General features: G+C 39.9%; 2 protein-coding genes across 3 annotated transcripts; one reads left to right on the top strand and one right to left on the bottom strand.

Moving 5' to 3' along the window:
• Window positions 1-76,702: 76,702 nt before the first annotated feature.
• Window positions 76,703-233,504, bottom strand: tbc1d22a (TBC1 domain family, member 22a). 2 transcript variants are annotated; one of them, XM_005451751.3, is made up of 14 exons: window positions 232,896-233,504; window positions 232,381-232,437; window positions 227,371-227,554; window positions 226,149-226,401; window positions 218,715-218,897; window positions 196,141-196,211; window positions 181,656-181,784; window positions 177,533-177,595; window positions 169,300-169,414; window positions 141,866-141,972; window positions 124,267-124,342; window positions 114,718-114,845; window positions 100,727-100,822; window positions 76,703-80,685 (listed from the first exon to the last, which is right to left on the bottom strand). In XM_005451751.3, the coding sequence occupies exons 1-14, from the start codon at window positions 232,955-232,957 to the stop codon at window positions 80,557-80,559; spliced, it is 1,653 nt and encodes a 550-aa protein (XP_005451808.1). In that variant the 5' UTR covers window positions 232,958-233,504; the 3' UTR covers window positions 76,703-80,556. The 2 variants fall into 2 exon arrangements, with proteins under 2 accessions (XP_005451808.1, XP_005451806.2); XM_005451749.4 differs by lacking the exon at window positions 177,533-177,595 and adding an exon at window positions 176,985-177,050 and having other exon boundaries at window positions 232,896-233,503.
• Window positions 233,505-234,878: 1,374 nt separating this feature from the next.
• cerk (ceramide kinase) lies at window positions 234,879-282,791 on the top strand. Its single transcript, XM_005451752.2, has 13 exons — window positions 234,879-235,128; window positions 251,223-251,351; window positions 252,727-252,849; window positions 254,216-254,341; window positions 255,008-255,074; window positions 257,636-257,781; window positions 263,080-263,154; window positions 263,287-263,439; window positions 265,327-265,432; window positions 265,697-265,776; window positions 269,623-269,828; window positions 276,059-276,237; window positions 279,529-282,791. The coding sequence occupies exons 1-13, from the start codon at window positions 234,990-234,992 to the stop codon at window positions 279,644-279,646; spliced, it is 1,647 nt and encodes a 548-aa protein (XP_005451809.1). The 5' UTR covers window positions 234,879-234,989; the 3' UTR covers window positions 279,647-282,791.
• The last annotated feature ends 5,567 nt before the right edge of the window (window positions 282,792-288,358 follow it).

The raw sequence follows: 288,358 nt of genomic DNA, 5'->3' as shown, positions 1-288,358 counted from the left end.
GACAGGAAGGCAGCAGTAACTCAAATAACCACTTGTTACACCTGAGGTATGCAGAAGAGCCCCTCTGAATGCACAACATGTCAAAACTCAAAACAGATTAGCTACAGCAGCAGAAGACCACACCAGGTACCACTCCTGTCAGCTAAGAACAGGCTGATAATAAAAAAGGTCACCTCATCTGATGAGTGTTGATTTCTGCTCCAACTTTCAGATGGTTGGTTAAAATCATGGACCTGTTCTGCCTTATATCAATGGTTCAGGCTGGTGGTGGTGGTATAATGATGTGGGGGATAATTTCTTGCCACACTTCGGACCCCTCAGTAACACTTTAGTATCATTTAAATCCCGCAGCCTATTTTATTGGCTGCTTCCAGCAGCGTAATGCCATGTCACAGCACTCAAATCATCTTAAACTTGTTTCTTGAACACGATGAGTTCACTCTACTAAAGTAGCCTCTACAGTCATCAGATCTCAGTCTAATACAGCACCTTTGGGGTGTGGTGGAACAGGAGATTGACATTATGGGGATGCTGCCATGTGACTGTGTCCTAAAATGTGAGAAATGTTTCAAGCACTTTGTTGAATCCACGCCTCAAAAGCCTAAGGGTCCAACACAAATGTGTACCTAATGAAGTGGCTGGTGAGTGTATTAGTATTTCAGAATTACATACTAACACCAGCACCCACCCCAACCCCTTCTCTATGGTGATCAAAACCACAACCAGTGACTGGGAACAGAAAATGCCAGTAATGTCTCATTTCTATGGTTATCACTAAGTGTTTGTGTTTGTATTATGAGCCTGAATCATTTTCAGCTTTACAAATAGATGCTTTAATATTATACTCATATATTTTACAATATCATTTCAGAATGTTAACAGGAAGCTGTAGGACATGCAAAGGCAGAGCAGTGAGTTTAAATCACCTTTTAAGAGACTGTAGTTTCTAACCTGAAACAATAATTGGCTTAGCAAACAGAACATGAGCAAATTGGCTTAGCTCTAGGAAATTCTTAGGAAAGAACAAAAATGACATATTGTTGCCAGGTTAACATACTTTCTGTCATCCTCTGCTATGTCAGGTATTAACCTAATTTAAGTCAGACCTTGGTTCCTGAATAAGAAACATTTGTAAACTTACTACGAGGTTTGTAAAGACAGGTATTTTCTATTCGAAAAAAGAGATAAATGAGCTTGCATCGGTTTTAGACAGCAGGTGCTGTAGCTGAGAGAATAGACAGCTGGTAAACAGCGTCGTCTGAACGTCTCAGTGAAACAAAGCACGTTGAAAGAGTTCTGACTGTGGAGTGTGCGATATAGGCTGCAAAGCAGTCTGTCCTGTCAATCTGCAAAGTGTTTTATAAGGGGTCATTAGTCCGACACACACACAAAACAACGGAATTACATAAACATGTCTCGGCTAGGAACACATTGCAGCCTTAGCTGTTGCCAAGCTAAGACTCCCCCGTAATATTGCTGTTCTTACGCTTCACGTTTCGCACAGATTAAACAAACAGGACATAATGTGCCTTGGAAAGCTAGCTGCTGGTTGGCTCTCCATATTATAACAGAAATATACCTTCACATACCACACTTCTTATCTAACTCAAGGCAGGAATGTGAGCATGTGAATTCCCCACACAGAGTGAAACAATTCCTTTAAGTTAAATCCACAGTAGTCACTTCTGTTCCTGAAACAACATCCATGCTTTGGACTGCCCTCCCTCCATCCTCCAACCACACAGGTTGTTTGTGCAAGCAGTTTCCTATGAGCTAACTGTGTTTGGAAGTTCAGCAACCTCTAGGAGGCATATGAATAAATGCTTGTATAATGTGCACCTGTGTTCTCACCATCAGATTAGATGGAACTTGCCACACTTGGAAGTGGTTGTTTCAGGCAATCTCTGGAGAACTTCAAGACATGTTGAGGAGGTAATTTAGCCAAGGACACATCTAAAACCTCCAGGCCCACAGCCCTCAAGGCCTGGATTTTCCCATTCCTGTTTTAATGTTATGTAATTTGACCTGAATATATGAAATCCTAGGAATGGGAATTCTGTCAAATCAAATTCAAATATCACCTCCTTTTTCATATACAGTCATCAGCAATATATACGTGTCTACAGCCATCCTTAAAACACGGTATAGGCTCTGTCATGATTTGGAGCTGTGTTCCAAAGTCAGTGGTGTTGGAGATCTTCTCAAAACAGATGGATTTAACGCAGTAAACTGAACGCATAAAGTATCAACAGATTTTGATAAATCCATACCATCTGGAAAACAACTGATTGGCAGCAGCTTGCTTTTTCAGCATGACAATGCAGAGGTCCAGCCCCCCCAGAGCTTGGACCTCAACATTTTTGAAGCACATCATTATGACAGAGGATTAAACAAAAGGCAGCCAACATCCAAAGACAAGCTTTTAGTGTCCTTCAAGAAGCCTGGAGAACTATTCCTGAAGACTCCTCAAAGAAATGACAAGAAAGCTTGCCTTACAGAGTTCAGGCTGTGTTAAAATATGAAGGAGGTGATACCATATATTGACTTTCAAGCTTGTTAGAAAATACAAAACTCCATTTTTGCATGTAAATTTCAATAAATCACTGTACATCGTTCCCATATTCCAAGCAAAGGGTATTTAAAAAATGACAGGTGACTCATGACTGTTGCACAGTCCTGTATTTCTGTTCAAGTCCAGCTCACAGTCCAGCTTTTTTGTAACTTTAAACATCAGGCAAACCCATACATTTAACCAAATGTATTCATGGCGCTGCCGCCAATTAAAAAATAAAAACCTGATGTCTCTCATCCACTGTTATTGAATAATAGGCTAACAGTCTTGCTGACAGGGATTATATTTAACCTTTTTAATATCTGCCTAGTTAGCTGGTAACCTTTAAGGCTAGAACATAGCCACATATGTAAAACGAGAGCTGGAAGGGAGATGTCCTTCCCAACCACTGTACTCAAAAGTGTCGAGGGAATTGGCAGCTTGTTTGAAGGCACCATTCACCTCGACATATATATCTTTTTCCTTTCAATTAAATATCCTAGAAAAATTACTGCCTGTACCTTTATGGTTAAGACAGATGCACAGTTGTAACACTAGATGAAACAATGCTTTTATTCATTTATTTAAGGGCATCACATACAGTATAGTGCATAACATTTTGAAATTTAGGAATACCAACACTTTATGGGGGATTAAATAGACTGACAGCATTTAGAGGACCACGCTGGTACCATTTTTCCACATGCAACCAGTTAAATCCATATCACTAGTTACTGACGAGCACACCAAATGTCGCTATGAGGATAAACAAATGCTTGACTCAGGGAATCTGAATTGAATCAGTGATCTTCAACTGATGCCTCCAAGTGAGGGGACGGCCTTAAAACAAAAGCAGGTGAACCGACAACCCCCCCATTCCCATTGTAGGGGACTTGTATCCTCTGTGTGATCTCCCCACTGGAAAACTAGTGAGCACATTCAGCTCACACATGAATGAGCCCAATATAGCCTAACCCGCCCATCTTTTCAAAGCAACAGTGTAATCCAGCCTCCATGGTTATATTCCTCATTGTAATCCTACATTACAACTGAACCCACTAAACCTCTGGTGACATACAGTATGTTTCACACTCTGAAAGGTAGTCTAATCATCCGGCTCTTTTTTCTTCACCCTATAATTGATCATATCGCATGTGGCCTTGATTAAACACCCACTCCCGCTTCAGAATTAATCATGCATTGCATGAACTTAGCATTAATCACGGCATAACCCCCGCTCCATCTCCATTCCTTAGTCGGACTGTAATGGGATATTCATCTCTTCAACAATTAATAACATCGGCATGGGGCTCCTGCACACTAGCCTCATTCTCTCCGTTCCCACAGTGTTATTTTAAGCTGGTCGCGGGTGATGATTGAGGGGTCGCAACGAGAGCTTAAATGGGATTTATTAGCGTAGATGGCAGACGTGAAGAGAGGAGAGAAGAAGTGAAGAAGCAGTGGGGTGACTGTGAATCGGGAAGAAGCGGAGAGAGGGAAATGGAGAAGAAGAAAGAGGACCTAAAGGTGATAGAGTCATTGGCATGTTTTAACACGTGTGCCCGCTGGAGAGGCATCAATCTCCTTTATCTCTTTTAGATTTTTTATATCACTGTGTTTTTCTCTCTGTAATAACCCCCTGCCACCTACCAGGTGATTCATCTGAAATACTCTGCGGCAGAGCTCCTCTGGGGTTCATAGAATACCTGCCACTACAATCCATAACAGTACACAACCACACATACACACTCAAATGGGGGATAAGGGCTGAAAAATAGATTATAATGCTATTCTCAAAGATTCACTTGACCATAACAAAATGAGAGCAGCACATCACACAGTGGTGCTGCTGGAAAGAATAAAAAGAACTGAAGCGGTGATTGATGAAAACAGCAGCTGCCACCTAGGGCACAGTCTTCAGTTTTAAGGGCACATGCATCTGATGATGTGAGGATACACAGCATTCAAAATGTTGACGTTTTTCGTTAAAAGTAAGCACAGTCGCTGACGTACTCAGGCAGCACAAACATCTGATCACACAGATAAACACAGAAGCGGCACAGCTGTTCAAGACTTCTCCAAAGCGAAACATTACATTTTTAGGGAAACTTTTCTTTAAGGTAAAAGGAAAAAAATGAACTAAAACAAGACTACAGTACAGTCCCAAAAGTCTTGAACCACCCCTCATTTTGCATCCAAGGAGTCAGACTATCTTCTATGTGTTTTAAATGCTCTTGAGCAATAGCTCTCCAGGCTTTCTGATTGTCACTGAAAGTGTTTGTTTTTTTTCCATTAGCTGCTTTTTCACTCATTTTCAGTCCAGTCTTTATTTGTTTATTTAACCCATTTAAGACAAATCTATGAATCATTCAAGCACAGAAAGTACCTAACTCAAGGAATGAACCATTGTTGTGTCTACACATAACTAAGCAAAGAACCAGCTTTTAAATTCTATCTTTAAGCATTTGCTCTCATTTCTTTTGTCGAAAATCTAGCACAATTTGACAGGCATAAAATAGTATTGCAACACAGTGATACTCATAAAACTTAAACATATCTCAGGGTGCTTTGCAGTGTGAGGCGAAAGTCTATTTACAGCAGATGAAGAGTATCCTAAAGTCTTGTTCCTAAGAAATGCTAGATGAAATGCTGAGGTGCATCTGGCCCTTCAGTTTATCCATCTACTGTTCACCAAAGCCTCATCAGGAATGATCTCAGTGGAAGGGTGGCTGTCTTGAAGTCATTCTTAATGAAGGCAAACAGGGAGGGAGAACATGCTGAGGAATGCCAGATTACACAGGAACAGGCACAATAATGGTTCTCCACTAGAATAATTCAGTGGTCCTTTTTACAGTTTTTCACTGATTGGCCGCCCCAGATCCCGGACCTCAAAATTATTTAGGCAGTGTGGGATCATCTTTACAGAGAACAGAGCAAAAGGCAGCCAACATCCCAAACAAAGAAGAAGCCTGGAGAACTATTCTTGAAGGCTACCTAAAGAAACAATAATAAAGCTTGGCTTAGGAGAGTTTAGGCTATGTTGGAGAAAAAAGGAGGTCATTCTAAGTACTGACTTTCAATCTCCTTAGAAATGTACAAACTCTGTTTTGAACTGTTTGTTTGGCGTATAAACTGTATTTCCATAAATGTTGCACCTATTTCCAGTTTTCCCGGTAAAATATAAAGAAATGACAGGTAAGGAAAGACTTTTGTACAGTGGCGTACTGTTTCTTGTTTTTATTCTCTGTTTCTATAGATTAACAAAATAAACTGCTTCAGCTTCCTTAATCAAGATGGGATTCATCAAACTTTGCTTTTTCTTAGCTCCCAGGAATGTCACCTCATGATGATATCAGACAATGTCTGTGGGCAGTCTGAACAAATGCTTTTAATGCTACTGTGCCAGAGTTGGCTGAATGACACCAAGACTGCACCTTTTCCCTCATTAAACATTAGGAAACATTTACATCTGTTTTTATGCCTAAAACACCAAACTTTTTTTTTCCTTGTAAATATATTATATACAGTATGTGTGAACTGAAACCTAGGAGCCAATTTCACCCATAACACATTGGCATTAGCTGATTGGTCCTCCCTAAAAGGCACTAAGCAATAACTAAAACAGAGATTAGAAACATATGATGGCATACTGCTAGAAATTCATTGTACCTTCCCAGCTGGTATTTGAAATTAAAATATCAAATACTTTAAAGTGATTAATGTCATTAATAAATTTAAACTAATTTAACAAAAATAATCACCTATATCTATTGCGTTCTTAATCAATTTTATAAGCAACATTACAGAAATTAATAGGATGTTACATTTCGGGCTACTGTACATAGAGCCATACATTCTGGGCCCCTTAAAAAGCAATATGTTGGGGGGGGGGGAAATAGAAACTCTAGAAATCCTCCCTTCAGAAATTCTCAGATGATAGCTTTAAAGTGACTGTGTAACCAGAGTAAACACATATTATTAGGTTTGTTTTCTGCAGTCTGTGAGTAGAGGCTACAGTAATGTCAAGGTTTACTATCAACAGCAGTAATTTGCGGTGAATCAAACCACTGCTCTTTGTAAACAAACAATAAAACATTCATATGATAGTCAGAAAGACCGCACTAGCTATGTATGTATGTATGTAAAAATAGATAGATAGATGGAAAGCTGGACTATGTTTCACAGACTGACTCACATTCCTTTGGGCTTCACATCGATTTACAGCGCCGAGGAATGTTTGCATTCATTTCACAAATGTCATTTATCTAAATACACACATCTGTCAGGAAAGGTATTTCCATGAAATTATTCTGTTATGAGACTAATTGAAAACAATGTCATTCGTCAGCTGAAAACCACTCCAAATGCAACTAGGTCAGCCTGACAAATTTCATTTACCCAGTTTTAAAATTGCACTGCTGATGACAGAAATACTAAAACTGTTGAGTTTGCTCTCATTAAGCAAACAGTATTAAGAGTAAAAGGATGGAGTCTGGCATCATGTCAACGTCTATTATAGCAAATGTGAATGCGCATGATATTTGTAGCTAATAACACAATGGCATGCCCTCTTGTTTTTTGGAGCCACCTCTCACATGCTCCCACCTGTGAATGACTTCTCTGGCATGGCCGGGGCAGCACCTGATGCCAAAACTGGGACATTTCTTGGCGGAGACAGACAATGTGGTCGAGCATCAAAGGATGTTATGTTCTTTGAAGCTCACTGGCAATGTTCAACCACTCCAGATGTGCTGCATAGCGTCACCAGTGGATTCATGAAACCACAGGGATATTTGGGGGGGGGGGGTTCCTGCTGAGGTACGATGATTCTGCTCTACTGAAATTGACATTTAATACAAACATACTTAATTGAATCAATTCTTTTACAGTGTATTTCATCATTTTTTGTGGATTTAAACACCTAATGGGCATCTAGTATCACCCACAAGGCGAGATAAGTAAGAAAGTGTTACTATAAAATTTGTATTGCAAGGCTTCACCTGTATCCATTTATATCCTATTATTCACTGTCCTCAGCAACAGCTACACTGTAAACACGCGAGCCTTGATTTTGTAATAAAAGTGAAGCCTCTGTGAAACACTCCAGCATAAATGATTCAGTGTGCACCTGAACAAGGCTGAACTTGAACAGAAGTAGAACTATACCATTAAATAATTACAGACTCTGAGAGAGACGGTGCAAAACTCAATGTGTACACTTGAGAATGACCCTGAAAGAAAATGGGCAGTTGTACACAGTAAATTGAACAAATCCTCACCAGGTGAGAACAATGAGAGAGACCTCTTCCTGGTCTTGTAATTGAAATTACTGAGGATTTTTGCACCTGTCAACACACCTTCACATTATTTCTTGCACTCAGTCATTTCCAGCCATTCGCATGTTCACTCCTTCAAAATGCTTCCTTATTTAAAAGTTGCCAGAGCTCACGCAAACCCATCATTTAGCTGAATCAAAGTTTTTGCTGCTCTGTGTTTTTTCTCTGATCTAACATTATACTTATCATCTAATGTTCTTGAAAATTATGCCCTAAACACAAAAGCAAAATACTGGTGGAGCAGTTGTTGTCAGTGAAGAAATAAAATTGCAACACTCTGATCCATTTAGTAATTTCCAATGAAGCACCTTTAACTTAGTTATTTTTCATTTAGCTATTTTTCAAGCCAGAGGAGGTGGACGAGGAGCCTCTGTTTCGACTGATATTGGACTCATATTAGTAGCAGAAATGGATGGAGAGATGAATGGATTGATAAACTGGTGGATGGGCACAATCTGATATCTCCAGTTTGGTGTTGTCTCTATAACATCATATCAATTCAATTTCAACATCATATCAACGTTACAGTTCATCACGTTGTCTGAGCATTCAGTTAGCATTACCCGTGATATTAAAAACTATCACCTGAATTTGGCTAACAAGAAACCTAACTTGATCATATATTATAAAGTATTATATTATGTTTCTTGTGTATTTATGTGTATTTATTGTGTAACAAATGGAATGCTTTCCATTTGTTCCAGCAGAGAGTTTTATATAAACACAGGCATTATTTTTTTGCTTTTTCCTTCACAGTCCCAAAAAGCTCTTCGTTTTTTGAGAACCAGAGTAATCCAAATAAATAAAATTCTATTTTCAAACTGAAATAGTAGGAAATTATTTTTTGAAAGAAGCTGCTAGTAACTGCTAGTAAGTTACCAGCAGCCTTTCTTTGTGAAGTTGTCAAGACTGGACTGAAAATGAGCGGAAAAAGAAGCCATTGTCCAGAGAAACGCTTTGAAAGGCCTTCTCAAAGCCCACTGCCCAGTTTAAAAAATGGGCAGTGGGCAAAAAATAAAGAAATGAGGAGTGGCTCAAAACTTGTGCACAATACTGTAGACAACAAGCTAATCATCTTAGTCACATTCAGCCCTTATAACACATCCAAAATATGAATCAACAAAAAGCTACAGTAAATAGCAAACACATGAATGTATAGAATCAGCTACCTTATCAAGCTATCACATTGATAACTTGCTTACGATCTAGAAATATTCTTGTATAAGTTGTGCTCTCTCTCTCTCTCTCTCTCTCTGCTGTGGAAAGCTTCTGTTCCAGTACCTTTCTTTAGTTACAGACACTACTTTCAACATCTCTGACAAGGCGTTGTCTCCGAGCAGCACTACTATTTGACTGAATATCAATTTTTTTATTATTTTTATTTTTTATAATCTTTTAAGCTAAATTTTGTGTATAATTTCAATTAAAAGTCAGTCAATCATGTATTTCATGGTTTAGGTTCTGATTTTATGAATGTATCTCTTCTTGGGCTTTGAGCACTTAATTGAGTGTTTGTGTTTTCCTCTGTCAAACATGTGTCCACAACCCTGAATAGCTTTAAGATGACCAAACCATGAATATTTTATTCTATAATTCAGGATAAGTGGCGACAGACCCTTCTTTTTTCTTCTTCTTCTTTTGAATTTATTGGCAAGTGGCAGCTTGTCAATAAATTGGCACCGTCTGATCCAAATGTCTAACATCCATACTTCTCATTAACAAAAGGGGGAAAAAATAAGACAAACCTAACACTAATATTTTTCATAGTCTGTTCATTGATTTTGTAAGGATTTTTCAATTTTCTGAGAATTTCCTGAGAATATTTTGAATATATTTAAAAAAACAAAAACTCTTTCACAGGTACCATTTTGATATTTGATTACAGGGCAAACGCAGGTAGAATTAATAACAATAATTATGGCCGTGCTGCATTTAGATGGGCTGTGGCAGTGTGCATGTTAGTTCAGTGAATTGCTATGAGACACCAAATAGAACGAAACCATAATTAATTTAACTAATTACAGTGGTATTTACTCTGCTATGATATACTAAAATGACTTGTGAAAGTGCACCGTCATCTACATTTCATCTGTCTTCTATTCGTCTTGCCTGTTTTGCTCATTCCATATGCATTATATATGATTCCCCGTGCCTTTTGTTCATCAGCTCTTGTGTCATCTCTGCACAGGAGAGGGAAAAGTAGCGGAGTCAAAGGTATGATAAACCCACAAGTGCTTTCAGTATTCCCTGTTGGCTGTTTGGCTGTGTGTAAGACAGAGCTCCCATCGCTCTTCACTGTGTCAACTGTGGCACACAGAACAGCAGCCTACAGTGATAGCACTCTACACTTCTTTTCATGCTCGCTACTATGCCACAGGGGGGGAAAAGACATTCACTTTCACAGAAATGAATTCAAGGGGGGGTTTGAACAGCTTGAGGTCTTTGAGTTTAAATACGTCATCCTTAGGAGAACAAAAAAAGACCAAAAGAAAATCTGCTCAGTAGTCAGCGATAGATATAGATCCACGCTGCTTTTTGATTGTGATAGCAGACTTTAGCAGATCTACTGAGTAAGCTAGTCACGTCTGTGCTTAACATTAAATTTTTTCATGCTAAATAGAATTTGAATCTCCAATATATTATTATTATGTCTTTCTATGTCAGTGTTATCCCACTAGACACTAGAATAATACAGCAATTAGAGAAAATACTGCATGCGCTTTGGTTTTAATTACAGGCAGTGCGCTGATCAGTGATTTAGTGTATATGTGATCTTGTACCGAGTGCTGCTTATGTAACTAAGGAACAGTTACCCACAAGGAGAACGCTGCACAGATCTTAGCAACTGTGCTATAATGGCTTAAAAGGCTCTTATGTCATGAGAGGACCAATTACATTGTTCACTTTCTTTTACATTGCAAATTAAGATCAAACAGTTCCCAGAATCACAGTCAGTTTAAGACTGTGAAAGGCCAATCATCTTTGTGGTTAATTCAGTTACTTTAGTACATTTACTATAATGATAGCAGATATTTTTCCTTAATAACACTCTTAAGAATACTGAATATATCCTAGAAAACTGTATCTTCTGCTTCTTCATTGATAGACAGTTATAAGATATATAGACTGCAAACTGATGAGGTGGTTAGCACTGGTACCTCACAGCAAGAAGCTCCTGGGTTCAAATCCACCGGTCAGCCGGTAGATGAGGGCAGATCCATCTAAATATTGATAATATCAGTACTAAGGCTGGTGTTGGTATCGGCTTGACACTAGCACACAGGATTGATACTTTGTTTCTATCCTCTAAGTTCACTGAAATGTGTTAAGTAAATTTTTTTGAAATTAAAAAATATACCTCAAACATGCACAGTGAAAAATGTCTGAACCTTTTTAAGTTAAAAGTATTGGTATCAGATTCGTATAATACTCACCCTGTATTTACTTGGTATCAGATCGATACCAAAATTTTCAGTATCACACAGCGCTATCGGGTGGAGCCATTCTGTGTGGAGTTTATTTTCCCTGCGCTTGCACAGATTGTCTCTGGATACTCCAGCTTCCTCCCACAGACCAAAAACACACGTGTTCGGTTAATTGGTGATTCTGGCTGTAGGTGTGAATGCGAGCAATGTGTTTAGCCCTGCAATAGACTGGCTACCTGTCCATGAGGTACTCTGCCTCTTGTCCTGTAACCGCTGGGACAGACTCCAGCCCACCCCCGGCCCTGATTTAAATAAGTGGAAGGAAACAGATGGATAGGCACAGGCAAATTTTTTTTGCTTAAACTTATTATGAAGTCGATGCTGATTGCACAAAGTGGAGAATAATGACACTGCATATGCACTTCTATCTGCCCACAGCTACAAAATCACAATGTGTGACTGCACAACTAAAACTGAAACATTTTCCAGAAAGCTGCTTAAACGTCCTCCAAGTCTAGCTGTAAACTTTGAGCTGACTGACTCTGAGATGGACAACTCTGAGTTTTTAGAATTGGTTCAATCAGCTCTCACGATGTTCACCCCGAATTAAGCATGTGGTTAATGGGAAAAGGCCATCGTCATGGAGCTTCAGTACCAGGATTCATCATGGCAAGGGGTAAATGAAGAGCAGAGCCTTAATTTTAAACCACTGGGCCCGGGAATATGATTATGAGTCACTCCTCACTGTGACATGAGATGAGATGTGTTTCCCCATCTTATCTCTTAAGAAACCGAAGAGGGAAAAATTAAAGTAATTTTAATCAACGTCATCCAGTCAGTCATCATTTACCCAACTTGAATTTTCATGAACAGGTGACGGTGGAATCTAACCCAATTTTAAAACAGAAATTTGAATTTAATTAGTCAGCTGAAATGTGACAGGAATCAAATGCAGGTGACTTTAACATAAAAAGAGAAGACGTGCAAATAAAAACATATTATACACCCTTTATTTGTGGACCTATAAATAAACTGCTCAGTATTACTCTTTTCATACTCTTTTCATAGTGAGGTTTATTTCTTTCTTTAGGACAAAGGTGCTCAAGTGCAAAAGAACACAGTACATAAGCACCTTTGTTTAATCAGCCATCACTTAAATCACTCAAACTAAATCATAATTTTGATATGTGATCAATGTCTTCATTATATTATATTTCTGCAGAACCTGAACACGAACTCAGATATTAGTCAGACGCAGAAGCAATGATTTTAATTTTTTAATACCTATTTTAATTTCATAAAACCGAGGCATTTAATGATTATATTTCAACATAAAAACTCTACCAGAATACATTCAGACCATCTCCAGTCTGGATTCATAAACTCAGTTTAGATTACACTGAATTTAATTCAGTTCAGTTCTATTTATATAGTGCCAAATTACAACAGCAGTTGTCTCAAGGTTCTTAATGTTGTAAAGTAGAGACCCTACAATAATGCAGAGAACACCCCAACAATCAAACTAGCCCCTATGATCAAACACTTGGTAACAGTGGGAAGAAAAAACTCCCTTTTAACAGGAAGAAACCAGGCTCAGGGTGGAGTTAGGGAAGGGAGACAAGACAAAAGACACGCTGGAAGAGAGCCACAGATTAATAATACCTAATGATTAAATACAGAGAGGTGTATAAACACATAGTGAGCGAAGAAAAAAAAACACTTAGTGCATCATGGGAAGTCCAAGCAGCCTAGGCCTATTACAGCCCAACTAAGGGAGGATTCATATGCTTAATCAGAAAGCAAAGTTTTAAGCCTAATCTTAAAAGTAGAGAGTGTCTCTGTATCCCATATCCAAAGTGAAAGCTGGTTCCACAAAAAGCGGCCTGGAAGCTGAAGGCTCTGCCTCCCATTCTACTAAGAGTGCGCTCTTGGGGTGATGCGGTGCTATGAGGTCTTTAAGATAAGATGAGGCCTGATCATCTTAACATAAATAGTTATATCCACTCTTTCAGATGCCAACTGTGACAGGTTGGCATCAGTTTGACCAGAAATTATTCTCCACTGATCAGTGTTTAGCGTTTTTTTTTTTGGTTTGGTTTGGGGGGGGTTGTAATTGTTTTTTTCCCTACAGCTTGATACAGATTTTCTTTGTTTAAATAGTGATGACTACACTAAATGTTTCAGTGCAGGGGTGCAACAGCTGCCTTACTCTTCATTGAGTCACAATGTTATAAAGATGTAGCCTGTAGATATTATTTTGAGCTGATAATAAATCCGCTTTTTATTCTCACAGGCTTACACTTAATAACTGTGTGTGTGTGTGTGTGTGTGTGTGTGTGTGTGTGTGTGTGTGTGTGTGTGTGTGTGTCAACTTGTACTTTATTTCTTTGTACAAATTTGTTTTGTTGTTTTTATTGCCTTCAGGCATTGTAGACCTTATTTTTGTGTTCTTTTTTTTTCTTTTTGGGGGGAAGTTGAGGGGTGAGGGTTGCCGTATGATATAAATAAATAAAATTGCCACTAGATCAAGTTAATACTCACTGTTCTTATATTGATTACAGCTTGATTATTAGAAAAGCGCTCACATAAATATAACAAATAACAAGCTAATAAGTAAATAGGATAATAATATCTGTAGATTAATGTGCTCTCAAATGTCTTTTGATATGTATGAAAAAATGAAATGAAACAAGCTGTTGAAGTCAGGGAGAACGTTTTTATTGAAGAAAACCTAACTGCTCTTTAACAGGTTAACACAGTACGCTAACCTGGTAACTGATTCAAAGTTTAGGTTTGCATATGAGTTTTGCTTTGTATCATCCACTAAAAACGCTACGTCCAGATGAACAGAATCAACTTTTGGAGATATCATTCATGTTAAATAACCTAATTTGTCCAGTTTATTGCAAAAAAATGTGTACAATTTATTCAGGTTGTTTAGGGGAAAATAAGTCTCATTGATGATACAGAAGTTAAAAAAAAAATCACATAACAGGTCAACTTATTTGCTTTCAAAAAGATGTTTTAACTGAAAGTTTGTGAAAATAAAATTACTCTTACCCTAATTTGATGTATTACATATGACATTTTATCGACACGCTAGTAGTGTCAATCAAATCTCATTTAATACAGTGTGATGTTCATTTTCTGAATTATGGTCCCAAAAGTAAAACGGCAATAAAGTAGGGCATGCTTAGGGGTGTGCCTACTGCATAAGCATGTCAGATCCACCCGTCCCCTCAAGTCTAGTAGAAAAGCAATGAGAAACCCAACAATCATATGATTGTTGGGTTTTTCTCTGTATTTATTATTGTGCTATCTACTGTACAATATAAAGCGCCTTGAGGCGACTTTTGTTGTGATTTGGCGCTATATAAATAAAATTGATTTGATTTGATTTGATTTGGTGACAGCCCCACTGTAGGAACTGTACAGAAAAGAAAGCTATAGGAAGGAAAGTGATATAAACTGAAATCACAGCTGAACATTAAACAGGCTCAGAGGGTTCCAAAGCAACATTACATTAGCATTATTAGTTAGTAACATAACCGAGAGGAGGCCTAAGATAGACCCAGGACATCTAGGAATGCCTCAATGTTCCCCAGGATGAGGTGGAGGAGCTGGCTGTGGAGAGGAAGGTCTGGGCTTCTCTACTTAGGCTCAGGCCCAAATAATTGGATGAATAGATGGACAAGTTCAAGTTATAAAGCACATTTAAATAACAGCCCACATTTAACAAAGTGCTTTACAAAAGGTACAATGAAAGGAAAGGAAAAACAAGGGGACAGAAATAAATAGATACATGTTGTTGGATAATAAACGTAATATAATCATGGCTGAAAAAAGGCAGAGGAAACAATGTGCAATCAGACAGATCCTGAACACTTCTTGCTACCATGCAATCTGTTTTTTTTAAAGGAAAACAAAAGTCATTTCAAAAGCAGCTGATGGGAATGAGGGGTGGAGGACTGTGGGAGTAACCTTTTGCTTCTTTAACTTCTCTGGATTTTAGTTTATGTCACATCCTTCTTGAATTTAGATTTTAAGTAAAGCTGTTATAGCATACATTGCATTGCACATTGCAGTCATTTGTATCATTTTTACCCCCCCAACTTTCACAATTTTGGCCATGGTTCCCATCTGTTCTGGCTGCAGTGGCATTCCTGGTGGCAGCTCTGCTGCCAGCCAGCTCTCAGTTAGTAGGTCTGATAATGTCTGCCGCAGATAACAACTGAGGGATTCCCTAAGCCTGTGTCTCTCATGCTTTCCCAGTCCATTAGCCCGCTATACTGCCTATGTGGCTGACAAATGACTGAATTAGATCTGAGTGTCATCCAATGGGGGGGGAATAGCTTCCCCCTCTCTCCTTCTAGCTCCACGACACATACTCTCTTCCTCTGTGTCTTGAGTTGCACTTTTTCTCTCTGATGTTTTGCTTTCTGTGAAGTCTTTTTCTTACGTCTCTTCCTCTCTTGCTATTTCTCATCCAAGCACTTTCCTCATTTCTTATTTCCTGCATGCCACTAGACCATTCATTTCACTTTTCCAAAGTGGATTGCATTCATGTTTTACTTAAGTGAAAGCTGACATTTTTTTTTCTTCCATGTTGGAAAACTTGTTTGATGTTGAGCCGCAGCATGTATGCAAACGTGGGACTACTTTCATCAAGTCTTACTTTACCAAACGGTTATTGGTATACGTGGTTATTCTGAACATCGAAACATAAACATTTAAGCTTATGTAGGTAACATCAGTGGTAACAGCAGATAGAGACTTAAGGCGCTGCCACAGCTAGCAGAAGATTAAATTTGAGGCAATATGTAGTTAAATGCACAAGTGATGTACAGATGCTAAATTTCACAAGTTCTAAAATTTTAGGACAGACCTGTAGATTAACTTCAACATACACATAGTGATCAAACCAAACATGATTTAACTCCTAAAGCTATGACGGGGTATGTTAATGACACATACACTTGGGATATCAATAATTACAGTACAATTCAAGACCAAAATTCTCAAAACAGGATGGTACTTGGTTCCTTTGACACAGTAGGTACTGTAGGAATCGCATGTACAGAGGCAGCAATTCTTCCAAAACCAAAGGGGGCAGCATATTGCTAAAAGTGTTCTGATCTATCTTTCATGTTGAAAAAGAAGAAGCAAGCTCTGACTCATTGATAGGAAAAGTAGAGTCAGTGATGGAAGTGTGTTCAAGAAGGAGCGACCCAGGGATGATAATCAGTTCACAATATGGAATAAACAAACAATGTTATTGTGTTTTTCAGACCTAGAGAAGAAATGCTTCCAGTTTTGTGACGCACAAAGGCCACCATCCAGATCTGTTCAAAGAATTCGAGTCCAGAAAGTTCACAGGGACATTAACGTTGGGAGGCTACTTGGCAAAAATCCTAACATTTCATTCTTTTTCAATAACATATAATGTTAACATGATCTGCTACCCTGTCAGTATTTTAAATGACATTTTAATAAAAGCGTTTATGTTTAAGTACTTGGGATCATTAGATCATGAATATTTTGTGCAGAACTGGGTATCGAGTATTGCTGCCGGCCAATAAATTTCTGGCATCAGCACATTCCTAACACACACACACACACAAACATTATAACTGAACACATTTCCAGTAAATGATTTACTGCTAGGGAGGAAATTTAATGATGTTTCAATCCCAGTGTTTGAATTATTCCTAATGACAATAACTAACAGTGACTGGATCGGAAGACCGGATCGGATTCTTTCCAAGTTGATCTGCCAAGCCATCACTGACAAAATCCCATTTATAATTGGCTCAATAACTGCAAAGTGTTCACACTTCTCTCTAATAGACAAAGGTATTCACAAAGCCACCTTTTGTGTCTACACTCGTAGAACTTCTCCTTTGTATATCCCAAACTTTTAATTATGTTTGATGAGCTGCCATAAAAATTCAATTTCCCTCAGTGGCTGCAGGCCCTTTATTAGTGCTCTGCATTTCATGTGGTCTACAAACAGCCACCTTGCACACAGCAGCACCGAATCTCTAAACAATTCTCCATCTTTGTCCCTGACTCACCTCTCTACCATTTCTCCCCCCAAGTCCTTTTTCATCACTCTTGCCTTACAGCACCCTCATTAGGTTGTTACACTTTTTCGCAGTATTTTTAAGGAATTATATGCTCAGTAAAAATACTACTGTACCTTAAGCACAATTACTTCTCACGATGGTGGCAACCTCTAAGTTGATGTCATTGTATCTTTGAAAAGTGATGCATATTTGTACCCTTGGGATTAATGCCACGGCTTGGACAATTTTGTACCTTAGTATAAAGGCATATTAAGTGATGCTAAATTTAAGTACAGGGTTACCAATTAATAACTTTACGCAAATGAAGAAAGAAGAGAAATAATCACGAGACTGATGAAGCCATGAGAATTTATACTTGCAAACAAAAGCAATAAGGCTAGCAGGTAAGGATCAGTTTGTAGATCACTGATAGTTTTGACTGGAACCGGAAGGTTTGCCTCTATCACCCCTGTCCTGATTTGTACTGGCTCCCTATCAAATACCGTATTGAATTAAAAATATTGGTGCTTACCTTTAAAATCATAAACAATACAGCGCCTAGCTATCTCGTTGAACTCCTTACACCATACACCCCTGGGAGAGCCCTCAGATCATCAGCCTAATTACTCTTGGTCCAGCCTAGATCTCGGCTTAAGACCAGAGGTGACCGTGCATTTGCCCTGGTTGCACCTAATTTGTGGAACAACCTTCCCATTGCTATTCACGCATCTAACTACATCCAAGCATTTAAATCATGGCTAAAAACTCACTTATTTAACCTTGCTTTTCCAGTTAGTTATTTGTAACTATCTAATACAAACAATCTAATACAAATACAAACTAACCTATACAATCTTCATTTTACTTACTTTCCATTGTATATATCCCTTCACTTGATATCCATGTGTTTCTATTGATTATGATTTGATATTTACTCCTTATTTAACTTTTATTCTTGCCTAATTAGTGCCGTGACCTGCTAGCATATTCGGTACATTGTTGATGGTCTTTTATTATTCATGTTTCAATCTGCTGTACTATTGTGAAGCACTTTGGTGCACCCTTGGTCTTTAAGTGTGCTATATAAATAAAGTTGTTGTTGTTGTTTTTAACTCAATTTTAACAATAAAGAATAAATTAGGCAACTTCAGCCATCATAACTGTATAATTCAATCACAGAATTTTAACATGACAACAGGGCATGACTCTTACTTTAGCTTGTCACATACAGCCCAAATACACGGGGAGAACTAAGGCAGCAGAAAGGTTCAAACCCAGAACCTTCTTGCTGCGAAGCAACAATGCTAACCTCTGCACAAATGTGCTACTGATTAAAAAGGAAATATGAGAAAGAACTTGTCAGAACCCTATGATTGTCATCTAATGTAAACAACTACAAAAGTGATAAACCTTAAAGTGAAATTAAATTTTTTTTTAAATTGGTTTTAAAAAGTTGCTTTATTTTACTCCAAAAAAAAAAAATCTAAATTCAGTATGAAGGGTGCAAATACCTTTAACAGCTTTTAAACATACGCGTTGCCTTACCGTAAACATTATCTTAAAATCCAGCAATTAGCCTTAAAGTGTATATTCATTTAGACTGTATGTAAAATGGACTTTGACTGTATGCCTACCCCTGATAGTCTACACATCAAGTTCCTTTATCAGCTGTATCTTTGCATCTCTTCATCCTCAACACCAGTTTTCCTCTCTTCATTTCTCTCTTTTGGCCCAGAAGCAAATATGGTTCATTACATTTTTAATGCTGTTTGTAATTGCTTGGCAAGCTCAACATGTCAAGAGCAAATCAGGTTTCCAGAGCGTTCGTTTATGTTTGGCGTGCAGGGATCTCAATCAGCCCTCTGCGAGTGTTGCACTAAACATGTTTTCTACCCTCGCTAAGCAGCTCATATCACTTGAGTTAAGGAGCTCCTAATGTAATGTAGACTGCTGTTCAGATATTCTCAGATAAGAACAGATCACATTTGTTAATTTAACCATTTTAGAGTTGTTCCATTGTATGTATTATGTAAAACTCAGTCGCACAAAGATCTTTTGGATTTATTTATATTTTATGGTGCATTCTAAATTCAGTTTTTATCAACTCTGTATTGATTTCTTCCTGCTATGCCAATAGGTCACCCCCACAGCTACTCTGGGTCAGTGCCGCATATTATTTTAGCATTACTTTGCTTTACAGACACAGCTCATGATGGAAACGTGTCCTTAGAACCCTAGTTAGACTTTTTTTCTGTTTTGAAAATTTGCAAAACTGAAGCATTTATGGTGTCCACATATCATTTTCTTTGCACCATACAGTGAAAAGTATCACAATAATTGGGCTTGTTCAGATGGAGCCACTCCAACTGCTACAAATTACTTTCAAATACCCAGTTAACAGCGGACTGGGGGCAAAAAAGATATTTAATCTTGAGATGGTGAGAAAAGATTAGTGTCTTTTATTTCCACATATAAAGATGCACACACGGTTTGTTTAAAAAAAGTTATTTAAATGTGGAATGGCCATTTATTTATTTATTTTATACATATGTTCTTCACACAGTCCTGAAAAAGACTGTCAAGGCTGTAACCCTACGACAGCTGGGACAGAGTCCAGCCACCCCACAAAGTGATACATTGCAACTGGATTAGCAGTTAAGACAATAGGTAGATTAATGGATTCATCAAAGAAGGAAAACACTTTTTTTTTTAAAAAAAGCAGATTTTAGTGAAGCAGTGTCTCCTTTGGATTTAACATATCCTCAGCAAAGAAAAACGTAACATTTCCTCTGCACCAACTGTCGGTTGTGTTAATCACTTGTTTTTTGTAACTATTCCATTGTGAATTATGGTAAATGGACTTGCACTTTTCTACTACAATTGAGCACTTTACGTCTTTAACATGTACAGTGCACACTGATGAATACATCTACGGCATCCAGTATCTTGCCCAAGGATACTTCAGTCGGAGGAACCACCAGTCTTCAGATTAGTAAATGTCCCTCTCTACCTCCTGAGTCACAACTGTCCTATCTTCTTTCCTTTCATAAAAATCCAGATGAATTCTGTCCTAAAGGAAGTAATAAAGGAATTAATAAAGCACCCTTTCTAGAGAATCTGACCAGCTCCTTTTATGGCTCCCATGCAGATAGTGGAAATCAGTTAGGAACCTTCCTAAGTTAAATTGATTATTCAACCACTACTCTTATAATATGTATGTTTTGTGCACATATAAATGAATTCATGCTGCTGCTTTATCATCTGTTCCTTCATCTATAAGCAGCCATAAATGCCCAGGCCATAACATGACCTCCTAATGTCAAATAATGGCATAAAGGGTAAAAGATGCTCACATATAAAGACACGTCAAAAATGTTTCTCCTATCTGCTCTCCGGCCTAAGCTGAAGCACCTGAGCAAAACACAGCTCCTCCTTCCTGTCAAAACACAAAGCTGCTCAATAAGCCCACAAGATTTCAAACAAGAGCAGGGCTCTCAGTGCTTTGTAGTGGGCAGAATCTACCTTTTTCTCACTGCAACAAGTGCTTTGAAAATACTCCCCCCCCCCTAAAAAAAAAAAAAAAAAAAAAAAAAAATTAGATCTAGCCAGAGGCAGAGGAAAACCAATGGGTAGAGAGAGAAAAGCAGAAAGAAAGACAAGGGGGGAAATGTAAACACAGCACACTGAAGCGAGCAGAAAATCAAAAACCAGTAGAAGGCGGCCAAATGAAAAAGAAATCAGATCTTCAGATAAGGTAAATATATACCGACTGTGTCCTTTTCCTCACCACCAGCACTTTACAGGTGCTTTATAGCATTTGTTATACTTGTGAGGACCCTCGCTGATAAAATGTTATAAAAAAATATCCTTTCTCAAACTCTTTAATTGTATTTGGTGCTTATGAGGACAGAAATACATGAATACACACACTTTGCCTGTGCACTAATTATGTAAATGCCTGGCAATTAAATCATGAAATGAACACACGGGGATGAGGGGAATCCTGAGGAGGAAAAAGAAAAAGGATGGGCGAAGAGGGCATAATTTAGAATAGTATTTACAAACTGTGATTGACAAGACATCATCGTGCCTACTTTCTACATGTAAGTGGACAAATGAGGCATCTGGACAGCTTCTGAGTGATTCCTTCGGGTTCAAACTGAATGCTGGGAGAAATTAACTGCCAAGCTAACAACACACTTAAAATATGTTTTTGTAAATCTATTCCATCTTGATAGCAGAAAAAAAAAGTAGGCATAAAAACTGCTAGCTTTTTTTAAGGCTTATTAATTAACTTACTATATCTGCTTTTGTAATGTATACAAAGTTTGGTTTGTTCAAAACTAATGGCCTAAAACAGAAAGTGTCAAATTATTTTAAGAAATATTGAATTTAGTAATTGAATCTTGCCTCTGAAACACTGTTTATGCTAAATTTCGCTAATGTTGCTACTGAATGATGTTGTATATGCTAATTATTTGGCCCAATTATGTATCTATGTATCTTTCATTGTGTAATATATGCACATGATGGTTGTTCCACTATTCAGTTTGGCTTCATATTACAAATACAAATATAAAAAGGACTGTTCTTGCTTTCCTATTTATAAGACAAAAATTAATCAAACATTAAACTTTCCAGGGCATAGGTCAGGGCAAATTAGGTATTTTTCTTTTACAAACATTGATCAACCAGAACTTTCCAAGGGTGGTGCAAAAACTATAGAAAAAATAACTGACATGAATGAAAAAAGATGCAAATAAAAAAAAATTTATGGTTTAATTCAAAATAAACTGTTTATTACTTTTTTTTTTTTTTATGTGTATAGCTTAGTCATTTATTTCCTTTTTTTGGTGCCTTTTTCCTTTTACTGTTCTTTAACTTCTTTTTTTCTTTGTCCCTTTTGTGATGAAGATGAATGTGAGAATTGATTTTCCGAGCACAGACATTGCTGTTTCTGTGTGCCTAAGTAAAAGGAGCAAACCATTTAAAACATTCAGTTGCTGCAACCACAACATTTCAACACATTCAAACTTTTCCTTTGCAGGCAAACAGTTTACTACAAACTGTGATAACAACCTGTTTGTTCTTTGGGCACAAAGACGTCTTAGAGTCAGTGTTTCATCTTTTAGTACATTTAAATGGACTAACACTGACAGAATGTTTCTAGTGTGAGCGCTCAAAGCACTTTTTATTAGAAGGCTCATTCACTCACACATTGATACAGAGCTTTATTCTGGGCCTTAAGTGCTTTCCCACAGTTACAAATACATGTTGGTAGCATTTTGAGGTTCCGTGTTTTGCCCAAGGACACTTCAGCTACAGCACTAGTGAAGCCAAGGAATTAAACCACCCACCTTCTGAATGGGAGACAACTCTGTCTATCCCCAGAGCCAGAGCTCTCAAGTCCTTGTCCAGCCTTTATATCAAGTCATCTTGCTTATACGTGTTACACCTTATGAGTTAACATGCAGGTTTGTGAGTTATATTTGTCTTCCTACCCCCTGACAAGGAGGGATATCAGTTTTTTCCTAAAATTGGGGGAAAAACTTTCCCTTTCGCAGTGGAGGACTTAGTGTTCCCAGGAGTTATGCTGTCCTAACATTTTGCCTCTGGCAGTTTCCCAAGGCAAATTGGTGTTGGGTGAATGGGCAGACTAAGTGTGATTCAAAGGACTCTTCTGAAGACAATATGAATGGACTCTCTCTCACTTCACCCAGATCAAGGTTCGTGGTCCAATCCCTTGTTGCTAAAACTGGTTCTTTGGGATCTAGAAAGTGATGTCCTTCAGGGAGACGTGGTATGGTGTCACAGTTTATGGAAGCAGACTGTGTGGAGTGTGAATAGTGGACTCAAACGCAGACACAATGGAACTTGGAATGTAACTTGAATTAACAAAAGGAGAGCCGTTTAATAAGGCTGATAAAAAGTAAACAAGCAAAGTGCAAGGTAAACCGATGCAAAATTATTAACCTAAAATGGGAAAACTAAAATAGAACATGAACAAACCTGGACATGAATACATTAAAAACTTGGAAACGTGTGAAACAGCAGACGACCTGGCAAGGAATGAATGAAAACACACAGACTAAATACATACAGGAGGTGATCAGGGGAAGTGGAAACACACGGGGAAACAGCTGACTGCAATTAACATAATGATGCCACAGGGGAAGTGAAAGTAAACACAATGAACATGGAACACCAGACCTCTTCAAAATAAAACAGGAAACATAACGGGACGCACACATGGCAACACGAGACTGACAACATCGACACACAAACATGAAACACATGAAGGGCGAGGTCAACACAGGGGTGATGACGCAAGGGGAATCTAATAAAAAATGAACTTTGACAGGGATAACATAGGCAGAATAGAAATGAACTTCGATAAGCTAATGAACTTAAACATAAACATCAAAATATATTAAAACTCAAAACACTGTGTCAAATGACCCAGGATCGTGACATATGGAGCTAAATCAGGGTCAAAAGTTTTATTCATTTGAAAAAGTTATTTGGAACTGAAAGTCTAAGTTTTGATATTTAAAAATGTTTTTAAAAAATGTGTTTAAAAAAAGAAATGAATTATTTATTTTTAATAAATTATTATTTTTCATGCATTTTTTTTTTTTAACAGTTTAATTTTTTTTCAGCTTCAGAGTCATTTTTTGGTTTCAAACCCTTTTTTCCAGTTTCAGATTTTTTTACCCTGATTTTGTGTTGTGGGCGTGTATCAAAGGGTAGAGGCAGCTGCCTTGTCACATTTATTAAAAGTTAAAAATTCTCTCCAACACCTCTCCTTCACGGGATGCTGCTGGCACCAGCCAACAGGTAAGAAACACAGTTTCTCCTATTATCCTGTGATGAAGTATATTGATAAGTTAATGTTTATAACATATTGATATACATTAAGGTCAAAGATGAAGTAAGGCATATTAAGGGGGACAGGGGATTTAAATTTCAATGTAATATACAGAAATGAGCAGGCGATTCTCACATTTGTCTACGGAGTTCAACGCTCTTATGGCTTAGCGACCAGGATCAAAAGTCTGAAACTGGGAAAAAAAGACCTGAAACTGAAAAAATTAGACTTGAAACCAAAAAATGAATTTGAAGCTGAAAAATAAAACTGTTAAAAAAATAAAAGATTTGCATGAAAACAAAAACATTTATTCAAAATAAAATTTTTCATCTGTTTTTTAAAACACATTTTTTTAGTTTTTAAATATTAAAACTTAGAATATCAGTTTCAAATCACTTGAACTGAATAAAACACATGACCCTTATTTACATCCATTAAGGAGCTAAATATACCAGTATGCCTTACTTGCACAAACCATGATACTTTAGGAAAAGTAACTGATACTGTCATATTTATGTTTTGTGCACACACTGGATCATGTGGTTGATATAATTTGGATACATTGTACCGTGTAGTGAAAGTCTGGTACTGTGACATAGATGTTGAGTCTTTTCAAGACAACAGTGAAGCACAAATCTTTTTTATCCTAACCACATCACAGTGTCCAAGTTTCAGTCTTCTTGGCTCAACTGATTTTCAGTGGAAGTTTTCAGTAAAAGTTTGGTACTAAAATAGGAATTGGCAGGATTTGGGTAGGCTTTGAAAAGTGAGAAGAAACCTGGTGATCTTGGAGGTCTTCACTTTTGGACTCAATGTTTCCCATCTCAGTACTAACTGCCCACATGTATTGCCCACACAAGAACAAGAAACAAATAAAAAGAAATAATCTTACCTGCTTCTTCCTGAATGTATTCATATAATAGAATTTCAGCTGGCAGTAAAGTGGAATTAAGTGTGTCTGTGATGTGTAAAAAAGAAAGAGGACAATAATAACGCAGATTGTGTCAAAAGTACAAATAAAGTATTGTGATGAATCGGACTATCACTTTTCAAATATAGTAAAACTATTCATTATGATTCAGTGTATTTTGGTTGGGCGTTTAGAGTAAGTTTAGTACATTGCTTTGTTGAAGGAGAATGCATCCATGCAATTAAAAATGGTCACATTGGATAAAAATTAGATCCAGATGTCCCTGAGTGCTTGAGAACCCTCCATTTCCCTCCATGCAAGCCCTGGTAATGTCCCTTTCACTGCATTACACATGCACACATCCTCAGCATAATACTGAAACACAACAGCCCAATGGGAGTGTGGACATCAGGTCAGGGAGGAATCTGGGACAATTGTCTGTGCCAATGCTTGTTGTCCTGTAAAACAAGAGACATTTCCATAGAGCTTTATTTGTTCTGTAATATTGCTGGATCCGCTTTTGTTAATTATTTATATCATTGATCTCTGTCCCTGTGTTTCATAGTGTTCAACTCTCCCGTTTCTTCTGTGTTTCACTGTCTGTGTCACTTTTTTGTTGCTTCAAGTAGACTTTAAGTAGTCTTCAGGAATAGTTCTCCAGGCTTCTTGAAGGACATTCAAGGTCTTCTTTGGATGCTGACTGTCTTTTGTTTAATTCTCTGTTAAGAGGATGCCAGATTGCTTCAATAATGTTAAGATCCCACTTCTGGGGAGGCCAGTCAATGACTCATAGTGTTCTGTTGTGTGTTTATCCAGGTATGCTTTGACTGCATTGGCGCTGTCATGCTGAAAAATAAAATCACTGCCAGATACTTTCAACATGGTATTGCGTTATTGATCCGACAGTTTTCTGTGTTCATAATTCCATCAATTTTGACAAGATGCCCAGTGACCCTGGCAAAAATGCAGCCACAAACCATGACAGAGCCTCCACCGTGTTTTACAGATGGCTGTCGACACTCACTGTTGTAGCTCTTTCCTGATCCCCTCCATGCATATCGATGACCTAAATATAATATTTGGATTCATCACTCAGTAAGTAAAGATGGTAGAATGTATTTATTAAGTGCTCTCACAAAGAGCTACATGCGGAAAGAGTGAACTATAGAAATACATAAAGTGCAATAATAGCCAACAAAAAAAAAAAAAATTACTGTTGCTACTGATTTGCAGTCCAGTTCTTCTGTCTTTCATCCATTATTGGTTTCATTGAGGTTGTTAGTGCATCAGCACAGGAGCTGATTAGAGGTGTTTATCAGATATTACTTGTTCACATTTATGACCAAAATATCAAATCAGCTAGTGGTGCACTATTATAAGAAAGCTGCCAGTTGGAAAATTAAATGAATGAAAGTGGAACTAATTTATTTTGGTAAATTGGTGCTATCATTGGTGTTTTTGATATATTTAGCTGAAGAAAAGTGGAATGTTATCTGTAAACAGCAGTGGTTCATCCCTTGAGTCGGATGCCTTTTTTATGTTTGAATGATTCAGCATTAAATGGCTTAACAAACAATACATATTACAAGAAAGACTGGCCCCTTGGAAAAATTTCCAAGGCAGAGAGCGGACCAAAATGCAGACGATGCAGGAAAACAGTAACTAGTTTAACCAAAGGCGAGCCGTTTATTTAAGCTGAACATAAAAGTACAAAAGAAAACCAAAGTGCAATGAATAACCTAAACCCGGAAAACCTGAGAGACACAAGGGGTGATGAGCAGAGACTCCAACAAGGGACAAGGTGAGACTGAGACGATATAGAACAAGGGGAAAAATATAGGAGTGGAGACAGCTGGGAAACACAGCAGGAACAAATAAGACATAACGAGGTAAGGAAAGCAAACTGAAAGTAAAAAACAAGAGACAAGGACTATCAAAATAAAACAGGAAACAAATGGAGATGCAGACTAACACACAGAGGCTTGATGCTAAGACAGGGATAAACAAACATGGAAACACAATAAACGATGAGAAACAGAGGGAAGAACATGGGAACAGGTACAGGAGACAGAACACCGAGACATGGCTGGAAAAAGAGACAGTGGATAAAAGAGCGAGACATAAAGAGACATACATGGAAACAAGAAAACTAAACAAGAAAACATAACCCACACTCACGATTAAAACAATAAACAACTAACTACAGGGAGTGCAGAATTATTAGGCAAATGAGTATTTTGTCCACATCATCCTCTTCATGCATGTTGTCTTACTCCAAGCTGTATAGGCTCGAAAGCCCACTACCAATTAAGCATATTAGGGGATGTGCATCTCTGTAATGAGAAGGGGTGTGGTCTAATGACATCAACACCCTATATCAGGTGTGCATAATTATTAGGCAACTTCCTTTCCTTTGGCAAAATGGGTCAAAAGAAGGACTTGACAGGCTCAGAAAAGTCAAAAATAGTGAGATATCTTGCAGAGGGATGCAGCAGTCTTAAAATTGCAAAGCTTCTGAAGCGTGATCATCGAACAATCAAGCGTTTCATTCAAAATAGTCAACAGGGTCGCAAGAAGCGTGTGGAAAAACCAAGGCGCAAAATAACTGCCCATGAACTGAGAAAAGTCAAGCGTGCAGCTGCCAAGACGCCACTTGCCACCAGTTTGGCCATATTTCAGAGCTGCAACATCACTGGAGTGCCCAAAAGCACAAGGTGTGCAATACTCAGAGACATGGCCAAGGTAAGAAAGGCTGAAAGACGACCACCACTGAACAAGACACACAAGCTGAAACGTCAAGACTGGGCCAAGAAATATCTCAAGACTGATTTTTCTAAGGTTTTATGGACTGATGAAATGAGAGTGAGTCTTGATGGGCCAGATGGATGGGCCCGTGGCTGGATTGGTAAAGGGCAGAGAGCTCCAGTCTGACTCAGACGCCAGCAAGGTGGAGGTGGAGTACTGGTTTGGGCTGGTATCATCAAAGATGAGCTTGTGGGGCCTTTTCGGGTTGAGGATGGAGTCAAGCTCAACTCCCAGTCCTACTGCCAGTTTCTGGAAGACACCTTCTTCAAGCAGTGGTACAGGAAGAAGTCTGCATCCTTCAAGAAAAACATGATTTTCATGCAGGACAATGCTCCATCACACGCGTCCAAGTACTCCACAGCGTGGCTGGCAAGAAAGGGTATAAAAGAAGAAAAACTAATGACATGGCCTCCTTGTTCACCTGATCTGAACCCCATTGAGAACCTGTGGTCCATCATCAAATGTGAGATTTACAAGGAGGGAAAACAGTACACCTCTCTGAACAGTGTCTGGGAGGCTGTGGTTGCTGCTGCACGCAATGTTGATGGTGAACAGATCAAAACACTGACAGAATCCATGGATGGCAGGCTTTTGAGTGTCCTTGCAAAGAAAGGTGGCTATATTGGTCGCTGATTTGTTTTTGTTTTGTTTTTGAATGTCAGAAATGTATATTTGTGAATGTGGAGATGTTATATTGGTTTCACTGGTAAAAATAAATAATTGAAATGGGTATATATTTGTTTTTTGTTAAGTTGCCTAATAATTATGCACAGTAATAGTCACCTGCACACACAGATATCCCCCTAAAATAGCTAAAACTAAAAACAAACTAAAAACTACTTCCAAAAACATTCAGCTTTGATATTAATGAGTTTTTTGGGTTCATTGAGAACATGGTTGTTGTTCAATAATAAAATTATTCCTCAAAAATACAACTTGCCTAATAATTCTGCACTCCCTGTACTACCCCCACGACTTAAGCGTATATATTTTTTTTCTTACTCCTTTTTATATCTATTTATTAGCTTTTTTGCACTGATGTAGCCGGAGCCTCGTCGTCTCTCTCTATGCTGCACTGGATATAGCAGAGATGACAATAAAGTTGACTTTGACTTGACAAGATCCACAAGTCCAGAACACCAAGCACAGGCCAAAGACCCAGACCCATGACAAAACAGAATGAAATGTAGGGTGGTTCAGGACTTTTGCACAGTATAGCTCGCTTCAGTTTGAAAACCTGCCTGTGTCTCCATTTGTGGGGGTTTTTTTCCTTTTTGAGGTATGTGAGGTTTTCTTCAGTCAATTTTACAGCCCTGCATACATGTGTCTGTCTGTCAGTTTCCATTTTAAGAGCTATGACAGCTTTTGACCCACTGGTATTGCAGCTCACATACTAACAGGGAGGTAATAACAGTGCAGCACAAAGCCTATCTGTGATCTGTTAGTACGCCTCCTATGTGAGCTGGGTGATGAAGAGACAGAGAAGGAAAAAAAACAGGCAGAGATTGGAAGGTGGGGTCATAAGGCCCCCGAATATCCACTTAAGACTCATGAAAATGAAAATTGTTCAAAGCACTCAAAGAATCCAATGCAGGCATCCTTCACTGTTCTGCTTCTTGGCGCTGGCAGTGACTCAGACCTGGATTGCCAGTCATTTTTCTTCCCTTCAGCCGAATTGAATCCCAGAGTTAAGAGGCAACTGCTTGATGATCACTGACATTGAGAGAGCCCTGCTTAGTGACCCCTGTGACCCACAGCCTTAAATCTCCAAATGAGAAAAAAGAAGAAGAAAAAAAAGGAGAGGAGGAGCAGTTTATGATATCGCACTTCAGTGAGCACCGCAGAAGAGAAAAATAAGTATCAATTTTACGAGGGGCTTTAAATCAGGATGGGTTTGCAGGGACGACTTTATCGTTCAATCTGGCCGGCTGCTCTGGGGGTGTTAGTGAGGTTAGACAAGCGAGCGGCGAGCACGCCCGCCTCGCCATAACAATAATCATCTAGCTAAGCCCACGGCTCACGACCTGTAAATTGATTAAGGAGAGGATGGTGACAGAAAAATTCTCAGCGAGGTTCTCCGAGGCGCTGGGCGATGAATTTTCAGACATTCATTAGGTGGATTGTCTGTCCGAGCGTGCTGATTCCAGAGTGGAGATGATGAGAGGGTGTGAGGGGGTAATGGGAAAACTCCAAACTCATTGGTGGTGTTTATACGAGCTGTCTACCATGAAGAGAAGGGCCACGGCCTGCTTTGTCCCAAGATGAATAAAAAAAATCATCTTCTCTGTGTGTTTCATTATGGGGTATCATTCTTCCCAAATTAGAGCAGATAAATCACTTATAGAAAAACGAGGGTGCGTTTGTGTGCGGTGTGGGTGTTTAACACCTTTTTGTGTCTGCCTTGGTGTTTGTCCACCTGTCTATGCATTTTGTGTGCATCTGTGCTATTACACCCATGCCTGCACACGTGTCTGTTTGTGTTAATGTCGACTTAAGTCAGCAGGAGGCATAAAGTAGCAGTTGGTTATTTCTGTGTTGGGGGGGGGTCTTGCCTGAGGGAGCATGATTAGGACGCTGAATCAGACTCCCCGCTCATACGTCACAGAAAAATCATGCAGTTTTAACTTCTTCTGACTCGTTGACACAAACAAGTTAGACATGACTCCATCTAACATTAATCAGCCCCTCCAGGAAATTAGAGGATGCTGCAGCAGAGGGCTTTTATATGCAACATGTACAGTTTCCGTGACAATATTATGAGGCTTTGCAATTGTGGGCAATCTTACACAGCATAACTCATCATTCTAAGGATAACAAAGGCTGCATTAAAGTATTTGGACATTTGCACCATTTTTTTTTATCTATAATTTTTTCATTGTGCACCACTACTGCAGATTTGAAATCTATCATTTTGTGATCAAAGTACAGACATTAAGCTTTCATTTTGCATTGGGTACTTATCCATTTGCACTGGAAAGTGCATTGTGAGCTGGACAGCAGGTGACAGTGAGGACCTGGACATCCTCAGAGTCAGACTGGCTTTTGGGACATGGTCTGAGGCCATGCGTCTTAGGCTACATCCACACTAATGCGTTTTCGTTTGAAAACACATCATTTTCTCTCCGGTTTGGCCTCCCGTCCACACTGAGACGACGTTTTTGCTCAAGGAAAACGCAGCATTTTGAAAACGCTCTCGAAAACGCATACATTTGAAAACGGTGCTTTTGCGTGGCAGTGTGGACAGCGAAAACGGAGACTTTCGAAAACAATGACGCATTTTAGTCATGTGATGCACTCATGTGACCAATTAAACAAAGATAGCGGAGGGCATTGTACAGCAGTTGTTTTGTTTGCGCTCAATTTTGACAGCCCTAATTAAGATTAATATCAGTTTGTACATGCTCCAGATGGCTTTTCTTCAGATCCTTTAATTCTCAATCGTTTTTGCAACTTTGTACTTCTGTGTTACTCGCAGCAACAACTCCACCTCATTGTTAGTCCATTTAAAAAACTTGGTGCTTTTCTTCAACATTTTGCCGCGACGTTTCAAGTAAATAAACGGCAGACAGAACTGAGGCAGGTTGAATCTCCTTGCGTTTCACACATGCGCAGGACTGGAACGTAAGCGTTTTCGGCCGTTTCAATGTGGACGCAAAACTCTGTGAAAACAACTGAAAACGATAGTCTGGACGCGGAGCGTTTTCAGACGAAAACGCCGTTTTCAAATCTATCCAGGCTAGTGTGGACGTAGCCTTTGACACTTGGGTGAAGAGAGGAGCAGAGCTCTTAAGTGATCAACATTTAGGGGTGAGTTGGATAAAATAACTCTGATCACTCAGTGATTCTATACACTCCAGAATTGAGGCTGCTTTGTCTTCCAAGGCTGTGGCTCAGGAGTTAGAGCATGTCTCCTACTAACTGGAAGGTTGGTGGTTCTTACCCTGTCTGCCCCAGTCAAATATCCTTGATAAAGATACTAACCCAAGCTGCTCTCCAAGACATCCATGTATCCATGCATGCACTGATGTAGAACTTTAGAAAGCACTTGTAGAGAAAGCATATAAAAAAGTGCTTGTGTGAAGTGGTGAATAAGGCAAGATGTATAAAGTGCTTTGAGTGCTCAGTTAGCGTGAAACGGGTGCTATATAAGAGAACCTGTCTATTTACCAGCAGTTCCAACAACATTAAACCTACCTGAGTGTTTTTGAGTTGCCTATGCAATGCTGCAAAGAGGTTTTTCTTCTCAAAGAAAAATTCTGTCATCATCCACTTCCCAGCCCTTTGGCTGTTGCTGATCTGGTCAGTGCATTCCATCTTATTAAAGAAGAGCCAGAGTGTTGATTTAGCGACTCCTACAGTTTTTGCTGATATTTTGGTTTATGAGCCTAACATGGGGCTCATTAACTTGCATCAACATCTATTTTGACCTCATTGAACAACTACCAAATGCTCATTAATACTTGAAATCCATTCAAGATATTTTAGTTGCTTAATTCGTCATGCAGTAATGAGGAAACAGGCCTTACCTGGCAATGAAACTGTCTGTTAGTCAGTTGTTCAGCAGTTAATCTAATACTTTTGTCAGCCTCCTTGAATTAAAGCTAAAGTTTAATCAAATCTTTGTTAAAACTCACTTTCGTGGTGCACAAAACATGTGTCATTGTCCAATTCTTACAGATCTGACTGCAGAGATACCCAGTTACATAATTCATAGAGAAGCAGAAGCACAGATGGTTATAAAAACAATATTTTTTTTCAATAAAACAAGAGGCGTAATTACTCGTTTGTTTGAGAATCTTCCTGTACCTTAAGCTGCATCCTTCCATCCATTTTTTAAACAGTCATCCAGCTGAAATCAAAGGCAGGCTGGCAGTTGGAATGTAAAGCGCTGCAAAGTTTCCTTTAACTTCTAAAGTCACACCATCTTTTTTATGTTGTTAATTAGCTTGGAGTCAACGTCTAGTAATTATTCAGTAACCCATATTAGGCTTGGGCGAGTGCACACTCGCACAGCCAAACACTGCCCAAAATAATTGATCAGTTCAGGAAATTTGCATTTGGTCAAATAAGATCATATCGAAAAAAGGAAGGTATAAAGGAATATATGGATAAATTTGGGCGAGAAAGCAGACTACAACATTTCTAAAATTATTTGAAATATTGCTGTAAAGAGCCTATATTCTAATACAGCTATGCCCCCCACCTTCAAACGTATGCAAGCAGATATGGGTAACACTTACTGTTTCAATTCCAAATGCTAGATTTGTTACACATTTGTAAAATTCTGTTTTTCTTATCAGTTTCAAGTCTAACAGGACTAACTTCACTATACATATTGTGGCCAATCAGTAATTAGTTACTCCTCATTAACCTCAACCTGTAGCACACAGCCTCCAGCTGCTGACACCGAGAACAACATCCAAATCACAATACCCAAACGCGTCATTTTACTCTTTCAAGCTAGGTTTGTTAGCAAATGTATTTGAACAGCATTAAGCGCTCTCTTTTCCTCTTTCATTAACAACTCCATACATATGAACTACTCTCATTCCACTTCTATTAATTACTCTTCCTCGAACACAGCCACAGCTGTGCTAACTAAGGCCCTAGACCAAAGTCCTGACTTTTTTTTTGAAACCATCTCCAGAGGCTACCTTACCCTCCGGCAGTAAACTGAAAACCCTAATTTAATCTTTTACCTACAGACATGTATTCTTTGATTCCCTGTCCTCCCTAAACACCAAGGGTTTTTTTTAGGTTTGAAAACAAAGAAAAACAAACAGGCACGTCTCTGTCTCTAAGGTTTTTTGGGTTTTTTTAAGATCTCCCTGGAGATGTCGTGGTGCACTGTTAAAGTTGATTCCTAGTGACACAGAGCCACAGGAGCAAAAAAGGGAAGAAAAAAAAAAAGCTCAGAGGGCAGCTGAGGAAGAGGGTGATACCAATTTTTGTTTTGTAAAGGAATGGTTTTCTCTACTGATCGGGCATTTATCTGGACAGGTATCTCCGGAATATCCAATAAACTGTAAAAGAACATCAATAAGCGATGCTTCATCCTCCAGTGTCGTGTTTTTATTCACATCTTGAAAAGCCAACATAGAATGTTACAGCTTGCAAAGCATACTAAGACACACTGCAGTAGGTTGGCTTATTACGCTCTAAAGGCTGGTTTGAAAAAATTTGCATTTGACATTTTGTGCTGTGAAAAACTGGTCCCATATAAGTTCATTAGCCTGGGAAATGGCAGACGTGACACTAGAGGGAATAACTCACTTGCTGGTGATCTTAAAACTTGGTTTTGAGTGGAATCTGAGCTACATACTCAAATAGCATTACAAACCTTGAGTGCTGTGCAATACTGCAAATTCTGGTATCTATCTGATTCCAAGTAAATGCAGGGCAAGTATTGCCAATACCAATACAGATGGGAGTACTTTTACCCTATAACAGCAGCGTATGTAAGGAAGAGCAGTGTGTCATGATTTATGATTTCAATCAATCAATTAATTAGCAAATTCTAAACACATTTTAAGGACCATTAAGATACTGCGATTTTTACTTTCCACAATAATTAGTTAAAATAATTCACACAGCATAGCGCACCTCCAGATCACCCACAGTACCTTATGATTGCTATTTTAAGACCTCTGAATAAAATTGTGATTTTGGTGGCGGAGGACAAGCAGAGGGTTGGTGGGACAAAGGAGGGTGCTAGGAACAGGGGGAGAGTGAGGCCAATAGTTCAAAAAGGTAAAACAACAACAACAAAAACAAAAAACTAGCACATGTAAAATTTCAAATCTAATATTTTAGTGGAAAACAAATATGTGAATTTATTTATTTACTGTTATGGCCACTAACTTTTATTAATTAGATTAATTAATTTTATATTTTGAAAAAAATAAAATGTTCACATCCCTGTTTTCTTATTAAGCACAACTAGTGGTCAAAGCTAACTCCCAATTTTTAATACTGAAGTCACTCATTAGCAATATTCCATCACTACATTTAAATTCTTTAATAGCAGAAACAGCAGTTATAACTAATTATTCTTTTTCATTTTAATGCAGAACTCTTGAAGACTGAAATTTCTACAAAAAGGACCGTTTATCCAGAATCTCAGATTAGGAAAGTATTTAAAAAAGCACTTGCAGGTTCAATCTGGATTTAAGAAATGATATTTATTTCAACAGCTCCGGGAAATCCGTCAGCCTGCTGTCTATTTGTACCAGCTTCACAATTTAGGAAGAAGTTGACACACCTGTCTTCGAACATCATTAGAGGAGATGGGCAGTGCAGAGAAAAGCTTCTTTATATTTGAAAAAGAAAACAGTGATATACTCTATAGTTTTACAATTTGTTGATGTGAATTTCCACTCAAACACACACCAACGTCACTAAGACACGTGGCCCTGCTTTTGCCCTTTTTTTCTACTCGTTACACCACATGGACCAATGAAAGTGCAAAAAAACCAAAGGCATCCAGAGCAACTGGGCTCTCCTCCACTGAAGGATTATATTAACCTTTCCACAGATGTCACTATATAATAAGTGGTGCCCTGTGCTGCACAATGGCATTTCTCTTGGGTAAGGTGCAGGGGTCCTCTAGTTAAATGGCACACGTAATATCTCTGTCTGTGCACTCCCTAATCTGCAGCTAATATCACTGTGTGTATAGAAATATATTATGTGTATGTGTGAAAACATTAACGTGACCATGATAAAGGAAAGCAAATGCATGGATATGGTTATATTTTAGATAGAGACTGTAGACAGCCTCTTAAATCTTAGTTCTTGAACTTCTGTCCAATGTCAGAGGTTGGAAAACAGTTCTCACATTGCATTGACTTCCCAGCTTGGGAAACCCTGAGTTAGATGAATGCAAGCAAGCAGCAATTGCTTGAAATGACAAATGAAAAGTTCCTAAAATCCCCAGTATACAGCAGAAATGTGTAAAAATAAACAAAATAAGAAAATTTAAAAGCTTAGTCCTATCCCTGACTATCCTTAGCTCTAGAAAAAGAAACCACCCTTTTTAGTCCTGCAGTGAATTATCATCCCTGCACATAAAGCTAGCTAGCCAGCTAGCCAACAAGCTAGTTCTTTTTAAAAAAGGATAAAAAAAACATACATTGGGGTTACTGTGAATACTGTAAGTTATCAATGTTTAACATTTATCCATCTGAAAGGTACACAGAGAGTGAGTAAAAGTCCAAAACCCCAAACTTTTATTCAATAACACACTGTGGTGTTTCACAGACAGGTAAGCAGCAAGATAAACAATCCAGACAGGGAGCAGACAAAAGGTAAAGTCAGAATAACATACTGAACTAAGGGTGTGTACAAGGCAATCAGATTTTCTGTTACTAATTTGTAATGTTAGACAACACCATTAAAGAACAGAATCAAAGAAGTTACCGCGGTGCTGCCGACTCTTCAAAATATTTTATTTGTGATTTGAGATTTGTTAGTATCATTGACAAGTTGGTTCTGTCTCTATAATAAAAATATTTCCAGCCAAGGAGTTCACACATTTTAGATGCAGTTCACTTTTATCTCCATGAGCTCTCTTTAATCTTCAACATTTCCCTTTACCATACCAGCAGATTTTGGAAGGGGGTGAATCGATTTGGCTCTGCGGTCCGGCTTCTGCATTTCAACCAAGTGGGTATCAGTAGATCATTATCAATTATTCAAAGCTCTGAGTAAAAAAATACTGTTACAAATGCTGAAAATGAAACACTTTTGAAGCCACTTAACTTCAGGTGGTTGGTTGATTGCTGATAAAGAAGGGGGGAAGATTTGGAACATAACCATATGTCAGCCGGTGGTTGGTTTTTCCCAGTAGACTTCAGCACATATTTCAGAGTTTTCATGGAGCCAGTACAAACTGCCTATAGTTATCATCTCAACCTTTGACATCATCAGGCAAGAAGTACCAGAGTTCAGGATGTTTAAACTAAAGAAGGTTATACGCTGTAACTTCTAGACATCTAGATATTTAAATATTTTAACTGAAAACCTGTTAATGGTAGTAGTCACTACCAGTAAGCAATATTATATGGAAAAGTAATTATATTTGCACTTATTTATGAGAAATCCCCAGAGGGTATCCACAAAAGAAGAGTAAGAATATTAAGTGAAGATCTTTTCATTATCAAACACTCTCTCGTCCTACTGTTCTGCTCTCTGGTTTCAAAGCTCTACTGACCAGCCAGAGCAGCGGACACGACCTCACTGGCCTTTCCATACGCTGTGTAGTGACTAAATAGACCAGTGTATCAATGTGTAATCCACAATACTGCCATGTAAACATCTGTAAATACTGAAAAAAAGGAACTGGTTTAATATACATGTATGTGGTGACATGGAATACCACATCCAATTTCTAATTACTTCTTTTTATCCTAATCTAAAGCTTGCTTTTTCTTTATTATTCTTTTATTATAAACTACTAACTATCATAAACAACTGCTACCATTTTCTCCCTTGGGTTGCCAAGGCTAGCATTATTGATTTTTTTGTAAGTTACTGATTAATTGTGAGGGATGGCTATTGCTAAAGGGCTTGAATATTGGAAAACAAGATCAAAACTACAAACTTATGGGATACAGTTCAAGCACTGTTGTGGCATTTGGCCACCACTGAATTAAATTAGAGTTATTTAAACCAACAAAGTAGTGGCTCAACTTAAAAAAGAAAAAAAAAGAAAAAATAGGCATGAAATGAATCAAGATCTAGTTTTGTTATGTATAGTAATACATATTTAAATATATTTTAACCATATTCTAATTTTTCAAGATATAGTGTGTAAAATCTCACCACTAGATGTCAGTAGATTGCAGATTGCAGTTAACTGACTGCTCGTCTGCAGCGGCTGTCAATCCGCTGTTTGGCTTAGCTATCAACATGTCCATTTAGTCTAGAGGAAGCTGTAAAACAGTGAAAGTCCAAACAAAAGTCAAAGAATCAGTGAAGCTCACTTCTGTCTGATGACAGCGACATTAAGGTAATTTTCTGGGCATATCCTAAGTAGGGATGGGTATCGAAAACCGGTTCTTGTTGAGAACCGGTTCCCACTGTTTCAATTCCTTGGAATCGTTTGCCATTTTTGCAAACGATTCCCTTATCGATTCCAGTCGCCCCGAATGACGTCACCACGTTGCGGCGCGTCGGAGCTTACCTGGCAGGAAACACGGCGCCTAAGCGGCTCAAACGCTGAAAAGTTTGGTTATACTTTACTGGAATGGATAACAACAGGGCAACTTGCAATACTTGCAAAGTGGATATTTCATTTAAGGGAGGAAACACTACGAATATGCAAAAGCATTTCCTCACAAAACACGCGATGAACTTAAATGAATGTCGTGTTTTTAATTCTGCTCTGGACTCGTGAATCTCAACCCAGCAGCAGCGGTTTGCACGTCCTCTCCCGTTAATGCAGCAGGTAAATAATCAACTAACAGTGCATATTACGTTAGCGCGATCTGCTTTATTATAAAACCTGCCATTGTGCATTTAGGTGACCGTGATGAGAGAGACAGACAGAGTCTGGCTGGCGCTCGCTGGCAGTTGTCGCTGCAGTCCACCGGTAGCGTCTCTTTTCAGGCCCGCATGTCACCGAGCAGTGACTAAGTTTGTGGTAAAAGCCTTGCAGCCATTTGCCACAGCAGATGGTAAGTGAATGTGTTTAATTGTAGGCAGGGACATTACTGAATATTCTTGTGTAATTGCTACAGAATAATTTATGTTATACTTTGTTATTGCTACAGAAGAATATTTATTTTATTATTTTACATTTACAATTTTCCCCGGGGACCCTGTGACACCCCATTGAAGAGCCATAGGCTGGATCTCTTAAGATCTCACTGTTGGGTTTATAAGGCCATGTTACTCCTAAATTTCTATCTTGTTCAAAGAGAAGATATAAAACAAAATTCTAAGCTAATCGACCTTAGTGTTCTCCTTTTTAAAAATAAGAATCGATAAGAGAATCGATAAAGAATCGAATCGTTAAACAGAATCGAAAATGGAATCGGAATCGTTAAAATCTTATCAATACCCATCCCTAATCCTAAGCTGTTTCGTCGGTAAGCACTGCGTTTGTTTGGGGGCGCTGTTAGCTGCTGTTAGCTGCTGTTAGCCGGTGTTAGTGAAACTTTCTTTGAAGCGGATCTGACATTGCTAGAATCAAACACTTAACAGATAAACGGATAATGTAAGTAACCTTTTGCAAAGGGCAAGTGTGATTTTTAGGCTACTTAAGCCTAACATGGCAGAATGTTAGCCTTTAATTAGCTGTTTTTGCTGTTTTGCGGCTCGTTTTCAGCTGTCCAGAGACAGGAGGGTCTTTTAGGTACAAGGCAGTTTTTAGCTCTGTTTCACAGCAAGAGGAACCATTGAGATGTAAAAACGAAGATGTTAAAGTTGTAGACTCAGTGCTTTACAAGACACAATACAACTTACTGAGTGACAAGAAGTCCTGTATGATTTCCCAATTGGGCATGCTATGAGATAAGAGTAGATGGGAACAGCATTGTGCAATTATTGCTCTTCCAACATCATCTGCTAACCCCAATATACAACAGCTTGAGAAAGAGAGAGAGAAATAATGAGACACATTGAGAAGGAAGAACATCCCCCTTCAGTTTTAAATATACAATTAAAGACTGTTGGCTCATGTTACACAACAGCACAGTCGGTGTGTTTAAGCAGTATTTATGTAGCAGACTGTCAGTTCAGGAACACATAAGACACCATGAAGACACTAAAGTCTAACTTGCCAAGCTAACCACAAAGACTTGACTCTTCATTTCCTCCCAGCTCCTCTGAGGTTAAAACCGGGAGAGGAAGCGCCAGTGCAGATATAAGAATGCTACTGATTTTATTTAACACTCAGACACTAAGCTATTAAGCAATGTTTCCTACAACTTTCCATTTAAAAATAAATTGGTTCCACTTTAATTCATTTAATTTTCCAACTGGCAGCTTTCTTATAATAATACACCACTAACTGGTTTAACATTTTGGTCATAAATGCTAATAAGCGCAACCTGATAAATACTTCTTTTCAACTCCTGTGCTGATGCACTGACAACCTCAATTAAATGCTTTAATTATGTCTTAATGTCAGGTTAGGAGTTTGAGTGAAATGTTTCTTTTCTTTTTAATTATGATTTCTGCACTAACAAGACAATTCCCAAAGAACTAATGGTTGAAAATGTAGCACATTTCAGGGTGATGTGCAGTATGTCCTTGAAAAAAATGAGAAAACTGTCCAAGTGGAGGACAAAAGAAGAAGTGGCAGGCCTAAAAAACCTTCTGCAGCAGATCAACAGTATCTGGAAGTCATGTCACTGAAGCCTCATTAGAAATGGTCTCAGTGCCTGTCAGTTTTTGGTTCAAATCTTCATCAGTGTGTTTGAAGGTTGTCAGGTGAGAGGTACAACAGTAAGTGTCTATAGCAATCTGACAATACAGTGGAGGGTTTTTTATGAATGCAGAAAAGTACTGTCAGGTATCAATCCACCATGCAAAACCATCTGGAAAGCATAAAGCAAAGTAAAAATTTCACAGTTGAACTGAGAACTGAGTTCTCAAAGCTGAATATACGAATATTCCATAGAGATGCAGCTGAAATAAAAACCAATTCAATCCCAGATTCTCTGTTTAGTGCCATGCGATAGCTTTAACAGCACTGAATTGAACTAAGCAACTCAATAATTGAACTCTCTTGGTGATGTACAGCTGGTTTATGTAATATCCCAGTGTGAAAGTTGTTCCTACAATATAATTATAATAATGTTGCTCCACTTGGCAAATTGTATAAGCCTGATGTCACTACTTTGCCAACCAAAAAAAGCTTCCATTAGAAGTAAAGCCACTGGCTTCTGGGATGAGGTTGTGCTGGATGGATGTGTCAAGCACAGGACTTGCACCTATAAAATTGGGCTTTGTCTGAGTTGTTCCTACAATGTCAGTTTCAAACAGTGCATAAAGGGATACCAGATTATATATACATGGTTGCTACCTGGCAGAGCTTTAACAAACAATTAACTTGCAAGGTAGAGCGCACACAAAGACCAAGATCTGCCATATTGAGTTGTTTGATTACGTGAATGCTTATGAGATTTGTTGTTTTGTTTTTAAATCTCATTACCTTCTGTCCCACAAAGTAAGAACATCCAGCCATTTAGCTAAAGAGGAAAGTCTGGAAGCAGGCTTTATCCAGATTTTGGTATGGATTAAACAGAAAAGATGTAAATATTTTCTATTAATGTACTGAATTATTTTTTCCTCTCTTTTTTAATTTTTTTCTCTGTGTCCCTCCCCTAAACCCAACCGGTCATGGCAGATGGCTGCCCATCTCTGAGCCTGGTTCTGCCAGAGGTTTCTTCCTATTAAAAAGGAGTTTTCCCTTCCCACTGTCGCCGTGTGCTTGGTCCTACGGGATCATCTGATTGTTGGCGTTTTCTCTATGTTACAATATAAAGTACATTGAGGTGACTGTTGTTGTTATTTTCTGCTAAAACAAACTGAATTGAATTGAATAGGGATTAGCTTTGATAATAGGATTCCACCAGCGTGCACAAGATATCAAATACCGATTCATTTCCACGAACACTACATAAGAAAAAAACACTGAAATGAGTTGTTTGACTTTCCACAAACAGAATTTTCTCTCTGACCGCGAAGCGACCCCGCTAACTAAGCACCAGACTCGACTTTTGTTGCATGTTGTGGGGCTAAGAACAACCTGGGTGAACAAGCCTCACTAGCCTGAATCCAGTGAAGTCTTGACAGGAACAGACATGAATAGCATCCTCCCTCCAGTCTCTCAGCAGCTTCAATCAAGGTGAGAAAGGTAACAAACTCCCTCAGCAGCCTCAGCGGCGCAGCACTTTGGCTAGCAGCACTCAACTAGTGTTGAACATGGCAGCTCGCAGCTGTGGATGTGTGCAGCAGCATTTAGCTTGGCTCTGCCAAGAAAGAGACATTACTCTCAAACAAACCAATATTAGGCCGGGTGGGGGGTGCAGAAGAAAAAGTTGCTGCCCCCCCTCCTCCAAAATGCCTGGCTGTCCATTATTTCTGTCCTGTGGCAATGAAGTGGAAGCCAGCTGGCTGGGGCCTTCAACAATAAACAAACACAACATTGTCTGGCTTGAACAAACAACCTGCAGTTTCCCCAGAGCCAACCTTCCCTCCCCAGCGATGATGAATATTCTCTGTCTCTTGCAGTCATATTTTTCTGTTGGCCGCGGCGGGTTCTTTGGCTGCAGGGCCGGATATTGATAAAGCTGGAACAGGATTTTCTGCACTGTATAATGTGGCTATCGCTCAGTGGTGTGTGAGGGATGCTATGGGCTTGGATATAGATATCCAACCTCTGGCTTTGACACACAGGGTGTCTGAGCTTTATGTGTAAACAGTGAAGCGAGAGGACTGTGTGTGTGTGTGTGTCTCAGTAATCACTAGTATCATGCTGTCTCTGACCTCTGAGCCATCCCGTAAAGACACACATGTACGCTGACTACATTAACACACAACACACAGAACAAAGACAGCAGCTCACACTGCTCTATTTGAGCTATTTACCCATTTAATCCCAGTGTGTGTGCTGCGCTCCATTTCAACCAGCAGTAATGAGCTGTGGCTGGACTCTGATATGTGTGTGTGTGCGTGTGTGTTTGTGTGTGTTTAACTGTATCCCACAGTGAGGTCTATAGTGTGAACTATGTTGAGTCACCCAGCACAGCTTAGCATAGTGGCACCTCACTGTGGTGTGTGTTTGTATAGTTAAGAGGGCCCACTCTCTAGCACTCCTCCTGTGCCTCATTGAGTTCATCAAAAAAAGAAATCAGATTTAAACATACTCATGCGACCTTGCACAACTACACAAATGCACTTATAGTAAATGCAAACAATGTTTTGCCTTTATTATTTCGGAAGCAATAGGCTAACCTTATTACTGAAAGAACACTGCCTTCACTGCTGGACGTGGTGTTGAAATAAATTCATATAATTATTACTGTGTTAAGCCACATGTCCTGTTCCAGAAATTCAAATTGGGCCCCTGTGCATGTGATGCAGAAATGCACAGGAACACTAAGAAACTTCCACTGCTACCATTTGCTCTCAAACAAAGATCAGAGTGTAAGTTTATCTAGGTTTGGAAAGACTACACAGGCTACTCACACAGGCATCATCTATGTCTTTATTTACCCGCTCTCCTCTTAAATGGATGGGCCAGTCTTGACCAAACTTTGCATGAACATTGTCACATGTATGCCAATCGAGCTTCCCCCCACCCTCGAACCAGTTCAGGCCGTAGACAGTCATCTGTCTGTCTTACCTGCTTGTGAAATTCATGGTTGCAGGAGGGCTAAACCCCATCCCAGCTGTCACAGGGCAAGACATGGGTACAGCCAGTCTATCACAGGGCTAACACAGGAAGACAGCCAGGCTTCACTATATGTAATCGAAAAAGCATGTGTATGCATATGATATTACATATATAATCCAGTTTGGGCTGCAATTCCCAAACAATTAATGCAGTATTTGCTAAATGATGCTAAAAAGCTGCACTTAAATCACATTGTCATCGTTTGATTGTAATCCACTGTGGTTTAAAACTTGTTTAATTGTTAACATATTCATGGATTTGACTGCAGGACTTACAATAACTATAATATGAGTTATACTGTATTTAGCTGAAGTGTAATATGTAACACTGTAAGTTATCTTCAGGAGCTTTCCATGTTTCTGAGTAAACCAGCTGCCCTTTGACCTCGACTGGTTCTGGCCCACTGTGGTTCACATTGAATTCATTATGCAACTGATGCTCTAATGACGAACATGCAGATGTAATGTAGCACAAGCAGGGGCCTTGGACCAAATAAATGTTTAATAACATATTACACTTAATGGCTGACTGGCTGCCCGCTGATGAGCTACTGGAACGCATGGCATAACGAGCTGTTAGCCGCGATCTCCCCTTTCTCACATCTTCTCTGCTCTGAACACCCAGACTAAAACCATTACATTATGCATGAAAGGGTGCAATGAGAAGCTGCAAATTACTCCAAAACAGACATGTTGCTTTACTAATGGTTGGATTTATTACCCTTAATGGTGCCCATGTTCTACAGTCAGTCTCTGAATGGCTAATATGTAAAAATATAATTGCAGAATAATTGAAAATATGGTATTATGTAAAGTAATTAAAGAAAACTGTCTGAACTGGATACTTTGATTTCACCATTTGGTAAATCTTTGATCGAATCAAACATTTAAACCAAATTAGTGTTTTCATACCAACTGATAACATTTTTTTAAAATCACTGACAAAATAAAATATTTATTTCCTTCTACTCTGGACACATTATGAGATATTTTCTATCAAATTAGAACAAACATGTTGAGATTTCCTTGGCTCCAAATATTGTGTTTTGTCAAAGCTACTCATGCTATGAACAAAGCTGCTCTTCAGCATTGGCGCCCTGATGCACCAGCCACAAAATATTAGATGTAGAAAAAGCTGCTCATGTCAATGTGTGTTAGTGGGTGAATATATAAATGTTGTTTTTAAATGTTGTATAAAGCATTTTGAGTGTGCAAATAGAGTAGAAAAGCAATATAGAGTGCATCCTTAAAATATTACATGCTACAGCATTATTCCAAAAAAACCCTATAATGAAAAAAAACTAATTATACCAGAAACTTCTGATAAAAAAAAAAACTTGAAATTTTGAGTCATTAAGTCGTTAAGTCAAAATTCTGAGATACCTAATACCAAATAATAACTTGAAGATTTAAAAATTCAAACTGTTTTTTTTTTCTTTCTTCTTTTTTTAGTGTGAAAAACACTCTTCGATATGTCTTCACTAACTTCAAATGTCAGCTTGTTATTATAGAGCAGAACCTGCAAAACCCGGAAAAGTTTCCTCTTCGTTTTCTGTGTAATATATGTTATACACTTTAGAAACACACACACAACAACAACTTTACTTTTAATATCCTTCATACTGTTCAATTCACTTTGAAGCCTAGGTGTCATCTGTGCTATTTGCAATTGCATTAAAGGTTAAGAACACCAAGTAGAAAGAAGAAGTGTGACATTTTCTAAAGTTATTGGCTTATTTTTCCTTTTTTCAGATAGGTTTTATAGTAAATATGATGCTGCAACCAGCAGTGCGTTTTATTGGAACGGCATAAAGACTCTGCCCAAATTAGTTAAATGTGTTTTTATGAGCTTTTGTCAGAGTTGTTGTATGCATATTTATTTAGCTCTGGACAGAACAGTAACTGCCCCTGCTTAATTAAGCTAACTAACAAACACTGTCTGAACTACAGTGTACGCATAATGTTTGGGTCACCAAGTCTGAAGCCATGCTGGTGCATCCAGCGTGTAAGGATCTTGTTACTGGAGTTTTCAAATCGACTTTATTTACTTTGGCAGAAATTAAGAAAACAGTGTAGTATCCAGTTCTACAGCACAAATCACATAGAGGAGAAGGAGAACATTGTACCATACACCTCCCAGCGGTGGAGTGCCTACCAGCTGTCGGGCTCATGCTGAGAGTGCTAGAGTGCAGAGGCCTCTTTGTGGGGGAGCTGATTCCCACTGGATGCTTCTGGTTAAATCTTTTTTTTTTCAGTCACCACAAGATTGTGCCTTCTTGAAACGAAAAAAAAAAGCTGACAAAAGAATGTAAAAAAAAAAAAGATCAACAATAAAGTACTTTGAGTGGAAACTTCATCAGCACACCTGCAGCAGTACATTTATCCCATCAACTTGTGTGAATTGTGCTGAAAATTTAAAAAAAAAAAAGATGGAAATTCTACAGTTTTTTTGACGATACCACGTTACACACTTTAACATTTCATGGTTGGTTGCATAAAACACAGAAATCTGCACGTTAGACTGAGATGCTTCACCCTAACTATGCTTGTAAGCTGTGGGGACATAACTCAGCTGGCTCTGCCCTCTGTGATCAGCACTGCAGCAAAACTCAAAATGGCTTCATTCTTCCTGTGAGGTGGCATATGGGATCAGGGCTAATGCTGTAATTTCAACACTTGGAGTTATATCATGGCTGTGAGGTACAAGAGAGCTGGATACTGAATGTCCTGTTTGTTGCCAACTATGCTTTCTTTGGAAGGCAACTGGATCCTTGCAAGATTTGCAAGCTCACAATCACAAGAGAATCCGTTTTAGGAGTCTTTAAGCTATGAGTTTGTGCATGAATCACACAGGGTTGAGACCAGTCCGTTTCCTGTAGGGTCTAACTGGTTACTGCCAAGTTCCACCAAACTGCTTGCTAGTTTTCAAAGCTCCTCAGGCTAGGGCTTCTTTTTCGGTCTCCGGCGGTACCGTTCTTCGATCTGAGAATTTTTAGGTGAACTACTTTGCTAGATGTGCCAGCAACCATGACCTTTATCATGGTCCTCCTTTTTTGCAAAGTGCAAAATATAAAGATGTAAATACAGTTTTCTTGTAGTACATTTTCTTAATCTTATTAGGGAGATTTTATCTTAGCATATATTTACAATCATTAATCTCCTTTTAATTGTTAGTTATTCATTATAATTGTACATTTTTTGTAAATGGCATAACACACTCTGTGCTCTATGTGCATGTTTGTGGGCCAAAGCAGCACAGGGAGTAGATTACGACTCCCTTACCCGTACATGAACCCTGACACCAAAGCCAAGCTTTACCCTATCGACCGATGCTATGCTCAGTGAGAGATTGAGCAAGAAAGGATCTCCATGGTTACCACGGCTGCTTGTCATCTTCAATCCTGTGACCTTTTATGCACCGCAGATCAATAACAGTGAGGTATAGTCTCCTAGGTAAACAAGGGAATAGAAGACAGCTGACAGGAGTAATTGCTGACATTTCTCAGGCAGATTTCTGAGGCAGTCAGCAAAGCTTTTGGCTTCAGAATACAGACGAGACTTGTACAAGAAACTTGGAGCACATCTTTTTCTGTCTGTCTGCTGCAAAACTTCACGCCGGAACAGTCAGCGAACTTTTTTGTGTTTTGTGCGGTGCTGGACAAATTGGGCAAAGGTATGATTAAGTGACAGAACTTAAATCTGCTGTCAGTTCCGGCGCATCATCTTAAACTTTGCTCATATTTTGAGCAACTGTGTGCACAGTGTATGAAAAGACACCAAATCTGTAGTCTAATGAATGGGAGATTATAATTTAGCCTCACTATCCTTCACTTGAGGACGTGAGACAGCGTTTCTTCCGTTTCAAATCTCTTCCTACAGGCTATCTTTAAACAAGCCAAGGGACAAGAGCATAGGTAGAGGGTTGTCTTGGTGCGGCTTCATTCAAAGTTGTGAACTTCTAATTTGTTTTTTGGTCCAAGGCTGCCACGCACGGCCTCTTCAACATGCATTTTCTAGCTTTCTAGCTCCTCGTGGATGAAGCAGCACCGGTGCAAGCGCCAGGCAGAGAAGAGTGTAAAGCAGGTAGTGATGGCAGGGTGAGAAGTAAAGGGACGCTGGAGTCAGATTTTGATTGGGGCAAGGATCACAGAAGCACACAGAAAACTGGTCAAATTGGCCTGTAAAGCAAGAGAGAACGAGGATTTGTGTTGCTGGAATGCCAAAATGAAGGTTTCATAGTGGGCGAGATGAAAGAACCGGAGAAGGGCTTTTTAATCAAAGGAAGTGTTTCTGCTTCTCTTCCTTCTTATTTTTGCAGCATCTATTTCTTGCTGTCAATATCGAACAAAGGCGCCGTTTGCTGCTCGGAGATCTGGTCATGCATTATGCATTCAGAAAAAGAACACCGGAAGATGAGGTTTAAGTTATTTGTGGTGGTGGGGTGGGGGGACAGCCCCACAAAATAATATCAAAAATAATTCATTAGTGGGTATTAGCACAAATCTGACATGTAGCTCACAAAATGATATTTCTAGTTCATTAAAGATTTCATGATCACTGACAATTCTGAATATATGCATCACTAACAAACTACCAGCTTTAATAGCTTATATAGCTGAATGTGTGTGTTGTTTCCTAGGATACTTACTGTCACTTTTTCATGACAAACATACTTCCAAACATATAAATCAAACGGGTTTGTTTTCCACGTTGTGCGGTTCGTTAGTGCAGGTGTCACACTCGGGTCGGACCAAAACAAGAAGACAGAGGCTCTTTTGCGGGAGGTGATCTCGACCTCAAGAATTCGACCTCAGTCCAAACCAACTATCACGTGTACGGTACAAGTTTGTCCCATATGCTTTGTATTCTCAAAGCAGGAAGGTACTATAGATGTGCAAAGGTCTGTAACTAGCCGTGAAATGAACGTAATTCTCTGCTTTCTCACACAGCATCTTCTTCCTTTACTCACTTGTGTTAGTCTGCCACTCCGGAAACTAGCTGAAACTAAACTGAATTAAAAGAAATAGAAATTCAAAAAATTAAGACAAAAAAAATGCGTAGAAGTTACAAAAGTATAATAAAGTTGGTAATGATGAAGTTATGGCATGAGCTTTCCTGCTGAATCATAAATCCCCCGGGGACTAAAAGTATATTCTTCTACTTACATTATGTCATGTGCAAAAAAAGCACGCATCTCTTTCTCTTTAGAGATGCAGCTACGGATAGGATGAAGCTGCTGGTACTTAATCAACTTAAAGTGAATGATGAACCTCAGGCATGCAAGGAGAGCAGCAGCAGCAGTTGTTGGAGCAGTACGCCACACCCAGACGAACAGGGAGCAAATAAAGAGGGGGAAACAGAAGAAACACAAGCCTCCTTTCTCATTTCTCCCACCAGAGAAGCAGGCAGAGGCGGGGAGGAAGAGACGCGAGGAATAATGAAGAGCAATTTTAACAAAAGTAAGACATCCTTTCTTCAGAGCCGTCATGTTAAAGTGCTGTCAGTTAATTATTACTTGTGGCACAGCCTACTGCTATATTTTACAATCCCAGATGCCACACATGTATAGCAGTGTTCATGACAGCTTTTATACATAAGTCATTTTTTAAATAAATTCAGGATGTAGGAATGCGTCAGAGGATGTCATTTCTTGCCTCCCCCCAACATGATTTGTATATCCCAGCTGCTTGTCAGGCCTCCACAAAGGATATCTCTGCATCCTCAGTTATTGATCCCCTGTCCTTTTGTATTTTGGGAATTGAGACATCCTTTAATATGGTGTGCTGAGATTTATTTCCAGGTCACGGGCAGGAGGACAGGGGCCAAACGAGAGGAGGAGGCACAAAACAGAGAAATTAGAAAAACCCAAAGAGGGTGGAAACAGCTGACACAGCCAGTTAGGGACAGAGACAGGTGGACGAGTACTTTTATGGCAGTAATACATTCATTTGTTTGCAGTTACAGGTATTACAAGAGCACTCAAAGAGCGCAGCTCCCCCCGAAGGACAGGAGGATATAGATATATGTTTTTATTACAGCATACTCAGCCTGCTATTATAGCAACATACTAAAGTCTGACCTTTGACCTATGACCATAATAAATTTGTGTATTTTATTATCTATACCCATATGATTAGAAGCTGGCTTCTATAAGATGCAAAAACTTGAGATTTTAAGATGTATCCATGCCATGTGTGATTTTGCTAAACTTTCTGCTTTGATTTTGATTTTGTTGTCAAGTACGTTGACCTAGGCATGCATGTCACTCAAGGTTTACGATATTGTTGTGAAGTTTGAGGACGGTCTATAAAAACTGCGAGTGAATTTCACTTTTGATGTGACCTCTGTCACGGCTGCGACAGTAGACGTGTGGAGGTGAGGTAAGGACCCAACTGCAGGCACTGACTTTGATGAGATGAGTGATCTTTTATTTATAAGTGAGCAGGATACAGCAGGAGCGGAGAACGGAATGCACAGAAACTAAGGGGAACCTAAACAGAGAAAACTAGTAAAACAGAACTGAAACCTAAATCCACGGAAAACACAGAGGGAGAATCTCACGGAGGTTACACAACACAACGCAGACGAACCAGCAACAAGCAGGAGAAAACACAGGGCTTATATACACAGTGGAGTAATCAGGGAAGGAGGGAAGCACAGCTGGGAGAAATCAGGGCTATCGAGACTAGGGAAGCAAAACCAGACACATTTACAAAAGACATGGAGCGTCAAAGTAAAACAGGAAATACAACAGGTATCCACAGACACAAGCTTAACACTAAGACATCAGCCATGGCAACAGGGAGGAAACACAGAGACGTGGGACCAGGGAGGGCACAGTTGCACAGAACAGAAGGAGCTCAAAATACAAAACCTGAGAACAAGAATTACTAGAACAGAGCCAAAAGTATTAACAGTGACGACCCTAAATAACAAATAATCAAGAAAAACAAATAAAACAGCTACAAAACACTGGGTCACTGACCATGGACTATCATAACCTCAACCTGAATTTTACCAAAATGAAATCCCCTCGAGCTGTTATTGGTTTCTACCGTCACACGAAACGTAAAAATGATATCTTGAAAACTGTAAATGCTAGGCTGCTAACAAACAGTCAGACAGACAAACAGAGCTTTTACATGCACCCTGCCTTTGAGGGGAGAAAAATAGTTTCTATACTCGTAAAAACACCATGAGTCTCTGTTTTTTAGCGCTCTGATAAACTGTGCACACTATTTATTTAGTCCAGTGAAACTAAATATGAAACATAGCTGGCAGTCAAGCTAACAAGTCGTGAAAGGGGTCACCGTTTGTGGAACAAAGGGAAAAAAAAGTGTGGGAGTATTCAGCCTTTGTTGTAATAATGTGGAAGCAACAGCCTCCTCCTCATATGACTGTGCAAATCAAGCAATTATTTACTGACTAGCACCACTGGCTAAATGTCTACTGTGCAAACAAAAGCTGGTCTACATGTCCTCAAGTGCCCTTCTGCTTTAATTCAAGCACCGAGGAGACTCTGTTAATGGATGGTTGGTTTATTCTCCCAATTAAGGTTTTCTGCATGTTAAGCCCAATGGCGAGGTGTATTTTGATTGGCCAGCCTTGTGTTTTTTCTTTCTAGTCGACATACAGCGCACACATTCTTCTAAAAAGCGATAGGAAAAAGATTTTTGTCGCTACAAGAAAGAAACACCAAAGCAGACACACAGACATCTTGTATGTTCTTGTGCAACCCACGCACTGTTGCTACAAAGAGAAACAACTGGCAGAGGCTTAATATTTTCAGACAGTACCTGTGTCCGGCACCAACCACGTTCAGACAGCAACAAGGCTTCAGCAAACACCAGGCTAACACATGTACATGACACTTTCTTTTTCTGGGTCCTGACATTTCCACTTATGTCTAACACTATATTACTGCCAATCTCTGATATAATGGACTCAAAAATTAAGTGCAAGCAGGACTCAATTGTCATGGCAACTGCTATTACATCTTTTAGCCTTTATTTCTTCAAATATGAGGGGTTTTTTTCCTACAGCAATTCCCCTATAGTGTGAATCAAATGGGCACATTAAACCGCAGGTATTGTGCTCACACACACTGATACACATCCGTGCACAAAGGCTTGTACCTCAGCGTGAGTCCTACCTGCCAGGAGCACAAATACAACCAAAAGAGTGAGAGCATGAAAGGTGGGTTTATTTTAGAAAGAGAGAGTCAAGGTAGGAATAGAGTTTAATACCTAATTTCAATTTCATCTGCGAGACTTGGGCCTCGGCGGGGAGCCGGACACCTGGCGGGGAAAAGGAGCCACGAGAGAAGCAGAAGCGCACGCGGCAAGCGGAGGGTCAACCCGCTGTTATGTTCGACTCCTAAGCCCCTCTCAGTGAGGCAGAAGAACGCCTGTGCTCACTCTGTCCACGCCGAGAAAGCGCTCGCGCAATTAGAGCCGGATTCGGTGAAAGGTTAAGTGATAGAAAATAACTCAAAGTAAAAGTAAATGTCATTCTGCTTAAGCAAGTATTCTGCTGCAGGATGATGACAAGAAAACCAGTGTAGGTATTGTAGTTCGTGGAAACGATCTGAAGGGTAGCTGTCGAGAAGCCATTCTTAATGAAGGGAAATGGGTAGAAAAGGCAGAGGAATGCCAGATTACACAAGTGATCTGAAAATCAGTGGCAGCATGAAGTGATGATTCCAAATTTGACAATTTGGTCACAATCATCTTCAATATGTATGGAGTAGATCAAGAGAGAGTTACAAGAGGGAGTTTCTACGGCAATCTGAAAATATGGTGCAGCCTCTTTGATGGTTTTAGCCACTGGTGTTGGGGATATGGTCAAAACTGATCAAGAAAAGTAGTTTCAAATCTTAAACCATCACGTAATACCATTGGGAAAATATCTGATTGGCAACAGCTTCATTTTTCAGTGTGAAAGTGGTCTTCATCATACTGCCAAAGCAGTAAAAGCATACCGGGATTAAAGAAAAACACAGAAAAACTCCCCAGAGCTCGGTCGTCAACGTTATTGAAACAGTGTAGGGTCATCTTGACAGAGAACAGAACTAAGGCAGGAAATATCCACCGAAAAGCTGCCCTTCAAGAAGCCTGTACAACTATTCCTGAAGGCTTCTTAAAGAAAGTACAAGAAAGATTACCAAAGAGATTCCAGACTGTGTCAAAGAATAAAAGTGGTCATACCAAATAGATTACAAACTCTGTACCTTATATACTTCCTTTTAAAGTGTATGTTTGCATAATTTTCTGCACATATTTCCCTTTTTCTTGCAAAGTGTAAAGGTTGGCTCAAAACATTTGCACAATAATGTAAATACTGAGAACTTTTACAGTTGTAAACTGATTAGTTTGGTACAGCTGGATTTTAGTTGGTCGTCTTTGTTTAACGCTTTAACATCTTCCGGAGATCCTCATGAATATACTGTCACTGATAATAATGCTAATGGACCGTGTTTTGTGTTTTTCCTCATTGGTCCAACTCGATGAAGGGTTAGGGTAATGGGATTATTCTGGTGAATCTAGAAAATGGGGTCTGAAGAGTCTGGAGGGCACACCACTGTCTCTTTTTCAAGCCATTCCTTAGCAGTTTTAACCCCTCAGCCATAAAAGGCTGATGGGGTATTGTTTTCAGCTTGCGAGGCGGGCACCTTAGACACCTAAATTTGTGAATATGATAACTCAAGAACAAGGTAACGAAGGAGCTTCTAATTGAAATCATAGGCGCATCAACCAAAAATCTCAAAGAGCCCAAATTTCATTGGTATTGACCAGGCACCACGAGAAGAGCTGTAACATCCACTTGAATTTCTGGACCCAAAGCAATCAATATCATTAACTTCACTTACCCATTGTCTTATTATTGCAGCTATAAAAATCTACTAAGAATGCAATGGTTTGTACATTTTAGCCAACAAATGTTACACTTCTGGCCGCTGGTCTGAATCCTGGGTCCTCGGTCAATTAATAATAAAAAATGAAAAAATCAATTACTTTCTTTCCTCTGGTAAAAATGTTTCTACACAGCAAACATTCCTTCACGATCAAACATGTTGCTGCCCCTCTCTTTACAGCAAAAATGAGAAAAGGTTGGTCTTTGCTATGCTCTGTGAACTCTGCCTCATGCTTTCATGGCTGTGCGTGAGCTCCATATAAACACGCCTGAGTCCTCAATGTCTGACTCACTAGATCACTAGACTCACCCAAAGCACGCAATCTTCAACAACTAGTGGGGGAGAAAGGTCATGGCTGTAAACAGCCATTTTATATCTTCTATTAAAAAAATACATTTGTGGAATTTTAAGTCGGTGAATATCAACCGAGGCAGTGGAAGAAGCCGCAGTTTTAAATATGCGGGAATGGATTGGCCAAACCCCGTGCAACCCAGCGGGGTGCCTGAACAAATCGGCCTCTGAAGTGTGGAAATCTGCAGTGCAAATGAATGGTGTTAATCTGGTGGGCTGAGTACAGCACACTCGCAGCGAGAACGCACTGTGAAATCTTGTTTGTTACCCTTTACTCTCTTTCAAACTCTTCAACCACCTTTTTCAAACGCACCTCTTCCCTGCATCCTCACTCAGCATCTTCTTTAGTCTGTTCTCCTTCCTCCTCCGTCCGACTTATTTCTCCCAAACTTTCAGTCTCGCTTCATCTGACTCGTCTCTCTCTTCACTCGTCTTTCTCCAGCTCAAGTACTTAGAGCTTGAAACAAAACAGGCAGCATCCCGGCGGGGGGCTTTTAATTCACTGATGTGATTCCACATGCAACATTCATGGGACCTCCTGCAAAGATATGAGCAGACAGCTTAGATTTCCATTTAATTTAAATGTATGTGTTCAATTCTTTACAGAACAGACCGACTCCTGCAACAACCATGTGTTCATCCACGTGGCCTCATTTGTAGTGATTTATATTAACCAGAGTTTGTTTCATTACAAGGAAACTTTGGCATTCTCTCCCAAGGCTGCTGTAGATATATAATTGGATGAAAATTATCCAGTGTCCAACAAATCTCTATGATTTGTGCTTGTGGTGGAGTCACGTCACAGTATCAACAGACCTTGTGAACACTGAGGTCATGACTTCATAACCTTTGCTTCCTTGACAGTAAAACATGTTACAGGAGCCTGTAGAGCAGGGATGGGGGAACTCCAGGCCTCGAGGGCTGGTGTCCTGCAGGTTTTAGATGTGTCTTTGATCCAACACAGATGATTCAAATGGCTAAATTACCTCCTCAACATATCTTTAAGTTTTCCGGAGGTAATTTGATTGTTTGTCAGATGACTCCATTAAAAATGCTCCAACACCACAAACATGACGGAGAGGTCCAGTTCAATGTTTCAAACTAGCAGAGGTGAGGTCGAGCAAATATCTGCCCATAGGAGGTTGTTGGACTGTTGGGGTTTTCCCTCTATTATTGCTGGGCCTTTACGTTTCGATATAAAGCTCGTTGAGACGAGTGTTGTTGTGATTTGGTGCTATAATGATAATTGAAAATCTTTTTTATTCAAGGCTAGCCCTACTAGCATCCTATTGTAAGACAGCATCCATGCTGGTTAAGTGTTGTTTTGAATGGAATAAATAACAAATAGTCTCAGGAGGAAAGCATCCTACCTCCTCTTCCACCCATCACATTTAAAATTAAGCAATCATATTACATCCATTGCCATTCTTTGTATCTCACCTAAATACAGCAAGTCCTGAAGCAAAAATCTCGTGATAAATGAGACGAAAGGCCAGAGGTCCTCTGGTCTGATGTCCATTATCTCAGTTTCTTGGTGCAAGCAGCTTTCTTTTTCATCTTAGTCTCCTTCAGCAGCAGTTTCTTTGCATCAGTTCGATCGTGAAGGTCTGATATATGCAGTCTCCTCCCAACAATTGATGTTGAGATGTGTCTGCTACTTGAACTCTGGGAAGCATTGATGTGGGCTCTAATCTGAGATGCTGTTAATTAGCGATTACTGAGGCATCTAACCCTGATAAACTTTTTCTCTGCAGCACATCTCTGTCTTTCTTCCTTTGGCCAGCCCTAATGAGAGCCCATTTCAACTCATCATTTGATGATTTTTGCGATTCTTTACTATGTTTAAATCTGAAGTCTTTGCATTTCTTCAGTTTAAGTTTTTTTAGTTAGTTGAGTGGTTCTGGACAAACAGCATATAAATCACTTACCTTGGCACAAAACAAATAAATTGTCTCCAGTGAATTAAAAAGGCAAAAAATTCTACCAGTATACTGAAAACCTTTCCAGGAGATGATTCGTGAAGGTGGTTAAAATATTGTGACATTGTCCAAAGCTGCCATCAAGGAAAAACAGTATCCAGTTTGAAGAATCTGGGTCAATGATGCCCAACTGCTTGAGTCTTAGTTAGTTTCTTTCTAATTGTTGGGTAAGATTAGTCCTGTTTGCATGTCAGGTAGTTTTTCCCAGACAAGATGCACGTCTTCCCACTTGATTCTGCCATATTTCTATTTTGGTTAGCCAGCCCAGCAGTCAGTACAGTTCCATTAATTTATCAATCAGAATATCTGAAACAAGTGCATATTTATTGTTTGTTTGTTTAATCTAGAACTGCTAAATCTCCCTTCAGCACATGAAATCATAGAAGATCATATTAACTCCATATAGACAGGCCTAACAAACATTGGAAAAAATCACTCAAATGTCAGTGCTGTTTTGCATTTGCCTACTCCTGCCCTGTTTTAACCTTTTCCCTTCTCCAGGGCCCTGACATAGAGAAATACCTCTGTAGACTACCCAGAGATCACATCAGAGCTGACATTCAGACATTTGTAACACTTAGTTAAAAGTGTGAAGTCTTTTTTTGTCATTCGAGAGCAACAGTTTTGACATTTCAAAGGAGAACACTTCAATCAAACTAGTGACAACATAACCAGTGGTTTGGCCTGCGAAATAATCTAGTTTGTGTTACTATTTGAAGAATGCACATGAGTATTTTTGTGTTCTCTTACACATTCATGTGTTCAGTACCTGTGGAAAATGTTCTAAATTAATAGGCCCTGACTGGATCTTGGCTAAGGTGACTGCAGTGCTGCATTTAGTCTCACTAAATCCTCTTGAGCATTATTGTAGATTTGAGGATTAGAATGTGGTAAATGGCTTAAAATATTGGCAATACTTGCTATTCAAGCCCAGTATAATGGTGTTAATGTTGGTAGTAAAATCCGCCATTGAGCATGAGTCTGTAGCAGTGGAAATACTGCTATTCATTACAGCAGAGCGCAGAGTTACATTTGTTGTAAATGTTAGGCAGGTTTAATACCACTAAATTCAAGCATAACTTTACTTTTTCAAGGTCAGTTGTCCTCTGTCTTTGTTGAGTTAACAATTCTTTCAAAGTGTTTTAGTAATACTTCAAGTTCAGGATCCCTATGCCTTCTACTGCTTTTATTAATTACTAAATATAATTTGCATCTTGTAATCGCCTCTGATTTGGCCATTTGTTTCTTTCCCTGACCGAGAAGCTGAGACATAACCCTGCACCTACACCTCCTTGCCTCTAAACACAATGGACTTACAAGATTAAACTAACCATTTCATTTAATATTTGATACAGGTCCAATTTTATCAAAATTGGATGAATAATTGAGAAAAAATGGCTATCTGAAACACAATGGACTACAAGATGTTTCTTATCAAAATGCAGGTGATTTACACACTGGGAATGGGTGATAAAATGTCTTATTGCATATTCAGAAATTACATTTTTGTAAAAAAAAAAAAATGGTTTTAGTTTAGCTTACAATTAACAGTTTTCAGAAGTTACCTGCTTTGGAGATAAAAATGTGTAATTTCTTATTGATTTTGATGTGCTGAATTCAAATATGATATAAAATGTCAGGCACTTGTAGAAGACATGCAAGGATTATTTGCATTTCAGTGGTGCAACTTCAATTCAATTCTGTTTCATTTTTAAACTGCCAAATCACAACAGCGGTCACATCAGAATGTTTTTTCTATGCAACAGTTTAAAATGTACTTTGTAGCCCTCCAGATTTCCTCTTCCTAGTAAGAGTGTTAAATCCAAGGTTACAGTGGAGGTCAAAAGTTCATATATAGCGAAAATTGTAGAACTTGAAAAATGACAGTTTCTTTTCACAGTTTATACATTGCCTATATTTTTCATGTTTTCTCACGAGCATTTTGACTGAAGACCAGCACATGAAAAATGTTTTTTTCCTCTTCCAGTGCAATGTAAAATGTGCTATTGTTAGGGACATCCTAGTGTCCAGAATGACTTCCAGTACAGAAAAGGTGTCCTCAAAACACAAGGGTGATTCCCTCCAGTGAGACATCACAGCTGCCTGAGCGGTGGCCCAGGTGAAGCCATGACAGAAAATAAATTGCATCTTAGAGAAGATGGCAACAGGTAGGTGCTCCAGGTGACACGGGTTTGTCCTGAAAGCTTGTGGTCGGGATTTAAAATGTAAAATCAACATCATTCAATACAGGAACCCTGACGGCAAGGTAAATAGCATGAAAGTGAGAGGACACAAAGTTACTGGCTTACAGCAGTGGCATAAATCTATGGAGGGTAAACAGCATAGAGTAGAGGACAGGGACAGAGTGCATTACGAGTACTTATAGTTACATGACTAAAGGATGTTTTGGGGTCCTCAGGTCCTCAACTATAGGCTTCATCAAAAAGGAAAGTTTTCAGACTGATGATAAAACTAGACTAGTAATGGAGGGTATGAATGTTACAGACAATCAGCTTATATGGGAGAAACCTGATCAGCACTATTATTCCAGTGTTCTGGGACCACTGGAGGCTTTTCGGAGAGTAACTGAAAGCATCCTGAAGAGTACCTACAGTTGCCCAGCCTAAACATAATAAATGCATGGACTAGTTAACTTCAATTTTCAGTACTGCAATAACAGTGTGATTGCCAATAGTATAGTTTACAGTTTTTAATGGGACTGAGTCATATCTCAAATCTGTGTAAGCTGGTCACTGCAAAACATCCAAATACGAGCAAATAACTGCTCCACTTTCACTCAAAGCATAGTCATGACAAACCTTCCACTTTCTTCACATGGCTGTTTCATGCATGGCTATCAAGGAGTTTGATGGCAGTCATTGAGGTTGCTAAGGGATTTGTATAACTCTTGTAAAGCCTCTATAGCATGTCGAGTGCAGCTAACACTGAACTGCAACTGTGAAGAAAGAACAAGGATGCTAAGAATATAATCCTGGTTCCTATAGGAGCAGTAGGATAGCAGCCACACTCTACAGTCCCTACAGGTGATAGACAATGCAAAGTGTGTACTTTGGTTATGTAATGTTTGTGCAACACGATTCAGTATACCACTAGGAAGCTGTACACGTGCATGTGCTGGTACGTGTGCTTCAGCTCTTTCCGTCTCCGTTATCAGATGTGCTTTTACAGGTGAATCTTACGTAACTCCACCAGCTGAGTCCAGCAGTCTCCACTGACAGGCATGTGGGAGAAAGCTATAACCTCACAAACTCAGCATGGGTTTCATTTAAAAAGTGGGTGCGCCAAGCAGAGAAGCTTGAGGACAAACAAGGAAAACACATTAGTTCTCTCTAATTAGCCAAACATGACAGTATTCAAACAGAAGGCTTTTACGCTTGATAAACAAATCTATTCAGTCTATAAATTTCTCATTCCATTTCATATACAAAGCTCCATACATCATCACCGAAACATAAAAGTACACATTTGAATTAGAGCTCCTTTGTCACAGCTAACCAAGCTTGGTCTTTAAAAACAGTACATACTCAGCTGCCTTTAAGCAGCTGCGTGTTAATTGTTGAGTGGGAGCTGCACCTCGCATACAGAGAACATGTGGAAAAGAGGAAATGTCAGGGTCAACATATCTACTGCTGATGGATCTGTGGTGTGCATTAAGGCAGCAGCAAAGGAGAAGGGGGTAAAGGGTAGAGGTGTGTGACAACTGCTGAGAAATACGCTGTTTAACACTGTAAAGCTACTAAAATGTTGACAACACTCATCATCTCTCCAAGTATTTTAGCATGCTAACATGTTAGCATGTTAATATCTTGCTATATACATCTTGTATATAGTATACTTCTTCCCAATGGGTCTGCTAATCTGCCCGAAACTGTGCAGATACATTGTCACATATTCAGCAAATACTAACATCTATATGTTTTTCAAAAAAGTTTTGATATGAATCCCAATTCTTGATTTTCCGAATGCGATGTAGCGATCGCTGTTTGCTTTTATTTCATGCGTCACACTCAACATTTATCGCCCAGAGGTAACTTAATGGTCACCAATAGTATCCTCAACAGAATTGCAGCATCAGAAATGACATGATGCTTAGCACTGTTTCCACTCAGCAAGAAGGTCATGGGTTTGATGCCTATATCTGGTTCTTCCCATGTGTATGTGGGTTCTCCCCGGATACTCCAGCTTCTTCTTACAGTAACAAAGACATGCAGTCGATAGTGTTAGGTCAACTGGTGATCCCAAAAAAGTTGATTCTGTTCATCTAGACGTGCTTTTTCAGTGGGAGAAACATTTCGTCATTCATCCGAGTGACTTTTGTCTGTCTCTCTGGAATGTGGTAAATCTCAAATACTATAGCGATGTAACATAGGTGGTTGTCTAGTCAGCAAAAAAAGGGGGGGGGGTATTTAATTTTGCCATTTAGCTACATGACAAACTGGGACTGTTACGTAGGGCCCTCGACAACAGTCCCAGTTTCTCATGTATCCTCTTAGCAAATAATCACCTATCCTTCCAAGTAAAAACAACAACCTCCTTGCAACTAGCAGTAGCATAGGTTTCCTGGTGGTCATGCAAAATTACAAGTAGCTACAGTCGAGCATGCAACATCCTCTGGGTGACCACCTTTGATTGCACAGGTAACTCATTCAGAAAACGCCTGCCTGAACAGCTGTAGTCTGCCAATCTGTTTGAGAGTGACTGCATCAGTCTGAGGCAAAGGTTTGCAAATACTTGTTGCCTAATTTATAAATGCAAACAGATATAAATGTGAATATGTTCCAGTCAAGCTTAATCATTCTGTGCCGATTTGACAGTGTATGTAATGAGGTCATTTTCTATGAGCTATAAAAAATATTATACTGATTACACAGTTGTAGCTAACTGTCAGCAGAGTTTCTGTGGGTAGGTGCCTGTGTATGTCTTTGTGTAAAAGCTCATGCCTTGTATCTTCCATGCTACTTTTCTAATGAAGTATTTAAAGGAACTCCAGCGTCTCCATCCACCTCTTCTCCACTTTATTTAGAAAATCCTTAATCCTTCTGACAATAGACACAGCTGCCCCATAACTGCACATCTACCTCCTGACTCAACAATTGTTGCATAGGACCATCATCCTCATTCACTGCTTTCTCTGTGAGGACTGATTTAGTCTCCAGAGGACCTTTTCATGTCAAGAGGGATTATATTTTCCTGAAAAGGAACAGACATGTTATCATTAGTCAATGGTGAGATGATAAGTAAAACTCCATGAAAAGAAAACAGTCCGTCTTGCTTTTTACTCAAAATTGTTTTCACAGGACTTTAAGCTTATTCGTGAAGGTCTGTAATGATTGTAAGACACCCAGGTTTTGAAGCTTTTGAAGTGTGAGGCCATGAAAAAAATTGAGGTTTGCTTTGAAATAGCCAGGCAATGGCACAATGAGACAGAGAGAAAGATTTGGTGCGAAGCACTGAAAAGAACTGTGGCGATAATCCAGTGTCTTGCTGAGAAAAATATGGCCCACACATAGATTCTACCACCACACCAATGGCAAATTCTTGAGCGAATCAGAGCCAATAGCCAAAGTTGCTCCTCTTTTTTAAAAGTAGCACATAGAGCCGAGCAGAAAACATACAACATGCCAAGAAAAAACAATACAACATAAACTGATAAGTGCTGTACGGGGAATAATTGCAGAGGCACAAGCAATGATATCAATCTAAAGTTTTTAGCTTTGTAAGCGTTAATGGTGACACTAGATAAAGCTGCTGTGTGATCAATGATTACAGTTTATTCTGACGGACAGCATGACGGCATATTGTCGAGATTGTCTGGACTAAATTGGTGCACAATATTGCCAAGGAGTGATTAACACAGACACACAATGAGCAGCTGACAGACTATAAATATATGCAAGCTGTTGAGAAATCAAGTGTCAAGGTAGATGCAGCTCTTCAATTAGCTCAGCAGTTTGCCAAATTATTGCACTACACAGCAATCAAGCGGGTGCCTCACGTTCACAGCAGATCTTGAGGTTTTATCCTCTGATGCCTGATTTTTCCGACTGAAGCACTCTCCATTGTAATAAACCAGATGAGGTGTACTGTACCAACAAGGTATCACAAAGGATTTATTTTGACATTGCAGCCTCCTTCTAAATCCAAATGAGTTTGGCTTTTCACTTTGAAATGAATGCACCCCATTCCAGTCTATTCAAATTTCTAGTGATACATCTGTAAACACACAGAAGGACAGATTTTCCTTTTTCTCAAGGTTTAATCCTGCGTTGACAAGCAAGGGTTTTTTGTTTTTTTTTTAGTTAAATATTCAGCAGTGTTCCTTTCTGAAATAAACCACACAAATAATATTTTTTGAAATGAGAAATATAATTTTGTCATTTTCAATTCAAATGAGCCAGTGCCGCAGAGCATTCCTGTACTCCAAAGGAATAACTGAGGTGAAACAAATTAAAAATACATATTAGCTGAGTGGTATGCATGTGGAAGGCAATTACAGGCTGGCTGACATTTTTTTACCAAGCCTCCTTTTGGGCCTCTAAATTCTTAGATACACTGAATTTTCTCAGTGATTAAAAGAGTCTGAGATGTTGCTGTATTTTCTCGCCGTTAGCAAAAAGAGAAGAAAATGAGAAACTTACTTTATAATGCTTTTCCTTTATAGTTACCCCAATTTGTAGCACCACTGAAGCACTAAGCACTAATCCTTAAAGGTAAAGTAGGTGAAATCTGACCACTAGATATCAGTACAATGCAGTCAATTGAGTTGTGTTTTCTTACCTCTCATATCTCAACTGCATAATCCTAGCTATGGTGACCACTTTAGGACAAACAACTCTGGGCACCGTCCATCTGTAGTGAGTGTAGCCTTTCAGTCCGCTGCTTACCTCAGCTGTCAATATGCTAGGGGTCCACATCTGTTAGACCAACTTCAAAAACAGTTTCACTAACATTGTTAGACTCTGACACGTGGCAAATAAACTCTTTTAAAATGTGAGAATATAATCAGACTGTTTTTTGTTTCTATTTAAAGAAAAGTTTTTAATTTTAGGACACTTAATATTAGCTAGCATAATGTTAGCTTATAGCTAACTACTGTTGTTTAGCTTGCTTGTTGTTAGACGGGAGGGTCACATGGTTTATCTGCTGACAACAAGTAATTGTGACAATTTCAGGAATAAATAAGTATGTTTATGCAAATGTTCATGTGTTAGAACCTTGGCTTTAGTTCAGGATATGAGGAGGAAGAAGATGAAGAGTAACCAGCATGTTTAAAAATATTTTGTTGATGTCAGCTCCACCAGTTTCTTCCCTCTACTTCGAACACAGTCTAATATTATCCCTCCATCACATTGGGCTGAACAATCTTGAAATCACCACCAATCCCTAAAATCACCACCTCCATGAAATGCAGCAGTTTAGCCCTCTTCTGAAATTCAAATGAAGATTAATCAAAGCTGCTAACAAGGCAGCTTGAGTAACAAGCCCTCTAAAGTCTCTGTGAATCACTGCTCTGTGAGAGAGGCAGGAGAGGATGAAGAGGAGATAATGGGACTAAGTAGTGTCATTTTAGGCCAGGTCATTGTGTGTATTTTGGCTCTCCAGAACACAGCGGCTTAGTGAGTAATTGTGACCCACTCTAATATAGGCCTGATGGTTAAAGCTTTTTACATCTGTTATGTTTTTAATAGAAAATGGGGGAAATTCATTTACTTTTTCCTAAAGAGTCTAAGAGAATTCAGAGGTAGCCAACAAACCATATCATTTGTATTTTATTTTAATGGGAAGGGTGACTAAATGCAGCCATGCTGCTGATTGTACAAACCAAAAACATTGAAACCAGACAGGTTATTTTACCCTTTTTTCTTTTTAGACACATCATGTTAGAAATACGCTTGATATTTTTTCCCTGAGGGCAGCAGAAACACGCTCTAGTCCACAAACAGATGCTCAAATTTAGCAGTTGCAGGGCAGCAATAATTTATTAGGGATAATGATCTGAAACGCCCGTCATTTACTTTTTAGCTCTCTTATTGGTTTCGAAAAACTCCTTAGACCTAATCTTGCTGTCCACTTTCCACCAGCTAATTTCTATGTGTATGTTTTATCTGTTGCTGCTAGCGTAAATGGCAGATTGTATATCAATTTTTGTCTTTTTTTAGAGCTCATAAAAAATAGCAGTTTTCAGCCAGACAGCCAAATGGCGAGCCAAAACTTTAGGGGAGCTGAAGGTTTGAGTAATAATCATCTGAACTTTTATAACCACAAGTGATCCCGTCACATTATGAAATTGTTTGTGAATTGTCATTTGATGCATTATACATTTTTTTTTTCAAAGTGATTCATAACAGCTTCTTTACTTAAAAAGATTACCTGCTATACTTAAATAACCTCCTACATTTCCGTTTGACTTACAATGAGCCAAACACAATTTCTTTCACTTTTAAAATGTCATATTTTACTCTTGATAGAATGACAACGTGACAAAATCGTGTTTTTCTATTATCCTTCAGCGGTGCTTTTGTTGCTGATGCTTGCACTCGGTGCCTCCGGGGCGTTGTGTGTCTGCAGTTTGAAGGACTGAAGAAGGGTAAATGCTGTGCTGTTAACTGTGTCTCTTTTTTTTTATTATTATTCTGTCCAGCACAGTTGAAGAGACACATAAGTAATTTTCCCAGGAGCTACAGTGCCATCAAGCTGATATTTTCTTTAGCTATGTTTTGAAAAAATTAACAGTGCTGAGTTTGTCTAAGTTGGACATAGTTTCCGGGTCTGTAAAATTAAGCCAGTGCACAATTGCCTTAATCGGCATTCTTTCTGATCAACTCATTAAACACATTTCTAAGTTTATGGTCTCAGTTACTGTTTAAAGTCTTGTTGAATACAGCATGATTTTCATTTTTCTAGTATTTCATTATGTAAGTATGGTCTCCATTAGAGTCAGCAGGCTACACCTTATAGTAGGCCTAGGTTTGGTGTGAGTATGCATTGTCCCTCAGTTTCAAAACACCAAGATGGCAAAGACCAAAATGTCTAGTAAAGTCAAGTCAAGTCAGCTTTATTTCTATAGCACATTTAAACGACATCAAGTGTCGGCCAAAGTGCTGAACAGTAATGTAATCAAATAAAAGAACGAATTAAAATAAACGAGTTAAAAAATATTACATAACATCCATATATACACACACAAACTCTTATATACACTTGTCTATACAAGTATATATGTACACATACATATGCACATACATATACATGCATATGTATACCCCCACACACATACACACACACAAGGGTACGCACCTGGAGATAAATTCATGTATACATGTGCACGTGCATATATCATCCAATGAGATAAAAGACCAGAATAGCTAAAACAGAATAAAAGCGGTGTCAACCCATCCAAAAGCCTTTGAAAACAGGTAAGTCTTCAAATTTGATTTGAAGATTTCTGAAGAGGATTTTATAAAAAGGGAAGACGGTTCCAGAGTCTCGGAGTGGTGTTGGAGAAAGCCCTGTCACCTCTGGATTTTAACTGTGAATGTGGATCCAGTAATAGCATCTGAGGAACGCAGAGTTCGAGTGGGTAGGTGCAGGCTAAGGAGGTCTGAAATGTAACCTGGGGCCAAGCCATGGAGAGCTTGGCCCCACCAGTTGACCTAACGCTAAATAATAAATCCTTGATATCAATTCTGTATTTAACTGGCAGCCAACGTAAAGATGCGAGTATCAGAGTAATACTCTCTCTCCTTCTGGTACCTGCCAATAGACTTGCAGCTGCATTTTGAACAAGTTGCAGGCAGGACAGGCTTGACTGACAGACGCCTAAATAGAGAGAGTTACAGTAATCAAGACGTGATGAAATGAAGGCATGGATAACAGTTTCCAGATCTTTAGATGACAAGATAGTTTTTAGTTTAGAAATGCTCTTGAACTGGAAAAAACTGCCACGAACAACTGAGTTTTTTGTTCGTCCAGCTTGAGGGTAGAATCGAAAATGAAGACAAGATTTTTAACATGGGGGTGTACATTAGCTGATAGTGGGCCCAAGTAATTTCTTATGAGACTAACAAAGTCTTGGTTGCCAAAAATGGTTTAGTTTGAGAAAGTTCAGAGACATGCAGCAATTGATGTCACTAAGACAATCTGAAACTTTATGCAATGTACTATCAGCACCTGGTTTTAGAAAGAGATAGAACTGTGTATCATCTGCATAAGAGTGATAGGAAATCTGGTGTTTCTGAAAAATAGAGCCTAATGGGAGCATTTATAGGGAGAATAAGATAGGGCCCAGAATAGAGCCCTGAGGTATTATCCACAAGCAAGTGTAGCAGGGGAAGAGTATTTGTTACCCTGCATCACTTCAAAATGGGTCCTGAGTTGGACTTGAAGACACATTTTGGTCTTGCAAGGGGTTCCTGCATCCATGTGTATATCTTAGTATAAATGATCATAGCATAGCGTATGTCTGTTCCCTAACTCCTCCTGGACATCAATCTGGATGACACTTACTATATAAACTGCCTTGGGTACCAGGATTATCAATATCTACACCGATCAGGCATAACATTATGACGATTGACAGGTGAAGTGAATAACACTGATTATCTCATCAGGGCACTTGTTAATGGATGGCTTTGAACATTCAATCTCCAGGTTGATGTCTGAACCAACAGACAAACTACTGAAGCTCAGATTGCTGAAAAGTGTAATGCTGGTTCTGATAGAAAGGGTGTCAGAAGACACAGAGTGTCACAGTTTGTTGCACATGAGGCTGCATAGCCGCAGACCAGTCAGGGTGTCCATGTTGAGCACTGTCCACCACCGAAAGCACCAACAATGGGGCATGTGAGCATCAGAACTGGACCATGTGGCAATGGAAGAAGTTGAACTTGTCTGATGGATCATGTTTTATTTTACATAACATGGATGGCCAGGTGCATGTGCGTCACAACCACGCATTATGGGAATAAGGCAAGCCGATGGAGAGGGTGTGATGCATTCAGTAATGCATCACACTGCTCCTGGGAAACCTTGGGTCCCACCATCCATGTGGATGTTACTTCGACATGTACCACATACCTAAGCATTGTTACGTCCTTCCATGTATACAGTATTCGCTGATGGCTGGATTCAGCAGGATAATGCTCCCTGCCACAAAGCAAAAACGGTTCAGGAATGGTTTGAGGATCACAACGATGAGTTTAATGTGTCGATCCATGGAGGACCCACCTCACAACTTCCAGGACTTCAGGGGTCTGTTACATCATGGTGCCAGATACCATAGCACAGCTTCAGGGGTCTAGTGGAGTCCATGCCTTGATGGGTCAGGGCTGTTTTGACACCAAAAGGGGGGGGGCAACAAAACATTAAGCAGGTGGTCACAATCTTATCCCTGATTGGTATATATGAATTTGGGGAATTATTTTTAGAAGGCTGAAATCCTTACAAATTATATATATTATATGTAGAAGCTGATCTCAAACAAATGGTGACATGTATGTTGTTTTTTGTGAATGCATTTTTTAGTACAATGGTTCTTGGGGCTCACTGGAATGTGTTGCCATGCATATCTGGTAAATATGAGATGCTAATACTGCGTGTAACTTGATTACTTTGTCTTATTCGATGCATATGTAGCTTCCAAAGAAGAATAACAAAATTTGTTTGATGGTGAGCCGTTTATTAAGGCTGGTGAAGCAAACACTCACCTAAACTGGGAGAACTAAGTCTAAACATAAAAAACCCTGGACTGTGAACATGAACATGATTATGAATATGAACATAGAAACCTGGCATGGAAAACCTTAAACATGAAGACTTGGCATGGATTCATAGATCTGGAAACATGGCATGACACAGCAGGATAAGCAGACGATCGGACGAGGAATGATTGAAAACACACAAACTAAATGCACACAGGAGGTGATCAGGGGAAGTGGAAACACATGGGGAAACAACTGATTAGAATGAAGATAATGACGCTAAAAGGGAATTGAAACTAAACACAATGAACATGGGACACCAGACCTTCTCAAAATAAAAAAGGATACATAACGGGACGCGGACATGATACGAGCTTGACAACATAGGACAAGAAGATTCAAGACGACGAACCGACAAGGGAGACTTAAACACAGGAGGTGATAACACAAAGGGAGTCTAATAAACAGAGAACTATAACTGTGCAAACTAGGAGCTTAAGATGATTAAATGAACCTAAACATAAACCATAAACATAAAATTATGTTAAAATTCAAAGCACTGGGTCAAACGGCTCAGGATCGTGACAGTTAATCCAGCTAAGGTGGTTTATAAACTGTACAAATCCTTCCAGCGTGCCAAAAACAAGTCTGCTGTAGCTCTTTTTAGTCGCTCTTTTCTTCAAAGTGGTCTATTAAGAGTGAAGAAGGTGAAGAGGGGAGCTCGGGTGGGGGTAGGAGGGGAGTGTGTTAACTGTAGCTTGTGGTCTGACAGAAAAGCAAACTGGCTGCTGAAACATCCAGAGTCAAACGCAAATACAGGGATACACAGTCAAACAGCAGTTTGTGTACGCTCGCCTTCGACAGTTGTTGGATTTGTATTTCAGCTTGCCTCTGTTCACACAGTCATTGTCAGTGCAGGCCAGGCAAAACCCCTGTGATGTGCTGCTGATGGGAAAACTAATGCAGCCAGCTATCTAACACAGCTCAGACCTCCTGACCTGGTGGCTGCTTCGGCCTAACATTTGCAGTGTTTCAAGCCTGAGTGGGCTTATGGGCTTTAATATATGAACAACTCGGTGTTATTAACTGACATTTGTCCTTTAATCACACAACCTCAGACTGGCCTTTGAGTGTGGTCAGTGCCGACACCCAGTGTTGTATTATGAAGATGATCAAACATACCTGAGGATACGCAATGTTGGGTTTACTTCATTATCTGTATCACCAAACACATGTAACAACCTACCCTCACAGCCAAGTGGCATCGTTACAACAAAGACGGGCCGTATTCTTTAAAGTGACAAAGTATGTAATCACCTTTCACACTTAAACACACACTATGGCAACGTGCCAGGTGGAACGGTGTCGCAGTATGAGGTTTGTTGTGCTAAAGGCAATGCAGCAGGGCACTCTGTAAAGTGTCGTTTCACAGCAGAAATGACAAATCAAACCGGATCAGACCGAGAACGATCTTTGTCTCCTTCAAACACACACACACATGCATGTAATCAAACACCAGCTCCAACACTGACATGTATACAGATGTGCAGATAGAGTGTTTAGCCCCAGGTATCTTTAGTGCGGCAGCGCGGCGATAAGGTTAAGAGAATGAATTGTACTTTATCAGTTTAGCCTTAAACTAATTCAAAGAAAGCCAATGAGAGTATTTCCCATTAGTGTGTGAATGAATCTACCGTCCAGTTGGCAGGATTGAATTGGTTAAGCTGCCAAATGAAAAGCAGGAGTAACTTTAGCACACACACACACACACACACCAGTTAATTACATATCCTCAGTGTGTCATTGCTAACGGTTCTGTCTTTATCGCTACAGAGTCACTTAGGCTTAGGCCAGAGGGGTCGGCTGCTATTTTAGCTAACACTGCAGCTTGGTGGCCTAACCATGATAGAGGACGTGAGCGCTTCCCCATGCACACGCTGAGACCCACATTCAAAATCACAGATATATATATATATATATATATATATATATATATATATATGAACACACACACACATACACACACATTCACTCCAATGTACAGGAATGAGGACATTTGTATTAAAGTTTATAAAGTGATTTGGACCCGAAGTGCTGCAGTTTTCTGCTCTCGCCCAATCACCTGAAAAAAAAAAGTGCCACCACAGCATTGAAGGGATGAGAACAACTTTTACTCTAGGTGAAAATCTAGGTAGCTTAACCCGGGGGAGGGCTTCACTGCAAAAAGCTGTTTGAGCAAAATTGAAGACTTCTGCTCATTTCTCACTAAAACAGGTAAGTGGATGTTATTGACCTCTATATTTTTTTTCTAATAAAACAAGACTTAATAATGTGTTAAGACTTTTAAGAATTTTTAGTTTCAATCACTATCTTCTAATCCAAGCAAACATTGTAAACTATTACTTGTATACTCTAAACTGAGCTCTTAAAATCTGTAACTTTTTAAATTGTTTATACTTTTTACCCATTTATTTATTCCCCTTCACACTACCTGTCCTGTTTCCTCACCCCCAACCCTAATTGGTTGCGGCAGATGGCTGCCCGTCGCTGAACCTGGTTCTGCCAGAGGTTTCTTCCTGTTAAAAGGGAGTTTTTCCTTCCCACTCTTGCCAAGTGTTTGCTTATAGAGGTTGTCTGATTGTTCTCAGCATTATTGTAGGGTATTTACCTTACAAAGCACTTTAAGGTGACTGTTGTGATATGGTGCTATAAAAATAAAACTGAATTGAAAAAGAGAAACACTAAATATTCATAATGTGGTTATGAATTTAATAACTTCCGAAATGAAAACCATGCTAAAATAAGATCATGCTCAATAAGACTTGAAACTGAAGATTGAAACCACTTGTCTATAAGTGTGTTTACTCAGGTTACAAATTAAGTAAATCCTTTTCACTTAGACTTCTGAACTACCAGATAAGTCACCCCCTGCTGGCCATTATCAGTTACAAACTGGCTTAATTCTCAGCAGAAGCTGGTGATAGCTGGCTACCATTTTTTTTCCATTTTTTAATTTTAATTTTCTAACAGGTGGGAACTAGCGTTAAGCCTTTTTAAAATGGTAAATGGTAAATGGCCTGTATTTATATAGCGCTTTACTAGTCCCTAAGGACCCCAAAGCGCTTTACATATCCAGTCATCCACCCATTCACACACACTTTTTTAAACTTTCCACACCTGCCAGTCCACTGGGATCCATTTAGATTCGACTGACATCAGTTTTGTCATTAGACAAAAAGTGCGAGCATCTGTGTGGACATCTGCATGCGCGCCAGTTTTTCTGTGACCACGCAGACCCATTCACACCAACTCCACAGCTATTTATTTATTCTGCATTTAGCCAAGATAGTGGTTCAGATTTGTAGTTACTAATTACTTTTCACATATTCACAGTTATTGGTGTACCTGTCCTAAACTGTAAGCAGTCAACATTAGCAGGAACATTAAAAAAAGTATTTTGCCTTCATAATAGACTTCTGATCACAATTTCATGTAACCTAGAGCAGTGTTGACCAACCACTGTGTGCCGCGAGAAATGATCAGGTGTGCCGTGGAAGACTATCTGGTTCTACCTGATTAGTACTCTAAGCGATGGCGTGAGTAACGGGCAGAACAATTACATTCTTTTCCATTAGAGGGCAGTACAACTACCTGCTCTAATTAAAAGAGTTGCCAACTGCCAGTAAAACAGAAGAAGATGAAGAAGAAATGTCATACTAGTAATGCTGTGAGACCACGCAGCGCGTAATAACATTAGATAAATATTTGAAAAGAAAAAGTAATCAATCTGACCTGAGTCCTGGAGAAAAGATGAAGGCCCTAGCATGAGTAGCAGTCAGAAGAAAGCAAAAAAGGTATACTGGGGACAAACCGAACCAATTCCGCCTGGTGCGCGGGGGAAAATGATCAACATGCTTTTTGTGACATTTTTTGTTTGGTGGTGTGCCACATTGGTGGCACACCACCAAACAATGTGAAACGTGCCGTGACTCCAAAAGGTTGGGAAAACTGACCTAGAGCCTTTATATAGAGACAAAGTAGTAAACAAACTCTTAAAGAACATTTTTGGTTACACAATTTGGAATTATTTGAAACTAATTATTTGAAATTCTTCACATATCCAAGCATACAATAACCAAACGTAGCATAAACATAACAGATTACCTAGAACTAGCACACAGCAACATTATTCACTTGTGTCGTTGTGAGCCATGTGTTCAGTACTGAAACTACTTTTAGCCTTAGCTGCAGACTGTGGGATGACTAAGAACAGCCTGACAAAATGTTTCGCCTTGAGACAAGCTCTTCACTTTAACCACCACTCCTCTCCTGGTATTAGTCGCTTTGTCACTAGATCGGTAAAGCAGTTGGACTTTAAGATTCTAATTCTGGCTACTGTCATTCGTGGCTTTGTTTTCAGCACGCTTCTCTGAGATATTAAAGGCATCACAATGAGTACACTACAAACTAACCCTTTATATTAGTATGGTCAGCATCAGTCAGAGATAAAATAGCAACATATCTGTGCTGCCAAAAAATAATGCTGTGTGCACTCCAGATTTTGACACAGACAGCCAAAGACAGTAGCAGCAGGCTACTGCCTTCAGCTAACATTCAAACATGGCACATTCTCTCTGTAATAATAATGTCATTTACTTCTGTAGCTGGGCTGCTCGGATAGTTTGTCCACCTGGCTGGGCATAGTGCTCCGAGTGATGTCGACGATACTTCTCAGCTATACTTCTCAGCAGATACTTCACCGAAACTTCTCCAGACTAAAACTTAACACTCTTCCTTCTCAAACATTTTTAGTGTCAAACATAACTTAAAAACAAACATGCAGACAATTACTATAATATGTCTATGGATACAATTTCCTAACAACTGCATGATCTTATTTTGTAGTGGAGGAGAGACACTCATGGCGAGTGGCTTAGAATTTAAAAGCTCATAGATATTTCTGTCTTGTGGCTCAGGACCTCACAGTCCCTTATCTTGTATGGTGAGGTACCGGAGAGAACCCACGACATTAATTAATTAAATCACTGAGAAGAGTATACTTTAGGAAATACACTTTTTCTAAATTTGACATCAGCTTCTCAGATATATTTTTTAAAATGTTAGTACCTCACACCACCTTTTGGTTCTGTGAGAAAATCAGAAATGCAACATTTTCACTAGTTTTCTGTCTTCCAGATTATTGGGAAAATGAAATGCCTGGATGCCAAATTCATTTCTTCACTGCATCCGAAGCTAATACAACATTATGTAACTAGCTAAAAAAAAAAGAAAGAAAGAAATTGAACTTCAAAAATTGAAATTATTAATGAAATATTAACTAAATATTTGTGTCAGAATGTAACTGATTGTCTGCACCTGATTACTAGCTGTACCTGAATAATGGTTGGACTTACTTTCTAATAGCAGGAACAGTCTTCCAGTTATTTCCCTTTCTTCCTGTTGAAAGGGAGTTTTTCCTTCCCACTGTCACCAAGTCCCTGCTCACAGGGGGTCATCTCAGTGTTAGGGATTTCTCAGTATTAAGGTTTGCTTTTTACCTTTCAATATAAAGCACATTGTTGTGATTTAGTGCCATATAAAGAAATTTGATTGCACTGAGTATTGATTGTTTGATTTAAAATCAACTGTGGGGATGTACTGAGGAGGAAAAAATGGTCATTGTTCAAAAACATATGGACTTCCATATAGTGAAATGATGAAATGAGACAGTGCAGTATGTGTTACATGTGATAAATAGGCTACTGGGCAAAATCAGTGGTGGGATTATGCTTTTTCATGCCGTGATAATGTGCGTGAGCACAGCAGTAGTGTGGAGATGGTCTGAAGATGGATTCAGAGTGACACATGTATAAAAGTCATGCTGATCCCAGTTGCCATGATGCTGTCAGCAGTGATGAGTAGATGCACAGCAAATCTAATAGGCTGAACTTTAGCTTGATGTGATGAGTAAGCAGTCAGGGTTCATTTGTGGAGTTCAGTTTTCTTACCTTGCAAACATATCCCGTAAAAAGTCTCCAGAAGTTCCAAGTCATGCTCTTATTGTACGACGCTGAGTATTAATATCCCTCTACAGCTGCAAAGGTAAAATAGATGACATGAAGTTCATTAGGCTGCACGTATCTGCAAAAATTCCTGATTCACATCATCAGCCAATCGCTGAAAAACTATGACTTTAAAAAAAAAAATATCAAAGAAAAGATCAGCTCTTTGTTGCAGAAGTTCAAGCAAAGTGCATTCCTTTAATAGCCTTCAAATATAATCTCTGAAGAACACACTTGCACCACCATCTTTAAAGTGGAGCACTTTCTCTGTCGCTTAATGTCAGTGGCTGATAAATCCCCTACTTCTACTGTTAGACCAGCTGATTAGAATAAAACATGTCTTAAAGTGTTAAAGTGTAGTAAATCCACTTCTTATAGGCCTTATTTTCCTCCTTGTAGTGACTGCTTTACTTGTACTCAAACAATCACAAAAATTGTTCAGTGGTTTTTAAGTTGTTAAGCTTAAAGTTGACTCTCTACTTGACTTCGGCCTGTTGTGTCTTAATTCAAGCGGTATCAGAGACAGCATGGAAGGGTTTAATTTACCTTCTCAGCTGGATGAGAAATCAAAAAATGATGATGAAAAGGGGAAATTCTTGTTGTTAGGACAATCACCGAGATGACAGCAATGACTAACGGTGAAATGAAGCACTGTACAGTGTTCAGTGGGGGAAATAAAAACAAAAGACCCTCCTTCACCTCATAATATTCCGACTGAAGAATGATGTGAGATTTTATCTGGATATTTATTTGGATAACTGCACTTACAATAGGCTTTTGCAAGGTGCAACTACAAAGTTCTGATGATGGACTACAAATTGGGCATCTTGATTCTTTCTTAGATTACCATCCACTAATGAGTATTCACTCATCTGCTCCATCACACACATATAAAACTGAGTGACATCCCATTGTTAATCCATACAGTTTAATAATGTGTCAGCCCACCCTTTGCAATTATAACAGCATCACCTCTTCTGGGACGGCCTTCCACAAGGCTTCGGAGTGTTTATGGGAAGTTTTGACCGTTCTTCCAGAAGTACATTTGTGAGGTTGGACACAGATGTTGGACGAGAGGGCCTGGCTCGCAGTCTCTGCTCTAATTCATCTCAAAGATGTTCTGTTGAGTTGAGGTCATGACTCTACGTAGGCCACTCAAATTCTTGAACACCAAACTTGCTCATCAATGTCTGTATGGACCTCGTTGGAACAGGAAAGGACCAAACTGTTTCCACAATGGCGGGAGCATGAAATTGTCCAAATTGTCTTGGTACTGAAGCATTAGGAGTTCCATTCACAGGAACTACAGGACCAAGCCCAACTTCATAAAGACAACCCCACACCATAATCCCCCCCTCCACCAAACTTTACATTTGGCAAAGTCAGATAAGTACTGTTCTCCTGGTAACGGCCAAACCCAGACTCGTCCGTCAGATTGCCAGATAGAGAAGTGTGATTCATCACGTCTCCACTGCTCCATAGTCCTGTGGTGTGCTTTACACCACTGCATCCAACACTCTGCAGTGCACTTGGTGATGTAAAGCCTGGTTGCAGCTGCTCGGGCATGGAAAACTATTCCATGAACCTCTCTATGCGCAGTTCTTGAGCTGATCCAAGGACCATGTGAAGTTTGCAGGTCTGTACTGATTGACTGCAGAAAGTTGATGACCTCTGCCTACCACGTTCCTCAGCATGTGCTGACCCCGCTCTGTGAGTGAATACTTTTGGCAATGCAATGTACTTTTGCTTCTCACTGGAGAGATCATTTCTACTTAAAGCTTGCAGCAGCTGTGACTGAAGAAGAAAAAATGTTGATAATCTTATACACTAGCAATAAACACATAACCGACTTACAGTAGACTGTTGATGACTTTCTTATGGCTGTTTTTATGGTTGTTTTTTATTGTTTCTAGGTTAGTTAGTGAACTGCCTGACATATTTGGTTCCCTCCCTTTAGACTGAAGCTGATTTACATCACAGCTGCCTTGTGCCTCCACAGTGCATCTACAATCCTCTCCGGAGTCATCCTCAATCTGCGTCTTTATGCTATAGTGTGACTGTAATACCGTTGCTGCTCGGATCCACTCTTCAAAAAAATTGAATCAGGAAATAGATTTTTAGAGACAACTTCAAAATCCTATAAAAAAAAATAAATAAAAAATAACACATCGGAGTCTTGACATTTCTGCCTTAGTGATCCCAGAGTGCTGGAACATTTGCCAGCGTGAGCCCCTGATGAAAAGGACTCATGCGGGTAAATACTGCTTTACAGGACTATAAATTGGGTGGAGGGAGTTAAACGGGATTTGGGAGGTAAAACAGCAAATGCTGATATAATAATAGTTTCATACTGTACGAATAAAGAAAAAAGAAAAAGCAAACAGCCACAATGTGAGAAGGAAAGCTCAAGGAAAAGTTGATTATGCTAATAATTGTGCTACATCTCTTTAGCTACAGAGAGAGCTCCAGCTGGCTCTTTGCTGGCACACCTCCTCCCACCGTTCACTCTCTTATTGCCCTAATGTGTGCGCGAGCGCACGACCGGGCGCCTTCCTGCGACCATTGTTGGTTTTAATGTATTTTTAATTTCCCATGAAGTGACTGAAGTCCTCGGTGACCGGCACTCCATAATTGGCTGCCTGTGTGAACATCAGTCAACCTAACGAGAGCAAGAGGGAGCTTCTACTGTGGGCTGCTCCACACACACACACACACACACACACACACACACACACACACACACTCGCACAGGTATGCTCTCCTGTTTGCAACTGAAAGCAGTCTGGCTGTTGTTTTGCGTGTCTTTGTGTGTCTGCTGCTTTCCTTCTCTTGATACACACACGGATGGGAAAAAGTCTCATTAACTGAGCTGCTGCTGCAGTTTCCTCCACACAAGCAGTGTATGTGTGTACCTGTTAGACGTGTGTGTGTGTAGGCAACCAATACGATTACATGCTGCACATTAGCACAGCTGTTAGCCACGGCCTTCTCGCGGCACTGGCTAATGTACTAGCATGCTCATTACACACATATAACAAACAGCAGCGGCGACTTTGATTTAAAGCATCTGCATCATTTCTGTGTTTTCATCACAGCAAAGAGCTTCATTCCGGACTCGCCGGGAGACAGATTACACACACATCCCAGACGTGTTGCTACAAGGAGGCAGCGGAGGCACGGCGCTCTGGAATACGGAAAACCCGTCGAGTTTAATTGACCGCGGTCGGATTTGCGATATTCAGAAAAAGCAAGTCGATTTCTCTGCTCACGTGCGCAGCTCGAGGAAAAAACAGGCACATACGTACAGCGTGATGTCATATATATAGGATTTATTTACACTTTCTATTTACAGATTTTTGTTTCAAAATCTTCTCTGTACACATTTATTTTTTAAATTCAACACCTGCTACTCCTGTCACCCACATGCTCTAGTATTATTTGATTCTTTTTTTTGGAGACAAAACACATCAGGGAGGATTTTTCTTTTTTCCTTCAGTTTGGTTTTCATAGACAGATTTTACTCTAAGAGAAATGAAAGCAGCTGGAAATGTTACTTAAGGATGCACTCCTGAAGACGCTCCAAAGAGTGTTTGAAATTTGCCGTGTGTGTGTGTGTGTGTGTGTGTGTGTGCTAATAGAAAAAAGGGGTTTCAACCTGATGCCACTGAGGCGTTCATCTCCATGGAGATATGTGTGTGTGTGTTGAGAGTCAAACTTCAGAATGCAACAGAATGTGCTCCTGTGTTTGTTTGTTAATTTCACCTCTCTTCGCAGAAGTGTGTGTAGGCAGCTGACTCTTATTAAAGGGAAAACACTGCATATAGCATAACAGCAGAAACAGAGGGGGGCTCAAACCTACTCTCTGCCTTTGACACACACACACAAATATATTGATAGACACTACAGCGGCTGTCGACCCCCCACATTTGTCTTTATCTTGGAGCATCGGTGTTCACCACCGGCATTGCTTTTACCCCCTACAGTGTTCATATCCATATGAATGTGTGCAATAAGGCAGTTTAATGTTGTGAGAAGTCGGGTTATGGGTAATAAATGGGACAAATATTGACTGCTCGCTCACCCCTGCCCAACCTTATTGACTGCTGCTGTGCCTGTCAAGCTTTGCATTCATGATTAAAAAATGTAACACTCAAACTCAGAAGTGGCTTCAGTTTTCTAACTTAAATAACAACGGACAGATCACATAAGCAAATATCATCTCCACTAACTATGCTAAAAAAACACCCTAAAACATTTGGTAGTGAGCAGACCGACTCAATTAAGAGTCGGTCTGCTCTGATGAGTGCAACTCGTCTGCAATGTGCATCGTTGCAATAGGGGACTTGTCTCAGTTGGTTGGCAACTGGTTGGATTCTGGTCGTAAAGTGGTAGCAGACTGATTCTTATTGGCATTTTTATCATGTTTTTGACAGACCAAGTTGCTTTGAACATGGCAACTAACTGCAGGTGGATGCAGACTTGGCACCTGTCTTTGAAGCAACCATTTCAAAAGCCAAAAGACTGCAGGTTCATAACACACGGTTGGAATGATTTTGGTCTGTTTGACTGACTGGCGATCCTGGAGTGGCAATTCACCCACATTTCATAAAGCTGCTGCGGACTCCAAACTGTTTTAATGCTGAGTAGCACTACAGCCACAGCCCTGCATGTTCTTTTAACATGTGCAGGAATGCAAAGCTTGACAAGCCTCATAAGGGATGGGGAGGGTTTAGGGATGGGTTATTGGTTATTTTATTATGGCATAAAAGCCCAGAGTGTAATTCAACAGCTCATGCTGGTGGTTTCTGTAGCCAAAATAATATTTCCTTTGATTTTATTACTAATTAAAAATGACTTCATATTGCTTGCACAAATTTAAAACCTAAAAAAAAAACCCAACCAAACGAAACAAAAAAAATCATCTGTGGTCAAAAAACACAATCAGGGTGTTTGTCTCGTGTCTCCAGAGTCAGGCACAACTTTACAGGCATGTAAACGTAAACATGTGTAGGCATTTAAAAAAATAAAACCTAAATGAAAAAGACAAATATTTAAAATGCTGATTGAAAGAATATATCTCATACAAAAGAAGGGAGGGGACTTTTTAGACTTTTAAATTAAGTGCAGTTTTTCCTTGTCAGAGAGCATGGGCTTGTGAAACTGGTGCAGATTGGGTAAAAAAAAAAAAAGAAGCCCCAAACCCTCAACATGTGATCAAAGACTGACAGCTCTCACTGAAAAAAGGGACTGAACTTCCAAAGAAACACAACACCCTCCCTTCCCCTCTCTCCTTCCATCTTCCCTTCACACACCTACGCCTGCCGCCTTTTTCGGCTCGGGTGACAATAATGGATCCTGGCGGAGTTGCGACAGGAGGATCCAAATGTTAACAGCTTTGTGTTATGTCATGAATGTCTGATTACCCCTCCACCACCACCACCTAACATCACACCAATATGGTGCTACTGACTTTGCGTAAGACATCCCATGTGCTCTATAAGAACAGAGCAACGTGTGAACGACTAATGTAAGGCGGAGGGTTGTGTGTGCAAAAACAAGAAGCAGGTTGTATAACTTATTTATGCAAACGCTTTTTAATTAAAGGGCGTGATGAATCGTTGTCACCTGCTAAGCTTGTCAACTTCCTGTTATATTCACAGAGTTCAGTAAGCACCGTGAAAGGTGCCGACGCCTGATTACAGGGTACTTACAAACAGCATTATAGAGCCAATGGGATGGATGGTCATAAGCAAAGAAACAGCTTTGTAATTATTTATTTACTTATTTATGTATCGGTACGTTTTTAGGATAATCCCGATGATCCGCGTGCAGAGCTTCTACATGAATAAATTACGAGAGCCGAAATGGATCAAGCGTGTGTAATTGCATTTTAAAATTGCAAGACTTCCATTAAGTTGGAGCCTCCAAATAAACCCTTCCAGTTTTACGTGTTTATATGGAAATACATCTTTTAAGCTCAGGCCCCACCTTGCTGGTGATCTCTAAACAGTCCAATCCATATTTTATATATTCTGGGCGGCAAACTTGAAAACAAAAGGTGCCCAAACAGTGTCGATTGTGCTCTTTCGGAATAACAAATTTAGCTTCAACTTCAGATCTGGCCTGTCACCAACCCAGGCCAATGTGTCTCTAAGTGATTCTTTCTTTATGTCTGCTAACGCCTCATTATGTGTATAACCGTGTAATAACAATGCGTGTTCTGAGGTAGTCTTACATTCACAAAGAAGGAGAAGTTGATAATAAGACGTGGCCCTTCACATGTGGGCAGGTCTGAGGAGAAAAAAAAAAGAAAGAGAAAAGAACCCTAACAAGTGGGAATAGGTAGCGTTCTCCCTCCTAATGGCTTCTTATGTTCTCTGATGTTGATCTGTGTATGTGACTCCTGTTCTGCAGCCTCCTGCCACTGTTTGCGTTACATTCAAACAACGAGAAGCTGCAGTGATGGGACTGGACGATGAGGCTTTAAAGCTGGTGTGTGATTGGCTTAATGGAAGGATACATGCCTCCTCTCACTGACTGACAAAGTGACTTTCTGCAAAAGTCTTGGGAGGGTCACGAAGAAAAACGATCTGTGGGGGAGGTAAAGTGGGGGGGAGGCAAGTAAAGTATCTAGTGCAGTGCCCTTTGACATCTTTCTTTGTCTTTGCAAACTGAAAAGGAAAAAGATCACATTTTGCCTCAGGGAACAAAAAAAAATCAACTATGTATTACCATGGTTATGGAAATAATTAGCAGAAAGAGGCATTTTTCGGAGCCAGACCTAACCGCAGGCGGTGCTGAGCAACAGCTCCTGGTTTTGCATCGGGCCTTAGGTTGATCTCCCAGGTGTCAACTTGAGTGATAAAGAACAGGACTCTGCACTGCTTCAGAGCTAATCAGAGAACACAATAATCATTTTAAAAAAAAGAAGAAAAAAAAGGCTCCACATCAACATGTTAGAATGCTACACCGCACATCCTCGCAGTCATTGGTTGATTCAAAAATCTCTTAGTAGCTGAAAGGCCCACCGGCCAATAAGGGAAAAGGAGGTTAAGAAAAAGGGGCGCTCCTTCCTGTGTGGGAATAGAGGCCTTTGAGTTCAGTAGACCACTTTGGGGGGAGTAAAGGAGGAACACAGGGAGCCCCCCTGCCCCGCCCCTTGCTTATCATCTCTTGTAGTGGTTGGGCGCATCAGCGAAGGCAAACTTCAACCTGTAGGCTTCAGCCAACAGTACGCTCACTTCCTCGTTGCCCCAGTGCATTGTGGGAAGGTTCTGTAAGAGGATCATCAGGCCCTGGTGAAAGAAAGAAAGACATTATTTAGACGCAAAACCACAAGATACATGACGGCAAGATCGACATCTAATCAGCTTCAGAGAGAACCAAAAATTTAAAAAGTAAAACTCAAACACTGGAGAGTGTGTGTAGGGCCAAAGGAAAATATTGATGCAAGAGGAAAGGCAAAGATAAATGTGTGGCTGATCAATATTAAAAGAGGCTAGAGGAGGACATGAGGAAAGAAAAAGGGAAATCACAATCTGTGGGCAGCAGCTGATGAATTTTTATACTGTTGGCTATTATATCCACACAAAACTAGGGATTTTTCAAGCTCAGCAGCGTGGTTTCAGGTCAGAATCACGCTCGTACATTGATTCCTCTGTACCTGACAAAGAACCAATTTGGGGGGTCGAGGTGCTGTACTTATTATAAATGAGAGTGGAAGCACTACTTCTGTCTCACAGTAATGTAAGACAAAGCTGGTACATGGTTAGGCAATCAATGAGAGGGAATAAGAGAGAAAAGAGTCTGGGCTCTTTGCTTCACGTAAGGACAGAACTTTAAAATCCATCATCTTGTAATTATATTCAGAAAATAAAACTTTCTGTATCCCAATTTGGATTTATGCCTTCTCCAGAGATGGCAGGACCTCACTGTTATCTTATAGGACCTAAATAACAATAATAATAATGATAAAATGTTTTAGGATATTTTTTTTTAAAAGTTGAACAATATCCATCAGTCAAAGGACTGAAATAAATCAAAAAGGTGGCTCTTCTGGCTTTTAAACAACAAACAGGCAGGGAGACGAACAACAGATGCTAATAAATGACCTTGTAAGGTGGCATAGTGTAAACATGTAGCCAGCTTATCCACCAGGGCAAAGCAGCAATTGCACTTTACCAAAAAAGTCAAAAACCACACTCTCTCTCACGCACATACACAAATGCCCTCACCAACCAGGACTGGATTTGGCCATCTGCTGATAGCCAAATATTCATCCCGTTGGCCAGCTCAAACGTGAACGCGGTCTGCTTTGTTCTCTGGCCAACTCTCAGTCAGTTGTAAATGTGCTTGCTCCAGTTTAGCTGCTCTCTGGGTCACCTTTTCATCTAGCAGGTGAAAAGGTGACCTAGTTGTACTTCTTCTCTGGAACTCAAGCAAGACCCAGCAAAGAACTCTAGACGAGCTCTTCCTTTGGCAAAGGAAAAACAAGTAGAGCCAATACAGCTGCACCACTTCCCTCGACCTGGTACTCACTGCGTTTGATAAAAGGTCTGCCAGGATTACGAGCTTTTAATTTGTGTAGATCTGGCTAATGTCAGAAGCTGGGTGCAATGTTTTAATTAAATGCCTTGGCTTGTTGTCTGCCTTTTATATATATATTCATATATTTTTTTGGCATTTTCAGCCTTTTCTTGAAAGTCGAATACAGAGCAGACAGGAAAGCAGGGAGGGAGAGGAATCATACACAAAATGACCTGATGTGGACTTGAGTCCGGGGTCCTGTAGTGGCCTTAAGCATATGAGATTCCCTCTCCACCAGGTAACTTATACATAGATGCCTCGTGTATGGTATCTGCTCAGTTTGTTCCCCTTAATCGGATCCAAAGGACATACGAAACACAATGATGTGCAAAGGCCACTGATCAGATGTGATAAACATAACCACATAAAAAATGCACAGAAAAGCTGGGAAGTACAAAGCTGTACTCTCAAAATCTTTGGGGTGCATGGACTCAGGAATCAGGGAGTGGCTAAAAAGGAGAGAGACCATCAAAAACACTCAAAATCCAGCATCCGTGGAAGTATGGATCTCTGCACATGGATGTGACTTGCACATCTATGAAGGCATCATTAATGCTTGATGATAAACACATCCTCTGGTGCAACATAGACAGGGAAGCTCATTTTAGTGAGACAAAGCCAAACCATACACCGCACATATTCCGGCAGCATTGCTAAAGAGACTTGCCCTGTGTGTGCATCATGAACATTTCAGTCCAGAATGCTGCAGCCAGATTACTGACAAAAAAAGAGAGATTACATTACTTTCAGTGTTAGCAGTCCTGCACTGGCTCCCCATGAATTACAGAATACCAAAAATGTGAAAGTGTTTGCATTTAAAGCCTTAAACAGTCTTACATCTGCATATGTGGTCAATATGTTGAATACATACAAGATCCTTTCCTAATCCTGATTTCAAAGTGGGCAGGGCGCGTCACACCTATGTTGTCATCGTGCCACGACTCTGGAATGACCTCCAAGTGACCTCAGGAAAGCGTCAGCTACGATTGTCTTTAAGACGTTTTAAAAATTTGCTAATCTGAGCTGTGATATTTTATGTAAAGACTGTAAATGAGGGTAGAGAAAATTCTAAGAACCCATTTATTTTTATTGGAAATGACTTTGGTTTTTAACATAAAACTAATTTACTTACATAAATTTCAAAATGAGAGGTCTGCTAAGTTCACTTACTGATTGTTTCCTTGTTTAGCTTTTAATTAACACAATGTTTACATGATCATCTTTCACTCAAATCTTTATATTAAGTCTTTCTATTCTGCTTTTCATTTTCATTTTACCAGCTTTTTAAAAAAAAGTGTACAGGTACACCAAACCCGCTATAATAATTAGTGTATTTAGACGGATAATACCAAGATGCACACTTGCGGTTCTGGTTTGCACAAGGTACTATAGCAGACAGGCACAGTTACACTTGCTTGTGTGTGTGAGTGTGACACAGATGTTATTAACTCAGTCAAAGTGGTTTAATAACAGCTGTGAGACAGAAACAGAAAAAAGGGGTCCAGGGTATGGTGTGAGGGGGAAAGAGAAAAAAAAAATCAGGAAAGAAAGAATAAAATGTCAAGTACAATTCAGTGGAGCTTGAGCCTTTCCCCAGATTCCTGTTTTGTACATTACTGGGTAAGTAAGAAGACAGACAACAGCGACACACACTCGCACACACACATGCAAGAGTTCAATCTCACCGACTAATGCCTCTCTCTCAAAGGGGAATGAGACTGGTTAGCAGTGAGACAGAGTGATTTTGTGTGTGTGTGTGTGTGTGTGTGTGTGTGTGTGTGTGTGTCTGCATCCTACGGATCAGTGTCCCACGAGCTTTCATCATCAAGGCTGAAATCATTGCCGTGACAACAGGGTTTACAACCAATCACGCTGCTGATAATCACATCGAAGGACAAATCACGTTGGGACTGTGGTGTCTACACTCATCTGAGTCCTAAGCAGTTCGCTGCTATCCGAGAGGATGTGACCCTGTTACAAAAAGGAGTCGAAGACGCTTTCAAATATCGAAACCTAATCGCGTCGCAATCGTGGTTTTAACCATTGCCCTGCGAAGGCGTCGATATGCTCCTGCATCTTTACGCTGATCTTTCTACGACTGCTTAGAAAGTCAAACTATACAAAACTTTAAGTGGGAATATTTACTACAGCAAGGCACTTTGTATTAGTTTACCCTCCTACGTATTAAATTGAAGGTGTTTGGCTCCATTAATTTTTTTTTCCCATCCTCGCTCGGTTTTAATGAGGCAGTGAGACGACCCCGGTGACTTTTCACCAAAAAGCATTTGTATTCTGGGCGAGGGAGGGGGTTGGGGGGGAGAAGGAAAAAAAGCACACGTTTTCTTCAACTAATTAAGCTCCAAGCTGCCATCCTGGCTAGATATTTTCAGAGATCAGGCTTTCGCTTCACCCCGGTCTTCTGAATAAGTTATAGGTGAAGTCAGCTGAATATCAGTTTTGACATTCAGCTGATGTAGAAATGTATTTTTCCAGGAGACTAGCTGCTGATTACTTTATTGACTGACTTTGATGAACCTGAGGCCCTTGGAATACGTTAAAACCTTGCCGGAGTATCTCAAAAGTAAAAAAAAAATAATACAAATTTTCACAGGTACCGAGCGAGCGCTGATAAAAATGTTAACAAATTCGGCCTCTAGTGTTGTCAAACATGAAACAGGATTTTCAGTTCAGGATCAGATTTCCTCTAAAGTACTGCTCCATATCTCTAACATCAAAATCCACACGCCTGTTAATTCTACAGGGATGGGGAGGGGGTGGACCTCACTGTAATAGCTGCTCCTTTGAGAAGGGGGCCTGGACGTTGACTTTAAAAGGTTGACCTACTGACTTCCCCCTTGGTTCAGAAAGACGCAGTCCTCTGAAGTATTTTCACTCAGAGGGATGGAGCGGGAGACAGAGAAAGAGAGAGCGAGCGGAAGGAAGAGTGGAAGAAAGCCTGATCAGAATTCAGCTTGCCTCTCTCTCATCTGTATTCAATAGAGCATCACTATCAGCTCTCTCCTTTCATCGCTCATGCTCTCTCCCGAGTTCACGTTCACACACACAAGTTTGAAATCCACGAAATTTGCTCACAGCCAGCAGACTGTTATGCCTTCTTAGGACAAATCATATAAAATAAATGAAAAATGAATTGTTTTGACTTGGAGATGTCCTGCTCAATATCTGTCTAATAAGTTAAGCTGACTGTATGTGACTAATAACAAGCTTGTGACTAATAGATGTAACAAAAAAGAAGAGCAAATAAAAAAAACAACATTTATTTAATTTTATTTAATACCACAGCCAATTCACTGGAGCTGGACTGTAAACGTACCTATAAGCTCAGTAGTTTTGGCCCCTGTCCGTGGGGGACACCACGCACCTCCCCTACTGTACCTCAAAGTCCCAGGCTCTTTTACAAAAAGAGAAACTCCCTGATCTTGGCTACTTCTTGTTGTAGCCAAGATTTTTCCTAGACATTATTCAGCAAAAACACAATCTGCAATCAATTATGACTTACTGGTGGCCTCGGTGTTGTGAGGCTACCTATTGTTATTACCCCAGTTTAACCTGGAGAAATTCCCAAAGGCTGAAGTAACAAGGTTTATTGTCACAGAGGAAGTACATTTATGACGGCTGAAAAGGACTCAACATCTTTACAGCAGAAATGAAGCGGGGAGAAAATCTGTCAAGGATGAAGAGCTTTAAAAAAAAAAAAAAAAAGTCTTGAAGATGCTGTCAGTAAAAAAATAAAAAATAAAATATTAACCACTTCCAAGAGCCTGACAGGAGAGAGTGAGGATGTAACTGACAGACAAGCTAAACAAGCGTGGGCTTTACATATTATCGTATTTCATGCTTCAGTTATGAGAGAGAAAATTCATGATAAGCATGAGTCGTTCTATATCTGGGCCAATATGCTATTATTGATAATGACAGGTTTGTAAATGGCCAACTTTATTTTAAAGCCCTCCATTACTCAAAAATATGTTTTGATTATTTTCCACTTCACTTGGATGTTGGACCTTCACTATGTTGAGTGATATACTGTATATGCAGACTCGGACACCAGGAGTCTGCTTAAACAATAAAGAGGAAAAGTTCACTGGGCTGTGTTGGTTTTAAAGTGTGTAGGTGTGGAATGATTCTGTGTCTAGAAGGGATCCATGCTCCAAAGTAAGCAGTAAGGACCAGTTGTGGAAACTTGAAACGTACATTGTACATAAACATGAAGTCATGTGGTTGTTTGATACTCATATACATGTACCAGTCACATTATTGGGTAATAATCAGCAGGTTTAACTGCTGGTTGACACCAATCAGCCAATCACATGGCAGCAACTCATGCATGCATTTAGGCAAATAGACATTGATCAAGCAACCTGTTGAACTTCAGAGTGGGGAAGAAATGCGATTTAAGTGGTTCTGAATGTGGAATGGTTGTTGATACCAGACAGGCTGGTCTGAGTGTTTCAAAAGCTGTGGATATACTGGGATTTCCCCACACAACCACCTCTATAGTCTACAGAGAATGAGCTGACAAAAGAGAAAATATCCAGTGAGAAGGTCTGCATCATTGATGCCAAAGGCAAAATCAAAAGTAACTCAAAATAATCACTTGTTGCATCAAAAGTATGAAGAAGAGCATCTACAAACACAACGTGTATCAAAAGACCACGCTGGACTCCACTCCTATTGGTTAAGAACATCAAACTAAGGCTACAATTTGCACAGGCTCAACAGAAGATTGGAAAAATGTTACCTGATCTACCAATTCTTGACTTCTGCTGTGACATTTGGAGGGTAGGCTCAGAATTTAGTGTAAAAACAGCTAAAAGCACAGATCCATCCGGCCGTTTGTAATCGGTTCATGCTGGTGGGGGTTCAATAATGGGGGGATATTTTATTGGCACATGGACACATGTTAATATGGACCAAAGAATGTTTCCCGCACCTTGTTTAATCTGTGCAATGAAGAAAGTAGTTCTGCAGGCAAAAGGTTTTCCAGCCTGGTACTAGCAAGATCCAGCTAAGAAAATGTGCAATAAATGCAAAATCTTATCAAGGACCTACTGATGTTAGCAAAAAAGGTTTGTCAGTTTTCAGTGATGTTCATGATATAAAGCTTGTTTTTAAAGCTCTAAAACAATTCAAAATCCCTACAATGGCTAGAGACTCGTAGAAAACATCTTTGTCACACATTTTGACCTCCACAGAGATGAGGAAGTAGCATGAATGAAATTAACCATGTGCTACAGCATTTTTATAAACAACCATGGGCACTAATGGTTATGCTAGAGGAGGACCAACCGCCGTCTAATCAAGTGCTGCTTTGAGCGTTATAGCCAATAGACCATACACGCTACATACACATAAGTGCGCTCATGCGTGCTCGGCCACACAAGCACACACCCATAGTGACTGAGGAGCTTCATTAAGAGCATATTTCTGCATGGTAACCATCTGCTGGCTATCACTTGTGTTGAGCTAATGACTCTAATACTGTTTAATTGCATACATCTCGCTGTCAGGGGGGAATACTGCACTCACTCCACTCTACACAGGTGGTAACACTCCACACTGAGAGGCCACCAGCATTACTGTGAAGGAGCGAGTCTTTGCTGGAATTCATGAACTGCAGCATTCATGCTTTAAGTATATAAAAGAAAAATGCATATCGATGAAAGTGTATTTGTTACAGTCCGTTTAAAAAGGAATCAGCAAATGATAAACTAAATATATAAAATTTTACATTTTAGTTCATTTACTTTGGCAAAGCTAATTTTCTCCACACTACTTAACCTCTTAACACAGGGCAGTGCTCAGAGGTTAGGCCCTTAGTTTTTGGGTAGAGTAAAATGGTTTAGAAACCATTTGATTATAGGATGTCCTCACAAATGTAGCCAAAGAAACATTTGTGTGCATGTGTAGGTAGATATGCTGTTAATGTTGCTAGCACTATGTGTGGGTGCATGTAGTTGTTCAGGCGTGAATATCCATTTATCCCACAATACTAACAAAGACATTGATTCACCATTACAGTATACTGTATGCTACAAAAAAGGCAATTAGCTCTCCATCTCCTACGCTTGGCAAGGCTTAAAGTGGTTAATGGCTATTGATACTGAGGGGAAAGCAGCTTGTCAATAGAGCCGTGCTAAGGCTCTTTCTTTAAAAAGAGAATGGGATAACATAATGGTTGAACAGACAGCCAAGGCCACTGTCAAGTAAATTGTACTAGCTATGTGTATAGTCATTGTTTTGACCTGGATCTGACTGTGGGGAGATGATTCTAATTGAGTCCATCATCGCCCTTATTCTCATCTAAAGAGCTGCACGTGTTTGATTTTAAGTCTTCTACCTTGAAAGGCACGAGCTGCAGACTCAGCCAATCTTCAATAACCTGCAAAGCTGGGCAGACAATCGTGAACACGAGAACCTGAATTATGTATACATGTGAGTCACAGATGATTATTAGTTAAAAGAGCTGAGGCCTCAAATGGAGTCTGAGAGAAATATTACGCTAGATACTATTTATCAGTGGTAGTCACACACACATACATACATACTGACATAGATAAAACATGCAATTAAAGCACTTCCTGTGAACCAAATAGTCCATTTACAGGCAGAAGATGAGATGGTGGTAAATGAAGTGGATGCAATGGCTTCCCAAACTTGCAATCCTTTCTGCTGTGTCAACTACAGTTGCCAGCAGCAAGCGGCTAAAGCCGTGGAGAAATTAATGGAGGAGAGATGACAGGTGTGGTACGCACATACACATATCAATAGACACGTATTTGAGGCTAAAAGCACCAATTTTTGGCTGTAACTGCTGTGTTTCTGTGACATGTATCAATCCACCTCCAACCAACACATCTACATGAACGTTACGCAGAAAGTGCAGTTGCACACACATCCTGTCACCTACATGCACAAACACTCCAGGTTGCTGTTGGTGGTAATGGTGTTTTGCAGCACCCTGAGGTGTAATAGGCCTAGGCAGTGCTCTGTCGGGTCCATTAGCTTGCTGTAGTTCATATAATTACACAAAATGGGCACTCTGGCAAACAGTGGGTACTAATGTAGGAGTGGGGCACCGTAGCATGCACAGGTAAGAGCCAACATAGGATGGCACAGCCAAGCTGCACGTAGCAGGACTTGCTGTGATGTTGTCTCTATGGGTAATTTGGTCGTTTTGTTGCCATAATAAATGAACAAAGTAAATGTTGACGGGAGTTTTTTTTTTATTGATGCACTGTCGCCACTGATCAGCACAATGCCATAATCAGGTGTATTTACTATTTATAGACTGGTGAACTGGTAAGACTGGTTCCTGAGCAAGAATGGCTAGGCTAACTGTTAACATGCACCAAAATCAATTCGCAAAAAAGACAAAAACCTGAAAGTTTGATCCTTCACAACATTCTCAGGTTCTATTTAACTCTGTCTGTTTGATGTCAGTACAGCAGAGCTCTTTAACACAAACAGCTCTGATAATGACGGAAGCCCCACCTACCTATTGTTCAAACCTACTGTTTGCAAGGTGCAGCCAATCAGAAGAAAGCTGGCTTAAAGGAGGGGCGACCTAAAAACGGTATAATCAAAACTATTTGAGATAAAGGACGAACTGTGGGGATTTTAATTTTGACCTGTTAATCACATCAGTTTTCTTTTTCATTAAGCAGAATGAAAATATGGACCTAGATATGAGTGTAACAGATCCCCTTTAAACAGCCTATCTTAAGAAACGTAAGAAATCTGCTTTGCTCAGTTATGTGCTTCTGGAGTCTATCACAAAAGCCAAAAAAATATTCTGGAGAGGTTAAATATGTCAAGATAATTCAACAATTACTAATATATCTGCTGAGCAGTAGATCAAAACTAGACTGCAGAAACAAAAACAAAATAAACAAGCTCATAAAAGGTGTTTTTTAATGCATTATAAATAAAATACATACATTTATATCTTGAGGAGACAGTGGATCTGGCCAGCACCTTTAGTGATTTAAATACTGTGGGGGAGTGAATGGGATTAAAGAATGAGAAAATGGCTGACAGACTGCTTGAAAGCTTTCAGTACACATGGAACTACAAGTGTGGGTGTTCTCATTTATCATTTGGATACTCCAACCTCACAGTAAAGACCTGTTTTAATGGCTTTGATAAGTACAATAAAAAAGCGTGTATGGATACTCTGTTATGAGAAAAATGCCTTTGCTTTCCACAGTTAAGTTATAGGGGGCTAGCTTTGCATCCATTTGGTATCAGTCAGTGCCAACCCAATGACAAGTTCATAACCTTTGGAACAATCCCGCCAGAAGCAATTTAAGCGGTGAAGCAGTTGTCTCTCCTTCTGTGCATTGAAGCATTTACAGTGATATTTCCCCTTGCTTTTCAGCGAGTGCAATATCAAAGTACATAAGCACTCAATATTTAACCATTTGCCCCTGCTCCATATCAACAATTATCAACTAAATTCTAGCAAAACTGTTTCATTGTCACACTTTCAAACACGAAATACATGAAACCAACAACTGAAATACATTTTTATCTCATATATGAGCCCAATATGTAGCACGTGGATGCCCCGTGAACTCTACTACAATAAATCAAACAAAAGCAAAAATGGAGACTAAACAGTTTATCTCAAACCATCACCAAGTTCAGAAAGGTTAATGCCCTCCTAATCACGAGTTCGAGATCCATGAGAAAAACCCCGGAGCAGAAGTGTGTTGGTGATCGCTTTGACTGCATAGAAGGGTATTTGAATTTAAAATTCAATATTTATGTCTCAGTTCATGACCCAGAGCGTTCCTCAAAAACTCTTTTCTTCTCTTAGTCTTAAAAATCTATTTCTCCCTCTCCTGCTGCTGTTGTACTCTGTTTATTCCTCACGAGTGGGTCGATATAGCTGTTTATTTGGCATTTTTGTGTCTTAACTGAGTTGAAAAGGGGGCATGCAGTTAGCTTACAGGCTGACAGAGCAACTCCTGTTTTCTATTATCTCAGGGCAAAAAAGGGAAAAAGCTGTAAAACTTCCCATTACTATTGGACTCCCTTGGGAATAAACCTCATCAGATGATAATTTTGGTAATGGTACTCAAAGAGCAAACTAATCACCCAATTCATGACTATTTTCACTTGATAAATGATTTCCTGGCAAAGGCTAACTTGGACCAATCAACAGAACAACACTACACCTCAATTAGAAAGCTAATACACAAACGCATTTGTGAACACGTTTTTAATGCAAATACACACTTCCTTACTTCAAGTCTACCCAATACCATGCCGTGATTGATGACTGACTTTCCAAGCAGCTTTGGTCATCAAATTCGTACAGCAAATTAATTCACAGTACAAGCCGGCACGAGTTAGCCTGAAAGCAAACTTTGGCTGTCAATGATGGAAAGCGTGTAGGCGTAAGAAAAGCTATAAGAAAAGGATGTCACGGAGTAAACGGGAGGATGGAGGGTTACACAATTACTTCCACCATATAAGCTCTTCGTTTTCCCGTCCTTTATTCCTCTCCTCTTGTTTTGGCACAAATAGATTCATATGCCAAATTGGACGCAGCACTCAATCAGCAAGGTGATTATTAAAAGCTGTTTACCGGAGGTGGCCTTGTCTCACTTTCGACACTATGGACTACAGTGTCATCCATCAGAGCAGCCACAAACCCCTGTGAGCGTTTGCTGACGCAAACCAAGTTTGGGAAGAAAGTTCAGGAAGAGAAAATGAGAAGGTCTTTGTTGTGATAAATGGGTGAAAAGTATGGAATTAATGATCAGAGGTGGGACCGGCTTCTGTACGGGAAATTGCAAGGTGTTGATCTTGACAGCGACTTGCTCATGTACACATATGCAAGCAAAGACAAAAAAAAGAAAAGTTAATCAGGACAACAAACTTTAAGCTTGAGAAATGGGCAAAAAACAACTTTTTACCACATGGCAACTTAAAATAACATCCATGAAACTATTCTCTTCTTTCTAGTAGAGGACTCGTTGGATCACACTGTTCACAACATACTGCAGCGTTTATGTTGACAGAATAAACCATCCAGAGTGACCAGATGTCCTGATTAAATCATCAGAGTTCCAATTTGTCCTGGCGTCTCGACAGGGACGCACTTTGTTCTGATAATTAGACTGAATGGATTTTTTTGAGTCGTCTTCTTGCAAAGGAGACCTCTGTGAGTTGTGTCACAGAGTAAAATAATTGCATTACTATTTAGAAATGGGTGGTGTAGATAAGCACTCTAAATAGGGAAAAGGCTTGCTTCTCTTCTCTTTTATAAAGACCAGTGGCAGGGTAAGCTTTTTGTCCTGACAACAGTCTATTTACATATATTCTATATTACAACACAAGAGTGGTGCACTTCCCCGTTTTTGCTATGTATTTATGTTATATTGGAACTTTTGTTTTCTGCTCATAGTCCAGGAAAAAACCAAAAACGATCTTATACAAGGTTTTGCTCCTTGCGCCCTGTGACAGTGATTGAAATAGCGCTGACATTTCCAGAACACTCTGGTTCCTTTGGAGTACCCCTTCTTTCCGTTATTGTCAAGGCTGGCTAACCCAAGGCGTTCTCCACACGTAACTGATCTGAGGACAGCAGCTGACATTTACAAAGGTCCACAGTTTTTTCACACACCATTAATTAAAGTGAGAACAAATCTTTTTCTCCCTCTTTGGCTCTTCCACCTCTCACTTCCGTCACGACCGATCTCCTCGGTGCCTTGTAGAAAAAACTGTAATCGTTTACACAGAACTAAAAGCTTTGTATTCACACAAACGCTTGGCCTCACATTAACGATCACAAGGATCGAGCATCCTCAGGATAGAGACTATTCAGCAGTCCTTACTAATATAAATCTCAAGGTAACAATATTAGATGGCCATGGCCAGTTTAGTTGCATACACCGTATATAATGATGCCCTGATGTATGATTAACAGAAGTTGTTGAAAACACATAGAGCTGGAGATTGACACTTTGCATGCACTGATCATAAATATGAATGTCACTCCCATATTGAGCTTCCAATAAAGTCTTTAAACTGTTATTTTAGGTGAAAGCATTGCACAACATACAACTTTAAGAAAAAAGAAACTCGAGAGTTTGGTGCAAGTTTTAATTTATTTGGGCTGTTCTGAAATCAACTCAGGGTCAATACTGTACACACACGGTGAGAAATGTACATACACCCTGTGAGATGATTAATTCTGCAGTGCTGAAAGTTACAAAATGGCTTTAACTTGTCAAGGCCAAGGGCAGTAAACTTTCTGTTAGTAATCATGACTGAGTATAGCCTGTAGCTTCTCTGCGTGCCACTGCAAACCTTTTTTGTAAAGTCATATATGGATGTGCCATTCTGTAGTAGCTGGATTACCTGTGCTACCTGAATGGGCTGCAGGGACCGTCTCATCCTACCAGTAGTGAAAAGGACACTAACCAAAGACCAAACTAGAGGGAAATCAGGCAGGAGCGAGAAAGCAGAAGGGAGCAAGTGATAGTGTGTGGCCGTTATCCACAAACCCATTCCTTTTTGGGGGGTTGCCTTTTCAGTGTACCTGCTGTCACTTTTATTTGCATCAAAGCAGGTGAACTGGATTCACAATAGTTTAAGGTTCGTAACTGGAGAGACAAATATCTCCAGATATACAAGTTGAACATACTTTGTGTTATATTGTGGTGATCAAGTGTTGGATTAATTTTAAAGAGGAGATAAAGCTTGGTTAATCCTGACCACGTGAAAAAAAAAAGAAGGGGGGGGGCTGAAAAAATTCCCCCCACAATTTCCAGGGTTGTGTTTAGAGTAAGAGTGGGAAATCAAGTCCAAGAACGCTGTATTAAACTGTTAAGCATGTCATCTTGCTCTAGGGCTTGTTTTCCAGGGAAGGCGCACATTGAAAAGGTAACATTGTAACATTGTCTGTAACAATAAAGTTGGCAGACAATCTCTAAATTCTTTAGCATAATCTCCAATCATCAGTTGAAACTTGGACACAAGGAAGCACAAGGTTAACAAAGTTTTGACCTCAAATCCATCAAAAATATATTTAACAGTAAAGAGTCAGTTTTGCACCAGAAAAGCAACCATTTTAACTGAAAAACTAACTGGAAGCAAGACCATAATATTCATGTTCATCACCGGAACATGTAAACATTTGACTGCAAGTGTACATTGTGCAGTAGAAACAAAAACAGGAGTACATCATCAGTGAATACGAGTGGGTAGTGGCTAGTAGTCATTGTTCATTTTCAAAATATCACAAAAAAAAGCACGGTTACATGGTTCTTACATGTGAATCTTAAGGGACTTACCATATGAATACTAGTCAAACTTGCAGGCCACAGTCAAGTCTTAGAAACAAAAGAGGAGACGCTTTTTATTGTCACTTAGGAGTTCTGCAGTGGCAATGTTAGCGTCTGCAGGCATTACAGACTAATGGGAATGTGCTGACTGTGCTGGCCTTCCCTATAAAGAGCAGTGCAAACACATACCTGCATTATATCCCCCTGCTTGCCCATTACTGTGCGTACAGTATGTGGGTGTGTGCTTCAAAGTGGTCGCATGGTAGGAGACTCACAATTGTGTGAATGAAATAGTATTGTGTGAGAGAGAACTGCTTTTGTGCTTGTTTATGTTGTCATGTCTATGGGCGTGTGACTCTGAGTGACAGAGGGAAAAAAATCCATGGAAATGTGCGTGCACCGACTTATCCATGCAGCCCAGGCCGGCAGTTTGCGGTAGTGTGCTAGCTGAGGTGGAACGGTGAAAGGCAGATTGCTTAGGGAGTGCCATACTCCTCCTGCTTTTCATTTTGCAGCTTAACCAATCCAATCCCACAACCAAGAGAGGAGATTCACAGCTACTCTCCCTACTATGTTTGATAACAATGCATGAATTATCCTTTTAAATTACTTTCTGCATGCGTTTTTTAATTAAAACTATTAAAGTGAATCAGTCATTCGCGGTCCCTCTGAGGACCCTGAGAATGTAACTCGCCAGCAGTTTGTCATACACCGCTGCTCCTCACATTCTACATTTAACATTAAAGTCAATTAGCTCACTATTTTTTTCCACAGCTAGTGACTACACTGCAGTGACTGGGCAGAATTAGAGAACTCAGTATATCCACCAGAATAACCAGAAGAACAAGGTTGAGGCTTTTCTCTTATACAATCTAGGACAAAAACGTTATCCATAGATTTTCAAGAGCATATCGTTTTCCACCTGAACAAAGCTCAAATCAATCAAAACAATTTAGAACTGTGAGCTGAACAAGCTGTTAATGTTGTACTGTTCTAACTAGCTGCTACAAGTGAACTTTCCCTCCAGGCCCGGGGAAATTGGAGAAGCAATTCAGTGTAATAATGAGCAGATTGATTGAAACTGGTTGGAAACCTTTATTATACCGCTGCAAGCGTGTGTTACGTGTTTGCATGCATGTTGTAGCAGACAATATAAGGAGGAGACGTCTCCCTTAAAGAATGTTAAATAGGAATGGAAAGGAGAGTTAAGTAATGCCAGAGATGCTGATCTGAGGCAAACAACATCCCCACTGGGACAAGCATGAGATAAACATGTTGTTGCACTGACATGTGCTTATTAGAAGTTCTCAAAAGTTTGAACAGTGTGGTGGCAGAGATATGTAAAGATGTGGACTTATTGTTTCATTGGTTTAATGAATCTCTAACTGGAATTGCTGTGGTGGCATGAGCCAGAGATGTCAATTGGAAGAAGGGTATTAAGCCAGCACCGGCTGACTCCTGGCAGACATGGAAAGAAACCCTGAAGACCACAGGCTTTATTTAAAAAAACTTTTTAAGAATTTAATTCCTTGAGTTACATTTTACGAACGAAAACCTCTTTGCTCCATTTTTGCTCAAGCTGAGCAATAACTTGGGCTTTTAGGCAGCAGTAAAAGAGTAACACTGCAAAAGGGGCTGCACTGCATTTGAATCACAAGATAAAAAGGAGAACGTCTTTGTGAAAATGAATACAGAACAATAATCATTTTGTCTCCAATATCTGGTTTTCATAATTGCTGGAAGCCAAAAATGTAACTGAAAACAAAATTTGATTAATCGTGCAGCCCTACTAGAATCCTTCTACTATTTATGTTGTAAAAGATAAAGTTCAATGAAGCGAAAGGAAAAGGCGATAGCGAGAAAAAGAATAAATGCCAGAGAGATAAATGGCGAAAAGAACGAAAGCCAGAATAAATAAAGAGACCAGGAGAAAGAGAAATACGAAGCTGAGACTCAAAGAAATAAAAAGTGGCAAAAAAAACAGAGAAGTTAGGAATTAGTAAGAGAAAGAAAAAGACTAACAGAGATTGTGAGAAAGATTGAAAGAGAAGGAAAAGCAGGCTTGAGAGGAGAGGGATGATGTGAGGGTTGCTGGATAAAGCATGTGGAGATAAGGTCTGTTCAACAGGCCCTTAAGAAACTGGCAGGTCCACGTTTAAACTCTAAGGCTCAGCGGATCAGAGGCAGAAATCTCTTGGAATTAAACCACTAAAGCTGAGAGAAGAAGAAATCTTTACTTTTCTTTGCGCGCAGACACTAATCTGTATCAAAAAACTTGGTAAATTGAATTAGTGAATGAGAGAAAATAAACAATTTTTCCCCCTTAAGGCAATATGCCTGTCAAAGGCCATAAACAAAAGTAAAAGTTTGTATATGTTCATGTAATACTTTCTGTAATTTTAACTCAAATCCACAATTTCAATATACTTGTGATATATAAATAAATATGCATTCAGTCTGTAACATAAACAAACTGATACACACAGACAAACACACAGAGGACATCTGTGTTCCATTACGTACAGACAACAACTTCCCGTGAAGACATAAACAAATAGATGATGAGAGCTCATTTGTTGTGCACTGGGTGGGGGAAAATGTCAGGATGACATTTGGCTGTAGCTATTTATGAGTATGTGTTGTTTCTCGTGTGTATCTGTGGGTGACTGAGTACCTACTGTATCTATAAAATCAAAATATATCAAGGAAAGGAGGAAAATATAATCTAAAATATAGTTTAATCAATGTGGGATGTGCTGGACAAACAAGCCAGATCCGTGGAGATCCCCCCCAACTTAGAGGATGTCATGCTAACATGCTCACAATCCCCTAATGACACAAAAGGTTAGCAGTACTTTGTGTGTGCATAGTCTCAAACTGCAGAAACCAACTTAAAAAAAAACAAACAAACAAAAAACTAGAACCACCTTAAGTTCTGTCTGAATTGGACTCCACCAAGAAGTATCAGTTTATTTAAGCTCGATATGAAGAATACTAAAGTAAGGACAGATGAGTCAGTCAGTGTCTCATCTTCAAACTCTGATAACCTCCAGTGTCTCACTGAGTGGGTGAACCATCTTTAATCAACTGGCCTCCACCTAAAACGCACATTTTTCAGAACTGTAACCAAGTCGTGCGACTTCTGAAGACTTCTTCACATTTATTACGTGATGAAATGGGAGGCACAGAAAAGATGGTTTGAGGTCATGACCGTCAAATATCAAGAACACACGTAAAGCCATTTGATTGCTGCTTGTATTCATTTCAGATGTACTGATGTCGCTCTTTTCATTCTATATAACCACCTGAGGGGCCCTGAAGTCAAACGGACCTGTGTAGGACCCCTGAAGTACTACGAGTCATTTCTTTTAACAAATAAAAGCTATGTTATTAGCTCGTCAGCTGATATCCACTCAGTACTGAGCTGTGCTACATCAGTCATCCAATGAGATTAACCATAATTCAGAAATGCAAGTAAAAATATACCTGTTTAACATAGGTAACACAGCTTACATATCTCCCAACCAAGAGGCGGCTGTGCTTTCAGTGTTTTTGGAAACCAGATACTGCAGTCCTTTTGTTTATTGGGTCCATTCTGAAATGTGGTTATTGCCTCAAGCCTCAAGTGCCTGCAAGCTGCAAACCAAAGCAGGCTCGGCTTTAATTAATCATCCGTAAGACTGGTCTAAATAAAACTGTCTTAGGAACAACAAGAGGAAAGTGTGCAACAACATATTTATGGTCTCGGTGCAAAAACTTTTCTCTCCTCCACGGCTCTAAAGTTGCATCTGTTCTTACTCTCCCATTAAGATTCTCTCGTTCCTCAAGACCTCACATTTCCTGTCATTTTCATGAGAACAGACTGTTTGCCCTTGTTTGCCACTGCATCGGCTGCATGGAAAACCAGTCAGAAAGTCACACTTTAGAATTGGAAGAGTAAATATGTGTCTGTGCATGCATTCATGTGCACAATACAAAATCAAATCAAATACACACACACATGCACTTAAAGCACATTTAAGACAAAAAGTTATAATGTAAACACTGACTTTGCAAGCTTAAAAGAGTGTGTATTTTTGAGCTTCACGTAGTGGTTAGAAGAGGAACTCACACCTAGCGACGACACTTATGCAGGCACAAGCGTTACAAAGTGTCCATCTGTCCAATCCTAACACTTGTGTTTAGCAAAGCAGATCTGCTCAGCTGTCTGGACAGTCAAAACAGCTTGTGAGCATCTTATATCCTCCATGTCAATGTTATCTCAAGATTATTTCTCAGTCTCATCCTCCTTCTTATGATGTTTTTTATATTTCTGACTTGTGAACACACAAGTGAGAGGACTCAAAGAAGACAAGACATCAACAATAAACAAGAGCGAAAGGTCAAGGATAAGATAAGGAAGGAGCACGGAAAGTAGAGGGAAATGTTAAAAAGAAGAAAAATAGAGAATAGAGCACTGAGAAAAACCCAAACGGATAAGTTAGAAGAATACAACAAGACAGAGAATCCGAGAGAGCTGCCAACGAGCAGAGATGAGGTTTATATGTAATGATGCTAGAATGTGTTGCTACCGTTAAGAAGGCAAGTCCCCCCAGTGAGCTGGCAACCAAAGTCACCTTCTGGCAGCTGTCTACTGTCATCTACTAATGCACTCACAACGACTTTTGAACCTCGCAGTTAATGACCAGGGAGGTAATGGAGAGGGATGTAGGCCATGAACAACTCCGCAGTCTGGCAGACTGCTTTAATATTGCTTTCGCACAACCGTCAGATTCATCTACACAGAGTAAATCACCACCAGCATCACCAACTGGGCAGAAAAACCAGCACCGTGTGTAGCTTCCTGTGTACATCTGTAGCATTTGGAGAGCCCACACAGGTTTGAACCTCTCAAGTATCACAACTTACAAATCTGAAGTGGAAATTCAACACACTGAGCAAGTTCTGCCTCGAAAACTATGGAACAACAATTATCTTGGGAAGTATTCAATCCATCTGGGACGTGCTGCGTGTGAAGAGTCTCCTGTTAGTTACTTCAAAAGGCTTATTCAATAACACTTCAGTCGGCACAGTTAAGGTTCCGCAGTTTTGCCGTCTACTGACCAAAATCTGAAGTATTTTGGTGCTCAGAGTGCAAATCGGTCTCTCTGCAGCCGAAAGGGTTTCGATTTTTCTGCCATCATTACTACACAGTTGCTGCAGAATTATTCCAAGCCTAAACTAATCCCCTGCTGGGACTAAGCAGCTGGGAATTTTATTTTTTAAGATCTTTTTTTTCTTCTCCCATTTAGACACAAGCTACAACAATTACCCTAGTTAATTCACAGTTCTGTGCAGAAGTCTTGAGCCACCCAACACTTTTTTAAATATTTTGCTTCCAAGGAGTCTAAAATCATTATTATTATTTTTTTTAAAAGTGCTCTTCAGCAGAAGTTCTCCAGGTGTTCTGGCTGCTTTTTCCCCTCATTTTCAGACCATTCCTTGTATCTGACCATTTTGATTTTATTGTTTTTGTTTTACTGAACTTGGTTAACACTAACCTATGAATCATTCAAACACATATAATAGTAAATTTAGCAAAAAGCCTGTTTTAAAATGTGTCTTTAGGTGCTTTGTAACTAGCAGCCTGTCTAACAAACCCATAATTTATTCCAGTTTCAGTTAACACGGTCTAACAGGAATAATAAAGTTATTTTGCACTGACAAGGTGACTCCCAAAACACTTGAGGCACCTCAACATGGTGTGCAGTGTGTGCAGTGTGTAGATCATATCTGCAATTTCGTCCTTTCGCTCACTGTTGACCAGTAAATGAACAGCTTTGCTTTTATACTCAGTTCTCTTGTCACCACGACAGACTGGTCCAGTGTCTACATCACTGAAGCCATCGCCGCAGTTCATCTGTCAATCTCCCACTGCGCTCTCCAAACTCCCAAAACATTTGGGGCAGTAACTTGTCCCTGACCTGCAGTGGGCACTCCGGCCTTTTCCAGCTCTGGACTATGGTGTCAAACTTGGAGGACTGCTCCAGTGCAAGCTCGAGCCCACCACCTGATAAAGCCTACAGAACCACATCAGCTGCAAAAACCAACTTCTGAAGCCGCCAAGGGCTCAACTAAAATGGATCTAATCACATGATGAACAGTATCTGAAAGTCACATCCTTAAGAAATATATTCTATATTTCCACATATGCTTGTACATGTTTTAATAAATATCCATTGTTCCAAGGCAAGCAAAAGACATTTGCACAGTGCTGTATAAGCACTACTGTGGACAGTTTATGATTTAAAATCAAATTTTCTCATAGAAACCCAATTTTACATCCACCTCCAACCCCCATAACCAAAGTATGCCATTTATAAATATTCATATTATGTAAACAAATGTCAATATCAACACCATCGCCTTCTGTGTCTTCTGTGTTCGTTACCTGAAAATCCCTCTCCTCCAGAATCTCTTTCCTCCACCTCACCAGGAAGGCCGCACACACATACAGGTGAAAATGGGAGAAGCCCTCTGGTTCAGCCTGGTGAGTGAGATAAAAAAAACATATGATGTTGATTTAGCACAAGTTTAACATTTCGCAGCATGAAAACAAACGACACCTCCATCACAGATATGTTATATTGTTCAAACGGAAGCTTAAGAGCGCGAGCAAAGCATCTCGGAGAAGCTCAAACACTCCAGTCTTTCATCACAATTTCATTTTAGGGAAGATTTGGAAACAGTTTTGCATGATGTATTTAGCCACGCATACGAAAAAGGAGACAGACGGGGAAAAAAGGCAGAATATAAAACATTTTTTTCCTGTCAAAATCCAGAAATTTACATTTGCAGGGTGACAAAGAAAGATACAAATCCCCTTTTCCTCTGCACAGCTTTTTATTTCAGCTGCTCGTTATGTATGGTGGCTTACTTTTTTTTTTATGACTCTGCAATGAGCAGGGGGAATTAAAAAGGGAGTAAGACAAAGGATAAGATGTTCCCTGTTCTATTCATTTTTCTCCAGAGCACCATCACAGAGAGGATAATTACCAAGGCCTTTTGAATGCAAGTGACTTCAGAGTATACGGTCCCTTAAAGAAGGAAGACAATATTCAAAGTACATCCTGGTATGAGGACTTTTCTGGAGGCATTTTGACGAGTTAGGTTACAACATGTGTTATTTTAGGGTACAACAAGGTTTAACTGGACACCTAAAGTTTTGCTGTTCCAAACAAATGTGCCGGTAATAAAGACAGCCAGACTGAGTCTCAAATAAAGCTCGGAGCAAGGCTTATTTGTGACAACAGCTGGGGAAGAAATAAAAATTCCTGTATAAATAGCTTGGAGTGACAACCAAACATTTGCATGAATCTGGAAGTCAAAAATCAACCAAAGGCAGGAAGAGAAGAGCTGTGTAAGAGGACCCAGCTTCAGTCTGACGGACGGCAAGAAAAGACAACCAAAAGTGCAGAGAAAAGAGAGAGATGTAAACAGTATAGGAGTGACTGAGTGAGCGAGAGGCAGTCTGTATGCAAGTGCGGCAGGGCTATGTAACCTTATCTCCCCTGGACAGACACTTTTAATCATATTTTGTAGCAAAAAAAAAAAAAAAAGCATTGCTTTTTTTCCTGCTCTTGAGATTGACAGCAATACGTGAAATTTCTCTCTCCATTTTTTTTTTGTAAGTTGTCAGAAATTCAGGAAAATAAAATCTCGTAGCTGAGTCTTGCAAAGCTCTTCCTGTTTTCCTGTTTAAATTCAACTTCTTGCAGCTGAAATAGAGATCAAAACTGGACATTTTGCTACCAAGTGGCCACGGCATAAACAGGATAACAAACTGACAAGTTTATTGACAAGCCTGATTAACCAATGCAAATTTAGTATGGAATTGCATCCATGAATTTCTATGTTAACTAGCAGGCTTTTCCTGGCTCAGAAATGTGGGAACATGAGTGGTCAGCGCACAGGAAAGGCAAGAATAGAGCAGGAAAAACACTCCTAATAATCCCATAAATTAATGAGTATTCTTAAGTGTGCGCCTTGATGTGTCCACTACTAGAAAAAACAAAAAACAAATGGAGCACTATAGTGCTCAAAATAATGAAACACACACGTCCTATAATTTGATATTAAAGTTTGCAGTCTCTTTGGCACAGGTGGATTAGTAAAATGCCAAAGGCTGTACATAAGGCACTGTATGTTCCAATAACTCAGCAATGTATCATCAGCAGTGCTTCCTCGGCCGTATAACAGCGGCTATAACTCAGCAGCACACGAGTTTCAGACCCTAACTTCATTTCAAAGGCAGAAGAGGAAGTGCATTTACTGACAAACTGTCCATTATTCTCTCATACACAGTACAGAGAGTGGTTCAGAGGTCGGCGCAGTGGAGATCACCCGCCCCACAAAACAGTCAATCAGGGAGAAACACTGGCCAGTTAACTTAATGCACTTAAATAACACCGACAGTGCCATGTTCCATATTTCAGCGTCGCCAGGTATTGTAATCAACTGTTCGAGCTGATCTTTAATCACCATGCTCATTTATGCAGTGGATAACAGTGAGCCATAACTCTGCAGGAATTATCAGAAACTGCCTTTCCTCTGTGATAATTGAATTTCCCTCCAAGAAGGAAGGAACAAACAGATTAATAATGGATATACAGAAACGAACAGAGATTTGGTGTTAGAAAAAAAACAGAAATTGTCTTCTCGCTCTGTCTTTTTTCCCCCACAACATTGTTAGGTTTTTGCAGACAGATTGATTCTCCCCACGCCTCTGCGTACATATCCTGTCGCTTGGTTTCCTTCTCGCTTTGCCTCCCACTTAGTTAAACCAGTTTTTACAATTGTGCAATTAACAGCGTCTGCGTGCACGCGCGTTTGTTTGTGTGCGTGAGAAACAACGAAAAAGTGAATAATGGAGAGTGCAGGGAGTGGTGAGACAAAAAGAGGGGTGCCTGTGAACAGCGAAGCATGGCGTGATGTGAGTTGTAAACTGGCAGGTGAGTGGCTCGTTGGTCGAGCACTGCAGCTCGAAGCAAACAACTGAAGCAAGCAAACAAACATGCGAGCGCGCACACAAAGAGACGAGTGAGTATATGAGTGGCATATGGGAGCACAATGTTTATCACTCTCCAAAGACTCACCAAGTTTTAATTTCCTTTCTTCTATGAGTTTGTTTGTGTGTGTGTGAGAGAGAGAGAGTTCATGGTTGAGGGCACCAGCGGGCTCGTGAAACTCTGAATTCCACTCTATTTCTCACTCTGCCCCCCGTCACTCCCTCTCTGTCGCCACTCCGTTCTTACAATCTGTCACCTCCTTCAGTCTCGTTCAACAAATGTCTGCTACTCACTTTTCTCCCTCTTTCTCTGTAATCCCACTGTGAAGACTATTTCATAAATTAGAGAGTGATTTTTCTTGACATTTAATATAAAATTTGTCATCTATCATTTCCACGAGCAATCCAGCATTAACGTGAAATCTATTGCCTCCACCGACTGCATAGTTATTGGTGGTATATGACTCGTGTTCTTCTTCACTTTAATGCGTTTAAGGCACAGAAGTTGAAATTATTAAATGCCACTGCATCTGTAGTCCAGAATTATTCTGATGTTCCTGTGAAGTAATGCATAAAATGTGCATGTTTAATAGTTGTTTGCTATAAATATGATTTAAAACTGTTATACCTTTCATAATTTGGTCTGTGCATGACTGACAGGCTGCCCTGTGAAGCATTTCTATGTAATGATTAAAACTGTTTTAAGTTTATTAGCTCTGAAAGGATCTGTGGATTAGCTGACTGACAGAAAATGAACAGTCAAGTCTGATAATTGGTTCATCACATGAGTCATTTAAATTTCAAATATTTGCTTGATGGAGCTTCTGATAGGTGAGGATTTAGTGCTTTTCTCTGCTTCACACAACTCCGGCTGAGAGGAACTGTGGTTCCTTGTCCATAGCTACAATTTACAGATGGCCCGTGAACTCCTCACATTAAGGTCACAGGTAGGAGTGTGTGATAGTTTGGTATCGATCCAATACCAAGTAAATTTAGGGCCAGTATTGCCGATACTGATACTTTTAAACAGCTTATGTGGAGGAGATCAGTGTGTCATGATTTATGAGATGAAATGTGCAAGCTAAACACATTCTAATGACCACTAAATTTACCTTTCACAACAATTAGTTAACACAACAAAACAGACTTTTCAGCTTTTCGTGTATTATTCATGTATTTCGTGTAATGTGTGCTCAAGGCTATAAATAAAATGGATGTGACAGTCAACACAAAAACATTCAGACATTGCTCATTTCTATTTTCAAAAAAAATATTTCTTTTTGAAAAATTCAGTGGGCTACATACTCAACTTAAGGGATATAAACACAGTATTGATCGATCCACCCACCTGTAGGAACAGGCCGTTGTGAAAGCTTCTAGCCCCACATATACATACCGTGCTTTCAAAAGAGGACAGATACAAAGATATATCACTGTAAAACCTCACTTCACACATTACGAACCTGTAAATTGTGATGGACTAGCAGCCGAATGAGCTACTATGTTACACATATTCTGGTTAAATGACTGATTCAATTCAATTCAATTCAATTTTATTTATACAGCGCCAAATCACAACAGCAGTCGCCTCAAGGCACTTTATATTGCACAGTAGATCCTACAATAATACATACAGAGAAAAAAAACAACAATCATATGACCCCCTATGAGCAAGCACTTTGGCGACAGTGGGAAGGAAAAACTCCCTTTTAACAGGAAGAAACCTCCGGCAGAACCAGGCTCAGGGAGGGGCGGAGCCATCTGCAGCGACCGGTTGGGGTGAGATAAAGAGTTCAGCTAAATAAAAAATAGATGTAGCCCCTTAAAGAGCCAGGATATGTATGCGATCATTAGTTTCTAAAGTGTTTAAATGTTACATCATAATACAAGTTCCACCCATCTAAACAATTGATCTTAATTTTAATGACAAGAACTCCTGGTTCTAGTTCCAGTTGAGGCACAGACATAATAGCATCAATTTCCCATCTAAATCAGTTCTGAATGCAGAGAAATGTCTTAGTTATTTTATATTGATTTAGTTTTTAGCTGTATATATTGATAGATTGTGGTAACTCAAATATCTGTAAATGGTATTTTGATTCCTCTCCTTTACCACCATCCGTTTATTTCATCGGCACACTGCCCTTTCTTGCTGCCCCATCCACAGCTATGTAATCTGCTGCTGCTGCTGCTGCTCGAGGCTTTCTCGTCATTATGATTTGCAAAACAAAGTTTGTCGTAGGAGTCAAGGTGACTCCGTCAAACTTGTCTCTACCTCTTCTCCTCCTCCATTGTTATGCCTGGTCCTCCACCCTCCTCGTGTCAGGGCAGCCATATTGGCTGAGACACGCGAGACTCTGACTGACAAGCGCCGCTGATCAAAGTAGGGAGAAAACAGGGGGGCGAAGGACTCGGGGTGATAGGGGTATGCTGAGTGCAGTCGATTGGGAGAACAGGAGGAGTAAAAGGGAGGGGGGGTCACCAGAGACAGAAAGGGTAGGAGGCTAAGGGTGAACGGAGGAGAAAAGAGAGGGAATGAGGAATGCAGAGTGAGGAGTAGCGCAATGTCATAGCTTCTCTAAACTGCTGCGCTGGCTGTCTGACTAGTCTCATCGCTCCAAGACAAACCGGCCTGACGTGGGACAAACTCGATACTCTGACGAGTTGTCTCTAGACAAGGTGAAAAGGCGATGGTGATGGAAGACGGTAATGGAGCAGATTCAAAGTGATGTAACAATTACACAGACTGAATATGATCAAGCTCCCTTCCTATCCTTTGTGTAGGAACATCGCTACATTAGTGATTGGCAAAAGTTGGCATTAACTGCTACAAGCTGTACAAGTATTCCTGTGTGGAATTGCGCACTCGTGGCTCGATTTGATGTTGTGCACGATGAATTTAAACACCGAACATCAAGGAAGGGATATTTTGAATTGTAAATTAGGACGGAGGATCTCACAAAAAATAAAAAATAAAAACTGACGACAAGTGTCAACTCATGATGCAATCCTTTTAAAGAGAAAGTGAGAGTTTTTCAGGGAAACGGCTTTGAATATAATTCCAGTCAAGTTCAGCGTAGTGTTTTTGTGCTTGCTCCTCTAATGCGTTACCCTGCTCTAGGCAACATTTAAAATTACAAAGCACCAGAGCTAATCAAAGGGGGAAAAGGAGGCAAAAATGATAAAATCTGAATTCCCACTTTGCCACGGATTTAATTCATTTTGGGACCCTGCTGTTTCTGTTCACTCTCATTTTGTGTTTGTGAGCAGGCTGACTTTAAAAGAAAATGATTGCATTCAAAGCTAGCATGGGTGTCAATAACGCATGGTTAGGTTTTAGAGAACATAGGTGATAAACCATACATTGAAGTTTGTGGTAAATGCTACCAGTGTGACACTTAAAATGCTGCTTTGATGTCGAGATGGGGTGAGGGAGAGCAAAACTTTTTTTTTTAAAAAGGAGAGAAATATTTATCCTCATGACAGTGAGAATGTGGCAGAGAGAAAACACACAAAGAGTGACCAGGGTCCTGTCTACAGAGGCCCGTCTGATTGTTTGGAGTGATCGCAGGGCCAACAATCACTATGGAGAGGACACAGGCAGGCAGCCGAAGCGAGAAGGGACACTTCCTCAGGGATCATCCCCCTTACTTAAGTGGCAGCTTTTATTTACATCCACAAAGAGAAAACTTTGGAAAAGTTAGTAGAAGAAGTTTCAATTCTTTACTTCAGATACAACAATGTAAAAATATAACTACAAAAACATCGCTTTATTTGAAAAATGTCTTTTGAAGTAAAAAAAAGAAAAATCCTTATAGTTTATATAAATGATTGTATATGAATATAAGTGAATGAACATTTCAGCAGCATTTTAAGTCAATCGAGTGGGATTTCTATCACTGTGCAGATTTAAGTTCTGCATTTGATCCATTTTCTTTTTTTGTATGAAGTAGTTAACAAATACCTGATTGATAAAACTGCTAACAGCTGATTAGTTCAGCAGGTCTTAATGCAACATCACGAGCGTCATAGGTTGGAAAACACCGGTTTAAAGCTTAAAGTGGCTTATTCAGGTCACTCACAGCTGCACATTTGTATTTTCAGTTTTTACTAGAGTAGCCTTGGATGATCCACAGCTCAAAATAATCAAAAAACCAAAGTGCTTTGCAGGCAAATGTTAAAACGTGAAAACTAAAAGTTAAGCTAATTATACAGTTTCAGCTCTTCACCTCTTCAGCTAACTTTCTTCTGATTGGCTGGCATTGACAAATGGAAGGACTGAAGTGAGACAGACATCCACTTTTTGATTATGTTTGTCTGACATCATCTAAAAAATTATGTCTGTGTGTGTAACTGATGGATTACATAATGAATAAACTTATCAGTGGAATAAAAAAAGTACCGGGCTGCAATTCTGAATTTTTTTTAGCATTGTTTACTCTGCTAGTTGCTGTCAATTAAATGAAATTTAATTTCCTCAAAATTATCAGAAAGTGATGAAGTACATCTATCCAAATCTCCTAGTTTATCTTTTTTTTATATATTTTCTGTTGTGTTATTTATCAATCAATCACTTTAGCTCTTAAAAAAAGTAAACTTTTCATGAAATGTAGTGAAGTGAAAATATAAAGCAGCACAAAATTACAAACTGTGCCTCACTACTTCAATAATAGTCGGCTACTTAGTTCCTTCGACCGCTAATGAATGTAAAAGCTGTATTAATAAGGAGATCAAAGCAACAAGAATTCAACGTCTGTGAAGAAGCCGACTGCTCCTGTGTCCATTTGACTAATTTGGGCTGTGCTTTTAACCTTAATCTAAGCTAATGTTCTGACCTATGTTGCAGTAAATTACCACATTTTTTTCCCACTAGCAATCCATACAATTGGTTAGATCTTACCCAGTGGTTTTAAACATAGGTAAACAGCTCCCTGCTTGGTAAATTCAACCATTCATATGGAAAAAGCACCATGTTTCAGAAACCTAAAATGTCACGGTATCCCTTTAACAGCCATGCTAATGCTGCCACACTGAGCTACTTGCTAATTTCATGCTCCACGCAACAGGGATAATTTGGTCCCTGTCTGTCTGTCTGTTTGCCCGTCTTTCGGCCAAGGGAAGAGGAGTCTGTGCATGTGAGTGTGTTTCGCTCTATATCTTGTGTCCTTCTCTTGGTTTCTGCCTTTCTCCCTCTTTCAAAGATCAATAGAGACAAATGAGGGGAAAAAAACAAGTCTTGGAGAGAAAAAGAGGAAAAGCAGGCTGAGGGCAAAATAGACAAAAAGAAGAAGAGAAGAGAACAAACGAATGCTGAGAAGAGTCTGCAGACAGAGAGATGACAGGAGTCGCAGCGAAAGAAAGAGGAAGTGCTGTGTTGTGTTGGATCACACTACTGAACAGATGGCCACACCGCAGAGAGAAGACCACAACAGAGACATTACAACACTCAGGTTAAAATCTCCCCTGGAAGACACCCACACAGGCACGCATACACACATATACTGAGCCTCAGTGGCAAAGGGTAAGGTCTTTCTGCTTAATATCAGCATCTGGGAGAAACCCAAACACACTAGTTTTTTTGAAGTAAGTCAAGAACATGAATTAAGGAGCCTTTTTACAAAACAATCTTCTAGACATTACTAAATAATGCATGTGGTTGTGCTGTGAAGGGGTTTATACAGCCACTAAACTATAAGCTGTCTGTTAAGCAAACAGGAAAAGGTCAAAACAACATGCAAAGGTAAACACACCAAAAAATAGTTTGAGGGCAAGTGTGATGGAGAAGAGCAAGAGGAGGAAACGGGATAGAAGAGTAAACTGGGAGATGAGAAGAGAGATGACAATAAGAAAGGGCATAAAGGAGAGCGTGAAAGAAAAGCAATGCGATGAAAAAGTTTTAAAAAGGACAACAGAGACTAGCAGAGTAGAACAGATAAGAAGAGCTCTGTGCTTTGCTGTCAGCTCCTCTGAAAGTTTCATGAGTGGAAATGGCCTAATTCCCCTACCAGGTCAGGACTGGAGGTGAGGGACTGTGACCGAGCCTGCCAAGACGAGGTGAATGTGAGTTTGTGTGCTGCATCAAAAGGTAGAGTGCAGTGTGTGTCGAGGGTGCCGTCCAAACGACATTGTAAAACATCAAATATTTAGAGGATGCATTACAAGTACAATGTGTACCAGCGTTGCTGTCAAGTCACGACAAAGCAACAACACTGTTTAATCATTCACTGCTCGACTTGAGGTGGACCGAACACATGCAGTCATATGAAAAAGAAATATTTCATAGCACTCTATGGTAAATGGACTTATATAGTGCTTTTCTACTCTCCCGGAGTACTCAAAGCGCTCTATACAACAAGCTAGATTCACCCATTCGCCATCTTCTATGCTTTTAAGTGCTTACTGATGGATGCATTGCTGAGCAACTTGCCCAAGGATACTTGGGATGCAGACTAGAGGAAGCCAGGGATCAAACCATCAACCTTCCAATCAGCAGATGACCTGCTCTACCTCCTGAGCTACAGTCTATGCATTCCTGCGAAACACAAAGTACATTCTCATTGCTTCCATAAGAATTAATAGGGTAAGTAGAAGCCAGGTACTGCTCATCAAATGAACCCACAATTATAATCGTCACGGGTGAGCACCTCTAGAAAAGCAGCAGATTCGGTAATTTGCTGGTTAGGAACTTTTAGGTGTGTGTTAACAAAATACCGCAATCTTAATAGACCTTAACCCTGACGTTAACAGATTCCTTGGAGTGAATCTGCTAGACGCCTTAGCAATGCAGACTCATCAATCAGACCATCAGACTTGTGGAATAATGTCCTTTGGGCAGTCAAAACCAAAGTGGAGATGACCATAATGCACAGTTCCATGATTGGCAAAAACCAAACACACAATATCATCACGAACATTTTTGTGCTGCCACAGGACCTGGGCACCTTCCCCTCAGGGAGCTGACCATGTACACCAAAATATTCAAGAAGCCAAATGTGAGGCCATCTGTCCGACAGCTAAAGCTTGGCTGAAATGGGGTCATGCAACAGGACAATGATCCCAAGCACAGCAGCAATTCTACAACAGAATGACTGAAAAAGCAAAGAATCAAAGTGTTGCAATGGTTGAGTCAAAGTCCAGACCACAACCTGAGTGAAATGCTGTGGCAGGACTTTAAGAGAGCTGTGTATAGACGAATGCCGGCAAACAACGAACTAAAGCAATGTTGTAAAGCAGAGGGAGTCAAAATCCCTCCACAAGAAAACAACTCAAGTTATTTCTGCTAAAGGTGGTTCTACAAGCTATTGACTCAATGGGGAGGGATTCTTATTCTTTTACGGTCCTCTTTTGTTTCAAGGTCAGAGGGTCACTTAAGAGTTTCTATATTTCAATCTTCTATTTCGCAAAAATTATTTGAATTTTATTACAACATATGGTTGTGCCTTCTACTTAGCATTGTTTTAACTATGAAACTCCCGATTTGTTCCTTTTGTAAACACTTGTATTTTTCTATCCTGCATGCGGGTTTTGGCTTTATTTTAACACTGTTGTATAGTCTGCCACAGGTGTTGGTAGACTGCTACACACAGCTGATATTTAATTCTGATGTGTATGCCAGACCTATTGCTAACTGTCTGAGGTATAAACTAAAAATATAATTTCACCCTGGTTTTTTGGTTTTTGTTTTTTTTAAGGGGTTCTAGTTGCACCACACAATGTCTCCCTAAACTTCCTGGGTTTTGTGCTTTTTTTTTTTTTTCTATAATCCATTCTCTGAGTGGATTATAGAGAGAAGACAACAGTATTTTCTGTTCTCTAAAACAGTCACTCAGCGCTTAACTGGAGATACATGATAAAAAGTAACTGCTTGTTACTATGGACACCATGCAGACATTACATAATACAGAGCTTAATATAGTAGAGCTGGGTCTGCTCCTATATCTCGAAAAAGATGGTCTTTAGTTTGTTATTTTTCAGATAGTTAATTAGAATAGTCCAGAGCACAGACAGCATTTCCTACACACAGATTCCACCAAGATTTTATGTCCAAGTATATTCTGTGGCTCATTTCAGCATGTTGTATTTTTATTTATTTAGCTTCATGAGAAGACACTGCCATCCGCAATCGATTTAATGATGGTCAACCTTATTTTGAAATTTGATTGCTGCTAAGCTGCCGGCCCCCACCTTTCCTACCTCTTGCTTCCCTATTGACAGGCTGAGACTGGAGTCTTTGATACCGTTCGGCTGCCCGTCTTTAGTCTCCAATTACACAGTTTTGGGTTGCAGCAGGTAATGACTGCTGTTGTTCTGCACTGGACAGTTCCATTGTTCCCTGTAGGTTTCATTTCCCCGCAAGCATTATGTTGCCTTCCACTTCTATGTGGACGACACACAAACATACCTCTCTATGAAGATAATTTTGGAGGAATTACATAAATCTTCAGGTCCCTCAAGTAATCTGAAATACTGAATTTCCAAAAACATTCTTCAGCTAAATACAGATAGTGATTGGTTTGGGTTCCCCAACAGACCAATGAGTATAATGAGATGCTTAAGCCCAATGACACTGACCCTTCATGACAGTGCTAAGAATCAGGGATTATTTTCGATTCAATGCTAAAATGCGACATGTCAGCTTTGTATTGAAATGCTGCTTTTTCCACATGAGGAATACTGCCAAACTGCAGTCATGTAAAGAAATATCTCTCCCTTTGCTCTGTGTCTTTTCCTTTGTTAATCTGTAGCTCCTCCGGTTCTCCCCTTCCTTGGATTGCTTAGTTTATTGTGTTTCTCTACTACGTTATCATTTAGACTTCTAGAACTCATTAGCTATTACATCTCCTATATTCCTCTTTCACACAGTAAACTGTGAGACGTTTGGCATAAGTGATTAAAATATATAACTAGACATTCATTGGAGAAGATTTGATAAACAACAACACAGACTTTTTTATGGAAAGGACAAATCTGATTCACTGTGGAACTCAAATACCCTGAAGGTGCTTTAATTCAAGCACAGCACAAACATGTTTCTGCCATGGCTCTTTTGTGTGCCAGCTGCGATCTATGTTATACTCCCCAAAGTCAGAGCTCATACAGATTTTGACCATATTTGTTTACTATTTGAGCTATGGCTTGTTGGCAGTGAACTATGTACTTCAGCTGCAACATGCCCATGTTTAACTTTTCTGTCTTAGTTCCCTAATAATTCTGTTCTTGTACGCTTCTATTTTTACTGCAGTCAATCTGAATCTTTCTGTAGACTTTACTCTTTCACCTTCCCTTCTAAATTTGCTTTCTCTCTCCTTTCTACGTACTTCTCGTTTTCCACATTGCCCTTTTAAGTGAAATTGTTAGTTGATCAAGTTCATATTTTGGCTCAGTCACAAACCTTAGAAGTGAACTTCATTCACTTTGCTACATTCTACATTTCACACAGCAAAATACTTCAGATTTATGAAAAATGTCTGATTTAGACTCGCAAGACTTGCAGTCTTTTGAGCGAAGCAAACACAAATGACACGAGCTAAAGGTTATGTGACGGGAAACATCAGCATTTTCAGCTGTGACGGAAGATAAGAACAATACGTAAGGAAAAGAAGAGGACAGAAACTCTGAGTCATGGTGAAGACGCTGAGAACAGGCAGCAGGAATAACAACAGGTCAGACGCTGCGACTGCAAGACGACAGCAGCAAAGATGCGTATACGTGTTTTTGTAAAGGCCTGGCACAGAGCCGTCATTGGGAGAAGTTTATTTCAAACTTGGTTTTCATTCCTTTTCCCTCGACACTTCTCATGTAACCTAACAAGTATTACACTCTCTCAGGGAGTCTACAGGTATGAAGACGTTCAATTTAATTTTAAGACTTTAAAATGATATTTTAAATTAAATTCAGGATGTAAATGGCAATGGTAAAAAAAAAAAGTAAAGAATGTGTTATGCCCATGTAAGTACACTGGTACCAGTTCATAAATAATAGTAAAGGTCAAATGTACATATTTATTTGGGTTTAAGAACATTTTCTACATGTATTTATATAATGTAGAAAGATTATTTGACTTAAAGTGCAGTTTGCTTTTTAAACATTTCATAATCGTTATTCTCGAGGTTGATCTTGCATCTTTCCATTTTCACAGACTAACGACTGAAGGCCGACTCGTAAAGCCTTGCTCTTCTTTAAGATCTTTGGTTTGGTTTCCATCTGTGCACTGCAAGCCTCTTAATTTGATCCCATGTTGGGAAGTCCCACCCCCTTTTTTTTTAAATACATACCCACACCAGCTACCAATAAATTAGCTAATGTAGGTTTAATATTTTTTTTCACATATATAAAACCTAAAAACAGTAGTGAAATCTATAAAGAAGCAAATGGTACGACTTAAAAACCAAACAAACGAACATTGTTTTTTCTTTCTTTTACATAAAATATCCAAACAGTTATATTCAATATGCTGAATCCTTAATCACTGTATGTGGGGTCGAGGTTAACCGTTACTGGCTGCTCTCCTTCTACAGCCTTCTAAATCATACTGTGGATGCTTCAAAAACAGTATGGCTATAATATTGAGATCACATATAACTCCTGCAACATCATATATAGTAACAATAGTCTGGTGATTGTGAAAATTTTACAAATCTTATGTAAATTTAAGCCAATTTTAGACTTTTTAAGGCCTGTCTTCAATAAATGTGCATTGTGCTAATTTACATCTGTGGATTAGAAATACATATAGATGTACATACACACATAAGCAAGTATTATGTGGGTTTTCAACCATTCCGATCATGGTTAAAAATTTGTCTCTGACTCTACAAACTGGCTTATAAGCTCAATGTAAATGTCACAAAAAAACATCAGGATGAAAAAGTCAAGATTTGTTTGAAGGAGATTAAGATTGTCTCTCACAGTCTGACGTCAAGGTCAACAGGAGCTTTAACTCTGGCACTCACACATAAATAAAAATTAAGCCATAAGTTAACTCAGGTAAAACTTTTGTCTCACACATGGAGATTTCTTTGCCGGATGCTTCAGGAATGTTTATTATTCCCACTTTTAAACATTTCTATGTCATGAACAAATAACAACCTTCTGTCAAACTGAAGTGTAAACTTTTACATGCAAGACTGTGCGGTGGGCCTAAGCAGCTGTACAACCAGCCTTGTATAATCAAGAACACCCTGGAGAAAATCTGTATGTTAAAAGAAGAATGTCGATATAATGCTGCATCATACTGCTCTGGCTGAGATGTAATTGATATCAAAACAGTAAGAGATTATCAAGTTTTTGAAAACTTGCAAACCAAACACATACAAATAAAGTGAAAACAAAAAGAAAGCAGAATAACAGTAACTTTGTTGTGCGTGCGGTTGTACCTGGTAGGTGTCCCACAGTCTGATTGTGCATCGTAGTGGCAACTCTCTCATCAGGAGGTTGTTCATCCAGCGAAAGGCAAACTGCAGGTACTCCACCTCGTACTGCTGCATGTGGCGGTGCACAGATTCTGACAAAATAATAATAATAAAAAAAAACTATTTGAACTTTTTCCATCAGTTTTCTGTGTAAAGACAAAAGTAAAACAGCAGAGATGCTGCACGGAGCGGCAAAGAAAAAAAACTCTAGCTATGGTAAAGGTGACAGTAACAAGTATGTAGCTAGACAGATTCCTTCAGAACTCCCTTCTCTGTTAATTACTGCTGCAGTCACTATCACATGCACAGCCTTTTCCTCATAACAGAGATGTAATTACAGAGCTATCAAAACTGTCTCAGAAAAGCTAAACCAGGATGAAAAATGGAAGTATAATTGTATTGTTAAACAACCCTCTAAAGCAATTGCAGGCCGCTGCGCTGAGGAATGAAATGCATATAAAGTAGGTCAATGGCATCCGGAGGTGAGGAGCCAAGGCATGGATGTATGTAACGTATAGGGCGTGTAGTAATTATTTCTTTGACACAACTGCTTTGAGCAGGAACTGATTAAAAATTTATTATGCTGACTTCTAACCCAAGTCAATCTGAATAACGCAAATGTCAAATGTGACCTTAACCTTGTCGAAAGACACTTTGTCCTCAAAGATTTTTCATTTCAGTGGATTTCTAAAGATGAGGTTCAACTTCCTGTTAAGCTTTATACCATCAGCCTGACCTCTCTGCATCAGTGGTGTTTATTTTACTGCAGAGACAGAAAATTACAGAAATGGACAAAGCTTGTGAAACAGTCTATTCAAATCAGTGTTTGTGTTTTGTTTTCACATGGATTTAAATAGAATGATAATTCCAAAAAGCACACCAAGTGAAGTAATACACATGGGGGGTGACTGCAGTGATATCTAGCACAATTAGAGTGCATGTGGGGTTAATATAATTTCTATGTGCATACAGATGTGCAGATACATTATCTGTAGGCAGGAGGCAAAACTCTTGGCTCAGGTTTCCATCTGTAATCTGCAATTCCGCCAAGTTTCACCGACCAATCCTGTTTGAGCAGAGTCTGGCTGCATGCAGGTAAATACAGTGAAAGAGGCACCGAGTTTGCCATGATGCAAAATCATGAAAACATAGGTACCGTCTGACAACACCTTAGCTTTTTATTCCTTTTTTGGTTGCTGCCCTGAGGCCAAGGCTTTAAAAGATTTTTACTCCTGTATTAAATCCCCACAGAGCGCACGCCGTAGCGAGCAAAGTTGTGTTTTTGTGGGTTTTTTGCATTTAAACTTGTGTGCCGGTGTGTCTGAATTGCATCATCCTTGCCCCAATCAATAAACTGTGCTTACACAGTACACTGCTACCAAACGGACCTATCGTAGTAGTTGCGGTTTACGCCATATTTCTGTGAAGGAGCACAGCAGGCTACGTACTATAAAGCAATCTCAAAGCAGCAGAAACTTGCTGTAATGAAGATCCAGACATTTATTTTAGGTAAGCTGGATTCTAATTTCCTCCATTATTTTAACTCTTGTGGCATCACTGCTGCTCAGTTCCCCCCGACAAACAGCTGAACAACAGGCGCCAACTCGGAGACTCCTCGTACCCTTAAAATTGTGTTTTGTTTTTTCTTCCTACAATTGGTTCAGCTCATGTCTCCAACCACCGAACAAAAAAACAGACCATATGTTGCATCTGGCATCTCAACATGTTCTCAATATGCGGTTGCGGTGTCAGTGTCATGGCGCGGCACGTTGGCACCGATGCTCACAGGGAAAAATGGATGAGACACGGAAACGTCTGTTAGAAAAAGAAAATGTAAGAGAAGCTCGCCGTGTGTGAGGGAGTGACAGTGAGAATGGCTGCCTTTGTTCCTTCCTCTGCTCTTGATAAATGCTTGTTTAATGCGCCTTTACATAACAAAAGATTAAAAATACCACTCAATATTCAGCGACTCGCTGTTCCACAGTCATCAAACCCATGACACTCATTCTCCTAGATACACACACACACACACACACACACACACACACACACACACACACACACACACACACACTTCATAATAGAGCTGTAATTACAGAGCTGTCAGGGAATCTATGAGGGAAAAAAACAGTTAGCAAGGAACTATCCCATCCTTTTCCCTCACACTCTGGGCTCTTAATCAGGGCTGACTGGCATGCACAAGCACGCAAATACACACACGCAAATTCAGCTTTTAACCTTTAATTGGCAAAACCTTATAGACAAGATACCACATACGTTGTTGGTCTCCAGCACTTGATTGGCACATGTCTTCCTCTGCTAACGTACATGTCTAACAGAAATGCACACACTCCACCACATGAGCAAAGGCGCAAAGTAAACACAAAGCTATTATTTCACACTCCTCTCTGCAGTTTAATTATCACATGCTGCTGTAAAAGCATAAACAAGGCTAGCTCATTAACGGCAAATGCATCATGGTGGCAGATCTGAGCTAGCTGCCAAACAGAGAGGGAGAGAGTGGAACAACTTTAGACAATGTTAAATTACACTAATGAACTTGCTCTGCCTAATATTAGTGGCTTCACCAAACACAAAGGGGAAGAGGTGCGTGGTGGGGGTGGGGGAGTGGTGGAAAGGAAGAGTCGTTTGTCATGAGATGATATCGTGGTGGGGTGGGAGAGCGAAAATGATAGAGGGGAAAAAAACCAAACCCAGAAGTGAGGCGCTTAAACTCGTGACTTTTTAGCCGTCTGGCTGGCACACAGCGCTCAGCACACTGAGCAGGGTTGTTAGAAGGGCTCGGGGAGGTTGAGGATGACATGTCTCATAGACACTGATTGACTGATGAGTCTTGTCTTCCCTCCAACTGCTGGTTAAAGTTTAGGACGGAGGCCACAGAGCAGGCTAGTCTGCTCTCCACAGCAGACCGTAGCCTGTGGCTGTCGGACAGTAGAAGGTCAGAGGTCGTACAGTGACTAGTGAGAAGCTCCCCGGATTCTGCTGATGAGGCCAATTCTGCCTTGCTTGGTTTAAAAAGTAATTACACTCGCACGTTCTCTTTGTCCTCTCCTCCTCCCCCTTTCATTTTATTCTTTTAGCATCTTGCGGTCTTTGTTTTTTCTAAAACAGACATTTTATTTGGAATTTGCTCATCTTTTGTTTGACGCGTACTTGGCGTATTTACAGTGTAGCGTTTCATTTTTCATAACCGTGATCTTGCCGACTAGTCAGCATTTGCCACTGTCTGTACCTGCCAAGCAGCAGGGATGAATGTATGAATTTTTTATGTTTATAAGCGTTTATAAGGCTGCCAAGTACTTTGTGACAAATAAATAACTTAGCAATCTAATTAGCTGCCTCTCCAGTGAGTCTCTCATCCTGTGGATTAACTCCAACTCCACCATATTGGACTGCAGCTGCCAAAAGTAGTCCCTGCTCCACTCTGTAGCCTCAGTGGGCTTGGCATAGCTGTACATGACCCACTCTTCACCTGCTGCAGGTTCTGGTTAGAGTGTCCCTGAGCTACTGATGCCAACTGCGGACCCGGGAGAGAGAGAGATAGAAAGAGAGAGAGATCACTGAATCATATGAGGAACTGCCAGAATAGCAACCTGCCCAGATATAGTGAGGAAAACACAAAGAGGACTGAAAGGCATCAACTGAACTTTCAAATTAAGAGTGAAGGACTTCTCACTCATCATTCGCTCAAACAGATGCAAACAAAAAGAGCTGAAAAAAACCAAATGAGTTAGGCAAATGCCACAGACTGGGTCTGCTGTGGGGAGCAGCATTGAGCAGGTGACACCGACAGACTGATAAAATGATTAGGAAGGCTGCTCTGCTCTGCGATTGGCTGCCAACTGTGCACTTTTAAAGCTGTGGTGGAGAGGAGGTCACTGAAACGACTGTTATCCATCACGGATAATCCTGACCACCCTCTGGCCCACTTTCTCTAGCAGACTGATTCAGCTCTGCTGGCAGAAGGACAGATGAATATTTTTTAAAATATTACTTTAACTGCTGTAACAGAATAAAAAAATGTAAAATAATTGCCCAAATATGGCTTGAAGTATCTCATATCTTATCTCATCTTAAAATGGCATGCAGTGAAGTTGTACCTAAGTATAAAGGAGTTAAGATTTATTTACTTCAGACACAGGCTTGGTTCCTTCTGTAGGGAGTAAACTAATTAGACGGACATGCTGTGTGTACACATCTTGGCTGTTGTGTGCGTCTTTAGCTTCCCCAAATCCCACTTTATTTGTTTAACTGTTACACAGACGCTCTCCTGCACGACGCAGCTCTATAAAATGAAAAAGTTTAATCAGCCCAAACCACAGCGAGAGCAGACTTTTATTTTCCCTTTTATTTCGCATAAAAGAAAGGCCACGTAATATGCAAAATTACATCTTGTGCCCTCAAAAGTTGAAAACACAAGGGACCAATGAGATAGCAGATTTGCACCGTGGCGGTAAGGCTTTGGATAAGAAGGGTCTGAAACAACTGCGGTGAAGAAATCTGTGAATCGCTTGAAAAAGAAAATGTTAGAAAACTTGCAACTGATAGTATCTGGGGGTTGTGGAGGACTGTGTGGGAAGATATGAAACAAACAAGCAAACAAAAAGAAAAAAATCAGGTTAAATGGCATCACAGTTGGCCTGAACATAAGGCGTCAAAAAAATAAACGGGAGGTGGGGGCCTTTGGTTGACGAGGGGGAAAACAAAAGGAAGCCAAACATACTGCTGGAGTTTAAAAAACACTTAAATCTTGGGAACATAAAATACTAAAACAAAACTACTGCACAAGAAAGCCAAATTAGCTAAAGATTTTTTTCCAAACATATGAGAACAGCTTTCCTCGCTTCTCATTATGCAATACAGTCTCACAGTGCAGCTACCAGCCTTTCTACTAAAATCAGGCACGCATGCTGCAAGTACATCCCCTCATTTGCATAAATAAATTCACCTTTTAGCAATTTGCATGTTGATGAACTCGCGCTAATGCACTTGCATGTAACAAATACACAGACAGAGATAAGGGAGCGATAAAGAGATCAGAAAAACATTACATGCTGACAGACTGGCTGTTCTTTTGAGGAGGAACATGTGCTAGCGTTAAGCAAGGCTAATGGGAGTTAGCGTCACTTATTAAAAGTAGGATAATTACAGAGGAGGAGCGACCGAGGGACGGGCAGGCAGAGGGAGAAATGAAGGCGTCTCGAAGTAAAAGATTACAAACGATGTCAACAGCTCTTTCAACTCCACGAATCAAAGTAAAGAAGCAAAGTAATAAACATCTTTGATTTTTAACAAATGCTTGCGGTTTGTTTTTGGTCTCCCTGCTTCAAGTTCAATGTGAGCCTATACTGTACTGAGTGAGAAATAAAGTGCATGGAGAACAAAAAAGATTATTTGAGTGGTTTTAATGTCCATGTCTGTCCAGGGCTGTAATATACTGAATGCAGTCACGATGTTGAAATAACATTTTTGGGGATTTCTTTGGGTGAACACCAAAGATTAGCGTTGCTGAATCGACCAAATGTTGAGGACAGGCCGGGGCTTCTTGGCACAAATCCAGAACCATTTGTTTCTCTCTGGGATTAAATTTGTGTCACTGTAATTAAACACAAACCTCACAGGAATAGAGTACGCGCGCACACAAACACAGAGTCATTTGATCACAGTATTCTTGCCTCTCCCTTCAGTGACTACCATTTCACTTTTCCTTTGGTCACTTCACCGCCTCCTTCTGCTTAGAAGAAAAGGCAATTTTATTATGACATACCGTTTACTCAGTTTGTCTTATGAAAGTCATGAAACACTGTACTCTCTGTAACTCTAATTATTCTTGCCCTCACTAGTTAACTGTTTGATCTCAGATGGTTCTGAAGCCAAAGCAATTAGTTTTAAAATTAGCAAAACAGACAATAAGAAAGAATGGCAGACAGTTGTGTGAGAGCAAACTGGCATAAACCCACGCAAAGGGAGCAGTGCAGCTGCATTTAGCATAGGCTCCTGCTGAGGAACTAGCTGAGTGCTAATGTTAGCAGCTACTGGAGTTAGCCACATACAGCAAATTCCTCTAAATGTCAGTACATGGTTTTTCAAACACTTTGACTGGTAAAAATGTGAATTATTAACTGAAATTGTTCTTCAAATATGTCTGAAATATGGTTATGAACAATATCTAACCCCCATTAAACCAGGCTTAATTTCGACTGCTTTCTAAGTGATCTTCTCCATTGGACCCACTAAGATATTAGTTCACAGTAGCATTAATAGGGAATATTATAGTTACAAGATCCGTATCCGCTAAAACTTTCAATCATCTCCATCACTAAAATGAATCTTTTTCTTAGAGGTGTTGCTTTAAAGTTTTTCTTACCTGACACTAATACAAACTATTTAATTTTATTTAAGATAAGGATAAGTGGGAGAAAAAGGATGGATATTTGTGCTCCTCTTCGTGCAAAAGATTAAAAAAGGTCTGGCTGATTAAGTCGATAACAGTGCTGCATACAAATGTAGGCTTGTCTTCTTCTAATGAACTATGAAAGTTTGTTTCTTTTGTTTTAGAGCACTCTGCTTTGTGTTTCTAACTTTTTCTAATTGCAGAAATATTCTAAAATATTTATATTAATATTTATTCAATACATGAACAACAAACTTGTTCCTTCTTGAATTGAAAAGAAAAATACATTTTCCATTTTCAAATCTAATGAAATCAAAGAAACGATATTTTGTTTTAAATATTGGAAATATTGGAATTACTTCATTATATTTATGTAAGATGTTCTTCAGTTGCTTATTAACTAAGTTTCTTTTCCCTCTTCTGGAGGACAGCAAACAAACTATGTAGCAATCTGAGGCTTTTATTCTGAAAGGCAGGGACAGAAAAGGCCCTTTTTCCACATGGGTGGAACAAATCAGGTTTCCTGTACGTGCAGTGACGGCTATGCTTTCTCTACATCTACTTGATGTATTGTAGAAGGAGGTAGATGCAGTCATTGTACAGAACTAGAGAAAAGGAAACTCTTGTTCTTCCTCGTATAGTACTGCAAACAATAATACAATAAAAACCCTCAGATGGGATCAAGACACTACTACATTTTTCCCGCCTTGTCTCTATCTCAAATAAATATCTCATCAACTACTGATGTGCCTGTATCGCACACACCGACACAGAGCTCAAACAGAACAGCGGTGTCGCACAGTAACAGTTGATGCATTTTCATTTGCCCTTTAGCCAAAGTTACCATCTTGTTCTAATGGAAAAGAAGATCTTTGATCGTCTGCAGCAAGTAATCAGCAAATCTCAAATTATTGAGCCTAAAGATGAACTATAATTTATGGTTAAAATGTAACAGAATGACAGAAAACATTTTTTTTAAATAAAAGTAAAACATTAGGACTTGTATCAGATGCAGTGAGATACCAATATTGGTACATTTCAAGACCCCACCCACTATCAAAATACCACCACTCTGGATAAACCTGCATCTGATAAGCGCTGATAGGTCATTTTGGAAGAGATGAGAGGCTATTGTTCTCAAAACAGATGCTATGTCAACAGCAGGGCGAAAAACAATCCCGTAACACAAGATAAAAGCTATCTGTGATCTCATTAGAGCTGGTAATGTCAACCTAGCGAGGTATAAAATTTCTCTGCCCCCACTATGATGACAGGGCACTTATGGAAAAAGATACAGTAAAGATGTCGAGTCATTTTTTTTATGTCGTTGCTGTTGTGGGTGGGGGTGGGGTGAAATGGACTGCAGATGAGGTGGAGGACTTTTCTTCCTCTTTTTTCCCTTCACGTGTGTGTGTGTGTGTCTGTGTATTCACTCAAACACACACAAGTGTACGCACAATTTTTTTGTGTTTTTTTTTTTAAACACACCACCCATCTTACGTGCATGTTCTTCATTGGACCTCTTCTGTCACAATCACACATGCAAACAGACAGGCCTGCATTTGCTCGCTAACTTTTTCTGACATTCACATTCCTGCGCACACACAAACACACACGCACAAACACACACTCTCCATCCATTTGGATGCAGAGGATGAGTCCTCCCCTCCCTGTGGCTGACAGAGCGGGTGACAGGGTGGTGGGACGGCACCAAGGTTAGCCGGGAACATGACCATTGTACAAAAGCCTGCTTTGATAAGCCCTTGTTTTGCACAATGCATGGTGGGGCTGCTGCAAACCTCGCACGAGTTTTAAGTGACAAAGTTTGGATGGAAAACTATTTCAAACCAGGTAACGTGTGTACTGTTTGGACAAAATGGAAAAGACAACGGGACCAGAGAGGGAAAAGTAGCTTTGCTAATTAACACCGAGTTGAGAGCGTGTGTGAAATGTCACTGAGCTGCGTATGAGTACACTCGGTGTGCATACATTAACTTCCAGGCCTCAGCAGGCCTCTGGTCTGTGCTATTAGTCACTAGCACGTACGCGTTTCCAGACAGCCGAGTGGAATGAAAATTAGCGAGAGACAATTCTCATGTCAAGTCATTAGAAAGTGACGATAAGCCTGGAAGAATTAAGGTGTGAAAGCAAATGTAACTGGCTGGTGTGTATATTGTTCTAACACGTACATTTTTTTAAAAAAAACAAAGAGTTTAAGTGTTAACTCAAAGTTGGGGGGTGGGCTCATTAAGGGCATGCTGAGTTATTTTTGCTTTCTCTCTTTATTCATTTTACATTTGCGGTGCCTTGCAGAGTGTCAAATCAGTCCAATTACTCCCACTTCCACCTCCCCTCTGCAACAAGCAGATATTTATATGCATACAGTAAAGTCCTACTAGGGTACTTGAAGTTAATGACTTGGTTAATGTTATTAGAGGGGGAATGCAGAAGCCAATATACGCAATAGGCTTAATATATAAAATGTACATAAATATACAAGTTAAGATTTCCCTGGCTGGACTGGAAACAGCTTCTAGATATGAACAATACATTTCCAAAAGCAAAAACAAACAAGAAAAACAGATGAAAACGCACAATAAACAACATTTTTTTCATATTGTCCCTCCATTTTCCCCAAGCAGAAACCTCTGGAGCTGAAAAATGAAACCAACACTTGAATGCAAGAAACTGCAGTCCCTCCAGTGGCCCCTCGAGACTGGGTCCTAATGTTAAAAGGCTGGTCTCGAGCTTGAAAACAGTATGTTTACAGCTCGGTACCAGAATAAAGATGGCTTACTGTGAGGTCCAGATGGTCCCATAAGTTTGTGCTTTGGTGTTGGTGAATTAAATTCTCATAATGTATATGTTCTTTGTTTTTTAGCACTAATTAGCAGGTGTTTATGTTTATGTTTATTTTAAAAAAGGGGGTAATAAGTGGGTAATATAGGAAGCAATGGAATGGAAAAGAACTTAAACAATCAGAAAAGCAAGAACAGGTAAGTAGAAATTAAATCGGAGCAGAAGAGCAGTGAACAGAAAGTACTTTATGGATGGGTGAATGAATGAATGGACGGATGGAAGCGAGGCAGATGACTCACCATCAATCCTGCTGACCAGCTCCTCTAGGGCCTTGACTTTTTTCTGGATGCCTGGCTGAGCAAATGTATAGTTGTCCTGAGTAGAAGAAAAAGCACACAGTCAAAATGGCCCAAGGCTCATAAAGCAACAGTAAAAGTACCTTTAAATAGTTGGTCTTTAATATGTTTGTTGGTACTTTATGCATTTCGCTTACTCCCCAAGAAAATGAACGCAAGAACAAAACAGCCTTCAAACACTATGTATAAATCATCACAAGCAACCGGGAAAAAGGAGTGCGAAGGTCAGACTGGCAAGTGGATAAAAGTCCTGTGAACCTGAAGTGACTAGATAACAACAAAGTACAGGGAAAAGGGAATAAAAGCACAAGCTAAGGAGATCAAGCAGATATTTTATTACAGGAATATTTGTCATATTTCTCTGTAATTTGCTCGACAAGCCGTGAAATTGATCCCTCATTGAGAAAACTAATGCGGTTTGATTCACATTGATGTTTCGCAGCTATTTGGCCCGAGCGTCTGTGTATCACAGCGCACAGTTAAAGGGTCTGAAATTTTCCGTTTAGTCTTTCAGAATATATTTTTTTAGAACGTGCTGCAGCTATTAGAAATTTTGAGTGTTTGCCAGAGCCTATTTCACACCTCACACAAAGCCTGAGTCATTTTTAAACTGTAAATAAAGAAACGGGCAACCTAACTAATATTGCCATAACAAAACAGTTGCGGCTCCAACCTTGCAGGCAAAGTAAAGGGCTGATTACGAATGAGGTTCTTAGAGAGGGAGATCAGGCTTGAATGGGTCAAATTTGTTGTGCAGGTACTTATCACCATGTCAGGTATTATATCCTTTAAAGATTTCCTGTGCCACATCTCAACTGAATAAATCCAGCTTTAAAATTCAATGATAGAAGAGATGGTTTTATAAAGCTGCAAGTAAAACCAAAACTCAAGAGATCCATAATAAGCCTGCAAAGCTCTAAATGGACTTTCAAGTATTAGCTTACTGTCATGTGCTCAAAAAAAGGCTACATAATAAGAAGTGATTATTTTACTGTTTCCATTGACATTCTGACTCATAATATTGATCTTATTTTATTAATTTTGGCTAATGGTCAAAAGCTATTATGTGGGCCTTTTTATAAGGAAATTAAGAGAATTTGGAAATGCTTCTTCAAGTAGCTAGCTCTTAATGTGACAAAAACAACAGAGTTATTGTTTGATTCACATTCATGTTACATTTATATTCATTACATGTTCCTTTGCAGTCAATCAGCTCTAGCAAAGAACAGGCACTGAGGAGAGTTCATTTTACATATAGGTGTAGTATAACCTGGTAGCTACTAAAAGGTAGCTGCGCTATATAGTTTAAAAGGTGTAGCCTAATCATGCTAGCTAGTAAAAAGTAGCCTCAGTATGCAGTTGGAGGTGTAACACAACCATGCTAGATACAGTGATAAAAAGTAGTTGCATATATAGGTTTGGAAATGCAGCATAACCATGCAGGTTAATATAAAGTAGTATTACTATATAAATTTAAAAATGTAACATAATCATGCTAGCTAGCAAAGGTAGCCTCAATGTGTAATGTTGCAGAGAGGCCAACTTAGGCGGAGAAAAATTACTTTTGTAAAACTTTTTGGGTTATTGAATAAAGTAGCCAAGTGTTTAAAAAATAAAAATAAAGAAATACATGCTGCCTTTAAACATAAGCCATATTTGCCCATCAAACATTCTCTTTACAAGATAGAGCAAGTCACTAGTTGGTTGCTGATAGATTAAATGAGTGTGTGTATATATTATGACTTTTATTGTAAAGTTGAATAAAATGACAACAGAGGGCAGTGTGAGTTGAACTTGCAGAATACAATCCATGTGTGAAACAGCACATAAGCATTTTGCGCGTGTGTGCGTGTACGTCCAAACACACACAAAATGAGGATTACGTTTCCTTGAGGGGTCATTTCAGTGTGGTCTGAGAACAGCTGATGTGGCAAACCATCCCACAGACAGAGAGAGGGAGAGAGAAAATGAGATGGAGAAAGGGGGATAAAGGTGGGCAAGAGAAGTCATTTAGCAATAAACAGCTTCAGTTGTCCTTCAGGCACAGCAGAACTGAGGCACTCGTGTCCTCCTGAGTCCATCAGTGGCTGGCAGAGTAAAAACTGCATTCCTTCCTCCTACAGTTATTTTTTTTATCCCTTAGTCGCCATCCTTCCACCCTTCCACCACTTTATAGTCCCCAAATGCAACTTTTACTATTCTTAGCATACCTCTACACAAATGTTTTTAGTCCACTGCTTTATTCCTTAGCTGTAAAAAACATTAAAGATATGCTCCCATATTTCTCAAAACCCAAGCTCCCAGTTCACCAGAGCCCAACTTATACTGACACCAATATTTAGTGATTAAAAAAATAAATAAAAAATCCTATTTTTCCTTTCAGATGCATAAAGAATAAAAAGATTTACCTAACTTTTGCTATGCATAGTTATTTATGAGCCTTACTGAGTTCAAATGCAACAATGTTACATTTCATTAAAAAAAATAATCGCGTTTTATTGTCACAACAAGTTGCAGATTACTTGTTTAGTCTCGGTTGCGTTTGCAACTGCAGAGTGACCTCTGTAGGACAAACTATGTAAAATCATCACCCGTCTCTTAACTTTGTTAATACGCCATTATTAATGGTCATAGAATATACTGACAAATATCTAATATTGGCCAACTTATCAGCCCCACCGACAAAACAGTCGAGCTCTATAGTTCAGTATTTTGTTGCCTATGGACATGGGTATAGCAACGCATTTCTTTTAATTTGTACTCAACTATGAAACATAGTGGTGTATGCACTTTTGGTCAGAAAATCCAGTTTGCATGTTCTCTTGGCGTCTGCGTGGGCTCTCTACGGGTACTCCAGCTTCCTCCTCCCACAGTCCAAAAACATGCGGTTAGGTTAATTGGCAATTCTAAATTACACGCAGGTGTGAAAGTGAGCGTGAATGGTTGTCTGTATGTACGTGTTAGCCCTGTGACAGACTGGTGACCTCTCCAGGGTGACTCTCACCTTCTGGGATCCACCCCCACGACTCTGAAATGGATAAGCGGAAGAAAATGGATGGATGGATGGATGGATGGATGGATGGAAAGGAAATTCATTCAGTAGTTTTGGAAACAGCTACATTAAAGCACAGCTGCCAGCAGTGTCCCTGATTATCCCTGACATTTAACTGTATTTCTCACAGTTCCGATATCCCGACACTTGATATCATCTCACCTTCCTTCTCTTCCTTCTACACTCTTTCTCTAAAATGTTGTCCAACGTCCTCTATCCTACTTTTCTATTCACTATCTAAACCACCTTTCAACTTCGCTTTACTTTTTCCTCATTTACATTTGTTCATTGCCTCCATTTTCTGTCCTGAGCCTCTCCGGCTCTCTTTTTCTACCACCCCAGTGTTAATGCGGTTACGTGCTAAGCAAGTGTGAGGGCCAGTACAAGTAATTACATTTGCATTATTGAAGCTGCTGGCTTTAATCAACTCCCTGTGCCTTGTCCCCTCTCTTGCTCTCTATTTCTCCCTCTTCTTCTTTGTTTTAAAGTCCTGTGGTCACATGACCATTTCTTTTTTCCAGTGTTGTTTCAACCTCATCTCTTTCTCATTTTCATCTTCCTTTTTAAAAAAAATCTTATGTTTGCTTCACATTTTTTCTTATTTCATGCGTCTGACTGGTTTCACTTTTTTTTGTCGGTCCCAATCTTCGCCTGGCAACTTTTAAAATGATTGCTTGAGCTGAACACTAAATCTGCTTGTGTTAAAGGTATGACTCATTTAAGTGCATCGGGCGCACTCAGGTATTTCTGATTGTTTTCCTTTACATTTTCATGCCTGTGTCCTTTCTTTTTTCTTTTTTTTAAACAATCTTTCCAGAGGTAAATTATTTGTCATACATAAGGCACTTTTCTCTCCGGCTGAACAGACAAACCTGGGGCAACAGGCAATTTTAACTCAATTACTTTTCTTCTATTTTTCTTGTGCAAATGACTTGAATATATTTCCTTTCTCATAAAACATCGAGCGAACTACATTTTTCTTCCCTCCACTTTCTATCACATACTCTTTATGTGTATGTTTGCTAGCTTGCAGTTTTCTTCTAGTTTACTCTCAGTGCTGGAGCACTGCTGCAGTTCTGCCTGACTGCACACAATAGCATAAAAAGGCAGCAGAAAGGATATGTGTTTTCTTATTCTCACTCTTTTAATCTTCCATAGTTTTATCAAAATTGACCTTTGAATGAGGTGTTTTTTTTAATAATGTCAGTTTATCAGTGACCTAAGACCCTTTCCTTAATGTATCCATCCCTCTACTTTGTTTCCTTTGTTCTTTTTTGTTAATCCCTGTTTTTTCTTTAATTTCTTTTGCCAGACTATTATTTTCAAATTTTACCGCCAACTTTTTTTTTTTTTGTTTTGGCTACTCGAATATAGCAAAATTATAATTGTGATTACAATTACTTTAAATTACATTATACTATTACATTTAACTGTGGATTATTTAGAGCTTCAAACAGAAATCCGCTAATCAGAACATCAGTTAAGTAGAAGCTCATCTGGCTCACAATCCATCACAATTCATTGAGTTTTGCAAAAAACAACCAAAAAAACCAATCACACACACACACACACGACCTTGACCTGAGCACAGTTTGTATGAGGACCCATTAGGCGATCATTTTATGAGGAGAAGCGACGTGAACTGTGAACAGATGGAAACACGACAGATGCCTCTGCATGGCATGAGATCGTCGGACCTTCAGCCAAATGAGCTGGAAAACAAATAAATAAGAGGGTAAAAAATGCAGTGGGTTCTTCTTATTGGTTTGTTTGTTTGTTTTTTGAGGGGGGAGGGTCATAAAGCAGACAGAGGTCTTGCCTTACCCAAACAACGCTCACTTAAGAAACCTTCTTTACTTTCAGTTTCTACTTCCTCTTGTCCAGGATTCTCTGGGGGAAAGTAACACCCACTAAAAAGTAAATCAAACTGGCTTCTTAATGTGACACTTGACCTTTAAACTTGGCTGTAGATACACAAAAAAAGACGCTTTTTCTGACATCTTTGTTCGATCTAAGCTAAACAATGGGTGAATTTGAGCTGTACGGGAGGAAAAAAAGCGCACCGGTTTAAAGAACCGGGATGCACTAGATTGATAGCACAATGCAAAAAGTTGAATGTCATTTTTAAAAACAAACGCAGGGCAATAATGGTTTTATCTCGATTATCCCGTTTTCATAAGCGATGGAAGCTGAAATCATAATTGAAAATACAACTCGATTAATCGCCCACCACTACTAGAAGTCATTTCCTCTCCCGCCTTATGTTCTCCATTTCGCCGTCTATTTTCATCACTTTGGTGGTGTTAATGAGGCTAGACTTGACTAAGTGTTCTGAATAAGCTATTATGTCTCCTCTGCTTTGCTTGTTCCCTGGTGTTTCATTTTGTTCCATGCTGTTCTGCATTTTACTTTGTGACTAATTGTACTGGAGTCAGATCTTTCTTTTTTTCCCTCAAACATATCTGTGATGAGAATAAGATACTTTTTTACAATATGCTCACGCTTTCTTCTCTTTTTCAGCATTTTGCCCTCTTTCACTTCTTCTCCTCCTTTCCTATAGCTTGTTGCCTCACCTCCTCCCAGTTTCAATCCCTCTCCAATTCTCGTCTTCACCTAAATCTTTTTTTATATTTTTGTCCCCTTTTCTACTTTCTTTCTTTTTATTCCCATCCTTCTTCCACTCACTTCCTGTCTTTGTCAAATCCAATATGTCAGATGTTTGATCAGCTGAGGCAACACGAGGAAATCAACTCTCACCCTTTTATTATTCATGCATTCTCTTCCTCCCTCACCATCTGTCCATTCACCACATCTGACCCAGCAACTTAGTGGAACTGCTCCGGTCGGCCCCTCATAAACGGACAGACGCGCGTCACGCAAACATAAAGTGTCTTGTTTTTCTCTTTCTCGGGTGTCAACAGCCTTCCGTTCTCTCCTCTTTTGTTCACTGTGTTGCTCGCTCTCAGTCAGCCGAATCAATAGCTCCTCTTCACCTCACAGTCCATTCTATTAGACTCAACAATGGCTCCATGCTGGACTAAGATTGCCTCCTTTTGTGGCACCGGATGTCTATCAGCAAGTTGGACAGAACCAACGTTGCAAGGGTGAGGAGGAGGAGGAGGAGGAAAAGAGAGAGATGACAGGTCAAGATAAAGAGTAGAAAATAATGGACACAATGTCGCAGAGAAGACTGAAGGACAAGCCAATGATCTATCATTCTGGTACAAGAACGAGAGAGGAGAGAGAGAGAGAAATGATGATTGCAGTAAGGTGGAGACCGCAGCTGTTCAAAGTTACAGGAGGACTGTGCTGATTTTATTCTGCTGATTTTTTACGCTGTTTTCAACATCTTGGCCTTGATTATGAGAGCGGTAAGCTCAGACGTGTACTGGCAGCGCAACAAGGAAGGTCATCTAAAAATCTGCGGTGCAGCAGTGCAGTTCAATAAAGACATTAATGTTCTTTTTTTTATTCTGAGAATTTCCTGCGATGAGGTAGTCAGCATCAAATGCTCATTAACCACATTACTGTGCTAGTCACAGAGCCATCGTGCAGCACCTGCACATCACTAAAAAAAAAAAACACCCAAAAGACACACCATGCTAAAAGAGCAGTGACTACTTTGATGGCTCAGAGTGTGAGTCAGATTGTCTTCAAACTGAGAGACTACGTGTTTTGAGTCAACTTTTTGATCTAGGATATGAGATGGGACCTCAATCTTAAGGAGGGCTATGATTGCATCAAGCCCTCTACGTCCACTTCAAGGTTTTTGGATTAGAGCAGTGGCCCACTTATATTAATGTTTGTCACCTTAAGGCATATACATAAACATTGGCAATCAGAATTAATGACACACCCTTTCACACACTACAATAGCATACAGTCATTTATAATGAGCCTCTCTCTAAAAGTAGATGCAGAAATACTTTGTCAAAAAAAGCCGAAGTGTGACTATTAGAAGAGAGTATCAACAAGGTTAAGGAGCTATGGCTGAGGTAGAGGTTTGGTGAGGCTATCTGCAGAAGTGTGTTTTAAATTAAACCTTAAACTGCAAACATTCACCGTTTCTGGCTTCTTAGATTTGCTAGAAGCTAGCAAATCTTGCTAGCATTTGCTCATTAGCACTAAAGGAGCTGTGACTAATAGCGGTGGTGTCGTGTTAATGGAGAACTTGTCATATATGACCATTTTTTACACAAATGAGATGGTTATGAATGCCTATAGAGAAGGATTTATTATCTGGGAAGCATAGATTTTCATACTAAGCTTTGCTGTGCCAATCCATTCAGGATTTGTTTTAGACCTGCTGGCGTTGCTGCAAGAAAAGTCATGAAAATTTCAGTAAAAACCAAATGTGAACCCAGGCTCACAGTAAAGAGGAAGTCTGGGATTCCTCCTCCCAGCATCATGGATATTTATACTAAAATGAATGGCGGTCCACCAAACAGTTTAAGATGTTTTAGACTGGACTGAGATCCATCTTTAATGTCATACTTCATGCTGGCTCTGAACATTTTCTCTGATTTTTTATTCGTCTGAATTTAGTCTTTGATCAAAAAGTTTTGGATAATTGCCAGCTGCCAATTTTAAACTTCTCGCAGAAGTTCCTTCTTTTTAGTCAATACTTAGAGTTTGAGAAGTCTGGATGTCTAATGACTAAAGGAAAATATCAATTTATACAGTTCTGAAATTAAAGTATACAGAGATATATAGACAGAACCCCCCACCCACCCCACCCAAAAAGACAGGTTATATAAAAACAACATTTCATCTTTTTTGTTTTATATTATGTTAGTCTGAAGTACAAATCTGCTTTTTATACATCTTATAAACTGGTATCTGGCAACAGACAAAGAAATAAGAGAGACAATTAAAAACCTTGTGAACTTAAATGGCCAGCATCTACATATGAACCCGTTTCCCTAATTACCTAAAACTATTAACAGAAACCACATTTCTCACTTATGTAACTTCTAAGAAATAAGGTAATTGAAGAAAGTAGACCGTAACCTGGTCTGTTCACGTCTCTTGCACAATTCAGCTCAACACAGAAGCGAACAATAAGAGCTATTGCAAGATTACTGTAATTAAAATGTTACTTAAAATACCTATACTTGATCCTGGTGATTTAGCTAATTACAGACTCATTCACAGCCTTCCTTTAACACAAAAACCCACAAAAAAGTTGTTGCAAATCACTTATGTGATCGTTTACAGATCAATGGTTTATTTAGAGAGTTTGAGTAAGGATTTAAAGTTTATTGTAGCATAGAGGCAGCACTACTGAAGGTCACTAATGATCTTTTAATGGCTTCAAACAACAAACTGTTCTGTGCTCGTCTGGCTAGACCTCAGAGAAACATTACATACCACTGATTGCAAAGTTTTATTACAGAAACTATCATACATGACTGGGATTAAAGGATATGCACAGTGCTGTGTGTGCTATATTAGAAAGTTATGAATGGTGTTCCACAGGGCTGTGCGCTAGGACCATTTCTATTTATGATATTTAAAAACAAAAAAACAAACAAAAAACAAAACACACCCGATACATTTCCACTGCTATCCAGATGATACCAAGCTGCATTTATCAGTAAAGCTGGCAGGCAAACATCAATGGCCTGACAGGAAGGAATATCCATCTCTGACTCATCCTGTTGGTCACTTAGCACCTGTCTTTGTTTGTAATTTTCTTTCCTCTATTTTTCTTTGCCCACTAACCGGCTGCAGCATATGGCTGCCCCTTCATTGTTCTGCCAGACATCTTTTCCTGTTAAACAGGAGTTCTTCTTCCCTACACTTTCAAAGTTCTAAGTCATATGGTCATAAGTCATATTATTTTGCAATATAATGTGCAAAATAATATGACTGTTGCTGCAAATGATTGCTATATAATCACTTGTATTACTTCAAGTGAGTCTAAAAAAAGGACATTAAATAGAATGCAAAATCATTCCTTTGTTCAACAACTTTGCAAGAGGTTAAGAAGTTAACACTCTTATATAAAAGTAAATGTCAGTTAAGTTAAGTACACTGTCCAGACCACATTACGACCACACAGAGACAAAGAATAACAACTATCTTGTAACAACTGAGCTGAAATACATTTAGCTGTAACTAAACAATTCTTGTAGAAAGTCACTGGATATAGGAATGGTGGGCAAAACCAGGATGTGCTGGATCAGGTCTGATCTGTGGTGGCCTGAACTCGCCACTTACAAGAACTAAAGAGTTCACGGCTAATGTCTTAGCTCCAGATACCACAGGATATGTGGCTTAGAAGTCTTGTAGATTCCAAGGTTCAGCAGGTCAGAGCTGTTTTGGCAGCACACGAAGAACCAGCAGCATATTAGGCAGGGGTGGTTATAAGGTTCTCACTTATCAGTGAACTCTGACACTGCCTCAGTGTAGGAGCTGGCCTTACATGCCCCCTAATATGATCAACACTGCTCGTCTCCCTGCTAACAAGGTTCTCATCCAGCATCCACCATCCTTATTACATAATTTTTTTCCATCCACTCTTTCTGTGTCTGATTTTTCGGTTGCAGTCTGTCTCCTCACCTCTTCTCCTCAGCAGCTGTTACCACCTCCTTTTCCACTGACCCGTCACATAAACAAGTTCAGCTAATTTGATACTACTTAATCTGTCAAAGAATAACAGATGAAGCAGGACAAGAACGTATAACTGAAAATTATTAAAAAAATAAAAGCAGATGAATGTGTTCAATCTAAGTTGTCCTCCAACAGTGGCTACATACACAGGCTCATTAAAAAAGCTTAGGAAACACTCAACACACAAACATCCTGTCAAGCATCACGCACACACAAACGCACCAGCTGGCGGATCACTCCTTGTGTGTGTGTGTGTAGGTGTTGCACTGAGTGACAGCCCAGGTTGACGGTAGGAGACCCTTGGGGAAACCAGAACAGGACATGGCGTCTGGTTTGGTCTGGCTACCGTCTGCTACACGTCATTTCTCGGACCCCTGTTCTCACTCTGGGGAGACCCCATCTTTACTGCGACCGTGGAAACAGATGGTTGCCTTGACAATGAACGAACACATTACGATTGGATCGTACACCAAAGGATGAGTTGGAGGCAGTTCATGCACAGTAGTAAGAGAGGGAGCGTTTGACCGTTTAATATTTTTGTATTTCATACCATTTCATTACTTTTTATTTGGTCATAACTTAACTGCAGAAGCATTCATGGGACCAGGGCTTGACAATATATAGTTTCCTCTGGAAATGATCAACTTCGGCATACAGCACACGGTGTTGTATATAAAATCCTGAAAGTGCTGAAAAAGCTGCCCAATATTATTCCTGCTGAGACTTTTAATAAAACTTTAATAAACTTTAATAAACCCTTCACGACTCCACAAGAAGGAGAAGTTAAATTTAAAGCACCAATGCTGTGCTTGATGGCGGGGGGGGGGAATCTGCATTTCCAAAGTCTGCATCATAGCACAAAGTAGCATGTCCAAGCATGGCACTTTAACCTAAAAGGGGTCAGAGACATTTTCATGCAGGACCTCCATTTGTCAAGACAACCGCTGAAGTATTAACAAGTTCACATCCCAAGGCGAAATTAAATATCTCAAAGTTAGGTCCTGTGCTGGGAAAATACATTTAAGAGCCTGTGCTGCAAAAGGCATATCTGCAGAATTAGCATAAAAGGCAGGTTTTCATCTGCTGGCTTTAAAACTGAGAGCCCTCGGGGGTGTGCTGGCGGAATAATGGACTTTTTAAACTTTTTGACTTCATTTCCCTCGCTGGGCACGGCAGGTAAGACACAGGCTCCCCGGCTGTGCAGGGAAGCCACATACTGTAGCTGCTAGACAGCAAGAGATGCAGGTGGGAGCTGTCCGTGCCGTAAAATGACAAATATTAAATTACTCAGGCTTTGACTGACCGTTTTTATTGCAACATTAATAATATATTATGGCCCAGGATTAAGAAGACATGTTTAAATCAACAATGCAATATTAGCCGAGATGACGGTTTCATTTAGATTCATGGAAACAGGAGATATGGAACCATTTTAACAAGTTAAATTAGTAAAGTTAGCCAGAGGCACTGTCCAATTTAGAACAGTGTAAGACTAATTGGCTGCTAGAGAGAGTGGGGCAACAGGCGGGGCAGTCTAACAGAGTTGTGTGTCAACTAGTGAAATGTAGCTATTTGTAGAACCTATTTTTTTCAAGGAATACATACATTGATTGTAATTCTTACAGAATTGTGATGGTTCATGTATCAACTTAGAGATCCAGGCAGGCTTAAAAACACTTGACTCATATGACTGGAAAATCAAAAAGTAACAAATTTAGGCCCATTTGAACAATTTCTTCTAGGTAAGTAACTCAGTTAATTGTGTCATATTTCGTTCATTATGTCAGAAAAATGCTATCTATGTCTTTTCCTAATTGCTTTTCAGTGGAGATGAACTCAAAGAAAGATGTGAAGGATAATGTCAAAAAACTATTAGATACTTGAGCCTATATATTTAATACCAGAATATATGGAGTATACATGAAAAAATATCACTTTATGATCAAGGTTGGAATATAAAAAGAGAATAAAGTATAAACAACACAACAGCTAAATGAGCATGAGCGCCGTCCACTTGTATTTCCCGTTCCTGCTAAAGAGATGATCCCTCTTTAACTCCTGCCTTTATTAAGCTTTTCAGTGTATCTTAAGTAAAATTAAAGACCATCATAGAAGCTGACAACACAGCAAAGCCTAAATTGAAGACACAAGCAGCACAAACTGAAATAAACTAAAACCTTGACTTAACTTTATTTTAAAAGAGCAAATCATTTATTTATATATATAGCACTTTTCTAATATTACAAAGTGCTTCTGAGAAACACTTCGTGAGAAACAGATTTTAGTAAAGTAGCATAAAAGGTTTAAAACATGAGAGCTCAAAATGTAACATACAGGGAGGTTATAACTTAACTCATATATTAGTGGGGCAGATATATCAGCCGATATGAGCTATTTGCCATATTGGTATGGTATTTATAACAGCTGGTAAATGAAAAGTAGAAACACCTATCAACTATGGTATGAGTGATGTTGATGTTGCATAATCTGTCCACCAGATGGCAACTTCCCTACTGGCAGAAGACCAGAAATACAACCAGCTGATCCAAGTAGAGTCAGGAAAAGAGCAAATGAGGAAAAAAGGACTTGTTGTGAACATAAAACTAAATATATATTTTTTTAATTGGACTGACGCATTATCTTAGTAAGTAAAAGTAACAGGATTTTTAAATCAGATATCGGTATTGGTCTAAAAAATCCGATATCAGTTGGCCCGTAGTTTAAGCTGGAAAACATAGCAGGCTTTTACATGATGTCTGTCAAATTGATGCTTGCTTTTGTGAACCATCAGCCCTTATCTGTGCGATGGTATTAGTTCCTTTCCTTACATTAAAGAGTGGGCCAGCATATCAAAACCATAGGAGACAATAAAAGAGGGACTGGAGAAGCGCGTCGGACTGTGTGCCGTTATATCGTTGAGGCAGTTGTAAATGCACACAAGTACACAAGTGCGCATCCACTTAACAGCACTTAATAGGTCACGCCAAGACTGATAAATATCAATCCTCAATCCTTTAACCATCAAACTGCCATTCACTGTCCAGTAAAGCAGTGTGTGTGTGGTAGTGCACACATCAAGAGCACATGGTCTTAACATGAGCAATGTTCCTTTTAAAATCCCAAGTGGTTAAAGAAGGCATCTGTCGACATTTTTATGATCGAGAACTGTGAAGACTAACAAGAGCGGTCATGTTTCCTCACAAAATAAATTGTCCATCTGATTTTGTAAAACATGAAAATTAGAATAGCCTGGATCTCTCTAACCTATCTTTCATCCCAGCATGCTCTTTAGAGGCGGGGGCTGCACTGCTGCCAATTAAAACTGCAGCTCATTAGAGAAGCCGCTTAAGTGAATTGACAGCCAAAAATACTCTGTTCACTTTTAGGTGAGAGAGAAGCGTGGTGGTGAAGTACTAAAACCAGAACTAATGGCCAATTTACAGTTTTAAAAAAGGACACTTTGAAAAGTATTTCCACTGTACACCAGGTAATTACATAAAATAGCAAGAAAAGCACACCAGCTGTGGTTCATGGATGGATGGAAGAAGACACATTTCTCTCCATGAGATTTCCCAACCATTTAGTGGTTTTCAAACATCCCCATTTAAAAGTTTATTCTGCATTGTTATGCAATTAAACTTTAAACACTTTCCACCAGTTGGTTCAAAACAAGTTGACACCAGTGTGGCACAGGCTCCACACAAAACACTGGATATATAAGGTGCTTAGAAGGCAGCTCGCAAATGTAATTGCACAGACAAACTCTGCGTCCCGCCAACCCTGGACCCCCACCTTCATGGCCGCAGTTAAGTGTAATAGTGTATAGTGGATGTGAGAGGGTCTGAGACGAGGTCAGAGCAAGGATCACCAACTAATTATGGCGTGGAGGCACTCAGCCTCCGTCAGATTGTTTAGAAAGCATTAGGGGGGAAGCATGGGCTTCCCTGGTGCATTGCACATAATTAGTTTGGAGCCAAGGTCACAAACAAACACAAGCGTGGGGACAGCCATACACATACAAAAACATACACAAAGACACACACTCTATTCTTCTCTCTTACTTCCTCTGCTCTGCAGCTCTCTGTCTTTCTCTCTCAGGGGCAACAAGGCCCAGCGTCTATTAATTTCCTGAATGAATAGCCTACCAACTGATAGTTATTTATGGACTTTGTATTTAAATATGCTCCTTAATACGAATTACCTTTGGTATTTGATTAACACTATTTTCAATGCACAGATGTATCTATTAAACAGCATGGATAAACATCTGTTAAGATATTGCAGCCTTTTCTTTTTCTGCCTCACAATGAGCCTCTGGAGGGTGACGGAGCACAGCAGTAAGCATGATCGGCATGCCTAAAGGCAATGAGTCTGTGTTGCCTCATTTGACAGAAATCTATGCGTTTTCTTGTTATTTGTGATAGATCACAAACAAATTCGGCATCACAAAAGACAGTGATGTGTGATTCATAAGCTGCAGTGATAATAATAAATGACTACACAAAAAATACAAAACGAGATGTGCAAAAGAGGCCGTGTCCATAAAGTAGTCCTAAATGGGGGGGGGACGACTATCTCTATAACTGTATTTAAATAGAAAACTGTTTCAAATAAATTTAGAGGTTGTGCTTTTTCTGACTTTGATGTTCAAACATCAGGTAATGAGTCAAATGCCGCACAGAGGCTCACTGTAAGTGCACCTTTTTCAGCCGTCTTGGCAGCACACATCTTTCTGTGTACAAGTGTGATATTAGGTGGCATGAACAATAGTTTAAAAATGACGTGCTGCAGTTAATCTGGATGTATCCAGTTAACCTATTGTCCTTGTTAGTGATACTAAGCATAGTTTGTTTATAAGAATGAGAAGTGTGAAGGTGCATGTTGCCACTGTAGCTACACAGAGATGCCAGAGGAGACGACTAACAGGGCTAAGCAGCCCATAGAGCGGGACGCCTTACTCTGATACTCCAATTAAATATTAAAACCACCAGGAGACTGTGGATAGTAAAACTACATCCCCATCCCCATCCCAATCTCAGGTGGTGACACAGATTAAACACTGGTGTTAAAACCACCGGTACAGCAACAAACTAAAGAAAATGTGTGAGTGTGTGTGTGCTTTGTTTTACAGGTCAAAACAGAGCAGATTAGCAGGCTTATGCACTACCTATGAAAAATATAGTGGCTTCTGATGAGAGGATAGATACTGAAGTGTCTCTTAAACAGCTGTTTGGATATTAAACACATCATGGGGTTGGAATGTTTATTTATTTTTATTCTTATTTTGCTTTCCCCTATTTTTTGCTACATATGTGTACTGTTCCAATGCTGGGTGCTTATATCATATTAAACATGTCTATAATGGCCAATGTTGGGGGCAGCATCTGTAAAGGTAATCCAATCAAGCTCAGGCTTCAGACTGCTCTAAATGCTCAGTTTCAGGCACTTTTTTCTATTCTCGAGAGTGGAAAACACAATATGGTCATCGCCAACACACAGCTCAGAGGGGTAGCCAATCACAAGAAGGGAGAATGGCCTTAAAAGGAAATGAGCCACAGGAAGAGCTGAAACACTGCATAAATAAGGCAAATAAATAGGGCAAGAATATACAAGATTAAAAATAGGGTACTGGAAATAAGCCTAATATTGATTTCACTTTGGTGAAACTTTATTAACAAGATTCAGGGTGTTTTCCTTTACCCTTAAAACACATACAACAAAAAGCATATTGCCCGGTAAATATACTTTAACACTTACTGCAGTGGCAATTCTCCTAAGTGTTACTTTATAGTACAGTCATCATTCCCACTGCTAAGACTTGGCAGATGTTTCTTTTACTTTGCCAGTAAGCAACAATTACAGCTGCCACGGCTAACAGTAACATCTGACTTTGGTATCATTAGCATCTCAAAAGGAGCTAAAATGCAGCTGCTTTAAGATGAAGGGAAGTGGGCTGGCTACTTTTTTTGATAGCACGAATGACTTTTCAAAGAATTTAATCTTACAACACAGCAAGAAATAATAAAACAAATATATATTTCAAAATGGATGCAGAATTTGGGATGCTAAGCAACAATGTTGCTATTGAGGGCAAATGTACCGCCAGCCCAGGCAAGCACATTTAGAATTGACAGATGGCTCAACCATGACCGCTGAGAGCGGGGTCGATTAACAGAGCTCGTGGGCAAGACGGTTTGGGAAGAAATGATGAAACAAAATGAAGTTTGGTGATGTGGACTGTATGCAATTATCTGGCCTCCAGACACTCGGGCACGCTTTAGAATATGCAAGACAATCACATTTCTGAAACCCACACAGAAAGGCTGTATGTAATGCTTACACAAGAAGTCCTGCCAGCTTTGCAACGGAGAGGAATACCAGCCCACCAAAACGCTATAACATTCCACACTGTCTGTACAGCTGATTATCTCAGCTGTTATTTTATGCACGCACACAAAGCGGAAGAAAATCATGCTGAAGAAAGAGTTATGGTGTAAAACTTGCCCTATGTAGTGGAAAGATGCAATTATTTTTCAAATTAATGGTCTATAACCAAGGAAAACAGAGGAAAGGTGCCGTTAGGTGGGATTTATGGTCTGTCCAAACTGCGTGTTGGATGGTCAGATAGTGTTGCAAATCCCCGCTCCATCCACATTGCTCTAATGTCAGGTAGCTACTGGCTGAGTCGTCTATTATGTGCAACCCTCCAAAACCAAAGATTCACATCTACCAAGCTGTATGGAGATTAAAAAGGAGCCAAGCGTTGTCATTGTCTTTGAAGGCTGTTTTGGACTTGTTAATCAAGTGTTGAACCAATGCATAATTAGTGTTATATTTTACTGATGCCATGTCTAGCCACTCCTTCATGAGAGCTGGGTTTTCAGTTCAACTCTCAGCAGGACCATCTGGGAGTGACCAGAAGAAGTAATATAATCAGTCCAGAAGTCATATTAATAAGAAATGAGGCAACAAAACTTTATATCATTAAAAAAATAAAAATGGTAAAAACAGTAGTTAACTGTAATGAACTACTGGCTTATTTTAATATTGTTCATCTTAACTAACATTTTTATTTATAATGTTTACTAATTGGTTAAGAATGAGCTTTTAATACTTCTTTGAACATTATCTGGATGGTTTTTGTGAAGTTTTAATACAACTTACAAAACACAGTGTAGTACATCTACAAACAGCTTTTATAAGTTATAAAGTTATTTATACAACCACTAAAGAACATATGTGGGCAGGTGGAAGTTGAGGTGCTGTAAATCACATGTCCTCCATCACTTACTGTTTAAGTTCTACTTGATATTAATGTTGCTTTCAGCCATAACTCATAAGTACATGCAATCAAGAATGAATTACCTTTCATTAAACAAAGTTATGATGAAAATAAACATATGTTTTGACATTACTTTTGATTAGTGAACATTATTAAAGATAATTTCATTGTTTTGATTCATTAACACTAAGTATACAAATTAACTATCAATTTATCACTTATCAATGTAGCTGTTGGTAAAAAAAAAAAAAAGACTTTTCACCACAATTTGAGCTCTTTTTGTGCGTTGACAAATTTCTGATTACAAGATATGAAACTGTGGAAGACGAGTGGTCTTACATGTTAAACAACAGGTTAAACCACAGGTAGCTAGCTAGCAAAAGCTAGCCAGCTGACAGATATCAGGCTGATGTCTTGTCAAGCGATTAATATGTGAACACCCTTTCAGTTCCTCCATCTCAACTTAGAGTGATGACTAAAGAGGATCAGTAATATGGTAAAGCATCTGTTACTGGACGTTCATGTAGTGGCTTTAAAACCTATCATTGAAAATGTTGTGAGGCAACCTGCACAGTCTGAACACACAAGCTTACCTGGATCCCGTCCAGCAGTTTGCTCATGCACCAGAAGCTGTCAGCCTCAATATTCCTCAGAGCCTCTTCCTGGAGACTGGACACGTCAAAGTTTTCCACTTCCTCCTCTGGAGAAGACAAAATGAGAACGACGACAGAGCGTAAAGAATTTGCTGCTTATGGGAAAGAGACTGACAGATAAAAAGACAGTGAGACGGGCCAAAGAAAAAGAAGGGAAGTTTAAAAAAAGACAACAGAAGAAAACGGGAGAATTCAGAGGAGAGATATGGCGAGCAATGCCAGGTTCCCAGCACAGCAGGGGCTCTGCCATAAGCCTGTCAACATAAACCCTGACAGGGGAACAATACAGCCATAGGTGCATGGGGAGGACTAATTCAATGGGGAGAGTAGGAGAAGGGAAGAGGTAAGTGGGTGGGTTACGAAAGATGTAAGGAAATGAACGAAGACGCTGACAAATTGGAGCAAAGGTATAAAAGGGGGATGAAGCAGTGAAGACGGTGTGGAAGGATGTAGGAAGACACTAAAAAGAGGCCTATTAGAGCAGCCTAATGATTATCATCTTTGAACAGCGGTTCAACCTTTCCCGTGGCTTCTTTGAACATTTCGAAAATATTACAGAGTTTGTGCACAAAGGACAATTTGTGCTTTTCATGTTGCAGACAGCATGAATGTATTTAACATATTTTTTCCAGAAAAAATACCCCAAAATTATGCAACTGAAGTTTTACTAGTCAAATTCATGCCAGTAACTTTGAAAGGTCTTCCCCTTTCAAATGCAATCTTTTCTCTTAGCTGTACGTCTATCCTAAATGTATCACTTTTAAACAGTTCAGTATTTGTTGATGAATTCAGGGTTTTCACATGACCTTTGATGTAAACTCCTACTGCAATGAGTTCAAAGGCAGCTGTGAAAAGCAAGGTGAAGGAGGTCAGTCGAGCTGAAAGACAAACAGTCTGCACATAAGTAAAGCAGAATTATGTTTGGGGATATATTTTTAAACACACTGCAGGGCTGAACAAAAGAAACAATTCCTAAGCTGCGAGCACGCCTAGTCCCCAGTCATCTCCAGTGGGTGACTTCAACGATGGGTGTCATCAGATGTCATTAACGGCAGTAGTGTGTGACGGACTGCAGGGGCTCTGACGGGCTTCTGACAAGCCACTGACAGCCAGTGGAGAGGAGATGGGACGAGACTGATTAACAATGATCTACAGAGAGAAAGGAATGAGCGAGAGAGGGAGACAGAGAGAGAGGGAGAGAGAGAGAGAAAAAGAGCAAAGGCAAAGAGAGAGAGAGTGTGTGTGTGTGGTCATATAACCAAAACACTGGTCTATGTATTTGTGTGAGCTCCTATTAAACACTCAAATACACATACACGCAGGTCCTGCCAGCTCTGCCTGGTATCCTTGGCAACCTCAGTGGAATGTTGTCAAGGTTGTAATGAGCATGCTCCGTCTGACAGACAGACAGACAGACGGACAGGGAGCTGGCTTTGGGCCAGGGCTACAAAGCTGCTAACAACTAGGCTGCATGCTCGTGTGTGTGTGTGTGTGCTGTCTCATTTGTCTTGTCTGCTTAAAGTCAGGTAAGGATGGACAGAATGTAGAGCGAGAGGCTATGCTTCCTTCATTTCAGTGAGGTCTTTCATCCCATTACATCAGGACATGTCAACGTGTCCAGTAGCACAGAAATCTAATTTTGTTCACACGGCTACCAGATCTTTAATACCAGATATGAAAGTGGTCAGAGGCTTTTTTTTCTGATTAGACGACAGTACAGTTTATTTTACCCCAATACTTATAATGCAAAAAAAAAAAGAAAGAAAGAAAGAAAAGAGAGAGGAGACGTACTACAGCCAGAGGGCAGACATAGCAGTCATTATTTGTGCAAACATACAGAGATATAATCTCATAAAATCCAATTTTCAGCAGGGGATCAGAAAAAAAAGAAAGAAAGACAGAAAGTAAATCAGCAATGAGAAGTGTAAACATATCGAGAGAGGAAGAGGTCACCCACTGAGGAAATGTTACCACTCAGAGACAGCTGATGGGATGAGAACTCAACATTTTTCCTCAGCTTAAATTGAGGCCACGGCAGAAGTCAACTACAATCAACCGGATCTAAACACAGTGTTTGAGCAGCTGTTATAACAGAGCAAAAGTACACAATTTTACATTTCATACCTCGTCTACAGCGATGCAAGAAACAATAACTTTAACACAAACTCTGTAAAGAGGGAACACTGCACAGGCAGATGTTACTTACTGCTGGGTAATATGGCTAAGTGCCACTAATCCTACAGTAAGTAATTTAAACAAATACATCAGAAACTTCACCTTTTTTGTGATATTTGGTTTTAAATTCCATGGAAAGAAAAGCAGCCAACCCAAATGAACCAAACCTGATGAAGGGGAGCCACAGAGGTGAGGATAATATATGCTGGTAGATCATCAGGGAGCGCTGTTTGTAGACTAGTTTAATTTTATCAACGGAAATTATTCATGCATTGGCACTGCTTTTCAGCAGCAACAGATGGAACACCAACAATTAAAAAAAGTTTGCCAGTCATTTAGTAACCACTGTTTTTTTGTCAAAGACACACATCTGTAACCAGATGACGCACAACACGACACAACTACAACTGCTGCTTTGAACGGCACTTTCCAGGTTAATTATTCAAGAAACTGAATTCTGAAGAAGATAGACTCTTAAATTAGGTAACAAAGCAACCGAGACAAAGGCAAACAGACGAGACAAACACCCAGCGATAAGACTAAGGTGATATATCCCCTCATATTTCCAACATCAAACATTATGTGTCACATTTGTTATGACCCTCAGAATTCTCAGTGCAGGCCTGTTATGTAAAAACTACACAACTGGGAAAAGCATTATGCTGGTTTTGTGCAGCTGGGACAGCACGGTGAGTGATCTCAGAACAGTGAAAATGTGCAATCTTTGTGTAAAAATGGCTGACGATGTTACAGCACAGGCATCTCCTTGGGCTGCAGCAGTTCTGAGCAGCGACGATATTAAACCTGTAGCTGAAAAGATTAATTTTGAACAGGCTCACAGGTACTTGCATGGTGCCGCTGCTGATTATAACAAGCTGATGAAAGTGCCACTGCTTTAGTATTCTGAGAGACCCTGAGTATCCCAAAGCCTCAAATCAGTCTTTGTCGTGGCTAAGGTCTTTTTGTTCAGTCACAGATCCAAAAGTAGACCTCGACTCTACGAGGGACAGCTTCAGGTAGTGCGGTGGTTGTACTGGAACTGGGCGTAGTTCATCAGAATAGCAAGAACATAGAAAAGTGCAGGCAAAGAGGAAAGAGGAGCAGTGCAGCGGGAGTACACTGAGGACTCAGTGTGGCTCTATCACAGGGCTACACTGCCCCACATGGATGAATGCTTAACAGCAGCCAAACCTCAGGTCATTTAATCAGTTTTATGGTCAGGTAGTCCAGACAGCTCTTTTTGTTCAGCGTTGAAAAGATAAAAGAATCAAAGCTGTGAGCTAAATGTCAGATTATTTAAAAATCTGTAGCTGCCTCACTTGATCTGCCTTCACAGTAGCAGCCGTGTGTTTTGCTAACACTGGAAATACAACACAGATGGGGGAAAAAATGAAGAGGGGGACCATTAGGCCACCTTTAACAGTTAACAGACTGTAACAGTTGACCTGTCATCAAAAGAAGATTTTGCTAATTACTTTCATAGGATCCATGCCTCAGTGGAAATTCCTTCAAGAAACTCTCTTGGTGATTACTTCGGGAGCTTTTCCTTCACACCAAGGACCAGCTGACAATACATGTCTGGGACATGATCCGTGTCTCTGAAGAAATGCTTCACAAATAAGAGCCAGGGGAATTTCTGGAAGTTCAAGCTTCAGTGAACTTCACATCAGTGACTGAGGGTTCTGGCTGCTTTAGTCCTGTGTGAGTCCTGCCTGCACAATAATCTTTTGCCAAATAGTATTCTCAAGTTCTTCAGAGGCAGAGTGTCAGCTGGTAAAAGAGCAGGTCTGACATTCACCTTGGTGGGAGATTAGAACTAGTTTGATACAGCCAACTCGATGAAACACAGTGGCAGTGTGTTAGAGTGAATTGTTAAATGTTTGTCATTTTTATTCTTACCATTTGTACTTTAACTGTGTGTTGAAAGGAATTCTTTTGTTCTCCCCTCCCCAGATTCTCGAGGTTCTGAGTGGGGGGCTGTAGTGTTTTATCACAGGCAACATCCTTGTGAAGGTCTGTTTGATGTGGTAAAACTTCCTGCCCTTTGTATGGCTTCACTGTGTTATCTAGGTGAACCATAGATTGGGTGTGGGGAGGTTACCCTCTTTATGACCTAGGATGTTGTTCCTGCTGTGTGACCCTTTTGGTCAGCAGTTCTCACACACACACACACACACACACACACACACGCACTTACAAAACCACAGGCAAGGTACCCTTTGTGTGTATGTATACATCATATGTTAATGACCCTATGCATATTCAAGTAACCTCAATAAAAGGAGTGCTATGGGGAACCTGGCTGAGAGTCTGACGGAGGTCAAGTGGGTGGAACGACACTTGGCTCCAGGCAGGCCTCCTCATGCATGAGTAACACAAAGAACGTTGCCTACTTGTGTCTTGTTCTTGCTGTGTAGCAAATTGTCCTGAACGTTCCAGCGAATAGGTTTACGCTACGAACCTATCACAGTGTACACAGAGAAAACTGGCATTTTGTGCTCAGACTGGCAGAGCAGCACAGCGCACACAGACTGCAGACTTGGCGGCCCGGCCAAGGAGCCGGCACACAAAACTGCACACGCACAAAACAAACTTACACGACAATAAAAGTGATTACAGAGCAGTAATTGCTCTACAACTGGAGACCATTTTGTGAGGGGATAACACAAGCCACGACGGGGAGTTATTAATCCATAAAGCTGAATTACTACCTTGATGTACAAAGTAACCACCCAATGGTTTTATAATATTAAGAAATTTATGTGAAACTGTATCTTAAAGAGAATCAGTTATGGCAAAAAAGTGTTTTGTGAGGTCAGAGTAACTTCAGTCTCAAAACACATTGACTAATGTCGATGTCAGTAATAACAGCAGAGCTTCTGGGGGAAGGCCTGAGGTGTAGCCAGTAGATAATTGGGCCAGGATTTCCCCTGGTTATCTTCTTCACAGGGATCGCTCACCTGCAGGTAAGCAACTACTTGTGCACCTGTCAGAAGGACTAAAATCAGACTACAAATGGAAACCAGACAGCTTCAGGTGCTAAAAAGTCTCATCTCTACCTACAGATTTTGAATATTCATATGGTAGAAGGCCTACCATTGCTAGCTGCGACCCAAGAAAATGCTGTTTAATCCTTCTTTGGGAAAGTCTGCCACAGCCGGAACGTGGTTTGTCAGTCAGCTGGTAGAGAAGGCACAAGGCTGGAAGTGTTGGCGCTAACTTGCAAGGAATAACCAAACCTTTGTATACTCTCTTAGACGAAAGAGAAACTAATCAAAAATGCAAAATGGGCCCCCAAATATGCTGAAATATGATCACTAATAATCCAGTGTGGGCCACTCAGGTAAAGCCTGGCTTCAGCAGCACATTTTGTACCAATTCCCCTCGAGGCTTTTATGAAATGCCACATTAGCTGACAGCTGACTATCAAAGCCCAATCACTCAGTCTCAGTGAACAGCTGTGTCAAATTTCAAGGAATTCCTTAAAAAGGTGTTATGTACACAAGCACTATCTTTTATGGGTTGACCGTTTGGGATGGACAGTCAACACATAAAAACATAATGTGTCGGGCCCTGGCTGTCAGCGAGGCAGAGACATAATGTTTAAAAGGAATGTGATACTCGGGCATAAAGACACAGTTATGGCCGGACATGTTTCATTTAGTATTCTAAACTGAATGACACCCATCAACCCGAAGCTGGGGTGATGCCCACTCACATAAATCCTCTCACACAGCCTCCTAACCTCTCGTGCATCAGTTACTTTTTTCCTCTACTCTCCCTCCTCCCTAATTCTCTGAACCTCTCGTAGCACAGACGTTTGACACCTCTTCTGTTGCTTTCCTTCCTCTCCGAGCTGTCGCCCGACTCACTCTTTCACCCCCTCCCAACTCTCCACCACTCTTCCTATTGGCCCAACAGCCAGTTTCCTGCCAGGCCTCAGGGCTCATTTCCTGTTTGTCCTGGCGCAGGGGGCAACTTGTCCAGAGAGACCAACTGCTTGGTTGCTGCCAGCTGTGAGCACTTGGCACAGCTTGGCATGCTGAGCTGGGTTACACCTCCAGAGACTGAGTGCAGGCACCTACATACACAAACGCGTGCACACGCGCAAGCACACACGACGTGCTCGCTCGCGCCGGTGCTGCCATCTGCCCTCTACAACTACGGGCCACAAGGTAACGTGATGTAAGATGATAAACGAGCCAGTTTAGCCTGATGTAATCACAAAGACAGTGTGTGCGCCGAGTGAGAAAGCGGCTGCGTGTCCATGTAGACAGCAATTGGCAATAAAAAACAGTCCCGTTTGACAACCTTCTGCTGGTTCAGATTAATTACAAGCAAACTTGAGTTTTGTTCGGCCAAAGAGAGATAAAACCCAATTGGTTTTAATAAGATTTCAACACCCAAAGCTTACAATATCACATAAAGTGCTGCAGTCATTATTTATCATTTACAGCGCTGGTTTGAGGTTAAATCTAATGAACCTAATGGCTTACAATTTGGATGCTGAATCCAAACATGTCACAATCCACTTTTCACCCTCAGAATGACACCCCAGTGACACCGCCGAAAGGCTTCGAGGTAAAAAAAAGAAAAAATAAGAAAGAAAAGCCAAGAGCCACACCTTCGCTTCAAGTTAGACTGACGATCCTTCAAAGTCCCTGTCTGTCTCTGACACCGCACCCCCCAACTGTCACTTTGGCTCTAGCAACAACAACAAAAAAAACCCTGTGATTTCTTCTCTGTGGCACAATTAGTCTGATAACAATGTTGTTAATGAGAAGAGAACATTTTACAAAGGTGCGATTCATACTGCTAGATAATTAAGAAGAGTGTCACCCCGGCAAACCTGATAGTCTCACCTTAGTGAGACTAAACACACATACAGACACGCATACGCACAAAATCACCGGAGATAATAAAATTATGGCAGTGTGTGATGAGAAGATATGAAAACAGACAGCTGGAGGTGAAGGAAGAGTGAACAGGTCGAAGTGGTATGAGCTAGGTAAATAGAGGAGTGATTAATTGAATAAATTAAAAAAAATTATTATTAAAAAAAAATGACCAAACTCTGATTTTCAGGGGGTTTATGAGGCATAGAAACTTATCTGAAGTCAATAAGAAGTCATCCACTGGCTTCATTTTTTTGGGTTCTTAGAAGTTACAATATTTTTTCTTCAAAGTACACTACTAAGCTTTGTGAAAGCGCTGAACTTCAGCCTCACCAATGATAAGATGAATCTACACAATCACTTAACAATGTTCTCATCTTCCCACTATCTGCACTGTAAGCCCTGTGTCCATATATCAACCAGCAGCCCCCAAAGCTCTTGGCAAGATAATCTAAGTCCTTGACATCAAATGGAATACAGCTATTAATACCATATCTGCCTATGTGCGCACACATAATGATCCACTTTGCTGGAGGTAAGATGGTGTCTTGTATGAGAAAGCTTAAAGTGTTTAACGTTGAGCAAGCGTCACATTAACTGTTTCTACTGCTGTCTCTGTACACGCTACAAACCTACAAGCCCTGCCCAATACCAGCACTCTGCCAGCCCTGTGGCGCATTTCTATAGCACAGATGTGTGTGTGAATATGTGATTCAACAGGCGCGCAGCTGGCGACATATTCCACAGTCATGTAACCATGGAAATGCCAGAGAGATGCAACATTGGCTGGGGTGAGGTTTGTGCTTTCCGCCACAGTGTTCTAATTCCACAATAATAGCATACGGTTGGTGGTGGTGGTGTAGGTGGTGGGGTGGTGGTAGTAATGGGGACAGGCAATCAATAGCACAAATCATAGCTGAAGCGACACAATGGTTCCTGGTAGGGCTTACAATCCACACACTCTGCAAGCGTTGTTATATGGCAGGCAATTTTATTAAGAAAGCAAAGAAAGGTTTGCCAAACAACACACATCAATTTGTCTCTTAAATCACTAAGATTTGCATTGTTTTAGTGAGTACTACCAAAATTACTGGTTGGATAATCACTATTGTTGCTGCTTAGAGGTGTAATCAACAAATCTGCACATGAAAAGTCCAATTCAGTTTGTAAAGTCAGCTTCTATTAAAGGAAAAAATATCCCGATCATTTCACAAGGGTGAGTTTTTTTGGAAATATTTATTTTTTTAAACCCTTTGTGTGTGTGTTTTTAAAGGGGTAGTTCATTTACGAGGAAGACACAGCCTAATTAAAGGCAATTTTAAGATGCACAAGACAAATCACCATTTTTTCATTTTTCACCATTTTTTTTTTTTAAATTTCTTACGTGACTCGTTGAAGTGCAATATTACAATCTCTTGTACGTCATGCAGTATAGTTTTAAAAAGAAGGCCTTAAAAAGTTGTCCTGTTTGTTTATTTGTTTATTTATTTATTTATATGTGCACAAAACACATTAATAACATAAAAGGAAATGATGTCTTGTACTAGATTTAGCTATGAGGTCATTTCCATCTGCAGTTTCTGGGCAAAAAACAAAAAAACGGTAAAATACCCTTAAAATCGATCAGCAAAAGCACAAGATAACAGACTACAATATCAAATTGTAAACCTTTAGGATTTACAATTGTTGATATTTCAGACTATGGAAAGTAAAACATACACTGGTTAATCATATTTATGTCCCACCAATCAGAAAAATTAAATGCTGCCCTTCCCTGAGCCACACTGAGCAGTAATTAGAGATGAGAATAATGCAACTAAAGCATTATTATAAATTATTATATTTATACTTTATATTTATAATTATTATATTTATTATAAATTGCATGTACATTTTGAATTTGAACACATTTCAAAAGATGTGACAAAAGTATAATTACCACTGTGTTGCATCACCTGGCCTTTAACAACAGTCTGTAAGCGTTTGGCAACTGAGGAGTGCTTCTGAAAGCAAAAGGTTTTTTCATTCTTGTTTGATATAGGAATTTCAAACGCTCAACAGTTTGGGGCCAAATGTTATGTGCCAAATGTTTTTAATGGGTGCCGGTTTAGCACACAGACACTTTTCTTCTGAGGCATGCTGTTGCAGTAAGTGCAGAGCGTGGCTTGGCGTTGTCTTGCTTCATCTGGGTGGCAGCATATGTTGTTCCAAAAGCAGAATATATCATTCAGCTTTAATGGTGTCTTCACAGATGTAGAATTCACCAATACAATGTGCACTAATGCACTCTCACACCATCAGGGATGCTGGCTATGAACCTCGCACTAATAACAACCCTAATGGTCCCTTTACTCTTTAACCCATAGACCATAAACATTTCTATTTTTTTCTTTGCATAGCAGACTTTTTAATCACAGTTTTTATTACAATTTTGCTCTTTGCCATTTACCCAGGCAAAACTAAATGAATGCCTTTACACTCGTGTTTTTTATGCTGTTATGCTTCGTTTTAAATGACGCAACACCATTTCTATTTGATATTAACATTTTCTTTGTTTTTACTATTTTTTACATAATGTACTCTTTTTTAACCAGTGCCCTGTATCTATTAAGCAGGTTACATATAATAAGTCATACTTTCACGTAATAAAAGAGTCTTTAATGCATCCAACAGGTGCAGAGAAAAGAAAGAATCTCTACTTCTGCTTAATTTAGGCTGCCTGCTTTTACAAACACATGATCATTACTTGATCCACTCAAGGCATAGTAAATGTGCCTGCCTAATGTGTGATTTGGGAAAGTTTCATGACATGTAATTGAAGGATCAGTCCATTAAGTCATTAGTGTGTGTAATCTGTGGCCTTAGTTTAGGGGGGAAAAAACAGAAGAGAAACAGGCAGACTTTCTGAGGGGCAGCAGACACAATTAAACACACAGCAGCAGACACAAAGCCAAAACTTCCAAAATATGTAAAAGCCCCGCGCTGCATAGACAAACATCTGTGCTGATACACACAGGTAGGATTTAACTTAACACCATTTTTGGGGGGTTTTGCCTCTGTACGCTACCACACTGGATTTTAAAACAAAATCTGTCTCGTATAATATTCACAGTGTCGTTCACTTGTATTCACACGTCTTCAGACCTCACATTGAGATTTGCAGTGAAGATATCAAAAGCATACTAGGATTCAACTCCAGATCTTGTGATTGGACAGTGAACTGTCCAATCACTTTTGCACCTCTGAAAATGGAGCTGTAGCTAAAAGTTTGCACAGTGATCACATCTTGATTCTTTTATTTCAAATCTGCTGTATTGATGAGTAAAGAAAAAAAAATATCCCCAATAAACGGTGCCATTTCCAAACACTTACATGCCTAACAGTAAATGTTCAAATCCTTTATGTGTGCATGGGTTAGTGTGTGCATGTTAAAATGCAACTGTGTGTGCATTTTTGCCTGTATGCGTCTCCACACATGGTCATGATGCAATCGAAAACACCACGCACCACCAGCAGCAGCAGGATGGTAAGATGACTGTTTCAATTGCCTCCAATTGCATCAGGTCAAGCAGAATGCGTCTTTGCTGGTGACAGAATGATAAAACAGATTTTTTTTTTTTTTCTTTGTCCCCCTATCACACAGCTGACACGAGAAATAGAGACTCGGTAAGATCTAAAGATTCTCAGCTAGGAGAACTTCAATTTATGGCTTTTTATAGTCAAGTAATTAAGTTAATCTAAAAATATTCAATAACCCCTGCGATTATTCACAGAAGATAAATCATTTTTTGACAGAACTATTTCTCTGGATCATTTAGGAGCTCTATTGCTTTTTATCTGGAGCGATGAGAGAATCTCTGATTATAAGGGGAAGTAAGATGAGGCCGGATGCAGATGAAAGCGCAGCTATTGATTTTCAGCTTTATATATCCTACTGTTGAACAACGACGATGGCCTGTCTGATTGCGTTGATCATTTCCAAACAGCAGGTCAAGACGTGTCACTCTCACAACATTTAGAAACATCAAATGTGGCTATTATACGGCTTGATGAGTAACTCCAGGATATTCTTCATTCATTTCATCCATATTATATTTATATTTCTCGTCTCTACCTGATGACTTTTTTGTGGAACAGAAACAATTATCCCATTTTTTTTAATAATATCCCTTTAGGAAATAACTATACAAAGACCAGAAAAAAAAATCTATAAAAAACCCATCCTGTGGTAATGATTTCTGTTTTAGTCGTGCACGTAGTGTTCACAAAACAAAACAAAGAAAAAAAAAGATCCAGGTCGTCCTTCAAACACAAATACTGAAAAAACAAAAAAAGCAACAAACAAACTGTAAGAGAAATTACTCATCATGGTAATGGTATACTTCCACAAAAGATTTATTTATACACCCCAACTCAATAAGCAAGAACCAAAGTTAAATTATCTGAAGACATCTGTAAAGCCAAGCCGTTTACATTTACGCATACAGAACTTTGGCTTTTGGACATGTGAATACTCACTTTTTAAATATATATTCTTGTTTATCTTTTTAGGTCTTGACAGGGGCTTTAGTCTGTAGTTTGTCTGCAAGCACTTGCCCACTACTCTCCAGGCAGTAGTGAAACTGTGAAAAGTGTCACACCAAATGAAAACGGTTTGTCCTTAAAGTTATGTTGTTTTTGCTTTGAAGGAGAACATTTCCTGTTTGCTTCGCTCTCTTCAAAGTTTTACTCCGGCTTGGAGAGTGATTGGAAAGTGTTCCCAGACTATTCAGCAACTTCCAAGCAGGCAACTGTCAACTGCAGCAACTTGCTAGCAACCAAATCAATCACAAAGAGGTTTTTAGAGGTTTTTGCAGCTAACCTTCGGCAACTACTCACCAACAAGCTGGGGAATACAAATATTCCCCTAGTGAGCACACATTGCCAAGTTTTCTGACTGGTCTCTAGGTCTGATACTGGGCAAGAGAAAAGGTAAACTCTGGACAGGTTGATGGTCAGTGACAATCCTACCAGTCCTCCTTAAAAAAAACCCCAAAAAAACCAAAAAAAGAAAAAACAACCCAAAACCCTGACCCTTTCTTCATTGACACACACAAATAACCACCTGGGCACTTCAGTTTATGGCTTATATGAAAGTTCTGTATGACCACTTTAAGGGTATAGAAGTAGAAAATAAATGCAAAGTGGCAGCTATTGCCACAATCAAGCATGGTCTTGTCTGCTAGACAAGACCATGCTTGATTGAGAATGAAAGAGAGACATTTAAACAGACAGAGAAAGAGATGGAGCACCAAAAACAAATGGTTGATTCTATTTCTGCCAGTCCAAATGCTATTACTTAACCCTAGAAACATGGTGATTGTGCTCTAAACCAAATAGAGCAGTGAATTCCAGGGCGATGCTCAGGCCAACAAAGCCACAAAGAGAGACAGCTTCAAGGAAAACTGACGAGAAAGTCTTAAACCGCCTGAAGGAAAATAATGCTTATACCAAGTCAATAATCTCACCCAATGATTAAAGCAGAAGAAATTAGAGAAAGCAAAAGTAGATAAGGAACACAGCAGAAAAGACAGTGTTCCTCCTGGATGTCAGCAGCTGTACCCAGGCAATCACTAAGCAGCTCATTAGAGCTAATAACAGACGTTAATCAGAGGGAGACTTAGAACAGAAGACTCCGCCAACAGTGGCCAAACCACGGGGAGAAAGACGCCGATATTAGTTAACCGCCTACTGGCCAAGATCCAGTCCACAGATTGCTCAATCTATAGACAGACAAACAGGCAGATGGATGGATACAAAGACCGAGGGGAGGGAAGAGAAGGGGTAGGATGGAGAGGAGAGAAGAGGAGATATCACTATGCTCAGCGGCCAAGACATCGTACACAATTACAGTCTTCCTGTTGTTTATAGTTACAAAAGGTACGAATACAAAGAACCCAAAGCTTTGCTAGCTGAGTGGGAAAAACAGAAACAGGAACAATTTCTGATGGTTAAAGACAGGAGTAGAACCATCCATAACGTAAGTATGAACAGCTCTGCACAATAGTGAAAAAGATGGCGAACTAATTGGACAATATGGCATGTGAATGAAGGCCACACTAAGCTCTGGTTATAAATTTAAATCCAATTCCATTAAGGAAGAAAATCAATAAGTATACAGATGAGTATCAATAGGAAAAGGCTGTGCTGGTGTCAATACCATTACTGAATAACACCAGGCCCTAAGTAACAGTGTGTTAACCAAACAACAAATCATGTTCCAGTTTCAAACAGGTTAATGTGAGCCTCCCATTGCTTTAAAGGATTGAAGATGTCAAACATGAACTGCCAGCTTCCCACGTTCGATGCTGATGCACCGTTGTTGCATTTCTCTCAGAGATGCAAAAGCACAAAAATCTACTGGTGCATCTCAAAAAACATATAGCGAGAGTAAAAAGTGAAACTTTTTTCCAACAAGATGAGCTTTTCATACATTCATCAATAATAAACTGAAATACTTCAAGCTTTCATTTTTCCATTTTGACAACTACGAGTTTAGGATCATCAAAAATCAATGTTGAATTTAAAAAATCCCAAATTATTAAAATATTTAATATATAGTTTGAGTAAATTACTATTCAAACAATATAAATACTGTGTATTGCCCAGGGTAATAAAGTAGATGTAACCACATACCCGGAGAAGACTGCTGACTTGACAGTTGTCTAGATGACGCCCTCCAGGAGGAGGGTAAGTCACAGAAGGTCACTGCTGAAAAGGCTGGCTGCTCACAGAGTGCTGTATGGAACCATATTAATGGAAAGTTGACTGGAGGGAAAATTGTGCAAGCAAAAAGGTGTAAAACACAGGAATGACCGCAGCCTTAGGAAGGTTGTCAGGAAACTTTGATCAAGACTTTCACAAAACTTCACAAGAAGTAGACTGAGGCTGGTGTCAGTCAAGTCAATTGTGAAGCAGACACAGTGTCAAGGGCACCTTACTTGTGCAGTGGAGAAAAAAAATTGGACTGCTGATCAGTGCTCCAATGTCCTCTTTTCAGATAAAACAAAAGTTTGTTCTTCTTTTGCAAATCAAGGTCCTAAAGTCTGAAGAGTGGAGAGGCACAGCGTGTCTTTTGCCCTTTCGTCCTCCCCTCACTCCCAACCGGTTGCGGTAGATGACCGCCCCTCTCTCAGCCTGGTTCTGCTGGAGGTTTTTCCTTCCCACTGTCGCCAAAACGCTTGCTCATAAGGGCGTCATCAAATTTTGGGGGCTTTCTCCATTTTCTCTCTATTATAGCAGGGTCTTTAACTTACAATATAAAGCACCCTGAGGAAACTTGTTTGGCGCTACATAAATATAATCGAATTGAAATTGAATTGAATAGAATGAAAGTCCAGTCTCAAGTCTCTGCAGTCTGTGATGACTCGGGGTGCCATGTCATTTGCTAGTTTGGGTGGTCAGCTGCTGAAAAGCTTTATAGAGATTCTGAGTTCCTTTTCCACCAGGACACTGTGGGCAGCCAAAACTACCACCAAATGGTTTGATAACTATGTCACGGTTGTGGTTGATTGGGTAGCTACGTTCGTCCAACCTTAATCCCACTGAGTATTTGTAAGGTACTGTAAGGAAGAAGATGAGAAACGCTTGACCAAAAACAAAGCAACCTCCACAATGCTAATGATTACCTCTGTGACACTAAAGTAGCCTCAAAAACAGTAACGAGTGTATAAATAAACACACACTTCAGAAGAAAGATATTCCCAGGCTGTAAATCCTTTGTTGATTCATATTAGATACTGGATTTCTGTCATTTATAAGCCACAATTATCAAAATGAAAATAAAAAAAGACTTGACTATTTCTCTTCACGTGTAATGAATACAAAATATAAAATAGTCTATCCTTTTGAATATGATTAAGACTTATGAATAACAAAAACTTTTTAAGATGCATGTGTAAATGTGTATTTTGGACATTTTCTTTCTAATTAAATAGGAAGAAGAAATACAAGCAAAAAGGTGAACTTGTATTCAACTAGATTCTTAACAGGAATATAAACTATTTGGTGACAGTATATTCATATTGCATCCAAAGAAGCAGCGACCCAGCATCAGCATTTGGTCCTCTAATGAAAACTAATAATTATCTAATTTGTGCAAATTCGTATTCTGACAAAACGAACTGCTGCAGCACTAAATAAAAGTGACTCATGGTCACACAAGCGAGTGACAAAACTGGTGACAACTGAACAAATCCTCTAAACTGGCACTTTACTCCTATGACTGCACATGTTGAGCCATTAATTATATAAACACTGTGCAGCACAGCATGGCAGGGTACACTGTGTCACGGCTAAAGCTCCATCCACAAATAACAGATCAGAGAAGAGATATGAGGGAAGATGTGGAGAAGCGCAAGGACAAACACATGAATGAGATGCGAGATCAGGCTGAAAAGGCCAGAAAGGAACCGCTTAGGAAAAGCAAGAGTAAATACTACCAGAACATATAACCTCCCAGCCCTGTAATTCAAAGACAACATAACATCTCAACATCACTCTGGAAAGAAGATGTGCTCATTTGCAGACATAATTGCTTGTTTGATTCACTCCTTCCAGTCAAACAACCTCTTATATGTACGGTGCTGTGTGGGTTTGCATTTAAGCCAGCTCACCTCGTCAGTCTGTGCCCTGTGTTTGTGTGTGGCATTACATGCCTGCAGGCATTTTATCACAGCTGACTGACAGTATGTTTCCATCTTCCCAGCTTTGTCCCTGAGTGCTCCACCTAGGCAGTCTATCTGCGTGCACACACACACACACACACACACACACACCCTCCACAGTGGTAGGGCTGAGGCTGTATAGGGTTTCCAGCCACATATGGACACATCCAGCAGAGCTCAGTATATAATATACTTTCAATAATAACCCCCTTGTTCATTAGAAGCATTTAGCTTGCGGATAATTTGCTGTGCTACCCCAACCTTGAGCCAAGTCGAGCTAAACTGCTGAATGCGGAACAGTACTTTTCTTCGCCTGGTGAAAGCTGCAGTTTGCTGGCACTACAGCAAACCACATAAACACAATGCGAAATAAGGCATGTTGCAGGTTAATCTCTCGCTTTTCTCCCTTTTTATCCTTTTGTGTTTATGGGAACTTTATTCCCATCATAAAGCAATGCCAAATGTCAAAGAAAATATGGCTGACATAAAACGATCAGACTAAATATTCAGTATATAATTCAGTAATGTCCCACCGGCAGACACCAGCTGCTCTGCATAAAAAGTCATAAACAGTATATTGTGGAGTAAAGCACACATTTCTCTCCATTTGCTTGACGCTTCGAGCTTGAAGTAGCTTCTCAGAATAAAGTGTGTATCTAGGGATCTGAGTAATCTTTATTTCTTCAAAAAAGCTGGTAAAAACACTCGTACACACCGTCTCCCACAGCCTCAGCAGGTCCTTTAGTATACAAGCATATTCCCCCTCCTCCTGTCCATTTACTTCTCATTGGTCTTCTCTAAGTGATTATGATCATCTGTGCTGTGTAAATGTCTGTGCATTCTCTCTCTAACCCTTTATCTTAAGTAATTCACATTGCCATTTGGAGAAGAGCCCCAGCTTCTGTTGCAATAAAATGTATTCAAATATTAAAATATGCTCAACCTGGAACATTTTCGGTCTGTCCCCACCATCCATTTCCTCAAGGGCCAACGCTCTCTAAAGTGCACTATCCTACTTCTACAAGGACAACAATGTACAAAATGGTGAAAGGGCAACTTTAATTTCAGAACTGAAAAAACTTTCTTCTGCAAAACAAAACTAGAAAAAAAAAACTGTAAAAATTCTGCTTCTTTTTTAAAATTGCTTTGTAAGAGGTGATAGCTCCAAGAGCAAATTAACCAAGCACAGTGTCAATTTGTCATTTGGAAAAAAACTGCAATTAACTTTACTGGGGGATGGCTGATAAAATCTGCTTCCAGTAGCTGTCACTTTGTCAACAGGCAAAACTGTGGCAGTCAGCAGCTGAAAATAGGAAACCTTCTCTAACTAGTTACGTTTACACTTTCACTGAACCGTAACCTTGTAGGCTGTCGTTCTGATGGAAGAAAGAAATCTATTAAATTAATATTTATATCACATCCTTGTGTTGAGATCACAAACATGGACTAGATCTCCCTGAGTACACTGTATATAAACTGTATATAAAAGATGGACAGTCACTATCCCCCCATGTTGTTGTTTTCTACCTCGTGCTAAGTGGCTAATTGCCAATAAAACACAAGAATTTCACTCAACAAAACTGAAATCCAAACTTCTTTATTTGCCAGATAATTCCATTAAAAATGCTCCAACACCACAAACACAGTCAAGATCTCCAGTGCAGGTACTTAAATTTCCTCATCCTTTGTCAATCTAAGTAGCTGCACCCATTACAACTGAAAAAGGTAAAATTCACTAGGATCTAAACCTTTCTTATTTTAAAACCGGAAGCATTTTGAGTTTATGGCAATTGACTTCTTTTGAAGCTACCCTCAAGTGGTTTCTCCAAGATTTCAGCTTTAAGCTTTTACATGTTGGACCAGTCTTCTGCTTGGACACTGCACAGTTATACCATGTCATTTTCAACATGAATTGAAACTAGTCATTAAGACCCATTAATAAAGTGTGTCAATGAAAAACAAGCATAAGGCTCACATTTCATGGACTTCTATATAATCAACCCTATTTTTGGAACTAGAGGATGGGCCCAGTGGTGGCCATTAAAAAGAATGTAAACTTCAGGCTTTCAGTTTTAAAAAACAAAAGGTTTTTATAAACAGTCTATTTTTTTATTGTTTACTGAAAGCTGCTGTAGGGTTAGCTGACAGGGCTCAGTTAAACTTTACATCCAGGCCATGCAGACCAAGCCAAAATAGAAATATATGATGTATGGTAGCTTCATATATTTTTCTAATGCGACTGAATTGCACCTTCAAAAAAAAAAAATTAAAAAAAATAAATTGCAGTTTGTGGCTGGATATCTAATCAGACTCAAACTCCACACATGAGAAGTTCTGCATTCATACAATGAATACTCAGTACAGAGCTAATAGCTGAATTCTTCGTGAATTCCTTGCAAGTGTAAAGCACTTCCTTGCCATTTTGTGCCTGCTATGACAAGTACAGCTTCAAAGCAGAGAATGGTGATGGGGTACACCAGGCCATTCATCTCTGTTGATACAAGGAAGGACTGCCCGGCTCGGCTGCTTCCTGACAGCATGGGGGCACTTTCTCAGTCGGTGATTTTTCCCTTTATGAAAATCTTGTTTTCTTGTTCTGTTGTTCATCCCTCTCTGTCATTCTCCATGTCCTCACTCTTTCTTACTCTTAAGCCTGCCAAGACATTCAGGCTGCTGTTATTTTCTACCACTTTGCCTCTATTCTAGTTCTGCTTCCTTTTCACTCACAGTTGTCAAATCCTCACCTCCCAGAATTTTAAAACTCTGCCGTTTTCTGTCTCCACGTTGCTTTCTTGTTCTCATATTTCTTTAGAGAAAATCTATACTTGGATATTGGCAGGCAGAATACATTATGGATCCACTGGTCAATCATAGCCTCTGCTCATTAGAAGAGGACCGGTCGAGCTCCTTGCTCCTGTCATGGCCCATCCTGGCCTTAATTAGATAGCTTTTATAGTCGGCAAATGGGAGAGGTGCTACTCCAGAGCAAATGGAAAAGCCAAAAGCAAAGTAATGCTTGGAGAAGAAGACACTATAGACATTCCAGATCAATTTCTTCTTTGATTGAAAGGGGGGGTCTCCTAACAGTCCAAAACAACTTAAGTGTGTTTTTTTCCCTCCCACTGCATCAATAATGTAACAATTGGAACTTTTCAATTTGGATTAACAGGCAGGTGTTAATGAAAGTCGGTGACACGAAGAAAGGGAGGAGTGCTGTGACGTTGGAGTGGTTAAGAAGTGGAGCCATCACTCCGCATTGCATCATCAAAAGGTAAATGGAGTGTATGGCAGATGAACAAGCACTGCAGTGCCAGACCAAGGCAGATGTGTGACTGGAGACACAAAAACAAACAAAAAAATCCAGAAAAATACAAAAGAGAATGAGCTAAAATGAAAAACAAAGAGACAGTAGAACAAAAGGAAGACAAACTAACTAAACGAACATGTGTGGGGGCATTGTGTGAGTGGTACAGGGTGTAATGTCGGTCTTTTTTTGCTCACCTCACCCTATCACTGTGGTTTTTTGCCTGGTAGCCTACACTGTGGCAGCAACCAAAGAAGACATTCCAGACAAAGACAGAAAAAGACAATGGCAATAAAATGATGTGAAAACAAGAAAGAACACCTCTAAAACACTTGTTTAGAGGACAGATTATGCAGCTCGAAACAGGTCAAAGTCTTAATTACGCCCCCATCGGTGAACTGACTCACATTTGCAGATACTGGCTGTCACTCAAACTCACTCAAGTCTTTAAACGGTCGAGACGCAGACAAACACATTTGGAGCAAGGATTCGAAAATTCAATCTGATGAAGATTTCAGGGTTTTTAGAGCGAAAACTCTGTGTGCACTAGTGTGAGTGTAAAGGAAAAAGCACAAGTTCACACTGGCATTTTGCTTCAAGGTGATCAAAGTGACTTTTTCAGTGTACTCCACATTCTGTTTACAGCTTTTAGTCGTACTAATTAGGCCATCATAGCATAATCAGAACTGCCAAACAACCAGCACTGTGCCACTTAAACAGACGGGAGTCATAAATGGACAGAGCTTTTCGGCGTAGACTGGATAATGCAGACACATAAAAAACACATACGTTAAGCTGTTGTTACCGCAAAATCATCGTCTGGAACAGTCACTGGATAAATACAACACTCTGCTGCGCAACTGAGCCAAAGCACAAATCCAGTTGGTCAGAAAATGTAAGGAGTGCTGTGCAGAATAAATGTCTTCTACAATTATACAATGCATGTGGGACAGACATGAAACCAAATGGGTATCATTTCTGAACTTAAAATTGTATAACTGATCGCTGTTGTGGTCACCGTCCTTATTTTTTCTGCCCCCAAATGCTTGTTATTAGAGGTTCGAACATGCTTACCAGCTGCACTGACTGAGTCTGCGATGTTTAAACTGAAATCAAGCAACTTGTGACATTGTTACTTAACTTAAGGCAATATTGTTAAAACCTATCTTTTGAATGGAAGGCCAAGTGAAACATGAAAGATTAGTTTAAAAATGTCATCACATTGATACATCGCTGCAGGAAGTTATGTCTGCCCAATGGAACATTGAGTTTACATCCCGGACTAGCCCCCAATATGCTCTGAATCAAAGCCAACATTTAATACAAAATAACTGAAACTGGAACTGAAAAAGAAATAATCAAAGCAAATAAATATGATGGGCAGCATAAATAGATTTGTTAGGCTTTTAACAATTAACATATCTCAAATGTTTTCTAGAGATTAGTTAACTGAAAAAGTCCACAGGAAACAACACAAACGCCAACGTTCCTTGAGTGTGCCACTTTTATGTTAAAGAAGATTAAATGTGTATTTGCTCTCATTTTTAAGAAAAAGCAAACTTTCCTTATAAGTTCATATAAAAGTCAATTAATTATTTGTACATAAAATATTGTTTATAATAAATAATACAAAATAATTACAGCTTAAGAGAAGGATGTTTCTGCCTTAAGCATGAATTCATGACTTCAATTACATGGAAAGGACGGAGAGAGAGAGAGAGGAAAGGGTAAAGCAGCATAAAAGAAAACAGAAGAAGAGATGGCGAAAGGAGACGACAGCCAGAGAGTGCAAGAGCACAGACAGCATGAGAGAATCTCACTTTCTACCCCTTCACAAAGGAGCAAAATTAGGCCCACTGCATGAAAGAGCCAAACCTCTCTCTTCTTTGTCTCTCCCTCTCTCTCTCTCTCTCTGCGTCAGAAAACAAGAGCACCTAACAACAACAACACAGCGCATCAACCCATCATGTAAGATGCCAGCCAGGCACGTTTGAAGGTTTGTTGGCTGTGTATGTTATTCAAGGCTCATCAGCGCATGGAGATACACAGGAACAAAGCATGGGGTGATGCTTTGAAGATCTGACAACACTCTGACTCGCCCAAAGAGAAGAGGAGAGAGGAAAAACATGCAGAAAGAAGTAGGGATAGAGGAATAAAGAAGAAGAAGGAAATGACAGCAAAAGAAAAGGTAGAGGAAACAAACAAAAAAACAGGTGAAAAACATTATAAAGAACAGTGGAAAAAGTAAAAGAGAAGAGAGGCTACGTCAAAGAAAGAATGTTCATTTGCATAACATCATTGGCACAACCCGTAAGAAGGGATGGCAAATATGTAGATGCAGTTTCATAGTGAGTTCTTCTAAATATTTCTTATTTGTAAGATATCTCAACTTTAATGACGCTTAGGCTTTATAGATATGTGACTTCAACATCCGGGTCATTTTGGAGGTTGTAGTAAAAGCACTAGACGTACTCCGGCACTGGAAGTTGTTATATTTGTTAAAAAATGGTGTTTCTAGCAGATTTTAAAATGACAGTAAATTTGCTGTGTACTATTACAGTACTATTACTGTGTCCAAAGTAATACAGAGAAGCAATTGGGTCCAACCTCTTAAAGCTCCCAGCAGGGTCACAGTGACCACAGTGGGCATGGTGTGTGACTTACTGCGGTTTCAACAGTAGCTCTATGTTGCATAGCTTCCAAGATGAGCCAAAACGTAGCACAGAGAACTTAAACTAACCTTCGATGTTTGTGGGATGTATTGATTCGAGGAAGCAGCCAGAACTGCACACATAAGGGGAAAGATTTCTCTTTGTAGACGTCTCTCAACAAACTAGTACGCAGAGCTTATTACAAATGTAAAACAAACAAAAACACAAAAGAAAAGGTGGCAAAATGGTTTTTAAAAATTGGTCACGTTTCTCAATACAGGAAAAAATAACTCAAAACTCTCAGCAGGTGGTTGGAGGGTGGCTTGGCCTGCTTTCTTTTTTTCTTTCCTCTCCCATGTTCTTTTCACCTGATGTGTGCGCAAAGCATCTGTTTTAAATTCATAATGTTCAGCTTGAATAAAAAGAGCTGCAGAATGAGGAAGAAAGGTGACTTAAGTAATTTTGAAATACTCAAACCAAACCACCTGGCACCAACAGCCATTCAGAAACTGATTATCTACAGGGATTTTCCCAAAGAATCATCAATTGGATTTATACAGAGAATGTTCCAACAAAGAGAGCAAGCAGCAATTCTTCAGGTGAAAATGCCTTGTCCATGTCAGAGCACAACGGCCAGATTGCTTTAAACTTACACGAAGGCAACAGTGAGCATCTCTGCATGCACAACACAGAAGACCACACCACAAGCTGAGGATTACAGTTCATGTAGGCTCACCAAAATTAGACAACAAATGACTGGAAAAACGCTGCCTATCCTAATGATTCTTGTTTTCTCCTGCAAAATTCAGATGGTAGCGGCAATATTTGATGTAAACAACATGAAAGCATGGATCCATCATGCCTTGCATCAATGGTTCAGGCTGATCATCATATTTCATTGGCAAATTTTAGATCCCTTAGTCCCAGCTCTCAATGCCACAGAGCTTAGTCTAGCCTGATTACTGAGTGACGATCGTGTCCATCCCTTTGTGACCACAGTGTACCCATCATCTAATGGCTGCTTCCAACAGGATGAAAAACCATGTCAAATAATCTCAAACTGCTTTCTTGATCATTACAATGAGTTCACTGTACTCAAGTGGTCTCCTCAATCACCAGATCTCAATCCAACAGAACATCTTCGGGATGTGGTGGCATAGCAGGTTTGCATCAGAGATGTGCAGCCAGCAAATCTGCAGCAACTGTGTGATGCTGTCATGCCAATATGGACCCAAAATGTTTTGAGCAGGGGTACAAGCCAGAAATGGCAAGCTGTATCTAATAAAGTGGTTGGTTGGTAAATTGCAGAAAATTAATGGGAAATGTAAAATAAAGCATCATTCCTCTTGAATACTGTCAAATGCTCTAAATGTGGATGGATTTGCTTGAATTCACTCATAATTAATCTCACAAAAATTATGTTGCAACTCTGATTCATTTAACATCACCACATTCAACATAAAGAAGGTACAAGCAAAGTATTTCTGCAACCCAAGGAGGAGCTCACTCAATGAAAGGAACCCTCCTTGATGGTGATATCAAAGATCTTATACTGTAAACTGTAAATTATACTGTCTATAGCAGATTTCAGGTTAACCAAATACTTTAAAACACAGTAAATCTGTGACCACTACAAGCTTCTCTCTCGTCCAGAGGGAGTGCATACTACAGGATTTCCTCTCAGCAAAGGAAGTGCATTCAGGATTGGAAAATCCAAATTAAAGAGATTTTTCAGCACTCTTCTTGGGGAGAAATGTCCCCCTAACTACAGCTGAAAGGAAGCAATTTTAGTATCCACTATAGGAGCAGGGTTCAGCCTTCAGAGTAAAATCTAATCGGATATGGAAAGTTCTCTGTCTGAAGAAGAGATGGAAAGCAGGAAAAAAATATCACCTCTGCAGCAACCTCCCTGATGCATTTCATTACGCTCAAGCAAGCACCAAGCTTAATTCCACTTAGTTCAAATTTGCCTGTTTAGGCATAACCATTGCAGTCTTTTAGTGTCTCTGCTGAAACTGCAGGGAAAAAAAAAAATCTGTTTCGTACGATGTTAATAAGGTCGTCGTACTTATAAAAACATTCTCTTTTCAGTATGTTTTTTCTTTTTTAAAATATAATGCTATTGAACCTGCCTCATTATCATGAAAATTAAAATGACAGGTAAAATTACAATAAGATGGAAATTTTAAGACCCTTTCCATCAAAATAACAACAAGAACGTTTGCAGAACTGGCGGGAAGTAAACTGTTGTTGTATATTATAGTAGCTTCCCTGTAAAATATCATTAAGTATTGTTTTACAACTGTAGCTGCCAACACTTTCTTGCAATTTAACAACTAAGCAATTTAACGGACTACCTCAACTTCTGTGTGGACACGGTCGCCCCTGCTAAGACAGAACGGTGTTATCCTAATAACAAACTGTGGGTAACACAGGAGGTCAAAGCTGTCCTCAACATGAAGAAGGCGGCCTTCAGGAGCAAAGTGAAGGCGGACATGAAAGCAGCACAGCGGGAGGTGAAACGCTGCTTGAAGGAAGCAAAGGACACCTACAGGAGGAAGGTGGAGCAGAAGTTGGAGAGGAACAATATGAGGGAGGTCTGGAATGGTGTGAAAACCATCACAGGCCACAACACCAAGAACAGCACAGTGGGGGGGACTGTGGAGAAGGCAAACGAACTCAACTTCTTCAACAGGTTTGACCAGCCCACAACCCCCCCACCCTCACCCTCACCTTTACTACAGAGCCCTCTCCCTACTCTCCTACCTCCCTCGCTTCCCCCCTCCCTGACACTATGACATCCTCCCCCTCCTCCTTCTCCAACCCCTCTCTAAACAGCACGACAGCCTCCCTCCCCCCCTTCCAATCATCTCCCATTGTCACAGTTGGACAGGTCAGGAGACAACTGAGGAAGCTTCGCCCCAGGAAGGCAGCAGGCCCAGACAAGGTGTGTCCTAGGATGCTAAAGGCGTGTGCTGCTGAACTTGGGGAGCCGCTACAACAAGTCTTCAATCTCAGCCTGCGACTGGGAAGAGTGCCCGCCCTCTGGAAGACATCCTGCATCGTCCCGGTCCCCAAAAAGAACCGGCCCAATGAGCTGAATGACTTCCGACCGGTGGCACTGACGTCACATCTTATGAAGACTCTAGAGCGGCTTTTCCTCAACCTCCTCCGACCACAGGTACGACATGCCCAGGACCCACTACAGTTCGCCTACAAGGCGGATGTCGGAGTGGAGGATGCCATCCTGTACCTCCTACACAGAGCCCACTCACACCTGGACAAGGGAAAAGGCATGGTCAGGATCCGGTTTCAATACAATCCGGCCCTGTCTGCTCCAGGAGAAACTAAACAGGATGCAGGTGGACCCCTGCCTGGTCGCTTGGATCTCCGACTACCTCACTGACAGACCACAGTACGTCAGGCTGAAGGACATCACGTCGGACACTGTGGTCAGCAGCACAGGAGCACCACAGGGAACTGTGCTGTCCCCTCTTCTCTTCACCCTGTACACCTCTGACTTCTGCTATAACTCTGAATTATGCCATATTCAGAAGTTTGCAGACAACACGGCCATCATGGGGTGTATCTGGGATGACCAGGAAGAGGAGTACAGGAGCCTGGTGAGGAACTTTGTCACATGGAGTCACACAAACCACCTGCAACTCAACACTTCAAAGACCAAGGAACTGGTTGTGGATTTCGGGAGGTCCAGACCAGGTCCACTGCCAGTTCAGATAGAGGGAGAGGAGGTGGAGGTGGTCAACACATACAAGTACCTCGGGCTGTGGGTGGACAACAAACTGGACTGGACATGCAACACGCAGCACCTGTATAAAAAAGGCCAAAGCCGACTGTACTTCCTCAGGAGGCTGAGGTCTTTCAACATCTGCAGGAAGCTCCTGAGGATGTTTTACCAGTCGGTGGTTGCAGGAGTACTTTTCTATGGCGTGGTGTGCTGGGGGAGCAGCACAGCAAAGAAGGACTCATCCAGGCTGGAGAAACTAATCAGGAAGGCGGGCTCTGTGGTCAGCATGAAGCTGGACACTCTGGTGACAGTGGCAGAGAAGAGGACATTAAAGAAACTGATGGACATTATGAACAATGCCGGGCATCCTCTGCACACGGTCGTAAACAATCAGAGGAGTCTATTCAGCGACAGGCTGCTTCTCCCAAAGTCAAAAACCAACAGACTTAAAAACTCCTTTGTCCCACACGCCATCAAACTGTTTAACTCCTCACTGGAGGGGAGAGGGAGGAGAAACAGGAGGACAAGGGAGGGCAGGAACAACTGAGCTGTAGGTGCTTTTTTACACTGTGCAATATTTGCAATATTTGTTTTTTGTTTTGTTTTTTTCTTATATTCGACTGTGCAATAATCACTGTGCAATATACTCACTCAAATGAGCAATCCCATTTATCCATATTGTATATTCTGTATCTATATATGTGTATATGTGTATATATGGTGTATTTATGCTTATATCCTTACTCTCATTCCCCTTAATGTAACTGTAACATGCAACTTCTTTCGGTGCTTTACTACTGGAAACTGAATTTCCCGGAGGAACCCACCCGAGGGATTAATAAAGTTTCATCTAATCTCTATCTAATCTCTAATAACTTGTTAAATTGTTGCCTACCCTCACCCAAACCCACAGGTTGGTCCTGCTGGAGTTTTTTCCTGTTAAAAGGGAGTTTTTCCTTCCCAATGTCTCCAAGTCCTTGCTTATAACGGTTCTGATTGTCAAGGATTTATCCCTGCAGGGTCTTTACCTTACAATATAATGCGACTATATGCAACTGTGGTTATGAATTGGTGCTATATAAATAAAAATGTTTTGAGTTAAATTCACAGTGTATATACAGTGCAGTAAAGGAAAAAATGCTACAAAAAATAACAAGCAAAAAGTTCCATCTGGTCATATTTTCAAGTAGTTCAAACACATTTAAAAAATAAATCAATAAATAAAAAATAAAATGTATATCCCACTTATACTGGCAATCGTATTTCTTCCAACTGCTTCCACCCTTCTCATGTTGAGGATCTGAAGCAGTGTTTATACTGTCAGAAGAGTTCAGTGTGAAAGTAAAATAAAGCATTCATCTACACAAACGTGGCACAACTTAAACGCTCACAGCAGGAGGGCCCTGGAGAAAAACAGCGCGGTGTGCACACGCCTACATGTGTCATGCTCTCTCACACACATACTGTACACAGTCTAATTCCTAAGTGTTAACCAGAATGCTTTGATAGATGGAGCTTAAAAGCACATTCGAAACACTAACTGTAACCAAGTGTGTGTCTGGATGAAAGCAGAAAAGAAAGAGGGATTGAAAAGAGGGGCTAGAAGAGGGCACAGAGCTGCAGGAGGAGCTCTTTGGGCACAGAGTTGTGAAAAGAGAAACGGTCTCGAGGGTCCCGGGGTTGATTTCCTGTGACCTGTGGTGATGAACCGGCCAGTAACCCCTGAGTCTCGCCAGCTACAAAAGGTGCCACTCTGCACTGCCGAGAGCGGCACTTTCAGCAGAAGGGTACCAAAAAGAGATGAGTGATCCTTATTTCAAAAGAATAGCACACAAAAGATTAGAGAGTGTTAAAGTGAAAGTTAAAAAAAACAAACGGGGAGGGGTTGCCACTCACCAATATATTCAAAGACGAAAACGACGAAGAATGGTGTGACCAGGTCGTTGATGCCTTGCACGTAGCCGCTGGCTGGATGCCGGATGGCCCAGATAAACAGGATCCGCTCAAAAATCTTAAGACATACAAACATACACAGACAGAGTACCAATGCCATGAAACTGAAAAGCAATAATTTTCTATATGGCAAAAGCTTCAATTCAGCAAAAGGTTAGCATAAACTGACTTTATGGGGGGAAAAGGGAGAAGAAAAAAAGATTCAATCCAACACTCTAATAACGACATATTCATAGATATTTTTAACACAATGAATGACAACATTTCAGACATTAAGCTGGTTGAAATTGGAGATTTAAATCATTAAAGCATAAATGTAAGAAAGCGAGTGAGGTGTGGAAAAAAGCATAGGAATCATTTCAGGCGTGCTAAGCTGGTAAAGAAGAAAAGTTGAGCTCATGTCATGAAAAGCAGGTTTCAACTCTGCCACATTAGCTGATCATCTACTTGGAATACTGCTTAAACCCATCTCTTGAAAAACTAAAGGTAGCCTGGGGACTTTTGATCACTTGTAGCGTATTTTTTCCTTTTTTAATGGGCTTTGTTTGGTTTCTTTTACAAAAGCATAATCTGGCTGATCTACAGGAGGTCATACATATACACTCCATTTTAATTATGGATGTAGCATCAAGTTCTGAAAAGTGAACCAGACTCGTAAGTGTCAACCTAAATTCTTTCTAATGGCCAGCCAAAGGAGGGTGGGGGGTGACACCTGTGGATGCAGAAAAAAAGTCTAATAGTACAGAAGTCTACTTGCTCACTTGATTTATGAGTTCAGCTGACACTTTCCTGATGAGTTTATGATCTGGATCATTAGTTTCTAGTCTCATCTGATGCAACACAATGTTCATTTTGTAGCTATTGGTCCAATTCAGAAAAAGACAATAATGCAATGTCTGCTTTAAGATGTATTCAGTTCAATTCAATTTTATTTATACAGCGCCAAATCACAACAACGGCCTCAAGGCGCTTTATATTGCAAGGTAGACCCTACAATAATACATCCAAATCCCAACAATCATATGACCTCCTATGAGCAAGCACTTAGGCGACAGTGGGAAGGAAAAACTCCCTTTTAACAGGAAGAAACCTCCGTCAGCACCAGGCTCAGGGAGGGGCGGATTACTGTCATCTGTTTTTCAGTCACATCCGCCCCTCTCTTGTTCAGGTGCACGGAAAGTCACTCAACCTCAGCTGTCAGCTGGTCAGCTTTTGGCTAAATGATTTTATTTTATTTTATTTAGAAAGAGGGTCAATACATATTAATGAACATTTTAACAAATGTAAATATGCCAGATTATAGCCTTGGGCTAATTTTCATCTGCAGTTTTTGGCTTTAGGCCCGAGTTATTTTTCTTTGCAACCTAAGTAGTGAAAGGACAAAAGATGCACCTCATTAACCAAGCTAGTTAGATAACACTATCGTCAGCTGACACAGTCACATAGTTTAAAGTAGAGCTTGAGCAATGCTGAATTTTTGAGCCCGATACCAATACCAATACTTGGAGAATTAAAAATCCGATATTCAAATATGCCAGGCATTTTTTTTTCTTTGAGACACATGAAGTGAACAGATTTCCCTAAAATTTGTTATGTGTAGTTAGTTTTTTACGCATTTATGCTCCACCTGAATCTGCTTAGATCAACTGGTTAAGTTCTTGGTAATCCAAAAATGTGTTGTCAAGAGTGGAAATTGGATAGCGCCCTTTGGCGGACAAACTATGTGACATCAAAACTCAGAAAATGGCCATAGGGTGTTTCTACCATCTCTTCTCTACTGCCAATGCCGATACATCAGGAATTAGCTATTACATAATATCAGCCTGCCAATATTATCTATTGTCCACAGACCAATAAGCCATCACAATGACTGCCTGTTTCTTTGATACAGACAAAGTAAATGGAAATATTTGAGAAGATGAACCGAGATGTGCACTAATTATGAAAACAGATGAGCAACATCCACAGTTAATATGAAACATTTCTTTGGCTCTCCATCATTAATCAACACCTCAGTCTTTAGCTCCTCAGCTGTATTTCTTCTTCTTCAAAAACAAAAAAACCTCACTTTGAACTTTGTTCTCTGATTCTGGTGTTGGTCTCCTCCCTCCTCACTTTGTCTCTGTCTCTTACTCTTCCCCTTTGAGTCAGTCTCCTCCATCTCCTTCTCTTTCCCTTCTTTTCAACCTTTTTTTTGCAAGGCAAACACTTCCATCTTTGTTATGCGCGGCTGTTTAATACTGTCAGCCCCAGTGAATTAGAAGAGGCTTAATGTTTAGCTTGGTTTTTTCTGTTGTGCAAATGGATTTCCCTACAAAATACGAAGACGGACACACATTTTTCTTACACCTTGATGTACTGAACCCATCAAGCCCTTATGTTTTGGTGACCATGTCAGGTTTCTGTCACTTTCTAAATAACCTCATGCGTCATTGTTTTATGGTATATAACATGGTCATGGTAATGGGTTTTTTGTTTGTGTTTTTACTGGGAAGTGTCTCCACAAAACCCTCGCCTTTTTATTTAAAGTAATTCCATCATTGCTAAGACAGTGGAAGAGAATGGTAAGCTCTCCCTGGCTTTCTCCTCCACACCTCACACCACCTCTTTCCCTATCAAAGCCGCATCCATCAAACACAGGAGAGGTGCTGGTGAGAGCAAGGGGAGTGGGTAATGGGACTTTCTTTTCATGCAGCCTCAAAAGCCGACATGCATATTTCACATTGGCAACCGCTTTGAGTGAACTCATGCACACAAAAACTACCCGGTCCACACCCGTTTTACTGTGAGGACAAAGAGTCTAAACTCTGTATGTTTGTCTGTGGCATCATTTGGATATGAAAGCGAGAGAAAGCGCAGCTGCAACTGAATATTTTCTTCAGGAGAAGATAACATTAACTTCATTTGGAGAAGTCCAGTTTAACTTCAGATTCTCCTAATAATAGAGGCTATTTTTTGGGTCACAAAATCAGCTTTTCTGTCTCCTTTGTCAAAAAACTATTGTTCAATTCCATTAGCTCCAGTCCCCCAAGACCAAGATAAGGATAATCTCGAGAGATAAAAAGGAAATTGTTACAAGAAAGGTGTCAACTCAAGAAAATCTTCATTGATGTCTTGTCCAGATTTTGGGGAAAAAAAAGACGTATCCTACATTCAAAACATTAGTCTCTTAAATATCCTACATTAACTATACGAGTCGCTTACATTTGTTATGCAAAGACTAAAATGAAAAGCTTGTGGTATATGGCTCATACTGTGCTGAGTGATAAATCCTGCTCTTTTAGCCTGTAATCACAAATTGTATGCAAAACAAGACACTCGGATCTTGTAATTGCTGATTATCAACATCTCCTGAAGACAATATTGTACTCCAAAACAAGAAAAACTCCAACGCTTTAGATACCACTTAGGAAATCACTGCAGAATTGCTTCAATATCCCTCTCTCCCTGAAATGGAACAGACTGTTGACTGCCTTCCATCTTGACTAAATCTCCGGAGCCCCAGAGACAAACAAGTGAATGAAATGAAGCAGAGGTGATTTTCAGGTGGCACCGCAGCAAGCATAACCATATAAAAAAGGGGAGGGGGGCCTTGGGAGTCTGTTGCATACCAAAATATATGAGGAGCACACTGCTTGAATATTTCAGTGCATGCTGGTGGCTTTTATTTAGCACGCAAGCGGGGAGAGCTGATGTGTGGGGATGAGAGAGAGGAAAACATGGGATCTGGGAGAGGGGAAATGGAGGTAAAGGGAAAAATACAAACATCAGATGAAGTAATAGTGCATACTGTAGATAAGATACTTGGTAGAAAACAAGCACCCAGCCTCCTCCTTGTCTGATCTCATTTCCATGCTAAGCTCCCTGCTTACAGCCTCGACATGTATCCTGTACAAAACAGGGGCAATGGGAGGTGGCACTGCCTGGGGCAAAGTGTGTATGTATTCAAGTGTTTGCACATATTATAGGTCTGTGCACTCTTGAATGACAGCAAACCTCGTCAGTTTCTTTCACTTACAGGTACAAGAGAAAGTTTGGAATTAACATAAGTCTTCATGTAAGTCACAGCAGTCTGACTAAACAAAATACACAATCTTATTTTTGCATTAGCAGTCACTTGCTTGGAGGCCAGATAGGAGCAGCAACCTCTTTCAGCAGTAAACACATCCAACAGGAGGATTTTAGAAACGCTAGTGTTTCAGTGCATCCACCTTTCTTTGGATAACTGAGCAGCCTTCTTGATTTGACCATTCCAAGATATTACTTTTCTTCTTTTCTACTTATCTACTAAGTAAAGCCTGAAAAATTCTGAATTCATTGTTCCCCTACTGACTGCAAAGCATCCAGATCTTGAGGCAGCACAGCAGACCCAAACCATGATGCTCCCTCCACCATGTTTCACTGTGTGAATCAAGTTTTGGTATTGGTGTGAAATGTTTTGACTTATTTTGGCGTTTTATTTTTTAACACAACATTGCACATTTTGGCATAAGATCATTGTTCTATGTCTGTCCTATAGGTATGAAGAAGTTAATTACCACTCTTGTTTAGCACCAGACTTCAGATATGTGAATAAGTGGAAATACACTCTTTGTAAGCATTCTGGCATCAGTCACGATGATGGTATTTGGCTGAGGTAAAGAAAAATGAGGCATAACCATTGGGGAATTTGGGATTTTAAAGGTTTTACAGACATAAGTAACCATAAGTTGCTAAAGTATATTATTAGTATGATTGGTATGATTAATGTTTTTACTACACATATGAATAAAAGGCCAAAAAGTTAATTAAAATATTTAATTTCTTTTAAACAAGTTTTAAATCTAAACCTTTTCACTGCTCAAACATTTCATCAGCATCTAATTTCTAATCTGTACCAGCGTTTATAACAGCCAATAAATGAAAATTAGAAATATAATGAAGAGGCATGTGAGACACCCTTTAACCACATGAGTGTTGAAGTTGCATGGTTTATCCACCAGAGGGCACTCTGCAATTTCCCTGTTGGCAACATCCCTGTTAAGAACGCCACAATTATAACAACCAGATGATCCCCGCACAGTCGGGTAGATCGTAAATTAGGAAACAAAAAAACTACACTAGCAAATGTTAGGAAAATCTGCTTATGTTTGTGTCTGAAAGAACAAAATATCGGCTCAAATATCGGACTTTTAAATCAAAATATCAATCCTATCATTTGGATTGATATAAAAAATAAACCTACACATGACAAATTTTCTTTACTTGTAACCTTGTATGTTATTCTGCTGATAACTGTCCCTTTATATTCCCCAGCTATAGCAACAGTTGAGTTTAGCTTGTTACAAAAATATTATGACCTTAGCAGTGTAGTCATATGAGGTGCTGAAATGCAGAAAACAGAGTTTCACACAATTTAATACATACTAAGAGGTATTTTTAACAAAAGTCAAGAAATTACTAGACTCTTTAATGACCTGCGGCCAACTTGACTCTTGTGAAACATCAAGTGGTCTTTTGCAAAATAAAAATAAATAAATAATAATAATAATAATAATAATAAACATTGTGACCCATCATTTCGTGTTTTCGTTTGTGCTACTTTTCCATGAACAAATTCTGATTGGGTGGGTTTTTGTTTTGTTTTGTTTTGTTTAAGTGGACACATGAAGAAAGGTTTTAGTAACTTACAGAGATTTCTGCTTGCATTTTGCTGTTACCTTTGGATTCTTATCCCTCTCTTTAAGATTACAGACTTTGTTCTTGGTGTGTTTTCCAAGCTTTAGGACGGAGGTTCTGTTAACTTTTCCTTAGTCTGCATTGATTGATTACTCCATGTGTTCAATGAAGATCAAACCACATTTTCACCTAAATGCAGAAATCCCACGATGTTGTATGGATGTCTGAGTGTGTATGTGTGTGCTTCCTCGCACCTATGTGCAGGTATACACACAAAGCAGCTCGGAGCCCTGGGCACCTCATTAGCCTCCACCTCATTATGGAGTTTTCTATCTGTTTTTTCACTTCTCTGCTTCTCAGGCCAGTGGTTCTACGCATGACAGGCCATCCCTGAAGCACTAGAATAATAAGATAAGCTTAACCCAATATAAATGAATGGAATCAGGTTAATGTCCATGTTAAGTTGCACTGGGATGCTGCACTGATAGTCCCTCAGACCAGTGGAGTAAACTTCTTAGAAGAATTTCATAGCTAAAAGAATTTTCACAGCTAAAGACCACTAACCATACTTACATTACTACAAGTTATACTGTAACTTGCAATGAGTAGATAGTTAAGGTTTCAAGCCATAACCTGGCTTATAGTTTCTCACACAGCCCCGCCCCTACTCTGGTTTTACACTTCATTTTTATTGAAGTGTGACATTCTGAAGGGAGACAACAAATCAATCAGCTTTTAAATGTCTTCACTGATATAACTATTAAATTACATGTGAACTGACTATTGTCAAGAAAAACCACTGATTTGTGGTTACGACAACTTTGTCACTTTGTCTAACTTATGTGTTTTAACAAATTACTTCAGAGCCAACTACACCATTTAACACAAATTACCTAGTAAACAAAATCTATTAATTAAAACTATATTTTTTGAGTATTGATTATTGTAGGTTCTTAGAAAGCATCTCGAGGTGACTATTGTTGTGATTTGTGGCTATATAAACATAACTGAATTCAACTGAATTGAACTAATAGAGTGTAATGACTTTCACTCCAGTTTGGAAAAGTTTTTTTATGAACATTACAAAAACTCCAGTACACAGTATATGTAGACTTAAGATGATACTGATTCATTTTAAGTGGCTAAAATCTGCATTTACCCGTCAACAGCACTTCAGAGAAACTGAGCAAACCCGATCTGAGTGAAATCAGCTGACATTTATTTTATACGTATGATAAAATATGCAAAAGCGCAGCAGCTCTGTGTGAGAAACAAATGCCTTTAAAGCATTTTTATGCATTTCTACTGATTACCATGAGAAAAAAGGTGCTTATGAGTTTTCCTAGCTTTTAACCATATTGTCCAATGTGCACAACTGTGACTAATAGTTCAATGTTTTAAACATAATGCTCAAGATGTTTTGAAGAAAATGACTTCTTATATCGGCCATAACAGATCACCCAACTGTAATAAGAAATGCTTCAGTAGAACTAACGAAGCACAACAAAAAGATATGAAACTGCCAACCATGCAGAGTGAAAGTTAAAAGGGATCTAATCCCATGCATGTAATTATTAAAATCATGTGTGTTCTTCGCTTGAGCTGCTGTGTATGTGTGTGTGCCCCATGCAAAATCATGCAGTGTGCTTAAGCGAGGGTCTTCCCATTTTACACTCGCAGGCAGATAGAAAAACATTAAGTAAATAAATCAACATACTGAGACTTGAGTTGAGATGGTATTTTTACTCTAACACTCAACTACTCTTCACAGTTTGTGCCCCGTTTCTTCGACCTATATCGTTCTAATTATGGTCATGTTTTTCCCCTCTTTGTAAGCCATCTCACATGTTCTGTTTTTAAGGTGTCCAACATCATCAGTGCCTCTGATTACGGGACCAAATCTGCCTAAAAGCAGAAAAGGGAAAACCCTGCTAGGTGAGGTGGTGTGTGTGCAGCTGGAGGGGTCTCACCTCTTGAACAGAAGCTTGTTGAAAGAGAGGAATAAGAGGATTAGTTCTCGGTATGTCAATGTGAATCTGCAGAGAGAAGGAGAGAAAAAAAAAAAGACAAACACTGAAGCAACGGGCAGGTTAGCACAGATTTGGCCATTACAGACAGTGACAGAAACGGAGAGCGAGAGGAACAGTTAGTGGATTGGTGTCCTTGATTGAAGTCGGACTGGGGTTTCAGTTTTCTGAAATGGATAGCAGCCGTGGTCTTGAATGCAGCACTGCATGTGAGTGCCCGTGCATGCTGAGACGCCTCTACGATAATATGTGCTTGCATCAATGTGTGTGTGTGCGTTTATGCATGTGCGAGACCACATTTACACCATTTCAGAGTGATTACCCCGCAGACGAACGATACGACAGGCGGACAGATTCGTCAGAAGGGAGCCAGGCGGATGCAGGGCGGCAGCTGGAGCCAAGCCAACTGAAATAGCCCGGTCTGTTTGTAAGAGTGCGCAGCTGGTTACGGGACTGGGCATTGGGTCTACATCCAGTCCTGTCCACCTTACCTCTGTCACCTTTGGCTGCAGCACCAAAGATTCAGGACTCATCCTAGGAATGTCTATGTGGATCTGACAGCAACACGGGAGAGAATGTGTTAAACACACACGGACACACACACATAAACACAAACACACACAATATAAAAGTCCTCCACATGTACTGCATTTTAAGCTAATAATCTGTTCAGACTTTTTCAGGTGTTATAAAGAAATGACAAAGGACATAAAGTGGAGTTATTACACTCACACCCATTTCTATATTATATGTTAAAATGTATAGGGTAGCTTTGCATGATTACTTATAATCCTTATTCATCTTATAGTGTACCGTGGTGTAGCTCGTCAGTTCATCCACTGTTTTCAACGAGCCATTCTAGCTAGCTTTCCCTTTAAAGCCAATGTTCTTCTGAGTGGCTGCCCCTCACAAACAGAAGGTTTGAGCAAAAGATGGGTGGGGCCTCAGACGCCATATAATTTACACGTCTTCTGTCTTAATAGCATACATAGTCAAGAGCAGTAATAAGTAGAACTTTGAGCATTTGGCTCACAGGGATGACTTTCCACATATAGTCATGTTTCTACATCGAAGAAGTTTTTAGAGGTCTGGCTTGTCTCTTTGTTGGTGCGTTTCCAGAATTACTTAATGTAATGAACAGATTTGCATTAAAAATATCTAATGTGGAGCGTGGCCCATCTTAGAAATGGTTAATATCTGGCACATGCATGCGTCCCTCTGCAACAAAGCCACACTACTAACCACAGAGCCACCAAAACTTACTACAAAGCAATACTAAATCCTTCTGGATTAAATGAATCAGTTGAAACAAGGTATGGAAGGAATTCTCATCTCGTTTGAAGCTTTGGTCATGTTTAATATGAGCGTGCACCATTTTCTTAGAATATATGACAGAAAATAAGCTAAAAGTATATCAAGGCCACTTTAAAATTGGGAAGTTCTGGTATTTCCTCGTCCTGCTTCATATTCATATAAACTGCACTTGTGGTCTTTGAGAATATAATAATTCTCTATGTAAGTTTCAGTAGCATTCAGCTCACCGTTTTAAAATTGTATTTTGACATTTGACATTTTGTAATTGATAAGGCCATCATAAATGAAGGGTCGGTATTTTCCTCCTCTAGTGGTCCAAATATTTTTAATGCAACATCACCAGAAATAAACCAACAAAATGCCAGACATCTCCACACAACACTCTTCTCTGGTTGCTTGAAAAATAACAAAAAAAGACCAAAGCTAGATTTTTTTTAGATCACTTTCTCCTGGGGAAGAATGAAACTGCTGCAGTACATCAAAAGGGTTTGCAGTTCAAGCTGGGACATCCGTATGCACACGTACACACACACACACACACACACACACACACACTCACACACACACACACACACAAACTGTGTGGGCAAGTTACAAGGAATATAAACAAATATATAAAAGAGACAGAAAAGAACAACCTCGAAACAGACGAACATTCAGAATGGATGATGGACACACAAACACAAGGATGACATGTAACAGAAATGAGTGGAGCCCTGTGTGATATCACTTAAAATTAATGACATACTTGAACAGCAGACCCACTTTCTCTTTACAAAATAAAGACTACGCAGACTTACTATATTAATAATTGCAGGCCACAGAGTAGAAACTCAGTGAAGCAAATGAACCTCCTAGTGTTCCTTCTTCGTGTGGTTTTGGCAGCGTGATTTGGATCACCATCACACTGCAGTATTTCTCATCTTGTCAGCCAGTATTTTGGTAAATTCACCGGCATTGATGGTCCCATCTATAAATGTCATCTCCCTTTTGCACTCAACTAGCTCCAAATCATCACACCCCTGCGCTCTCTGTGCTTCACTGTCGGAACTATGTATTCACTGTAGTGGTCCTGCTGAACCCCGCGTGAGCCAAAATAAATTTTCTCTTTGTGCTTCTTTTTTAAAGTCTACGCCTTTTTTTTCTATTTCTTTTTTTAAGTTGTTCAAACAGGCTGACATTACAAACTGTCCTTTACACTGTCTGAGCGACCACAGAAACACTCTTTCCATGGATAAACCCTGAGCCAAATCTGAAGTATTTGCTTGCGGCATTTAAGGACAACACTTTGACTCAAACTTAAGGTCCGAGCCCCTTTGCAGCCATGTATCTAACCCACATTCGGTGCTTAAATTCTGGCCTGCCTACATGCAGTGATGCACAAGTGATACGGTGCCCACCTCATAACAGACTGTTGAAAACCTTTAGAAATATTTCAAAGAACAAATTAAATATGGATAATTAAATATGATGTCTTTTCCTATGCCCGATACTTTCAGTAGCTGTCTTATTTCTGCAAAGTTTACCGACTGCAGGTTATTGCAGTATTTTGCTACATTAAACACTAACAGCTGGGAAACTTGCAGATGTTTTGTTGAAGCCTTTATGTGGACCAAATTGTATGTAAGACAGACTTTTGGAATATACAACATTACCTGGGATGTTATTTTGTGGATTAAATTAAACCATGTCATTAAACTGCATATGCCTGACCCTTGGTGTGATCCCCATTTCCTGGCGTGAACCTTAGTAAAATTGAGTCTGACACTCGTGCTATACCTTTTGATTACTTCTGCAGCCGTCTCATTTCGACTCATTTATGGTTGGTCACTGATATTCCTGTATCCTTTACATGTGGGAGAATTCTCACAATAAATGCATTTCTAGCACCTCGGGCAGTTCTTCTCCACGTGGAGCTATGATGCCGACACGTAGATTCAACATGAAGAAAGTTCTTGGTCACTTCAGTTTATTTTGTGATTAACATAGGTATTTAATTTTGCTACACTGAGTTTCTACTTTGGGGGTCTTTGCTGTATTGTTTTTAAAGTCTTTGTTTTTGACTCTTCATAGGAGGAAATGATTTACTTAAAAAATGCAGTTATTTAGAGTTCGCACAGTTTCAAATGATGTCAAATGAACACGTCTGTACAGAAGAGAATATGCATTCTCATCTCACTCATATCACTTTACACACTGTGCATATAGCACCACTTTGTTTTCTATTACATACAGTAAGCTACTTTTTATCTCATTTTATTTTACTTCTGTACTTATTTTATCCAGTCTTATTTACAGTAAGCAAAACCGCACAGGGGCGTTTTCCGTTCTGTTGAGTACTGTATGTAAACACACATACAACCACGTAAATATGTATAGACAAAAAAAAAAAATCAAAAAAGAAAAGAAAGAAAGAAACCCAATACAAACCCACCATCCTGAGCAACGTGAATGCCAAAGTAACATATGTACAAACACACATAATCGGGCACACAGCAAAAATAAATAAATAAACAAACAAACTAGAAATCACTGCAGCACAAGTAGAATCTGGCAGAAAAAGGAGGCTTCGAGACGCAATCCAAACAATCATCAAAACAAAGTATGCCAGCTTCCTGGCACGGTGCAGAGGAGATCAATGGGAAATTGGACGGAATGTGAGAAATGTGTGTTTTTGCTATCGACAGTTCACTTTGATGTTTCTTATCGGCTCGGAATGAATGGGAAGTAGTGGAGTGTTAGAACGAGGGGATGGTGGGTGTGGGGGCAAAAGGGGACGGATACACGGGGGGGGGGTAAAAACAGATATACCAAACAGAATACTGTTAATTTCAGTATCTCTCTGAAGCTGCTCGTCTCTGGTCTGTGACACAGACACACATAGGTGGACAAATAATCAGACGAGTACATGAGGGAGAAGGACGAGAGAACAAAAGAACACAAGCAGGGGGAAAAAAATGCAATAAAGATCACATTTTTGCCAAATAACTAGTGGCAGTAATCCTGACTGCAGGGCCAAATTCTGTAGAAAGGCATTCTTTACACACACACACACACACACACACACACACACACACACACACACACACACACACACACACACATATATATATACACAAACAAACAAACGCTTACATTGTTTGTGTCCTAAATTCATGCTGAGCTAATACATTAGCAACAGGCTCTTGTAATTGGAAAGAGGACTCTTTCTGGAGACTTTCATTCATTCTGTCCCTCAAGTTGGGGGATTCAGAAAGCTATAGGCATACGAGATGCGTTGACTCGTGTATGTGCATGTACCTGTCTGTATGTGTCTTGATGATGCTCATCATTTCGAGAGTCGTAGTATTGCTGGATGAAGCCGAAATATTCTTGCCTCTTCCTCTGTAGAACACTTTCCCTCCTCTCTGCGTTGGCTGGCAGGTAACCCTGATAGACAGAGAGTGAGAAACAAAGAAAATCACCCATTTAAATGTTGATGTAAATCACACTGTAGATTTGATTTTTCTATTTATCTTCTCAGTTCTTCATATATTCTTGTTTTTGGATCCGACTCAATTCAGTAAGAGTTCAGTTTTGAAGTAAAGTTATGGCTGAAAAAATTCTGTATTTTAATTCACTTTCTTGCAGACAGCTCAAAGAGAAGATTGATACCACTTTCATGCCTGTGTATTATTGATGAAGCTGAGGCCTGGAGCTGGTTAGCTTAGCTTGAAAAGAACCTATTTGGCTCATTTTCAACTCCAAACTTTTAACTTTGACTTGACTTGAGTGGCTTTGCATAATTCACACTTCAAAATAATCCCAATTTTTCTTATTCTGGGCTTCGGTTCAGCTACCTTTTAGAGCTGCTCTCGCTTTGAGTCACATTCCTCTCATTGGCTGTCACTCACAAACAGTAGGTTTGAACAGCAGGTTGGCAGGCCTGCTGTACAGCAAGGATAGTCTATGCCTGAGACCATATATTACAGATATCAACTCTTTATTAACGCATAAAGATCCAGGAGTAGAAAAACAACCCATGTGACAGTACACTTTATTAGGTACACCAGCTCAAATGCTCATTAATATCTAATAAGCTAATTACAAGTAATGTTCTTCTGCCAAGCTATGCAGAGGAGTGTTAGTGTTCACAGAACACATTGAAAACTTAAGCAGCAGAAGACCCCACTGGATGCCACAACAGGAACAGGAAAATGAGGCTACCGTCCGCACTGGCTCAACAAAATTGGACAACAGAAGATTGGAAAAACATAAGTTGATACTCTTATTCCCAAAATATTAACAAACAGAGGATTGGATTTAAATGTTAAGGCTGGCTAGAGCTTCACATTTGCCAGACATTCATCTAAATATTACTATAATCCTGAATTCTACCATTAGCTCAAAATGCTAACTCATTTTGACGCTCACCATGCCTCTTGTAGGATTAGTAGTAAGTAACCAATTCACCTGTTTTTTTCTAATACATGCAAACATGCTTGCTAATTCCACATGGGATTCATTAATTGAGCATATATTCAGAGAGGCCATGTTTCCAGTGTTTAAAAACACACGGTGGTTTTAGGTTTCCCATCTCCGTACTATTTCTTTCTGTTAGTACCATTTAATGAGCTTTTATTTTAAAGCTTGCTCTCAAAAAACTTGCTTTGAGTTTTTGAGCCAAGTTCAATCACAACCCAGACTCCACCACCTGGGACTACACGGCTTGTAAATGATACACTTCACTTTGCAAAGAAAACTTTCTGCTTCCTGCCCAAATGCTTTCTGCTTCTTCAGGGAGTTACCTTTAAATGGGTATTTGTGCGCGTGTGGAGGGGGGTGTTTGTCAGACGGCATATGTGAACATGCATTTGTGAAAGACTGTATCCTGGTTATGTGGTCAGGCTTATGCAATGAGGAGAAAGTCAGTCCTAAAACGAACAAAAAAAAAATACATCTATTAAAAGCGAGAGCTGGGGCTAGGCGTTCTGAAATATTCAGAGAGTTACAATCTTCAAAACTGAACTCAAACATGACTTCAGGCCCTGAAAACTACTCCCCGTGAGAAAAAGCTGGTTCATCTAGCTGTGAAACATTCAAAGGGTCCCTTTTTATTTTTAAAATGACATCTATGAATGAACCATTTTTGCCATTTTTCTCTGAAGAGCTTTGATTATGACAACGGACAAAACGACTGCCTGTTATCAACCGCCTGTTAGATGACAACTAAGCAATCTCAGAGACTGAATAATGTCCACCCGCTGCAGGTGAAAGCCCTGTAAGAAATATAATAAATGTGCCTTCAGGTTTTAGATTGTGCTTCTTGTGTTGTGTCTGCCTGTTCTTTCTGTGCCTTTGTGGGTTCATGCAAGCTATGTTAGGTTAACTGGTGATCAGTGTTGGGGAGTAACGGAATACATGTACCGCCGTTACGTATTCAGAATACAAAATATGAGTAACTGTATTCCGTTACAGTTACCGTTTAAAAAGGTGGTATTCAGAATACAGTTACTTTGTTGAAATAAATGGAATACACAGCGGTACTTCCCTGTTTCATATTGTCGCGGGTCAGGACTGTTTGGGTTTGTTTGACAGCTACGTTCTGTTGTTCCAGGCGGCAGCGTTACGGTTGCCATGGTTACAGGGTGACGCTCTCTCTCTGCGTGTTTCCTGGGTGAGAGAGCGCTTTTTTGTTGTTGTTGTTGTGCTAAGCTAAAAGGCAGAATGCTACAGGCATGGCCCTAAAGCATGTAGCCTGATGGGCAGTGTAGTCCGTGCTGCAGGGAGAATGGACTACCATACCCGTTATGTGTCTGTGAGCGAGGGAGGGAGAGAAAGGAAAAGTCCGAGCTGTCACGGAGCAAAAACGGGAGCTGGAAGCATGTAAATATAATAATAACCACAGCAGCCAAGAAGAGTGCCTGACGAGCCCAGCTGTAAGTAAGCTATTAAGACTCAACTGTACACTGTGTTCGTGTTTTCCTCCGGAAAAAATAAGTTCCGTTGGAGAAGCCTTTCAACGCCTCTCTCTGTCTCCCGCAAGCAAAGTTGACCCAGACAACAAAGTAAAGCTAGTTTTCGGCTACCAGCCCGACACGAACCCGACGTATTAGGCAGAGGTCCCTTTACTACGTTTCGGAGCCGCGGACCTTCAGTAACAGTAATAAATCACAGCAATAGGACATTCATGTAGTTGTAAACAGCATGATAATATATTAAGTATTCCAAAGTATTCAGAATACGTTACTCTCATTGAGTAACGTAACGGAATACGTTACAGAATACATTTTGGGGCATGTATTCAGTATTCTGTAATGGAATACATTTTAAAAGTAACCTTCCCAACACTGCTGGTGATTGACTGTTAGTGTGAATGTGAGCGTGAATGTCTCTATATGTTAGCCCTGTGACAGACTGGTGTACTGTTCGGGCTATACCCCGCCTCTACCTCTATGACACCTAGGCTCCAGCCGTACCTTGACCCTGAATTAGACAAACTCTTAAGAACATGAATGAAAGAATGAAATCTTGACTGTAACACAGATGTAGTCACTGCAGTGTTGCCCACCAGTTTCTTCCATGTTCCTATCAGTCAGAATGAGTCTTTGTCAAAGAGCACAACTGGAAGGGACTCAACTCAGCTGGCAGCCAGAGGTGATTGTATTTTGGTTATATTCCTATAGAACAAGGAAAGCTGCCCAGTGCAGAAGCAATAATTGAATGTGAATTTCCACCTATGTAGACAACAACAGATTTATCAGAGTCAAATGTTTAATAATCAGAAACCAATTGTATCTAATTGCCAGTTTGACCCCATTCCATCGCAGACCCACTCAGTCTTATGGCAACATTTAAGGCAGGACGTAGTGAGCGTGTTGTTATGCTTGACAATCTCATTTTGCAGTAAATAAATAAATAAAATAAACCAAAATGGATAAAATAGATAATGAAAAAGTTTTAATTTATAGACAAAATTAGCTGTTTTTAAAAATGCGATAAATCCTAATATATGTTATTGCAATACTAAGCATACCGCAAAATGTCAAATATCGTATTGAGAGTGAAGTATTGTGATAACATATTATGGTGGGTGTCTAAATAAAACACTTAAATTTCGATCACCAAAGCTGGCCGGGCTGTTAGTACAGTTAAAACAAAATATTTGTCACATAAATAACAAAGGCAAGGGCTTCCAGACAGCCATGCTCCTAATAATGCAGAACTTTGTTAGTGTTTAACCATGACGATTATATAAAAATCCTGCACTGCTACAAACCAAAACTGTTCTTACACCAGGCTGTAAACATGTTTATTTCTACTGTAGAGTTGGGCACTCTAACATCAGGTCTGTGGGGGCTGAGCCTCAGTGGGCCACTAGAAGAACTCAAGTTTTCTGTGAGTGATGAGTTTGCTTCTTTGTGACCACTAAGTCAGCATATCTCACTAAAGAAGACCATGATGTGTTACTAAATGATCCTGAAAGCTAGCAAGTGGATTTTTGCCCTTATATTGTTACAGTGATGTGGCTGCGGCTCAGGTGGTCAAGTGAATGGATGAATGAGTGAATTAGTGACCCTCTGTAAAGCCCTTTGTGGAACAGATAAGGTTAAAAGGTTCCATACGAGTGCGGAGCACTTAGCATTTAAGTACAGACCATATGCTGCTCCCATAGGTCAGGACTAAAACTCCCTACATAAATCTTACAGAGATGTCTTTCCTGTAAATATTTCAGCAAACAGCTGCTCTCGTGCACGGATTTGTCATCACTTCCAATTAAAACGAGCATATTTGGCTGCTGATCACACGCAAGTTAGAGCAACTGTGTCTTGGACTGGCTTTAGTGGAATCCCCATCAAACTAAATTCATCTACCTGCTCCAAGAGAGTCAGAAAATCAGAACAGGCCTTAAAAAACGGATGTTCACTGTGTGCTCGTCATCAATGTGTGTGTCTGTCTGTGATGTGATGCTGTTGTCATTCGTTTCTGGAAGCGGGAAGCCATTTTTTGGTAATATGCGGGCGAGCAGACAGAAACGCACACAAACCATCAATTTTGAGCAACTGTCTACAAGACAGTCAATAAGTGTAGTGACAAAAGTTTCTCTTTCATTTGTTTTCTGTTCATTCCTACAAAGACAAGGCCCCAAGAGAAGTCTGCAGAGTCTAGAGGATTGTCTGCAGCACAATAACAACTTTCCCTGCAGAAAGCTGAACACACACCTGGCAAACACAAACACTGAGAACAGTTAAACTTAGTTGTAAAATATATTATAGAACAGTTATATTATAATGTGTACATATATATGCACACACTCTTAAATCAGAAACATTCTTCTCACGTGTTTCTCGTGACCTGTGACATTTTAAATTCTCTGCAGCAACATAAATCCAGTGAAGTACTGCCCTGCTTCTTACTCATCCACCCGACTGTCAATGCTCAGTCGGTGCTGCCACTCATCCCGACAGTCACATTTGTGCCAACATGACCCCCCCCACCCAACCCAGATCCCTGACAACATACACATGGTCTCTGCCAATATGTCCATGCGTCACATGTTGAAACTGCTCCACATGCAAACGCACACACTTGCATACACACAAACACAAATCAGTACAGGCCAGCTACAAAGCAATGGGCTCAGATATTAGGTGTGCTCTGCCAAATGAGGGACAGGGTGTGTGTGTGAGCGTGTGTGTGTGTGTTTGTGTTGAAGGTTAATGGACAGCTTAGTGGAGGTCAATCACACTGCAGCTGTATTACTGCTCGATAGGAGAGCAGGACACACACGGGAGGATTTGACAAATATAGAGGAGACCCAAACACGACCATACACGTCACTGTGATTTCATTTCACAATACAATTACTAATCACATGACCAGTTAAAAGATATCTGCCATCTGACCTAAATGTTAAGCATCTTCGTCTCCAATTACTAAGGCACTGTGCAAAAAAAAGAAAAAGCACAGTGCTTTTTCAAAGCTGTCTTAAGCAACAGTTCCCCAGCCTTTCTGAAAGCCTTTCAAAGTGTTTCTTTGGACATTGGCACCTTTTCACTCATTTTCAGTCTAGTCCTTGTACCTGACTACTTTCAGAGGATTGTTTTGTCATTTCTTTAGCCACTTAACACTGATGAATCATTCAAGCATAAAAAACAGCACAGCTAACACAAGTGATGGACTAGTGTTGTGTCTACACATAACATAAAACTTGGCAAACAACCAGCAGCCAGGTCTTATAGAGCAGCGGTCCCCAACCCCCGGGCCATGGACCCGTACTGGTCTGTGAGTCATTCGGTACCAGGCCGCGAGAGTTGAGGTATGGGTGTGATATTTATGGTTTTCAGGGTCCATCCATCCATTCGCTTCCGCTTATGCTTTTCAGGAGGAGAGCTGGAGCCTATCCCAGCTGTCATAGGGTGAGAGGCAGGATACACCCTGGACAAGTCGCCAGTCTGTCGCAGAGCTAACATTCCCGCATTCACACCTATGGGAAATTTAGATTAATCGATTAATCTATCCCCACTAACTGCATGTCTTTGGTTTGTGGGAGGAAGCCGGAGTACCCGGGGAGAACCCACACAAACACGGGGAGAACATGCAAACTCCACACAGAAAGACCCCGGCCTGATGGTGGAATTGAAATCAGGACCTTTTTGCTTCAATTTTTTTAAAATTGTTTTTATCGTTAACTCTGTTTCCCTGGGTCTTTTCCCGTGTGTTATGAATAAATCTTCTTCTTTTTCTTTTTGATACCGGTACTGGTTTTATTTTGTTGTATTTATCCTCGACACCTGTATTTATCCATGAAAACATTGTCAGACATAAACTGGTCTGTGGCGCAAAAAAGGTTGAGCACTGCTGTTATAGACTGATGATAATTTTAGTTCAAATTGTTATCAATATGTATGGAGAAGAGGTACAATAAGTGCGTTTCTAGAGTCATCTGTCAAACACGGTGGATCTGTGATGGTTTGGGACTGCATTTCAGCCAGTGGTGGTGGGAATCTTATCAAAATTGACAGAGTTATGAACATAGGACCATACAAAAAAAAAAAAAAGAAAGAAAGAAAAAAAAGAAAAAACACACACACACACACACACAGTGGAACACCATCAGTCATGGATTGGCCTCCCCAGAGCGTGCACCTCAACACTATTAAAGCAGTGTGGGATCATGCTGACAGTGAAGAGAACAAGAGGCAGAAACATCCTTTGAATCTCCTTCAAGAAGCCCAGAGAATAAAAAAGCTTGTCTGAGAGTTCCGGCTGTGTGTTTCCATTTATGTCTGCACAATTAATCGCTGCACCCATTTGTAATTTCCCTACCAAAATAAAGAAACAAATAAATGACCAAAGCCTTTTGCACCATCCTGTAAATGTAAATGTTTTAAAGTTAGTTGAAGGAAAGGGATGCAGAGAGCACAAGCAGCTCGCCTTCTTTTAGAAAGCAGAAAACTCAAGAGCACTTATGCTTGAATCTGACAAATATTTTATTTAATTTGTGGTCTACTTGTTTTCTTCTTTTTTTTTTTAAGGAGATTTTAAGAAGACAGACGGGAGACCGACAGTGAGGCATAACTGCACGGGAGCTCTACGTGTCCTGCCAGTGGTGCAAAATGTAGCTCCTGCCTCTGTTAATCAGTCTACATAAACCTCATCTCTTCCTCTCTTCATTCTTAATGCATCAATCTGCTCTTCCTCCCGTGGATCCTCCACCTCAGTAAACTCTCCGTCTTAAAAAAAAAAAAAGACCAGGGGAAATATGCTTGGGGAATCCATTTGGGGAATTTAAATGAAATTGTTGGGGTTTTTTATACCAAGTCTTCTCTCTAAATTGATTTCTACTTAGAAGGAGCGCATTATTCTAGAAGGAGACCAAAATAAACTGTCCCACTGCAGGCATGGCAGAAGTTGAACAAACAAAACTTTACTTTCTGTGTTTAAATGCTTGTTTTTCTGCATGTCCACATTTTTCTATAAACGCAATGTGAGTTTTTCAGTGCTTTGCGGCAAGATCTGAGGAATATGGAAACCTCCAACTGAAAAATCAATGTAATACACTGACTCACTGCCTATCAACTACAGATATCAAACCCTTCAATCATCAGGGATTCAATATTCTACTGATCCAAAATTCTACTGTGTGGTATTCATTATTAATTACCTACACCATCCTTTCCTCACATCTCTTTATTAAACTCTGAGTGATGGAAGATTTGCTGTTGGAGGACAAATGCAATTGAGTTTGTCGTGATACTACGCTACGCGAGCACCAGTAGTGCATTATAGTGTAATGAGGACAAGTACTGGTGTACATTCCCTGCAAACACAAATGCAGACAGCACAGGTCCTTAGTCAAAAAACTTTTTCAATATAACAGTTGAGCCACAGCCTGATGTTTTACAGGGCTTGTACTGCAGCTCCGCTCTTTCAGTGATAGGAAGTTCTAAACAAGCAACATGGAAGGTAAGACTGATGACAGCCCAGCAAGTTCTGCAGGACTTTGCCCTTAAAAAAAATGGATGGCAGTATGTAGGCTGTGCTACAGTCAGCTGGCATTTAACCACTTATGCCGTGTAAACACAAATGCAAAATTTTATGGGTAATTTTAACATTGTCCCATAGATTTTAGCATCTTATAAAGGAAATTAGCCCCCAAAACATTGCTGCCACAGATGTGGTACTTCTGCTACTGAACCAGAACCTTTGGAGCCTGATGCCTGTAGACAGAAGAGTCAGAATCCGGTCATTGCTTCATAATATTGAGATTTTTGGAGTTTGGAGGTTAGGTCTTCGAGCCATATCCAAGCAGTTTTTATAGACAGTAAGTCCATACTGCCATTGCAATTAGGCACATGATTGGTTTGTAACAATGCTTAGGTGGGTCACACGTGACCCAGTACCACACATATGCCAGGACAGAAATGTGTCTACTAGCACCTACTCGGCTCGGTTAGCTTCAGTTTTAGCTGTTTTCCATAACATTTGAGTACCACCTCCATCTGGGTGGGGCTGTTGTAGCAACGTGGCACGAAGGTTCCTTTGTATCATCATTTGTATGTGACACACACACACACACACACACACACACACACACACACACACACACACCACAAGCGCCAAGCCACCATGGTATGGTGTTTCATGGCATGAAAACGTCTGCACCTCATGGTTGAATTGTATGTACACGTTTCCCTTGTTCCCAGGTTTCTCATGACTTATCCAGCAACGTCACTCCCTGACAAATCAGAGGCATGCAGTCTGCTGATGTCACATTTTGGCTCGACTCCACTTGCTTGGAGCCCCAAGTCAAATAGGTACTAAGAAGTCCTGGTACCAGGTACTACCACCTAATGGAAAATCCTAAAAACCGAGTGGAGTTGAGTCGACTCGAGTAGGTGCTAGTGGAAAAGAGGCAAAAGATTTCCTGCATTTTAGTAAGAAGAGATCAGTGATGTTTAGGGCTGTTCAATATAACGATATATATCAGATGACGATATAAAAATGTCTATTGTTTCATATTACGCTATCGTTTGTTTTGTGGTGTCGCAAAATAAACTGTTTATGGCAATATTTTTTTTCATTGTTTTGATGGTCACTGTAGAAATAATTTGTTAAAGTGCTCTCTTTCTCTTATATTTAAAATAACCACACTACGGACAGACAAGCGACTGTTTTTATGCGTTGTCGTTAGCAACAACGATCGCATGGCTCCACCGTCCGCTTGTTTATTTTCCACATGAAACTTTCACAATAAAACTGAAGATCCTGTTGAGATTTTTCAAAAATGAATTCATGTAAAATGAATTACATGAAATAGTAGGCAGAGTGTTTATGGATGAGAAGCAAAAAAAGAGACGTCAGCTTCGTGAAAATGTAACATTTTTGTGATATATGTCGTTGTTGGGATGAGAAATGTCTTATATCGGGATATGAGATTTTGGTCATATTGCACAGCCCTCGTGATGTTGACTTCACCCTACAGTAGTTTTAATATTGTGACCGAATGGTGCAATCCATAACTGGAAAAGACGCAACACGGCAGCAAATAGCACTGCGTTTTATTCATGACCTATGACAGCACATCTTTAAAGATTTGGTGCAGAGAACATGCAAAATGCATATTTCACCTCAAATATTAGACATAGACAAACTCAACATTTTTCATGTCCTGGTCATGGATCTATTAACTAAAAGCAACTCGCTCGTGTCTCATTAGTTAATATTAGCATGGCTCTCACCTTTGAATGAGGCAGAATGGAACAAAATGTTCTAGCGAGCTAAAGTGCCCGTAAGGTTGATCGTACGTTAGCCCCAAATGAAAAAGGCACTGCTCTCGCCTTCTTTTAGGCACTATAATTACATGTACTGTAGTAAAGTTTAACATAACCTCTAAATCTGTCCCCTCTTCCACCGCCTTGATATATCTCATATAACCCTTTAGCCTTATCAATATTTCCACAGCCAGTTAGTTTTCTCCTCTCCCGCCACTTCACATTTAACAGCCACACTCCATTAACAAATGTACATATTGCCACAGGCTGACATTCTTTCACAAAGCAGGAAAGCCATTTAATTTCTTCCTTTCTCCTTCAGGCTCGGACACCAAATGCTCTTTAAACAAATGAAATAAGACGGTATTATTTCTGAAATAATAGGAAGTTTAACTGGATGCCACGGGCAACCTGTGGAGCCTCTTGCAAATAGTGAAGGGAGGTAGAGGGAGCTATCCAGTGAGGCTAGAAATTGCCCCCTTTTTTTTTTGTAGCCTGGTTTCAAGATTTTGTTTGCCTGATTCTTCATTTCCACTGCGGCTAATAACAGGGAAGACAGTTATGGACGATTTCTGTGATGTGGTGGTAAATGCAGCCCGTTGGGGGAGCATTAGCGAGCTCTGACTGCAGTGGGAAAACTTGTTTCTTGCTTTTGTCAAGTAAAGAAGAGTGCAGCTCAAGCATGCCTGCTGGAGGGGAAGAGGAGAAAAAAAATCAAATAAGTTAGTGCACGCTGGTGAGCAGGAGAAGGGCACAAGGGACGCCACTGGAGTGAAGTTTTATTAGGTGCCTCAGCCAAGTTTATGGAATACAGCGTGGGCTGTGAGTCTCACTGTGTGTGTGTGTGTGTGTGTGTGTGTGTGTGTGTGTGTGCCAGACAGAGAATAGATTTTTTGAGGCTGATCCCTCCTATCTATTTCTTCATTGGATCATACCACAGGCAGGACAGAAAAAGCAGTCAAGTGTTATGACACCTCAGACGATATTAGTGCTTCTGACACTTTGCACACTTTTTTTACTTTCATCCAAACCTTGGATTTAACCCTGGGACAGTTCACCCCTCAGGAAACTACAAGATCTGGTTTTCTACAAGACCTTGAGAGATGAAGTAGAGATCCATTCATATGTGTAAACAGTTTGGGGGGGGGTGGGGTTGTTTTGCTTTGAGTCTAATGTCGACATCCTTGGCTCACACCGACATCTATTTGGGCAACAAATGGAAAAACTTAAGAAATAATAAGCACATGAAGATTAAAGGAAACTAAACTTTTTTTCCCTTCCTGGTATGTGATTGTTTTTTTATTACAAATTATTCCGGTACAAGGTAATTGTTAATCTGATTGTTTGTTAGAACTATAGCAAATGAATATGAGTAAGTTTGCTGAGATATAACAGGCTACAACCTATGGTGCAGTTCCTTCAATGGCCATTTGAGGCAGACTGATACCGCAGACTAGAATGGTAAAATGCACAACAGCCACAAAACTCGCGTTTACGTGCTGTTAAATAAAGCAGTTCTGGTCACTGTAGCTAATTTCTCCATTTATAAAGACTATTTGGTACTTATTTTTTGAATAAGTCACACATTTGGATTTGGCAAGAATAATTTAGAAGGAAACAGGTATCTGGGGTGATTTGTGACTGAAGGATAGCAGCAAAAGTAGAACATGGTAGTAATACCGGCCATGGTTATAGGGTTTGGACACAGTGACACAGGAGGCTGAGCTGATGATTTTCATTGGTGGTGACCAGGACTAAAAAACAATGAGTAGATCAGAGAGACAGCTCAGGTTACGTAGTTTGGCAACACACTAAGAGAGGCAAGAGGGAGACTGTTTTATACATGTGCAGTGGAGGGGTCTACTGGACAAAGGATGTTGAAGATGGAGCTGCCAGACAGAAGGAAAAGAGGAAAAACCTCAGAGAAGATTCATGGATGAAATGACAGAGAGGGTTGGTGTGAAAGCAGATAGAGACAGGGTGAGATGGAAGCAGATGATCTGCTATGGAAACCCCTGAAGGGAGCAGCCAAAAGAAGAAGCCAAAGATAAAGTTAGGACTGCACCCACTTTGACAAGTGTTGCAACACTGGAGGCTGTAACTGGCAGCAGGCTGCTTGGCCTGGCTTCTGTTCATTTTGAGCCTCTCCTTTGGACCTCTCTATCATGTTTCTGGAGCTGGTGCCTTTTGGAGCATTTTGATGGAATTACCAAACAAATAAAACAGCACTAACTAGCACTACGTATGTGTGAGCAGCTACACGTACAGCTCACTTTGATTTTAAGTGGGCTGAACAAGTCAAGCTCCCCTTTCTGTCAGTGGAAAGAACTTTACCTACACACTTAATCCTTTGTGCTTATATGATAATGTAAGACAAAGAAATGCAATTCCAACAGTGCATCGGTTTTTCCACATGACAAAGAAATGGTGCTGTGGTAAATGAAAGAAATCTTTCAGCATCTGAGCTTAAATTGTAAGAAATAAATATGTAAAATTACAGAAAAACAAAATCCTGTTAAGCTCATTGTCCAGATGTTCCTGTAATTATAAAAACAGAAAGTTTCTGTCAATTCACAGAAAATGTCCTTTTTTTGTGGACCTACTGTAAAAAAACACACAAAAAAAACAGAAAGTCAACAGTGAAAAAACAGAAACTTTTTCTGTTATTTAATTGTTTATAAGACATAATTATTTTGGTGTAGAATAAACGGCCGTGGGGGAGGTCTACATTTGTAGGAAAAGTTGCGAAACCTATTAAAATACAGTGATAAAATGAATGCCTTCTTTCACATCTTTCAAAGTATCCTGTGGGCCAGATTGAAGTCTTTGTCCTTGGACCTCATGTTTGACACCCCTGGTCCAGCAGTCAACACGTTTTGCCTAACTTATGAAGGATCAACTGTTAGAGACCAGCTGGAGACACAATCTCTGAGAGGACTGCGTCATTAAAGACATCCAATGTAAAAACCTTGGCCAAAGCAAAATATAGTGCATTGAACTTTATGGTTCATATTGCTGATGACTTAACACTTTATCCTTTTTTCACCCTTCAAAACAAAAACCACGATGTTACAAAAATCAATGCCAAGTCCAGAGATGTGAGTATTCTTACTTTACCAATAACCAGCTTTTACATACAGCCATGAGAAAAGATACTGACTGTGACTAAGTGAGAACCTGCTTTTCTTCAGTGTCACAGTAATCCAAACACAGTCATATATATTTTAGCAGGAACAACCTGATGTAGCAATTTGTTGCCAATTTGAAAAAATGCAATTAGACTTTTCTGTTACAGCTGTCAAACCATAAGGCACTGAGTGCTGTGTAACAGGGGCAGAAGAACTTGTGGAGGAGGGATCATTTCTATAGCATCCAGCAACAGTTTCTCTTTTCCCATTTAATTTCTCCAACTCTTCAACCTTTTCAGTTTTGAATCCTTCATGTTCTGTTTTTTTACATATATATATATATATTTCCTTACCATCCACACAATCCCCACCTCTGCTAGCTCTATCTTTTTCTCCCCAGGGAAGCAGAGGTGGTGCAATCATTGTTTAAACACACCACAGGGCAGTTGTTCTTTGCACGCCCAAACTTTGCTGCAGTCTTCACTTTACATATATATATTTATACACATATATATACATATAGATACACATACAGATTGTATGCACACATGTTTACACTGTACATGGAGACACAGAAAGATGCTAATTCAATAAATTAACTCGTATCTGTGGTACCTTAGTACACTAAAAGTCCTGAGATGCCCCCCTCCTCTCTTCTGTCTGACTGCCTGCATCACAGTCAGTGCTGTGCAACTTCATACAGTGTTATGAGCCTTTACTTCAGTTGAGTACCAAACAAAGCGGCCATTAATGGTTAAAGCACCCAGTTGGTAACCTCCCACTACCAAAAAAAAAAACCAACCCACAAACAGGCACACACACACATATACACGCACGCGTGCGCACACACACACCTTTAATGACATCTTTTCTGCGGCACATTAACTATTGTGCGGTAATTAATGGGAAAGTCATGGTGTTCAAAAAGCCAGTCTTCTCTCTGCAGACTAGAAGCTGTTCACCACAACAATGGCTTAATGAGTAAACACACCGTGTGTCTCATGAATAAATTATTTGTGCCTTGCAATTAATTTTCCCTATTGAAGTTTGGAGAAAAAAAAAGGCAGGACTGCTACCAGTCTTCATAAATCAAAAAAGGGAGGGGTTAGGGAGAAAGAACATGACAGGAACTTTGAGCGTGTGTGTGTGTGTGTGTGATCATCTGTAATGCGTTGATCTGTGTGTTGCATCTGTGTGTGCACACTGGCTCATATTTGACTAATCTTTTTCCTCCTCTGCTTGGTTATGAGGTTACGCATGTCTGAGTGCGTTTAGTATTTGTGTAAATGTGTTTTTATGTTTTACAGAAATGTGTGTTTTGAAGCATTCTTAGGATCTAAATATATGTAATAAATGTAGACCACCGGTGTGCAATAGCCAAAAAATAAATAAATAACTTACTGAGAGAAGTTTCCATGCTATCGGTCGGACCTGTCGAGGGATTCCGGACCAGCTGAGTTTCCGCAGCTCATCTGGAAAACAAACACACAAGAGACTCTTTTTACACACCATTCTCTGAAATATGATATACACCATCCTGGCATGTATACTACTTAATGTCTAAGGTTTAGGCATTAAAAACATATTAACAGTGCATTCCAAATTGAAGTATTTTATTAAATAATTAACCTCATACAATGAGCAGTTAATAGACAAGCTAATCTTTTCTTGTGATTTGACCCAACCTGTCATCAGGCTCGTCAACATGTTGACATTCCAACCACTGCAACTTGTTATATTATGAGATGTCTGCTGTTACGTTGCCTAATACGTTACAATGTTACCTAGTGAGAAGGCTAACTTGTCAGGGTATTTTTTCATTACCAAAAATAAACAACGCTTTGCATTTAGCTTCCAATGCAATTTTATATTTACTGCTTCAGGTTCAGAGCAGATCATCAACTAATCAGAGGGTTGGTGGTTCGATTTCTGGCTGCTCCAATCTGCCAAAGTATCCTTAGGCAAGATACTGATACTGAACCCCAAGTTGCTCCCACTGGGTTCATCTGAGTGTGAATGCTAGATAGAAAGCCCAGATGCGTTAAAGCCCACTCACATCCTGGGCCTCCTGACCTCAGGAAATCACATGGTAGAGTGGGGCTAGGTTTCACAGTGAGTTCACCCGAAACCTTGGCTGATTGGGGCCTACACCTATTTTCACACCTTGCCTCGTGTGATTAGGTAGAGGATCGTTAAGGGGTCCATTGTCCCTATTGGGGGGACACTCCGATAGGGCTTAAATCTGGGACTCTCCACCATTTCACCTTAGAACTGAGGAAGCTTCTCAGATGAGAGGTGAAACGTCTTCAAGCAACTTAAAGAAGTCCAGACGCTTTTCTATCCAAGCTCCTTAGACTACATAGAAAGCACTCAGAAGTATGAAAAGGGGCTTGTGTGAATGATATAAAGCACTTTGAGTACTCAAGTAGAGTAGAAAAAGCGCTAAATAAAAATCACTTAATTACACAGTGAGCTGATATTGGTAGCATCTCCTCCATCAAATTACCAGCGACAAGCTTCAGCGATGCTAAAAGCAGTTCAGTGGTTCTCTTCCTCAGTGGGCCTCACCATCAGTGTGTTTAGCTTGCAGGCGTTTCTTCAAAATGTAAAGCAGAGCTTCTTAGCCACACACTTTCTATCACTCTTGCCACAAATAATACAACAGCATAAGCTAGCTGGCATTAACATGCACAAAGACACAGCTCTGGCCCTGGATGGGTGTGTTTTCCACTAGTATACAGCTGCATGGCACGAAGTCAGAGACAAACATTGTATAATGTCTCAAGGAGGGAACTGTGGTAATACTGTCACTCTGAGAGATTGGTCATTTGAGAGAAGTAAGTAAATATGTGATTACTGTTATTGTAAATTAAACGCCATCGATTATTCACTATAGCAAAAAAGTACTCAGTGCTTACGTTTAATGTGTTACAACCAGCAGTGGTTCTAACTCATACTCAATCATCTGTACGTGAATGGTAAGACTAAACATATCTTTGAACATGGCCTTTATTTTGATCTCAGCTACATGCCTGTGAAGCATCATGGCTGTATCTTGTATAGTTTAACTGAACTGACAAAAATTTCACAGAAAATAAGGCTTAGTGCTAAATGTTAGCTGGGCCGGACCTTCTTTTCCCCCTCTGTGACACAACCACACTGACAGTGTGAGAGGATGTGTGAGTGTGGGAATCAGCTATGACTCGAGAGAAAGCACTTTGTCGCGTGGTATTTAGAAACCACTGTCTTCTGGCCGGGCTTAAAAAAAAAATTCTTTTAAGTGTCACTTTGAATTTCCCTGAACCAAAAAGAGGTCATGTTCATAAATAGAACTAAAGCTATTGTTTGGAGTGCCACTTTTGTGTTCGAGGCACAAACTTAATCCTACTCGTGCCATAAGGTCTCCACCCAGTACATTAGAAAACGTGTCATTTGTCACCTAATTCTGACCTATATTGGGCATCCTTTTGTCCTCTGACGTAATTGTCATGTCAAAAACACTTATCTAATATTTCAGTAGAATTCTTCGTAAAGTATTCAATTTCCTCACAACAATGCAATACAGTGAAAAGCTTTAACACAGTTTATATTTTGGAATCTGTGCACCATAAAGAAGGTGTCTGGATGGTCTCAGATTCGTTTTGCAGCACAAAGACAAGCCCAAAGACAGAGTCACAAAGAACCGTCTTCAGCAGCAGGAAGAATTCCTGCAGCAGATGGTGAGAGGCTGACAGAGCCCTGATCTCAACGTTATTGAGCCAGAAATACCAGCGAGAAACAGAAACGACTGAGACAGGCTAAGTCCACAGAATCCTCCAAGAGTTCTCCAACTCCTTTAAAAACTGTGGAGAAATGCAGGAGGCAAAGGATGCTCACAACAAACAGTGATGTGATTTTACTGGTTACTAGACTGTAAACTAAAACTAACTATGGCATCATTTGAAAGGGTCCTGACTTATGTTTTATTAAGTCAGGGCAGATTTAATGTTAAAGCACCAAAAGCAGTAAAAGGCCAAAGGCTGGTCTTAGCAGAGGAATCATAATCAGAGGAAAGACAGTCTAAAAAAAATAAATAAATCTGGCAAATAGGAAAGTTCCCTGGCCCAAAGAGCTAATCACCAGCTAAACCAGCAAACATGTTGGCTAATTGTGACACTGCTATTTCAGCTGTGTAGTAACAGGCTTATGTATACACTACCACATCAAAGATTAGGTAGATATCCCTGTTTTTCTGGGCTAATGAAAGGTTCAAGTGATGGCACACGCATGGTACAAGAATCACTGTTGGGAAGGAAGCTTTTGAAACCATATTTTAAGGCAAAGACATTAAACTTTATTTTCTTGTTTATTTTGCTTTGTTAGGGTTTGTTTTGTTTTTTAATTTAACTAGTGATTTTACGCAGTTTTCATGACCCAGTGTCTACTGAAAACACAAAATTATAGCTTCGTCCCAATTCATTTAGCAAAGGCATAACGCCTCATAAAACACGTTACTGTTAAGGAGGACGTTCAAGGTGATGCGGACTTCCAACTCATCCAGAGCTGGGCAATAAAATAATACAAAGAATTATCAACCAAAAATGTTTCTATAATATGAGACATGGTCAATATAAAGTTGACAGAACTCATTCAATCCGTGTTATGAGACACAACAAAAGGCCAATGAAAACAGTGCAGCGCTGAAAAAAAATCGTGGTTGGAGTCGAGTCCGAGCAGCAGCAGTGCTATTGTTTGAGATGCTACAAACCAGCATGTTAGCAGTGTGAGCGAAGACAAAATGACAAGAGAGCATGTTAACGAAAACTCAAGCGACAGTGATATCGAATATGACACCCCAACGGCACAACCCCAGAGTCAAAACACGAGGACGTTGTTAAGGAAATCGGGAGCGTGGAGATAATTTGGCTATTTAACCTCTACCAAACAAGCAGAGCAGAGCACACACTGTTGCAAAAGCATGTTTGTACAAAGGCAGCTAACACCATTAGAAAACACGACGCCGGTAACCACAGTCGAAAATGTCCGATTTAAGCAGCTGATTAAAGTAGCTGAGCCTCGTTACCAGCTGCAAGGCCGTAAACATCCCGAGTATAAACAGAGGGATGAACATCTGTGTTCGGATTGCTGCTCATGAACAAGTCACACATCTGATCCATATATGAGCCTCACTGCCCACTTCATTGAGACTGCACTTCATGTCCCCTTTGTTCCTCCTGGAGCATAAGCAGACCGCAGCCGAGTGTCAGTTTTGTTTATGTTCTCCTTCATTTTATTTGAAAGGTTTTTTCCTTTGTATTATCGCAGGGTTTTTACCTTACAATATAAAGCACCTTAAGGCAACATTTGTGGTGATACAGCGCTATATAAATAAAAGTGAATTGGATTTTTTAAATTTGTACTGAGGATATATACAGTGTTCCTTTTTTCCTATTTATGGGGACATTTCTCAGCAATTGGAAACAGTTTGTTTCTATACAAAAAAGAAGAAAAAAAAACAGTATAGAGGTAGTTATTACAGCTACTTAATTTCTTTGGAACTGACCAAAGAATTTAGTTTTCCAGTTCACCTCTGTTCTTCTGTAACTCTTGAACCTTTTGCCTAGTCAGATTTAAGATTTTACTTTAATATAGATAACAATGTTATTCATTTAAAATATAGCTCTACTGTTAAACTTCTGACAGAAAATAAATAGCATTTAAACCAAGCTTAATCCTTTTCAAACCTCAAAAGTAAAAAGAAACCTTTAAGCTTGAAGGAAACACTGATATCGACTAAAAGAAATATTAGTAAATATATACATGACGCCACACAGCTGGACCTGCTAGAAATCCGTACTGTGGTATACTGTATTGATCTTCATTGATATGAAGCTCTACATGAGAAGTACATGAGATGACTGGATGACCCTGCCAATCAGAATCACGCAGTCCAGGAAACCAAAGATAAAAAATTACATGTATTTCTTCTGAGGAGTGGGTTCCTGGATGACTTCTCGCTAACATTAACTAATCCATTATTCACAGATGGGCCTTGCTCTGCCCGTGCCCTGCAAGTCTACAAGCCCCCATTAGCATTCACCAAACTGAGGGAAACATAAAAAAAGCAATGGAAATCTCTTCACTTGTAATTGCACTGCCGCTGTTTTACCTGCATTCTCCGAGTGAAAGAAAGAGAGAGGATTGATTTTTGAGCGAAGGAAATGCCACCACCTTAACATACTTTTTTCTGTGAGAAAACAAAAAAAACAAAAAAAGAAAAAACAAATGTACCTAATAAATAAGCCAAGTTCCTCCTCTGCTCCTATTCATGGAACCGGCTGGAAATTGATAAGGTCTTTGCACAGAGTGAACAGTATTGATTAGCGCTGCCAAATGACTCTGCCTTGCCTGTTCTTCAAGGCAAATGCAACGCAGAGCCAGTGACAGATAGCAGAATAGGAAATAGCAATCAGCTAAACAGCAATGGGCTAAGTCCATTGGCTAAATTGAGTGAAACGCATTAGAGCTTGTTCAGCTGATGGGAGCAGCTATTTATTCTCTTTAGTTCCTGCGCATCTTCCACTTAAAATTTCTCTCTTACCTTACCCCCAGTGACTTTAATTATATAGAAATTCAATACAGTGATCCAGTGCACAGCATGGGTTTGCTGGTTCAGAGACAGTCAGAGCACCGTGATGTGGGAAGGTGTCGATTACCCCAAGGCAACGTGTGCAGCAGCAGGTCGCAGGTTTTTTTTAAAAAAAAGGCCTTCAGACATCACACAGACCATTAAAATCGCAAAGCAAAAGAATGGATTCCTTTCCTTTCTGCTCCACAACACTACAACAAGTTGAAGACGACACTTGGGAGGCTGCTTTTCCTTTATTGCTACAATTTTATGGTGTGGAAATTTAAATCACAGCAGCACCAAAGTTGTCCAATCAAACCCAACTGCAACAGAAATATTATTTACTCACCAGATTTTAAAAAAAAGTGGATATCATTGCCGTTGCATTCAAAATCCCATATTCTATGTGTACTATCACTCAACATACTTCTGCATGAATAGCAGTAATATGTACCTATTCAGGCACACTACTTAGCTTCTAACACAGTATAAAAAAGGTGCATAGCATCCTTTGAAAAGTCGAGCTAATGCATTAATTCTTTTTAAAGAAACACCACCTCTGGTTAAAAATCAGTGAGTTGTGTCATCAGCTCTGTTGCGCTGTGACCCCAGCAAAGACTTTACTGATGATTTTATGAGCTCAACTGCTAGTTTCAGGTCATAGTGAACAAAACACAAGGTTGATTCTGTAAAACTACTGTCCTGATTAAAGGCAGACAGGGGGACATCACGTTGATATGTTCACCGTTTAAACATGCATTGTGGATTATTGATGACAATGTAGTTTCCTGAGCTTGGATTGTGTGTTCTCTGCTAACTACTTGATACATAAGAATCCTGTATATTATTTCAGGGGAACTAAAGAGTACATTAATATGTAATTTCAGCTGCAGGACTGGTTTCAGAACTACATTCTGAAAAACGCAAACAACAAATCTAAAAAGAATAGCAGGAAGTGTTAAAAACAAAATGATTCCCTGCACCCCGGTGCCAAATGTTTAATATTTTACATTAGATAGACATATTACTTTGTATTTATGGTTTTGTTTGTGTGGGTTTTATTGCATTCGTGTTTCATGTGCTTTGCAACTGATCTTAAAACTTTTTTGGGGGAGTTTATGTAATCATGACAGAAACTGGACCAGACATTACAAAAGATAAATAAATGCATTCAGAAAAGAGAGAAAAAAATACAATGCAACTGCTGGAATCTTTAAAAAAGCAGCATGATACAAATATTTGGAGATACAACCCCAAAAATTATGGGTTTTCACAAGTAAAAAGAAGAGATGGAAATGAAAAAACTATCTATATCTTTAGTAAAAACATCAATTTTGGGCATTTATGTTTCCAAGCCATTCATCTTGTGCCTGACACTGTGCCAGGAAACAATCTTCTGTCCTATTCAAAACTATTTTTTTCCTCCACAGTTCGCATTCTGTTTGGGGAATAGCTCATAATGCGATACTTCATGTTACTTCCAACACATAACGCTATCCTGAAGCTGAGATCGATCAGCACAGCGGCCGCTCTCTCTGCGCTAGAATCGCCCCGCTCCTGTGGTTGTCCTCGGGGTACATCCTGTTTTGCAGGCTGGAGAAGTACTCCGCATATTGATTACCACGACTGCACGTCAAAGGGACCGGAGCATATTATTCTTATATTATTTTAACGCCTCCCCATTATAGGATGAATTTTTACATCTTTACCACTGGTGGCTGATCATATATCTGAATCTAGCACGAGGCTGCTTGCCACGACATCTACCTTTCAGACATGTAGAGCAGAATACCTGCACTGAGGTTATGCAGAAATCATCTGCAACGGTCCTTAAGGGTGAAATAGTTATCCTATGTGTACCTCCACATTCATTATGCTCCTAACAGCTTGTCAAAAGGTGTCTCTCCTCTTGCCTTGCACCCTTTGAACCTTCATTTGCACTGTCAGACAAAGAAATAGGTCCATGAATCTTGGTGATTCGGGCTTAATTAAACTATGTTATAGCTCACCTACCTGGCATTAATCTCTCCATAGGCTGCACAGAGGAGGGGAGTGAAGGGGCATGGGGCAGAAGTTGGCTAATGGTCTTTACATCCTGATTATGCAGTGATTTTCAAAACGCCTCTGTCCTTTGTGGTCAAATATTCTGCAGGAACAGCTTGTGGGAGAAGGACTGCATTGCTTGTGTATGTATGTAGATACGCAGCGGTGTGTCCGAAGGGCAAGGTGCAAATATTTACTTACACCATGCAGCTAGCAGAACAAGGAAAGGTGCCCTACATCCTATAGAGAAAACGACCTCTATTGCTGCAATTCACTGTCTTCCAAACATTCCCCAGCAGAGAGCCGGACGACTACAGAATCCAAATTAGTTACCCCAACGTGAGCGCTGATGGTTTCTAGACCCACAGCTTGACTGTAAGGAGGACGTATGCACCACACTGGTTCTGTACATGAAAATACAATGAACCAACCTTCCAGTATCACACATTCTAATTACTCCTGGCTTAAAAGGCTTCCTTGAGCTGAGAACTGCATGAGGAAATATATAAATCTATAATCCATCTGTAAAATCTACTCCAAGGTGACGCACTATTCTTCCACAACAGTCTTTAAATCCTGATTTTTTTATTTATTTATTTTTGCCATTTCCTAAATGAATATTACACAACCATACTGCAATTCCCAAGAAGTCATTGCTAAGGAATAAAACTCAATTTCCCACAGTGGGCAGAGATGGAGAGGGCAAAATGAGCATAGCTGACGTACAGGCTAAATTGCAGATGTCGTTTCATTAGTGCGAGGCTAGCTCATCTCTCAAAAAACATATAACTCTCTAGGGCATCTCTTGTGCATTATGAATGAGACAGCCGAACCCAAACTCCACTGGAATAAATTAAAGGCATTTCGTGACATTTCGAAAATTAATCTGTTGTTTTTGCTCAGCGGGCACTTGTCAAAATGAAGGGCGGAGAAGTTTCTGCAACTGTCCCGGAGGTGACGAGGGACTAGCTGTCGGCGTCACTTTCACTGAACAAAGTTAGCAATGCAAACAAGACACTTTTAGCTGACAAATTTGTCACTCCTCGCTATACATCATAATATCTAGAAGAGGAAAAAAAACTATAAGAACATTTCTTTTAAAGAGGTCTCTGGAGAGACAAAATTAAAGCAAAACCTCTGTTTAAAGTCAATTCACCCCACAGGCAGTTATTTCAAAGCACATATAGAGAAGTGAAAGAGGGGACCCTGTGGAGACCAGTAAAACATCTCATTATGTTATAATGTTCTTTAGACTTAACATGATCAGTATCGTGGGTGTTTTTCATGTTGGACACAGATTTCAACGGATTATTCTGGAGGGACAGACCCAACCTTGGAAGAAGCCATATTTCTTAACACCATTAAAAAAAACAAAAAAACCCCACCTGTAACAACTCAAGGGCAAGTGCTGCGAGTCTCTTCTCTGAGGCTACTGTATTCCATTATGCATGAACTTACAGGAGTTCACTTTGTCTTGGGTGGAGTTAAGCTGGGGACCACAGGGGGTGATTAGAACACCATGTACCTTATGTTGAACACCCACAACAGCTCCTCTGATGGGGGGGGAACGCCTGGAGGGAGCGAATGCTCAGTGACTCTTGAAACGTTCAAAGGGCGCAATATGTTTTATCGTGTTTATATTTCATTAAAACTTATTTAACCAGCCAAGATAACCCAAAGTGTTACACAACCAAACTCTGAGAGCAGTATCAAGGGGACATAAAGGTCACGTCAAATGAGCGCAAGGCGGAGTTTTCCAGTGCATTCACTCATGTACCGTCGCAGACAGCGGCTTCACTGAGCAGACGGGGCTGGCTGCCTTGATAAAGGCCACCTCAACTGTGCTTATTAAAGCAGGAGAGAATGTGTCTTTGTCACCTCTCTGACCCAGATTCTCTCTGGCACATACATGTGGGTCACAGGATCACTTCCTTAACATTTAGCTAGTTCAGACATTGTTAAAGACAGAGGCCTTTCTTAATAAATTCCAGGGTTTGCAGCTCTGTAAAGACAACTTAATCCTACTTCTAAATTATTAAGAAACCAGCATTAGAACACAGCCTCAAGTATTTTCCTCATGAACAAGTGTTTCTGATCAAGTGACAAAGCCACTGGCCACAGCGATTCTAAAAGAAGTAAACTGAGGAATTAACTACCAGGTCAAGATGAGAAAAATAAATAATTCTATTAGAAAAAAAAAATCTGTATTTTTAAATCTAACATTTATTATGTGACCTTAATGACCTTCCTGTCTGAGTCCACTGGCTGCATCAGCTGAGGCAGGTGAAGTAACATTGTTTTCTCCATAAATCCAGTGTACTTTACTTTTAGTTTCCTGAAGTTTCTGAAGACCTTTTAGATAAAGAGCTGACAGCCCCTATGCACATGAAACTGAACCTTATATCCATGAAGTGTGTGAGAACAGTCTGTACTCTGACATACGGCTGTGGGCAGGGTTCACACCTGCTCTCAGATCAACAGGCTGGCTTGAATGTGGAGGACAATGACACTGACAACCTTTATTTCTTCTTTTTGGCATTGTGCAAACAGATCTGTTTGAGCATTTTTGGTCATTTGTTGGTTCTAACGGTTTATAATTCGGCTCTCAGACAGCTGTGAACTTGAAACCCAGTTCTGGTTTGTTCTTCTAGCAGTGTTGTGGCTGCGTGTTTCATTGTGTTTCTCCTTCCTCTGAGTTTCTGATCTCTGAAAAGGTCTAAATCTAGTTTTATTTACTACTGGTACCTCAACATTTTTTAATTATGTCACATACCAATTCCAAAAAGATATAAAGGAGATATAGAGATATATAGAGATATATCTCTATATCTCTATATCTCGATCGATCGATAGATATGTATAGTCCACAGATTGAGATACTTTGGCTCAAAAAAGCAAACAGTACCCTCTGTTTCTGACTATATAATTTTAACAAATTTAACAACATATATGCTCTTTTTTTAAAAACCTGAACAATGCCCAATCACACCAATGTGATTTATTTTAACACTGATTTCCAGCAATTTTACAAGGCGCAGACAAATCATATCAGCCTGCAAATAGGAACATGAGATCATAAACCACAAAGGGCTTTAACAAATGATACATTTCCTCCACTAAGGCAAAAGGCCGAGGTGGAGCCTCATCAGAGGTGCTGCTTGTCTCTGTTTGTCAGCAGGACTGTGCAAAACACTACCAATTTAATGAAACTTGGCAGAGAGGCAGAGCACAGGCATAGGAAGAACCCATTAGATTATGCTGCTGATCCAGATCACTTTCTTAAAAACTGTGAGAGAGTGCAGTGCATTGGCAAAGAGCGTGCTCTGCAAGTGTGCCATTCCAGTTTGTCTCTTAATTTGCAGGACTTGTTGAGCCTTGCTCAACAGATAACAGTTTCTCTTCTTTTTTTAGCTTGTTAGACCTTAAACACTTAGGAGACGAGCAGCATTCATTAACAAACAAGGTGAGGCCAATGTTCAATTTCAATATTACATGAATTTTTGGATGCAAGCACACTAGTAATGCTCACTGAACCCTTAGCTTTTTGTACGCTAATTAAACATAATTTACCTCAATTTAAAAAGGGTTTCAGCTTCTAATGAAAATTGCTGCATAACCCAAGATGTTAAATAAGAAAACAAATCCTGAGGAACACACTTTATTGTGTTCAGAAAGCCTAATGTAAGAAACAGCACATGTGAGAAGATGCTCTGTCCCTCGTTTTTGTCTGGACTGACAACCTAAATAAGGGTTTTGTTCAAGGCTAGGCAGTTGGATGGCAATTTTCTTGGATGATTTGTATTGTTTTAAATTAAGTTTTTAAGTGAAACTGCTACATAATTGCAAGTTTTTCATAGACGACAACAGAGATCAAAAATGTTCCCTTTCTAGGTAAGCTAGCTGCATGTTGCTAGTTTTTTCCACCAGCACTGCCACATGTTACAGGTTGTGCATCCAAATGATTTCACAGCATATGTTACCTCCATTTGCTCATTTAGATGCTGCAAGAAATCCTGGATCTGTCAGCTTCACCTACGTTTCCAGGCTTTCGAGCCTTGCTTCGTTCAAAACAAAAATAATCTCAAAGCGGAATTTTTGTTGCATTTTCCACAAAGAGCGGGTTATTTGTTGGGTTATCACCTATTGGGATCTCGAGTGGGCACAAAGTATATAGTCAAGTGCCACCAATACAATCATCCAAGCATGACAAAGGACTGAAAGACTGAAACAACAGAGCTCAGGAGCTCCTCTCAGCAAGGGAGGACTCACTATAAACAACCAAGTAATGAAAAAAAAAAATCAAATGGAGCTCCTATGAGGAAGTGTGCACACATATGTGATTGTAAATGTGCATGTCAGAGTGTGTACCTGCACCCCTTCCATGTCTGCCTGTCTACCTGCCTGTCAGTCAGTCTACCTGCCTGTGTGCACAGTTCTGTGAAGGCCAGGAAGAAGAATAGAAGACAGCGGGAGAGGGAAGAAGTGCTGTCAGTCAGTGTTGGATGAGCAGGGAGCTGATGGGAGCAGGAGGGAAGACGGTTGGCGGGCCGGAGCCATGCACTATTCAGGCATCGTTCAGTCGGAGCGCGACCACTGGGGCAAAACAGCAACACACATATTCACGCACGTGAATACCACACACACACACACACACACACACACACACACACACACACACACACACACACACACACACACACACACACACACACACCCCTAAACACACCTGGCCAAAGAGTTGTGTTCTGCAACAGAAGCTTCCAGAAGCTTCTTCAGCAAATCCAAACTCAATCCTGCGAGCACTTAGCTTTCCACATACATCAGCTTAACATAAAGTCAACCTACAAACACCAATTTGATGAAACCTTGAGCCTCACCTCCATCTTAAAGGCACAGTATGCCATATCTGAAGTTATTAAATAAGCAAAAATAATGTTGTATTCATAAATATAAAGTGATTAATATATAATTAGTTCTTCCAACTAACTGATGTGCTCTCATAAACTTAGAATTAATCCATTAAGAATTATGTAGGAGTGGGCTTCAATCTGCTGAAGCCACATTGTTGCACCATAGGGCTGTTCGATATAACGATATATATCGGATGACGATAGAAAAACGTCTATCGTTTCATTTTACGCTATCGTTTGTTTCGTGGTGTCGCAAAATAAACTGTTTACGGCAATATTTTTTCATTATTTTGATGGTCACTGTAGTGGCTATATTAATTTCCTAAAGTTCTCTCTTTCTCTTATGTTTAATACAACCACACTACAGACGGACAAGCGCTTGTTTGTATGCGTTGTCGTTAGCAACAACGACGGTAAAACCACCTCGTGTCCGCTTGTTTATTTTCCACATAAACCTTTCACAATAAAGCTCAAGATCCTGTTGAGACTTTTCAAAATAAACTGAATCACGTGAAAGATGCAGAGTATTTACGGATGAGAAGCAAAAAAGAGCCGTCAGGTGCTAAAAAATAAACCGTAGACTCAAACGTTAGAACAGGCTTTTCCCCGCAGCACGCTGTGTAATAAATACTCACAAAGAAAACGGCGGCGGTTACAACCTATGTCTAAAAATGTATCGTTTCATGCATCAGTTAAAACACTCGACTCCAGGTACGCGAAGCCCAGCTGGAAACACTTCATGCAAGTCGAGCTGCCCGACATTCACAGAATTTACAGAAAATGTTACATTTTCGTGATTTATATCGTTATCGGACGATAGATGTCTTAATATCGGGATATGAGATTTTGGTCATATCGCACAGCCCTATTGCACCACCATCTTGAATACAATGGCCAAGATGGACATCATCACCATTTTGCTTAATTATCTATGTGACTAGAGACCAGCCACATATGTACTACACCGAAGGCAGAGGAGAGAATCCGCAGCTGTTCGTGTGCAGTAGAGGTAAATTTACACTCATACGTTGCATCTTCACATTCAAGATCAGATGTTTTATCATCTGAGTCCCCTTCATGAATGAAGTAAAAACATGAAGAAGACACCACGCCACTGGCATCTGGATAAAACGTCATCCTCTTCCCCCTCACCTCTTACTCACCACTTCCTGAACTAGCGTCATGCTACTGACACACGAAAACGTGAAAATGTGTTTTTTTTTTCTCGATACTGTCACAATTACTTACAGTCAGCAGATTAGACGTCCAACCCGCTGACAATGAGCCAACTAAAAAACAACAACAGTTATAAGCTAACTTTATGCCAGCTAATTTTAGGCTCCAGTTTCCTACTAAAAAAAAGAAAAAAAGAAAAGAAATCACATGGCAGTGATGGCAGTGTCCGAGTGCAACAATGTTAGGCAATGTTAGTGTAACTTTCTAACAGCAGCTAACAGCAGCTAATGACAGCTAACAGGAGTGCAGAAAAGTTCAGGATATCCTTTACACCTCACCTCAGTATTGTTGTCATCGGACAGAAGTGAGCATCACCGACTAATCGATTCCGTATCGACTCATTTAACAAAAGTTTTACAGCCTCTTCCAAAATAAACAGAGTAAATGATGCATGGCAGTTGAGGTTATCGCCCACACTCACTACAGATGAACGTTGGCCACCACTGTTTATCCTACAGTGGCCACTGTAGCTAGGGATTTACACTTGAACTGGGAGGTGTACGAAAACAACTGTTGACTGAATCTACAATCTACAAACCTATAGTGGTGAGATTTACACGCATTAAGTACCAGTACAATTTATTTCTTAAATCTTTCCTTCATGTGTGTAGTATTAAACGTAAAGCTTATAAAGCACATTTTACAATGGTGTTTCCCAAAGTACCTGTTTTGGGAAATACCTCAGTGATAAAGTCAGCAAATGCAATAGCTTCTCGAGGTTATTATTCAAGTCATCTGAAGATATTTAGTCACTGAGGTCAGAAAAACAATACAATCAGGACAGACACCTTTATCACAGAGTATATTAAAAAGTTAAGCTCCCCTCCTATAAACCTTGAATGCTGTGAGAGAGTCCTGAATGGTCTAACTCATCTAAAGGACAAAGCGATAGCGCCAGGGAGCAGACAGCTCGTAAACTAATGGGACTCTTGTAAAAAGATACTCCCTCCCTGGATTATACCTGCTCAGGAGACCTGATGGATGGCCCAGATGGCTGGGAGAGGACACGGAGCACAGATGAGCGTACAGGTGTGACAGTGTGTGTGTGTGAGAGAGAGAGAGAAGGAGAGAGAGAGTGTGTTCTTTTGCATGAACACAGAGAATTTGTACAGTTAATTCCCCGAGGTTTGCCTTGCCTTTAAGTGTTTTGGGTGAAACACTTTCAAAAATATCTGGCCTGGTGACACCAGTCATATTAAATTGCAGGTAAGTTAGTGTTGCAGGCAACATTTCTGTTGACTGAAAGAGCTGCTGTCCACAAATATTTATAGATTTTACATTCAGATTTAAACAATAAACTACCAAACTGCAATAATTAACAGAGAATACTCCTCATTAAAGTGCTTCAAAACAAAATCTGAAACACACGCTGACCACTGCAGAGGAAGGCTTTGTTTTCTTTTGGCCTAGAGCAAAAGTCTGAGGTGAAACTGATCCTGTAAAAGGGGACCTGTTATGCTTATGTCCAGCTCCACGTTTTTATTCTCGAATTCTCGAGCAGCTCAGGCGGATTTACAGTTCAGAATAATTCGCCTTTGGTCAGGCTGCTCAGTTTATCCTCAGTCTGAAACAGGTCAGCACAGCATATGTCACTTCCTATGTGAGTTGACTATTCTAAGGATATTCATATCAGGTATATATGACAGATTATAGAGCCAAGAGCAGAACAAACAGTGGGAAACAGCCTGAGCTTTTGACTCACAGGGATTACTTGCATTTGCTGACCTCATTATTTAAGATTGTGTCCATGTTTAATGTCAGCATCCACCACCGGGGCTGTCAAACACAATAAGCATCGATTCTAAATCCAGAAATCTACTTTTTCCTTTACTGCAGAATAACTGGTTAATTAAAAATATACTGAAAGTTTCTGCAATAGTAAGTTATAAGTCACTTTTTTTTTTTTTTTTTTTTTTTTTTTTTTTTTATTCACTGTATATGGTTTTTGAAATTAAACCTGACACTTAATGGGAACCTTTTTTATCTCGATTTAGCCTTAAGGAAGTAAAAGAAAGCCTGTTAAGGAGCGCTGTGTTATTAATCATGAATCAAATTACTACACAACTAGGCTGTGGGCAGAGCTATAATGGAGAATTGTCACGATTTTAAATGTAAGTTAGTAAATGGATTAATTTAGATACTAAATTAAAGGGTGAAGCTGATGGCTGCGGATGTATATGTCTGCACAGCGTGCACATAAAGCAGAAATTTCTCAGCAGCTGGGAGAGAACTGTAAGAGCTGAGGTCTGTTCAGTCAAGCTTCCTAAAAAGAAAGAAAGGGAGGATGAAAAACTCACCTGGAAGACCACATGGTGTAACATATGAATAAACTAAGCCAGACAATCTGTGAGGATACTGACACAGGAGGCAGCTGGTGGTTGGATCAACCTTATCAAGTCAGGTGTTACGCCTGGGGACATGCTAGGAGGCAGCACGCACAAACGAATGTTCATTCACTGACTGACACAGCATACAATTTTAAAGCAAAAAGGGGAAATAAGAAAACACAGAGTCTTAAAAATGTAGTATTTCTCACAATATCTCTCCCAGCTTTTAAATAAAATTCTTTAAATAGATTTTATTGGCATCTCATCAGAATGAACATGGAGCCTCCTCTCTTTGCAGGATGGCCAGTCTGAAGCTACATCGTCTCTTTTTTGAATTTTTTTTTTTTTTTTTTTTTTTTTTTTTTTACACTTGCCGAGCCCGTGACACACACCTCTGGAATTGTCACACATGGTCAGTCCTTTTAGGCAAAGCTTTAAGACCGAGCTGAATTGAATTACATCGCCAATTCACACTTTGATAGCGTCTATTAACTTTGCAGACGGTCCTGATGGTAAGCCTATCATATGGTGACTGCAGTGTAACAGGATTGCAGATTGTAGCACTACAAAGTGCGGAGCGAGCAAAGCGTGGCAGAAAGTAGCAGGCCTCCAAACCACCGCTGCTGCAATGAGGCTGATGGTAGTCGGGCGCTGAAATGCTGCAAGAGTAACAAAGAGCTGCAGCACCCCCAACAGAGGGTAGAGACACACCGACAGGCAGCGAGGTAATGGAAGCAAGTGTGTTCCTGCACACTGAGCAGCCGTTTGGTTTGTTTCGTTCCTCTTTCTTAATGTTAGATATTGGTTTGTTTATGTTGTATGTGTTTCTGTAAGTTATTTGCAGTGCTGCTGACCCACAGATCTCCGGCGTGTGTGGGAGTACGTGTGTTAACTGAACACATATACTGACCAAATACTGAGCAAACAAAAATAAGAAAAAAAGAAGTAGAGAAAGACTCAAAAAAAGAAAAAGAAACGATGAAAAGGTGGAAGTGAAAGGATAAACTGCCAAAAAAGAAAAAGAGGAGAAAAGACCATTGCCATAGCAACAGCAGTATTTCTGCCATCCAGCAATAACTGCTTGATGTCAGATGCCAGCTCTTGGTCTTAAAATTTATTAAAAGAGAAAGATATGCATAAAGTCTGTAAAATTGTGGCTTATAGTCTCTCCCAGAGAGTGACTTAGAGAGAGTGTACAATATTAAATACAGTCTCTAAACACATCACACACACGCAAATGTTCAACACCACAACGCGCCATATAGCAGTGCATTTGTCAAGATGTTTACCCGCATCATAAACAGCTGGATGTTTCATGGACTGTTACTAATCACCAATCAACAGCTATTAGAGCTCCGTGAGCAAAAAGTTCCATGAACTGTGGAGCCGTGGTAATGAGCGAAGAACTTGAAGTTCCTGTGGCCCACGTGGCTCAAAGAGACTTGTTCCGACGAGTCATCAGTTCTCTGAGTTTGCCACTGCCGGAGAGACTCAGGCGGCTCCTCTACGTGCACCCACAGCAAAGCAGCTAAGGTGGAGCTAACGTGCTACTGTGGGCTAACAGGCACCTTTCACAAACAGCTGTAGCCGCAGCTGCCAGTACTCCTCAGCCTTCTATTAGGTGCACCTATGGTATGAATTTGAAAATCCTTGGTGATTTTCAGAAAAGTTCACCTTTGACCTTGACCTTGAGGCCGAGATCACTGCAATTCGTACTGGTCCGAGATTTTTAGAAGATACACCTATGGCATCAATTTCAAAACCCCACGTCACCTTGTTCTCAAGTTATCGAACTCACAAAGCTAAGTGTCCAGACTGCCCCACGCACGCTGACAAAAGAATAAAAAAATCTGTTCATTTGACGGTGACTAATTTTAATCATTCCCATTAAAGCTTTCATTAAAGCAGTCTGAGGTGATCCCAACAATGAATCCATCAGTGCTTATAAATAGCCATAGTAACTGTTTTGTCAGTTCTGAAGCATTTGTAAGAGAAACAAGATCATTTAATAAGCCGTTTGGAGATGTTTCAATATTTTCTGATATAATGAATAATTTGTATCACTGGTTTTTGGGCTATTGAGCACCATGGGGTACAAGTATTTAATTTTTCAGTATTAGCTTACACTTGATTCATTTATCATGAAAATAATTAATGGTTGAATCTCTTGTTCCATTTCTCTAAAACAGATAATAAAAATAAGTACATTTTAGTTTTAGACGGCTCAGCCAAAAGCTTTGTGGCTGCTTTCTAAAAGATCATTTGGGTTCACTGAGATGCGATTTGCGTTGAATCTGAAGTACAGCTCAAAAAAAACAAAACAAAAAAAAAACACTCTATTAACTCGCTAAATATATTTTTTCACTGTGGAAAAAAATTCTGTGTTTCACATGTAACATGGAATGTGAAACTCCAAAAGTTCTACTCTGTAGTAGATGGGACTCATTTTTTCCCCCTTTCCCCCTCAGTTCTGTCTAAAATAGCTTCCCCCTCGCTGCGCATACAGTGGGTGCTGTGTTCAGGTTCACTCAACAGACCGGCTCGCCTCAGGACATCAGGAATAATTAGCAGAGTTCAACCTGACATCAATCACCCTACTCTTACAAGCGTACAGGTCATCACCTTCTACATGACCTTACATGCTAAACAGACTGCTGTCACAACCTGTCGCAAGGTTCAATGAAAAGAGAGAGAGACAGTTAAGAGAGAAACTGACAGCGGTGTTAAAGTTCTGAATGCAAAGGAGATCCTGAAGCAAGTTGATCAAGAAAAAGAAATAATGTACTGACAGGTGAAATATTTATATGAAATGCATCTAAACTATTTTTTGGCCAATACCAGTAGTACATAGCTAAGTATTAAGTTGTGGGACCAATGGTGCTGGGTTGTGCACCAAGTCACACACATCTCTACATTTGGTCTCTAGAGGCTGGCAGACCAACCATGTCAGGTGGCTTGGCCCCAAAACATGGCTGCCTCTGCAATTAATTACACCATTCAAGCGAGCAACCAGCCAATGGATCATCCCAGCCCTCGTCCTTTGAGCTCAAGGACAGTCGGTCAAATTTCCCTTTCACACCAGGGGGTGTCATCCCCACTGAAACAGTCTACTGGTATGTATGTGCGAATTGTATGGGACGCATTATGAGCATTAATGCGTCCCAGGCAGCAAGCAGAAATAATGACCTGCCCTTAAAGGACAAGGAGTGGTATCTGTCTGGACATCTTACTTTTAAATGAAAACTTCTTAAATTGTAAAAAAAAGGAGCTGTAAAAGTCTTTGAAAATAATCTAAGTAACGCCGAAAGCAAAACATCCAACTGTGAGCACACAGTGATATTATTTACCTGTGTGTTTACAAGAGGCTTAAATTCCATCAGATGCTGGCAATTTATTTTTTTCTTTTTGTATTCTCATCTATATCCCATTCTTTGGAGCTGCAATGACCCAATTTCCCCATGGGGATCATTAAAGTTTCATCTTATCTTATCTTATCTGCCCCATCCTTCTCCCCTCCCCTATCACCTCTCAGCACCCCCCTTCTCCTCCAATCCTTCACTTAATTATGTCCTGTGAATGAAGTTCATCTTTCATGCTGCCAGCAGCCGGCAGCGTGGCTCGCCCGTTCTGGGGTATCTAATCATGGTGCAGGGACTAAACTAAATTTAGACAGTCAGCATGTGATGCCTGGCAGGCCTTAATGGGGGCTGACATCTCAAGACACTCTGCTGATGTGCAAGATACACTTTTCCCGAGCCGACCGCAACCGCTGTTGACTAACACTGATGACTTGTGAACCAGTTTGTTAGAAAAGTTTTCAAGGGGTGAAGAAGTGTGCTGACGAAGGCTATTCAAGCCTAATGAAATCCTACATTTACATTTTAGGACCGTAGCTAATGCCCACTGTGTGTGTGTGTGTGTGTGTGTGTGTGTGTGTGTGTGTACAAATTAAAGCAGTCTACATGTGCAGAGTTAAGCATCCGCAAAGTCATCCAAGGGACACTAATTTGCACACTTTGATTCAAACTGCAAGTCAACCAGCACCATGTATTAAGCAATTAGGTGTTGAGAATGCAGATTAATGTAACAATTAAGATGTGATTGCAAACAATAATGATGGCAATAGCACAAATTTACTGATTCGAAGTAAACTGGATAAAACACTGCTGAAAATTAAAGCCTGAATAACAACAAGTATGTGTGCCCACTGTAAACATAGACTGTATATAAAAGATGGTTGTAGGCACTACGATGTCCCTATTTTGCATACTAATATTTTTGACCAAACTTGCAAATGACTTTTTGCTTGTTAGTTTTTGAAGACAGAAGTAAATATATTTGGATGCAAGGGTGGAGTCCTAGGTTATTAGCTAATGCTAGCTAGCTTGATGCATTGACATGATTCATGGCTACATCTCACAGGATATTTCATATGTGATCATTAGTGCTAGCATATTAATTAAATATACCCAAAGGCACCAGTACAACATAGAGGGGCTTAAACCTAATAATGCACATCTTAAAGCATAAATAAAATTTAAAGGGATATAAAAATTGAATTTATAGTTATTATAAGGAGGGATATTAGGAGGGAAATGACTTATAAAGAGCTTTTTTGGCCCCAGCATGTTTATTTTTGTTGTAAAATATATATGGACGTTTGTAGAGATTGACTTGCTTTTGGAGCCAGGTTAGACAAGCTCCTGCCTTTTTAGCTCCCTCAACCTGTTATTACTCAACAACTGTTTTGAAAATTACTTTCCTTATTTTCTTTCAAGCAGCCTCAAAATTCCAGTATCAGCTGGCCTGTAATTCAAATGTTTCCAAGAAAGATAATATGAATGCAGGATGTCGTTTAATGTGAAACAGGTCGAGAAAGTGTTGATTTTGCACCAAGAGCAAAACAGTAAATCACCAAGGCACAAACAGTAGATGAGAAAAACAACAAGGAAATTACTCAAATGTGATCAGGTAAAGAAAAACCTGAATAAAAGGTTTGTCCCTAATAATACACTGTCTCAAATACACGTTGAAAGATTTTCGGTTGCGGTAAATTAAGACCACAGTCGTCATTTGAAAATGGAAGGCACGGTATTTAAACTGTGTCGTTTCTGCACTGAAATATGTCTGACACAGCTTTTTCCATTTAGCGTATTTAGTGTATTTAGACAGACACATAACCAATTCTCCTCATAAGCCTTGCAGTTTGGGTTTTTTTTTTTTTTTAAATTCACCACAGTGGCCTCACTATATTTTGTCAGCCACATTCAACAAACACATGCACACGGCTTAAATACACAAAAACAACCCAAGGACATCAGGTGTACGTCTTTAATCTCAACAAGGGTCTAAAAGCAAAAGGGCTTTTAAGAGACATTTGACTTTTACAGTTCATCCTGCACCAATAATCCACACGAACTCAACCACTTTTAAAAGTCTCTGCTCTTACCAAAGGTAACCTCAGGTCAAACTAAGGCAGAAGACAAACAGCTACAATTTTTGGTCATTAGTTTACTCTGCAAGGTCAATATGTGTTTTCTTTATTATATACTGTGATACTCAGAGGGTAAAAAAGCAAGATATTTTAACAACAATTACAATCATATTATTATTATTATTATTATTATTATTATTATCATCATCATTATTATTTTGGTAACAATGCTACATCAAGCAGAAATTTCTGCAGTTCCTCTAATAACCAGTTACAGCAGGCTAAAATTTTAACAAATGGAAAAAATGAAAGACATTTCATTTTCATTTTTTTTTTCAAAAAAAAAAAAAAAAAAACTCCAGCCACAACATTTTAATGATGATAGCCTGATACAAAAGAACTGAGTTGGTCTCTGAGTTGGTTTTCCGTGTGGTAAAACAACTGCATTTTGGGTGCCATGTTTACTACTTGTTTCTTAACAACTCACTGATTTGGATTTTGTCAAAGGTAACTGACAGACCTATATACGCTGAGACAAGCAGCTCTAATCCTCAGCTTGGCCTCACTTAAGTCATTACGTATGTATTTTTCACAGTTCCACATCTAACCTTTTTTTGTCAAATAATGTTTGTGGTCCAGTGTTTTGTTCTTCATGAATGACTGACACATGTTCGTCCAATCCTGAATACAACTGCAGACACCTCAGTAAATTGTGGGATTTTTCTGCGTTCAGAAAACGCTGCTTTCCCACCTTGCTGTGATTTAAACCATTGCTATAACAACTGCATTAACTCCACAAATTCAGAGGCAATGTTCTCCATCCAAAATCACAGACATTTCATCACATAATATGCTGCAAATTGCAGACTAGTCACTGGATGGATCTCAACACTCAGCATTCTGGACTCAGATAACTTGTTTGATGACTACTTCGATGTAACTTAATTACCTGAAACAAGGGAATCGATGCAACAAGCTGATGTGCACAAGTTGCCAAAAGTTAGTTACAAAGGACACAAAGTCAAATGCAAAAAGTCCACAAGGATTTCACGGCCACTGGGGTAAGCAGTGGTAGCAAACAACATCTCTTGGGTTGGATAAACAATAAAGGCCTGTCGTTTGGTTAGAACAAAGGCCTGTCATTGGCTTTTGTTGTTGGGGTATTTTTCCCCCCTTGTAATCTGCATGTCCAGATGGCTGGATGACTTTCTCCCTCGCAGCATTGTTAAAAGCATGACACAGCTGGCAGACAGAGTGGAAAGCAAAAGAGTGCAAGGAAATGAAAACGTGAAAGAGTTCAGGGAACAAAAGAAATAAGGCAACGCTAGAGAGAGACAGTAATAGTGAGACAAGTGAACTAAGTAAGAGAACACATTGTAACACTGACAGATGGAGACTGGTGGATTAGTTTCTCTTACCCAGATCTGTGTTGGGTCCTGCCAACAACTGTTTGAACTTATCTAGGCGGGACGCTTCCCTCTCGGTCATGGCTGGAGTGCCAGATGTGTTCTGGTCAGCCATGCGAGCCACTAGAGGGATGACAGGAGGCCGATGGGGCAGAGACCGCTGTCTGTGGAGGGCTGCACGCTCACCTGCTGCATCTGGTGGAAGGAGAGAGATGAGAGAAATTAGGGCTGCATAAACACACAAACACACATCCAAAGGATTGAGACGATGCAGCTCTACATCATGCAGACAAGACGGAATATGTGATGAAGGTCTACGGCTTGCTGCTACATTAAAGAAAACATACATCCACATGTAAAAAGGGACTGATGGCTTTTATCTTCATCAAACTCCTAGAGAAAAATCTCAACTGCAAAAGTTGTGTCTACTCAAAGATCACTTTTTGCTATTTAAAAATGCTCTGCCTCCTGAATGTGCAGGGCATTCGCTTCACTTTAATTTGAGCTGTGGTAAGCTGACACCGTGTCTGGCAGCAATAGGTAGCTGTACGGTGATAACAAGTTAAACAGCAGGCGAGATAACGTGAGGATGCTGTGAACAGCAGACAAAGTTAAATTGAAGAGCGGCTTTTTCAAGCTAATTGAGTTGATATCAAATTACAGAACCGTTTACTTGCACTCACTGCAGCCTGAGAACCTTTCTGCCTGCTGCACCAATCGACTACATGTGAGAAAAGTCCATGCGGTCCAATCAGATGTGTACTGTGCGCTTCCTGTCCTGTCACCTCCATCAAACTAAACTAAACATTTACAGCAACGATAACAAGGGTTGTCATGGCAACAGATTTTCATGCAGGATTAGTGTGGCCAAAAGACAAGGATAATAGTGTGACACCTAAATCTGTCATATCACCCAGAACTTTCCTTTTTTCTTTTCGTAATTTTATGTTTTAATTGCTAAAACAGCAACGCAGTGCAGCGACTCTCTCAGGCCAAACTGTGAGCCCATCTGCGAGTGAAGCCAGTTTAACTGAGCAGCTAGCTTTAGCTCGGAGCTCTCTGCAAGAGACGAGCAGAAAAGCCACGTGAAGAGCAGACAGAAAATCTGTCATTAAACTAAAAATCAAGTCCTCGACGGTTCATTCGTCTCCAGCTCTAATGTTTGTAACAGCAAACCTGCATCAAGCTGCACTGGTCAGGGATTCGGTTCTAACAGAGCTGATTTACTGTGGGAAGTCAGTCTGTCAGTCTGTGAGAGGAACAGCTGCAGGAACATGAAAGCGAATGACATTAGCCAGGCCAGCAAGTCTAAATATTACAGTGATTGCCAATCGCAGACTTCAGGTTCATTTCACAGGGTTTTCCAAAAAATGTGAGCATTAACTGTTCAGGAATTACAGCACTTTTATACATAGTGGCCATATTTTCTTAAAAGACTCAAAAATAATTGGACAAATCCTAAGGATTATTTGAAAGTTTAGAACACATGGACATTGCCAAATGTTGCATTTCCTCCCTTGAGCTGCTCTGCTAGGCTTTTACTGCAGCCACCTTCTGTTGCTGCTTTCAGTGCTGTCTTAACTGAAACGCATGCTCTATTGAGTTGAGATTAGGTCGCTAACTTTATCCCATTTCTTTGCCTTGAGAAACTCTTTGATTGCTTTTGCAGTATGCTTTGGGTCATTATACATTTGCACTGTGAAGCCCTGTCTGATCCATTTGGCTGAAGCTGTCAGAGAGTATAGTCCTGTACACTGCTATATATCTCTCTTATCCTATCAGCAATCCCATTATCAATAAACACTGGTTTCCCGCTTCCAATGGCAGTCATACATGCCTTCGTCGTAATACTTCCTCATAAGCTGCTTTTCTCCTTCTCTTCCCATCATTCTGGTACAGTTGTTTTATCTGGCTTTGAATAAGAGATGGTCTCTTATTTAAAGTCTAGTCTGTCCTTCCTGTTCTTCTGCGTAACCTGGGGGTAAACTGTCTGCATTTCCATTCATGAAGGAACCTCTCAATTTGAGACTTTGACAATGATTCACCTACCTCTCTAGAGTGCTCTTTATTAAAGTTCTGCCATCTCTCTGGTCGATTCTGTTTTCTCTGTTTCATGATAACCTCCTTCACTTGCATCAGTGTCTGTTTGGACCTCACTCATAAGGTTCCAGTAAAAAGACACCAAATTCAAGCTCAACACTTTTTAGCTTTACTAATAACGGACTAACAAGGCCACAAATCTCACCTGGCCATGAAATTGCTTGTCAGTCAGCTGTCCAATTAACTGTGAAAATGGGAGACTATGTATAAAAATGGCTGTAACTCCTAAACTGTTAATCCAAAACTTCTGTTGAATTAACCTCCTAGGACCTGGCGTCCACATATGTGGACATCACATTTTGGGTTATTTAGACCAAAATACTCAATTTTGCTCTACAAGGGCCTGATATCCACTTACGAGGACATTATACTGCTACTGTTCTATCAAAATTTTAAATGAATATCCTCATATGTGGCTCTTATTTTTCTTAAAAACAAAAATAAGGTAAAAAACAAACAAACTGGTAATTCTTTGTTTTTACATTCATCGGGCCCCAATATGCCCAAATATCAAAGAGAAATTAAAAATGCATGTCGTGGAAGAGTTCGGGTCTCAGGAGGTTAAAGCTAAAGGTCCACCATGGTGGTATACTAAGGCAAAATTACAAAACTTGTCTCACTATCCACATTGTCCAATCAGATGTACTGTGTGCTTCCTGTCCTGTCACCTTCACCTCAACCAAACAAAGCATTTTCAGTAATGATTACAAAGTCTGTCATGGCAACAGAGATTTATACGGGATTAGCGTGAACAATAGATAAGGACTGTCATGCCCCTAATTTTGATCATACTACTAGTAAGAAAAGGCAACTTCTGGCATAAACTTCTACCACAATTCATGTGTGAGAATCGCTTTATGCATATCATTTTAGAGCCCAAAGAGAGTACTTAGATATAACATTAATGTATTGTTCGTATGCAGGTGTTAACAAATGTAGTTACGGCTGGTGGCTTGTTCTGGAATGAGCTTCCAGTAAAGCGGCAGTTGTAGTTTTATAACCGTGAAGGCTCTATAATGGATAGACAAACACATTAATTCAGTACTGAGGGCCACATGTTCTACCAGATGTGCAAAAGAAACAACAGAAAGAGTCCCACAAAACCAAGCAGAGACAGCACACAGACAAGTGTGTGAGATCAGGACCTCAGTGTGAAGACGGACACTGCTCCTATCACACTGGGCACAAGTTCATAAAAAAATTTTTTAAAAACGCCCTGTCGTCCACACTGCCAACGTTTCCTAAAGCAAAACCAGAATCACACAAGCACTTGGCAGCAATTAAGAAAACTGGAATGCTGCAGATTTTAATATCCCTTTCACTTTTTACAAGAACAAATAAAAGGCTACAAATCTGTTCTCAAGTGCTTTATTTGCACTTAGAAAAATTAAAAAAGATTATTCAAGCTGGCAGCAGCTTCTCTCTAGTGGAGCCCTTTGTGTCATTTTAACAATAAGCCCTTTTTTATAGTTCATTTAATAACTTTCCTTTTAAAAGGCTGTTAAGAGCAAAGCTAAGTTGAGAAAGTTACATTTCGGGGTGCACGGATTGTGAAATTTTGCACCAATAGCAGGGAAAGAAAGAAATCTTACACAGTTTTAAATTCCATTTACAAACATGCAGTCAGCATTCAACAACACCAGTCTCTGCCATTACTGAAGGTAAGCCAAAATATTGATCCACTTGTACAACATCTGTATAATGTTCAATCATCGTGACTTCTGCTTTGTGCTGGCTAAAAATGTAAAAGATAATATGATTTTTAACTGAAAGAAATTCAATTAGACAAATTTTTATTTTAAATAATTATGTAAATATCAATAAACGTTTAAAATTGATGATTCCGTAAGCCACGGTAAGACGTCAAATATTACATTTAAGAAAGGATTCAAAATAAATATGAGCAAGTGTACAAACATTTATAAAGACCACTTTTCCCAAACATGACAGGCAGTTACAAAAGCAGAGTATGTATTTTAGAAGACAAGCACAACAGAAAAAACCCCCAAAAAACAGAAGACAAAATAAGAGAAGACAAGAGAAGACTTGTATACCCCTGTCCCAACAGATGATGTAGCCGTACATGGAGGCCAGATAAGAGGAACTGCCTGAAGGCAAAGGGCTGTTTGTGTTATCTGTATCTAAACACAGCAACAGGCAGTGGAGCAGACAGCCAGGCAGACAGACAGATGACCTGCCAGACAGGACAACAGTCGGCTACACGGCTCACCATGTACAGCTTCAGCATCTGCTACTGGTGCTGGTGCTGTGGTCTATAGACATACCCTGTTGCTATACAGCGCTACACAGTGTCACTTTCAAACATGAACACTGACGTGACCTGTGGAGCAGGTCTCGTACAGTGACACATCTATAAAAGGGAGCCATGATGCAGAACAGTTGTTGTGTATTATGAGGTCATGGCAGGTCACTCAGAGAAGCTGTGCAGGAGGTGGGAAGGTGTTTCTTTCAACTCCCATGTTCATATATAAGAGGAAAGGGACTTGAGGCGAAGGGGGAAGAAGGAGATGTTACAGGAATTACTATGAAAAAAGTGCTCTACACTGAAACATTTTCCTTTTCTTATCCTTGAATATTTTTATCTTACAGTGGAAAAACAGTGTTGACAGTCAGACCTCTGATTAAGTCTGATTCATTAAGTCTGCTTGGTTCCCCTATTGCCTATAAATGTGTTAGCACAGCTTAATAATGAATAATGAGTTCTAATGTAAAACTAATCATCAGGTTTGCTGATTGTGAGACTACAGTGTCAATATTATGTGTAGCTATCAGCTACATAAAATGCAGTCTTGAAATCCCTTCTCAGGCACTTCCACCTTCAACCTCAGGTGACCTTGATAGGCCACACGATAGGGTGGGGCAAGTGGTTTCCCCTTTAACCCCCGGTGATTGTAATGACCCACGCCTGTTTTTGGTTTGGTTTTTTTTTCACCTTGGCTCACATGACGACTCACATGATCAGCAGTGGGTCAACAGTCACTTCGAAAGTGGACGACACTCACTACGGTTTTAATACCTGGGACTCTCCACCCTCTGTGTTTGGAACTAAACAAGCATCTTGGATGAGGTGAAACATCTTCAAAACCTCAAACAAGTCCAGTTGCCTTCTTTTTTCAAGTCCTTAAGCAGATGGATGAATGTTTGCAGAAGCAGACTTACCTGCAAACACTCACAAATAGGGCAGGACAATATGGACAAAAATATTTATCACGATATATATATTTGAAAATTTGCGATAACGATACAACTGACGATATAATTGACACTAGACAAAATACTTTACAACTCCACAGCTTTATTAGTCCAAAAAAAAAAAAAAAAATCCCATCAATGTATTATAACTTAAACAAGCAGCTGTTTTTTTATGTGCATTAAAGCTACATAAAAATTTAACAGTGCAAATGCAAATTCCTTGCTGACAGTTTAACCAAAAGGCATTTCCAGTGGAAACTGGCCGACATATCCTCAGCATAACCATGTATAATATCCACAAAATTTAAAAAGAGGTTATACACACACAATACAGGAATATTATGTTCAAGCCCAGTACGTATTACTATGCGAGACGCCTGACTACGGTAGCCATAATGCTCCGACAATCCATCAAGCGGTGCGGGTTTGTAGCTTAGCAAAGTTGTACTAAAACATTTTTGACAGATTTTTTTAACCGTGTATCACATAAAATCGGTTGGAGGTCAGTGAGCACAACCAGAATTCATACATAAGGTGCACCAGATTATAAGGGGCACTGTCGATTTTTCAGAAAATCAAAGGATTGATTTTAAGTGTGCCTTATTTTATGAAAAACACGGTAATAACGACGGCCCGCTTGCATGCTCTACCAAAAATAGTGTTTTATTGTGTAACTGATGGACGAAAGCTAAACCAGTTCCACACCACTGAAGTTGCAGCATTTTTACAAACCAATTCTGGTTCATCTGTTTCATTCAACGATCCGCTTTCGCTCTTCTCATTCTGTGTCGCCGCCATGCTTTTTCTGCCATGCGCGTATGAAAACAAAAGCACTGTGCATGCGCGTTTTTCATATTCTATTGCGATATTTCATTTTCTTATCATTGCCTAATATTATACCGGTATTACCGTGAACGGTATGATATGGCCCAGCCCTACTCACAAACTAACCCCAGAGCAGGAGAGAAACTGAAAAAGTTTTACACAAACTGAAAGCTGAGAATAATAATCTTCAAAATAAACAAGCACCTTTACTGCTCAAAGCAACACATTTCCAAAAATGCAACTCTTACTGTGAAGTCAAACAGACAGTATCTGGTTTGCATTGTGCTCTTCATAGTTTTACTACTGCTTAGCAAGCAGTTGGAGAGTGTTTGCAGACAAGTCAGCAACTTCCATGTAAATTACTGGCAACCATGGCATCTGCTAGCAGCAATCATGTTTTTGGTACAGCATTGCTCTCTCTCTCTTTTTCTGACCAATTTCACCGAGCGACAGCAAGCAAACCTGCGACAACTGGTCAGGGAATACTCCTTTTTCCATAGCAACCAGCCTGGTGGTTGCCAACCAGGCTCTAGGCCCGTGTGGCTGAGGTTTAATGTGATATTGTAGCTACTCTTTTTACCATTTGACAGTTAAAAATATGCGTGTGTAGTGACTGAACTTCAACATAGAAAAGAACTGTTCTCAATAATATGAAAAGAAGCAGTAGTAGCTTAACTTTCCATCTCCTACTTATGCTTTTTGAATCCAGAGTTAAATTTCAGCAAAATAATTCAACTAATTTCAAGACTTTAAATTAGTGGAACTCGGGTGAATTACTGTTTTATTTATTTTCTTATTCCTGAAGTGGTGTTAATGATAAATTCTACAATTTTTCACTGAATTAAATTCAAAGTAATTTTCATGCTGAGCACTACACAAACACGTCTGCTGAAAGTACAACATTAGCAGTCTTGGCAGATGTTCTCACTGCAGAGTGACAACATCTGCCAAGTCTCAAAGCAGCTGTGAGGCACAGTAAATAAACCCCACTAAAAATACTGGCGCCACAAACACTCCAACTTTCTGAGCTTATAAAAAGTGCGTCATCACTAAAAACCTGACTATGTCGATCATTTTTAATGGTGTTTAATGGATGTTTCGCAAAGCAACAAACCTATTTATGGCGTTGCATTAAAAGTTACAGTGGTGACATTTTCTAAAAGATGCCCTATTCACATTTCAAGTATTGCCCTCCTCACAAACTCATTTACGGATTTAAGTGTATCTTTGCAGAAATTTCTCTTAGTGAGCACTTGAGCTTAAAAAAGAAAAAACCTCCCAGAACACTGAGTAATGGTGCTCACTAACCTTTAGGTGACCCAATTGGAGCTTCGCTGTGGGACTTCACTAGGCGGCCATCAGTGTAAGGGCTGCTCTGGGATCCAAATGATACCTCAGGGCTGGTCGCGTCTCCCTCTTCCACCCTGTCCTCCTCCTCTTCTTCTTCATTGTCCTCGTCGTCCTCTACCACCTCCTCCTGTGTGTCGTCTTCTCTTCGATCCAGCTCTGATGTCTCATCCTGCCTCTGTTTCTCCTGTTGCTTGCTGTGATTCTCAATCACCTGTTCAGCAGACAGAAAAACAAGGTGAAACCTTGGTGAGCATAAGGCTGTTAACCTCCCCAGAACACATAAGGCGTACAACTTGCTTAGATGAGTAAACTAACAGTTTTTTGCAGCTGCTACTTGCTTGAGAGAAATGCAAACCGTGCATTTTTGTAAAATTTCCCCTCTTAAAGACAAAATGCTTAATAACGCTATGAAAAGAAAAATCTTTCAATTTGTTAGAAGTTGTCCTTACCTCAGTTAATGAACACACTATTCTTTGTTAGTAAATCTCCAATATTTTAATTTCAGCAACTGCAGCAAAATCTGGACTAATCTTTAAAAAGGCCATCGAATTGTTTGCGCTCAAGGCCAGAAATTGTACCATTTCTTTCATGGCAGCCAGCATAGTTTAGAGAGGAATCTATTTCAATGGGAAGTTCATTTTATGTCTGCAGCATGTATGTTGTCCATAATCTTCAGAGAGGACACATCGCCCTGGCAACCAAGACAAGAGCGCTTTAAAAGAGGACTTTACCATGACATTCCTGTAAAACTAACGCTGTAGTTTTAAAGTCATTTTTAATGATAATTAATCGGCTATTTCAAATGATATGTATGTTAAAACAATAGAAATGAAGTGTATAAATCTGTCACATGTATCTTTCGTGTTGTGAGCTTTCCTACCAACACCTCCAGCCTTCAAATATGAACCTATTTGCCCTTTCAAAGTTGCTACATATTATCTATGGACACAAACAAGAACATGTAAAATAGCAGAGATGAAACACTGTGTTCAGGAATATGAATAAACGCTAGCAAATGAATACCCAGAACAAAAGAATCATTAGGATTTCACAAAATGCACTAAAGCTGTGTTGATTCATGATGAGTCAGGATGAGTGCTTCTTTCTACACAGACACAGGAAACTGTGCTACTGCAGTGGAAAGACATCAATCAGGTAAAACTGCTTTAAAGTAGTTTACCTTATTGGCCGTTTCCATGACCACCTCGATGTTGAGGTTCTGCGCAGCCATGGCCAGCAGCTCGTCGTCATCATCCCCGACATCCCAGGCGTCGCTCGTGATGCTCTCAAACTCCTGGAAGGTGGTCGCCTTCTTGGGTTTGCCTGGAGTGGCTGGAGGAGGCTTGTTGCCTGCTTTGATCAGACTGAAGAGAAAAACAGGATAATGGGAAAAAAAGAAGTGGTTTTGAAAAAAGAAGAGAAAAGGGATGCCTTTTTAAAGTCTCATAGATAATACAGAGTTTAATTTATCCTCCGGTACCAATCAGAAGGACAGCTTTCAGGTAAAATCAAATCACAAATTAATAAGCAAATCAATATGAGCCAGTGTTCAATTATTAATGACTGGTACTTTTTTATTTTATAAACCAAATAAACAGTTCTTCTTACAGGGACAACATTTTGGATGCCTTTCCAAGTCAGCAGGATACTTTTAATTGCAAAAGTGCCGCTCTGACAGACACAACAGCTTAAAAGAGTGCTGCAGACAGCTGTGTGTCTGTCCATTCATTTTGTAATTTTCACTTCAAGTTTTGATCCATGTTTAGGCTGTCTTGTACGCACAGCATGATTTTACCACAGCTTTCTACTTTCTGTTTCCTGAGGTAGGTCGTGGTGTATTTTGAAGCATGTTTTGGATCAGTTTCACTTCCTTGACTGACTTCTTCATAATTGTATCCACAATCTGCAGCGATTTAGCGGAATCCCTTCGTCTCTTTCTATCCGTGTAACGCCTGCCTGTGCAACAGCATGCACGCAGGCCCGAAGCGGAATAATTCCACCCCCATGCTGAACACTTTGCAAGGTGTTCTTTTCATCTAACGCTGCTCTTTTTTTCTCTCCAAACATATCTTTGGCTTATTTTACAGGTTTAAGGATTACTTCAGATCACCCTTCCGTGCAGACCCAGTGCACGAATCAACCCAGTGTGCGAATTGCCACATGTACACAAGCACACACATGTGCACAAAGACACATTACTGAAGTACATCATTAGCTTAAAAGTTTTTTTTGAGTTACTTAAAATTTCTTTGAGTTACTTTATTGAGGCTGCAAGGATACAGTTTAATTTAGCTCCATTTTCATCTGTAATACAATTGTTTGCTATTTGCCTACAAAATCCTAACTGCACGCTGCTTGACATGGATCATGCGGCATGTCTGTCAAATGCTGATTGGCTGACGAGTGGGCTGGAACAGGGAAGTGAGCGACAGCGGCGTTTACCAGGAATGGGAAAAGCATAAAAATAACATGAAGGACCGACAGCAGCACAAGCAAGAAGTGTACAACAGACCGGTTGTACCACATATTTTTGACACTGCCCTCATCTGACAAAAGACGCTCTCTGCAGTCTGAAGATGCACACGGACTGCCAAAGTGCTACCACCCCCGAACTGTAATTTCCCTATTACAAAGACAGCTATTATTATAAGAAAGAACCAGGAGACGTGCACACGTTAGCCAACTTCCATCCTAACTCACAAGAAAGGGAAAGTTTGAAAACACGCAAATTAATTTCAACCCTCTGTGGAAATCTACACGAGTAAACATTAATCAGAAGAAAGAAAAGGGTTATTACTGAAGAGGAGACTGTGTTCCCCTCTATTTGAGTGTGTGTATGAGAGAAATCCAGAGAGAAAAAGAACTCTACACTATGTCCTGCTCAGAAGTGAGTTTAGTAATGTAAATAGCCAATGTGAGCGTAAGTGACAAACCTAAACCTCAAGTGAAATTATAAAATGAATGGACAGACGCATAGCTGACTGCAAAACTCTTAAGCTGTTGAGTTTGTCAGAGGAGAGCTTTTAACTGTATTCTCATCAGTTCTGAAGTCATTACCTATGGTCTGGCATGCTACACCAAACCAATTAAGTAAAAGATAAACCAGTAAATGACTGAAGTAGATGTGTTTTCCTTTGTTAGTATTCCATTAAAAAGAGAGAAAGGTTCCAGTTGTTTGTTGTTTTCTACAAAGTTTTCTGTTCTTTTTCTTTAAAAAAAACAACAAAAAAACCCCCAAAACAAACAAACAAAAAACAAAACAAAACAGTGAGTTCACGATAAAAAGAAAAAGAAAATTTTTTGCGCATTCACAGAAAATTACTGTTTTTGAAATAAAAATAGTCTGAGTTTTTGTGATTTTACCCATTTATTTCTTACAGTTGCAAGTCCACAGCCCATAGAGCTGTGCTGACAGGCTTTATTTGTTACACTAGCACTTCTTTGAATGCTACACTGAAAGAAAGGGGGACAAGTTGTAAGTGTTTTTCAATAGGTTACAGGACACTAATATTAACGGTCCAGTTCAGGCCACTTAAAATTAAGCTGTGCTGTACTGTATATATCCCATGAACGCTATCATTTTAAACAACATTATTGGTATCGGCCTAGACTTTCATAAATGCTGCACCTCTACTAATGTTAGAGACGCTATACTATGCTATATATTCTACAACACCCTGGACATCTGTGCAGACCCGACTTTTATTATTTGATAATGTGAAGTTTTCTTTTGTCCACACGAAATGATGTTTCAGCTTCTCAAATTAGTTTAAAGCAATTTTTGATATTAATCCAATAACCCAAAAATAGGAAGCCAATATTTCCGATACCAATACCGAGACTTTCAGCTTATAGACAGCCTATGGAAGGGAGAGCAATCTGTTATGATTTACGAGATGAATTGTCAATATGACCATTTTTTAACATTTTGAACACTAAATCATTGTGACTTTTGCTTTCCACAATAATTAGTTAACACAATAAAACAGACCTTTCAGCTTTTCATGTATTTTGAAGTTGGATTTGGTTTTAGACCTGGAATTTGAATACATCTTTCTTTAAATGACTTTGGGTCAAATTCTGTTTAAAGATACAATTTTTACAGTGCTTTTTGAGATATATTTTTCCCCCCATTTCCAATAAAAATAATCAAAACAGTTCAGTGGGATACATACTGAACCTGGAGGACAGAAACAAGATATCTTACCAATACTGATCCAATACCAATACTAGCTTTGGTACCAGTACTACTGATATTTGAATCAATCATTTCACCGCTATTGAATGTCTTGATTATACTCCGTTGCAGACATGGAGATGGATAGCTGCTATGCTCCAGCCACACATGGGAATGTATAGTTAGAGCACTGTAATAAGAACTCTCCGCAGACAATCACAATTAACAGCCATGCAGACAGACCCTTGTGCCCACCATCTAATGATGAAATTTACATCACTCGGAGCCTTAGTGGACACGCAGACACAGAAAGTATAATCAAGGCTTAGAATTGCTCAACTTTCTTCAACTTGTTTACCCAGTCACAAAATGACTGGACTTTCCTGTAGAGTCACTGCCTCTGTGGTCATTCCAGTTCTGCAGTTTCAAAGTGCAAAACAGAAGATTACCAGAATTATAACTGGAAGACTTGACAAATGACATTACACACACTGAAGTAACTGTAAGTAATAATAGGCTCAACCCAGCCCATGATGTCACAGATGGCATGTTCATTTGTCAGTTGTGTAATGGAAAAACATATACGTCCACATTCCTCACTGGGATGTGGCTAAAAATACAGCAGCCGTTCAGCCACACCTGTGCGTTTTGTGCCGTTTTGGTTTTAGCGTCCACTTTTAGCCACTTTTTAAAGTGTACATAAATTATTTTCCCCAAAAAAACATAACAAGCTGCTCACAGGGTTGCGCTTTCACAAGGTCTGGGAAACTGAAGGTGCAATGATGAACATTTCAAATTGGTCAAATTGCTCAAGTAGCCTACTTATAGCATTTGAGCCAATTATCAGTTATCTCACAGGCATGTTCCCAAAAGCTGATAAAAAACAAACAAAACAATCTGCTTATGACATAAAACAGAAAGTGTTGATTAGTGTGGGAGAAGGCAATGGTGGTTGGTGGTGTTTGCAGGGACGCATTAACCAAAACAAAGCAGTAAATCAGAGAAAGAAATTATTGCCCACAGTAATTTTGTTCTATCAGACAAACAGAGCCACACCTCCATGTAATCCTTCAGGAAGGTGCCAGACAACCAGATTTGATGCGAATGTAACCTAACAGCAGGGTTCACCCCGTCTGCCATGTGTATCGTCCACCAAACAGACACACTGACCGACAGCTCCAGTATAGACAGAGTGAACAGAGCAGAGACAGCTGAGATGTAACTTGGTTTTATATTCTTATGAGACCTGCACAGATTAGGCAAATTACATCTGCCGAGTAATTTGCCTAATCTTCTCGGGTTTTAGTGGAATGCAGTGGAAATGCAGATAAGCAATAGTCACAAGGAAATTTGTTTGTTGGAAAAAAAAAAGTTCCTGAGCACAAAATGGTGAAAGGTGAAAATGCATATTTACTCGTGGCAAGAGGCAGAATCTTTTTTCTTTTTTTTGTCAAATTAATTTTGTGCTGGCAAAATGTTTAAAAGTAGTGTGAAAAAGAGCTGAAAGACATTTGGGCATTTTTTCATGATTTCATGAAGTCCCCTCCTCCCCATCCCTCCAACTGCTAAGCATCAATAAAACACTGGTTTCAGCATCTGATACAGATGGCACAGCTAAGACAGATCATTGATTTTAAACATCAGGCATAAGGCAAATGATTGATGCTAATGACAACAACACAACTCCAACAAAAAAAAAACAAACAAGTATACAGTTACGTCCCATTCAAAGAGAATGACTTAATCTAAATGGATAATAACTTTTTCCCAAAACCAACCATTATTAACACAAAACAATAATAATATAATAATAACTTCCCATGGTAGGGACAGTTTTTTTCTCTACTCAACAGTACATCACTTTTTAAAATCTGAAACAAAGTACCGGGCCGACATCAATTGGGCTTTGAAGTCTAGTTTATCACATGACACAAAAACTGACATTGGGCCAGAGAACTTCATCAAGATCACATGGTATTTATTTTTTACAACAAGGAAGTGAGTTTGACTTACTTTGCATGAAGGAGCGGGTCGAAGGGTGGATGCTGTGCACCGTACACATGCTGAATGCTGAGGAAGTGAAAAAGATAGAATGGAAATGAATGAACTAATCGATCACTGGCTGGCAAGCTAGCCATGCTAGCTTTGAGCTATTTAAAACAATACCAGTTTAAACGGCAGGAGTGAGACTCCGTGTGACCCGAAGGGCAATAATTTGCAATGAGCCCTTGACTACTCGTGTTGTGAAATAGTTACTGTGTCATTAGTTACAACTCTGTGATGGAGTACTGCTGAACTGTTAGCTACTGTTAGCAGCCTAGCTCTTAGCCTAGCTAACAGTTGCAAGGGGTAAAATGCGTCTACGAGACGTTTTTACCACAGTTGTTGGCCAGTGACAAGAATGGGAACTTTGTGCAACCGCAAAGCCCCACCAATCAAAGTGAAAGTTGGCGTTTGAAGAGCAACAGCGCAGCGTCAGCTGAGTGAAGCTAGCTAAGCTAACCAGCAGGAGGGAACACGTCACTCACCTGCCAGGAACCTTCGCTGCATTCCTTTTCCAGAACTGTTTTTTGTTTCCGTCGCTCGACATCTTCCCGCAGCGGTCCACTCAGTCCTAAACTCAAACACCCCGACGCTGTCGTTATCTCAAGAATGTTAAATCTCTGTTTATTTACACCAGTTCCCCTCCTCCAAAACTCAGAAAGCTGCCATGTTGATACTGCCTAATCGGCAAGTAAACGCGACTGTGATTGGCTGGGGTGACACTTCCTTACTGTAAGCCAATCACAAGTGAGATCTGGTTGTCGGTGGGAGCATTTTTTTTAATAGGGCGCTGACGTCATGCTCCACGGCCTTTGCTGTGTTGACAGAAACTTCGAGCCGTGAATCAAAGAGACCCTCCAGCATCAGGACCAGAGGGCAGACATACAGCATCACCAACGAAGATACATGGACAGGGTCATAGGAGGGCTTTTTGGATATTTAGAAATGTTTATATAATATGTATACATTGTTTTTCAGACAGAATCTTTAAATAGAGCAGTTCTCATACAATGTTTTGTAATAAAAATCTGTAGTTTGTGTGATGCCATATATTGAATGTTGGTTCTCACTATGTATAAAATAAAGTCAGGTTTATTTTAGGCTTTTCACACTTATTTTATGAACTTGGTTAACTGACTGGTGATTCTATAAATACAGGTTTTATGTGCTGGGGAATTTGGAAATTAAACTTAATTTGAATGATGCTTTTTTGAGGTTATAATAAACAATAAACTGTCCTGGAAGCCACATATCAACTAAATGTTTTACAAACTGGCTGTATAAAGTAATAGTTAATATTACAGTATTACAGCAAATGGATTGTGGGGTAACTATTTGAATGTGAGGATGATTTGACTCGGTAAACAACACGTTTGGCTTTTCTGTTCTGCTAAGTTCTAACTCCACTCATCGGAAAAATAAATGTTGCCCAGTATTATTGTTACGTGTACATATCTACAGCTAGTGTCAATGAAGGCAGCCTGCATAAAGTTTAGTTTGTATTTGCTGTTTGGGCCTACATCTGTCTATCTATCTAGTGGTGAGACTTGCTTCTAAAGTGTGTTTTGTTAAAAGGCAAATGCTTTAAGTCAGAGTCAGAGTGCTCATATGTACAGAACAGGGAAAAACAAATGTTCTATTGTTTTTTATTTTCACAATTCTGAGTAAAAGGTCGGAATTCTAACATTAATCATGTTTTTTTCTCGGAATTCAGACCTTTTTATTCTCAGAATTCAGACCTGTTTTTATTTTTCCAGTGGCCCTAATCTTCCGTACACACGCTTACCCTTGCAGATACTTTATTTGTTTTGAAAGCTAGCTAGCCTTAAAGGTAAGAGGTCTCACTCTGCCCTCATTGTCCCTTTATGTTATTTACATTATGAGTCATAATCAGTGGCGGATCTAAAAAAAATTTACATGGGGCAAAGGAGGGTCAAGAGGTCTAGGCAGGGTGCCAAATACTTCTTTATAGAAGTATGTGATCCCTATATGTAAATGGAGTCAACAATTTTTTACAATTATTTTAAGGGCATAAAAATTGGGGGGACGAGGCTAAGGCTCTACAAGTTGCCAGTTGCCCCCCCTTACCATCCTGTAGATTCGCCCATGGTCATAATTGATTGAAATGCTTCTTTACAGTGCTTGCTTTAGATTTTAACTATCTATGAATGTAAGTTTTCCTCCTAGGGTATATCTACAAGAATATATTTACTCCATTTGTTTTCATTTTATTCATTTAATTTTTGTCATTTGTTTTTTTAATTTATAAAACATAAACATTCAATATTCTGTACACACATGCTGGCATATAATATATAATTAAGCTTATCATTTCCATTGTTTATCAACCCACTGAAACCACTGAATGTGAACTAGACCAGGTTGATTTTTATTACTGAGTGAGTCATCTGTCTCATACACGATCTTCATCCTAAGTTTCCCCCCCCCCTTTCCCTGACGGCTCAGGCCGACCGGCGTAACCACTGCAAACAGCGCAGACACTTGGCACGCGCGGGCGATAATAAAGTTGCGATGAGGAGCATCCAGCGGCGTAACGAGTGACAGCTGGGATCGGTAATATGGAGAAACAAGTCACGTTACTGTCATCGCAGCTCTTTCAGAAGCACAGGCAGGTAGAAGTAGTTCTCAGTCGCAGTGTTTTGGCGTGGAAACCGGTTGAGAAAAGCAGAAAACCATGCTCGGGGACTTGTGACTCAGGTAAGTGTGACATCAGTGTAGGTTTCATGCGCGAAAACCGAAGAAATAGACACCGGCTAAACACATCAGTACACATTTAACATGACAAAGTGGAAAACGTGAATGTGAGTGGTATTTTAGGGTGTAGCATATTTGCCTATATGTTCATCCACTATTTGCCTTCAGGAAATGAAACCATTGTTATATATGCAAAAACAAAAAGAAAAAAACTGTAGCAGCTGTCTGGGCTCCTTATCAGAGCAGGCACATGTTGAGAACGCCTCGATCAGGACATGAAGCTGTGGTAGTTCAGCTCCGTTCACTGACAGGTGCAGGTCACACAGGTGTGGGGGTTTTATTGTTCTTGTTGTTTTTTTAAGTCGCAGGTCGTTAGCAGCCGGTGTTTCTAATGTGCAGCCTGCAGGGTTCACTGTTATTTGATATGCCCCCCTCCAGGAAGCTCTTCATTCATTAACTCAGTCATGAAACTGTCCGGTGAGTTCTTTGAAAACGTCCACAGTGTCAGCTCGTTTAGAAAACACATTAAGCTTGGTCAGTATAACCTGGCGAGTTTGAGCAGGCAAGAGGAAAAGAAGAAGTCAGAGCCAGGATTGAGTTCTACCTCACTATATCCACTTTACTGTAACTCCAGGCTGTCCAAACCAGAAGTCTGCTGCTTATTTACAAGTTTAACCCGAGCATTGTTCTATTAAGTACTGCAGTTGTAAGCAGATCTACATAACCGCATACTGCTGTTTCAGCTGTATGCATGGATTGTATAAAAAGATGGCCTTCTACCCACAGCAACCTCACCTGGTGCTTGCGTGAATACCTTGAAGAAGTTTAGAGTTTGGCATTTTAAACTCAGAGATTTACATTTATTTTTATGTACAAAGCTGTAAAATAACCAAATAAATAAATAAAGTTGGGCATTTTAATAAGGGGCTTTATGGGAATCGACTCGCTCTCTTGGAGTCCAAGTGGCCACTAGTGGAGCTGCAGGTTTTATCACTTTCAGCCCTGGATGTGTTGCTGCGTTCAATTCACCATTTAAAAAAACAAAAACAAAAAAACATTTGCTGCTTACTTGACAATTTCACATACTTCCTGACAAAAAGTTGTAGTTGCAGTAAAGTTTTTTGCAACCTAGAAGCGTCTGTTTCTTTTCTAGCTGACGACTGTCCGTCCATAGTTCCTTGCTTTTGCCTGGAAGACTTTCTCATTGCAATTGGTTTACATGTAACTTCAGTTTTGATTACCTAACATATTTATCTTTTATGGTTTTACACCCAGCTGGTGTACTGTGGTCGAGATTAACTCACTGGATTAATGGCATGTGCATTCACTTCTCGTTGCTGTGGTTATCAAGCAGGGCTTCCAATTTTATTTTATTTTTTCCGCCCTTTCTCATCGTCGCATCAGACAACTTCCACTTAATCCGGACACTCTGATAACCTCCGGAGGCTAATGTTTGTTCATCGAGATGAGCTCCCTGGTCTGCAATTACTGTACCACCATCGAGTAGAGTGATTACAGCTGGCTCTGCACACTTTAAATTTAAACCTGCCCATTGACCTTCCTCAAAGTGGTATCAAGCGCCCTATAATAACCTGCCATAAAGACTTCCATTTATTGAGTAGTAACTACATCAAAATCCCTCTCCCACCCCCTAGTGATCTCTGTGACAAGAGCAGGTCAGGTTTATTGTGGAGTTGGGAAGCAAGCAAGGACACTTTGGCATTGGGTTCAACATATAACACTTCTGTGGAGTGCGATTATCACAAGTACAGCCAGTACAGTGTGGTTAATCAGTGACTTTAATGAAGAAAAGGATGGTGGCGACTGGAATTTTCCCTGATGTAAACAAGTGCTCAGTTACTGTGCTATCACCGGTGACCTAACTGTCATAAACATTCCACACTTCTCCCTATCGCACTTGTGGTTGTCTTTCACAGTAGGGATATTTCAGATGAACTCAGTCAGGTCACAATAGCATCTTTTTCTTCATCACCGTCAATTTAGCTTTTCCAGTGTAACTTCTAACTGAAACCAAGCTAGGCACTTCTGGGAATCTGTTGCGCTACAGAGAGAGAGAAGAAAATCATCATAGTCAAAAATGATTCAGTGTGACTCAAGTTTGACAGATCCTCCCCAGCTTGTATATTCCATCTCCACCCATGGTAGATTTTCCAGAAGATTAAGTTGACACCCGAAACCATAAATTGTGTTTACATGATATTAATGATGTTACTACTTGACCTTATATCTGAATTTGTTTAAAACAGAGCTTCCAGATGTAAACTGCACACAGACACAGACGCACACAAGCAGACAAACAAAAGCCAGTCACTGAGATGGCATTGGCCTCTGAGCCTTGGAGTAAATGCTCTGTCCACATAATGGTTGAGTCACTCCTCTGATACAATTCAGATCAGTGTAAAGTCGTGAATAAATCATGGCATATGCTTTAGAGAGTGCTTCCCCTTCCCTCCAAATCACTACGCTTAGCAAGCAATACTTCCTCAGGCCCTCTAAGCCTGAATGTCTCTCTCTGCCAGAGGGGGGAGATTTAGGTTTTTGCTTTCCCATATGGCAGCGCTACATAGACACCCGACCTGCAGGGCTTCATTTTTATCAATATCGAAAGTATCGTAAATCGGCCTAAAAAAAGGTTAAGAGACAAACCAAACCTAGGCTGATTTTTGTCCATTAGTCAGACAGGACTACAACTCGGTCGCAAAGGGTTGTGAAAAGATAGAAATAGTGATATAGTCAGCAGAGCCCTGCACTTTTCTAGACATTGCGCAACAGAGGTGCACATTAGGACGTAAGCCTGACATATTCAGATCAGACAGTAAACTGTGTTTAACCTGCCAGTACAAAGTCCATGTAATGCAGGGATACACCGAGGTGAGAAAAGCTCAGGTAATAGTCTGTCTTCTCTATTCGCTGGTGTCTCCGGCCTGCTCCTGATCTACGTAGGCAGCTTCCTCAGCTAAGCTATCATTGAGATAATGTTTACCATCATCACGATCTGTTGGTTCAGAACATTGATGAGCAAAGTCGGTGTGTGCATATCTGTTGGTATTTGGCCAAAAGATGAAAGTTTGTACTTTAGTTATTATAGTCCATCCTGTGGGTGACATAAATAACAATCCAAAAGTCTCTAGGGCCTTTTTTATAAACAGAGGCTGCCAAAGCCCAACCATGCTTTTTACCCTATCCAGGGTACACCTGGAGAGTGCTTCCCCTCTCCCCACCCTGGATAGATCACCAACCTGCGGCAGGCTAACACAGAGGCCATTCACACGAACATTCACGGTCATGCTGAATTTAGAAACACAAATGAACCTAACCCTGCTAATTCCATGTCTTTGGACTGTGGGAGGAAGCCGGAGTATCCAGGGAGAACCACTGCAGATATGAGGAGAACGAGAAAAACCTACACAGAAAAGACTCCAGGCTGGACTCAATTTCAATTTTACAATAATACATACAGAGAAAAACTCAACAATCATATGACCCCCTATGAGCAAGCACTTTGGTGACAGTGGAGAAAAAACTCCCTTTTAACAGGAAGTAACCTCCAGCAGAACCAGGCTCAGGGAGGGGCGGGGCCATCAGCTGCAACCGGTTGGGGTGAGAGAAGGAAGACAAGATAAAAGATATGCTGTGATTAATAACAAATATGATTCAATGCAGAGAGGTCTACATGGTGAATGAGAAAGGTGACTGAAGAAGAAATATTCGATGCATCATGGGAATCCCCCAGCAGCCTACACCTATTGCTGCATAAGTAAGGGAGGATTCAGCATCACCTGATCCAGCCCTAACTCTATGCTTTAGCAAAAAGGAAAGTTTTAAGCTTAATCTTAAAAGTAGAGATAGTGTCTGTCTCCCGAATCCAAACTGGAAGCTGGTTCCACAGAAGAGGGGCCTGAAAACTGAAACTGACTCGTACCCAGGACCTTCTTACTGTGAGGCAGCTGTGCCGTCTGGGATGCCAAACTATAAACCTGTTCATCTGGTACCAATCCATCTAATAAATAATTATGGATGGATTTACACCTGTTGGTAACACTAAATAACAAGGTGGGGCGGAGACTTTTAGGCGTCATTCTTTTTGTAATATGAATGTCTGCACCACATGCCGTGACCATCCATTAGTATATCATTCCACCTGGCCAAAGTGGAGGGTGCAGCCTGATCAGCAGTGCTGTACACATGTCTCCAAAAGCAGCAACCCGAGCTGCAGTGAACATAAATATTGAAATCATAGACTGTAACTTTTTAGCATAGTAGAGAACTAGCAGCATCACTGGCACCACTGTGCTCCTCCTGTTACATCTTCCACCTTGGTTGTCCTTTCCTCTCCATCTGTTTGCCTAAGCGTTGGCTTAACAAACCCATTGTGCCTGGGAGAAATCCACATGTCTTGTTTGACAGCTCACTGCCATGTGTACCCAGGCAGATCTGTGCTTTGTAATCTAAAGCTGGTGCTCAATGCACAGCCCTGTCTGTATGCTGAGAGACGGCTGCAGAGGGAGGGGGGAGAGAGAGGGATACAGAGAAATAAACACTGCCAGAAAGCGACAGCTGGAGATTGGGTAAACTGTGCAGGTTTACACTGCATCACTGACAGCAGCAATGCAGGATCTGTCATTACAGTGATTGCTCTGTTCACCTGAGCTTTGGGTCAACAGGAGGAAAAGCTAATCACGCAGTAAAGCTGCATGATGACGTGGCACTGATAGCACCAGGCTATTTGAAAGCTTTCTAATATCAGCAACAGTTTTGGTAACTTTGACACGCTCAGCTAAATCTTGTCTCATCTTTTGCAAACGTGTCACATGTGACTAGGAAGGCTCGGCATTGAAGCAGAAAAAGGAATGACATAGAAACAATATAAACAGGAGGGAACACCTAAGCATTTCCTTAAGCTTGCACTGGCTTGTCCTCTCACACACTGTCAGTGCCACACCACAGTATAAATAAAGGGATTACATAGTGAACCACTGTGTAAAGGGAGGGGTGCCGAGAACAGCAGCAGAATATGAATATGATGACAGCTCATTGTTGTCAGAGGACTGAAAGGAGGCAAGGCCACGCGCCGTATTCTCGGAGATATCATAAACACAAGCGAAGTCTCCCGTGGACGTGCACAAACGCATAGGGTTCGCCGACTCAAGATCAAAATTCAGAGGAGCCGTGTCTAAATCTGTCGTGTATTTCATAACTTGGATTGAGGGGGGCTGACGAGAAAATGTCCGGGGTGGCGTCACTTCAACGCCCGAGTGAAAAACAGCTGGGGTGTGACAAGGAATTCAGACGTTGCGTTGACGGTGTAGGAGACCGGTGTGTTCAGCGGAATCCAGTCGGGCAGGATGTCATCTTGCTTTAGAGAAGCAGGACGAGCTGGATGGATCACGAGCCTCACGCATGCACCTGTAGAGACACAGCTCCTTGCTGATCGAACTGGTTTTTATCAGTTCAATCTGAATTAAAGGTGCTGCTGCTAAAGTAGCTGCAAGTCTCGGGAGAAAAAGGATTATCTTGCACCACAGGAATGCCTATTAAAGCCCAGCAGCAGTGCTTCACACTAACATTTAATACACCTCACTGTATTGCATGTGTGTCAGGCATATGTGTCTGGCCCACTGGATGGCTTTGCAAATTATGGAAGTTAGAGTTTAGGACTGTTTTGAGCATTTCACTGTATTTCACACCAGGAAGCTTTGTGTTGTTACACACTGATCAAATCATAAGAGTTGTTGTCCAAACTTTAGCAGGGGTTTGAATTGTTACATTTGCAGCCATGTTACTAAGAGACCACACAGAAGTAAGGTGGCACGACCACATGATCAGCGATTAAAGTATTTCTTTGCAATCAATGTGGATAAATGAGACATACTATTGAAAAACTGCACTCACTTTACTTCAGACTGTCCTGGCTGTTTAGCATCTGTTTTATAAATGGTGGGTATATTAAATGTGGACTATAAAACACTGACTTTTGTGAACTATAATACCTGAGAATTTATGAGGGTATTTTAAAGGTTTCTAGGCAAAATATTTTCAGTTGTAGCCTACTTCAGATAAACTAAAGCAGTATGTAGCCCATGAATTAAAATTAAATTGGGTACTTAAGTAAGTAAACACATTTTTTTCATAGTTTGGAACATTTGGAGGAAATCCCACACACACACACACATTTCTTTTGCTCCTACATCAAGGTAGGTAATTTCGAATACAAGAGGAACATAGTAGTGAGACCAGTATACAGTGATTGGTGCTGTGGAAACATAAGCAGAGATGTCACAGAAGGGATTTCACATTAGCTGTGTAAACCACAGACAGCCGCAAGAAGTGATAAAACAGGGAGAAATGGACTGAGAGTAAAGTCCAGGCTTTATTGCAGTTCCCTGCAAAAGAGGAATTGCATGTTTGAGTCGGGAGCATCAGAGTGACATAAATTTTGCAAGAATATCTGTCAACTTGCTTTGGCAAGTGAAATATGAATACAAGAACGTAAGATCACTGCAGTCAAAGTGGATCTGAATGTGTTTGGTTCATTGGTTTCCCACATTTGGACAAAGACCGGCACATTCTGGCAGTGGAGGCACAAAGGATGCAATAGTGGAGCTGTTGGAGGCAATCACTACCAGCACAGGAGCTGCAGTCTGTCCAAGATGGCCCATATAAAGTTAGTGGCTCTTGTATACATAGGCTATTGCTGTATTTATATGTTACGATCAAAAAATGGCTACCGGCAAAGTAAGGTTATTTAACTTTGGAACAACAAAAAGGGCATTTTCAGCCACTAGCCTAAATTCATGTAGCTCCTTTTACAACTCTGTTATTCTAGAGTCCAACCTGTCTATGAGTGTGATAATATTATCAGCTTATATAACTATTTCCCCACTGTAAACACATTTACAACAGCCAATGAATGGGAGTTAAATAAAGAAGAGACAAGAAAAACACTCTTTAACCATGTTAATCATGTGTTGTATAGTTTGTCAGAGAGCACTTTGTTTGGAACGCTAAAACACAGCAACCAGCTGATCATAGCAGAGGTGGGCAGAGCGTAAATATAGCAAATGTTAAGGACGTCTTTATATGTTTCATGTCTGAAAAGAAAATCTATTGGATTTTTTTTTCAAATTGCCAATTATTAGTATTGCTCTTAAAAATCCTGTTTTGGTTAGACCTGAAAACTTTAAAACACAGAGTGCAGTGCTCCAATTATCACACCCTCCAGCTTGTTGTGGAGCTGTGTTAGCCAGCTCACGTGCTTCGTCACTGTTGAATGCTAGCAGCAAAAATAACACAGTAACACAGCAGTGGCTGCAAACCTTAAGGAAGTTTCGGTAACTGTTTGGTCAGAAAGCGTCTTTGACACTGAGCTCTACCCCTGGTCTTGGAGAACTTGTGACTTTTCCCAACAGCAAGCAGTCTTGTCTTGACCTTTGCAAAGAGATTCTCAAAGAGGAAGCCATCATAGCCTTGTCTATGATGTGTGTAGGACTGAAACTTGCAGCTGTTTTCACTGAGGATTAAAGTAACGAAATGTCTTTATTAAACATTTCATCTGTGAACTTTGATTGACTGGACATCAGTCTTAAATCAAAAATGCTATCCTTTATGACGAATCAAATCCTCACAATAAAGACGGCAGGACCATAAAATCTGACATTCATTGACTGATTTGTTCAGCTCATTTTGGGACCTTTTTTCCAGGCAAGATGGCAAAATGACTTGCATGAACAGCTGCCATATTGTACTGTTCAGAATTCCAAAAGAAAAAGCCAAAAGGCAAAATTCTGCCCTACCTTTTTCAGCGTGCCAAAATGAACAATAGCTTTTCTTCAGAACTGTGCTCTTGAATTAAATAGTTGAAAGTATTTACCAAAAGAAGGAAGTTTAACTGACGACCTAAACTCCATTAAATTGACAAAAAGATCCTTTTTGTTCCATTACCAAAGGAAATTAGTATTGCCAAGACCTGTGGCTCTCAATCCTCGTCGAGTGCTGCTGAATATCTACCTTTCAAGGTACCTGAAGGGCCACTTCATTGACTTTGCACTTCATTGCCGTGTTCTTCTTCAAATATGACACACATAAAGAAATGACTGCACTAATCCGTGCTCTCTTTGACAAGCACGCTAACGAAATCCTGCACCTGGGTGATAGTCGTGGGTGGAAAAGACACTATTTTGCCCACACTTGGGCCTATTTCTATAGTAATCCATCTTACTATTAAGGAAGTGGAGAGCTAATAAAATAAGTCACGAATTTAAGTGCATTCACAGTGTCAAATTTGTCTACATGAAGTCACAAAGTTAAGTTTGGTGTGTCGTACACATGACTACATGACGAAGGGGAAAGAGAGGGACTACCAAGCACTTTTCAGCTGGTAGAGAGACGGAAGCAGTCGAGTGAGGATGATCTACCAATTGCAAGGTCACTCGATTGATCCTGTCCTGCTGGTCCATACCTTGTGCAAGATACTAAATCACAGGTTGCCCCTGATCCATCTAGAAAAAACCCCAATGCATGTGTGTGTGACTTAGTGAGACTTGTAATAGGAAGTATTTTGAGCACTCAGCATGAGTAGAAAAAGCGCTGTGCTAATACCTGCCCGTTTACCATACGTCATCAGCCAGTTCTGGCAACTACCTAGATTTTTCTAGGGATGGGAAGTAAAACCATAGCTTATGAATGCAACAATTACACAAGCACGAACATTGCTTGTGTAATTGTTGTCTTCACTGCAGGAGAGTGTGGATAGAAGCATGAGAAACCTGCCTTGTCCGATTTAAGACCAAAGCATGTATTGGTATGTGAAAGTGTATTAAAAGAAGTGTCTGGATTAAGAGTTTCACTTCCTGGTGGGAAAAAAAGTTTATAAGAAATATATAAGCCTAAATAATTGGAACGAGCATGAGAGAGACTGTAGGGGGATGGTGTTGACCAAAGTGGTTTCCATTCGGGGAATCTGGACTGTTATCATGTGACTCAAGCAGTCACATGAAAAATCTGTTTTTGTTTTTTAAACTTTTTTTCAGAGGGAATAATCACTCTTTGGGGAAACTGATCAAATCTGTTAGAAGTCCTATAACAGAGTTACAAGTTCAAAAAATCCACATGACAATTAGTATACAATCCTGTCTGACAACTTCAGGGATGGTGTGAAAAGTCCTCAAACTGGTCTTGCCTTTTAATAGTGTTTCCTTTTGCATCACGGGTGTTAATTCATCTCACGTGGGTTGAGTGGAAACTAGTGGCAGCCGAGGCCCTGAGGATATGAATGTTTCTGGCTCAGTAGAGAAAGGCACTAACGGTGCCTGAGCCGGGGATTACATGCACACTTGGGGCAAAGCAGCGCACTGCTATTGCCAGGGTTTGAGGTTCAGAGTTAGATGGCAGGGTTGGAGAACTGCTCATTATGTTTCTCCTGATCCACATTGCATGTGAGTGTGTCTTTGAACTTGGCCTTATTCCCATGCCAGTTAAGCTGCCCCCTCCCTTGTTGGGTAAAAGAAACCTGAGCAAATACCTAAGCACTTATTTACAGTTGCCTAGCAAAATGCACATAGTACAAAATTATGATAATGTCGATTTCTCAGTGGGAGAAGGACTAAACCAAGTTAAAACCAAAGAGAAACAGACAGAGCTCAGTCAACAGGTACATCAAGTTAAGTTCGTATTTGATCAGGTTCTAACAGCAGAAAAGAGAACTCTGTAAGTAAACACACAAAGAGAGTGTTAAAAACCAGTCAACATCATCCTTATTCATGCTTCTTTGTTCCTTATTGTTTTAGCATGTTTCCTCTTTTTCTAGATGAATCTGCTTTTCAACCAATCGGCATTCAACTTGTATACACTGTGTCACGATATACTGTCTAGTTTTTAGGAGTTCAAGGGAAACTCGAACAGGTCAAGACCTTTAACATGTGATCAGGGACAAACAATTCTGCCACTGGGCAGGTTTTAAAAAATGGGCAAAAGGTCAAGGAAACTCCAAGGGTCCCTTGAAGACCATCCAAGCGTGGCAAAAGTAACTGAAGGATGGAGAGGCAGTGATGTCAGTAATTAGCTTTACAAATGTTCAAAGTGATGAATAAACAAAAAAGAAAAAGGCTGCAGGAGCATTAATGTTCCCTTTCAGACCTCTTGCGTATCAGTGTAGCAATGAAAACAAACATCTGAATGCTCTCCTTCATGTGCAGGATTTTCAGTTATTGGGCAAAAAAAAGACCCTTTTCCCTCCAGTTCCTGAAAAGCTGACTTTTTGCAGATAGCAGACCTCTTCGGTTCGCTGTAGCACACTGAGCCCTGTGGTATGAATAGGCAGCACACACATGGCTGACTACCAGTGCCAAGATTCTTTTCAAGCAAAAAGAAAAGTATGTCAGAGCAGAGCAGAGAGGATCTTCCTTGTATGGCCGAGGGCTTAGCATGTAGCTTAGGGACCGCACTGAGCTAAAAAGTGGAGAATTTATGTGGGGGTATGTGCTCTGTGTGTGTGGTGAAGCGATTATTGTGTCCTTGTGTGTGCATATCTGAGGATGTGTGTATGTGCCAGGGTTATTAGAGCAGCGTTAGAATTCGGGAATGCTAGCCATTGTTTCCAGTTTCTTCCCCAACTAGGTTCACTGGGGTGTCGGTTTTGTTTGTTTCTTGTGTTAATTTGACCAAGTGGTTCAGAGGAACACCCTGACTGTTTTGTGTGGCAACGGCTGTGAATGCTTATGTATATGTTATATTTTTGTTTTGTATTTTAAATAAATTTGCAAACCTTTTTTTCTCTCACTTTCCTCTCTCATTCTGGGGTATTGTGTGTAGAATTTTTAGGGTGAAAATGAATTTGATCCAATGAATCTGGAATATGGTGGCAACATGACAAAATGTGGAACAAGTAAAACACTGAATATTTTCCGGATGCACTGTGAAAAGACAGCATCATGAGTGTGGTTGTTGGGGTTTTGGGAGGGGGGGGGGTTCCTTTGGGGAATTGATTTGCCTACTTCTCTGAAGATATCACACGTTTAATGTTTTGTTTTGGATTTTGGATTCAGGCCTGGGAGCTTCGGATGATACGTATGTAAATGTGTAAAATACAAGATAAGATTTTCTGATTATATTTCTCAGAGTTTTAGACAGAATTCAGGCACAAGATTGGTACTGAGATATAAAACAAAGTGCAAATTCAGAATTTCACAATGAATTATCTGGAACCTGTTACAGCCTTGTGTTATTCTCACTATCATCATCATGCAGCTTTTCACCAAAGATAATCTGCTTTTGCTTATCCGTGTGCATTGTTTTTTTTTTTTGCATGTTTAAAGATCCTCTGCAATCCAACACTGTGTTTTGCCAGCACATCTATGCGATAAGTCCAGTGATCAGTGCAAAAACTTGCTTGTAATAACTTTCATGCCCACTGGAAAAAGTCGCGCTTCACTGATCTGTTTGTGTACGATACTCTCTCGAGACTCATCGTCAGCATCCACACACTTTGCTGACATAAACCATCACAGGTCTTTTTCTCTAAAGACATTTTAACATTTAGTATTTGGAAAGATCGCAGTAAATTTAAAAGCAATGGATCCGTTTTATTCAGCTGCTTCTTTTTCAGGATCCTGGTATGTTCTTTGGAGGGTTTTTTGTTTCGTTTTTTTTTTTTTAGTAGGCTCACTTTTCCAATGGTCATGATTTACTTTCACTCAAGTAGTTTTTGGAAAAAGGTAGATGAATATGAATAAATAAAAATGATATAAAAGCAATGGCAATGGACGATATACGGATGGTGTCTGAGGTTAATTGATAGTGATTTGATTTTTGATGTTGTCAGAAAACATGCCTTAAGAAGAGACCGTTAAACTAGCCCTAGTCAGTAAAAATAGCAGAGAAACTGGCTATTAAGGATTTTTAAGATGCCTAAAGGTTTCTTGGGACCAGCTACTGGTTTGCTAACAATTTTGGAGCTTTAAGTTTTAAACTAGTGCTGTTAGCGTTAACGCGTTAATTCGCTGTTAACGCTTTTAGCCACGTTAATGCGCTCATCACGATTAACACAATTAAAATTTTTAATGCACTCAGCCTGTCTGGAGTGCAGAATGGACAAACTTCGGACAAACTGCCCGAAATGCGTTGACAGAGACATTCCAGGGGTTTTGAGTCAGTCTGCGCTCCAGATGGATTAATTGTTAAACGCGTTAGTCGTGATGACAGCATTAACATGCTTAAGCTGCACTAACGCGTTAACGCCAAGTAACCCCTCACACGGACTAATCTGCGTTAACTTGTTAACGGGGATTTGCCAATTTTAATGCATTAAAATTAAACTGACCCGCGTTAATGCTGACAGCACTATTTTAAAAATTTTAAAAACTAAACATGGAGCTGAAGGTGGGGACTAGCAGCTAATGCTAGCACAGTCTCCATAGCTTGGAGGAGGGCTACAAGCCCAAAACAATTTTTGTCTAGGATTAAAGTTGTTCTGTATACTGCAACCGTTGCTGGAGTTTTGTCCTCTTCAGAGTTTTTCCCCTCTCCATCACACAGCTTAAAGATGGGTGACATCGTGTCAGTAGTCTCTACTCTGCAGTCTTAGCTAGCTTAGTTTGAAGAGTGCCTCTATAACTCTGTGTTATTAAATAGAATGGAAGTTTTGGTAAGTGATTAAAAACAAACAAACAAACATGGCCAAAATGCCAAACTCGACTCTCAAAAAGTCGTTATGGAAACTGCTTTTTTTGGTGCTTCATTCTTTAACCTCTGAGGTTTAGTGTTATAGAAGCTGCTTACCAAGTCTGAAGTAGAAGTGATCTCAGGTTGGCTGTCTGCTTAGTGATTGGTGGCATCCAGGGCTGGACATATGATGGGCTCGTTAGTCTCAAGGAAAAGACGAAAAATCGCACTACTTACTTGCTACTTTTAGCCACTGATACACCTACATTCATAACTCTTCACAGGAGGTAATACAGCTGTACTTGCAGTACAGAACTTAAACTTGACCATCTATTGATGGTCAGTCCTTTACTCAAGCTGAATAAGTACAATTACATGCACATCACTCATATAAACAACATTATTTAGTAAGCAGTATCGGTGAGAAAACAATAACGTGTACTATTGCCTTATACGGACAAAAGCATTGGGCCATATCTCTTAATCTTTGAAATCAGGTGTTTTCAGTCCCATTGCTACAGGTGGATTTGAGTGTGGTACTATAACAGGATGCCCCTGTAAATTTGTTACATTTCTTCCATCCTAGATATTTTACAATCAACTGTGAGTGGTATTATTGCAAAGTGTTTAGGAACTACAGTAACTCCAGTCACAGAGCGTGGCCCCTGAGGTACATGGTGCTTAAACCAGTGCTCTGCTGGCTCAATAACTGCAGAGTTCCAAACCATCCCCGACATTCAGATCAGCACAAAAACTGTACTGGGACCATCATGGTATAGCAGCTCCTAAAACTGTAGTGTGTCGGTGGCCAATTACTTTTGTCCATATAGTGTATGTAAAAACATCCAAATCTTCTAGGACGTTCTGATCTGAATATATTGTGTTGAAATTTCTGCTTATGTGAACTGAAAACTTTGAATTGAAAAATGTAACTCTAGTGGTTGATTTGTATGATACATGGACAAGCAAACGAATTTTGGCGTTTTGGCATTATGTATTTTAATTCAATACCAACAATCAGTTTGGCAGGAGAACTAGGTGCTATTTTTCAAATAGTTTTTTTTCCTGAAATAAAGCCATTACCCACATGGCCATAACTCTTCTTCCTATTTGTCAGAATGTGAATATCGATGGCCATAAAGTTATTCATGCCTGCATGGCGTATCATCTTTATTTGAAAAAGAAATGAAATCCTATTCCCTCAGACTCCCAGGGGAGAAATAATATGTCATGCTTCCCTCCCATCCATTTCACCATATCAGCTGAATAAATTTGTAGGAGAGACTGGAATGCCTGTATGTGACGCAGTTGAACAGGTCACTTAAAACTCAATGCAAGTAATATTGTCCTTCCATAGTACAAAAGTGCACAGCTGAATTTGTTCTGTTAGTAGCCATGCTCAGGATTTGAATATTTAAATAATGAAATGGTTCAAAGGGAACCGTCAGGCCTGGCAATATTTAGGCGTCAAATTCCCAGCATTGGGTTCCACCTTCTTAAAATGGTTTTTAAGGATTATATTGCATTGTCTGTCACTGTGGGTTCACATTAGTAAGGATGTGAAGATGGATGAATGCATTACCAACAAATCCTTTAACACCACCTTTCAACGCAGGATTCTTTAATGTCACTTAGGAGCCCTTCAAGTCAGCTGAGCTACCCCGTCTTGTTACTGCCAGGAGGTACCAGGTCACACTGTGCTCAGAAAATGTTGTTAAACCTCATTCTCACGCTTATGGGAGACATTAACAAAGGGGATGCATTTCCTTCCCAAACATTCACAACCTCTCTTGGGACATGACAATGTTATTCCCATTCATTTTGCTCTTTGTGAAATCAATTCCAGGCTGCTGTTCTGAAGTTGGATACAGTATTTTGACATTTTAGAGGGAAATCTAAGCTTGCTGATTTATTTGTTTATTTATTTTTGCAGTAGGAAGTGAAAACAACCCACAAACCCACTGATGTATGATTACAAGTTATCAGGCTTACATCTGAAAACATTTCTGTACTTGAAAGTCTTACAGCTCTTGGAAATAAAGAGTAAAATTAGTATGTATATGGAGTGATTTATCCAGCGTGCTTATTCACTCCCCTTTTAAGTCTGTTTTAGTCTCCACCAGTTTATAGAGAGGATAAAAGATGACTCGAGTTATTGACTCTAGCACTTTGTTCATTTCCACAGTGGAATAAGACGAGTTGAATGGCAGTATTATCAGCTAATGCTGGCAATGGATAATGAACCTGCTTTGCAAGGTGTATCCATGATGTACCTGGAGATTGAATGGAATGTTAATGTGGTTATGTGTACAGTCTTCTGACAAAATGTAACTCAAACCCCTGATGCACAACCTCAAGTCTTATTGCCTGATGTAATTTAAATGAGTGAGTAATATAAAAGTTCAATCCTATGCATTTTTCATAAATGAGGCAATTTGCTATAGATACCAAATGTTCTGATGTGTTTGTTTCTCCTCTAAATTTGAGTATTTAAACATGTGAATGTACACGACATTTACATCAAACAAACTAGAATTTCTTTGAGGAGACAGAAACTGTTACATTCTTTGTTTTAATTTCTGATCATCGGTTGAGTTCTCCAGCATACATGTAGAGGAGAGACGTGGCCCCTGTGGCATTCTCGTTGCTTGGTGGGGTCCTGTTATGGATGTTCAGGCTGAGGCTTGTTGTTTTGTCCATCTTTGTGGGGGGGTTTTTGTTTTGTTTTTTTGATGTAATGAGACACAACATGAGTCTGAATGTGGGGGTGCATGCTTGTTGACTTCCAATTTGTCAGTCACAAGTTGCTGAACAATGAGGTCTTCGTTTGTGACTCACATGGGGACCACGGTTTGCAGGGTGGACTTCATGCTGTGTTCCAGTGCAGATTGGGATTGGCCACTTGAGGCTTGGTGAGACAGCCTCAAGAAGCCAGTAAGGGAATTGCTGCTGTTTCCAGATATTCCCATTTGGATACATCCGGCTGTTTAGCTGCTAAATGCTCTAATTTCTTAACCAGCTACTAACTTCAGTTGCTTGGTGCTGGGCAGGGAGCATACAATACACTTATCACAGCTTTCTGACAAAACACCTGCATGTTACATCAGGAAACGGGGCTGATAAGAGCAACAATAAGGGGAGTGGACAATAAAACTAAAATATTGATGTGCCACATTCTCAACGGTGCAGAGGGGAATTGCAGTTGAATGATTATTCTTTGTCAGCTTGGCTCACAGTGACCCCTTTCACAGACCACTTAGTTTCAGGATCTATTGTGCATATGAAGAAGAAAAAAGATACTGATTACTGGAGATTTAAAGATTATAGCATGCATCACGAATGCTTTTGTGTATAAGTTTTGTGTGCTTTGGTCATTGTGGAATGCAGTGAACTAAAATAGCCATTTCATGTCATTTCAGTACACAGCTATTCTGTTGAGGTGTGTGAAATTGTTGCTGTCCGCAAGACGGAAGACGATGACCAAGACGCTGCACAGACTGGGAAACATCAAAAAAAGACAAAGCAGCTGTATCCCTATGCATTCACAGGTATGACATTTACAGAAGCACTTCATTATCACTAGTTTTATAAAAGTTTTGCAAAGCCCAAAGTAAAAAATGTAGCATTTTTGTCTATTTAACAAAAAACCCCATCAGTTTCTATCCAGTGTCTCAGTCTTATTACAGTAAAAACTAAACTGATAAAGTAGCCACTTTAACCTCTGTTGCTTCTTCCAGCAACAGAACCTGAGGCCAGTCTATATCAATGTCGCCTTGAATTTCCTATAGCATGTTAATGCCACATTACAGTTACATTTTGGTTAAGCGTGCCAAGAGGCTGTGTTTAGTGCCACAAGTCGCAAGTGATGTGACACTGGGAATAAGCCTGTAGACAGCTCCATAGTCAGAAAGTAATGCATTAACAAGAGAGTCCCTCACAGCTTAGCAGACTGGGTCTAAGATGGCAGCATGCCAGCAACTTTGGGGCTAATGCTTGATTTGGAGCCATTAGATTATATCCAAACAAGATCGGATTTACATTATGTATCGCAGCCAAATGTTAAAAATTACCTCACTAATGTGAGCGTTTATAATGAAGTGCGTCGAGTCTGACACGACTGCATTGCCACAGTCTGTGGAAACTTGGCTTCAAAGACGCACCCCATCACTTACATCCCGATTATGTAACTTATTAAAGGATAATTTTGCACCCACTCTGAGCGTCTCTTTGCATACCCCATGGTGAGTACGAGGTACTGTTAGCGATTTGGACAGCACAACTTTCCTGAAAAGTTAACTTTTCTATCTGATGAAGAAAATGCTTAGTGTGATAATTTCACTTTGAAATGCTTAGCGAGTGAATCTGCTGTCAAAGTGCTTAGCGAGTGAATTTTTGCTCCTTAATGTAAATATTTCAGTAATGTTCCTAGCAGGATATTATGGGACTCTGTCTCTACTTTTGTGTGTGTGTGTGTGTGTGTGTGTGTGTGTGTGTGTGTGTGTGTGTGTCTGATTATGAGCACAGCCCTGTTTCATTTAGGAAACTAATTTCTTCATGCTTTCATTTCTGACATAAGCACATATCTGAATAATCTGTGTGTTAAGGATAAAGCCAAGGTTTATTCTCAGGGCAAGCCTCCACTGTGCCAAAGCCAGGTAATATGGTAAACGACAAAAGTAGGAATTGGCAGAAATACCTGCCTACTAAATAAACTATAGGTCACAAACGATCTGGGTATTTTTATGATTATGACTTAAGCAAGGCAACACGATGTGAAAAGAAGACATTATCGGAGGCTTTATTTAGCACATTTGGAGGCATTTTTCTGATAAGATGCTCTATGGGAATGATAAAAGCATCTTTCGTCTCTATTATTTTTGTTGATAAGTGGTTTCTGGAGTGTTCTGTTTTGTTTCTTTACAGTTTCCTACGTGCGAAGGACACGACAGCACCAGTGGCGGTGTAGCGAGGTCACCTTTCACTGTGCCAACCAGGCACTCTGCGAGGAGTGGGTCCAAGTTACAAATGAGCAGCTATCACTACTCAGTATGTGTCATCTGATGTTCTGTAAAAGATATGGGTTTGTACTTTGTACTTGATGTACTGACCCAACGCACCATGAAAGTTGCATTTTAGCCAAGTGCACGTTGGTCATTAGAAGATTGGCACGGTGGTTAGCACTCTTGAGTTCTTCTTCCCATGTTTGAGTGGGTTCTCTCCAGGTACTCCAGCTTCCTCACATAGTCCAAAGACATGCAGTTAGTTATGATAGGTTAACTGGAAACTCTAAATTCCCCATAGGTGTAAGTGCGAATGGTTGTCTGTCTGTAAGTGTTAGCCTGCGACAGACTGGCGACGTGTCCAGAGTGTACCCCTGGTTGGTAAAGTGAAGAACAAGTTTACTCATAGCTCGACTGAAAGGGAAGTGCTCCATGCTGAATTTAATATTTTTGAATTTTAATTCAGAAATATTAAAAAAATGAAAATAATTAGGATGGCTCAGGGGCAGACCTACAGTAAAAGAGAATGGCATATACAGTATATAACTAAAAACGAATATGGCAGCACATCATCCATCAACATGTTTACAAAATAATTAGCTGCTGAATGTAATGTTTTTTGTGTACTAACAAATTACACTGTGATTAAAAAGTTATTAGACTATTATTCAAGCATAGTGAGTTTGCATTTTATTTTTCACCTGAGTGCAAAATACTCTCTTACGCTCTGGGTTTAATAAGCATCACATGATTAGGTTGTACAGGATTTAGTGTTTAACTAACATGCTGAAATAAGAGTGGAAGGTGGGTTTAAGCCATTTAAAATGGTCCTCTTAGTCCCATTTCGCTTGGCAAGATGAATCAATTCAAGGTAATTAACCACATTCATTTTGAAGAAGTCCCTGCATCTTCAGTAGTATTAGTCACACACCTTTACATCGCCCATTTACAATCCATTTATGTAATCTAATGGAACTTTTGTCTTATTGCCAAACAATATGGCACCCTATATTTCTTTGTACTCATTTAACACTTGATCCAAATCCATTCATTTTCACTTTGAGCCTCCCATGTATCTCAGTTTGTTGTCCTAAATGCACTCCTCCACAACAGCCATAAACAAGCCATTTAGTATTCTCCATCGCAGCTCTTTGTAGGTTTATCACTGAATGATGCAGTGCCTCTGAATTGCTTCGCACTCCTCCTACAGTCAGTAGACACACCATTTATTTCTTGAGCGGCATGTTTTGGGGACCAGTCAGGTTGACTGAGCATTTTGAGAAAGGTCTCTGGTTAATGAAAACTTCATCAAGCTTTTGTCAGCTGGACGTTTGTTTCCAAAAAAAGAAAAGAAAAAAGGTAAACTCTACACATTTTAAAAGATGATCTCATGCCCCTCCCTCTTTTTGCAGCCAATCGACCAAAGAGCCTTCTGGTATACATCAATCCATTCGGTGGAAAGCGTCATGGGAAACGTATTTACGAGCAGAAGGTGGCCCCAATGTTTCGCCTTGCCGGCATTGCGACCACTGTGATTGGTGAGTCCCTATCAGTTGCATTCCTCAACATTTAAATAAAGAATGAGTCTTGATGGTTGCCATATAGATCTCCACTGCCACTGTGGCCTCGCGTGGGGACTGGAGAGGCTTGCAAGGATATGATTTGGCTTATAGTGCCATTAATCATGCCACCACCTTAATGGAAGCTGTGATAGTTGATAAGCTCGGGTATCCAAACACATCTATTATTCAATAAGTGTTTGCTACAGCTACACATAGTCTGGGGTATTGATGGTCCATCAGAGGGACTGCTATTCACCTTGGGCTTCCTTCAGCTGCTGTAAGTTACAGAATTGTGTGTCTGTGTGTTGATATTATATGCCTGGTAAACAGATTTACTGTTCAGATATTGTTTTTGTTTTTATAGGCTCATTTTGCTGGCTAGTATACAGTAGCTGAATTAGGCTGAGGTTTTTTTGGGGGGGGGGGTTGCCAGCACACTTATGCCTCTTCTGACCATTAATCTGCTCGATAGGTTCCAGTGAATGTTTCAAAAGTGAAGTACTTTCCTTGTCTTGTATTTCAAAATGTCTGTAATAGAGTGCATGTTCTACCAGTCAAGCCACAAAGTGCCTAGTTATTTTGTCAGTATATTCCCAGTCATTGAATGCCTACTAATGCTTGCCATTTGATTTGTTTCCATAGTTACAGAGCGTGCCAATCATGCCGAAGACCACTTGAAAACAGAGGCCAATCTAGATAAATATGACGGGTAGGTACTTAAGCTAGGTAGCTCATGCTTTTAGACTTTGAAAACTGGTTCTTCACCGTGACATGAACTTGACTCTTGCTTGTTTGCTCGTCCTTTAATAAAGCTACTGAGAAACTCGGCCATAGTTCATATGAACCTCCGTTGTGTTGTGACAGATTACGGATACAAATTTCTTTGTGTTTCTCATATTTAACAATGTGAAAATATTCTGATCATCATTTGTAGTCTCTATGCCACAAGTAATAAATGCTTGCAAAGAAAATTTAAGATAAGATAAGATAGATAAGATTATTAGTCCCACACATGGGAAATTTGTTTTGTTACAGCAGAAAGTGGACAGTGCAAAGTTACAAAGGAAAAATGAGAAAAACACTGGAATAGCATAAGAATAAGATAAAATTCTATATACAATAGAATAAAATAAAATACAAATGCTATATACAACTCAGTCAGAAACCAACAATGTTGATCGGAAACCAACATTATTGGTTTATAATAAAAACAATTTTAAAAAAAAAAAGATTAAACTCTAATTGGAGTGCTCTAAAAGCACTCCAATGTAAGATTAAGGGTTTGTAGCCATATAAAGCTTTAAAAAACATCAGTCTGGTGGTTTATATTGGTAGCTGTTGATGCTGTTTCTCTTGTAGAATGGGGGTTGTTACGAGCCTGCAGATCTGTTGTTGTTGGGAAAGTTCAGTTTAGTTTGGTGTTATGGTAAGACTTGAAATTGTGGAGTAATGTTCAAAAGGTTTGGTGCTGTTTTATCATAGCATGACAGGAAATGATAAAAATGAAAGGTTCTTTCCTTTTGTGTTTTCAACACTGGCCCGTTTCAAGGTTATTCTAGATAACTAAAATTAAACTAAAAACTAAATATAAGTGTGAAAAAACACTTTGCAAAGAAAAAGGACATTTCATTGAAAAAAACAATGTTAGCTAAGTCTTACATTAATTTGTTTACTTTTTTACACATCCAGCCTGAACAGACCTTGATTTAGGTTTAAGATGTTATTAGTTGGCATGTCGTATAGACAAGTAATTTGAAGTAAAGAGAGCACACAATCTGATTTCAGTAGAACTTCAATAAAAAATGGGCTTCAATTACTTGAGACATATCCATTAAAGCAAAACTCTACCATGGTAATGATCCATAACTCAGTTTTAATGTTCAAGCTGGAGTCATACACTGGTACCTAGGGTCCAAAAACTCTAACAAGCCAATCTTAAAGTTTGCTTTTAAACAGTGAGGCAGGGAACAAAGGGGAGGATGGCTGTATATATGCTAGGTGGCTAATTAGCTAGTAGGAAATGCATCTGGCTGAAATATTCACAGGAAAATGGGAACAAAGGAAGGAGGTGGAACAAGCAACATTAAAAGATTCATTTCAAAATAAAAGTCAATTAAATGGATCACAAGATGAACATTCATCATGTGGGCACCAACCTCTTGTTTGATCTAATTTCACAGTCATGAAAGTTGAGCTTTTTTGCAAGTGGAGTAATGGTAAATGGCCTGTACATGTATTTGTATAGTGCTTTACTAGTCCGTAAGGACATTTTCTACAATTCCTGACAAGCCTGAGCATGTGTGACCAATAGATGGTAGTTACACATGTCATTATAAACCATTACAATTTTAACTAATAAATGTTCCTTGATAATATATGTATATGTTTTTTGTTTTTTTTTACTTTCTCTAAGAAAAACCTGCAATTTTATTAATAGTACTATTAAATATGAAGAGGAAATGGCGCTGCAAATCATCTAGATACAAATTGGACCCGAAGGTAACTTGTAGATGGAGAATAATAAAGGACCCATGACTAATCCCTGGGACACTCTACGGGAGTATAGGAGCACATGCTGTGTATAAAACAATACTCGTGATCCAGTGCCTATGATGACGTTAACGTAAAATGAAGTGGTCAAAAGTCACAATGAAGCAATATCACTAGGAAGTTTTACTGGAATTTTAACATTTTCTATAGTTTTGTTTTTTTTATAGTTGTCTGTTTCTAAATCTAAATCTTGACAATAAATGAAGGTTTTCAGCTCAAACTGTACATTAAGCTGCTCAGGTCTGTGATCCAAAGGTGGCATTCAATGGTAAAATACAGTTCATCATGGAATATAAAGGGTCTCCTACTTTCCAGCTGAGTTCCCCGTTGTTTCCAGCTCCTTTTCATCAGCTATTCATTCTCCCAGAGCAGGGTTAGAGTCCATTATGGTTTTACTCTGCAGTTCATATAATTTATAGATCCATTTCTGTAAGTTTTGAGTTGGACTTGAGAAGCTGTTACGCCTGATGGCACAGTGTGATATTCTGATTTACTGGGCTCGCACAGTTGGGCCTCCTCTTCAGTGATGTTTTTGTCTAAGTTCTCCAGCTGTGTAGTTATTTTCCCTCTAGCATGTGTGTTTCATTTCAAGCACATGTACATGTAACACAAGTCATTACGTGACATCCAGTCGATCTTCCCGGATGACCAGGAATCTGTGTATTAGAAGAGTCATGACAAAAACACTTACTGAATTGTTGATTTCATTTTTCTGCCAAGGGTGGTGTGTGTTGGTGGAGATGGGATGTTCAGTGAAGTCCTTCACGGGTTGGTTGCCAGGACGCAAAATGACCACGGTGTTGACCAGAACCAACCGGATGCTGAATTGGTGCCATGTTCTCTACGGATAGGAATCATTCCCGCAGGTGAGCTTTGGGAATCGTGTCATTTTGAAAAATCCGTGGGAAATCTGCTCTATATGTATTGTACAGTAGAGTGGCATCAGTCTCTTCAGTCTCTTATTTTTCACAAAATAAAGATTTGAAATGAAATTAGACTTTTCTAATTAAGTTTATTAAAAAAAAAGTGAAACTTTAATTTTTTAAAAATGCAAATATTGACAGAAGAATTTTTTACTAACTTGTCACAAACTTATGCTCCATTGAAGTTGGAGTTGGAGTGGAGCAGTGGTTAGCACTGTCACCTCAGGGCTAGAAGGCTGGGATAGAATCCACTGACTGACAGTCCAAAGACATGCATGTTGGGTCAACTGTCGATTCTAAATGGCTATAGGTAGCCAACCTTTTGTATGTTTTAGTACTAGCAACCTATCCAGGGTGTGCCCTGCCTCTGCCCCACGATTGCTAAGATGGGCTCAGTCCACTCTGTAACCCTGGATTACATAAGATGTTTTTAAAAAGAAAGGATGGATGTCACTTTCTAGTCTGTTTTTTCTGGGTATTTTTTTCTGTTTACATTTTTTCTTTTTGATGGAAAAACTACAGAATCACAGGTAAACACCAACTTCTGAAGTCAAGGTCTTCTTTTTAAAACTTGTAACTTTACAATCTTTCCAGCACAAACCTTTGTGGAACATAATACCCCGAGACATTATGATTAGCCTGCACAATTTTTATTTTTTGTTCTCAAATGAAAAATCCATGTTTTTTTTTTATATTCTCTATCTACACATGACATAACCCACAGCTGAATGAACTGAGGTCACACTTGGTTTTTCTCTGCTGTCAGAAATCAATTGTGACTCTTTCATAAGGTCCTGCAGTCTCAAACAACTGAGTTACAGCAAGTTGGATGATGGATGGTTGGGATTTTTTTTTTTTTTTAATAAAATTGGACTGAAGTGGTCCTACAGTTAAAAGAAAAGTCTTAAATGCATTAAAATCGCACCAGAACATGATTTAGAGTCTAATTGCGATAACTTCACGCTCTCTGATCCCAGGTTTCTGAGTTACAAGCAATGATCTCTATGGCAACAGGGCAGGGGGTCCCAACAGGGGCCTGCAGAGGGTCAATCAGTCCAAGTGCCATAAATGGAAACATGCTGAGTGACATTTTGAAATCTTTAATTTTCATGAGGATAGAGATACAGTGCAAGACCAATATGAGGCTATCCTGTGCACAGCTTGATGTTAATAACATAGGTTTTTAAAAAGCAGCTGGGCACAGAATAACTGACTTTTAGGACAGTTACAAGCACAATTTGGACTTTTGTCATTTTACACAAGCAGATAAATTTACATTTTAGGTGTGTTATGGCCACCTTTTCTAAAATTTCTTGCATATATTGAATGAATGTCTGTCACTGGCTGAGATAACAAAATGGTGTTGGGGCCTATGGCTACCTGGTGAAAGCATTTGTTTACATGTTTGTACCATTACTGAGTGGGTACTTGATCTGTGGGGTAAAGTTAAAAGGAATTGGTTGTAAAGTTGTTTATGGACTTATCACTGAAGTTTCAATCAAATGTTCTTTTTTAACACATCTGCTGCACATTTTTTGGTGTTTTTTTGTTTGTTTGTTTTTGTTTAATTTTTTTATGAAGAAAACATGCAATGCATTATACTTTAAAAATCACACCCATTGCTACACATACATGTTTTGCATACTGAGTATCACCTTCCTACCCACTCATCCTGTAGATAGCGCTGCACATTTTATTGCACTACTTTTCTATGGATGTTTCTCTCTTTTTTTTTTTCTTTTTTTTTGCTAGCAAATGGAGCTCACAAGGTCATTCAATACAAAGTCATTGCAGAGCTATAAACCGCTTTTCCTCTGGTGTGGGTGAAACTCAGCTGTACTCTGTTTCCATGCCTGAATTAATTTATTAATGTGGTCATATGTAACAGCCTATATGCACAGGAAAGGGAGTCTGTGTCCTAAAACCAGTGAAGATGCTGTATGTATTACAGCATTGAGCCGTGGCTTTCTGATACTTCCTCTAGAGTCGAACATTGGATTTTTGGGGAGTAAACAAAAAGTTATCATAAAATCCAATAAAAGGAAGAGACTTGATTGCAGTGGTGCAGGGTGACTTATACAGAAAAGCAAACAGAGATGATGAATATCCAAAAAGAATAATAGATCTTAAACCACTAAAATATAGCGTTTCATGATTTGGTTCTGCCTCTTTTATTCTTTTATTTATGCTACACGCTGCATGGAAATATTAAGCTTTCTGCATGCCTTCCTGGTTGAAGAATTTCAAAATATTATTACTGTTATACTTAAAATATTTACCATTAGCTGACAAGGATGACTGAAGAAGAAATTTATTAAAACCATTACTTTAGTAACAGTAGCTATACCACATAAAACTATAAAGTACTGAACATAACCATTGTTATACTGCAGAAAAATGTTCCCCATGACTGTTATATGGATTTTATTATTGCTGCAGACGTGTAAGGTTAAGTTCAGTTCATGTCTAGTAATGCATTATATTCTATAAAAAGTGTTTGTAGTGGCTTCTTGTGAGGAACACATATCTCTAATCAGAATCAGAATACTTTAATAATCCCCAAGGAAATTATGTGTAATAAGTTCAGAAAAACACAACTGCTGTTAAAGTATATTGAAATATATAAACAACAAAACAGCTAAAAAAAAAAAAAAAAAAAAAAGGCTTGAACATTGGGTGACATGGTTGACTGTCAGTATCTACTGAAGGATTAAAAATATTAATGAAAAATTGATAAAACAGCTGGTTAAACTTCACTTAATTGACGTTCAGTCAACCAAGTGACTTCAGAGTTACTAAATCTAAAAGTGTACTTGAAGCCTGCAGCTGGTCAACTTGCCTATTAATAAAAAAGTTGTCACTCTAACCACCAACATGTTTGATGTAGAGGATTTAATGAGAGGAAACTCGTTTGTTACTACAATAAATCACAGAGTGCTTATTTACTTGCTAACACTAGATGTTACAACAACAATGCATAGATCATGACTGATCTCAGCCCGGGGGGACCAGAGATGAGCAGTTTGTCTTGCTAGTCTCAGATAATTCTCCCATCACAGACTAGAGGTTTATCCTTAATGTGCAACAGAACAACCAGAAAAAGTTGCTGGTCTCTCAGCCTGCTCAGCTCCAGCCCTTTATCAATAGGGAACTGACACACCCATGAAATGTATATATAATACAGATTCAAATGAAATTGGAATTAAGCAGAGTGAATCCTGCTTCCGGAGACAAAAGCCAACTGAGCCCAACAACATGGCAGTAATTTAAACAGTAAATGCAAAAGGGGCAACAAGACAAACTTATGAGACAGAACACTGAGATGAAAGAATAGAGATTGAATCTACTTGAGTTTTAACTGATGACTATTTTATAGATTTCACTGGACAAGCAGTCCTTCCCTTGCTTGCCCTGATGGGACACTGCTGCTTTATTGTGCTAACTGTAGTATGAACTGAGTAACTGCAGCTGGGTGTCAGCATCTATCTCAACTGAACACTTCATTTGTTCATTTAGTTTTCTTTGCTACTGGAAACATTTTCAGGTAACACAAATTAGACAATTTTGATTAAAAAACAAATATATTTTAAATCAAAGGTTTGCTTTTTTTGGTTTGAGGCTGTTGTTAAGATACTGTCAGTGCAGCCATGAATATATTCATGTACTGAGGATTGAAACAGCGAAAATATCCTTTTTGGAGCAGCTCTTAAAAGCATCTAGTGTCCATTGTTTTCCCAGAGATAAAGATGATCTAACTGCTGAGATGATTTTACTGGCAAGACAGTTTTAGGGGAAACACAGATAAAAAATGGAGCATCTCCACTGAGGATTTGCCTTGTGACAGTTTATGCTCTCTCCTCAGAATATGGCAGCAAGCTATTGTGGTTGAGCAACTTAAGGGGAATAAAACATTGAAGATCTGAGCACTAAACATCATTGAAGATCTGTGTGCAGCAGTTATATTCATTCAAAGTCAGCTGGCTTTTACGGAGTAGCTTTAGAAGACTGAAATGGCACATGTCACCTTTTTTATGCTCAGCAAAATAGCAGGCAGTGCAGGGCTGTCAGGAGCAATTGGAAAGTGTTTCGGATGTGATTATGAAGCTCGGAGGGGAAGAAGCAAAGGCCAGATAAGTGATATTCATAGAAAGTCAGAAAAAGCGAGAGAGGGAGCTCATCTTCATACTCATCTGTGTGTCCGCTACTGAATGACAGGCCTGATCTTCCCTGTCACGCTTCTGTGAGCCAGCTCAAAACATCACTGGTTAGATTTCACTCTCCTCTCTTTGCTCCCTTGCTCGCGCTCTCTGTCTTTCATCAGTGGCAGTAGGTCTATATTACCACTTGAGGATGATCAAAGTAGGCCAGATAGGTCTGAAATTACACCATGTGGTGCAGAAAGAGATGCTGGCTGATTACCTCTCAAGTTGAAAGATTTAATGTCAAACTCAACATTTCTCACAAAGCGGGGTTGCCTCTTATCCCTCATTTGTTGCTTGAAGAGAGCTGATGATAGTCTGGAGCCTGGAGCTATCCGATTAGTTAACTTTATGACTACGATGTCTCCTTGCTTCCGTCTAGTGAAATTATTCAACTAAATTTCCTTCACTTGGTCAAAGATTTGAGAGACGTGACCCTGTTTATGATGTGTAAGGACTGATTTAAGTTATGAGAGTATGTTTTACACACACTATCAGCATCTTGGAAAACTTAAGTGCCAACAGTGTCTGCTAAGCTGCTGCACAGTCTCTCCTGATTAGCTGGAAGGCGTTCATGACAGAGTACCCATCACATATCCTAAGTGTATATTGCAAGCTTTAGATTTACCGAGAGTTGAAGACATAGGAAAATATCATGTATTTGCTCCATTTCCTGTCTTAAGCAATGGAGGAAGACATGGATTTAAAAGGAAAAAGGCCCCTCGGTATGTACCTGTGAATACATGGTGACAGTTACAGCCAAACCAATGCTGGCACATTTAAAAACAAAAAACAAATAAGGCAGAAAGAATAAGATGTGCTTTTTTCATCATTAAATATAAGCATAATTAGCAGGAAGGGGATCTTTCACTTTATTAGGTGATTGTATAAACCACTACACTCCAGAGCCACTGATTAGATGTATCCACATTTTTAAAAACCCAGACAAACAAAGAGAGGATTTAACCTTTTGGTAAATTAAAGAAGTATGTCATTTTTATTTCTTTAACCGCAGCGTATCTTTGTTTCCGTAATCCAACAGGGTCTACTGACTGTATCTGCTTTGCTACAGTGGGAACCAACGATCCAGTTACTTCTGCTTTACACATCATTGTGGGTGAGCGGAAATTGCTGAAAGAATATGAAAAACTTACAAGAACCAACAACCTTTGAAAGATTAGACTAATTTTAGTTTCATATTCATGTTTTTTTTTTTTTTTGTCCTTTTTTTGTTTGACTGTCTCTACAGGTGATTCCCAGCCAATGGATGTGTGTTCAGTTCATCACAATGACGTCTTTCTCAGATACTCAGTCTCATTGCTTGGCTACGGCTTCTATGGAGATGTGCTTTCAGACAGTGAGAGGAACAGATGGCTTGGCCCTGCCAGATATGACCTGGCAGGTATGTGGGCCATCAGTTTTCTAAAATCTGCCTGGATCATTTAACCTTTTATTTTTAACTCTTGGCCCACTGCTCTTAAACGCTATCAATCGCACAATGAATTGTTTTAACAAAAGATTTAACCTGGAGTTCATCCCAGGGCTTGCTGGCTTTGTAAAGGGTCCAGACATCAGCAGCAGCATCAACGGTTTCCCTAACACCACGATTAGATGAGATGCTCTGCAGAAACCACTACATATTATTTTTATTGTTTTTTTGCTTCCACGCTATGATGACAGATAGGAAACTAAACTAGAGCCAGCTGAACAGAAATAAGCAATTTTGATCCACAAAAATTGAGCTCCACTTATCCAAAATAGAAATCCATAAATTTAAACTCATCTTTTTACTTTAATTTACACTTCCTGGTTGCATGTAGGCACCAAAAAATGAGGTGTGATCAAAATGTTCTCTAGTCATGTTATGTCCCAGTGTGCTTTGTGCCTGTGTGATGTGTGCTGTGTGTCAGAATGGTCATTGATTTTCAATTTCAAGGAGTGGAAGGACTCACAGGGAAGTGATTCGGGCTACCTTTGGGCTTGGAAACTGTGGACTATTCCACTGTGAACTGCTGAAAAGTGCTTAGATGTAGCTGTAGGCCTGGCTCTCACCAACAATGATCCTCCAAGCAAAATTCAGGTCAATTTGAAAGAGAGCTTGATGTTTGCTCTTTTGCCGTTTGAGGATCATCGTAAAATCGCAGAGTGCACAGCGCAAGTGGACAGTAGAAGACTAAAATAGCAGCCACAGTGGAAGCTGTCTAGACATGTTCCCAGAAGACTGCACCGAATGGAAAACTTGACCAAAGTTAAATCACTTACGTTTAGCCCTGTTTAAAAATAACAATAACACCTTTATTGTGTTCACGTTTAACACAGAAGCATCCTTACAGGTGTAACAATTTGGCAGTTATGATCATTTGTAGGAGGAGTATATAATAAACTCTAAATATTGACACAACTCTGCATACGATAGCAGCAAAGACCAAACAACACCCTTTGCATATTTGCTTGGACACAGTGCCAGCATTTGATACGGTGATGCAATAAGAGACAGACGGGTGGATGAATGGATGGACAGGTAGTTAGCCAGGTGGACAACTGAACCCACAAGGGAAATAATTGTATTACAGCAGCAGGATAACGAATAAAAGGTAGTGCAGGCTACAATAAATAAACAGCATAGTTAAAGTAAAAGTGCCACAGGAGCACTGTGAGTGCCTTATGCTGTGAGGGAGTGCAAAAACTTTACAACTACAGAAAATCAAAATGAAGTTAAAGAAGAAAGTGACATTGTGCAAGAGAGTTGTGCAATTAATAAATAATATGAATGCAATAAGCTAGAAAGGTTTTTTTTTTTTTTAATCAAACCTTTATGCAGTAATCAACAGTGATCAATAAAGTGGTTCTGCAGGGTAGGGGGTTACATACTTAACAAGTGAAAGCTGGTTTGATCCCAGGGGAGAAGAACAAATCCACTTGGGGTTGTGTCATCCAGCAAAGGAATCTGGATGATTGTAAGGTTGTGTGGAAGTTTCACAAACTTGAAATTCATAAACCATGTATGATCAACACTTTCCTGTGACCTCTGAACTAGGTTTCATGTACCAATGGGGCGGGGCTATTAGTTTTCTGCAGAGCATCTCATGTTTTCCAAGCGTTGCAGCAATCTCCCTGTGGGAGACAGATCTGACAAACTGTGTACTGATGCGTGCAGTGATGTGTTTTTGTGTTTTTTGTTTTTATAGTAAAACCTTTAAGAAAAAGAGTTCAGGTTGAAATTAAGCACAACAAAATAAAACACACTGGCACATTTGGATTCTGCACACTGACTGTGTTTCCTTTCCAGGTGTGAAAACCTTTCTGAGCCACAACTACTACGAGGGCACCGTCTCTTTCCTCCCCGCCGAGGACGACGTGGGGAATCCGAGGGACAAGCTGCAGTGTCGATCCGGGTAAATGAAAAGCTATCGCTTTATTTTGGGTTTTCAGGGAAGTTTCATTCTTTTCCAAAAAGTGCTTGTCACTGTGTAACTCGACAACTTATTGTACCATAAAATGTGACATGACCGAGCTACAAAAGGCTTTAGACTTATAAGCCAAGCCGGGTTTCAGATGGACCGAATGCATTCCTATCAAATGCATCATTTAGGCTTGTTAAAGTTTGGAATGTCAGCAGGGAGACTGATGTTTTAATCAAAGTCTCACTGATATTTCAGGTGCAGCATCTGTCAGCACAACCGCTCATCAAAAGACGAGCACGGCGACGTGTCGGAGGAGAAGGAAAAGCCTGGCAAAGGTACGGGTTCGGGTTTATTACTAGAAATGTGCCGCCTTAATCACACAGGAAAAAGTGCATTTCTCATTTCTCTACCTCGTTATCTGCTTGTTTGTCTAGTTTGAAACCATTGCCAGGCTTCTGATACATGTGAAAATGAGTATTTTTACAGGCTGTAGTTTTAAGAATAGAGACAGGAGAAGAAGGGGGAAAAAGAGGAGAGGAGAAAATCCCACGCTGGCTGTCTTTTCCCTTGAAGTTGTACACATAAAACAGGGGATGATTTGCATTTTTCTCTCTTTTTCTGCGAAAGATTAAGTACCTGAGGTGGACTGAGTGTAAATAACCGCATCATCTTCTCCCTTGCAACATTTCGCTCCTGGGTTTTCTGTTGGGTTGATTTTTTTCTTCTTCTTTTTCTTCTTCCTCTTTCTCTCCTGCAGCATGGCAAAATTCTTGATGAGATTCTTGATGAGTTATTGATGAGAAAACGTAAAGTGATTTTTAGTGACAGTGCATAGCTCCCCTGTTATGCCCACCCGGAGCCGCCTTCTTTTCTTGTCTTTTTTTTTCCCTTTTAACCTATTGATTTACCGAATCTCCAGCATCCAGCCCTCGCGCCTACTTTGTGAGGTTACATGTTCCCAGTCGGTGCTCAGACTCTTTCTGTCTGCACAGGAACGAGGATGACAGCCACCTCCTGCTCTCCCTCTGACCATTTGCACACGTACACACACACTTTATTACCCCCAACCCTCTCAAGACTGCGACACAGCAGCAGAAGCCCTCTGGAGCCAGATGAAATACTGACTCCGGTGTTAGTGTTTATATGTGTGTGTGTGTGTGTGTGTGTGTACTCTGAGCTGCAGATGATCTGTGTGTGTGTGTTCTCTAATTAGTGTCAGGATGTTAAATTCAGCAGTTTCTTCTCTTGGCTATCTGGCACTCAGGGCTTCTCTGGAGTGTTTGTGTTTATATTTTTTTATTTGTCGCCTGTTTTAAATATAAAAGCAAGCGCAACCTGTTTGTGTATCTGTGCGGGCCGTGTGACCAGCTTCCACTAATCAGAACAAAATTTGGCTCTGCCAGCACTGACAGGGGGCTTTTGCCTCACGCCACTGCTGCTGTTTGTTTTATGCTTTTTTCCTTCTTCTTCCTGTCTTCTTCTTTGGTGAGGGAAATCTCAGACAACTGCTAAATCAATGAGGCACGACACACTCCCTCACTGCAAATGAGCCAGCCTCTCCTGCAAAAGCAAACACTCATTTGGAAACATTCTCCGAACGCAGAGCCTACAGTCCACCGTTGGATGTCTTGTTGTTGTTGTTTTTTTTTAACTTTAACTTTTACATCACTGCTTTCCAATTAGAATGCTGTTGTTTTAAAGTAGCCTCGGTGGGCTTGTTATCATTGGTTCACGTTATCACCTCTATAAGTTTGTTTTTGCAACGTGTGTGTGTGTGTGTGTGTGTGTGTGTGTGTGTGTGTGTTGGGGGGGTGGGTAATGAATCGTTTTGCTTTCCGAGATCACATAATTTTCCCTCTGAGGTGCTCGTGGAGCAGTCAGATGCTAATTTGGATGTCTGTGATCACTTTTTTCCAGCTTGCTGCAGCGACTATCACCCTGGTGACAGACACCGGCGGTCCCGTGGGTGATAGCACTGTGTCTTTGATACGCCATCGTACAAGTAAACAGCCACTAATCTCGGAGGAACAGAGTGGTGATTTGTGATGTGCAACCACCGCGTCTGTCATTCGCGGTTTGGGAGGCCACGCGCGCCATTTAATCATAACGAGCAAACTCGCGGTTAACCCAATCAGCCTTCCACCTTTGTAAGGCTTCCTCTTTCTTTTGTTGACCCTTACCTCACCGTGCTTAATTGCGTTTCGTAGCGGAAGATTTGCAGCCTTGGTAGATTGGTGTCGGCGGGGAAGTTTCTATCTTGGCTCAGTCAGCGGGGTAGCTGCACTGAGAACGGCTGCCAAGACATCTGGATCTTAATGGACCCTCATCAACATCACTATTGCTCTGTTACAAGCTTGGAGCTTAACCCCAGGACTCATAAAGACTTAGCAAAATGCAGAAAATATTTCAAAACCCACATACCTGATGGTGCACAGATTATTCATTTCAGCTTGATAATGGACCCTTCTGGACGAGCCAAACATCAAGCTCAATGAGTTTTTTTCATCTCTTATCTCAGTTGTACAAGTACACAGCTTGAGGTTTTTCAGAATTCTCCAAAATGAAGTAAAATGTGGCATTTTTTGCAAATGTGGCAGAGCTGCAGCTGATTTGAAGGTAAAGTTCCAGTGAACTTAAAATCTCTTCAGCTCAAGGTTTGCTCGTTTAAGAGTCTCAATGTCACACGGAGGAGTTTGAATATTGCAGAGACAGCAGAAGAAGTTAAGCAAAAGCACAAATGGACAAAAGCAAACTGATAACCTCACACTTTTAAAAGATTACCTTCGACTGCTTGAGGCGGGGTTGTGAAAAAAGTCTTTTTTTTCTCATTCACCACCACTTGATTTTTTTTATTTTTTTGCTGCTAACTCACCATTTCCCTCCATCAACATGACAAATTTAATTCCAAGTGGAGTGCACTTAAATAAAAGTGAGTGTGGTTATTTGGAGCATACAGCACCGGCAGCTTGGAGCTCTGTAGTGTGGTTCAGCAATGCAATGGATTACTACACATTTGGCAACCTAATATGGAATACTGGAAACCAAGTCAAGTTTTTAAAGGTTTTAAGGAGAAAGATGCTGACATCCAGCAATCAAAAGTTAGAAATGTGCAGCTGAATGAAACTCGCTGAACTCGCTGTTGACCTTGGTAGCAAAGATTCTTTTCAAACACAACAAATGTCGGCTTCCTAGTGTGTAAACCTATTTGATGTCCAGTTGTGCTTGTGCAGGAATGGAGCAGGTGTGTCAGGTGAATTCCCAGCTGGTGAGGTGAAGTGGCCCATCTCCTGCATGCTCTACCAAAGTCCTTCCAGGAGTAGTTCTGGAAATTTGGAATTTGGACACCTAAGCATAAATTTGTCCAAACTTCATTGGAGAAAACTGCCATGCGTGAAGTTCACGTAACTCTGAGTTAAAGGCAGTATTTCTCTCTGCTGCATTGATATGAAACTGAACTGTTCTGCAAAGGTGTGTTTAAAGTGAAAAGTACTGTTTAGGTTGCGTGCCTCTTATGACCACAAAAGGGTAATTACGGTTGTTTTGCATTACAGGTAATGCAAAACAACCGTTAATAGTGTTTACATGTGTTGAGTGGCACTTTGTAAGTGCCACAGAACAATTTACAGCTTAAGCTTTTTTGTACCCATGATTTTGAAATCACACTGCATGTAACACCTAACACACTTATATATAACACATGTATTTGATTTCTTCACTGCACACGTTTAAGCTGGAAAGCACCATATTTGCTGACTTCCAAGTTGGCTTGCAAACTGTAACCATAAACTGTATAGGTGCACTTTGCAGATGCACACATCTTTTAGTTAGTGATGAGAATCAGACTCCTGAAACAGTTTTATCTTTTGTTGACACACATGACAGTCAAAGTGGCTACACCCCAAACTAAATCCAAACAGGTGGGTCATTTACAAAAAATAAACAGCGTTAAAGGTGTTAAGAAGGGGAAAAGTGTCCGTAAAAAGCCTGCAAAGACGTTCTTTTTATAGCTAAAGTCGTGCACTTTAACATCAGAGTGTGTATGGATTGAATCACCTTTTTAGCCAGCCTCAAGTGGCCATCAGAGGAACTGCAGCTTGTGGAGTAACACCTGTGTATGAATGACTTCACATTATCTAATCTGTTCTTACTTGTAAACCTAAATGTATTGATGTTGGTTTCAGATGACAGCAGTGACTGGAATGAGATCCATGGAAAGTTTATTGCCATTAACGCAGCCAACATGAGCTGCGCTTGTCCTCGAAGTCCAAAAGGCCTGTCACCCTTCGCCCACCTCGCTGACGGCAATGCAGACCTGATCCTGGTGAGGAACTGCTCCCGCCTGGACTTCTTCAAACACCTTCTTCGACACACCAACAAAGACGATCAGGTAGGTGTATGCAGCTGCGCTGTGTGCAATTAAATCTCAATGCACTTGCTATTACCTAATAGGCATGCAGCAGTTAAGATGTTTTTCCCCTAATATGCCTAAACTGTTGATAAATGTAAAGCACGGGGCATGCTGTGCGTAATATTACTGAATGGAAAAGACTGCAATTCTGATCCAGCAGGGATAACAGAAGTGATCTTCAGATAACAGTGAAGCAGTCCTCTGTCAATCATCACGTTAAACACTACGCACAGCATCGAGTTCAACATGATGACTTTCCAGTCTGTGCACAGATGGATTGAGTGTGTTGAGCCTGTAATCGAGTGAGCAGGAGGAAGAGTTTGCCCACTTGCTGTGCTAGCACCTCCCTTTGCTGACTCTGCTCAATTTCTCAACTCTGGTTCACTTTAGTTCAAATGCCTTAGCCCTTATGCCTTCCCACGTATCATAAATAACCTCCACCCTAGTCCAGAGAGGCACCAGTAATCGCTGCATCAGGGATACACTGTATGGGAGAGCAGGCTCATACCAGACTAATGCCCTCACAGGATAGTACAAGTATTACCAGGGGAAGTCTAGTGATTAGTAATTATTACCTCAGGAAGGACCTCAGGAAGTTTATCCCATTCAGAGGGATCACAAGTAATTTTATCTGCACCGGCTGCCTTGGTAAAAGTGTGAATTTCCAATGTTTTTAGCCCAAGCTGGCATCCTGAGGTGATTTCTAAATGTCAGATTTTCCTTCTCAGTTGTGCCCCGATATTTAAATCACAAAGGTAAAATATTACCCCCGTGATGTGGTTTGATTCGATGATTTGATAGATTTCCAGCTTTAAAGCTGACATTATACAGTGGCACAGAAAGGCAAACATTTCGATGATGATAAAGTAAAGAAAATGGTATTCAAAGCAGAGCGCAGAGGCGGGTGCTGTTACAGTGAAATTATCAAGCAAAGGGAAAGATTTTGCTGCTCCGAGTGACACGAAGCGTGTCTCCAGTCCCAATTAAATATTTTAGCATCTAGATGACTCAGAGAAATGTGCATGCACAAAAAAAATTACCAGCCTTCACTGGCAATGCTGCTGAATGTAGGAATAAAAATGACTTTGACTGCTGAGGATTTCCCCTGAATGCTATAATCCAAATGCTGAGAGTCAAAAGCAAGATATTAGCAATGGGACACAGTTTGGTTCTGTTTATCTATTACCTCCGATTTGTCTGGGTCTAATTAGCAAACGGTAGCGCGATCCTCGATTGTCCCAATTTCCCAAATGGGGAAGTCGCTCTTTGTTTCTGTTTTCAACAACAAACAATGTAACTAATGAATATTTATTTGCCAATCAGCAACTTTTCCAAACAATCAGCAACTATCAATTATAATCAAATATCACTATTACCAAGAGTACCACATTGTCTTAATTAAAAAAATAATTATCATTGAAAACATTGAATATATGGTACTAATAAGATGGCCTTTATTATTCCATGAGCTGGGGAAGTCACAGTTTGAATGACTGTGCAACTAATGCCACTCCGTTTTTATTCACGGATCATTGAATCAGCTTTACAAAGTCAAGGTACAAAACAAACTGAATTTTCACAATTATTAATTAAAAATGGTACATGATGTTTATTTAGCAGTTTTCAACATTGCCCTCCCTTTTAATGTTTGCAAATCAAGCAACTGGTTTGTTTTACATGATTACACACAATGTTTTAAATTCTGTGTTTAGTGGTAACTCGAACTAAATTCAGTCAAAGATACACATTTTGTTGTTGCATACGGGTGACACACATTGAATTGCACATAAGGGGTCATTTTAAAAACATACAGACATTAATAACTGCTGTGTGTGCGTGATGGTGATTGCACATTTTTTCTAGGGGATTAGTTTGTTTGCCCATCTGTTAAGGAGCTACGGGCACATACATACAGGCCCGTGTGTGTGTGTGTGTGTACACATGTGTACACGTACACATACACTAGACCAACCGTCCTCTTTTCCCCGGACATGTCCACTTTTCACGTTCTGTCCGGGGGGATTTTCGAGATTGATAAAAATGTCCGGGGTTTCCTACAGAGGACCCATATGTGTGACGTCATCCCGAGCTGTGGCTGTGTGAGTGGTTGTTCTGCGCTCACAGACGGGACAGACAGCGCACAGCAGCGCGCCTGGTGATGTTTAAAACCAGCCACAGCGCGACTGCAGCTTTCAGATGACCGCAAAAGAAATTTCCCTCGTACCGTCCCGGTACTGGTAATTTTTCTTGTACAGATGAGGCATTATTTCTGTACCATTAGTTAATTCCAGAGGTTTTTAAGTTATTATATGTCTATATGACATTTTTGTTTCACCATTCATTAACCGCACAGAGAAGGCATCGTTTAAATATGTTAAATTTTTCTTTAAGCAAACAGTATTATTAAAGTTCGTCATGACTGGGCCAAGTGTCCTCTTTTTTTGGAAATCAAAATATGGTCACCCTAATATACGCACACATGCTACGATCATCATAGTAAGTAGATGTTGACATAGAAGTATGTTTCAGAGATATTTTAGTAATATACTTGTGTTCTGTTTCATCGTTTCACAGCAAATAAGAGTAAAACTAAATTAAAGATCCTACATGAAGCTGGAAATTATTCCTTCTAAATATTAGCATGTTTGCCCTGGCGATTTGAGCCTGGCATGCTAGCTTCATAAGCTAGCATTGCTGTTTAAAGCTTGCTTCATATTACACGCACTTGTCACAGCTCTGTAAGGAAAAGAAAAGAAGTCTCGTTAACCACCATCCAGGAATCACAGATGTCTGAATGTGATAATGGCAACGAAAAGTGATGACATGCTGCATCTCTAGGCTGTCTTTGCCGCTTTACTTGCGGCACAGAAAAGTAGACAAGTATGAGTAGGGTGATCGGGACTTTGCGTCAGAGTTCAGCTAATATCAGCATCACTGTCCAGCCAAGCAGAGAGAAACAAGGAGTGAGAAGCCACTAAGCGTATTCATGGCCTTGTCAGAAAGCCTTTTAGGCAGACCATCCAGCATGAATGCAAAGCGGCTGCAGTCATAAAGCGGGTCTGATGTGAAATAAATGGCTTTCACTCCACTTTCAGGATGAGAGAGGGTCAGAAAGAGAGGGGAGGAAGGTACAGAAAGAAAGCAAGACAAAACAGAGGAGTTTAGAGAGAAAGTGGCACCCTGTGAAGTTCAAGAAAATAGGTTCAGCTCTGTCCGTGCGCTTTCTGCAACACTGACGGAGATGAAAGGGGATTTTTGACAAAATAATTTCTTTTCATCTTTCTTCTTTCTTCTCCTTCACTCCTCCAGTGTTCACACAGTTTTTATGCACTTGCATGTTATCTGACCCGCATCTCTCCTTTTTGCCTGTTTACATCTGTCACTGGAAAAAGAAGGAAAAAAGGCCCACATGTTGATATAAGGACGTTCTGTAAGTAGACAGTAGGAAAATACAATTTTTACTCTACACACAAAGGAGCCTGTAAGCCAAATTTAAGTGTAATTTTTCAGGGAAATGGGATTCTCTGATCACTGGATGGGGCTGTGGCTCAGGTGGTAGAATGGGGCACCTACCAATCAGAATGTCAGTGGTTTGATCCCCAGCTCCTCCAGTATGCATGATGAACAAGATGGTGAACTCCAAGTTTCTCCTGATGGATCCATTAGTTTGAGATATCTTCAGGAAACAAGAGGTTTTGGTTGGCCAGTAGATTTAATTAGCATAAATGCCCACCAGTTAACCCTTACATATTGTTTGACCTGTTCTGACATCAGTAAAAATGTCTGTGTCTATTTTATGGGGCAGTGTTGACAGAGATCAACGAGGACCTTGACAAAGTCATGGGACTCGTCTGCGTTCCCACTACCACACTTGCCCGGGTTCCTGCAGTGATGGGCACCTGCTGGGCTTTGAAAGATCACAGAAAAGTGAAACAGCATAAAGGGCCTTTCATGGATTTTTATACAGAAACGAATCCGGTTTCTCATTCGCAGGTCGTAAGATCAGTGTACAATCCACAGTTTTGTCTGCACTTAATTACGGTGATATTGTTTGTATGCATGCTTTATATCCACCTGGATTCTGTGTGTCACAGTCCATCACGATTTATTACAGGCTATTCTTTTCTTACTCGCTGTGGCATCTTGTATGAAAAAGTGGGGTGGTCCTCTCTATCATGTTTATTTACAAGGCCCTGCTGCAAAGACTGCCTGCTTGCCTCTGCTCCTTAATCAAATTTAAAGATGGTGCTTAGAATATCAGGTCACAGGACACTTTAACATGAGCTGTACATGTTATTCATGCTGAACTTGAAAAAACTGGATTTAAATACTTTGCTACGATTGAGGAAAACAAACTATAAAGTTGCAATCTCTGGAATATTTCAATGTTCTTAAATTGTGATCACGCATAAAGTGCAGTTTTGATATACAGCTGGAAAAAGAGATTGCAATATCATTGAGACTGTTTAAATAAAGGAATTAATAATAATGACGATGATAATGTACAACGCAACAACGGCATTGTTTCCTGCGGTTTGTGTTGCATATGAATGGTTTGTGCTGCGATGTACATTTGCACAGCTAATGGAAACAAAGAATGACAGGGAGCGTGTGTCTTATAGTACACAGAAAAACACAAGCAGGCGGGAAAAAAATGACAGCACAACACAAATCTAACAGTCAGTGAAGTGCAAACAGCTTCCTGTATGACTGGGGAAATATGGTGCACAAAATGAGGTCATGCAGAGGTCAGAAGATGCCAAGAGGTGTGCCTCTAAGCACAAGAACCTGCAATGTGACTAAACTGTCCAAAACATAAACTAGTTGCCGTTATTTTGAGCAAACTGAGATTAAAATGACGATCATACGCGTGATTGGCGCATCCATAATATTATAACAGCACCTGAGCTGCAGTGAATGTGGGGAAAAGTGTGGATGCCCCACATATGCAAGGTCTCCACAACCTCTTTGAACGACCAGACTAATGTGTCATAAGCATTTCTTTGTCTGTTTAGTTTTCTGTTCATGAATGTTGAATAAATTTTGACCATTGCAGACAGAAGTTATGAGGATTTTTTTAAATGATATACTGTAACAGTGAGAACAGTGTTGAACAGTTGTTATGGTTACAGATGGTTGTGTAGTAAAACAGCTGAAGACTGTTCATGCCATTGTTTTTTAACTTCCAAAAAAATATCAGCAAATCATTATGGCTGTAATGTTATCATGTGTTAGGAAAAACGGGACATGTGATAGTAGATGTGCTTGCTCTGTATAACGTATAATAATAATAATAATAATAGTACATTTTATTTGAGGGCGCTGTTCAAAAACCCAAGGTCACCTTACATCCATCCATCCATCCATCTTCATCCGCTTTATCCGAGGCCGGGTCGCGGGGGCAGCAGCCTAAGCAGAGAAGCCCAGACCTCCCTCTCCCCAGCCACCTCCTCCAGCTTATCCGGGGGAACACCAAGGCGTTCCCAGGCCAGCCGAGAGATATAATCTCTCCAGCGTGTCCTGGGTCTGCCCCGGGGCCTCCTCCCGGTGGGACATGCCCGGAACACCTCACCCAGGAGGCGCCCAGGAGGCACCTTACAAAAGAACAAAATTAATAAAAGAAGCAATAGTCATAAAATACATAAAATAAGTTGCAAAACAGAACTTGACAACAGATAAAATCAGCACTAAAGCAAATAAGCCAGTTTGAACAGATGTGTTTTGAGCTGTGACTTAAATGCGGGAAGAGAGTTTATATTTCTTATGGCTGGAGGAAGAGAGTTCCAGAGCTGAGGAGCAGAGCGACTGAAGGCTCTGTTCCCCATAATCAAGGGTTAATCATCCATTTATTGCTGTTAGACAAGCATTTATACATTATATATTGAGCTGTAGTTCAAAATTTGGTGGAGACACTTATTATGAGGAAATTCTAATTAGAAATTCTTTTCTAAGATGCTGTTTTCCATCCTCACTGTTCAGTATGTCTTATTTCCGTGTAACTCTAAATGAAGAAACGTTGATTTAGTCGAGCACTAAAACAAAGATGAGCTCTTGTGTCAAGCTGCTCCATTTCTCACTTTGAAACTCTTCAGGTGATCCAGGAGCATAACATCTGCACATCTGTGAGAACATCTGTTCCTTTATCCGTCTTATCTGTCCGTCTTCTCACCTTTCATCATTTCTCATGTGTCTCTGCCTTTCTCCCCCAGTTTGACCACCCTTTCGTAGAGGTCCACCGAGTGAGGAAGTTTCGGTTCGAGCCAGAGCGCCACAAACTGGTTTCACTGGAAGACCTGAGCGAGCCTCCAACAAAGACTGGCTACAGCACTCCCCTTGGCAGCTGGAGCTGTGATGGGGAGATCCTGCCTGAGGTTGCCATTCAAGTCAGGTAAATGACAACAGAATCACGTGTGACTGCACAGACAATTGTGCGACGTACACTATGAGGCACCAAAGGAGATTCAACCAAGGTCTGACTTGTAGAAATACTCCATTTGGCTCAGGTGAGGAATGATGTCATCCAGGTCATGGTAGTCTTAATCTCAGACCCTCAGGGCAGCGTTATAGGTGGCACCTATAATGTTGACATCCCTCCCGAGACTCAAATGATTACAAGGTGGGTCAGTAACTCTCAGGACCACCTCCAAGGGGAAAATCCCACTAGGGGTTAAATACCTGGGAATCTCCGGACTAAAGAAACCTCTGTGGTAAGAGGTTGAACCCCAAAAGGAAGACTTTCGGTACAGTTACATCATCTACTTAGATGCATATTTGCATACTTGTATAAGATCCTCTGGGTGATTTATAGAAACGTTTGGTGACTGCAGTGAACATGTGAAATTGCCTGGAATAGACTGAGGTGTTTAAAAAAATGAAAAAGGAAAAAAAATCTAAAACTTGGGGAAACCAACACTGGAAAAACAATAAAATGCATTTTTATTTATAAGTCATGATGAATGTTTTGCACATATATTAGACATTTTAATGCTTTTAAACTCTACTTTGCCTGGTAAAGAGGAGCAAACCTCGATAACTTCATTTTACCGTCTTATGAAGCTTGTCACTAAAAATGAACTCTCTGCGGCGGAGCGGTAAAGACGGGCCTGGATCACTCGGCATAGATGACGACTGGCAAATGGTTCTGAATTGAAGCACATAATATTGTAGGAGCAGTATAATGGAAGAAGTATTGGAATACTTGCAGGGCTCATACCTATTGCATCATCATGGCTGGATATTTGTGGTAAAGACTTTCCTTTTGGGTATTAAGCTGTAATCTTGGCTTAAATTGCCCCAAATGTTCCTGAGTATTATGTCTTAAAGCCTAAGTAGAAACAGATTATGTTCTGTATGCCTGACAACTCTGTATTCACAGTGCACTGAAGTAAAACTCAGATGTACAACTTTTAGCCGCTGCTTTGATCTAAACTGAAATCGTAGGAAGAAGCCTGCGGACTTAGGTGACCGTGACTTTGCCTTTTCGCCTTGGTCGTTTATGGCTTTGAAACACCTAAAGCTACTGGGTAGATGGCTGTGAAAACCTGTTCAGACATGCATGTTCCTTGATCCTAATGACTTCGGTGAATCCTGGAAAGATCGGTACATTCAAATCAGCCTTGGATAACTGTGTTTTTAGTGCGAATTGTTAAACATTAGCATGGTTACATGCCAGAACAGATCAGCAGACTGATGACCAGACCTAAAAATCCGAACTTGAAGCAGAGCAACAGAAGTGTCTAACAGTGCAAGCAAAGAATAACTTAGACTGACATATTACAGGATGGGCAATATACAAAAGGTTTACCTGACTAACGACATCCTGAAATGTCCTCTAAAGAGCAACTACCGCTGACAGAGTGATGACTGCTTAAGTGGGCTGAGGTTTAGGATGCTGAACATGGACCTTAGGTTTTGGTCACACAGGCATGGAGACCAGTTGGAAACCATCAGTCGTGAGAATTTTCCCAAACTGTTTGCAGTTAGTTGCTGGAGTTTGCTGCAGTCAGTTTAGTTAACATGGAAGATACCAAACTACTCGACAAGTGGAAAACTGGTTGGGGAATGCACATTTTTACCTAGTTAGCGGAGGTTGCCAAGGACTTACCAACTGGGCTCTAGGATTAAGTCAGCGGTCCCCAACCTTTTTTGCGCCACGATAATATTTTCATGAGCTGGCCTTTAAGGAGCCAAAAGAAATAAAATGTATTCATAACACAAGGGAAAAGACCCAGGGAAACTGAGTTAACGATAAAAACGATCAAAAATAACGATAAAAATCCTGAAAACCATAAATTTCACACCCGAGCCTCAACTCCCGTGGCCCGGTACCAAACGACTCACCGACCAATACCGGTCCGTGGCCCGCTGGCCTAAGTGACCGAAGCCTTATTAGGCTGATAAGGCAATGCTAGCTTGGCTACAAGCTATCCAAACTTTTAATATCTATCAGTGACCCATCTAGGGTTAGAGGTACAGGCAAAAGGAAAAGTCTTTAGCAAAGAAACTATAATGCCCAAATCTAGTTTTACTATTTGGCTAAAAACGAAATAGGTTTCGAGTGGTGTGCTAGATGCTAAGGAGTTATATTAGAAAACTTGAATTTGGAAAGAAAAAGCAGGAAAAAAAAACATGTAGAGGATTTAAAGATCTAACAACAACAATACTCTGTGTGTAGCTAAATTGTCACTATAAAAGAAGGGCTGGTGATAAAGATGTCCTCCTGTGTGGCTAGACAGAAGTGAGAGCAGCAGTGCCATTAGCACCACTAGTGTCCAATAGTTTCTGGTCAGGAGAGTCTTTCACTGTTCCCCACTGTACAATCTTGGCAACTCAATGGAATTAGCCCCCCTCATTATTCTGGCCCTGTCCACACTTCAGCTTTCCCCACTATCAGATCTCTATACAGCCGGCGTGGCACCGCTTGACGCATCATTTATTTCATGCTCCATTGTACTTTGCCAATGATGCATGGCGCTGTAATGTTGCTAATTTAACGGCCCTCCCCATGTTAAAAGGCTACTCCCCTTTAATTAAAGCAGAAGTCCGTCCTTTTATTGCCTCTTCCTCGCCGCTAATCGTTCTTGGAGTGAGCCAGCCAGAGTACTGCTTGGATAATAAATGGTAATAGCCCGGGTGCGACGGAAGGAAAGTTGGAGGGGAAAAAAAGAGTGTGATGTAGGAAGTACACCTTTAGCAAAAGTTAAACTCAAGGCACAACTGTGATAAAGCCTTACAAACGAGCTAAGGTACCTTTTTATGTAATTACAACCTGAAGATGCCTCTTCTTGATTTTTTGTTTTCATTTCATGTATAAATGGAATCTGGAGATAAACCAACTGCTGCTTTCGCCTCCAAGAAAACAACAGGTGTTCTGACATAAATATAGGTATCATTTAGGAGAAAAAGGCACAGGTAGTAATTAAGACTGTACAAAACACCGGCCATTTTACAGCTTTTTTTCTGTTCACATACTCTATCTGTTATAGGCGGCGCTTTAAAGGTTTCTGTCTCAGACTGTCACTTTCAAGTTTGCGTGTCGAGTCCTAACACAGGGGTGCCGTTCCGTTGCTTTTGCGGCCACATGGGCAGTAAAGTCTCACAGAAAAGAACATAGTCATTAAGTTGATGGTTTGTTATTCAGGCTAAATGGTGCATTTTGTGTGTGTCTTTATCTCTGCAGTGTCCAGTGCCAGTTGATCAGGCTGTTTGCCCGTGGTATTGAGGAACAGCAGCAGCAGCAGCAGTGTGTGTCGGACGACCCATGTACCCTCTGTGCCTTGGAGCCAACCACAGACTAGTCAGTGGATTGAGAGCTGAACAGGACTTTTAGGTGCTAGAAAACAACTCAGTTGAACTTGGCAAAGTTTCCTGGAAAAATGCATTTGTCATATCAGTTTAAATCCTAAATGCTGATGTCTCCTTGCCTCTTATCCATGCAAAAAAAAGGGAATGAAATTTAAAGGTGTTATTTGAAAAATGCAAAGCTAAAAAGCACTTCAGCATCCCATTAAGAGGATGGAACATTTAAATCCAAGGAAAAGTTTCATCACATGTTTTCAAGTCACTGAGTCATTTTCCCATTGCCATTTGGGGCTTTTCAGGTGCAAAATTGCCTCATGGAGCTTGAAGTAAGCAGAGATATGATGTGCTACTGCTGCCACATTGAAACCCAAAATGTCAGGTTTTGTATTTGTACTTTTTGGAAAATTAAGATGTCTAAGCTCAAAGGATCTGAAGCAGCCCGGGAGTCCACACAGGCAGACATACGCACAACCAGATGAAACTGGACTTAACTATCGCAGAAGGTCTTTACCCTGCCATGAAGGAGAATATAAATGGGATTTCTCCCTACACAGCATGGACAGAGCCAAAGAGATGCAGCTCTGTAAGAAGGATGAAGAATAATCCCTGTGAAGTACATTGATAAACTGAAAAGACTTAAAGTAGCAAGGCTAAAAGGAAAAAACAAATCTCTCCTTTTTGGGGGGAAAAAGGAAAAAATCATTTCATCTGTGACCCAGGTGGAAGCAGATATGAGCCAGGGGCACTAATGAAAAGAACTGAGTACCCTGCTAATACACTAACAGGACCCCGGTGACTGCTGGGTGATAAGGCAAAGTGGTTGCTAAGTGATTTGGTGTGTCTCAGCACCGCTGCGCTGCACCTGTGGCTCTGAGTTCTGCTCGTCTCTGGCTAAACTACCAACAGTTTAATCATCACCTGGGATTAGCTAAAATTATCCATTGTTAACATCATTAGAGATAATGTATTGCTTTGCTTTGAAATTGGTCTTTCTTTCTTTTTCTTTTTTTTTGTTTGAGGTCAAGCTGGTCTTGATATCACAGAACGGTCCCCAGCAAATAAAAAGAAGCTTTTATTTTTACAGTGACTATATAAAACTGTGTGTATGGTAATAATACATGAGGGTCCATGTATATGTGATTAAAGTAAAAGTGGGTTTTCTGCAGGTCCTTCGGGATTTGAGTGCTTGCGTGTGCGTGTGCGCGCGCGTGTGTGTGTGTGTGTGTGATGATAATTTGGATTTTATTACTTAGGGGCTCATAGCTGCCATTTTACAGATGGTGTCTCACCATAGTTGAGACGCGTCAGATTGGAGTTATTATTGAGGTTTTTGCAGACACATGATCACTAACAGTGTGATGTTTGTTTGTCCCCCATTTTGGATGTGTGACAATTATGGTTACAACATAGGGTCAAGTGAATAAGGCCTTAGTCACACAGACCTAGAGATCAGTCAGTGACTCCCTGTCAACCACCAGTCACTAGGGAAAATATGTAATCCCTGACCAGCTGGACAAAACCTCTTTAGCAGTGGTTTGATAGTTAGAAGATTGCCTTGGTCACCGGTAATTTGCATGGAACATGCCAGTTTGCCAACTACTCTCTAAGCGGTAGTAAGGCCATGAAAAGTATGATACGAACTGAAAATGAAGCTGTTGACCTTGAAAAGGAAATCTGCACTTAATGCTATAGCAAACACATTTAATTAAGACACAACTTTTACTATGAAGAGAAATATTTTGTTTCTGGATTGCTTTGCACTTTTGCAAGTTTTGCCGCTTGGCTAGCAATGAGTTAGTATTTATTTTTTTAAAAAGCTGGCGTCTTCCATGAAAAGTACAGGCTTGCAACCAAAGAAAATCACAGCTAAAAAGCTATTGATTGCCCTCTTTGCAACCAGTTACAACCTCTAGCAACTACACTCTAACCATTTTATTTAGAGATTGATGGTTGTATCATGTGCAGTATGGTAGACCACGCTTGAGAAATATGTGCAGGATGACTTGTGAGAAATTTTTATAGATGACCAAATGCACAAATGTAACTAATGCAATAATCGGTACCTTTTTTCTGTCAGACATCCTAAAACACATTTTAGCTTTTAAAAATCTTACTTTTAATGTCATTTTTCATTAACAAGCATTCATTTTGTGTACGTAATGTTCATACAGTATAATTTCAGACAGATAATACAAAACAAAATTAAACCCTTTTGAATTTTGTGATATGAATCTAAAAGGGTAACAAGCCATGGAAGTTAAATCTTTTCTATGGAGAGACGCTAGTTAGCTTAGCTTGCTAACAGAAATTCTAACCAAAACTGTTTAAACTTTTGTTTAAATTTTTCCACCCATGTTTTTCCTGTTGTTTGCTCCAATTTCTGTGAGCTTACAATTGTATTGTGATTAACTGTTATATCCAGAGTCAAAGGTCTAATGCTCTCTATGTTTTCAGATTATCAATCTGATGCTAAATGAATTAGCTTGCCATCTTAGCTGCTGTTGTCACCTAGAAACTTTAAGCACTCTTTATGCAAAGAGAGAGTCAAGAGCAAGACTCTGAAACAGACCAAAACAAAGCAAAATCTTGTAAAACCATAAATGATGCTACTTTCTAACAGTTAGAAAGTAGTTGATGTGAAAACAATCTTTAATGTTGGATGAACGGCACTGGTGGCTCTACGTAGCTGGCTGCTCAAGTGCTCAACATCACACATTACTGGTTTCTTGTTGGTTAAACTATTACATGTAGTTTAAAAAAAAAGGTTTTTGCAACCTTGTCTGGGAATTTTATTGGGATAAAACCACCGCTGTGCACTTTCTGGGTGATGTGCTATTGTATGTTATCAAATTAGGGCTTCTTTCTATTGCCTTGCTTAGCTGCCTTCTTTTCATGGGTCCAGTTAGATGACGGCTGTTTATCAGACTATTGCACTGTGTGCATTGCTGTCTGCAGACACTGAAACTGGTTTTTAGTGGAACCCACTAGTGTATGATAAAGATGTAAACTAAATCAAAATATAAAGTTAATTTAATTCTGTCTCTTCATACTTTAGTACACACTGTGCACAAAACAAGCTGTGATGTAACTAGATACGTTTTATATAACGAAGACCTGCAATAAAGTGGTTTTGAAATCAGATTTTTTTGGTGTTTTATTCCCTTCTTTTTCTCCTTCTTAAGAACACACTTTCTCCCACGCATGCACACAAAGGTCAGCGGTCTCCTGATCTGGCTTTCTTACTCTCACTCTTTACCTGTCTCCCTGTATGAGTGGGATTTAATAGGGTGCTGTGATGTGAGTGAGATGTTTCATTAAAGAACATCAGACATCAAAGGTCTCTGCTGAGATGGAGTGGTATTTCAAGCTGTGCTCATTCTGCCCACAGACTGGATCTTGTTTCTTTTTTGACACCGAGATAGGCAAGTATGGAAATCTAAATTTGGAAAGTACTGTCAGTTAAAATTTATCACCCTGGATATGAATGGAAGTCCACAAATCAACATGTCCCAGGTAACACAGGTTGTAGGCAATAGCAAAAATGTATTATTAAGTGTATGTGCAACACCAATTACTTATTGACAGTTCAAAAGTACCTCTACAGTAGTATTTCCTCACTACAAATTACTTCAGAGTCAAACAAAACACCTGCTGATTTATTTTTTTTCTTTTCTCCACATGTAATGGAGTTATCCCCTATTTGCTGCTATTCACGCCGTGCACCGGCTGAATGTGCTTCACCAAAGGTCGAAGGTGCTTGTGCCAATTAGCAGTTATTTTAATGGTGTGAAATGGCATAAAGTAAAGTAGATATTATATGGAATCTGGAGGGATATACAGTTTACTACTGTGCTTACAAAGTAAAGAAGCTATATTGGTGTGGCAGTGGCTGAGATATGAGATGTGACCTTTAGTTCCCTATATCTGTCAAGCTTTAAAGGCACCACTTCCGATGATACAAATCGTTATTGTCTTTGGTGAAACCCTCCATGACGAGTAAACAAAGCTTTCAAATTCCATCATTGATTTTATAATACCGACTCCAAACCCATTGACATTATCAGGGTTTTCTTCTTATCGACCTAAAACTCACACCAGGGCACAAAAAACAACTTTTGGCTAAAGTTTTTAAGTTAAAAGTACACATCATGCTGAGTAAACACATCTTAATGGGATAAAGCCCCTTTTAAATTAAAGCTCTGATAATCAATTAACCGCTTCTAATTTGGTGATTACCAAAATGGAGCAACATGGTAACTACTACTGTGCAAAAGTTTCAAGCCATCCCTCATTTCTTTATACTTTGCTTGGAAAATGGGAAATAAGTGCAGCGATTTATAGGAACATGCAAAACATTTTTTAAATGTTTTTAAAAGAGATTTTGCAATTCTAATAAGTCTGAAAGTCAATAATTGGTAAAACAAACTTTATTCAACACAGATAGCCTTTGCTGTCTTAGGCTATCTTGTCATGTCTCTAAGTAGTCTTCAGGAATAGTTCTCCGGGCTTCTTGAAGGACATTCAAAGCTTCTTGTGTGGTTGTGCCCTGCCTTTTCATCTACCACACACCTTTCTCTGTTTCCCTTCCTTTAAAAATTTCTTCTTGACTGTCACCCTTTAACCGAGGCCATTTCTGATGAGGCTTCAGTGAACAGCACTGAAGCACTGATCAAGTGAAGGTCCAGATGCATCTCTCATGTCCTTTGCTGCATTTTCCCCTTCTCATGGACATGACTTGCAGATACTGTTCATGTGCTCTAGATATTATTTTTGGAGGCCTAGCACTTGTTACTTTTTTCCTCTGCTTGTCCAGAGGAAAATCCTTTAAGACCACACTGCACCTGACACTGAAAAGACCCAGGCATATGGCTAATAGGAATCACATTGTTGGTGCACAATAACAATTTTATCCCTGTCAGAATGATTTGGCATTTTTCATAGATTCAAGCAAAGACAGTCAAACAAATGATGTGTTTTTGCGACAGGCTGTAGTAACAAAGCGCCTAAAGATATAATTTAAAATCTTTGCTAAGTGTAGACACAGCACTGGTTCATTCCTTGAGTTAGCTGCCTTTTTAATCTTTAACAAGTGGCAAACCAAAAATATTCCTCTGAAAATGGTCAGCTACAAGAACTGGACTGAAAATGTGTGAAAAAGTAGCCAATGTCCAAAGAAAACTTTACAAGACCTCCAGGAAGCCTGGAGAAATATTGCTGAAGACTACTTTAAAACATTACTAGAAAGTCCTGTAAGGAAGGAAAATCTAAAGAAATCAAGGATTCTGTTTTTTTCTTACTGTCAGTAGGGTGCCATTTCTGACAGTATCTCTCGTGAAACTGCATTTAAAATGACATAAAACAAACTGTCCAACTTGGAGAAAATTCATTTGTCTCCAAGTGTTCACAAAACATTAGCTTCTTAACTTTTTTTTATATAAAAAAAAAAAGTTACAAGTATGGTCCCTGAAGTTTTTACACTGTTATTCAAGTCCATGTAAATTTCCAGGGTTTGCGTGCAGGATTACATCCAAAACCTTGCTGATTTGTCACTAGAGAGCAGAAAGCCAGAGTGTAAAAGACTGCAGTGTGGTGTACTGCGGTGCACCTTCCACAAGGGAAAACTAAAAGGTCACCAGTGTTACTTGTGTTCCTTTCATCCATGAAATTTTAAAAGTTATCTCCTGCTACCACCTCTGCCAAAATGTTACTTTGCCAAGCTGCTCGTCTAAGCAGGTATTGTGGAACGTGACTATCTGACAGGCTGGCTTCAGAATGATTGTACATTACTCTAATACAAGAGCTAGCATGGCACTGAGACGAGACGGATTTTCCAGCCTGTCTTTTCCGCAGTGGCAACCAAATTGTTTTCCCTCCTCCCGTCTTTCTCCCCTCATTTTCTTGCTTTGCTACTTCCTTATTGATTTATTCTCTATCTGCTTGTCCGCAGCCCACCGTGAGCCACTCTCTCATTCCCGCATCCCACCTGAGACATGAGGTGAGACAAAACAGCAGCATAAACACCCTCTCTGCCACACAACAGATGCACACGCACATAAAAGGAAAGTCGGCTCTCCTCAATTTTCAGCAGTGTCCTTACCCAAAGTGGCCCCAAAAACACCTCCCCCAGTGCTCTCATTCACACTCTGTGCCTCTCTCACCTTCACACACACGTCCATGCCCACCATTGCATCAACAAGTCTCCCCTTTTCTCCCTCCACATAAAGATTCACACTTATAGTGGCACAAAAGGGAACAGGAAAGCACATGCTTACGTCTTTTCTTTCATCCCCTGCCTCGGGAGACTTAAAAAGGATGCTTTGGGCCTACATCAAGACTATTGATTTTAATAGTGCCCTTTTCAACCTATTTGTCCAAGTATGACAGATTTCTGCATCTTAAAACATATATAAATACTTTTTTGCAACCTTGGTCTTTGTTTCTTATGCACACAACAGGAACATCCAGTGTGCCAGTGCAAACTGTTATGTGATCAAGGGAAGCAGAAAAGGTGATGCGGTGGCAGGCAGTGCGACCTCCACTAAAGGTTCTGTCACGGTAATAAATACAGCATCAAAATCTTGATTTAAAAAATCTTCTCGCAGCAGGTCGTGTAACAAGAGACAAACAAAAGCGGAAATATTTGTTTGTGTGATAGCCTGAGGAGAATTAGGTGGGTGGTATGAAAGTGGTGTAAGTGAGAAAAAGAGTTAGAAGGACAGACGGAGCAGATACTGCAGGGGCGGTGGTCCAAAACAGCAGCAGCACCGTTCCCCACTTCTCTCTATATTGATTGGAATGAGCTCCCTGTGAGAGATCTAGATCAATGAGGCCATAACAGTCCATCTTCTCAGTCAGGAGCCACTACCGGCCTCTTATCTCTCACTCTGTGTCTCTGACCCACACACAAACACGCACATCGACACACAAAAAGGCCTTTCCTTCCACATTTCATCTCACTGAGGCAGTCACCCATGTTAAAGGGTATACCTTTAAGCTGAAGACTACATTTTATTTCATTATTTAAAACAAATCTGTATATGTGATAAAGGACCACAATTTGACAATTCCAATCCAATTTGACCTTTTTACTCTACAAAAAAGGTAGGAAAGTAACATTTTATATTCAATACTTATTAATGCTTTATGGGTCATTTAAGTCAGTGGTCCCCAATCCCTGGCCCACGGACTGGTACCGGTCCGTGAGTCGTTTCGTACCAGGCCACGAGAGTTGAGGCTCGGGTGTTAAATTTATGGTTTTCAGGGTTTTTATTGTTACTTTTTGATCGTTTTTATCGTTAACTGTGTTTCCCTGGGCCTTTTCCCGTGTGTTATTAATAAATCTTCTTTTTTTGGGTGCCAGTACTGGTTTTATTTTGTGGTATTTATCCACGACACCTTAAAGGCCGGTCCGTGAAAATATTGTCTGACATGAACCGGTCCGTGGCGCAAAAAAGGTTGGGGACCGCTGATTTACGTAAAGCACAGAAATTTGCGTTTAAAAAAATACTCTGGCAAAAGTTAAACTCCTGATTTAACTTCTTTACCCAAGTAATAGTGTGAAAGTAAAAATTAGCCCTTTGGAGGACATTTACCAGCTATTTTTTTCCGCCTAAGCTTACCGAACCTCATATCACATTATTATAAAAATGTAATTATAAGATTTTTTAGAAGTAATAATTATAAAGTATTATTAATACATTAGTATACAAACCTTATTTTAACAAAGTTTTAATTTGAATGAATTCATAGAACACATAACACATGTTGCCTGTATTATAAATGAGTTACTTTTTCTCCACACCTAAACAAAAAATTTGTTTAGTCAGGGGTTAAACTGGGGTTTGGGAGGTGGGGGAACTTAATTCAACAACATAAAAGCAGATATTACATAAAGTATCATGGCTCATTTCCCACCTCCAGACAGGATAACTCTGTTATAAAGCTGGAATTTATTAATTAAACTCAATCAGCTTAAATTTAATTTGATGTCTGCTAACTGTGATGTGACCATGAACACCACAGCTGCTCTGCATCAGTCCAACAGAATGCAGAGAGCTCAAAAAATCCAGTTTATCAAATAAGCAGTGCTTACATTTAAAGCTGATGTTACCTTGCACTCTTTTCTCTCCCTGGAAGATCCAGTGAAATCCCCGTACTTTTAACTAATTGAAACACTGTGTGGCTGACTGCACACAGTTTGTACACTCTGCCTCTTTCATGTATTTGTGTATAGTAAGCACCGGTGATGCACAACTAGAAACTTCTTTCTGTTTTTCCACTTAAGTTCACATCAGTTTGATATTTGAAATGTGCAGGGACGTGAAATAACACTCCTAAAATGTGCTAAACCTAAAGTAAAAAGTCTGTTTTGAAAATGTAAGGAGTAGAAAATATAGATATTTGTGTTACAATGTAGAGAGGAAATGTAAAAAGCTCCCATTGGCATTAATCCACCTCCATCCTCACACTTCAGTTCATCAGGAACTAAATGCAGGTGAAGCAGATTACATAAGTGAGTGGTTATTACACAAACGTAACATCTGAAAAAAAAGAACATAGCGAGTAATGGAGTGGAAAACTTCCCGCTGATTAAACAGCTGTGACGAGCAGCCTACGTGTTGGCTGGACTCATTCTTTGTTTTTCTTTTTTAGATCACTAATTTCTCATGACTCTTTTGTATCTGAAATTTTAGCAGCGACAAGAAAAA

The sequence above is a fragment of the Oreochromis niloticus genome, linkage group LG17 (assembly GCF_001858045.2).
Source record: "Oreochromis niloticus isolate F11D_XX linkage group LG17, O_niloticus_UMD_NMBU, whole genome shotgun sequence".
Lineage (NCBI taxonomy): Eukaryota > Metazoa > Chordata > Actinopteri > Cichliformes > Cichlidae > Oreochromis > Oreochromis niloticus.
Note: the sequence above shows the minus strand (reverse complement) of the source record. Positions and strands in the feature narration are given on the sequence as shown.

Bases quoted from the DNA above. Each gene is read 5' to 3' on its own strand.
- tbc1d22a (XM_005451749.4), bottom strand. From the start codon at position 232,957: ATGTCGAGCGACGGAAACAAAAAACAGTTCTGGAAAAGGAATGCAGCG. The intron at 232,438-232,895 runs GTGAGTGACGTG...TCACTTCCTCAG, and splicing joins GCAGCGAAGGTTCCTGGCAG to CATTCAGCATGTGTACGGTG. The intron at 196,212-218,714 runs GTAAGAGAAACT...TTTGTTTTCCAG, and splicing joins AGGACCCAACACAGATCTGG to ATGAGCTGCGGAAACTCAGC.
- cerk (XM_005451752.2), top strand. From the start codon at position 234,990: ATGGAGAAACAAGTCACGTTACTGTCATCGCAGCTCTTTCAGAAGCAC. The intron at 235,129-251,222 runs GTAAGTGTGACA...ATGTCATTTCAG, and splicing joins CTCGGGGACTTGTGACTCAG to TACACAGCTATTCTGTTGAG. The intron at 254,342-255,007 runs GTGAGTCCCTAT...TTGTTTCCATAG, and splicing joins CATTGCGACCACTGTGATTG to TTACAGAGCGTGCCAATCAT.